The 270,189-nt window shown below is 47.5% G+C and overlaps 3 protein-coding genes and 1 non-coding gene across 5 annotated transcripts; 2 read left to right on the top strand and 2 right to left on the bottom strand.

Annotated features, from left to right (window-relative positions):
* Positions 1-10,425: 10,425 nt before the first annotated feature.
* On the bottom strand, positions 10,426-66,194 carry LOC134555172 (pappalysin-2-like). Its single transcript, XM_063406548.1, has 19 exons — positions 65,697-66,194; positions 63,312-63,504; positions 61,689-61,810; positions 59,708-60,200; positions 59,049-59,177; positions 57,979-58,070; positions 57,523-57,716; positions 56,308-56,445; positions 52,131-52,266; positions 51,081-51,303; positions 41,200-41,371; positions 38,852-39,029; positions 36,354-36,567; positions 29,853-30,021; positions 29,031-29,163; positions 27,832-27,941; positions 25,194-25,265; positions 12,775-12,873; positions 10,426-10,866 (listed from the first exon to the last, which is right to left on the bottom strand). The coding sequence occupies exons 1-19, from the start codon at positions 66,046-66,048 to the stop codon at positions 10,792-10,794; spliced, it is 3,294 nt and encodes a 1,097-aa protein (XP_063262618.1). The 5' UTR covers positions 66,049-66,194; the 3' UTR covers positions 10,426-10,791.
* Positions 66,195-94,301: 28,107 nt separating this feature from the next.
* Positions 94,302-101,146, bottom strand: LOC134555261 (pappalysin-2-like). The gene is made up of 2 exons (XM_063406727.1): positions 100,681-101,146; positions 94,302-95,501 (listed from the first exon to the last, which is right to left on the bottom strand). The coding sequence occupies exons 1-2, from the start codon at positions 101,144-101,146 to the stop codon at positions 94,435-94,437; spliced, it is 1,533 nt and encodes a 510-aa protein (XP_063262797.1). The 3' UTR covers positions 94,302-94,434.
* A 28,636-nt stretch (positions 101,147-129,782) lies between these two features.
* COP1 (COP1 E3 ubiquitin ligase) lies at positions 129,783-252,792 on the top strand. Of its 2 annotated transcripts, none has more exons than XM_063406547.1 (20): positions 129,783-130,316; positions 136,415-136,474; positions 137,962-138,059; positions 139,369-139,433; positions 141,795-141,914; positions 143,916-143,984; positions 152,766-152,825; positions 154,669-154,745; positions 159,632-159,689; positions 163,131-163,245; positions 166,654-166,789; positions 181,611-181,754; positions 189,512-189,620; positions 191,325-191,406; positions 198,193-198,309; positions 216,404-216,521; positions 220,268-220,392; positions 221,464-221,624; positions 250,544-250,588; positions 252,459-252,792. In XM_063406547.1, the coding sequence occupies exons 1-20, from the start codon at positions 129,991-129,993 to the stop codon at positions 252,474-252,476; spliced, it is 2,103 nt and encodes a 700-aa protein (XP_063262617.1). In that variant the 5' UTR covers positions 129,783-129,990; the 3' UTR covers positions 252,477-252,792. The 2 variants fall into 2 exon arrangements, with proteins under 2 accessions (XP_063262617.1, XP_063262615.1); XM_063406545.1 differs by having other exon boundaries at positions 139,369-139,445.
* On the top strand, positions 235,056-235,191 carry LOC134555817 (small Cajal body-specific RNA 3). The gene has a single exon (XR_010081509.1). It is a non-coding gene; the product is annotated as a small Cajal body-specific RNA 3 (non-coding RNA).
* Positions 252,793-270,189: the final 17,397 nt, after the last annotated feature.

Genomic DNA, 270,189 nt, shown 5'->3' with positions numbered 1-270,189 from the left:
GTCCGAGAAGGGATGCAGAGAGTCCTGGTCTGTGCATAAGGAAAGGAAATGGAGAAAAAAGCAGGCACTAAGTGGAAGCTGGATTTGATGCAAAGCCTAGTGAAGTCTGGTGGTGCCTATGGGCTTTGAGCCAAAATCTGTGGGATCATAGCAGGCATTCCCGTGAGGGTACCTGTAGTGCTCAAGGAAGAGAGGCACTCATGGCACCTTGCTTAGGTGCCAGATGCAGAGACCAAGACAAGTGAGAGCTTGGCTATTTTCTCATGCCTGGCCAGCTTGTGTGGCTGTCTCCAGAGCCAACACCATGCTAACCCCCTTTGCCTCTCTGGCGTGCCCTGGACATGAGCTCTGGGTGGCAGGTGTCATGTGGCTGCAGAGCTGGACACCCTTTCAGCAGCTCCAGACTGGGCCCTTGGAGCTGCAGTCACATCCAAGGTTTTCTCTCCAGGAAAGCCAAGGTTGGCTCTGACTGGGCTTGGGGTAAATTAATTCCTCTTCAAGCAGCTCTCCCGTGGTGTGGCCTGGAGCGGGGTTTGGAGAGGCAGTGGATGTTCTTTCATGGTTGGTACACATACCCTGGAGCTATCAAACCAGCCCACCCTGCTCATCCTAAGTAAGAATGTCCAGTAAGAATGTGATTTTTTTCCTTCAGAGTCATGGTTTGTGACTGCTGCCTGTTCTGGGCTGAGCAGATGCTGAGTTGAAGCCAGGGAGGGGATGTATATTCTTTTTCCTGACTATTCTATCCCACCAAATGACCTTGTAGCTGGGTAGGAAATTTATCCCAGCTCATCAGACACTTAAACTTTTGTCTGGGTTTCCAGGCACGTGAGATACCTTCAGGATGCTTCATTTGGATCCATTGCCACCATAGTGGCCACATTCCCTGGAGATCTCCCAAAGTGTGAGACAAATTTAAAATGAACACAATGTGTTTTATCTGTACAAACTGATTTTCTTGGTAAAAACACTAGAAGCACAATTTTATGAGGACAAATTTGAAAAGAAGAGAACACAACTTAGATCATGCTTGGCCATGTTCCTCTGCACTCTTCCAATATCTTATCCAATACAAGAGGTTGGTAATTTAGCATTTCCTCCCTACCAGGACAAGCCTGCACTGAGGCTGTGATGCCCTGGGTGGGCTGTATGTCTGTTGCAGAAGGTGGATTCATCCTGGACCTCCTCTGACCTTCTCTCAAGGCTTTCTTGGCTGGGTTGTGGCTCTTTACAAGCTGCTGCTGCAGTGACTTGCCTTTTGTCACCTTGTTCTCCACAACTGGAAGATGCAAAATGCACGTGCAAAGAACCAGGGAGCTCTGCCACATCTCCTGCTGTCTCAGAGCTTTTTGGATGTGTTTGATGTGTGCCCCAGTATATCCCTTCTGGTTTGCACAGTATCCTGTAGGACACATTTCCTTAGCTGCTACTAAATATTGTGAGTCATGTAGCAGGAGTGTCATTCACTGGACTTGTGTCTTGTGATATTGCATCCTGTGCAGATCATAATTTTTATCTCAGCTTCAACCTTCCATACAGACTCTCACAAGCCAGATATGACATTCTGGTTTGGATTTTTTTTTTCCTTAAATCTCCCTCCTCCTCAGTGGTATCCTGGCATGCTGCTCCCAGTCCTGTGCATTCTGGCACTGGAGAAGTTGAGCATGCCCGCCCCATTCCTGGAAATGTTCAAGGCCAGGTTGGGACTTGGAGCAACCTGGTCGAGTGGAAGGTGTCCCTGCCATGGGACAGGGGAGTGGAACAAAATGGTCTTTAAGGTCCCTTCCAACCAAACCATTCCATGTTTCTATGATTCCTACACCAAGCTATGAGTGGCCAGCTTATTTCCTGAATATGCAGCACACACACTTAATAGAGAGGACACACGTGGTGACACTGTTCTGAGCTGGCCATATATTATATGTCATGCCTGACACTTCTTAGCATTTATCCCCAGTGCCTACAGTGCTATTGGCTCCTGGTTTCCCACCCTGTTGTATTTGGGGTCCAGTAGCTGCAGCAGTGACAGGTGGTGCCACTCGAGCCCTTGGTGATGTCCTCCCCAAGGGGTGCTGGGGTTTCACAGCTGACCTGTGACTGTCTCCTCAATAAACTCTCAGCAACCCTGGCCTTGTTGTGTGAATGACACAGGGTGGAAGAAGAGGGGACAGGACAGGGAAGTGTGAGTCCCAAGGCCAGTGCAGCAGTCCAGCACTGCCATGGTGACACGGGCATGTCTGTCCCCAGTAGGAGCTGTTCTCCCATGGGTTTAGCTCCCAGTGCTGCCTTGGGGATGGTGTGTCCCCACAGCCCCGCCATCCCTCCTTGTCCTGGCAGCACCAAGCTCCACACGGCTGCTCTTGCATTATCTCTTCTCCCTGAAGGGGCTCCCTGGGTGTCCTTAACTGTCTTTACTTTTCTCTCCTCATACATCCCTCCCGCCCTTCCCGCCATCCTCTCCGTGGTGTCTCCATCACCCCTGCCACCCCTCGCTGTCCGTCGCCTCCCGGCACCTCCCCTTGCCCGCCCTGGCTGCAGGAAGGCTGGCCTCATCCTCTCGCAGCTGGGGGACCTCAGCAGCTGGTGCCACGGCCTGCTGCAGGAGCCCAAGATCAGCCTGCAGCGCTCGTCCCTCAAGTTCCTGGCGTGCCGCTACAGCGAGATCAAGCCCTATGGGCTCGACTGGTCGGAGCTCAGCCGGGACCTGCGGAAGACGTGCGAGGAGCAGACGCTGAGCGTCCTTTACAATGACTATGGCGACAAGGACTACTGAGGTTCTGGGCGCCTGCTCTCAGGCTGGCCTTCCCATGGGCGTCCCTGAGGGTTTTACACACGGACCCGTGGAGGGGGAGGGTGTCGCTGATGTTTCTGGAGGCAAGAACTTGGACTGGGGAGCAAACCCGGCTGCTCTGTGCAGGACTGACTCAGTATTAGTTTCCTCTTCTACTTGGCCAAAAGCCTTTCTAGTTAGAAGTCTTGTGGGACCCAGTTTTCTTGGTTTTGTTTTATTCATTTTGCCAAGAGGTTCCTCAGCACTGGTGGAGAAGGCAGGCTGAGAGGGCACAGCCCTCTTCTCCTGCCCCATCCCTGCCCTGGCTGTGGGGACTGTCTCCAAAGGTGGGGGACACCAGTCATGGGAGAAACGTGGTAAAACAGCCAGGATGGGAGAGCAGGTGATGCAGGCAAAAATGGAGGCAGGGCATGCAGGTCAGGTTGAGATGCTTATGGTTATGGCTGAGCTAATCAGCCACTGGATGGCCAACAGGGTTGGGAGGGGGTTTTTTGTGTAATTGGACAGCCTGAGGTCTGGGTGGGGCCTGAGCAAGCAATGGTGCCGTTGGTGGGCAGAGCTGGCGTGGTTTCATCAGCTGGGGCAAAGAGGCAGGGGCATTGTGACCCCATCTCCTCAGGTTCTTCTGCCATGGTCAAAACCCACATGTGCTGCAAGATGCAGAGTCCTCCAGAACAAAAGGAGCTTGGCCTCAGGGCCAGTGGTCAGCTGGACTGGGTGAGCTTTCCTCTTGAAGGACCACATTCCTAGGAAGTCAACTTTTAAATCCTTTCTATTATCTTTTTTTATTTTACCCACCATAATAAAAACTTCAAGCTGCTGCTGAGGAGAACCCAGCTAGGAGAGCAGCAGCCAGACAAGATGTTCTGCACCAGACACTCGTAGCTGTAGTATAGCCCAGGCTCTGCGTGGTGAGGGGAGAGGGATGCCAGGTACCCCAGTGCTGTGGTGCAGGATGGTCCTGAAGGTTCTGGTCCCAGAGAGAGCATGCAGGACAGGCTTCTGGAGGTGTTGCTTGTCCATGTTCAGGCTCACATCTGCCCCTTCCTCTGGTAACTTTTTTTTTTTTTTAAACCAGAAAGTTGGGGTTGTACTGGGACACTGGGTTTGGTCCGGAGCAAACGAGTCTCCAAGCCCCTGTCATGCTGATGATGTTGGAGGCAGAAAACAGGTTCCTTTTAGCTTCAGTTTCCTGCCTGGTTTGCAGAGGAGGGAGCTCTGGACTTGCCAGCTGGGCACCTTTGTTCTGGACAAGACCGGATCCCTAAAGTGGGATTTTTACGATGCCTCCAGAGAGAAATTTCCTTTTCATTTTTTTCAGTCTTGGCAGGAAGAGTCTTCAGCCTGTCTCATACGATTTTCTGCCTCATTCCTCCTCCTACCTGCCAAGGACATGGGTGGAATATTTGCGTGGTGCTGAGAGGGAGGCGGGTGTCCTCTGCACCCCGTCCCTGCCGACAGCGCTGCATTGCTGTATTTTCTCAACAGTAGTTCAGTATCTTCCTGCAGGACCACACAGAACTTTGCTCTTTCCTTCTCATGGGCAGACATCTCTCCAGGGGCAGCTGGCCTGGACTGGGGAGCTGCTGGGAGCAGCCACCAGCAGTCAGTATGACCTGGGCATCCCCCGTGTCATGGCTGGAATGAGTGTGTCTAGCAGGGGTCATTTTGCTCTGTGCAAGAAGGAAGTCTCCTGGATCCTTTTGGCTTTTTCTCATGTGTTTGTCCTTACGTTTTGATGTGCCTGATGCTGCCAAGGGCTCAGGGCTCAGAGTGAGATCAGTGCCACCTCCATGCACAGGTATATATGGGCAGGTGATCTGTACTGAGTCATCACTCCTTTCCCTTTCAGCTGGCGAGACTCTTGGCCAAGACACTTCTGTTTATCCTTTTGCTTATCCCAGCAGATGCTGAGACAACTTTCAACTCCCAGCCAGGCAGCCATCCAGCCATGGCAAAGGGCACCTCTGCTCAACGCCTCGAAGGGATGTTTGAAGGAAGGCTGCCCTGGCCCACACACCAGCTGGTTTCTCGCCAAGTAATACCGTGTACATGGCCTTTATGTGAAATGCAGACTGTTTTCCTTTGGGTAGCAGACTCCTCTCTTTTATTGCTTACTAAAAGGTGCAGCAGCAAGGACAGGAGCAGTGCTGTCTGCCAGCCGCTCGCTGTGATGCTGCCAGGAAAGCCCTGGACACCCCGTGCATTCACACCTGCCTAGGTTACTTTTTCATCTGGCCCCAGGATTTACGCTGAGGCTCTGCAGATATTTCAGTTCTGCTTCTGTGCTGACACTTCAAAGCCCTCGCATGGGCAACCAAGGCCCTGCAGCATCATCAGCCAGTTGGGCCAGACTCTGCTGCCCGGGCCCTGGCTTCCCCGTGGGCTGGGGTTTGGAGGGTGAGGGGAAAGCCATCCCTCCAAAGTCGTTTGGCAGCACCCGTGCACAGCTGGATGGGGCTCAGCATCCTCACCCCGGGACAGACTGTGCAGGCTGCTGGCAGGGCTGGGCTCTGCCAGTTTGCCCACCGTGGTGCCCCTGCAGCTGCTGTGCTGGCAGGGCCGGCAGCGTGGCGCCTCTGTGGGGCCATCTTCACGGTGACCCCGGCTTTGTGAGGGCTTCCCTCTTGGTTTCCTCACTCTAGCTTTGCAAGGCAGAACCTTGTCCAAGCTTGGATTTTCCTTGCCCAAGTCTCTCAGCTACCACGTGAGTCCATCTCAGACAAACGCCAGCAGCCACCGAGGGGGACCAGAGCAGTCCAGCATGGGAGCTGCACCATGGCTGCAGGCCTGGCCACGGTGAGATGTCTGTGTGGGGCTTGCTCACCACAAACGGGTGTGCCCTGCTCTGGTGGAAGCTGTCCCTGTCCAGGGCAGCAGGCTGGGACCAGATCATCGAGGCCCCTTCCAACCTAACCATTCTGTGTCTCTGTGGTTCTCTGCAGAGCTGACACCACCCACATCTGCTGCAGGGTCCTACTGATGGGCCTGCACAGTATTTTACCTCTTGGACTCCCAATTCTTCCCAAGCTGCCAGCAACATGAAAACTGTTTTCCAACCATTTCTGCAACCCCCCTGCCCTTTCTTTTTGTTTTATTTCTGAATTAATGAGCAGTCATTCACCTGAGATGAACCTCTGGGTCGTTAACTTTTCTTTCCTGCGTCCGTACCCCTGTAATAGCATTACTACCTTTTCCCTGTTGTGGAGTTATTTAACATATAAAGAAGGTTTGGTCCTTTTCTTTACAAAGATGGCTACAATTCATGTTCCTTGATGTTCTATTAAAACTCTAATGTGACGTTTTACTACTGTAGATTGAAAGTAGGGTGCTTTAGGGTGAGATAGCCATGTGGCAAGAAATACAAAACCCTTCTGGATTACTTAAAAAAAAAAAAAAAAAAGTTTTAAACAACAGCAACAAAAATCATTGTAACACTATGTAAAACTCCAGATGATAATTTAACTGACTATTAAAGGGAGCTGTTAGTAATCCCTGGCTCTGGCAAACTGGAGTGTTTGTTTATAGTTTTGGTCCAGTTGATGTCATCTTTGGTTGCAGATGAAACACTCCCAGCCTTTGAACTCGGGTGAGTCTTCACACAAGTTTAGCATTAGCCTGTCTGCCCACTGGGTTAGCCAAGTCCCAAAGCACTCAGCACACACAGATGGAGCCGTGTCCTGCGCCTCGTCTTGCCCACCTGCTCCGCTGGATGTGGGAGGGTAAAGGTGTCTCCAGTCACCTTTGGGGGGAAAACTCCATTTACACGTCCTCGGCAAGGGTCTCTCAGTCCTTGATTGGCAAACCTCCACAGAGGCTGGGAACTTGGAAGCAGAATCCAAAAAAAGCCTCTTTGAGCCATTCTTTTAGTATATAAGATGGATGGGATGGTGCTGTCTGGTGGTCAACCACCCCTGGACAATGTCCTGGTCTATCTGGCAGACTTTGGACAGAGGACAACATAACAGCAACATGAGTATTAATGTCCCACAAAGAATGTGAAAACCAGTGCCTGAACAGAGGTGAGACCTGCAAAAGATGCCAAAAGCCATTTAGAGGGCTGTGTTGTGTCTATTGGTCAGGCCATCGGGACTCACAAGGGCAGGTCCCTTGGCCAAGGCCAGTGTGTATTGCCACCTGCCCTGCCAGATGGGTGGAAGACCCAGGGAGAGCCTGGGCAGACAGACAGGCAGACAGACAGGACACTTGGGAGGACACAGGGGGGATTTAGGGGCTATAGCACACGAATCCATAGGAAACCAGACTTCATCAAGTCTCATGGAACAACTTGATTTTTTTTTTCCCCAGTGCTACATTGCAGGAAAATAAGCTAAAAATACACCCAATACTTTCCTTCTGCTATTTTCCATGCAGTTAACCACCATCTCATTGCACAGTAAGTTGTGGCTATAGAGTGAGATGGAGGAGGAGGAGGAGGAAGAGGAGAGGGTCTCTGTGGCAGAAGGTTGTGCAGCTGCAAGCCTAAACTGCTGTGTAAATATCTCAGCACAGCTGCCTCATGACAAAATCTTCTCAGGGGTCATCTGGCTTGCAATCCGTGGGAGTTTGGAGAAAGCCACCCCCAAAAAGGGTGAAGTGGACTGCAAGGGGCATCACCAGCACACTGGAAGGTTTTTAGGAAGGGTTTGGTAATGTGTGTGTGTGTTGGAAGGGTTGCCCTTGGCTCCTCTCCAGAGTGCAGAATTTGGGGAGCTTTGCCCTAGAGAGGACATTTGATGTTACCAGGACGTGCTATTCCTCCTCTGGGACTGAGTCCCTGTGCAGTGATCAGACATGAAAAAAACACTGATGAGGAGCATCAGAGGTGGCTGGAGGAAGAAGAGTGGGGTTTAAAAACAGGGCAAAGGCTTTTTGGTGTTTCTCAGTCCATAGGTACAAAATTTACCTGGTCACTTAAAAAAACAATGAAAAAAAAATCCCCAAAACTTAAAGCAACTTTATTGTCTTGGGTTTTAACTTTCTTGCCAGGATACCACGTGATCCTCTGGCTCTGGTGTGGGCCACTTTCTGCTCCCCATCCCCAGGGAGGCGGGGTGTGAACACACACACACACACACACACACACATCTCCCTACATTTTAAGTGAATTAATTACAAAAAGTGACCAGCCTTGGACCAGTTTGTAGCATAATCAAGAGAAGGCCTTCTGCAAAAGTGTTCTTGCAGGCACAGCAAAAGCTGCCTGGGTGGCAGCCTTGAAGTAGGGCGTGTCATTGGAGGTGAGTGTCCCCCCACACCCCAAAACCCAAAGGAGATCTCCAATTGGGCTGTGACTGTTCTGGGAGAGTCTGTGGTTTGGGAAGAGGAGAATATGTCAGACTGAAGGTGTAGGGACAAGCAAACCACCTCCCTGGCCCCCTTTTGGAATTAAGGAGGCAAGAGAGATGGAGGATGAGAAGATTATTTATTTTTTTCATAGATTTTTATAAAAAATAATTATCAAATACAAAAAAATAAAAATAGCAGCAGCCTTCGTTGTGAATAAAATCCTAAAGGGGACAAAAACCGCTCAGTGTCGCTATAGAAGAACAATATTTCAGTACATAGAAGCTGTCTGGTCATGAGAAGCACAAATGTCTAGCAGCCAAGCCAGCACTTCCCATCCCAACTCCCTAGTTCCCCTGTCCATGGGGCACAGTCCCTTCCCTGCATACAGGTGAGCAGAGAAAAAAAACCAGGATTCTCATGCCAGAAGGATACAAAGTTGGCAGATAAACACAGGCATCCAGGTACTGCTGACACCAGGCAGGGAAGGGTTTGTCATGGCAAGGTGCTGGGACTTGAAACTCTGCTTTTGCATGTCGTGTTCATCCCATGTCCCCACTGGCCCCACTGTGGGGGCTTCCAGAACCCCACTCCTGCTGTGTTGGAACCCCTGGATCTCCCCTTTCCTGCACTGGTGGAGCAGGACAGGCTGCCCGAGCTGCACATCCTTGGGGTGTCAGGCCAACTATCATTTGAATTTCCTTGGGTTGCTTGAGGGTTGTTTTTTTATTGAAAAGTGGATATCTGACAAAATATTGCTGTATCTGCCCAAGTGACACTGAATTCCGGGGTGGTGTCACCTGTGCATGATGAGAACAAAAACGTCAGTGTCCCAAGAGGAGATGGGGCTCATTGTCCCCCACCTCTCTTCAAACCTCTGCCTAGGCCAGGTGGATGGGGACACCTGGGGACAGGAAAGGGCTTGGGGAAGGACAGGGCATCTCCTGCCTGGATGCTGGTAGGATGTCCGAGCACCTCTGCCCCTACTCGGGTCCTCCAGTAAAACACAACCGTAGGAAATTCCGGACGAAATAGGATGGGGTAGAGCTAGTGGAAGCCAAGCGATGCCTTGGAAATTCCTGGTCTCTCCACACCGTGTCACCCTCTCTCCACCAGTCCTCCACCAGACAACCTGGCTCGAAGCCTGTATCCAACAGCACAGGCCATGCAGGCAGGACACAGCCTGGAGTCCTTTGATCCCAGCCTGCAGCTCACCCAGGGACACTGCAATGAGTTCCTGCTCTGTGGCCCTTCTCTGCTCTCCTCTCCTCTTTCTGTCCCTTTTCTCTGCCTCTTTACAGCACAAAACCATCAGTGATAATCCCAGCTGGAGCCAGACACCTTTCCTATTGCTGCCTTCATGTGTCTGGGTCCAAGCTGAGCTTCTGGGAATCAATTATGGGGGGCAGAGTTCCTTGCTGGGCTTCTATGAGGCCAGAATTGAATCTGCAGATTTTCACTCAGTGCCCACAGGAGCAAGAACCTCTTGAAAGTCAGCAACTCTATGTCCAGCACGAGGGGATGGGACAGAGATAATAATACTACTAATACTGAGGAAAATCTCAATGAGAGAAGATGATTCTTAAAGTCTCCTGACAAGTTTTTTTGGTCCCTTTAGCATTACAGGGTCTAGTCTCCTCTGAGGGCCACTGACAACACAACTCAGTTGGAGCTCAGACATGGGGGAAAGAGAAGAAGGAGCACCTCAGCATCCTTCATTCAAACATCACACAGTGACACTGGTTTGGCCTCTACATCCAGCTGGGTGTGCAGAGGCTGGGGGAGTGAGACAGAGAGGGAGCATGCTGAGTATGGTCTTATTGACCATGCAGTGATCCTCATGGACACAAAACCCTGCCCAGAGGGCTCTAAAATAATCTGTGATGGATGCCTGTGGTGCCCCTGGAATCTGTTGTGCTCGCTGGGATGACTCAAGGGCACAATAACATTTTTTCTCAACCAGGATCAGGATGGATCGGAATCCTGATTGTGGTCCACACCCTAAGCAGAACAAGGCAAAGCACTGGCAAATACCAAACTTGGTCCCTGCAGGATGCCCAAGTCCCCTTGAGGTGGAGCCTGGGGAGCTCTCTCCTGGCACGGCCTGGATGTTTGGCTTCTCGCTCTCTCCTCCTTCCAGCTCCCTCTCAGCAAGGAAGGGGAAAATCCCTGCTCCTCCCGCCCTGACCTGCGCTTTTCCCAACGGTTTGTACTTCACAGCAGCATGGGTGTGTGATAAAGGATATCCTTTCTCAGCTTCATCAAGAGCAAAGAAAATATAATATATATTTATATATATATTATATATATGTATATAGATACAATTAAGTTTAAATATTTGCGGAGAGATCACAACTACCTCGACCTTGCTAAAAGAAGTCTGTACAGCAGAGAGGGGTGAATAGTGACAAAACCCAGAGCAAAGACAGACACCCAGGAGCCAGACCAGGACCAACATCCACAGCAGCATCCTGGCGTGGGCAGACCCCAGCTGAGGCAGCCCCAGACCCCTGGCTGAGCGCCTCGCCTGCCTTCTGCAGGGAGCAGCGGTGGGGAGGGGACCACGTGCCCGCCCTCCGGGGCTCCTCGGTGGCCTGGAGCCACGGCCCTGGCCGGCTCTCCCTCAGGCTCCTGCCCCCTTGCCCCGCCATCCCCAGGGGTGCCCCTGGGCTCCTCCGGCGCGGCCCGACCCAGAGAGGCCCCTCGTGGTGCTGCTACTGGTTCTCCTCGGCCGCGGGGTCACGGCACGTGCACTCGTCCTGGTCGCAGTCAGCGGCGAACGGGATCACCTGGGGGAACACAGGGACACCTCAGCCCCCACCCTGGGACACCCCTGTGCCCACACACGGCCTCCCCACCCCAGAATGGACAAACAGACGTGCCCTGTTGTTGGTGCTTCCAGGCTCTGCGCTCACTGAGGAATGGGCTCTCGTACAACCTGTCCTGAGCTAAGTTTTTGTTCTTGGCCTTTCCCTTTTTTGTTAATGCATTTCAAATTTTGAAGCCGAAGGCCCGGTTGAATCTCATACCCCAAATGTCAAACCCTGGGAAGAAACGTCCCTTGATGGGTGTAAGACATTCAGACTAGGGCTGGCAGTGGTGAGGCACCTCTAGATTTAAATTTTACTTTGGTCCCTTTTAGAAACCCCCCTTCATCCACATCTGAACCTATGGACCTGTCAGCTACTCCTGACTCTTCCAGCAAAGCATGAAGATAACATAGCCTCATCTTCTGCAGCTCTTGGAGGAACTCAGCCAGGCTCCCAGCTGCAAAGCTGACCTGTACACTGCCCAGCATAAAAGCCAGGGTAGGTGCCTTGTCCTTGTGCATTGTGGATTAAGGAAAGCCAGGCAGGATGGAGGCTCTGTGAGCAGGAACAGCCTTCCATGGGGCAGGCAGTGGGTTCATCTAGGGCCCCTCACAAACTGTGCAGCTTTGAGACACCCCGTGCAGGCTGGGAGGCTCATTGCACTTTACTTTCTCTGCAATGACTGTGTGACCGAGCAAGCTTGTGTCCCCTTAGCTGTGGTAGCAGAGAAAGGAGGGAGGGCATACACTGAGCATCTGACTCCTGGTTGACAGTGGCCTGGTAATGAGCCATGGGAGCCAAGAAAACAGTTTCCTTCAGAGATTTTATACACACCGGGCTCAGAGCCAGGAGTTTTTCTTACTGTGAAAACACATTTGATTTTTCACAGGCTGGATTAGTGAAGGAAGGGCTGGAGCACTTTGGGGACTTTTTGATGTTTAAACCCTGTATTTCTCCACCTGCCTTAACAGGGATGTGCTGGAGGCTTGTTGAGCGGAAGATCTGGAATCTATGGGGGATGCAAGCTGGATCTGGGTCTCCTGAGAGCCATGGGACTGAACCCCCTCACTTTCTACTGTGAACCCATCCTTTATTTTGGCCATGTCTTGCTCCAAGATGTCATGATATTGTTGTGGGGATTTCACTCATCACTTGGGTGTAAAGCTTCTTCTTTCCTATCTCAAGTGGATCTTCCCAGGATTTTATTTTTCCTTTTCTCTGTGTATGCATGCGTGATGAAAGGAGAAATGATTCAAGCTCCACAACAAAGATGAGAAGATCCAAATTCACATATTTTCGCAGTGAGAAATTATTTCATGCCCTGTGATTTGTTTTGCTGTTGGATATGATTAGGAAGAATGGGCTGTGAGTGCTGGATAGCAAGTTAGGTGGGAGGGAAGGTTGTGATGGGAGACAAAGGAGGGTCTGTACAACCCCAATGCCAAGTTGCTCCCTCTACACTATTCTTCCCTCCTCAGAGAGGGAGGAAAACATCACTTGTAGCAGATGCCAGTGGACCATACCAAAAATCCCCCGAGACAGCCCAATTACACAAGGTGACTTCTGACTCACCGTGTCTAGCACTACGTCCTATGGAAGTCATTTCTTTGGGACACGTTTCCCAAAACGAGAGGAAATCCCATGAACCTCAGTGGGAGCTGGGCTGAGGTTCCAATCACACTGGCCTGAGTCCAAACCCCGCTCTTAATCAGTGCAATGATGTCCATCAGCTTCAGCTGGCTTTGGTTTAAAACCGTGCGTTTGTTCTCCGTTCATGGGAGAATTACACTGCAGGCTCGGTTCCACGGCCAGCAAAGCCAAAGAACATAGACAGCAGTCACCCCTGAATGCACAGATCCTGGCCAAGGCCATGGGAGGTTCTCTTACCTTCCTGGAGGACAGTGTGGAGGAGCAGCAGTCCCCGCCATCGTACTGGCAGTATGCCCGGTTGTTGATGGTGTCACACCAGCCGTCTGCTTGGAAGGGCTAAGGCAGAGGAACAAGGCTTTGTGAAAGGTTGTTCAAAAGCAGAAGGTTGCCCCCAAGGGCAGAGGTCCCAGGTCCTCAGCAAGTGCCCCCTTCCACCACACACAACCCCCTCTTCAAAGCCAAAGAGCACCAGAAATCCCAGCTGGTGTGGAAGGCACAGTCACTGCTCCAAGGGCAGAAGCTAGAGGATCGTGGAATTGTGTCAGAAATGTTAAATGGCGTGAGCAGCCATTCAGAAAACCAGTTTATTGTTGTTTATTTACTTGAGCCACCTGATCAGAGAAGAAGCAGTGGGGCTGAGCAGCAGCCAGCGATGGCTGGAAAGAGATCCCGTGCAACGGCTGCGACCAGCGACGTGCAAGGGAAGCGCTCGCAAGGAGGCACCAGGAGCTGTCAGCACCCAAGGTTTATCCATCACAGATCTACACCAGCATGGCCAAGCAGCCACCGAGCTAGCTACAGGATGGAGAAACCTGTTCATAGAGTGATTAGTAACAAAATGCTTCTTTTCACTTCGGGCTCTGTGGTGGTACTTACTGGCCCAGCAACCATGGCTGACCTCCAGGAGGACAAGTTTTCCATCAGAATCATGGAATTGTGGAATGGCTTTGATTGGGAGGGGCCTTAAAGACCATCTCATTCCAACCCCCCTGCGATGGGCAGGGACATCTTCCACTAGACCAGGTGTCCAAGTCCTGTCCAATCTGGTCTTGAACACTTCCAGGAATGGGGCAGCTACAATTTCTCTGGACAACCTGTGCCTGGGTCTCACCACCCTCAGAGTCAAAAATTTCCTCCTAATATCTAGTCTAAACCCACCCTCTTTCAGTTTAAAGCCACTACCCCTTATCCTATCACTCCACGCCCTTGCCAAAAGTCCCTCCCTGACCCCTGTGTAGCCCCTTTTAGTCCTGGAAAGTGCTCTAAGGTCTCTACAGAGTCTTCTCTTCTCCAGAATGAACAGGACTGTTTGGTGGAAACCTGGCTATCCCTCTGTTCATGGAAGCAGCCAACCCATTTCATTGGATCTGGTCAGCTCCAAACAACAACCAGACTCCCAAAAATGCCCAAACTCAGCCTTTGATGATGGACACTCACACGTAGCACCCTTAAACTGAATGAGAGCCTGCTGAAAAATGTCACTGCACCGCAATAACCCTGCACCCACTGTGCCAAAGCCAACATGTGGGCCTGGTGATAATACCAGTAATTCACATGAAAAAGCCATGCCAAACCCAGAGAACCCATGTGGCTTTTTGTCCTTGTGACTCACAAGGAACAGAAATGGGCTCAACGCAGGCTAATAACACTTTAGGAAGTAGCAGCAGGGATTATGGCAAACCACCAAGTCTGGTCTGTGCTATCAGTAGCACAGGCCACAGGCCAAATTCAGACAGCCACAGAGAGACTGCATTAGCCTGGAAGATTTTGGAAGAGCAGTAGAAAGAGCACACCTTCCTACAGCTGGGAAATTGCGGCACAACCGAGTTAGGTAGCTCGCTCAAAAAGAAGAAGGGTTTTGACTCCAGTCATTGCTTGTCACAAACTGCATCCAGAGGAGACCAGGGTGCAATTTCTTCAAGGCAACAGTGTTAACACTCCTCTTCCACTAAAAAGCATCAGGTGGGTCTTAAATGATTGTGACCAAAGAAGGTTTCCTAGTCTCAAAGCAGCTTTGAGCACCAGGAGGGCCAGGGCAGGGATGTTGGGGCTGGCAGGTGCCAGGATGCAGTCGGGGCTGGCCAGGGCCGCTGGCAGGGGAAGGCTCTTCTGGGTGTGATTTGCTTTTGCAGCCTTCCACGCCGCGGAGTTTTTCCTTGAGCTTTGCTCCATGTGTCATGACTCACTGGCAAAACAACACCCGTCGCTTTGGTAGTTTCCATACAATTATGGGGAGGTTTGCCCATCCTGGCTGCACAGGTCTGAAACAATTTCCAGATCTTGCGTGCAAGGTGGGGGGAGGACAGAGGCAGGGGCAGGATGGGGAAGGAGAGGCTCCCAGTCTCTCACTACACCTATCAGGGCTAACTGTCCCCTCCTCTCACCCAGCCGGAACCCGTACCCCACCCTAAACAAATACAGGCTCCTATGGCAACACTTGTTGGGGAAACTTAACAACTCATGCTCCAAATTACATTGGAAAAACATATGAAGGGAAAATAAAAAATGACTAATTGGACTCGAGGCTCAGGAGAGCCAGGCACAGGCTTTGGGGATTTCTGTCCCTGCTCCTTGCCTGGTGTTTGCAGAACATGGTGACTCCTGTGCCTTTGCCTTACTGAGAACCTCCACGTGGTTTTGTCTTTGCAAGCAGAAAGAACAAAGTAAGGTGCTGGTTACCCTCGAGGGCACAGGAGCCCTTGTGCTTGTATCAGCCTCATGCTGGCCTTGCAGGAATCATGGCAAGGGAGGACACAGGCAGTGCAATCTACTAAGGGTAGGCTGTGAGAGAGCAGAACCCATACAGACCCTGCTCAGCCTGTGCTTGAGACATGTGGCTCTACAGGGAGCAACACCAGCGGTGGGAGAAGGCGGCTTGCTCCCGTCTGCGACTCGCAAAAACACCTGATGATGTTTTAAGATGCTGGCAAGAAAAACACCGGTGCCCAGCTGTGCCACATGAAGATGATGGATGCAACCCAGGGAAATGGTCAGCTGGGTCCAGCTGCCAGAATATGCACCCTGCAGTGGGGAGGGTGGGGAAGAGGGGGGTAGCGGGCTGGTTGAGATGTCTCCTACTAGGATAAAACAGGGAAAAAACAGGGAAAAAATGCTTAAGGTAACTGCGGCAGAGTCTCTACGCTGTGCTGAGTGGCAGGGAGCTACTGGGCCAGGCGGCGTGCCACCGGGGCAGCCAGGGGGACGGGGCCGTGTCAGCGGGTCTCCCGCTCAGCCATCCCTCCATGCCTCCATCCCTCCACCCCTCCATGCCTCCATCCCTCCATGCTCGCTGTCTGTGCAGACGGGAGCTGCGGCGGGGCGTGTGTCAGCACGTGGAGGTGCAGCAGCATCTGGCAGCGCCCGGCCGGAGCCCCGCGCTGCCGGCACGAAAATAGCAACGGCACATCGACGGCTTGGCAATCGAGAGAGGCTAAAAAAACACTGGCTCTCGAGGCTGGGAGCAGGCACGGATGAAAAGAGAAAAAATTGAAGGGGGGCGGGGGGGAATGAAAGAAGGAAAAAATATCGCAGGCAAAGGAAGGACGCGAGAAAGGACTGGTTAGATCCCAATGCATCCCGGCCAGAAGCATCTCCAAGTGCTCAGTGGTGGAGTTTCTCTCAAGGATGCTGGGGGATGTCATGCAGGGCGCTGTGCCTGTGCACAATATTTTTCCACAACCCTTGAGGAGTCCCTAGGCTGGTTCCATCCCTGGGGCTGTTGTCCTGTCTTGCAGGGAGTCCCCAGTGCCATCAGTGAGGTGGGCTGGGTCCAGACATTTTTCTTCAAATCCACTTTACATGTAGCTTGATTCAGTGTGAAAGAGCATAAAAGGGTGCAACAGGTGAGGGAAAGGTGGATCATGAAGCCTCAATCACAGATCACATCAGTGTTGGACGTTTCAGTGCTGTATTGCTGGTGTTTGATAAACATTATTTTCCGGGAATGCAGCTTTTGCTCTGGTTGAGCACACCTGAAGGCCCAGCACCTTGCTTTTGGCCATGCTCCCTTCCAGATGCTTTGGAGGAAGGTGGGGAAAAAAAAATCAGCATTTACCTGTCCAACTCTGTAACTGTGGAGCTGAAAGACTCCCCTGATCTGCCACTGAGATGGAAAGCACTTGTCATTTCTATCTGCACACAGCCACTGAAAGGCCAGATCCCAGTCTCAGGGAGTCAAGAAGGAAAATGCTTTCTCCCAGACTGGTCCTGGGCTTTGTGACTCTGCTGATCCATCCAAGGAGGGTGCATACTTTGCTTTCGTGGAGCTTCCAAGTCAGCATGAATTTTGCTGTCCTTTCATTCGTCCCTTTGGGAATTGGTATTCTGGGCATCAGACTGTCTGCATGCTAATAAACCACGTGGCTGAGAAGATGCAGGTGTTTTTGCCCTCCTCAGCTGTCACTTTGAAAGCAGCCCCCAAGAAACAGGGGAACCCCCACTTGGGCAGGGACCAGCCCTGGAAAAGCTGGTGCTGCCCTCAGACTCACGCCTTGTGCATCAGCTTCACCACCGGTAATTCTGCTCCTGGGACGGATGAGTCACTGGTGGTGGGAAGAGGAGTTGGAAACCCCATCCCTTTGGTGGCAGGGGATGTCAGCCCAAACCAGGCTTCACAGAACCACGGGACATGAACCTGAGTTGCCCCAGGGCTGGGGAGTGCTACACTGCAGGGGTCTTAGGCATGCAAGAGCAGCTGTGTCCCAGGTGAAGGTGCTGCCTGCAGCAGGAGGAAAAGGCAGGATGTGTGGGGAGAGGAAAGTATGGACACGCTGCAGTAGCCCCTGGAGAGGCAGAGGGCAGCTTCTCCCTGCCGGATGTCTTCCCTTCCTCCCCACCTCACAGTCACTAGCAAAATCTTTCCAAAAGCTCTGGGAGGTCCCCGGGAGTACTTGAAAAGTGCCCAAAGCCTTGTTAAACATCTGGTTCACTTAAAGCCCCAAAACATCCACCACCCCACCTTGGGTCCCTGAAAATTCCCCCTCCCATCCCTGTCCCAGTCCCTCCAACATCCTTCCAAACCACTGTTCCCCTGCAGAAAGCTGTCAGTCCTTAGGGCCAGAGATGTGACAGGAGCTAAAGTGATGCTCTAGCACCGTGTCCCCAGGACACATCCCTTTCCTTACACACATTCACGCTGGTGAGGCAGAGAGCCCGGTCATTCTTGGCTCTCCCTGCTTGCCCAGGGAAGTTGACTGGGAATGCAGACTGTGGGAGGAAATGACAATGTTCATTGTTTGGATTAAATATTTTTCTTGGCCCTCTCTCTGTTGCAGTGTCTTTTATTTTATTTTTTCTCCCCCCCCTGACACCCCAAGCACATTCACTTTCCCTCTCTCTTTTTGGAGGCTCTCTGGCACAAGGAGGAAATCAGCTCCGAAAAACAGAGAGGGACAGAGAGGGAACAGGTCTGGCTTATGCTCAGAAATTTTTTTGGGATGTTTTTGTGCCCTGAGTCGCCCTAAGCAGTGAGCAAGGTCTACCTGGCCCATTGCAAAATGGGAAGCAGAGTGAGCACCACCCAGAGGAAGAGACCTCTAGAAATTTGAAACAGGAACCTGGGACCAAGTGGCCCAAAGAAGAGAAACAAAACCCTACAGACTTAGTGCTTCATTGTCCATTTTTATGTCTTCCAATGTCTGTCCCCTGAGCCATCCCTCTGCTCCTTTTGAACTGTGGCAGCTGTTCCTTGGAGGTACACGCCTGTTGCATGGCTTGTTGGAGACATCATGGACCTGCCCCATCACCTCAGACACAGACAGAAAGCAAAACAGAGAAATTCCAGCTGCTTCTGAGCCTGCTGGTGTCCCTGAGCCACTCATCAGGTAAGCATGCAGATCGTTTATACCACATCTCGGGTCTCCAGAAACGTCTGCTCCAGCTCCAATGTCTTCTCCCCATGTCTCACTACAGAAACAGAGGCTTGCTGCTTGAGAACATCCTCCATACACCTGAATGAACACCTCAGGGAGGAGCTGCTGGGCTGGAGGGTTGGGACGTCCTGCTGCCTGGTTTCAGCTCGTGGACCATCCCTGGTACTGTCACACCACTTCCCAGCAGAGTTGGTGTAGAGCTCCAGGTGTTCTTCAGGACAATAGGGTGCCTTGGACATGGGTTTCCAGCCAACAGCTGGGCCCATCTTGCTGAGCTTGTGCAGGATTGGTGTCTGTAAGGGGGATGGAGTGCACAGAGGCTCCACAGGCTGCTCTCGATGGCCATCCTGGGAGAGCAGGTCCTTGCCTTCATGGTGCCTGAAAGTGCTTCTGCATCCCAGGCCAGGATTTGGCTCGGACACGCTTCTGCTGCAGAAGTGAACACGTGGCACTTTGGACCCTGAATGGGGATGTGTTTCTTTATCCCTCTGCACTGTGCTGCTCAGAGGCCTCATGTCTCAGCAGAGAGCCATTTGGAAAGGTCTTTGCACAGTCCAAGGGACAAGAGGGAAGACAGGGATGAAAAGCTTGTGTAGATCAGCACATCAGAGCAGATCTTTGCTTCCATCAAAACATCCATGTCTATGATCTATTCAAAGTGAGTTCCTCAGCCTCGTCCTTTTACACTCTGATCTCAGTGCTAACAGGAGAAGAGAAACAGAAGCAGGAAAGAACAGGGAGAGAGGAGCAGAGGGAGTTGCTGTGTGTCAACAGTGCTCCTGGCAAGCGTGGTGGCTCACCATTCACAGGGATACTGCTGGGACACACAAGAGAAGGCAGGACTTCCCGTGCCATGAGCACCAGCCTACCATCCTGCCCTCAGCAGCTCTCCTGCTGCATGGATTAGATCTCCTGCCAAGCCATTTGTGCAAAATATGTTACAGGATAGAACGGGTTATGGAAAACAAGCCTTGAAAACCACAAGGGCCTCCTGACCCACTTGTATCTGGTTTCTGCCAAGTTCTTGTTACAGATCTTAAACAGAAAGAAAAACAATGTACGAGGGATGAAGGAGCTGAAGGGGAATGAATATTCGTGTTGGAAGAGCAGTTGGCTGGGCCACGCTTGGGGATGTTTATTATCAGAAACGACTCATTGATTTTTATTTCAGCGGGTGCTTTCAGTGGTTTTCCACTCCGTCTGTACCACTGGCTGCACGGCTGTGCCTGCTGCGAGGGGGGAAAGCGAGATGGGGACAGGGATCAGGGGAAGGCACCTGAACTGGGGAGGGCAGAGAAGCAGCTGTAGGGCAGCACATCCCAAGTGCAGGGCTGCTGAGGCTGCTCCCACCTCCCTGGGGCTCCACCACTGCTGGTGCTGTGTTTGGGTGCTGGAGCCCTGCCCCTGCCAGAAGACCACCCCATCTTTTGGGGTCCTGTCAGCCTGTCCCTGCAGGTAGGGGAGGGGCACCTGTCCCTTGTCCTTGCACCATACTGCTGTGTGATCACTTTACTTCCCTCAGCTTTGTCTCTTAATAAAATGATGCTGCTACAATCACAGTCTATGTGTGTGCAGGGGACAGAGATCTTCTCACTGTTTAGGAAAAGCATGCCTCAGCTGAGACTTTTGGAAGAGGAATAGATTTCTTTGGGATCACCCCCGGAAACCTATATCCCATGCTCAGCAGCCCACACTGCTCATGCCAAAAGCAGCATGGAAATGTACCCAGCAGGTATGCAAAGAGCTCCCCATCTTGCCTTCCACCTCCCCAGCATGAAGGGCTTTGCCTTCACTAGTCAGAGGTCAGGTCTGATGCAGAAGTGACCACTACCTGCAGCCCTTGCTCCTCATGCTCCCCCACCATCTGTAGAAGCTGCATTAAGGAGGGTGGAAGATACAGCACTGCCTGGTCCAAGAGAGGAGAAAGATGTGTGAATCATGAGAGGGTGACTAAATTCTGGCCACGCTGCTCCAGTTGCTCTAGAGAGTCTCCTTGGTGCAGCTGGGGTGCCTGTAGTCCTCATTGCCTGAAGCCTCAGAAGTACAGAGGAGAATCTTTCCTGGAGCAGAGCAATCCACCAGCATCACACGTTTCTTACCAGTGTCCTGTGCTGAGTTTTGCCATGGTACAAAATGAGAGACCCACAAGTCTGGGGTGGGTGAGAACCAAGGGTCCCCAGCCCCACGGACACTGAGGAGCAGAGGCAGCTGGACCTCGGCTGCAGGGCTGTCCCAGGGAACAAGTCTCACCCTGTCTCCCATCACAGGAGAGAACAGCAGATTCCAGGTGACACTTCCCACCATCCCTATTGCATATGCCTTCCAAAGGGTTAATTCTGACTGGGAAATGCTGGGCACAAGCCACAGATGTGCCCAGTGAGGGTTTTGTGCATGCTGGTGGGAAGAGCTAAGGATCCTTCAGGGTCCTTCACTACCTGCTGGATTTGCTGGATCAAGAGACTCAGGAACAACTTGCAACCACACAAGCACTTCAGTCCCTATTTAATAATTTCCATTGTACTACCTTAGGAAAACCACAAAACAGAGAACAGATTAACGTTTTACGACTGTGATAACATGACCAGCAGCCTGAGAGGGCAGCGAGACCTTGTCCTCATGCAGGGAAGACCTGAGAAATTCACAGCAGCTCATGCTCACAACAGCATTCTGTTCTCTGCCCATCTTCATCCAGGACTTGAAGCCTCAAGTCAAAGTCCCTTCCAATTAACCCTTTGCTACCTGCACATGATGACATGGAGCTGGAGGTGAGAATGAGGTCAGCATTGTCACACAATGTGTTGGCTGCCCAAGAAAAGCTGCCCACGTTCACTCTGGTCACTGCAAGAGCAGTCCAGCTTTCTCTGAGTGCATTTGAGCAGGACAGTGGTGTCCACCCCGTCCTGTGCATAACACTGGGTACACACAATGATGACAAAATAAGTGAACTTTTGCACCTAAACCACATCTGCAATGTGAAGCACAGGAGCTCCTGTGGCGGGAGGGAGAGGGGTGCAGAGGCAGGGCATTGTACAGACTGGGAGGTGCTCTGCAGCAGCCACGCTCCTGCACAGACTGCTTTGGACTGTGGCAGGAACAGTCCAAGGGAGCAACCTGGATCTCTGTACATGCTGTCTCTTCCTCTGAAGTCAACAGTCTCTCTTGCTTTTGAGCACAGGAGGATGATACATCAGAGGTGATCACCTTGGGATGTCTTAAGAGAACATGACCCAGATTCTGCAAACACCTCCCTCACAGCAGTCAAGCACACCACCAGGACCAAAACCACCTCCTCCCAGCCCATGGTGGGGAGGAGGGGTTTCTCTCCTCCTCCACTCCCCTCTCCTGACAGCCCCAAGCCCCCTCCCTTGGTGCTGCCATCTGTTTTTCTACTGATGGCAGGGGACGAGATGTTCCGCTGGCCCTCGAAAGGCGAAGTGCGCTCGGCGCTAACTTGTATTCCTGACGGGCTCCTGGAAGGGTTTGCATCCCTCCCTCCCTTCCCTCCCTCCCTGAAGTACGTGCCTCACTGCTCCAGCAGTGGGGAACTTGGCAAGGCACAGCAAGAGAGCGGGAGGCAGATGGATGACCAGATTACTGGAAAGAGAAGGGAGGTGGGGAGAGGAGCGAGAGGGATGAGCAGGCAGGCTGATCCACGGCCAGTGCGGGATAAAGACGGGCGAGAGACCCTCTGATGCCACTGTGTGGTGACCTGGACTTTCCAACCTGAGACAGAGCTCCAGAGAGAGCTGGGGAGGTTCAGCCTTGGCTACTGCTCCCATGCCCCGGCCTGAAGTGACTCCACCAGAGAGAGACAGTATGAGCTGCCAGGTGGCCTGGATTTCTGTTATGTAGGGTTGCGCCCCTCACTGAGGCATCCAGAAGAGAAAGCTTCCTGATCCAACACACACTTGGCAGCCCATGGAGAGACAACGGAATCTCCAAGGCATGACTCAGACCTGAGGTGACATGGACAGGCCACTGGAACAGCATTTCACTGCCCAATGATGGCAGAGTCTGGGCTCCTAAAGGAGGTGTTTCCATTGAGGGGCTCCTATGAAATGAGAGGGAACCTGGGACCAATATGACCCATGGACGTGGCAAGAGAAGCTGAGCCACGTGTGTGAGGGGGGCCACCACGCAGTGAGGACAGAGTACAGGTTGTATTCTTTCTCTACCCTGCTCCTGCTGTGTGGTGCCTCCATATCCACAAGGGACTGGGGGAAGTGAAACAGCCTCTGAGAACTGCAGAGTTTTTTGTCATGAGAAGGGCAGAGAGGAATAGGAATGAGGATGGAGTCAGCACAGATGAGGTAGAAACAACATTCAGGGTATTCTGTGGTCTAATGGGGAGAATGGTGACATCTCCCTTCTTGCCAGTGCCAAGCAGCAGCTCCCAGAGCAATACCTTGAATGAAGCACTTTCAGTAAGAGTTACTCTTTATGGCAAGACAATGACTGCTGTGAAACTCATGTGGGGAAAAAAGTTATCTAGAAAAATTTGGATTATTGGTCCAACCTTAACAGCTTGCAGCACCGTAGGAGGAAACACACGGAAAAGAATAAACCAAGACATGTATGTGAGAAGTGAGGAGAAGGAAAACAGGGATGAGGAGGAGGCTGGGAGCTGTATCAAAATGGAGAGCATAAGGGTGAAACAAATTATCTGAGGATGAATCTTCATTAGTGTTACAGTGAGTGACTGTGACCTTAAAAATAGGCCTGCCCTGATGAAACTGCTAAGCAGGAAGAAGGCAGAGGAGGATCAGGATATCTAACAGAGAGTTAGATGACCTGAAGGACTAGAGAGAGAAACAAGATGACATTCTCCTGTATAAAACTGAAGGGCAAGCTCTTGTACTGATGGCAAAACATCTGCTGTTAGCTTGGTGCTCATCAGTTGGAACAAAAGGAGGAAGAGAAAGATCTGGGTGTTCTTGCTGACCTCAGGATATCCAAACTGCCAGACTGATGCAACTGCAGAAACAACAGATATACTCCTGTGTCACATCAAAAGAGACATTTCCAGCACAAGGAAGCTTTATGCAGGGCTTTGGTGGGACCTCAGATGGAAGACTATGTACTGGACTGCTTGGTCATTCCTGATGAAACAATAATTGAAAGCAGAAAAAGCATTAAAAAGTCTACAAGGGTGATGGAGAACATGGACTCTCTCCATCTTCTGGTGGGACACTGCAAGATTTAGGCTTGGTTAACCTCCTGTGTGCCAAGAGTCCTGCCTGGGACTGATTCCTAAGAGTAAAGGAGGATGACAAGCAAATAGGAACAGAAAGAGCTCATGTTGGCTGTGAGCACATTTGAGTGGTTGATGACAGCACAATGACTTACACGGGGACTTCAGGGACTCAGTGTCTCTCTCTCTCACACACACACACAAATAAATAAACTGGCATTTTTCATCATTCCCTATGGGATCTCTCACTGAACCCACAGACCCAAGGTGAAGCACTGGAACCACAGAGGAGGAAACACTAGGGCCAGTCTGGTGTACCTGAGCCTAAGGGAGAAGCCTCACAATTGTGTCAGCTTTCTGCTACCTGAGCTGCTCAGGAAGGGAAGAAGAAACACCTCACACTCCTTAGGCTTCTTTTTGAAAGGACCTAGCCCCAGAGAGCACAAGAAATTCTCCCCTGCTAGCAGAAACACCACAGAGACAATCACTCAATCATTCGGTCTGCTCTTCTACTTAAGCCATCCCATTTCAAACACATTACCCCAGATTTGTGCTAAAAGATGTGGTTTAGAAGACACAGAGCTCCCAAAATGTCAGAGGATCGCTAAATTCTGGTACTCAATCACCAAACACCTCTCCAGCACACAGCACCTCATTCCCCTGCTCCCTCTGCCTGTGTCTCGCAGTAGACACCGAATTTGGGAAATAACTGCTGCACCTTCTGCAGACCATAAGGTTTCCTTCCTGGGGACGTGCCCCCTGCAGCATTGCCCTTTCCCCCACACTTGAGTCGACAAAAAGCTGAGCTCAGCAGAACCAGCGAGGAAAAGCAATCATTCGCATTGAAATGAGCACAAGAAAAAAATACAATCAGCAAACCCCAAAGCTATTTTTGGTGTGCAAACTCCATTTACATTTTCCTTTTTGGTAAAAATCCCAAATTTTCAGCATACAACATTCCAAAATTTCCCCCCTTTTTCCTTTTATCCTCAATCATAATAACAACTAGTGCTTGACAAAGACTGCCTATTTTTAATTTCCTTTGTGAACTGACTCCAGGCTGCCTATGATTTTCTCCTGCCTGGTCATTATTCAAAGCTAAATGAGTGGCTAACCAATTTCTGCAAGGAATTCTTTGTCTGCAGATTCTTCAGGAGCAGTTTGTTTTGCATACACAAGGCTGGAAATCCTGATTGTTTGATTTGGACAGGTGAGTCACACAGGGCTTTTCTGGACCCATGTTACTCTAGAACTGCGGTTCTGGTTAGGGAAATCTTCCAGCTTGGAGTCAGCTCAGGCTTTTGGGGGATACCCCTTGCCAGTGAAATCCTTTTGCTAGAATATTCTGCCCGGGCTGGCCAAAAAGAAGCAGGCAAGGAAGGAAACGGGTTATTGTGCAGCTCTTGCTCCCCAGCATCATCCTGGCTGTGGCAACTCTACCCAAGGATGCTACCTCTGCTCATCCAGCATGGCCTGGCCCAGCTCGGAGCAAACATAAGGTCAAAGCAGTCTGGTTTGTGCTGGAGCAGGTCTCCACTGCCAGGAGCTCTCCTGCAAGGAGCAGGCAGCTGGTGCTGGGGACAGGGAGGGCTTACCTCGCACGACGGGATGCAGTGGATGACGGCGGGGTCCGGGTGCCACCGCAGCCTGCCCGTGCACACGATGTCCTGGGAGAGAAGGGGGACACAGCAGTTAGGCCAGGTGGAGGAGGCAGAGGGAGCTAGAGGGTCTCCTACAGCACTGCATTATTCACTGTGGGGCAGGACAGCAGTGACAACCCCAGGACCCTCTCTGCACCCTTTGAGGCAGAGCAAACCCGGGATAGCTGCACCCAGGAACTCCCAGACCAGGGTGCATTATTCAAGGCAGAGGCCAGATACACACACACGTGTGTGGGGAAATATGTAGATGTGTATTGGTTGGACTGGCTAATCTTGGAAGTCTTTTCCAGCCTTAGTGATCCTATGTTTCTATATTGATACAAAACTGGAAGAGGACAAAGGGAAGGGACAGGGACTGCCTGAGAGGTGGGTTTGGCTGGCAGTGCCACCATGATAATTGACCTGGCCAGGAGCTGCTGCTGGGAGTAAGCCACAAGAGGCTGAAGTCTGCCAACATGTCTCTGTGTGATGCTGAATTCACCAGCTTCTCAGCTGCTCACCACTCTGTGCCTACAGAGCAATTGTCTCACTGACCCCTGCTCAGGCTCTGAAAACTGTGTCCTGGGAGGCCTCACCTCCCCAGACCCGACTTGGAGTAGATACACCAGGCTCATGGTCACTCTGAGGTTCTCACTGGTATTTACAAGGCACGAGCTGAGCTGCTGCAGCCAGATGGACACAGGAGCGAGATGTGAAGGGCTCGGTTTCCCGGCCCTGGAACGCACTGCCCTGCTCATTTAGCTGGGGTTTGTGGGGAACACTTGCGATTACACAGGGGGAAGAAAAGCCCCACCGCACATGCAATTTCCTCCTTGTAAAGTTCAGGCAGGCTTTGAAATCTGAGGCCCCATAAAACGGCGTCTGGCCTGTGAAAGTGTCCTAGGATGCCCTTCACAGCACAGGAACTGCACAGAGGGGTAGGTGTGTTTTCTCCCAGCTTCTTGTTCGCTGTGTTCAGTGGCAGGAAGACAGGCTTCAGCATTCCCAGGTGGCATGGCAGCTAGGGATGGGGCAGCTCTGCCCACACAGACCAGCTGCAGGTCCTTGGTCAAGAGTGAGATGGGGCTGGAGCAGGATGAGGTCCTGGCCCTCCTCAGCTAGCACAGGGAGGGCAGTCCCAGAGAGAGCCAGCCTAACGGGGCAAAGACTGGGGAATTCCAGAGCCCACCAATTCCTGCTCAGCCAAGAGGATGTGTGCATCCCAACTCCGTGGAGTTGCTTTGTCTGCATTGTTGTGCAACTCGGATGCCATTTTAGCATACTCATATGAGTGCACTCGTATTCCAGGCTGGGAAATAAGGGCAGAGAGACAAACCTGCCCAGCTGTGGGATGCAATGAATCAGAGCTGAAAGCAGAACAGGACTGTGCCTTCTCTGAGTGGCCTCTGTGGTTCCCGGTGGTTTGCCCCATCCTCTCCATCTCAAGGAGCATGGCAGCTCCCAGGAACAGCAAACTGTTGGAAGCTTGGGGGAGCCAAACGGGGAGCAGAGACAGAAGCCAGGACAGAGAGGAAAACAAGATGGTCCAGGGAGAGAGCTCCTGGCACAGGACAGAGCTCCTTCTTAAAATAGCGTCTGCTCTCCCTCCTCCTCCCCTCTGCAAAATGCCTCCCTTGCACGAAAGCCTGCAGTGGTGGTGAAAGGGAAGCCGAACACCACTGCCTCAACGGGCCAAGCCATCCGATCCCTCAAAGGCAAGGACTCCTTCCAAGGCTCGTGCTTCACCACCCCACATGCCCCAGGCATCCTCACCCCCCCGGCGGCCGTCCGCCGTGGGCCGCATTCAAGGCAACGCGCAGCAGTGTCCACAGGCACGATGCTGGGCCTCCTGCGGGTTCCCAGGAGGAGGGGAAAGCATTTGGATGGGGGCACTGGCTCCTGGGAAGCCTGTTTGCTTTTCTTTGTTCCACCTCCTTCCTTATACACATCTCGTTTTTATTTCGAGAAATATTACCCCGGCAGCGCTGCTTTTTGGTGAAGTCGTGCCATGAGGATCCAAACTATTTGAGCTATTTGAGCTGCTTTGCCTACAAAATGAGTAAGAGGTGGGGAGGGAAAGGCTCCCCTGTTCCAGCAGCAGAGGCACCCGGCCGGCCAGCGGGTCCTGGCAGCTGCAGACACCTTTCAGCTGACAGTGCCCTGCCTCTTCCTTGGCAGGGAAATGCCTGGCAAGGATTGCATCTCTCCTGCCAGGTAACTGGGGACCCAGGCTTACACTGTACCAGAGGTGGCTTGAGCTCTCCCAGCACACTGGCTGACAATAAACAGTAGCTTAAGAGGTTTAGGCACACAGCACATCCTGAAAAATCAGTGGGATTCTTGCATTTAACTTCATATATTGTGGTATCCTGCAATTCCTTGAAAGCTGGCTGGGGAGCTGATAACTAGGCTGAACTTTAGTCCAGGAGAGCAGGAGGATGCATAGTAGCATCCACTGCTTGTCTTTACAAGTCTTGCCCTTCTTCCCCTGAAGCAGAGATTTTGAGTTAGAACACCAGATGGACAGGGAGGGAGGTTCCCTCTCTATGCTGCCAGCAACCCCCCTGCTAGAAGAATCCATCTCCCCTTTTACCTGGACTCTGGTGGGCTGCAGCCGGTGATCCATTGTCTCAGCAGTGACGTTTTTGGGCAGTATGACAGGGTCACTGGGAGGAATGACACAGGAAGGAATGCACACTGCACCTGTGGAGGAGGGACAGCCTTGAGGACATGACCAGGAGCCAGGCATCAATGTCTTGTAGGAGGCCACCACTGATGGTAGAGACAGATGCAGAGGGGACCCTTTTCCTCCCTGGGATAGCAATTCCTTCCCCAAATCCTGAATTAACCAAGAGCCTACAGGAGTTGTGCCCAATTCTCTTCTTCCAGATGAAAGGAAAACTGAACACAACCTAAGAGAAAGATTCCAACCTTGATAGCAGGACATGGGACCAGCATGAAAATAAGTCTGGCCTCGATGTTAGATGATATTTGCTGACATGTTAAAAAGCATCTTTCATAATTTTTCTACCACAGAGAATTCCCACTGCCTCCCCATGACCCAGGAAGGAAAAAAGCTGCAAAAACCACCTTGGAAAAACAGGTGGGATCTCAGCCCTAACCCTAGCCTCACATCAGGTCTGTCCTGAGCTTAACCTCAGTAGTCCCTGTCATTAGGCTGTCCTCAGCCTGGTTTGACCAGACTGGGATGACTGGTGCATTTGGTTCAGAGTAAGATGGGCTGTGCCCAAGCATCCTGTCCAGCTAGACCAGATGCAACAGCCATGGCTGAGTGTTGCAGCTTTTCCTGAAAGCACAAGGCAACCAAGTCCTGCAGACAGGCATGGATGATGCGGTCCCTCCCTCATCTGGTGAAAGTGCCCTGTTACACTCAATTGTCACTGCAGCTTTTATGGCTTTTGTCTAGAACTTGTCACATCAACCCTGCAAACAGCAACAGCAGTAGCAAGTGGAGATCTTAGGAAAGAGGGAGGTCTGCAGATCAGGAAAATTAATGCAAAGAGCTGCGTTTGCCCTAAAGACAATCACTGCTGCTTCTGAAAAGAGAGACGCTTAATGCTGGAGAGAGCTTTAGGTTTAGGTCTTGCCCAGGAGGGCAACCAGGGCGAGCACAAGGCTAAAGCCACCCCTGGCTCTGTGTTTATAAAGACGATGGAAGAGAAAATAGATTTTTGTTTTCCTATTCAGCAGGGATTTGTACAGGAAGAGTCCTTGTGACTATGGACTCTCTGGATTGAGTCAACACCAAGTTTGGTTTCCATCTGCCCTCACCTATGCCATGCCCCTGCTCACACTTGTACTCCACGAAGTTCAGCTCCGGAGGCGGTGGGCAGCTGCCCTGCAAGCTCTCACACAGTTTGAACTCCTCTGTCCATGAGCCCTCCTTAGTGCAGACGATGGGAACCTGCAAAGCAGAGGGAGAGCAGCTGGCGTTACCCTCCCTGCCTGGTCACTGCCCATCCCTGGGGAGCACCGTGCAAGGACACCCATCCCACCAGCCATGTCCAGAGGAAAGCTCCCCAAGGCAGCTGGGCTGCAGCCGTCTGGCCCAGCCTATGTGCACTGACCAGAAAGCAAATTGTTTCCCAGCTGCTGCTGGGAATCAGCCACACTTCTTTTGACAAGACCCTTTCCAAGCATTGATAAGAAACCTGGGTGGGAGAGCTGGCAGGCAGCAGCCTCCAAGCCTCTTGGTGAACACAACTGCTGCAGCAAGCTTGCCCATCGTCCCAAGTGGATGCTTCCACAGAGCTCCCAAAACCTACTGGAAACCCCCTACTTGTGCTTTCTGACCCTTTTCACTCAAGATAAGCCAGCTTGCTTAGCACCACTGCTTTCCAGACAAGATCCCCAGGAAGCAGACGAGCATCCCCAGGCAGTGTGCACCTTGTGCCATGTACAGGGCCCAGCAAGGACAGCTTTGGACTTGTAGAGGGTCTGCTCTTCAGTGGTAAAAGGGTACTTGGATTGGGGATGGGTCAGACTGCTGCAGAACCCCTCTACATGTGAGGGCACAAGGAGCCCTGCACTTTGCAGATGCTCTGGAACACAAGGTGTGGTCAGAGGCATGCCTGCCTCCCCCCAGGCACTCACCTGCTGTCCCTGCTGCTCGCAGTTGAGGACACACTGGCTGTCCAGCTCGAAGCCCTGGGTGCAGTTGTACATGCCCTCGAAGACGGGCGGCGGGGGCTTGCAAACCACGGGGACACAGTGCCCCTCTTCCCACTGCCCACTCTCCAGGCACTGGACCTTCAGGAACTTCCTGGGGAAACACAGACACCAGGCTGGCCCGCAGAACCCCAAACACTGTGCCCTGGCTGCACCAGCATCCCACAGACATCAGGAGCAGACTGAAGGCATCTCTCCTGGAGCACTGTCATGCCCTCCATGTGTAGGACTTTCCCATACCATACAATCCCTCAGCATGAGCATGCCTTCCAAAAGGATATCCCATGCTTAAACAGGACCTTTTCTTCTCCTCCCTGGGGGGATTGCCCTGATCTAGGAGCACTGGATGCCTGTCCCTTGCCCTTGCCATCTCGCTGCTCCCCACGTCTTGTGGTGCCCCTAAGCCATTCCTCCCACAGTCCCTGCAGGTCCTGGTCTGCTTTGTCCTGCCTCCAGTAGCTGCATACTTTGCTGGATAGAGTTTGCCTCCACCAGTAAATCCTCTGGCCCGTGCCCAGCTGCTCCTGAGGCTCCTCTTTGTACTCCAGCCAGATCTGTCAATCCTGCTCTCGCCAAGGGGCTGCCGTGCCGCAGCAGACCAGTACCACCCTGCACTGCTGAAACAGCCCAGACGCAAACGACTTGCCAAGAAAAGAAAGAAAGAAAAAGCCCAGGAGTGGAGCCCACCCACTTCTCAGTTGCCTGTCCCTGGCAGTGATAGAGCCACCACATCTTTTACACAGAGGCATCAAAACTGGTGAGACATCAGGCTGGTGAAGGATTACTCTCAGTAGAGGACATGTCACTGCCCTGATGGGCTTTACCTGAGCCAGAGCTGATTGCTCCATCCTTAACGAGACTTTTCCCCCAGCTCCTGTTCTCCTTTACTAGACAGCACACTGGAGCTGCCTGCCCCTGCCCTCTCCCACCATGGGTGCCAGCAAGCAGGGCTCCAGGCACCACGTTCACGTTAGGGAGTTTACAGCCTGCCACAGGTATGTGGAGGGGGCCACCAGGGGCTAGAGAAACCCCTGGGGGAAGGCACTAAATTGCCCCTTGCTCTGAGAGGCAGCAGACAGAGTGTGGGGCCACTCATGTGCCCCCTAACACCTGGTGCAGGGTTGTGACATTGTGTGGGGCCACCCAGCTGTGTCTCCACACATGGTGCAGGGTCACATAGCCTGGAGTAGCAAGGGGACCCTGTTTGCATCCCACTGCCAGACCAGGGGTGTTCTCTGTCAGACTTCTGCTGGGACCCCCTGGATGAGACATTTTAGAGGCAGCATTCTCATATTTTAAAATATTGCAGCTCTTGGAGAGTCCCCTTCTCCCGTCAGAAATCAGGAATCTGTTTTTTTTCAACACTGTATACAGGGGCAGTGGGTCCCTGCCAAGGTGAATGTGGGCTCCAGCAGGTAACACAGAGACAGGCAGGGCAGGGAATGGGACCCAGCAAGTCCACTGGCACAGAGCTCTGCACAAATCTTCCCTCCAGCCCAGCTGAGAAGGGAGGATGGCTGTGGTGTGAGCAGTGAGGTTTGCTGCAGTATCACCCCTACAGCAGCAGCCTTGAATTAACTGAGGGAACTGCAGCTATGAAGCATTTCAGAAAGCTGGTGAGGTGGGAGCACTCTGGATTCCATGCAGGCATCTGTGGTTTCAGTCCATTCCTCACTTAACTTTCTTGTTTGCCTGCCCTTTCCATGAGGATGATAGTCACTGCTTGCAAAGATGTCCCCATCAGACTTTGCCTTCTCCCAAATCTGACTGAATGCTTTGCTCTGCCCAGGTTTAAAGGTAAGCAAAGGCACATGCCAAGGAGTACTAATCCATGCTGGATGTCCAGCTCTGCGAGTAGCATTTTTCCCTTCTGGAACTTCCTGGCTCACAGGATGTGGATCCAGCTGTAGGACTTGGTGGGGATAAAGCACTGGGGGTTATGGAGGCAGAAACAAACTGGTAGTGAGAGTCACTGGAACAGCAATGCCTCGGGCACTGAGCAAACTCCTTTAAAGACCAGGAGCATCCCAGCCATACGTGACTGCACCTCCCTGTTGCTCTCCAAATGATGGCAGAGGCCAAGTGCCCAGGAAGGCCTGGGGAGATGGGAAGCATGGAGAGGACACGCTGCAGCAGCTGCAGTTTGCTCAGGTGCAGGCTGTGGTTTGCAGCCCCACCATCCTCACAGGGGCTCCTCCTTTTGATGTGGTGCTGGAGTGACCCCAGTCAGAGCAGCACTGTGCATGGCCTCTCACACCTCTCCCCCAAACCTGCACCCCCCCGACCACCTTGCTCTGAGGCTCAGCCCACTGCCAGCATCCATCCAGGGACTTCAAACACAGCCACAGCCCAGGCTGACCCTGGGGTAGACAGTGGGGTGTGGAGCACTCCCACATATATGAAATAAGCAGTTCATGTGGAAGCATGGAGAAGGGAAGGGAGAGACTTAAAAAAAAAAGTATATACATAAATACACACAACTTCATAGAACCTTGAAATTTCTGAACTCCCTCCCACCCCCAACTTCTTCTGATCTGGGTTAGTGGCACTTCTTGAGGATTAACAAGGAAGCCAGGAAAATTGGAGTCAACCCTCCAACCAACCAGGCAAGCCTAATGGACAGGGGAGGCAAGGGAGGTGTCCGAGGCCAGCAGGGCTCTCTCTGGGGTGAAGGCATGAGCACTTGCCCAGCTCCACGAGCTGAACATGCAGAGCCTGGCAGGGATCCAGCCACCTTCTGAGGCAGCCAGCCTGGGGGAGGGAGCGGGTTTGCTCTGCAGGAATGTGACAATGAACCTAAAGCCTCATCTTCTATGGCAGGAGACTGATGCTCTCAGAAAGAATAGGGGGAAAGGAGAGAGGTTTGTCAGTAAATTGAAAGAAAGCTACACCAGAGTGTAGGACCCTCCACTGCTGTGCTCCCTCCAGTCTGGACAACCTGGGCTGTAAATGCTCAGAGACCTTAGAGGTGGAAGTGACAGGAACCTGGCTGACAGCCTGGGTTTTCTTTACCTGGCTCTTTGGCTCCCACAGCCATGTGTGTTTGCCTTTTATCTGGAAGGGGCAAGATACAGGCAGAGGCAGTGAGTGTTTCTGTGCCCACCAGATGTGTGCCTGGTGCCCTCCTAAACTGCAGTGCTCCTGGATCAGGCTGTCCTGTTTGCCCTGCTGTGAACTTTGTTTTGTTTCCAGTCCCCAGTCTGCTAACTCCTTCCAGTCCCCATTTTCTCCTCCACATTCTCCCACCTCCTCTCCTTCCATGGTCTCTGCTGTTTTTGAACAGGGAGAGAAGGAAGAGGGGCTGACATCTCCATGGAAGCTCACTGGCGACTGTGCTGGGGTCATTGATCTCTGGTAAAAATGCAGGCTGAGACTTTCAAATCTGCCTGAAAATACCAAAGTTGTTCTTTGCTTTGTTCCAAGCTAGCAGAAGGAGGTCAATCCCTCACAAAGGCAGCTTTGAGATCCCCAATTCTCTTCTCTCCAAGGAATCATCCCACAATGGGCAAGTGAAACAAGTCTCCTGAAGGGTCTGACCTTTTAGGACCCCAAATTGAGAGCATCCTCTCAGCATTAGAGTGCTCTTCTAAAGGATCTCCTAGCTCTTATCACATAATCATGGAGTTGTTTTGGGTTGGAAGGGACCTTAAAGATCATCTTGTCCCAACTCCCCTGCCATCAACAGGGACACCTTCTGCTAGACCAAGTTTCTCCAAGCCCCATCCACCCTGATCTTGTCTATTCCTGTCAGAGATCTGCTTCAGATGGCACTTCACTCTGGAAGCAACAGCAAGAAGCACTGTGAGAGTGATGCCCTTTCCCCCAAAGTATCTGACCCAGGCCAGCACTTTTCAATGCCACAGCTCTGGGTGATGCTGAACATTTCCCCTTGACAGTCCATATCTTTGTGTGACCCAGGTGGTGGGTTGGCACTGCCTTGGAGCAGGTTCTGCCTAAATGCAGAAAGCTCCCATCACAAAGCACAAATGCAGATGTTAAGTTCCCCTTGCTACCCTTACTTTGGAATTAGAAATGAAGTAACTTGGCAGCTGGAAGCCAGCTGTTACAGGCTGATAACAGATCTCCTATAGGAAGAGTCAAAGAAGCTTTACCCTTCCTGTCAGCATTGTCAGTCAGATGAACCTGCCAGCAGGAAGGCAGCAACTTTCTGGCAGGACCTTGATTACACAATCAGTATTTCCTCCAGGATCCCTTGCTGACAAGCAGTGATTCCCCAAGGGCTTTTCCTCACCCAGGTTAATAGACAAAAGCATCTCCAAGAAAAATGATTTCTTCATCCCCTTTCTCCTCCATTTAAACTATGGGAAATGAATTTCAACTCTGACCTCAGCCCCTTCTAAGCATCCTGACTGCTCCTGCAGTAAAATTGAACTAAGAAATGGAAGTGAGGTGATTGCATGAGCACCTGTGGCCAAGATTATTTTCAATTGCAGACTGCTGGATCCCAACCATGGTTCAGGCCTGTGTAAGGTGGGCAACTCCACGTGAGGAACAAAGCTAGAGGTAGAAGAATGATTCAAAGGAAGCCTGACTATATTCCCAAGGGTGAGCTAGTTAGTGGGCAGGAGGAATCTTCAGTGTCAGCCACAGATTATGCCTGACTTTTGTCCAGTCTATAGTACACGTAGAGGGTCTTGCTCCTTTTAATACATTGTCACCTGAATGGCACTAAATCCTTTAGCAAGGTTTGTGCTTGCTGGGGCAGTGGACAACAGGGAGACAACAGATCAAAACCTCCATTTTCTGAACCCAGAGAGACAGCAGAAGACCCCCAAAAACCTGATGTCCAAATCACTAGCTCACACTCTACTTGCACATCAGGAACCTGCATCTCATCAGCGTTGGTTGCTTCCAGAACTCCCCACCACCTCACTTTCTCCAAAACCGGCATGATCAAAGAGATCAACCTCTCACTCTGGCAGCTCCCACCCTCTGCTTGCTAGGGCTGAGACACCAGAAGGATTTTCAGCAACCCAGGAACTGTCTTAATGGCTAAGAGCTGCTACACCACACCAAGGGGTTTGTACTCATGCTGAGTGTACACCAAGAGCTCCTGATGAGACAGTACAATAACATTTACAAGTCCAAGGAAAGGTCTCTGCTTGGGCTGGGCCACTCCCATAGGAGTTAATCTGCATGATAGGAAAGCAATACTTTTTCTGATTTTGTTATTGTGGCTTTTGTATTCCACCATCAGAGATGTCCGATGAAACAGCAGCAACAATTGCAAAGGGGGGAAAATGCGATGTCAACATGCATTGCTGTGAACACGTAATCCACTCCGCATGATTTTCCTTGTCTCACAGGCTGTTCAGACACATATGGGAGTTACTCACACATCAGAGGAGCCTCAGGATCTCCCAGGGGTGATCATTTTTACCAGCAGTTGCTGCAGCAGGACAGAGGGGGCCGAACTTTGCAAGCTGAGTGGATCTGCTTGAATGCCCAGTGCCTGAAGCGCCACAGGCACAAAAGCTGCTCTAGAGTTTTCAAAGCAGTCCATGTGATCGCTGCCATAATCATCATTTGCTCAGCTCCCTTTGGCCCAAGAAATGCTCCTAACACTGTGAAAAGCTGTTTACAGAAACCACTTCCTTCATTACAAGGCAAGAAATTTGGCAACTGCCTCCCGCTGCACAACAACTCTACCCCAGAGCAAAGAAGAGATGAAGTCTGCATCCAATTAAAACTGGAAGGGGGCATTAAACAATTAACACATAATTACCTGATTTGGGCTAGAATCAAGACTCTGGGGAGGACCCAGCCAATGCCAGGGAATCTTTAGTGACCAAACCAAATGGAGACTTTGGCTGGAGGCATCACAGACAAAAGCTGCTTTACCCCCCAGCATTGCGATACTGGCTGAGAGCAGGGCTAGTGAACCACCAGGAATTTTTCCCTGAAGAATCAGGAAAAATCTTCTCCCATTGAAATGCCAGTGCTAGAGATTAAATTTAGCCAAGAGGCACAGTGGGTGAGATGTTAACCCTGACAGAAGGCAGCCATTCATTCTCACAGTACCTCTGTTCTATGTTTTATCACTTTTAGGAAAGATAGAAGCTCCAGGAATCTGCCAGCATCTTGTAAATGTCTAATTACCTGGGAGTCTGCAAACACTTGATTTTCTTTACTTTCACAGAGTGACAAATATGTTGAGGGGCACCAGAAGACCTGCTTGTTTCAGGTTAAAGCACTTAACAGCAACAAGCACCTTGCTCCCACTGGGTTCACTTAGAACAGGGAATGCCTCTTGCATTTCAAGAAATCTGTGTGATCAGAGCAAGCTGCTCTGCCTTCTGCCTATCAAGCCAGGTCTTCGAGGCTGCCACTGTCCTGTCACCTCTGCTCCTTGCGCACACTGGGAGGAGGAAAGAAATGGTGACAGCAGACCCGCCACAGACTTACTTCTTAGGCCTGTCTGCCGTGCTCTCGGCCACGTGGTAGCCAGGCTTGCACTTGTAGCGGCAGACGGAGCCCACGTCGTGGTTGCCCTGCAGGCAGCGGGGCACCAGGAGCCTGGCGTTGGCCACGGCGGGCGGCGCGGCGCACTCCAGCTTGCAGTAGGCTTCGGGCAGCGACCAGAGGCCGTCCTCCAGGCAGGTGAGCCACTGGTTTGTTCCTGACCCCAAAAAGAGAAGCAGCGTGTGAGGTTACAGCTGAGCCAGGAATGGAGCCCTGCTCTCCTCCTGCCAGCAGGAGTCTTCTTGTTAGAGTGTATGCTGGTACCAAAGGGGGCAACAAACACAAAGACTGTGGATGCCATCGCCTGCTTGGTCAGGCTGTAGCAGAAAATACATGAATGCAGACAAAAGTATGGCAGGGTCAGCTTCCAGAGGCTGGAGAAAGGATCCTGGTTCTGCAAATCTCCCCAAATCTTTCCCTTAAACTTGTCCTCTTTCGTGGTGCCTCAGGATAGCCAGGGGCTGTTGTGTAAGACAGCTCTCTGTCATATTCAGTTCAGCCCACCTTCACTCTCCCCAAGGGCTTTTTGCACCTTGTCCTTTCCTGTGCTGATCAAGCTGTCATACCCTACTACAGATGCAGTGCAAGATCATAGAATCATGGACTGGTTTGGGCTGGAAAGGACCTTTAAAGGCCATCTAGTCCAACCTTCCTTTGCCATGGGTAGGGACATCTTCCACCAGGTCAGACAGCTCAGAGCCCTGCCCAACCTGGCTTTCAGCATTTCCAGGGATGGGGAACCCACCACCTGTCTGGGCAACCTGAGACTCAGGAGGATGGAAAATGCCTCAAGGACAGACATGGGAGGCTTCACTGGTGTGACTGGGAATTCAAACCACCCATCATTGGAGGCTTGGGTTGAGTATGACAGCCCAGCTCTTTGCTGTCCCTGATAGACCCATCTAAATGTGTGGCCAAAACTGCACAGCTCGGGATGCCTGCAGGAAGTGCCCAGGACTGCATCACCCACAGGGTGTGGATGATGGATAGTTGATTGGGAACTGATGAGCAAGGAAAAAAGCTGGACTGGAGTGAATGGGACTCCTCCTAGTGAGAGGTTTGGATCAGCATGTTTGTGGTGCAGCCAGGCTGCTCTACTGTTCCTTCAAACATCACTTTCTTTTTACAGAAACACTTTTGAGGCAGAGAGAAGATCACATCCCTACTAAGCTCCTGTGTTCCTGATGGGTCAAGGTTGCCAGGGGTCGTCTCCTGCTCCAAGTGCCACACAGCCATGTCATCCTTTCCTTGCCTATTCTTAGCATTTATTAGCATCAACAGCTTGCTGTAGAGGATGCAAGTCTTTGGGAGGAACAAGCACAGAGCATGTCCCTGCCTCAGTGGCTCTGTTCTGTCAGCTGGACTCTAAGGGACCCACCCTTGGCCAAGCACCTCCAGCCATTATGCTGGAAGTCACCCAGGGGCCCATGGAGGGGACGCTTTCCCACTGAGGGAGCCCATGGCAAACCTCCCCAGTGACTGCAGCAGGACCAAGAGGCAGCTGAGAGGGGAAGATCACATTAAAGCTTTGCCCTCATTGACCAACCCAAGGCGATGGGCACCAGTTCACGCAGAATTTGTGTTGTTGAGATGACATTCATATGCTACCCATTGATCAGCTCGCTCTGGGGATCTGCCACCATCCTCCCTGTCATGAAATGAGACCTTAATTCTCTGCAGGTTTTGCTCCTGAAGTAAACAATTCTCATACATTTCAGCTATAAATGTCTCCATAAAATAGGGCACCCATTAAAATGATTTGTTGTATGTGATTTTTCAGAGCAAAGGCACTGGTGGAAACTCACAAAGTCCCAATGCTTGAAGCTGTCAAGGCAATTACCCCTGAAATCCCATCCAGCTCAGCCCTTGCAATAGGCAGAACAGTAGCTCTCTTTCTCTGACTTGGTTTAAAAAATTCCTGCGGCTACTGATGGAGTCGACAGAATGAAAGCCAGGCCATGGTGTGTCTGGGTGGTGAACATCTCCCAGACTGCTCCACAGCTGTGGGCATCAGTCTCTATGGCTTTATACAGCCCCAGGCCCCCTGAACCACAGGCTTCCCCACAGCCACCAGGCACAGAGCCACTCCTGGCTCTCTCAAGTCCTCTCTGTCTGCCTGCATGCTTCTTGTCTCCATCACCGTAGTACTGGAGGCTGGACCAGTTACCAGGAGAGGACACTGCGTCACCCTGAGGTGGATGGATAAGGGCTGCCTGCCAGGGGATGGGAGTCAGAGGGAATTATCCCCACACTAGGATGTCTCTGCTCCAGGGAGAGGGATGCCCATCATTTTGGGAAGTATTTCAAGAGCCTGTCCAGCTGGCAAATCCAGGATAAGTGAGAAATTCCAAGTAGCAATGCTCTGTTTGAACTGCTGGGGACAGGCACAGAAAGGTGGCATCTAAAAGGGTGGTTAAGTGTCTTGACACTCCAGACCATACCTTGAAGCTTGGCTGGGGGGATGCAGGAGAAGGAGCATCTCTGCAGGTAGGTGGTCCCCACAGGGCAGGAGAACTCGGCGTAGTACACGTGGGACTGGTCAGGGACACGGCAGTCAACAGGCTCACAGGTCACAGATCTGTCCCACTGTCCTGAGCTGCATGTCAGCACCACCTCCTGCTGCAGAAAAAGCAAAGCTCCATCAGGCTCCTGAAGAGAGCTTTGATCTACAGGTGTCCCACCACAGCAGAAAGGTCTGACCCAAGTTTAAGGATGAGGAGAGCTCTCTGCCATTTATCCTCCCCCAGTGTGCCCTTTCTCCCAAGTCTGGACAATGAATCACGAAGCCCTGACCTGTTCACAAGGAGATGTGTGGGGTGTGAGAGCAGCAAATGTGCCTTGGGTTAACAATCCAGCTACTGTGCATGTTACATTGTCTGGGTAGTGCCAGTCCACATTAAGTAAAAAGGAAAATCCCTTCAAGATACACTGAAACCTCTTGAGGTAAGCTATTCCCAGCTCTATGCACTGCAATTTCCTCTCCTAAAAATCAAGTCTCACTTCAACTGTTGTCAGAAAGCTCTTCTGTTGATTGTTTTTCCCTAAATGTACCAATTCCCTCATGCCTCAGCCCACACACCCCATTGAAATCATCATTTACAAATCCTAATAATACAGCCCCTCTTGCTCAGCTGGGGAACTGCCTGACATCAAAAACCACCTTGGTCCCACCACTAAGTATGGTCAACATGTGCTACAGACGTCATCAAAACTGAGTGGTGGATGATGGTTTGCTGTGAGCAACCTGGTTTGGTGGAAGGTGTTCCTAGCCACAACAGGAGGGGTTGGACTTGATCTTTTAAAGGTCCCTTGATCTTTTAAAGGTCCCTTCCAACCCCGATTGTTCTATGATTTCCATTCCCAAACTGCTAACACCCCAGCCCAGGGCTGCAGACCAATATTCCTGATGTCCCTTCACTAGATAAGGACAGTCACACTGCTGGTACAGCTGAACACATCACCTGTCCTCCCAACCAGCAGGTTTTGATTGACCCTGGATGTAGTGGCTCTGAAGGGCATCACTAATTGGAGCCTGGCACTCCCAAGTGTGCAGCAGGATCATAGTGTAGCTGAACTAGGTGGAAAGCATGCTCAGGAGAAGAGCTGTGTGCATTTTCCTGAACAGGGTTACCAGCCAGACGTCACTGCAATATCACTGGAGGGCTCATGGCAAGGCACTTGCAAGCTGCCCTCTGCTGTGACAGCCACTTGGTGAAGCTCTGTTCAGAAGTTTCCCATCTCACTGCCAAACACAGGCAGACTTATTTTGTGTGGTTTCGTTTTGGAGAATGGGAACATTTTGTTTTCCCCGGGCATGCCTTGGCCCACAGACCCAGTGGCCATGTAATTAGCAACCTCCCAGTGATGAGCAGTGCATCTCCAGCTGCCCTACTGCACTCACAGTGCCCACCTCTCCTTTGGCATGGGAAACCTGCCTGCCAGGTGTCACAAGCAGAGCTCCAAAGAGAGGAAATGTCACCCTGCTGACATGGCCCAACTCACTTTCCTCTGTCCACCCCAAGCAAGTTCATGCTCTCGCTCAGTCTGGCATGTAGATCAGCTCAGCTCCAGGGACTCCTGTTCCCCCTCCAGAAACAGCCTAAGGACAGCACGCTGTGTGCCTACACCCCTGCCAAGGTGACTGCCTGGACCAAGGCAGCTCAGCTCCCTAGGACTCATCACCCCAGGTGTCCTCAGTCAATAGCTACGAGCTGTGCTGGCTCCTGGCTTTTATGAGGTAACCCCCAACCCTCTGGAAAGTGGGACAAACTCTTTCACGGTGACCTCTGTGCCATTATTGCAACACAGCACAAAGGAAGAAAAGCTCCCCATGCTCTCAGCTCCCTCTAAATATAGCTGTTCTGCAATGACTTCATTTTTTCCTCAGCCACTAACTTCAGCTTTAAGAGAGAAAACATCCCAGGGATGTTTAACCCTCCAAGCAACGCCCATCTGGAGAGCAGAAATATCTACCCCTCCCTCTGCTGGAGTGCATCACCTTGACTTGGGACATGCCCTGCAGCAGCTTTCAGCCGTGCTCTGCAGACAACACAGGACTGGGAGAACCAGGACTGCAGCAAGGGAAAGAGGGATCTCCAGAGCAGAAACACTAGCCATGAGCACAGGGGTCCAGCATGGGAGCTTCACTGAGCTGGGATGTGTTGGGAAAGCAGCAAGAAGGTTGGGGCTGGAGGAACAAAGTGGTCTGTACTCTCTCCAACCACTTCAGGGTGGTTAAATCTTTTTTCTCTAGGTCTTGGTCCCCTGGGCCGTCCTGAGGCGCACTCACCTCGGTGGAGCCCAGCCTCTTGCCCCCTGTGGAGTGGAGGACGAAGCCCTTTTCACAGGAGACAGAGCACACCATGTGCCTGGGGCCGTCCGAGCTGCAGCGGAGGGTGGCAGCGTGAGCAAGCACGGGCTGCGCGCAGGCGCCTGACCCCGCGCAGGCACCGTGGGCACAGCTGTGGAGGAGAACAGAGAAGGCATCAACCAGGAATACTGCAGCAAGGGAGGGCTCTCCCCAGGTGGCAGCTGGGTGGAATGAAGGCTCAGCAGGTCACGGATGCCTGGAGATGCACACCCTCCACCTTCTTCCAGGCTTGAAGCCTCCTGACAACGATGGCAGGAGAGTACCTTATCCCAGCTCTGTCTTAGCTGGGCTTCATCCCAACCCCACACCTTCCCACCAACCACCACCATGTTCTTTCAAGCTGATGAAAGGAGGCACAGCTCAACAATATTCCAAAAATTTGTGCTGCATGCACACAGGCCTGTCACCCTGGTTTTTCTGAGTTTTTCTAAAACCTTCTACTTGTTCATAAGATAGAGTCAGTTCTTTAGTTTCTGCACAATATTAGGAGCAGTTTTTCAGGTTCTCACGCCTTGGAACATAAACAAACCTTCTTGTTTCTGTTCACTGTCTTTTGTTTACATATTTCTAGCCTGAAAATAATGTTAGTTGACAGCTGGTCTGGCCAGTGGGGTGAAGGGGTAGTAACCCCAGAAGCCAATCCACAACCAGACCCACAAATGTATAAAAATGAAAGAAATAAACAGGTTTGCCCTCTTTTTGAGGAGCAGTTTTTCACTGCAGACCTCCTGCCTCCACCTTGTTATTCTGCGTGTTGGTTCCACACAGGCCCAGTGTGCACACAGCCCAGCACCAGAGGGGCTCCTTGCAGGTAGACCAAGAGAACAAAAGCAGGGAGGTGACAAGGTGACAAGGAGAAGGGAGGCAGAAGGTACATCTTTGTATAGCTTTTGAATCAGATATGTCAAACTGTGTATAGGACACTGGAAAATCCACAGATGATTCTCCGACTGCAAGGAAAGGTTCAGCTAAGAGGAAACTTCTGCAAATACTAGGGAATTATTCATGAGATGTACTTCAGACCCTGTACTACAGACAGAGGTACAGATATACTCCAGACCCTGTGCAGTCTCCCTTCACATCCACACAGCTCCACCACAGACCGTGGTGGAAGGGAGAAGCCGGATATACAACTGGCTCTGCAACCCCACTCCCGTCACCTTCCCCCTCTGCCCTGATGGTCTTCAGCACCTCTGCTCTTCCCACAGGCAAACACTGCACTCCAAGCCTGCTGAGGTTGATGCCAGGCTCTTTGGGACCAAGACCATCTCAACACACACCTGTCCAGCTCTACAGCCTCAGCTGTGGCCACCAAGGTGAGATGTAGCTCAAGGGAGGAATAACCTTCCCCTCCATACCACTGCAAGTTACAAGAGGTCCCAGGAAAGTCTGCAATGCATCACCCATTTCTCAGTCTGCAGTGCATCACCCATTTCTCAGTCTGCAGTGCATCACCCATTTCTTAGTCTGCAGTGCATCACCCATCTCTCAGTTTGCAGTGCACCACCCATTTCTTAGTTTGCAGTGCATCTCCCCTGCCTTCCCTCTCCTCCTCCTCCCTGCAGCAGCTTCCCACTGAGGAGCAGTGATTGGGTACTGATTATTTAAGCATCACAACTCCATAATGAGAACCAGTGTTGGTCAAAGGGTTATGGTTTCCATCAGTGAATTAATGCAGCCATTCATTAATTGCCTGGGATGGAACTGGGACAAGACACAGGGCAATGCAACAGCTGCCACACCCTGGTTATCCATCAGTCTGGCTTTATCTGTTACCAATGACATAGGTGCAATACCTGAACTCAGCCCTCCTCAGTCAGGGACAGAGGTGCAGCAGCTTCAGGCAATAACTGGGGATGATGCTTTACGTTTTAGCTTTCATGTTTTTCAGACTCTGTGCTGCCTGTGCTGCAGTTCTGAGCCTCACATTCAGTGCTGCTGAGCTCTCTTCACAGAGCAGGGACACAAAACAAATCCTTTTCCTGCTGAACACCAACGACAACTTTCAGGCCCAAAAGCACAAACAAGGGTGGCTGAAGGGAGGAACAAGAAAGATGGGACCTCACACCCTGGAGCTGTACTTGGACAATTAAACCCCAATATGAAAATGGACCAAAACTTATAAAAATGTGAGACCTCATGACTGGTTTGGCATATTGTGACCATTCTTAGCCCACCTTGGGTGTAGCCCTGGTCAGGCCCTGTCCTGCCCAAGGTGTACCCTTAAAGACCTTTCAATAAACACCTACTTTATTCTCTAGCTCTATCCAGCCTCTATTTCAGGTCAGCCTCCTCAAGGCATCAGTTTTTGGTGACCCAGGGCAGAAGGAGAAGGGCAGAGCTGTACCTGAAGCCCTGCTCTCCTCTGCTCCCTGCCTGGCACAGGGCTGCCGGCCCTTTTCAGGCACTGCCTTCCTCCCAACCAGGCAGAGGCCTCTGCCTCTTGCCTTTACTCAATGTTTCCAGCCAAGGATGCACAGAGCTAGAAATACCACAAAAGATACACACACAAAAAACCCAACAAAAACCAAAACACAGCAAACCCCAAAGAAACCCAAATCGGTGCCGGCGCAGATGTTAAGGGAACGCAATGTGCTGTTGACTCTGGACAAGTCCACCAAGCCAGCGACATGGTGGAAACCTGCAGGCCACAGCCCTGAAAGAGCCGGTGGGCACAGGAGGGGACCACAAAGGAGAAGAAGAAGAAAGGGGCTGTTTTTTCAATGCAGACCTGTTTATGAAGTGAGAAATGGTTTCAGGGCAGCTGCTGCAAATTCTTTCACTAGCTTATATTTCCATTTGCTTCCTTTTTAAAGAATTTGTTTTATGAGTGCAGCATTTGTCAGGTCATTAGCTTCTGAGGGCATCTGTTCCCAATTGCAGCCCTCTCCCCTCCCCTCCCGCAGTCACCCTCTCCGGGCAGTTGCTCTGCTCCCTGCCTGTGCCCCTGGCTCACACTTGCTCCTGTCCCTCGTTCCACCGCCCGGTGATGGAGCCACTATCCTCAGCTTCCTCCTGTGTTTGTCCCTGGACACTCATGTCCTCTTTCCACCCTTGCTTCTCCGTTCTATCCTCACCAGCCATGGGTACGTTGTCTGGGGCAGCCTTGGCAGCTGGGACAATGCTGTTATTAAACAACAATTAAAGTAGGCGCTAATCCTTTTGAGCGCTACCATTTTGGTGTTCCACCAGCTCAGACATGAGCAATGTGGCAGAAAGTAGATCAAGACATAGCAGCAAGTTTCTTACGTATTATAAATACAAAATGTTACATAGGGTAGTCATGCATAAGAGATTGATAATTGCACGTCATAACAACAAAATATTTTTATGTACATCGCATACATATACTCATGCACATGTTCTGTATGTGCATGTAGATAGAGTTTAGAAATAACAGAAAAGTTTGGGTTAGAATAATTACCTTCCTCTTTGTCACCAAAGATCACTAGCTTAGCACTGCTTTCTCTGTGATTAACAACACCCCTAATCCTACAAATACCCACTAGATTTTATTTTGGAGATGATCTGAGACCGATCAGCTCAAGTTCTGAGAAGCTGTGCTCATCCTACACCTTGATTTGAAGTCTGGTGCTGCTATTCCAGACCTGAAGAGGAGCTCACATTACTGAAAGCTGTCTGATTTTCTCAAATATATAGATAATCTTAAAAATTATATATCAACCCTACCAATAAACACTGCCTTGACTGCTTCCTTCATCAGCATCATCACTGCCATCACTGCTGTACTTGGGGCCAGGACTCTTCTGAGCCTGATGGTGAACAAGTGCAGGTCAAAAGAGGAAAAAGCCCTGTGACCTGGCCCCATCATGATCCACATGCCAGGGCTCGGGTAAAGTGATGGAATAAATCACAGCTCCCAGACCCTGGAACACCCTAACAAAGGCTGGACAAGGAAATGGTGCAGTTAGCCCAGCTCTGATCTCAGCATGAAGGAGCTCTTTCTGCTTTTGATGATAAATGAAATTCCTGTATCACAGCTGCAAACTCCTGACTTCTGCCCATTTCTGATTCAGGCCATATAAGATGTGGGACAAGCCAATATTTTTTTACTTTTTTTTTCTGCCCAAGACATCAAAAAAAATTCCACTTCAATCCCAGCATCTTTTGAAGCTCAAACTAATGATTTGTCAACAACATTTTTACAAAATACCAAGGTTTTTCTGCTAAGTTATTTCATGTCAGCACAAGCCTGCACGATGCTCTGGGCTCACCAAGCCCCATAACTTATACATCAAAGAAAGTTTCAGGTCTGGAAATCTGTGAAATTCTGCCTAGTGATGGCCCTAACTGCTCCAGAATGGTAAGAGCTTTGTTCTGAAATGGAAAAAAAACCATAAACTAGAGCAAAACTCTTACTTTGGGATCCTGCATCTCCCTAGAATAAAAACAGGCAGCCACTACCAGCAACAGAGCACGTTAAGCCAGTGGTGGCAAAGGTAGTATGGTAACACTGCTTTGTTGTGACAAATCCCAAATTCTGAAAAGCTGAGATTTCATGTTTTACAGCAATCACTTAATGCAACACAGAAAATACTGATGGATTTACCCACATCAAACTAAGCCAAGCGAAATGTGGTGCAGCTGCCTAAAGTATAATAAATCATCCATACATTGCTGTAGTGTCTACTCAAGCTTTCAGCCCCAAGATTGCTGCTGAAACATCCCTTTATCATCAAGCTCCAGCTCTTAACAGCGGAAACTTATGAGTTCTTCTCATGGTGAGAATTTTTGGGAGAGGGGGTTATGGAAGATGTTGACAGGAAAGTAAAGGCTTCGGCCAAATCTCCTGAAGTTAAAAGTCATCACTGCACATACTCTGGTGGAGTCTGGATCGTAGCACACAACATCAGGGAGATAAAAGGTGTTTACCCCAACGCGGTCTAGCAGAAGAGAATAGCTAGGAAATGAGAAAAGGTGTTTTGGAAATACTTGGGAATGTCTCCCTTCAGGCATGTTTCCCGCGAAGGGGAAAGGTCTCGCTTTTCCCGTAAATCTGATGGCAGCCATCCTTGTGGGAGCAGGCTGCGTGTACAGACCCAGCGGCGGTGATGCCGCGTGATTACGATCTGCTCTGAGGCTGTCATCTCAAGAAAAGGTGTTTGCTTCTCTACGTGACTCCAGAAGAAACTTGGCAAAAAGCAACACCCCTGTGAGTCATCTGCTGTCATCCTCCTCAGAGACAGGGAAAAGGCACCAGTAAGACACCAAATGACCTGCTGGCCCCTCCACACCATAGTGGCAAAGGGAAAAAAGAAGAAAGAGTAGAGAATGTGTTTCCAGACAGTTCCTTTCCATGTTTTTGTTGTTGTTGTTGTTGACTACACCAAAATAGTTGTATAGAGGCACAGAAAATGAGGTTGAATGGGATGTCAGGTTTGGTCTAGTCACCTTCCCAACCCAAGCCAGGATGGACTGTACCCAAAGAACACCTTTATCCATATCCGATCTCCACAGGAACACACTCTGCCTCATTTTCTCATCTTGTCCACAGGAATTAATTTCTGAGCCACATCCAACACCATGAAAGACATAAAAATAGCAGAAGATTTCAAAAGGGAGCTGCAAGCAGAAGCCATAGCTGGGCTGCAAGACTTATGCTGTAAGATTTAAAGAGGAAAAAATATTTATCATGACAGAGAGGAGATAGAGGATCTGACAGCTCTGTACAGACACATAGGCACAGAAAAGTTGTCTGCTGGCAGGAGGCATTCAGACCTTTCTGACAAGGATGGAGCAAAAGCAACAACTTTCATCTTGAAATCAGAGGCACCTTTTCAGCAGAGAGGGTCACTGGATATGAGAATAGCTCAGCAGGGGAGATGGTAGACTCATCACCTCCTGCAGCTTGTGACAGGAGATAAGAGAACCTTCTGAAGGATGCATTTAATCCAGTCCCTGTGAAAAACCCCTGTGCCTGTGTATGACATCAGGAAGGGCAGGGCAGAATGGGGGAGACTGGCTGTAGCAGAAAACCGAGGGCCCTGCTGGCAAACCAGTGCTTGCTCCCTTCTTCACTGTGCACAGGAACTCACACAACTGATCTGTGTTGTAGCTCACATTCCCTGGATGTGTCAGGGGTCAGCTCTGCTTGGAACAAGTGCATCAGACCGGGTGGCCCTTTCCAGGAGGTAACACCAAGCACCCTATTTGAAACCTGCTCAGTTACTGTGTTTGACTTAAGACCATACTGGTAAAGAACTTGTGCTGGGAGATATTTTTTTCCTAGGTGAGACTGGCTAGTCTCAGGGAAAGGCAGAAGACATCTTGAGCATCCCCAAAAAAGCCTACATATAGAGCACTACTCTCAAGAAGCTTATCAGGCTGCAGACAGCAAATGGGATGGGGCAGTCCATGAAATGGTGTCTGGCCCTCCTAGGGTTACCTGTGACACCTTCCATTGTGGAACTGGACATTCATTTTAATTTTAATTTAATTTAATTTAATTTAAAATTAATAACACATTCTACAGTGCAGTCTTGGCCAGGGACCCACAAGAGAAGTCAACAGGCTTTGATGGTGGAGGAGAAGCATCTCTAGAGGCCTCAAAGGCAGAGGTGAGACTATTCCCCAAGAAAGGTGGCCATCAGGACCCTGGAAATACACAATCATTTAGGCTGGAGAAGCCCTGTAAAATAAAGCCCAACCATTAGCCCAGCAGTGCCAGGGCCACCACTAACCCATGTCCCCAAGCGTCACATTTACATGTGTTTTAAATCGCTCCAGAGGTGGGGACTTCATCCATGGGGCACCCTAACCCAGAGGCAAAGGATCAGAATTTTACAGTCCCTTCCAACCCAAACTACCTAAACTCCAACCCATTCTACATTTCTGTGAAATAAGACACCAGCATGTCTACCCAGGGTGCCCATAAATCTTCATGGCATCACACATGCAGCTCATAAACTGACCCTGCATAAATTTGGTTCCTGGAAGAAAGAAAACAACCCAAACGAAACCTGTTTGGGAAATTCAGCCCTCTTAGCTGAGTAAAGTTTGTCAATTGAAAATACGTAAATAACTCCCTCCCCCATAAAATTTTTTCTCCCTCACATCCATTTTCCATACTAAAAAAATCCAAACCAGGCTCCCCTTGATGCCATACACCCACTTTTGGGGAAGCAGAGGGGGGCTTTCACACAGGGAATACAAACACAAAGCAGATTGCCTTTTGTAGCACCTTTCCTGTGAACCCACCCAGGCATTTCCCAGCACATGTGAACATAAAATAAAACACACTAAAAATAAAAGCAAGCTAAAAATAAACATAACAGAGGAAATGAAAAATGTTCCCCTGGTTCAGTGCATAGCCTGTACCAAGTTAAACAGGAGGGACTGTGGCTCAGTTTAAGAATGCAAAGAAAAGGATGAAAGCCGGGAGATTTTGGGTCTCCTGGGTGGAAACGTTTTAAAAGTCTGATTTCTGCTTGACCTCGTGAGGTTGTGATTGGGAGCAGAATGCACAGACAACCCTGATTTACTGGCAGAGGCAGCAGAGAGGGGTTCCTGGCGATGGCAGTGAGGACACTGCACTGCTTTGGTCAGCAAGGGCTCTACCAACCTTCAGCACCTTGAGTGGGCCCAAAAGCAAAAGGCAGCACTTTCTTCAAAGCAAGCACATACTTTTCTAGAGTCAAACACCTGTTGCATCCTGACCTGGAGAAAGCTGCATTTCAGCAGCAGTTCATCATGTTTCATCAACATGATCTCCATGTTTTCCCCAGCCTGCAAAAAGCACTGTGAGATCCCTCAAGATGAAAGATGCTACAGAAATACCAACCAGACGTATATTTATTATTTTGGCAACGAGCATTTCTAGGCTGAAGGCAGGAAAGCTCACGTCTTTGTTGCTTTTGTTGCTGCCCTTTCTCAGGTTATTTTAGGAAAGCCCTCACGCTCACGTACTGTGTACATGAGGCTGGGTGCGTGCAGACGGTCAGCTCAACTCCCTACAGGAGGAACATGGGTGTCCTGTGATCTTTTACAGTCAAACATCTCCCAGCCTCTGAAGATTTTCCATTCCCAGGTTTTTATAGGTGATTTCTCCCCCTGCCCACCGCCAGAGTCCACCTGCTTTATGTGAAATGAATTGTTAACCTTTAATAATAAATACACTGCGACGCACTGCTTTTGGAGATAGAACAAGTTTAAAAATATAATAAAGGGGGCATACTTGAATATTTCCTGACTCAACAGAGGATTTTATTTAGAATAAATAAATAAATAAATATTATTAGTGTGGCTACTCGAGGCTGTAAGCCTAACCTCCCTGCCCCGAGTATTCAAGGTTTCAGTTCTGAAGACTGATACTCTAAATAGAATTTTCTACTCAGAAAACTCTGGGAATCTGATTTACTTTGAGTATTTGCTAAGGGCACATACATATCCTGCAATTCAGCATATTGCTCTGAAGTCAAGGCTGTGGGGAGCCCATGGGAGGGCAACAAGAGGAAGAGGAGACACAAGGATCCTGCTGTGCCCCTGGAAAATGCACACAGCTTGGTGTGCCTTGGCAATATGGGAACTGGCTTGTGCTTCAGCTTTAATGAGACTTTTATGAGGAAAACGTCTATTTTCCTCTCTATTTGCCCCTATATGGGCATCTCCTCATCCCCAGTCAATGCTCAGCTGTGTCCAGTGAGTCTTTTCCTCCTTGCAGTCACTTCTCAGGGGAAGGGAGAAGCTCTCAAGCAATGAGAATGCAAGATTATTTTAAGGGATGAGAAAATGTAATTGAAAAACCACATCAGTTGGCCAGGGACTTAGAAGCGTGTGGGTACATTGCTGTAACAGCTACCAGGAGGAAACACGCTGCATTTCAGGTGAACACTGATCTTTTAATGTAAGGTTGAGAATAATATTTATATACTGACTCACTAAGATTTATGTTTTTTTATAAATCACACATGCACTTAAAAAAAAAAAAAAAAAAAGCAACTTCAGGATATTCACGGCTTCCAGAACTCTACATAAATCAATTGTACCACAATCCCACAGGCTTTAAGACAAACACACGCACACACTCATTTGTTATCAGGGATGTTCACCCACCCAGGCCATCAGCAGAAGGAACATAACATGAGATGACCCTGGACAAAGCCCTTCTGAGCTTAAGAACCCCAAAGCTCCAGCAAAGCTCCACTCAAAAATCAGTATTCCCAGTGGTGTGGTTTGAGCAACCAGCTGAACTGGAGCCCTGGATCAGCACGTGTGTGTAACTTCAGGGAGCCTGGGGTCTGAAAGCAAAGCCAGGCTCAGCAGGTTGAAGTGCTGAGCCCTCTGTTGGCATTACCACCATGTTCAACAGGGCAGTGTGAGGCTCTGCGAGGGGCCTGGATGGACCAGGAGTGAGAGCAGAGAGGATGAGGAGAGCTTCATCCCTGCCTTCCCCAGCACGGGAAAGACTGGCATGGATGGGGAGATGGAGCTTGTAAAGTAAGTGCTGAAGAAGCCAATGCTTCAGCTTTAGCAAAAACTCCCAGGGATAACTTCTCAGACATTTTCAAGGTTCTCTTGGTTTTCCCACCAGGAATCAGTCCCTTAGTGCAGTTTTGTACAGATGCAGAGGCCATGCACAAAATCTGCTTTCTGCCTTCCCATTCCCTCCAGCAAGATAAGCAAATCAAACTCATTACGGCAGATCTTCCAACAATACCTCAAAAGCCACCTAAGGACAGTCACAAAGCACTCGAGGAGAAGATAAAACCTCCAGAATTCAAAACACAAACTCCCAGAGGAGAGAGCAGTAACCCCGGGTGGCCTGAGCAGACCATCCATACCTGTAGCACTGGTGGCCACATCCCTGCTCGTGCTGCAGGAGGCAGGTGGTGAGGGGCTGAGAGGAGCCAGGCTGAGCCAGGGTGCGCAGGGCCACGGCCGCGACGCCCACGAGGGCAGAGGAGAAGTTGAGAAGCACCGAAGAGACCTGGGGGGGTGGGTCCTCCTGGCCCTGGGTCACGTTGATGATGAGGGGGTTGTGCTGACACGACAGCTCGTGCACCCCTGTGAGACAAGGCAAAGAGAGGAGAGACTAGTCCAGCTCCAGGGATTCGCTTTTGGTTCACACCTGCTCCTCTGTCCTGGGTTGAAAAATGGTTGGTCCTGGGTTGAAAATATTCTATTTTCATCTGTTGAAGTCGGTTGGGAGATATTGTTCCTTATCTCTTATAACTTTAGGGGCAGAAAGAGGGTGGATGCCTTCTGTTCATGGGACACCTGATAACACCAGATAAGGCAGGGCCTCCTTCTCTCTTCCTCCACCCATCCTCCTCCCAGGGACATCCCCTGTGAATGGGCCATTGAAGGTCTCTCACATGACTGATAACATCACCTCATCCCATTGGGAGATGCTCCACCCAGCGGGAGGAGCCAAAGCCTTTCCACCGGGATAAAACAGCAATCCCAAACCCCAAGGGAGCCATTCCCACTGGATTCCCAGAGGACAACTGGACCCTTTCCTGAGGATCATCTCTACTTCAACGGAGCCACATCTGTCACTCTGGGAGGACTTACTTCGGGCTGCTTCCAACACCCTGACCAACAGGGTGTCAGGTTTGCATTCTGACTCTGTCAGTGGTCCTTTGTACTATTGCATTTCTCTTATTTTATTTTTGTCTTTCTTGTTGTTTGTTCTCTCTCTATTAAATTGTATTTCTGACTTGGAGCCTCACTGGTTTTGCTTTCAAACCAGCACACCCCCCACATGCCAACAGACCAGCTTGGAAGGCAGAAGATCCTGCAAGGGGCGGGCAGGGGACAGCAGTGGGAGCTCAGAGCTGTGGCAGTGGCCCCAGGTGTCCCCGCTGGTGTCACAGCCACAGCTTGCTCACCCAAAGAGTGGTTCTGTCCCTCGGTGTCACTCAGCTGGACGGCGACCACCGGCTTGTGCTGCTGGCTGGGGACAGTGCCAGGGGAGGCCAGGAAGAGCAGGACAGATGTGGGCACTGCAGGTCTCTCAAAGCAAACCTAGGAAAGAGGGAAGGAGACACTCTGAGAGCAGGCATGCCAAATACAGCTTCTCAGAGCCCATAGGGGCAAGAGAGAGTGCTGGGGAAGATGAAACAGGAAACTCTTATAGATAGAATTGCTTGGTAAAAGACTCTGAGAGTATGAAACCTGTAAGTGAAAGAGAAATGAAAGCAAGTTTTGATGTCTAACATGCCAAGCCAGTCAGTTACTGGACAACTGGAGAGACAATGGTTGAGTGGGCTGAAGGGAAGATCCCTGTTGATTGAACAGTACTCGTAGCAAATAAAGGTATGCCAAAGGGTCCAAGGGTCAGAGACCCTGCCAACGTGGCAAGGAAGAAAAAAAAAAAGGGGGGTCTAGAGAGTAGGTTTTAGGGTTTAAAATGTAACACAGTATGGTAATGTAATAGTTCTAATAGGCTGTATGCAGATCCTATAGGATTTGTGTTTTATACTGATTGGATGTTGTAAATTAGCATATTCAGCACGGAAAAATATAGAATGTATTGTAATAGGAACTTAGGTGTCTCTCAGGCATGCTTTCAGTTGTGGCTGGCAACTTTAGGCTGGCTCTTCTTCCCCACAACCCAAGATTGCTGTAATTTCATTGATGCAACGAACAGCAGTTTTGTTAAGAGCTGCCTGGGAGTCCCCCATCTCTTGTCTAGGCTCTTACAAGAGAGAAAGAGGGAGCAGTAGGACAGCAGGAGCAGGCATAAGGGGGCAGAGACCTTGCAGGGTTGCAAATGGGTGCAGGGGTGGGGAGGAGGAAGGAAGGGAACCAAAACAAGTCCTTTCCCTCTGAATTTCCCTTCTTCCTTTTATTAGACTTCTCCTCAATATTCAGTCCCACCTTGACATAAATTTAGGGCATCTTCACAGCCCCCACATTTGCTACTCTTTAAATTGAGCAAGACCTGGATAGCCTCTTTCCTACTCCCCCTCCACCAGGCTCGGACTCCCACTCCACACATAGCTGGCCAGGCAAGTGAGGCACCCAGAGAAAACAGCTGCCAGCCTTGCCACCCAAACATTTCTAATTAAAAAAGCCTTCAAAAAAGATGAAAAACAAAACAAGCCCAAAGAATGTCCCCAGTACCCACTGGGACTGTCCACCAGCCAACACGTGGAAAGATCTGTGGGAAGAGGCCCTGCCTGCTCGGAGAGCCAGCAACTTGCTACTTGTCCACAGCCCTGAAGGCAGCTGGAAGTAGCTGGGAAACTCATGGCATCAGTCATGGCAGGGCAGATGTTCTTTGGAAGGAAGAAGACAGAAATGTTTTTCTCCCCCACCCTGGCAACCCCCCCTTCCCCCCCAGTGCCGAGATGTGTTTCGATCAAGATCCTCCTGATACAGTGTTTTTATGGAATGCTGGCGTGGTGGAAGCCCAGAAATTTGACACAAAGGAGTATTTGGAAAGAAGACAAGTCCTGGCTGGCCAGGCACAGCCCAAGGAGCAGACTGTGGGAACGGAGGGGACAACCATGCAACCTGTGATGGCAGCCTAGCCTCAGGGTGGTTTTTGCCACATCAGGCATTGTTCACACATGGGAACAGGAGAAAGCCTTGGTCCCACCCTGCAGGGAAGTACTCATCAGGAAAAGCCCCATGAGCAAGGCCCCACTGCTGTCTCCTTGCTCCCTTAGCCAGGGCTTGCTTGCTTGCAGGGCTGCCTGGCTGCAAGGAGAGGAGCAGGGGGCTCAAATGTTTTTATTTGGTATATCCCCACTGTCTCCCTTGGTGAGATAAGGGGGGGAAGAAGGAAAAGAAACAGGAAAGCAAGAAGGGAGGAAAGGAAAGAGAGAAGAGCCAGCAGTGCTCACAGACAAGGAGCCCCCTCAAGACAGAGCTACAGCTGTGAAGTCCCAAGGACCTGGATGATTTTAACCTAGCCTCCAAGTGTGGTTCCTCAGGGGAGGAGACATAGCTGGAGAAGCCAGGTGAGGCTTTCCCTGGACTACACATCTTGAGGTGGAGAGGTAAGTATTTCCCTTCCTACAGTGCATCTTCATGAGGGTGAAAAGCTCTGGCCCCAAGTTAGGCCAACAGCAGCTGCCTTGATCAACATGCCAATCCTTTTTCAATACGTATTATGTGCTTGGCCACAGCTTGGCTGTCTTCTCAATTTTTCTCTCTCCCTCTCCCCCCCTTACTTAATTTCCTGCACTACACATCCTGACTTGCTTACAAGTGATTTTGATGTCTTTCCTCATCAGGTGTACTAAAAACTGAGAACAAAGCATGGCAGGAGATCTGCAAATTGAACCGATGCTCATGTGCAGGCAGACCCCAGGGGCACAGCAGATGCTCCATTCAGTGGCACACGTATCTCTTTCTCCCAGCCTAATTATGGAACGATAGTGAGCATGGTAAAACACTGGCACTGGTTTTCCAGAGCAGTTGTGGATCCCTGGAAACATTTAAGATCTGCTGGGGCTCTAAGCAACCTGGTCTAGTGGAAGGTGTCTCTGCTCACGGCAGTGAGGTTTGAACTAGAGGGCATTTCCTTTCCAACCCTAATCATTCCACGACCCTTTGACCCAGCCATTCCCCTTGTTCTTTGCTGCCAGCTCTTCAGAAACACTGCAGGAAGTGATTCCTACCATCTGATGAGTTTTGTGGAGCAGCTCTAACCCAGGAGACACAGGTGCAACAGCTTTAAAATGAGCTGGTGGGCACCACACACCTCCCGCGCGTGGGTACACATGTGCATCAACAGCACCAGTCCTGCCTGGGCAGGCAGCTGTGCTAGGCAAATTGTCAACAAAGAGCCATCTTTCCTAACCCAATATGTTACCAATCAGGCCAACTCTTAAAAAAAAAAAAAAAGGCATATTTATTACTAGTCCATAAATAATTTTATGGGCGGAAAATAATAGCACTCCTAGAGAGAGCACGGAGAACCAGTAATGAAAGTCTTTAGTATAAACATCCATAGAGGAAGAGAACTGACCACAAGCTCCAATAAAACTGTAACATGTTTTAACCCCTGCAGAGAAGTGGAAAGCAAGCTTTCATCTAGGTGAGGCCGAGGGGGAGGATTACTGCTTTCCCTTTAGCAAAGGAAGAAAGGAGGCACGTTCGTCATAGCCAGAGACTGGAGCCACAAAGTGGGCTGTGAGCACACTGACAAGGAAGAGAGGGAAAACGAGAAGGAGGTTCAAGGAAGTTGTTTTGGGGAGACAGAGGACCTCAGAGCAGTACCCATGTTTATTGACTGAGGTTTGATGATTCACCCAGTTGTCTGAGCATCTGGGGAAAGAGGCCTTCTCTAGAGAACCTCAAACAAAACAGGGCCAGCTGCCCCTCAGAGTGCAGAGGGAGCAGCCTGCCAGAGCCTGGCTTTCCAGCAACACCAGGCTGCAGCCACAAAACCTCTAAACTCTGCCTGTGGTCAGAAACCCAGCGCTGTAAAAATCCCAGTGGCCTGACCCTCAGCCCTCCTCTACCTGCTGGGACTGAGGGTTTGACCCTCCCAGGGCAGCCCCCGAGCCCCTGCTGGGCTGCTGGACCAGCACCCTGGGGCACAGAAGTGCCTGGAGCCATCAGAAGGCCCTGTGTGCCACAGATGGTCACTGTGGGCTTGGGGTGCTCAGGACAGCAGAGGATATCCAGCTGCCCTCTGCTGCTCTTCCCAGCCAGGGAACAAAGGCAACCAGGACCTTGAACACAGCCTGTGCCTAGCCTTGGGGGTGTTAAAGCACAGCTTGACTGCAGGGGAGAGTCAGGAGCGAGTTGTTTCTCAGCCTGGAGGCATTTCTGAGGTATTTTGGTCTCATGCACAAGTCCTTCTCTTGTCCAGGAGAGAAGAATCTGCCCCAGGAGGGATTTGCTGCTCACAGTGGGAATGGGGCAACCACATAAGATCCAGACACAGGCCCTTTGAGATTTACAAAGAGTGCAGTAGCATATGGAGTAGTACATGAGGAGTTTTAAAGGTTGCTGTAGCTCCTACAGGACAGAAAAGGAAGGGTTTTGTCACCAGAGCTGGGTAAAGACAAACAAATCCTTCGTGCCTGACCACGCACCCTCACTTACCTTGAGCCAAACCCCCTCATCGCCCAAGAGCATCTTCTCATTTGGGTCCTGAGCATCCTCTTGGCTCTTGGGAGCACAGGGGAACCAAGCAGCCTGCAGAAGGTCCTTTGGCACCTCACGAAGGTGGGATTTGCATACCTGAAGAGGGAGATTTATTTCAACCCAAAAGGTTGCAAGGAAAGGAGAGAAAAACAGCACCTACAAAACCTCAAGGAAGATTCAGCAAATGTGGAGAAGGACCCCAAGGTGGCTCCTAGCATGAAGACAGATAGGATGTGGCTTCCTAAGTGACATCTCACTGCCCACACATGTGCACAGAAGACCTTTGCCATTTTGGAGTGCTCTTAATGTATTATTCAAGCATCTCATGGTGTCTGTGGAGCTGAGTAACAAACAATGAGCCAAGCTCTGACCTGGTGATGAGACCACAGCATCCTGATTTTGGCTGGGCTCATGAGATACAAAGGTGTGATTCATTTGCCTGAATATCACTCTTCTGTTCCATTCAATGCCCTGTGGCATCCCAGGCACCTGAGCCCAAGGCACCTCCTTGGACATGTATATCTGGGCAGTTTAATCACGCTGCAGGTCTCAAGATCGTTCCTCATATCAAGTCAGTAGAAACACACATGTAAAAGGGCTAAATATGATCTCTTTACATATTTCTTGCCTTTCTTCAGCTTGCTAGGAAAGAACATACACACCACGTTAACACCAATCAGGCAAAATCCCCTCCAGGCTCTGCTCCAAAGGCCGTATGAAAGATGGGAATTCTCCCATTGATTTTTCCTTGGCTGCAGATCAGAGGGCTTGGGAGCAGTACAGATGCTGGTGTGTGCCTGATTCCATCCTTTCAGGCCCTGACCTTATAAGGTATTAGACTGACAGGATTTTATTTAAGCCAACAGTGGGACAAGTCACATGCTGCAAACTGAGCATTTGGCTGGTGGGACGGGGTGGTCGCTGCTCAGTGAAATGCAGGGCTGGGGGAGGTGCTCCCTGCCAGGATGAAACACCTCTCCAGGGCTCAGGGTGCTCCCTGAACTCAGGGGCTGATGCAAGAGGAATGTCAGAAATGCCCAGGTCTTCCACTCAGTCCCTGGCTGGAAAGGTAGCAATTGATGACTGCTTCCAGAGCTGATTTGGTTTGTGCCTCCGCCAGCACAGACATTGCTGGAAAAGTTGTTGAGTTTTTTTGCCCATGCCTTCACTCACCTTCACAACAGGCTCTCCAGTGACTAAGGAAGCAGGGCAGGACTTTGCATCCTGTAGGGAGGCGTAGGCTTTCACTGCCCACAGGTCCACATATCCCTCAGGAGTGTGTGGACCACAGTCCAGCATGCTGCTTGTCTTCTCAAAGGGTTCACACACACCATCCCCATCATGGACGTAGCACAGGCTTGGCTCCCCTGCAGGGAGAAGAGGGATGAGCTGCTTACAAACCAGGCTGCAGGCACACACACACCTCCTCTCCTTGTAAGAGGTTTGCTGTCCCATTATCCTGGAGTTTTCCCACCACAGGGGCCTGACAAGATCCATGGATCACTCCAGCTGCTGTGATGAGGTGCATGGCCCTCTGCTCTAAGAAGCAGTGTGAATAACACACAGTTTGGACTCCTCCCTCAAAATGAGCCAAACCATTTGGACCCATCTCCATCCAGTTGGACTCACCGACACAGTTGAAGCCTTTTTCCTTTTTGCACTTCCTGGAACAACCATCTCCATCCAGCAAGTCCCCATCATCACATTCCTCCTCCAGGCTCCTAAGAGGGCAACAGACAGATGTATTATTACCACCTTTGGCTCAACACCCCTGTGCTCCTGCCCAGTGATGAGAGAGGACCCTTTATCTTGGTTCTGTTTCCACAGAAGCAGCTCAAAAGGAAGAACCACACATGGAAATAGATAGAGAAGAGAAAACACCTTGCCAGGGGATAAAAAGAGGTTAAAGTCACAGCATTTGGGAGCAGACATAATTGTACTGTGACTTTGCTATAAGACCTGAGGCGAGAACTATGGGAGAATGGAAGAAGTAGAGAACTGTGCATGAGGAGGAGAAGATCTGTTGCTGGAGAAAACAAGTGTTGGACAAGGCAGGAGATTCTGAAATGGGGCTGGGATTTCAGTGGGAGCTGGAGAGGAGACAGGAGAAGGGAGAGACAGAAGGTTCCTCTCCCTTTCCCCACCCTGCCAAGAAAACTGGTCTCAAATGAAAGTGATCCTGAGTATCCTGGAAGTTGAAGCCTGAAAAAGCTCAAATATGGAAATCTGAAATAATTATCTCCCAGGCAGAGCAGGTGAAGCATTGGGCTCTCTCAGTGTAGAGCTGGTGCATCCCTCATTATTTGGGGTCTCTGAGCAGGGACTGCACAGCTCTGTAAAGACACCACACCCTGTGGGCCTGGCAAAAAGTTGCACTGCCCACACTGCCCACTTCCAAAGGCAGATCCTTGGGTTGGACTCTGCAGCAGCTCACTGAGATGGGCCAGAATCCAAGCACTGAAGCCAAGAACAGAGGATGTTCAGGTTGGACCACGCCTCTCAAAAAGGCCATCTCCATCTCCTGTGCACACAGCATTTTACAAAACACAAGCTCTACAGCTCGGTCTGCTGGAGGGATTTTGTGCAGCACCTTCAGCCACGTACCCATGCAGGGAGAACCCATCCACTGCTTCCCTTTGGGGCAGGATGACCTGACAGCTTAAAGAACCTCAGCCGAGAGCTCAGGTTTTCCAACTTACGTGGTGACCTTCCCATCCCCACAGTAGGGTGCTCCGTGCACGTGGACCAGCGGTGGGGAGGCTTCTCCTGAGGCTGTCCCAGAGACTACCTGCACCTGGTAGTGGTACACCTGCCCAGGGGTGACTTCCCTGCAGGAACAGAGAGAACTTGAGAGAACAGCAATACCTGCAACACTGAGCTTTGCTCACCACAGCTACAGACATCACATGTATATATCCACACAGTATCACAATCTGATGTGTCTTCATACTCTGCCAGAGGCAGAGCCTGTGGAAAGATAATCTCTTTTAGGTCACACTGCTTATTTCCCCAGGGTCTGAGCTGGGGAGAAGTGGCATTAGCTTGAGTAATCACTTTACTCGTTGTATTGATGGGGGAAGTGTAATTTTACAGGTTGTATTGGTGGGGGAAATGTTTCTGGGTTTATTAAGCTCCTTCTGGTTAACCTGGGCTCATGGACAAGGCTTGTGCTAGCATTGTGGGCCTGCCACATGCTTGCTCAATGGCACTGGATGCAGCAATCCCCAGAGCAGGGGGACAGGAGGAAAAACAAAGCAGAGGCAGAACCAGCCAGGGGTTCAAAGAGAGAAGACACAAGGGGGTCATCCAACCTGCCTCAGTTCCCCCTTCAGCCCAGGAGAGCAGCTGGGTGACTCACGTGTCCACGAAGTGGCGGTGTGCCTGCAGGGGGCTGGCGGGGGACCCGCCTGCAAACGGGGGCTCACGGAGCACCCGGTACTGGACCAGCCTGCAGGCCGAGCACAGCGAGCTGCGGGGCCTGGACGTCAGCAGGGCGGTGTCGATCTCCATCCTCTCGTCAAACGTGTAGATTTTCACTCCAGACATCTTTTTGGGGATATTGAGCTTCACGGTAAAGGGGACGTCACAGAAGGTGTCCAGGGGGCCCAGGTGGATGGAGTCCCCCTGCTCTGTCAGGATTTCGATGTCAGACAGTGCCTTGGGGGAGCCCGTGGACAGGTACGTGGTCCAGAGGGTGAGGGAGTCGGGGTGCACGGGGTGCAGGAAGCGCAGCTCCAGGATGCAGCCGTCCGGCTGCGGGCACGGCACCGTCATGTTCATGTCGTACAGGTGCAGCTCCGGGCTCCAGGCCTGCAGGCTGGGCTCACACGGCTGATCCACGTCTGGAGGGCCTGGGACAAGCAGGAAGCTGGTGAGAACCAGGGGACATCTGGCTTCACAGGAAACCCACAGGGGTGATCTTCCCTGTAGGTGCTTACCCATCTCCGGGCTATAACTGCACACTTGTGTGGGTTTGCACCCACTAAAGGCACGTCCTAGACCCGGTGGCACCTGCCCTAACATCCTGGAAAGCACTAATCCCCACTGGTCTCCCAGCTCCTGAGTACTTGGACATATGCACAAGGCTCAGCAGACCTGGTGTGTCACAGCCCTCTCAGCTGGGGACATTGGTACCCACACTGCAGCTGCACAGATCTAGGGACAGCCTAGGCACAGCTGAGGAATGTGAAGCTTGCTCTGTAGCCTCACAGGTGCAGAAACTTTGCCAAGGGTACCTGAATGCTCCAAGCAAAAGAGAGACTGAAGCTTTGTCCAAGCAAATGCTTGGACAGGTCGTAGCCAGGAAGGGACCAGGTCCAAAGCAGGGAAGCAGGGCTGGGAGGCTGTTTTTCCAGAAGAACCTCCAGGACAGTGCCCAGGATAACCTCAGAGCCCCAACCTGCCTCCCCTGATGGTGGATTAGCACTCAGCAATAGAAATGGATTCTGGCCTTTCAGACCCAGAAAGGATCACTGGAATTTATCATTCTGTAGTAGAAATACCTTTGTCTTCATTATCCACTGGAAGCATTTATTAGGGCCCAGCAGCAATTCAAAGCCTTCACCCCTTTAAGACGAGTCTAAAAGTTTCTGAAACCCACAAACTCTCTCTTTGTATCAGAGCAAACAAGCAGTTGTGACAACTACAGACACACAGAACCACATCCTCTGGCTCTGCATGGTTCAGCAGCAGCACATGCACCTCACACAGCTCCCAGCACCAGCTCCCCTGGTCTCCTGCCTCCTCTACCCTGCTCCTGGAGGAGCTGGGGCAGCAAGAAAAGCCCAACAGCTCCTCTGGCAACTGTGTGACCCTGAAAGTCACCACTGTGCCCACAAGGTGGGTCTCCAAACCAACATCTGGGTCTAGGCACAAGAGAAGTTGTAACTCCATGTTGGGGAGGAATGGACTGCCTAGGGCTTGGCTCAGTCTCAGTGGGACCCAGCACAGAGCTCCTCCTGCTCTCTTTGGACAAGACTACATTAAAGTCTGTGAATGCTCCCAAGGTTCTGAATGAGGTCCCAAGATCTATGTTTTAAGGCTGATTTCAGTAAATGCTCCTCCCTTTGGTCAGTACCTCTCAACAACACCAGTCTGAACAACGATTTGGGTTAATATTGGGGTGCCAGCCAGTTTGTCCAAAGCCATCTGGCCATTACCAGGCTTTTCCTGGGCACCAAGAAGTCCTTCCTGCACTACAGAACCCTCGCAAAGGGGTGCCCTAAAAGGAATTTTAAAAAGTGATGCTCTGAAAGGAATTTTTAAAAAATATCCTTTTTCTTGTACCAGAAAGATTCTGTGTGGGGACTCACAGAGGGGGAAAGAGAGGAGACACTTACCTTCTGCCTCTTCTGGGGTCCAGTAGCCCGAGGAGTCGCAGACGCGAGGGGAGGAGGCTTGGTGCACGTACTGGCGGAAGGTGCCGTCCTCAGCACAGCTGTCACACAGCGTGTCCTGCTCCCTGCTGACACAGCACACACCCTGACATGCCTGAGGAGCACCAGGCAGCTGCCCACCCACGTTTGTCCAGCTGGGACTGGACAGGAAGGTGGAAAAGCAGAGTTGAGGTCTCAGAAGCTCCCTGGGTAGATCATCATGCTTAGAATAAGCTTCTTTAAAAACAGGGAAATGTGAGTGCCCGTGGGACAGGCTGGATTTACTCTCTCCTCTCCTGCATGCTCTCTGGGTAGTCTTGGATGAATAACCTGTCCTGTTCCCCAGTCAGAGCTAACATATCCCACACATCCCAGGGCAACGCCTCTGGACTAGAGTGGGTGCAATTAAGGCGCTCCCTGCTAAACCCAGAATCAGGTTTTGGCTTTCAGCATTATTGTAACACAAACCAGTGACAAGAGTGTCAATTCCTGTGCTCTCTAGAAAAGATAAAGGCACTTTTCTATGATAAGGGCCAGCCTCAGCCTCTTTCCTTGACCAGCTCTTCTCAGGGGATGCAGGACTGGCACAGTGGATCAGCTCCTGAGACAGTTATGAGTGACAGCTTGGGATGGTTCCAAAGTGCCTCCCCTCTAGACCCACGTTTCCCTGCTCCCAAATCACTTAATTCCCCAACAAAGCAGTTTATTTGGATGACTCAAAGCTATCCAGCTCTCAGAGCCTCTCCTGCCCTAGGGTGACATGCATGTGCTCCTGATACTCCTGAGCAAAAGGCCCATCGTAGAGAGCACCTGCTCTTTAAAAGTCAGCAAACACTGACCCAGGAGTGCCCCAGCTGCCATCAAACAGCATTTTCCTTTTAATTACAAAAGACAGCTTTATGAAGCAGCTTCAAAACAAGTTCAAAAGCTCTTTACATATGTACTTATGATCCCATAAGCAAAAAAAAAAACCCTAAAAATAAAGTCTCACCACCTAAAACCTGATGGAAACCTAAATATTTTAGTGAGAGGCGCTGCTGAATAGAGACACTGGCGGTGTATCCAGGGCCTGGAGGCTTCCTTAGTGGGGAGCAGACAGACATCCCCCCAGCACTCATGGCTGTGCATTGCTCATCAGCCAAACAGCTCTGGCTCCTTGGCATCCTTTCTCTGGCTTTCAAAGTTTCCTGACTTACCCCCAGTTAGCTGCTCTGCGAGTCCATGACAGCGCTGGGAACGAAACCCAGCTCTTGCGGTTCCAGCTCCCTGCCTTAACCACAAGGCTGCATTTCCTCCTGGTAAATAGCTACTTCATACAATAAGTGCTAAATGAAGCTCATTTTTCATCCCCTGATTGCACTCTGGGGTTTCAGAGCTGGCTTTGCCCCCTGATGCTCTTTGGCTTCTCCTCCCGGCACCCCGAGAGCGGGAAGCTTGCAGGAGAGCCACGGCAGAGCCTGCCTCTGGTGTCTGAGGGCTCTGCTGGAGACGACCGGGGTGGGAAGGGGATCGGGGGTCCACACCACAGAGACCCTTGTCCCTTTGAGCAGTGCACGCCCAGCAGCACGGCCAGCACAGCTCCCTCACCTCTCGTGGATGGCCCCGCTGATGGGAGGCAGCCAGTGGATGCTGAGGGACTCCTGTGTCTGCCCGGTGACCATGGGAGGGATGGGGACGGGCGCCGGCTTCCTGCTGTGGCCCCAGCGCTGGTACACCAGGTCCAGGTAGCAATGCATGCGCGCCACCTGGTTGGGGGTGAAGCTGTTGGTGCAGTCATCATCTGTGGAAGGAGAGAGGAGAGGAGAGGAGAGGAGAGGAGAGGAGAGGAGAGGAGAGGAGAGGAGAGGAGAGGAGAGGAGAGGAGAGGAGAGGAGAGGAGAGGAGAGGAGAGGAGAGGAGAGGAGAGGAGAGGAGAGGAGAGGAGAGGAGAGGAGAGGAGAGGAGAGGAGAGGAGAGGAGAGGAGAGGAGAGGAGAGGAGAGGAGAGGAGAGGAGAGGAGAGGAGAGGAGAGGAGAGGAGAGGAGAGGAGAGGAGAGGAGAGGAGAGGAGAGGAGAGGAGAGGAGAGGAGAGGAGAGGAGAGGAGAGGAGAGGAGAGGAGAGGAGAGGAGAGGAGAGGAGAGGAGAGGAGAGGAGAGGAGAGGAGAGGAGAGGAGAGAGGAGAGGAGAGGAGAGGAGAGGAGAGGAGAGGAGAGGAGAGGAGAGGAGAGGAGAGGAGAGGAGAGGAGAGGAGAGGAGAGGAGAGGAGAGGAGAGGAGAGGAGAGGAGAGGAGAGGAGAGGAGAGGAGAGGAGAGGAGAGGAGAGGAGAGGAGAGGAGAGGAGAGGAGAGGAGAGGAGAGGAGAGGAGAGGAGAGGAGAGGAGAGGAGAGGAGAGGAGAGGAGAGGAGAGGAGAGGAGAGGAGAGGAGAGGAGAGGAGAGGAGAGGAGAGGAGAGGAGAGGAGAGGAGAGGAGAGGAGAGGAGAGGAGAGGAGAGGAGAGGAGAGGAGAGGAGAGGAGAGGAGAGGAGAGGAGAGGAGAGGAGAGGAGAGGAGAGGAGAGGAGAGGAGAGGAGAGGAGAGGAGAGGAGAGGAGAGGAGAGGAGAGGAGAGGAGAGGAGAGGAGAGGAGAGGAGAGGAGAGGAGAGGAGAGGAGAGGAGAGGAGAGGAGAGGAGAGGAGAGGAGAGGAGAGGAGAGGAGAGGAGAGGAGAGGAGAGGAGAGGAGAGGAGAGGAGAGGAGAGGAGAGGAGAGGAGAGGAGAGGAGAGGAGAGGAGAGGAGAGGAGAGGAGAGGAGAGGAGAGGAGAGGAGAGGAGAGGAGAGGAGAGGAGAGGAGAGGAGAGGAGAGGAGAGGAGAGGAGAGGAGAGGAGAGGAGAGGAGAGGAGAGGAGAGGAGGAGGAGAGGAGAGGAGAGGAGAGAGGCGGGGTGAGGGCTGCGGCACCGCGCACCGCGTCCCCCCGGCCAGGCCTCTCCGGGGCTCCCAGGGAGGGCTGGGAGGCAGCGGCGTGCCGGGGCTCTCCGCTGTCGTGTGTCCCCAAAGCCACAAGATGGCACTGCCCGAGCAGCTCCGCGGCCCCGCACCTGCCCGGCGCCAGCGCCGCACCTGGGCAGCGCCCCCGACCGGGCAGCGCCCTCGGCCCGGGCAGCGCCCTCGGCCCCAGGGCAGCGCCCCGGCCCCAGGGCAGCGCCCCGGCTCCAGGGCAGCGCCCCGGCTCCAGGGCAGCGCCCCGGCTCCAGGGCAGCGCCCCGGCTCCAGGGCAGCGCCCCGGCTCCAGGGCAGCGCCCCGGCTCCAGGGCAGCGCCCCGGCTCCAGGGCAGCGTCCCCCGCCCGCCCGCACGGCCCGCAGGGCACCGAGCTGCTCCCCCGGGCACGGCAGGAGAAACAGCAGCGCCTGCCGCACGCCTCTGGGAACCACGGCGAAAGGCTTCGGGAGGGCCATCATAAACCATAATATCAATATTATTATTATTACTATTAAAGTTAATATTATTAATGTTATTCATATTATTGACATTAATATTACTAATAATTAATAATATCAATACGCTTGGTATTCTTAATAATATCAATATTACTATCAATATCGATATTAATAGTAATAATATTAATAAAAATATTGCTTATGATAATGTTAATGGTAATAATGGTAATATACAAATAAAAATAAAAATAAAAATAAATATTATTATTATTATTATTATTATTATTATTATTATTATTAATAGCAGCTTCAGGACAGGAGAACAAAGGCACACACAGACAAGAGCAGTCTTCGTGCATGTCCACTGGCAGGAAGAGCGGGATGGGCAGAAACAGCCTGAGGGAAGAAAGCGGTGGAGCAGCTACTGCAAGCAGTGCCTGGCACATCCCAAGGCACCAGGAGGGACCCTGTTGGTTAGGGAGTGAGGTAGGCACTGCTGATGGGGGCAGAAGGGAGGGAACCCAGGTTTTAAGGAAGGTGAGCCCCTGTGACCCCACCGATGACCGCTGGTTACCTGTGTAACTCATGTAGTTGTTGAAGGGCGTCCCCGTGAAGTGTGTCTGGCCGCAGGTGTCGTTGGTAGGGTCTGGATCCCGGCACAGCTTGCTCTTGGGGGTGGGGGCAGTGTCAGCACAGAGGTCTCCTGTCTCCATGGACGGCGTGGTCTCCCTGCAGGGATCGTCGCAGGATTCCCGCTCGCTCACTCCCTTAAAGACGTGGTACAGCCCCAGGACGTGCCCCACCTCATGGATCATGGTGTTGGTGTGGCCCTGCACGCCGTAGTAAGCAGGGTTGAGCACAACTCCACCTGGAATTGCAAGTACAGGGAGCATCATGCCAAGGAAGGGAGAGTGGACATCTGTCATTACTCACCTGTGAGAGGTAAAGCTCCTCTTGTCGGGCTTCCAGGCCACAGACGAGGGGCCAGATGTGGACCCAAAGATGGACATATTCAGCCTCTTACAGGATAGCAGGAGACTCCTTTGCCCTCTTGGATTGGAACAGGGTGGGTGGTTTTTCTTTCTCCCTCAACATCTTCAGTCATTTCCAGCTACTCTTGTCCTCTGCATCTTTTTGCACAGTTGTAGTTCAGCGTCTGCTTTGGATCACACAACTCCAAAGGAGGTTTGGAGCCAGGGCACCAAATCGAGCTGTGCTTTGACTTTACAGGAATCATCTTTTGAACCAGAGGACAGAAGCCCTACCCTGGCCTCGACAGGTGCCAAAGGCAGGCCAGGTCCTACAGCAGGTGAGGACAATGAGGAAAGTCCTGACACTCAGCTGTGCCAGCTTCAGCACAAATCCACATGGAGATTTAAGTACACTCCCTCTGGCCCCTGCTGAGAAATCACCTATGACCTACTGCTTCAACCTCCAAACCAGACTCTGAGGGGCAAACTAAAAGCCTTGTGAGGTGCTGTTGAAATCCACTGAGCTACTACCACAGACCTGACCCAAATTCAGTGTATTTTAGAGTGGGATTTCCCAAAACACAGCTTCTGAAGTGCTCTTCCTCCCCCTTCAGAGGGGTCTGCATGTGAGCAAGGTCCAAATGAACCCAACAAGATCCCCACAAACCTACACCTCCTCACTGGAGTACCCCAGTTGACTGACTGACTCAAGGGGACACACAGGGGCAGTTTATCTCCAAGCCAGTTTGGTGCAGGTTCAGCTGTCAAAGATGTTGGAGCACGAGCACAGACCAAGTCCCCCAGAGCTGCCACCTCATACTGATAGCAACAGCATCAGTTGCTGGAGGTGGACAGGACCCATGATCATCCTGCCCCAAACTGACCTGTGGCTGCGGGGCAAATGGTTCTTCCTTTCCTGTGATCCTGTGAGCCCATCTGTGATGGGAAGAACAAGGATCAAGAGCCAGGTGGAACAGAGCCCTCCCTTTGCTCACTGCCAGCATCTCTGCCTCCTGACCTGGGATGCACACCCTGTACCACATCTGCAAGGAAACTGTCCACAGAAGGTGCTCAAGAACAAAAAAAAAAAAAAAAAAAAGCTTCAGTGGCCTCCTTTTATTTGCCTCCTTTATTTTGTCCAGATTAAAATTTCTTTGGAATCTCTTCATTTTTCTCCCCATTTTGAGGTTTGTCACTGGCCATTTCCCCCCTTTTTCTCTTCTCATTTTCACACTCCGTCCACTTTTCCATGGAGGAGCAAGGGCTGGGAAGTATCAACAAGACAGGGTGCTAAAAGCAGAGCCCAGCTTGTGCCCAGGCTGACTCCAGGCAGCTCCTCCATGCCTCGGGAGGCTGTTTTTACACAAGTACTTTTAACCCAGACAGCTTGGATGGCAGTGTGGTGAATAGTTGGCTCCGGCACAGCTTGCTCCCTCCTTTGCAGGGCCCTGGAGGATTTACTGTGCCAGCTACCTCACGGCAGAGCCTCTGCTACTGCATCTCTGCTGATGATCACTGCCCTGCCAGCAAAGTTAGAGCTGGCAGGTGGCCACAGTGTGATCCTGCCTCCAGCCACACAGACTGCTTGAAATCTGCTCCTGGATCAGCTCTGTGCGCTACTGACTACCTCGTGTCCTCGAGTACAGGGCATTCCTTCCAAGAGAGGGTTTTCTTCAGATCACAGTGTCCCTGGCGGGACACCAGCAGGTCTGTGACTCCTGTGGGGCAGCCACGCTGGGGGAGCACTGAGCTGGGGGCTGGAAAGGGACCTTCAGCAATGCTCTGAGCAATTCTCCCAAGCAATTCTTCCAACAAGGAGTGCAGAAATGAGGGTGGCATCTTCTGGGGAACATCCTGCGTGTGTGGCCCATGGAAGGGCTGAGAGGCACCACTGACCTGTCAAGTGGTACCACTTCTTAGCTCAGAATTCATGTTTATTGCTCTTCCTTCCCACAGTGTGGATCTTCTGGCCAGGGCTTGAGGCAAAGGATGGGTCACAAAGTAGCTGCATTCCCTTTCTTCCTAGTTGTGAGAAAGCAAAGGACTTTGCATCCCATCAGTCAGCTCTTGACCCTTTGGTTGCCTGGAGGTGGGTCACAAGAAGGCTCTGGGGTTGAAAAATCCTTTTGGGATCTTCATGTTCTGTCAGCTCTTAGGTTTCTGGAGGCCATCACCCTCTCAATTACCACCCTAGTAATTGCTGTAGATAGTGAAGAGCATCCCATTGATGGGAAACCCAGTGGGCACATAAAAGAAAAGCTGCTTCTCATTTCAATCCAAACAGGGCATGAGAGACGAGAGAACAGAAAGAAAAGGCATCTCTACAGCCAAACCCAAGCCTGGGCAAGGCAGGGGGGCTGCCTGCCCAAAGGTCTGAAAGGAGGAATGCACACACAGAAAGAAAATAGGGCTCATAAACAAGTAAATGAGACGTGAAAGCCCTGCACGCACCCTGCAGCGGTAACCACAGGGAAAGGGGCTGAGCACCAGGGGCACTGGGAGCCCTGGGACCAGGCAGCCCAGCCCTCCTCCCTGCAGAAACCCAGTGCTCTTCCCATGTGGTGGGATAAAGGGGATTCCAGCACAGGGAGGCAGAAAACTGTCACAAGAGAGGGATGCCGAGGCAGGGGTACCCTGTCCCCTCCCCTCCTCTCTGCTGGCTTCCCCTACTCCATCCCTCCCCCTCACTCCACAAGGACGATCGTATTTTTAGTACTCGTTTTAACAGCTAATTAAATGGCAGGATTAGAAACAGTCTGAGAACTCTGCCTTCCAGAACATCCCTGCTCCTTCATTCCTGTCCCCACTGCTCCCTGACGAGTTGGGAGTGCTCCCAGCTTTGGACCAGGAAGTTCTATTTCCCCTCTGCAGGATCCTGGCTGTGAAGGCAAGATGTGGAAATGTTCATAACATCCCAACAGGACCACCCTCCCCTCTCTCTCCAGTGCAGGTGAGGCATTCCCCTCTCACCTCTGCCTGCTCCTGCCCTGCATGAAGGGTTAAACTGGGCTCTCAGTGCCTGAGGAGGTTCACAAGGTCAGCACTTATACAACAAAACTAAAAGCTTCCATGCCCCTGTGATACCAAGGGGCTCCAGCACTCCAAGGCAGGTGAACCAGACACTTCTTTGGACTTGCTCACCCAGCCAAGTCCAGGCAGCTGGAAAGATTCAGGTCTGGCCTCACAACACCTTGTCCCTCCAGGCCAGACCTACCAGCTGCAGACCTGGTAGTGTCCCCAAGGCCAAGCCTCCACTCTGATCAAGCACCAAGAGATGCCCAGCCCACCAGATTTGTGCTGGTGTAGACTGTGCTTCTCCTCTGCTCACACAGCCCTGGCAGCTCCTGCTCCCAGGACATTCTCCGCTACTAGCCAGGATCAATGGCAACGCTGGAGGACTCCTGCCCATGCCAGTCCCAAAGAAGCCAACCTGTTCCTGGGTCAGGGCTGTCCCACAGGACATTCCCAAGTAACCACAGGACCTTTAAACAGTGAGCCACAAAGCTGAACCTGCACTGCAGGGCCCGTCTTCCCCAAACACTGAGTCAGAGCAGTTAATGGAACAAATGCATGACAGTTAGTCAGACAGGAAGATGGCCATTGCCTAAGGTACCTCGGATGGAAGGGCTGGCCCTCCTTCAGCATCCACTGACCTCTGCCAGATATATGAGCTGGCCTCAGCTTATATAACTGCAGAAAGTATTTATAACATCAAATGTTCACAATTCCCTTGCCTTTCGACCATGTTTTTGCAGTTCACATGCAGCTACACACGAAGTTTAAAGCATCTGCATTATTACATTACCGGGTTTTTTGAACAAGGCTTTCCACCACAGAAAGCTAAGAGGTTTGTTTTTTTTTTTTAAAGGAAGTCCTTTGACTCCTTCTACTTTGTAGTTAAAAAGATTTACTTCTAAGTTCTCAGAAAACTCATTCCAGACTCCAAGAAATCTGAATTTGTGAGGAACTCACAGTGATTATGGTGGAAAGACTGAGACAGACAGTATAGTCACAGGGAGTGGTGCAAACAGACCTGGGACCTTCTACCTCTGCTGCTGGCTGGCAGCAAGTTGTCTTTGTCTGGGAGCGCCACAGCAGCTGAAACACAGTCTATAGAAATTTCATAGACCACTTCAGCCTCTCCAAGCCAGTAATTGTCTTTTATGCTTCATTGAACGTAGTTGCTGTTGGCTGTATTACCGGTAAAACTATCTCCAAGCCTTCAGAAAGGCTGCCTGAAAATTAAATTTCCTCAGGTAAAAAGTCTGGAGGAGAGCAGTAGAACCATAGGTAACCAGCATAGGAATGGTCATGTAACTTCTGGCAGCTCCAAAGAAGCATTGTGAAGAGAAGGGGATGAAAAACAAAAGTTCACTGAAGATTTCCAGGAGATGATGACTTTCCAGGACCCTCTTGAAAAACACACTCAAAGATCATGAAGAAATGGTTTACAAGGAGATCAAAATCCAGATGGCAGATTAAACTATTTCTAGAGAAGAATTGATAGAGAACAAAAAAACCTAGTGATCTTTGGGCTGTGACAAAGTATTTAAATAGAAGAAGGGAAGGCAGCTGGAGAAGAAAAAGTCTCATGATGCTTCTCCTGAAAACATCTAAGAGAGTCCAGTTCAGAGAAACAAACAGACCTAAATCTGGCCAAGACTCTCAGGAGACAAGAGGCAGTTTGGCTTCTCAGAGAAGTCACGGAACCAACTTGATTTGTGCAGAGAACTGAAGCATGGAGGGTCTGTATGTGTGTAGGGAAAAATCATCAAGGCACTTCTGTTCCAAGGGAGCAGACAGTGGTGTGAGGGGTGCAGGTCTCGTGTGCTGACCCAAATATTTTAAGGTCAGGATAGACAGGAGAATAGCAAGATTTAGCACAAGGAAAGGAGTCTGTCTTTTTGGAGACAGACCCTCCCCCCCTCTTGTGCACAGACCTGTCTCCACCCCTGGCCACAGCCAGGTCCTTAAGCTCAGGAATTTTTCTCAAAACTGCCATTAACTCCTCCCAAGGCTTTTCTTTCTCTTTACTCACCGCTTTACTTTCACATCTACTCAGTTTCTCCAGTAGCCTCTTGTGAGAGTTTTTGTCAAAAGCCACATGTCCATGGCCTCCTCGGCCCTAAGTTTCTTCCGTGTGGGACAATAATATACATTGTGCATGGTAGAAAGCAGATGATGATGTGGTGGAGCTCACTGTTTACGGAGAGCAGCGCCCGCCACCCGCCCTCCCGAGCTCATTAAATCTAAAACCAAGGACAGTCTTGAACCAAAGTCTCCAGTCCGTGCCAGAGACTCAAAGAAGCTTGGATCCAGCTTCATACTTCACAGCTCTGGCACCAGAGTCACGACAACACCCCTTTTCCCCTGAACCTCCATGCTAAAACCCCGATCCAACATTTCCAGATGGAGCCATTTCTCGTGTCCCTGGCTGGACACAAGCGCTGAGACTGGAGTTAAGTGCAAGCTTTTGAAGAGACCAGTCACCCCAGTTACCCCTCTGTACAACTGCTTGCAAGCCATTGGGAGGGGGCTGAGGGGAATGTGTGTGGCTGAAGCACTTGCTGCAGTCAGATGATTGTCAGGCTGAGCCTTGGAAGTGATTTCTGGAAGCTGAAAGAATAAATTTCATGGAGATTTGCCTTCCTCAATAAGCAGCTGTAGCAATATGCTATTGAAAAAACAGCCCTGAAACTCATTGAGGGAGGGAAACTGGCAAAAAGGAACTTTGAAACAGGTCTTTAAGAGCAGTGTAAAACTTTTGAGGGTTGAACATCACGCACTTGTAAAAGCAGAAGGTCTAGGTCTGCTGTGCAGGTGTCAGGAGTAATTATTTCCAGTTACTTATTGAGAAACACTTTGGACATTTTGACTGCAAAGTGTAAAGGGCTTTGCCAGAAAACTCCAACACTGAAGAGGTGGTAGGAGAGACAGGAAAAAGAGAGACAACAGAAATAGCAGAAAAGGCACAGAACAACCACACTCTAGGGATCCAATTTCCATTTTGGCCGTGCTGCAGCCTACGAGGACCGATGACCTTAAGGGTCTGCCCTGAATCCTCTGAGGCCAAGGAGAACCTTGCCTCCAGCAGGTAGTAGGCCAAGTTATAAAAGCATGGTAAAATTTGATAGTTATCCTCACACTTGCAGCTGGATTCGGAAGTGGCCAGTTCTGGCTGCTGCCTGGGCAGCCCTGGAGTCGCTGAAATCAGCCACCTCAGCTCTGAAAACACCAACACTCCTGATTTGTACCTGTTTGCTGCTACATGCTGCAGAGTGAAGTTCACTGTCTCCAGAATCCTAAAAGATAGACCTGGAAGGTCCAGGAGAAACCAAATGTGAGTCCAGAACCCTCTCCAGAGCCTGCACTTACGGCACACCTGTAGTCTCACTGACTCCCTTCACCATCAGAGGTTTCTCCTAACAATGTTGAAGTCTCTTGTCAGTGTGTGACCTCTCCATCTTACCCACATGGATTCAGGGAACAGGCAGCTCTTTTCCTTACAGCAGCACCTGTTGGAACACCCAAACCCTGCTGTTGTGACCCTCTTATCAAACACCCTCAATGCCAAAGCACAGCACATCTGTCTCTTTTTGCCAAGTCAAGGAAGAGAGAGGAACACCAGTAATTCTGAGACCCTGGGAATGGGATAAGTCACTTACCCAGGTGACTGAGGGCCTCTTTATCCCACGGCCAAGTGGCAGCACCAGCCAACTCTTCCCTCACCGAACTGGCGAAGTAAACATTGAGGAAATGGGTGCTGTTCAGCTGCAGAGCCTCCTTCAGCTCCTTCACACTCATGTACGCCCTGCGAGAACAGAAGAGAGGAAACAGTCAGCCCACACTCCAACAGAGCGAGGGGGAAAAGCAGGAGCCATCCACAGACATCCTGCAAAGCAGACCTGGAGACATCCTCAACTCTGAAAACAAGAGTGTTTCAAAGCACAGAAAACTCAGCATTTCACAGCATGTCCCGTGGCACGGCAAACTCTGCTCTGTAAGGTGTGAGCTCAGCTAGAGAGGGGTTTGAGGCGGAGGGTGGAAGGCACTCATGCAAGCCTGAAGAAGATTTGCTAATTACAGTAGCTTTGTTGGTGAGTTCTGCTCTCAGAAAAGGTTTTCCAACCCTGGGGACAAAAGGACCTCCACAAAATAGGATAATAGGGAAAAAAGCAGGAGGAGAAAATATGAGAGAAGGAAGGAAATGCAGAGGTTGGTCCTGCTAGGGAGAAGAGAGGGGGTTTGGCATCAGAAAAGCAGGATTTGAGGTGGAGGGAGAGAAGAATAAATCCAGAAATCCAACTGCTTCTAACAAGGGGTTTTCAGGAGTTGCCCCTGATACTGGACAGGACAGGAATGGACACCAATCCTTACTGTTGGGAGCAGAGAGGGTTTGTCAGCTGTGGCTGAGAAGTCTCTTCTCCTGCCTTCTCTAGTCTACTTCCACTCCACCCTTTTCCCCAGGAAAACCAGCATGCCAGAGATGGCAGTACGTGGCAAGAACAAGGGTTCCTAGCAGTGCACAGGCACATGTCTCATCAAGACTCATCCTTGGTATTGCACAAGGAAGACCATGAGCAAAAGGTATCTCAGAACTTGCTCAAAAAAGACAGAACAACAACAACAAAAAAAAAAAAAAACTCAAAAAATCCCCCCAAAAACCAAGAAAACCCCACAAAAAAACCACAAACAAACAAAAACCCAACCAAAACCCCACAAAACCCAAAACAAACAAAAAACACACCAAACAAACAAACAAACCCCAAACAAAAAACAAACAAAAAAACCCCGCACCACTTTCTTGCAGCTCTGCTCAAAATGGACCTTGGAGAAGGCTCTGCCCCTCTGTTCATGATCTGAATCTTTCAGATGAGGTCTGGGATGTCTGCAGGAGCCAGCAGGGGAAAAACAAGGTCTCCCAAAATAAGCTTAGTGAGGAGAGGGTAATCTCTGGAGCCAGATTCATCAAAGGGCAAGTTTAGTGGGGATAGCCTCCTGACAACACTGCTGGCTGTCTCTCCTCCCATCTTCAGAGCTGGGAATAAAGAGTTGCAGGAGCAGAGAAAACACTGGAATGGGATACCCAAGACATCCATTTCTCCAGGCCACAGGAAGGTAATGGGCTGGGAGAGGTGGGTAGGCACTGGGCATTGCAGCAGAGCAGTAACACCCATGGGTATGTCTGAAGTGTTCCTCACAGTGTGGCATATCTCAGCACTTGAAGACCAAAAAATAAAAAATCCAGCAGTCAGGAAATTTAGGTTTCACTCTTCCCTCTGTGTAATGTTTCTGCACATCAAAGACAGGTCAAAAGACTGCATCCCATTCACCAGCTCACCAAACAGCCCCAGCATTGGTCTTTAGGGAGTTCATGTCCTCAGCTATGCAAAACAATCAAGGTCTAACCTAACATCAGCAATAATAATTCCAATAATAATAGCAATGGAATTATAAGGCCTTGGACTGTGCTGCAAATGCCAGGTACCCTTTTAAATGGACTTCAGTGATCATTGTGGGTCCCTTACACCTCAGGATATTCTATGATTCTGTAAATCAAGTGCTACCCTATCCACCATCTGTGCCATTACCCTCATGGGCTGAGACAGGATTAGGACAGGTAGCCGACGTTGTCTCCACATGTCTATGACTTTTCTCTCAAGTCTTCAAAACTTGAAGACCCTGACCCACAGTTTGTGAAGCCGTTCATTTAAGAGATTCTGAGCAAGAAAAAAAAAAAACAACTCATGGAAAGGCTTCAAATACATCACTGTGGAATGATGATGGAAACACACCACTGTGGAAATCTGTCATAAGAGTGACTAAACCTGCAGCATGAGGCCAACAGCAACATTAAGGTGGCGGAAAGCATTTCACTTATTCCCATGCTTCCAGGAGCAATTGGCATCTTTGAGCTGCATGGACAGATGATGAACGGAGCACAACCATTTCTTTACATGGGGCTCACCGTGAAGGAACACCAGCCCGGTCTGAACAAGGTGCTTCTGGTGGTGTCCATCAGCAGTGATGCCCATTAGTGCATTCCTCGCCACGTGGGATGATGGACAGAAGGATGGAGCTGAGCACGGGCTAAGGGGAAAAAGGCACGTTCTCATCTGAGATGTGAAGTGAGGAAGGAGACCAGTGAGATGTGCAAATGCTCTGTTTGACATGGCAAGATCCCCAGTCAAGCTGTTACACCAACAGGCTAGTTTAGAAAGAGAGAGGTTGCTACAGCAAATTGAAGAGAAGGAGGAAAAAATGAAAAAATAAAGGATTCCAGAAATAAACTAGAGCAGGGTGGCATGTGGAACAGAGCTGGGTAAACCCAAGGGCTATTTCCCTGGACCTGAAACAGCAGAGGCTTTCAAAAGCCACTGCTGACTTGGGAGGTGTCAGATAATCAGTCAGGCAGTCAGAAGACTTCTACCAGTCAGTCCCAAAAGACCATCCCAGGCTGGAGGCATCTCACCCATCTTCCCAGGAGCTCTGAAGATTCAGTTACTTCAGAAGAATCTTGGCTGGACTGTGTGGCGGGATGAGATGACCAGCCTGTCTTCACCAGGCCCCGAAATCTCCCACCACAAAGCAGCATTCCCAGAACACTTTTCCCCAGCCACATCAGCTTGTGGAGAGAAAACTCTCCCAACCGGAAAGGACAAATTAGGAGAACTTGATCCCCTCTGTGTGATGCCTTGCCTGAGCATCCCAGACACGCGCCACGCTGACGCCATCGCTCCAACCCAACCAAGACGGGAGCAGGCCGGGAGGAGCAGATAGTGAGAGGAACAAACAAACCTGAAGGACATACTTGTGGCATGACTCGGAAGGAATAGAAGCAAAAATTTCATAGAAATAGAGCACAAGGAGGCGGTGGAGGGGGGGAGAGAAAGTCTCCTTCACTCGTCGGAGCTGCTCGGGGGACACAGACTTAAAAATAGCATCAATTCCTGACCTATGATATCTCGGAAAAATAGCCCCAAAGCCTTCCAGGCTGTCCAGATTCCAGGAGCCGACGTCAAGCCCTATTCAGAGGGATATTCCTGCAGCCCCTCTTCTGGAGACATGATGTTTTTCTGGCTGTCGCCTGCCATTCCCTTGACATTAGCAACATTTTTTGTCAAGGCCTAATTATAAATAACTGTAATTTCCTCCATTGAGAGATCTGGATGGTTCAGGGATGTGTAAGGGTTATGGGGAGCAGTTCCAGCATGGAGATGCTCAGATGGGTTGGATAGGCAAGGAGAAGAAAGGGCCCTAATTTCACCCCCCTATGGCATAGAAAGCACAAATATCCTGCCAGCGTCCCCAAAGATGCGAGCAGAACAATTCCAGAATGGGCAACTCCAATTCCCCTCAAACTACATTTCCTGATGGCATCCTTAGGTTAGACAAGGAGCATCCAACTGGCATCTGAGCCTTTTGCTTCCTGCCAAGGTTAGGCTCTCCCTCTCCTTCAGTGCTTCTGTGATTTCCACTGAGGCGAAGGCAGAGCAGCCTTTGGTCTCCACAAACAACCTAAAGAACAGCATGCTCCTCTGCTTCCCAAACAGTTTTCCAATGCCTACAAGACTAGAGCATCCCAAACCAGGTGGCATTTACAGCAGGATGGGCACTGCAACCCAACAAGGAAGCACAAAGGAAGGACAGAAGGATACATGAAGGTACAGCTGTCAGCCAAGGAGCAAAACACAAACCAACCCCAAAGAACAGGGCAGAGGACAGAAGAGACAGAGATGGGGCATCAGGTTTGCCAGATTCAAAGTCAATGTTTTTCCAAGGGCATCCAAGAGCAGCCAGCTGTGCGCTGATACCACCCAGAGCTGGGGAGCACTTGCAGCCCGGGAAGAGTGGAGCTTGCAAGAAGAGTATGTGCAACAGTAGAGAGAGATTAGGGATGGGAGGGCTGTGGAATGGCATTATTAGACATGAGTATGGGGATGAACACCATCCAAAATAATGGGGTTTGAAGGGATGAACCCAGAAATTATAGACTCCCCTACAACAGGTGATATTGGCTCAAAGTCCTGCTGAATGACACTGTTGGATGATCTGACACTAAGGCACCACACTGCATCCTGTTTTACTTGTATGGGACACAATGAGGGGCTGTCATCCTGTGGTGCCTTTTGCTGCTGGAATAAGAAAAAGAAAATGGAGCAGCTTCAGTGACTGTCACCACAGAACAGTAGAATCAGAGACAGCACTGCAGATGGAAAGGATCTCCACAAGCCATTCTGACCCCCCCTTGTTCAAAAACAGGGGTAATTAGATCACATTGTTCAAGGTCAAGTCCAGCTGGGGCCTGAACAGCCACATTTCCCAACCTTCCTGGGCAACTTATTCTAGTGTTTAAGCATCCTCAAGTTAAAAATAATTCCTTATGTCTAATCCAAATTGTTCATGTTCCCAATTGTGTCCATTGCTTCCTGACAATTGTCTTCTTGGAGTCCTGCTCCATCTTCCCTGTGTCACCCCATCATATCAAAGGGGAAAGTCATCAAATGACTGTAGATTTGCATGCTAAACTCTTACTGCATTAGACCTTACCTTAGTAAAGTCTAAAGAACCAAAGCTTCCTTTCTGGGCAGTTGAAAAATCACACTCCACCCCTGATCCATGCCCTCCCTGGAGAACTCACATTCTTTTCTCGTGCTTTTCCTTGGAAAGTTTTGTCCTGACCATGGTGGAGACAGCACCTTCCTAACCATGGTTATAAGTCAGGTTCTGAGCTAGCTTGGCCAAAAAAGACTTGATAAACCCAGCAGAGACAGAGCTGTTGCAGCTTTTCCAGCACCAACTTCTGGGAGCAACAACAGGACCATTGCTGGTGGGCAGGTGGGAGAGAGGAGAGGATCTGCTGGTCCATGGGGCAGCAGGAAGCAGTCAAGCTGTGAAACAAGCCTGAGGTGGGAGAAGGTGCGAGAAGAGGGACAAGAGTGGCACTTTTTAGTGACAGCTACACCATGACAGGAAGCCTTGGGGGCACAAAGGGGCCATGACCAGCAAGACACGAAAGATGGCACCTCCAAATGAAAAGCAAGGCCAGCACATACCCCCTGCAGTGCCATAAATCAAACTGACTTCTCCGGGTACCGCAAAGGGTGCAGCGTGTAATGCCACAGGAATTCCACTGCAACTCAAAAATAGGAGTCTTTTCCCTGTGGACCTTTCAGAGGGGATGTGGGAGTGGGGTTGGGTGGAAGCTGTCCAAGTGCCCTCCGTGGACAACTGGAAAATACTTGAGACCCAGCCAGCTCCAGCTAACCATACAGCCTAAGGAAGCCACAGGGGACTCCTGACTCTGCTTTCATGTCTTTCAACCACTGCAAGGAAATTCCTCTTCCTACTTCCTGCAAGCAGAGAGGCTCCCTTTTCCCCCAAACCTCTGCTTGACAAATGAGGAATCCCTCAGACTTCCCAGAAATGAGCACCAGCCTGCCAATAACATTTTTAGCCTGTGGGTAACACATTTCTCCAAGGCTGCGAAGGGTTAATGACAAACACAGCAACCCTGTCTCTGAGTGACAGCTCAGTCCATGAAGACAGGTGCTGATCCAAATGGCGTGAACATTTTGAGGGGGGCAAACCCTCTAAATTCACCTGTGAAGGGAGATGCTGCTCCAGGTGGTGAGCCGAAGTGGGTATCTTCCATTCTGGCTCACCAAGAGTCTCCTCTTCATGGTGGACCTTCAGCAGGGGGTCTAAAGAGGTGGGCCTCCACACCTGGGCTCTCTGCTTGCATAAATGAATCTTCCTTGCTGGAATCTGGGAACCCTCATCCCGTTCTCATCACACCTCAGCCTTGCCTCCCTGCTGCAGGCAGACAAAGCCCAGCACCACAGCACAAACTCGATGCCCCCCTGGCACAGCAGAGGAGCCCAGATGAGCCCCTTGGTCTGCTTCCAGACGAGACTGAGGTCTTGTAACTGCAGCTGCCTCACACTCTGGGCTTACTTGCCCCAAAATTTCTGGCATTAATGCAGCTGGGGGCATGCTGTGTTTTTAAGTCCTTCTCGACTTGCTAAGACTATTTGCATCCCCATGACCACGTCTGGGAGCTCTGACTCCAGTCCAGCACTCTGCTGGTACGCCACAAACGTTCTCTGCCAGCATCATGACAACTTGACAAGGCAGCAACATCCAAATGACTCTCATCTGGACAGGCTTTGGTAACACAGCCAGATACAAAACACATGCAAGATGGGAAGGGAAGGCTGAGAAAGAGCCAGACATTCCCCTGGGATCACAGGAAGCACAACACTGCTGGAATAATACCCTCTGTAGTGCTCAGGAGTCTTTCATCAACTTCACTGGGTGCTGGACTCCAGCCAAAGAGCATTTGAGTCCACAAAGGATGAGGATATCACACAGTTGTTGGACATGCTTAGAAAAATCCACCTCTGAGGCACTCGTACTCACAGCACGAGTACAAGAGCAGCCCAGGAAGCAGCCATCACTGGCAGGACAATTCAAGTTTTGCATGGGTGGCTGAGTATCAAGATGCCAAAGAGGGTGAGAAGGCCAAACAGGATCCTTCAGGATCCTTCCCTTATGTGTGAGCAATCCTTGTTGGATTCAGAGCTAACTCTCAATCTCCATGTGTGAGCACAGGACTGCAGCAGAGGCAGATGCTGAAGGGTCAGAGAGCTGCACTGGCAAAAGCTGCAGATGGGATCAAAAAGACACCTTGTAGTTCAAGGCTGTGACCCTTCCACATAGATTTCCAGGGAAAAGAGAGCTAGAAGGCTGCAGATTGCTAGCACACAGCTCTGTTACATCAGAGGGTTGTACGCAACTTCTTGAGGTCAGATTTGGGAAAGACGTTAACATTAGTGTTAGACCAGAAAGCCTGCAGGGCATTTTGCCCTGAGATAGGCTGAAAAATAAGTGCTGCTAACAATGGCATGGCCCAGATATTCCTGGAAGTGTTGGCTGAAAAGTTATTCACTAAATCACCACTGAACCAGCCAAAGGCAATGCTATTTTAGACCTGGTTTTGCTAAGAAGCGCAGAAATTATGAAAGAGCAGATGAGAGAAAGAAAACTTGGCCTGAACCTGTAATGAGTTGATTCAGATCAACTTAAAAGGAGGGATGGACACAGGTCTTGAATGAAGATCTGAAAACCAGGACTGACCAGCAGACACTGCTGCACCAGAGCTGTCAGAGAACATGGGGTGAAACAGAATTCCCTGAAATCAAGCTGACTGCATTGAAAAACAAAGAGCAGAAGATCCTTTCAGAAATAAGGGCAAAGGAAGGAAGAAGCAGATCTGCTGAGGAGGTGAAGCTCAGTGTAATTAAGATGCAACCCTGGACAAAATTACATTATGGTCCCCACCTTTATCCAAGTCTAAACACATGGTAGTGGAGCAGAGCTCAAGATAAAGGCAAAAATTAAAAAAAGGTGGCAGCAGTTGGATGGGGGCTGGAGTGTCAGTGGGACTGGGTGGAAGACAGACCACTGGGAAGGTGGCAAGTCCCAGCTCCAAAGGTGTGGGATGTAGGAATATAGAGCAGGGGGCAGAAAGCAAAAGGAAAGAGTGCAGAAATACAAACATTCGTAGATAAACAAAACTCAGTGGATGTAACACATTTGCAGGGGAAATGCCACCTTGGACCCAGAAGGACTGACCACAGGACACATGACTGGAGAATGGTTGATGTGGTACGTGCAGAGAGTCAACAAGGATCACAATTAAACAGGATGATTGGGATGTCCTCCCTCTGAAAATCTGTTCCCACCTGGTTCTCTTACCTTTAAAGAGAATGAACTGTTTTTGTGGTTCTAAGAGAGTGTTCTTGAAAACTCCCAGCACTCACTCCTTTAGCCTGCATGGAAGTGAATCCTTCCCAACCGAGCTTTGAGCAAGCTGCAATTAACTCTTTAAAAACCTTTGTCTTAGCACTAACCACCAGCAGGATCCCAAATCCACAGTATTGTGATCACTGCAGGCAAGACTACCCCTAGCTGAGCCAGGCATTATTGGTTTGTGAGCAGCAAGTCCAGCAGTGTCTCATTCCTGGCTGGCACATCCAACACTTGTGTGAGGAGCAGTCCTCTACACATTCCAGGGACTTTATGGATAACCTGTGAGCTGCTGTATCATTCTTCCAACAGATGTCTGGGTAGTTGAAGTCACCCACAAGGATGAAGTCCTGATGACTCAGAGCTTAAATGACTCAAATGTTGCTTTGCTGGCCTTACCATCTTGGTTTGGAGGTCAATAGCAGATCCCTACTGTAATATGTCCCTTGGAGACAGCCCCTCTGCTCTTGACTCAGAGGCATTTGACAGGACTTCCACAATCATCACAATTGGCTTCCATACATTCAAGGTTCCCCCTAACACAGAGCAAAGCCAGAGCCAGGCATCAAGGAGCTCTTTTGCCTCTGGCATAACAACAGGACCCCTGACTTTAGGAGAGCTGTGTTAATTCCTCCCTATCAGCGTGCCCAGAGACTGTTTGCTTTTCTGCCACATGCTGCTTTCCTCTCTGGATCTCGTTACAGCTCTGCTGACAGCTTACATGCAGGGCAAGAGGGCAGAGACCAATTTTAAGGCTGGCTGCATGTGGTATTTGTGTTTTGGGGGTTGAACCGAGGACGGTCCCCTGCTTGTGCTGAACACATGAGAATAAGCCTCAGGAGAGGTGAACTCCCAGAAGTGCTCTCCCAGCATGGTGGGCACCCTCGGGACACCAGTGCCAACAAGGTGCACATGTGCATCAAGTGCTTGGATCCCAGGAAAACACTGGGTTTGTGATGTTTGCACCTGAGGGCAGGGCTGGCTCACTGCCATGCACATCATGGGCACCACAGCCTGTCCAAGGGCCTCTTGGGATGGCTGAGCTGGGAACCCCAGCACATCTCCCTGTGCCTGTGTGGGCTCCCCAGAAAGAACTGAGGTACCACCAGCCCCAGCACACCTTTGGAGGAAATAAGGATTTTGAGAAATCCTCATTGGGACTCAGACACCAGCATTTTGTCAAAGCTGCTTTTCAGTTTCCAAAAAAAAAAAAAAAAAAAAAAAAAAAATTTAAAAAAAATTTAAAAAAAGAATGCTGATGGTTGTGACTATTTGATAGACCTGTAGCCATTCTCTCCTGAGCTCCTGGAGGAGTCAGTCCTGCACTGCTAAAAGCACCAAGCACCAAGGCCAACCACCAATAACTCCAAGTGGTCCTGCTGTCTGACACAGAACCCACTCTAAAGGAAGTCCCACAACCCTTGCTCCAGGGATAGTTGTCTAGACCCCATCCAGGGTCAGGAACACGCATGCTCCTCTCCACCTGCCTCAAATTAAACTCTCCTAGAGAGGAAAGGACTGATTCACTACCTTTCCTCCTCCGCTCCCATACCAAACACCATCCAACATCACTGTTGGAGGGGAAGGGGTGTCCTCTCCATGAATGGCCTCATGGAAGCATCTGGACACGGCCCCACAGCACAGACATCATCCCCAGCAAGAGCAGGGCTGGATCAGGCACATGCAGCAGGGAAATCCAGGGCTGTGGGAGGGGGCAGGGGGCTGCAGTGAGGCTGATTGAAGGAGGCATGAAGGAGACAAACAAGGGGAGCGTGGCCTCTGGCTCGGCAGGGACCGCCCGACCCCTCCTGCCCGGGGCACGGCGGCTCTGGGCTGCATCCCCAGAGCTGCTGCTGTCAGGCAGGGATGGTGAGCTGCAAAGCCCTGATCTGAAAGGACAACTGCACCACAAAGCTCCCCGTGTTTCCCTGCCAAGCCTAGACCTGGGAGCCAGGGCTGGGACCCCTTCCTTGGCACTGCTGTTCCCTCAGCCTTGGTGCATGTCCTGAAATCCAGTGCCCATCCTCAGAGGGGACACCCATGGGTCCCAGGCCCTCGGGTCAGCTGCAGAGCCAGGCCTGCCAGAGCTGTAACCCTCCATCCCCAGTGCCTCAGTGCTCAGACACACGGGCTTGCTCTGCTCCAGGTTTGGGATTAGCACAGGTCTTGCCTCCCATGCGTGGTAAGAGGTGTGGCCAGCAGGACAAGGGAGGGGATTCTTCCCCTCTACTCTGCTCTTGTCAGACCCTACCTGCAGGGCTCCAGAGCTGCAGCATTTGGGGCTGCCAGCATCAGGAAAATGTCAGAGTGAGCCCAGAGGAGGCACAGAGGAGATCAGAGGGCTGGAGCACCTCGGTTGTGCAGACCTAGGCAACACAGGAAGCCCTGTGAAGAACCAACCAACCAACCAGAACCAACCCAGAAATTCAGCATTTCTCACAGCACTTCAGCCCTAAAGCACCACTTGTTTCTGCCAAACAACCAAAGTCTACACACACTTGAAATTTAATACAAAATAAGCTAAATGTTCCCAAAAAGCTCCTGCAGGAGTCTGGCTTTGAGCTTGTGTTAGCAGTGGAGATTCAACCCATGAACCTTCCTTTTCACCCCCTCAGGGAAGACAAATCCATGCAAGTCCCATAAACTTCCTGACTTATATGACAATTCTCATGTTGCTTAAGCATAATGGGCCATCAACTTTCCCCTGGGATAAATTTGGCCTGGCAAACTGTCTTTTAGTGCTCTACATCTTGGGGGAGTTGATAGCATTTAGGGTTTATTTTAATGGGAGTCGGTAGCCATGATCAATTGTAAAAGCTCTATTTCCACGGAAATGGGAATTTAATAGATTTTTGAAAATGCTGCTTATTGACCCAATGGGCCTTAATGGCTTAAAAACCATCTGATTGTAGTGTGTATGAGTAAATGCGCATGATTTTCAAATGAATACTGGAATAGGTAGTAAAAACCCATTTAAATGGCAGGAACCTGGTCAATAGGGAGTTTCCATTTGCTTGTTTGGTTTTTCTATTTCTATCTGAGTGAATCACGGCCATCTCTTCCTCGGAGAGGCTCACCATTTCCTCACGGCTGAGATCATCCTAAAGCACATGGCCCATCTGAGCCCCAGGAGGGTCCAGGGATGTCTTTCATTAGACCAGGCAATGATGCAGGGCTGGTCTCTCACAACAGCCGGGCTCCCAGATGCTTCCACGGTGGGAGCAGAGCGTGCACGGACCGTCTCTCACGGATGATGCACCCATTGCTCACAGCACAACTCCTTGGGAGCTGGAAAGACATGTGTGCCTCAGACTTCTGGGTTTGAACTCAACCTACAGGCTCCCGGCTGACAATCCTTCAGGGAAGTTCCCAGGCAGAAATGTTGGTTTGTCTGGGGCTGACACAGACCAAAGACATCAACAGGAGCGAGCTCCAAAGGAAAGCACTGACTGCTCAGAAGTAGGCTTGGAAGTAATGGAAAGATTAAACTCTAATATTTACTCCACAGAGCCTGTGAGCACTGACTGAAGCCCCCCTGCTCCAACTAGGGTGTATATTTAGGGTTATCACCCCCAAAAGCCCTCCAAGGCCTTCCAAGGCTCAGCACAAGGCTGCAGTTATTTCCCATTTTCTCCATCACTGGAGCAGCTCCTTTCCGGCTGCCTTTTTGTGAGGCTGCAGAAACTCAGAAGACCAAGATTTTTTAGCTGTTTGAAACCAAACTGTGGGTTCAGCCACTACAAAGAGGAGATCCAAGGACACGTGTGCAGTACAGCAGGGCTGGGTGAGGGTCACAACAAGACCCCTTAGAATAAAGGAGAAAAAAAACCCAAGGACCTGAAAATTCCCAAACTTCAAAGGGACATGTGTTCTCCTGATCCCTCTAACCTTCCCCTTCAAAAATCCAGCAGAGCCACACGCTGCTGCCTCTTGTCCTCATCAGTGGAACAAGCAAAGGAGACAAACATTGCAGCTCCCCACCTGCTTCCACCCCAGAAATGCATCTCCCACTTTCAAGTTCAAGTATCATGGGTTGGTTTAGGTTGGAAGTGACCTGAAAGACCAACTCATTCCCTCCCTCTGCCATGGGCAGGGACACTTTCCATTAGACCATGTTTCTTCAAGCCCTGTCCAGCCAGGCCTTAAACTGGAAGGGATCCCATCACTGGAAGGGACGGGGCAGCCACAACTTCTCTGAGACATCTTTGAAAACACGGAAAGAGCTGTAGTAACAAGGAGTTAGTCAAAAGAATTCAAAAGAAAGAGTTAAAGATCCAGTTTGGAACTACTGAGGGGAATAAAAACAGCTCTGCCTGGGAGAAAGGCAGTGAGGCAGCAGCTCAGGGAAGGAGGGGAGTCCAGCCTTGCCCTCCAAAGCCCAGCCTTGGCAGCACCCCAGCTCCATGACCCACCAACAGCCTGGGAGAGACTTGCTATCCACGGCACTGGGTCAGCACTCACCTTCCTTTGGCAATGCCAATGCTGGCTGGAGTCACACAGAGTGTGGGAGAGAGGGCAAGCAAGAAGCAGCAGGGGAAATGGAGAAAGGCATTTGCAGCCCTGTGCGGTTTTGGGAGGCAGAACTCAACGGTGGCAAGTTATTCTAGAGCTGGTTCCAAGCTAAACAAAGTCAGGGATGGTTCCCTTTCTGTCTGGATTGTTTGTTTCAAAGCAAAATAAGAAAAAGCTTCCCAGGCCAGGACAAAGTTTTACAGTTGTGGTTTGTTTTTTTTTTCCTAAGGTTGCACAGATCAGCCTTGTCGCACCTAAGCTACAAGAACAGATCTGTAAATCAGTTATCCTACTTTTTGCCCAAAACAAAAACATAAAGCAATGTTCCAGGCTTAGGGAGGCCTTATGGGTTTTGGACACAGCTCAGGGTCACCAGAAACCCAAATTTCCCTGCCAATTTTTATAGTGCAATTCACAACCTGCCAAGCTAAGGGAGAGGGGATAACACCTGTGGGTGCAGTTCTCCTGGTCTGGCCCACCACTGCATGGGCTTCACGTGGCTGAGCAGTGCCTCAGTGCCAGGAGGCTCATCAAAGCCCTCCAGACAGAGGGAACTGCAGCTTTTCTCTTGTGTTTAGCCAGGACAGAGCAGCCTCATCTCCTCTCATTAAATGCCTCTCTTCCCTACCCAGGAACTGGGAGGAAGGGCCAGATGCCAGCATTAACAGCAGCACCTCATTGCTGCACGACTGGGGGGAAGATGGCCAAAACCTCTGTGCCTCAGTTTCCCTGGCTGATGATTACAACTGCCCACAGCAAGATGTTTGCAAGCATCTTGAAAGATGTGACCTCTGCTGTGCAGGGTTTTCACAGCAGCTCAGAGAAGTGAGGCACCCACATCTCACTGCTGTTCGAGGGAAAGCAAGTGTCCAGCCCTTCCCAAGTGTCTCCTCCTGTCTCACAGCCCCCTGCACAGGAGAGATCTCAGCTTCTGGGAAGGAGGGAGAGCAGTGCATGGGGAGATGGTGAAGGTGACCCTGCAGCACACGTGGCAGTGGGCATCTGCCTAAAGCCAAAGCCTTTGGGACTGGGGCACACCAACCTTTGGCTGCCTAAAGCCTTTGGGATGGGCGCACACCACCTTCAGCCCCAGGCCTCAGCAGAGGGAGTGTGTGGAGGTCTGTGCTGGAACCAGCCAAGGCTGCAGAGAAACGTGCAGTGATGTGTGCCAGGAGGCTGCGTGGCCACCTCCTGACAGAAGGCATGGCTGGCAAAGAGGGGCCAGGCCACAAAATGGTTTCTGCATGGATGCAAAAGGCAGAACCCTGAGCTTGAGGCCATCTCCAAAAACAGCCAGAGGGACAAGAAAAAAAAAAAAATCAGTCTCTTCTTCATCCAGCCTCCCTGACCAACAGGGCAGCAGAAAAGGCAGTGCAGACACTGCAGGGTTGGGGAAGGGTTTCTGCTGGTGCCAGACGAGCCTGCAGCCAGCTGCAGTGGGCATCCCCATCCACCAGCAGGGCAGCACAGGCAGTAAAAGGGTGGCAGAGGACCAGGGTGCCACCCTTCCAGAGCCTGGCCTGTCACTTCTGCTCAGATTCCTGGGCACTGGCAGGATAAGGATGCTTTAACAGGCCTGACATCAGTACATCAATCTGCTGAGGAAGGATGATGCTCCCAGGGCATTAAGCTAACTGCTCAAGAAGAACCACACCGCCCTGTGGTCAACAAGCCCCTCCTTGTGCACTCTTCACCGTGATGGCAATGTCTAGTCTTTCCAAAAGATCCAAAACTTTGCTATATTCGCCCTAAATTTCTCACTGAAGGGCAAAAACTTGCAGCCATGGTATTGGTCAGGAAAGGAATTGAGACAGAGGAAAAGAAAATAAATCTGCTCAAGCCAAACATCTCCAACTTGCTTTTTATATGTATATATTTACTTTTTTTTAGGGTAAAACCAAGTCCCAAGCCTCCAACTTATTTTTAGATCCAAGCAATTGGGTGTCCCAGCCAGAGCACAAAGTGCACAAGCCAGTATTCTAAGAATGCCTTCCTCACAGATCTAAAAAGGACACGAGATAATTTATTGGGGAAGTTCTGTAGTGTAACAATCATACACTAACAGAAAAAAAGAAAAAGAAAACCAAGGCTGCCTCTCATCCCCAGCACAGCCCTTGTGAGGCAGCAGTCACAAACATTCAGCATCCTCATCCTTCTCAAAGCCTCCAAAGCAAGTCCTGTGCCTCACAGCCTCTCAGTGGGTTTGGGTGATGCTGGACTCGTTCCCTCTCACCCCACTGCCCTCTGGAAAGGGGCAATTCGATTTCCAAAATAACAGCAGTGGCTGGGCCAAGGAAAACTAAAAGCAGGATGTTCACTTGAGGACTCCCCTGGCCATAGCTCCGGCTGCCAGCTCCAGGCAGATTAAATCATCCCAGGGACCCCGCCAGCGCCAGGGGTGTCCCTGCAGAGGCTGCCAAGCTCCTGCCACCTCGGCTTCGGGGTCTCACAGGCATGGCCAGGGTCTCTGCTGGTGTCCTCCACCCACAGGCGAGGGCACAGCAGCGTGAGGAGGAGCCCTGGGGAGGCCCAACAAAGAGTGACCCTCCCCGCCACCGGACACACGCTGTTCCTTCACAATTGCCATCGCGACACAATCGGCCCCCCTCGAGTGAGCCCCCGAGCCGGCGGTGTCTCCGAGAACAATAGCTCACATCTGGGACAGCTGTTTTCCCCAAAAGCGCCCGGGCTGCCTGCAGCCGCTGGGCAGGGGTGCTGTGCCCCGGCTCACACGCGGATCATGTTCTCCCTCTCCCACGGAGATGTGGTCACCCCTGGGGGGCCGAGCAGGTTCTCCAGGAACGGGAGCCTGGCAGCTCCGTGCCCACGGGAAGGCTGATGGCAGCGAGGGACACTCATCCTCCCGCAGAGCCCTGTTGGAAATTAACCCCTGAGCTTTCCACCTTGGCAAGGAAAGTAGTGAATGGCCGTGATTTTATTGCCTAATTTAGCACATGGAAAAAAAAAAGCAAGCAGGGAAGATTTGTGCACATCAACAAGATGGGACAGGGAAAAGGGGGTATCACATGAAGCCCACTCCAGCTGTTGGAAGGTGCCCCCAAGAGCCTGCACGGGCCCTTGGATGGCTTCATGCTTAGTTACTTCCCTCTGGAAAGAAGTCACTTCTGCAGCCTCACTGCCCTCCAGCTGTTGGATGGGCTGAGTCAGACCCTGGCGTGCCACATGTGCCTCAGAGGGAGTCCCCACGCTGGAGCCCCCATCTCCTCCTCCTCCTCGGCCACAGCAATGCAGTGTCCCACCATCCCAAGCCCTCCCTCTTGGGAGCAAAATCCCCCTGCTGGGCTCATGTAACTGAGCAGTGGTAGCATGCCAAATGCTCTCAAATCAGAGAATATCTCCATACTGTCCAACACTTTGGGAAGGTCAAAAGCAAATCTGGGGTGTTCACCCCCAAGCGAGGGCTGTGGGTGGGCTGAGGTACCTTCACATGGGTGTAGCCTCCAAATCCCACCAGAAGCAAGCAGCTTGAGAGACATCCTGCACACCTGATATAATGGGCTCTACCAAAAACATTCCCTGCTATTTTTGCTAAGTTTTAAAACTGTTATTCCATAGGAAAGCTCAGAGAGAAGGGATTTTCCTACAAGGAAAGGAGAAGTTTTCCAATGAGCTCAAACCCAAGCACTCACAAAATGCACTTTAAAGCATCCACCAACAAAACATCAGGCTCCAGCAAAAATTCCTGTTTCCAGCTGCACCCCCACAGGTGTACCAGAGACCAGAAGCAGCAATCTCAGAAGCCAGGGAACCCACCACTGCCACTTTTGGTGTCTCCAAAGCACTCCCCTCCTCACCACTTTAAAGCCCCAAGCCCAGCACTTGAGGTTTGGCTCTTTGGATACACCAGGACACTATTTGGGCACGTGCCAGTAGGGCTCCAAGAGGTGCCAGAGGGAGCTCAAAAGCAGCCAGAGCTCAGGTTCTGAGCAGAGAACCTCCCAGCCATGCATTCTGTAGTAACAGACTATATCCATAGTCTCTGCCACCCCACAAGCAGTGAAAGTCACTGAAAACACCCTCTCCCATCCACTCTTCAAGCAACCACAAGCAGCAGACACTCACCATCTCCAGCTGAAGCTGTTCTCTGCAACAGCTCCAGTGGCCTGAGGTTGTACACAACGATTTTACTTGTTACATATACCCTGCCCTCTTTCACAGTAAGAAAGACCTACTAAGGTTTCCAGCAGCAAGGGAAGAAGAAGGAGAAGGGAGCAGCTAATTTGAATGCTGTTTTACCATCCCGTTGGGATTAAGGCCTAGGCAGGTCAGCTCTGGCCCCAAGATCCTCACCTGCTCTCACTCTGACACCCTTTATGCTCTCAGGTCCAACCCCATTCAGCTGAACATCTCCTGACAAGGGGCTGCTCAGAGTGATTCCTTCTGCCTCGTGGTTGTCCACCAGAGACTTTTAGCGAGGTTAATCTGGATCAGCTTTTGAAGGCAAGGCTTAAACTGCAGGAGGCTCCCAAGCAGCCTTAACCCAATTAAGCATCAGTCCCTTAGGAGGGAGGCCAGCTAAGCTTGTGTTAAAGCCCATCAAGTGTCCTGTTAATCAGGTGCATTTTACCATCACAGCTTTGGTCATCCCAGCGGAGGCCACCGAGCCTGGAGACACCTCATCCTTTTTCACTTCCTTTTGTCACTTTGGTTATTTCTGCCATTACTTTGGGCAGCAAGATGAAAGGCCCAGCAGCTCTGCTCTTACCCACTTTGCTCTCCAGACTCCCCTCTGGTTTTTCTTTTCACATTAACTGTGTCACACACCAGATTCTCGTTGACTAAGTGCCCGAGGGGGACCCTCGCTGAGTGTTAATTGCTGCTAATGAGCTGTTGCTGCTTTCCTTCCAAGAGCACCAATTAGAGCAGCACTCCAGCTCTGCAAGATGGGAACCTGCAGAAAATTAAGACAAATTTTACTCCAGACCCCAACATTGGACTGTACCAACTCCTGGAAAATGCTTGAAGTCAAGATAAAACTGGGTGAAGGATGACAGTCAGTAACTCTCCTGATGTTGCCTGCCCCCTTGTTCCTTACAAGGTGGACCAGAGGTGAATGAGAAGTCTGTGACTTGCTTCTCATGTCTCCTGTGAGGTGCCTTGCAGGGATGTCCACACACAGCTCTCCACCTGAGCCCTTGCTCAAGTGCCCCTCCAGCCACGTATGCACAGTTCCACTGGTGGGTTTCACCCATGGGTGGTGGCCCAGCTGGCTCATAGCACAGCAGGACTTGTTTTGTCCCATGTGCCACCAGAGGAGGTGCAGGGGGACTCAGAAATATCTTTCAGTGCCCACTTATATCATTTATTAATCGCCCCTTATCCCAGCTCCTGCCTCAGCCACAGTTGGCTCCATTCCCAACAGAGTTTTCACAGAACCCTGGCATAGTGTGGGCTGGAAAGGACCTTAAAAACCAACTCATTTCAACACCCTGCCAAAGGCAGGGACACCTCCCACTATCCCAGCCTGCTCCCAGCCCTGTCCAGCCTGGCCTTGGACACTTCCACGGATGGGGCAGCCACAGCTTCTCTGGGCATCCTGTGCCAGGGTCTCATCACCCCCACAGGGAGGAATTTCTTCCTAATATGTAATCTAAACCCGACTTCCTTCAGCTTAAACCCATTCCCCCTTGTCCTTGTTACATACCCTTGTAAAAAAAAATTAACAATCCTTCTTCCCAAATCTGATTTCCTTCCCCTGGGTGAGGGCATAAGCTGGCACCAGCTGTAACCCTGGAAGTACAATGAGATGTTCACCAGCTGAGAAGCACTGAAGCCACCACCGTCCCTCAGCTCTGTCCTCTAATTTACCTCTCCCTAAGCTGCAGCCCAAGAGGGAATTTTAAATCAGGAATGTGTTAAGATGGAAAAAGCTTTTGCTTGAGTGCTTATAATTGTGAAGGACAAGACACGGTTTTGAGACCCTTCACCAAAATACATTGAATGTGTCTCCAGTGCTGGTAGGAAATTGCCCGGCATCTCACTCTTTCTCAATTCAATTATTTTTGGCAGTAGTAAGAAACATTCACATCCACACCACTCCTTGTGAAAGCCTTGAAATAAAGTAGGGATGACTGAATACATGAAAAAGAACCTAAGATTTTTTTGTCTTGAAATTTTGATCTGAAAGGAGATGCAGAGATTACCCACAAGTGGGGGTTCTCTCTCTCCTGATTGTCCCCAAGCCACAGCTCCCTCCTGGGCTCTGGCACAGGTATGGGGGAGCAGAGACTGGGAGAGCAGCAGCCAGGTTGCTCTCCTTCAGTCATAGACCCAAAGCTGTTGTTCCCATCAAAGCACCTGGCTCCTATTGTGCTGCCTTTGTGCAGTTTGTTAAACTTTATTTCACGTTATTTCTCCCGTTCTGGCTTCCACCCCAAAAATCCTCCTGTAAGTTTGCCAGCTGCCCTGCTCATTTAAGTGTAATACCTTACAGCATTCACAGCAGCACTCAGAGGCAGCTCTGCCTCAATAAAACCCCTCAGGCTGAGGTCCCCTGCTTCTGTGTCTTGGGGTTCACCCACCAAATTCGGGGGAAGGCCACAAACCTGGCCACGCTCTTCGGCAAGCACAAGTTCACCTCGGCTTTTCCCAAACACACACTGTCAGTTTCCCAGCTGTTTTCCCACAAACGTGTGTATTCTTCCCCAGAAACTATCCTGAGCAGGGATGGGCACAGGGAGGGTGGATGTCCACCAGCATCACTGGATTGGACGGGGCTCTGAGCAATGTGGTCTAGTGAAAGGTGTCCCTGCCCACGGCAGCAGGGGTGGAACTGCATGCACTTAAAGGTCCTTCCCACCCAAACCATTCAGTGACTCCTTTTTCCTGTGGTCTCTGAAGAAGCCAAGCCAGAAGCAGCTCAGAAGACCTCAGTGGCAGCAGGATTCAACCCATGCCCCCTCATTTCCCAAATGCCAGGCACACTGGATTTCATTTTTCTGGGTTTAGCCTACAATCAATCATTCTTGTCCTCTGTGCAGACCAACGAGGTCTGCGGAAAGAAAATTGCAAAAGATTTGTTATTTCCCTAGTGTTCCCATTTTCCCATTCCTTTCCCACAGAAGCAAGGGGGTTTGTTTCATCTTGTTTTGTTTTGTTTCCCAACTTTCAGGGGAAAATCCTGACAAATGGAAGCCCTGATTCATACCAGCAAAAATTTGGCCTTTTTCAATTTAAGGTGGAGCCCTTTTTGTCTGAGGATAAAAACATTCCTCTAACTGCACACAGAGGCGAGGACAGAGCCTCTGCCCTGCCAAAGCCAAGGCCTAGTGGTGGTGGGTGCTGATGGCCACAAGTGGAGAGTGGTTGTGCAGGTTTTTCATCTCCATGGTCAGGAAAGCACTGCCACGCCAGCTCACAGCATGGCAAACAAGGGCACAGGTGGCCACAGGGTGACAATGGTGGCTGTCACCAAAGACACTTCCAGAGGTGGGAAAACGTCTGGGGAGGATTGCTTGGGAAGGGACACAGTGTGATGCCTCTCTGGGTCACTGGGATGCACTGGAAGAAAGGTTCCCCATCCTCCTCCTGTGTTTTCTCAGGGAACTTAAGGATGTGTGAGAAAGGCTCAGGAAGGAAGGAGGGAAAGTGCTGCTCCTCTCTGTCACCACTGCCCAAACAGAGGCGTCTGCTCCCCTCCTCCCTCCGTGTCCTGCCTGGGAAGGAGCACAGAGAAGCAGCCGACTTGGGAAAAGAGGATTTATGGCTACAGCCTCTCTGCTCCCACAGCCCAGGGAAAGAAAAGCGAAGGAGAAAGAAGATCAAAGAGCAGATCTGTCTCTAAAACCCTCCCTTGCAACTTTCCTTGACAGATGCTGCCATCTGTGCTGCACCACTCCTGCTCCAGTGGGCACCTCTGCCTGTCACTGGGAGCCAACAGCAGGGAAGGAGTTTTCTCTGATACAGAGACAGAAACAGCTATAAAATAAAATAAAATAAAATAAAATAAAATAAAATAAAATAAAATAAAATAAAATAAAATAAAATAAAATAAAATAAAATAAAATAAAATAAAATAAAATAAAATAAAATAAAATAAAATAAAATAAAATAAAATAATTTTTTAAAAAGGGAAAAGCCATGACTTTTTCCCCCCTTCCCCATCTCCATACAGAAAGTACATTTATCAGAGCCCGGAGTGCTGGAAGCCATAAACAGGGCTGTGGGCACTTCAGAGGCTCCAGCAAGGAGGGCAGGTGGGTGCAAGCCACCAACTGCACCAAGGACACCGTTCCCAACACCCTGGGCTCTCCCATCATGGGTTCCCCTCTTACTGCTGACTCCAAAGACCCCTCGGGAGAGCAAGGGTCCCCTGACACAGCACGTTGATGCTCCATGGGTTTTAGTCCATGTGGATTTTCAAGGTATTTTGCACCTGCAGCACACAGTAAAGGCACATGTCCTCCTCCAGCCAAGGGAATCTCCTTGTGGGTATCACTCCCTGGGCCAAGATTCAGGAACACACCCACACCTCTCCAAATCCTGCACCTCACATCTAGCACTGCTGGGTAGCCTCCTTCTCCCTACTCCAGCACTCAAGAAAAGCCATTTTGAACACAAATTAAGAAATCAGACTTTAGACACATCCAGGGAAGGTGGGCAAGGGGAGCAATTCCCCGACTACATGCCATGCAGGGAATCAGGGTAAGCAATATCCTTTGCACAGGCTGCTCTGCCCACCCCAGGGATGCCCACATTCCCACAGGCTGGCAGCTCTGCACTGGGAATCCTCTGCAGGGGGGGACAGTGCAGAGGAGCCTCCCTGGGGAAAAAAACACTTGCTGGCACGGCTTCACAGAGGCGTGCCACATCACACGGTAGGATTTACTTCTTTTGGTGGCAAACACACCCAATCCCGAGGGAGAACGCCCCTCTGCCTTCCCACACTGGGAAGCCAGAGTGGGAAGGAAGTCGGCAGCAATTCCCAGGTGCAGAGCAGGTGTTGGGCAGAGGGTGCATCCCACCCCTTGGACACACCACCCCCCTCCAGCCCCACGCCTACCGCTGGGGCGAGTCGGGGTCGAAGCAAGTCCTGGACACGTCGGTGGCCCGCGGGTCGCAGCAGTCGCCGTCGTCGAAGTCGTCCAGCATGTTGTTGCACTCCATGTGGCAGACGCCGTCGCGGCGCTTCCAGGAGAAGCAGCGGCCGGGCCTCCGGCAGTCGCCGCCGTCGAAGCCGGTCAGGGGGTGCTCGCACTCGGGGTCGCAGCGCTCGTTGCCCACCTTGCTGGGCTCGCAGCCCAGCAGCACGGCGCGGCGGCGCAGGGACGAGTTGTGCACCTCCAGCAGGCTGAGCTGCCAGGAGATGTTGTAGGGCCGGAAAGCCTCGCTCAGAGCGCGGTGCTGCCGCCAGATCTGCTCCCAGCTGACCGTGGGCCGCCCGCCGTCGTCCTCGGCCAGGTTGACCACGCGGTAGCGCACCACCTTCCCGCTGCGCAGCGGCCAGTGCTGGTTGTAGTGCGACACCAGCTCCACGTTGTCGCAGGCAGTCTGCCCGCACGCAGGGGGCCCCAGCGGCCGCAGGATGGGCGACGGGGGGGACAGCAGCACCCACTGCTGGGGGAAGGCGCCCTCCCGAAAAGGCGTCCAGCATTCCTCCGGGGCGGCAAAGCCAGCGGCCAGAGCCAGCCCCGCCGTCTCCTCAGGCACCTCCTCTAGAAAGGACCGCTGGAGGCGGGACTGGGGCAGGGCCCCACGCCACAGGGCCAGCCCAGCCAGGTGTCCCCGGAAGGTGTGGGTGGTCCCCCAGGCGTCGCCCCCCAGCAGCAGCGTGCGGCAGGAGGACATGAAGGCGCTGTGCAGGGGCCCCTGCTGCCCGCCGGAGCGGCCGACCCGCACCCCGTCGATGTAGAGGGCCATCCACCGCCCGTCGTAGCTGGCGGCCAGGTGCGTCCACGCCTCGGGCCGGTAGCGCTGGTGCGAGGTCACCTCGGTGGCCGCGGCCGCCCGGTCCGTGCGCAGGGAGAAGAAGAAGCGCGCGTCCTTCTTGCCACCGAGCTGCAGGGCGCGGATCCCCAGCGCCCAGCCCTTGTCGCTGGCTGAGTGCGAGCAGTTGTTGAAGACACCTGGGATGGAGAGAGAGAGGAGAGCTGGTGAGGACCAGGGAGCATCGCCGCTCCTCCCCGGAGCGGTGTCCTCGGCAGCGGGTAAATGAAGGTGGTCAGAGGCTGGGTGGTGGGTGCTCCACCTCGGGTGACACCCCAGCCCCCATTCCAAATCATTTAGATGAGTGGGTGAAGCAGCCAGGAAGAATGGCAGAGCCAGAGAGGCAGGATGGAGAGGGGAGGAAGAGCGTGGACAGAGGAGAGGCTGAAGAGCGAGGTGTTTCTGAGTTGCTCTCTGTAGGAGTGCTCCGGCGGGATGGGATTAGAGGCTAAGCTTTTTATCTGTGAGCCAAAGCTTTTAAGAATTAGAGCACAGCAACCCAAAGCAATGCAGGCTCCTCCAGGGACTGCTTCCCCATCAGCTTCCAGGCAGATTTACAGCTCTCGTTTATGCTCCAGTTTCCCTCCCAGTCATGCATCCAGTGCTGGCGGGAGAGGGTTGGAGAGGGCTGTGCTGCCTCCAGCCTGGCGAGTGCACTCCTCAGCCCCTAAGGTCACCTGAACGTCAATCCATCCCCAGGAACAGCCTCTCCCTCTGCCCAAGCGTGCTGCAAACCTGTCAAAGGCTGGGCAAGACCCGGAGCTGTGCTGACTTTCCCCCAGACTGCTGAGTGCCCACGGCAAAGAACCAGAGGCTTGCAGGCACGGAATGCCCTTGGGAGTCAGTGGCCACAAGGCACTTAAACGCTGGCAAGGGCAAAGGGACCTGCTGCTTGAAACAAATGCCTCTGGGCTCCTAAACCACCACAGCCAGGACGTTCATGCAGGTCATTGGCTGAGGTGAACAAGTTTGAAGTCACTCGTTGACACTCAGTGGAGTCTTCTGGGGGCACCCTGCTCTCCCATTGATCACCCCAACATACAGTGTCCCAACGCTGACAAAACCTGCTGCCACGCCCAGAGACTCTCTTGATGTTTGTCCTGTGGTATTGCTTATTCTCCATCCTGCTTTTCCTGCTGCACGGATTCTCCTGCCCCTCACTGTGCCATTCCCATCGCATACATTGCCTGCCCATCTTCATGGCATCAGGACCTTGTGGTCCAAAACAAAGCACTCCTGCCTGTGCCACTCTCTTGCCTGTCCCTGGGGATAACCCACCTGCTGTCAGAATATCAAAAAATATCAATATCAGTAGAGAGAAGAGGTGTAGAACAGAAGGAGCTCCAGGAGGAGCAGGATCTCCTGGCTCTCACCCAGGGCATGTGTCTGAAGCCAGGTTTACCATGACCCCACATCTCCCCCTTAAAAACACGGCTGGCAAAGGTCACACCAAGCCCTGCTGCACCCCAGGAAGCAGCATCCCTCCCTCCATCCATCACTTTCACCAAGGGCGAGATGGGTGGTGGCCTCTAAGCATCCCACGGCTGTAACCACCCTGGGCATGGATCCCTGTCACTGCTCACTACAAAGGCAGCCACGCACAAAGCCTCCGTGGGCGGATGGGCTTGGGCCAGCTCTTGTTTTCTGCTGGATTGTGAAAGAAGAGCACAAGGACCAGGGGAAGCTGAGACAGGGAGAAGCCAAAAGGCAGGAGGCGAGCAAAGGAGCCTTGGAGAAGGCAAATTGGGCTGGGTGCTGGCTGAAACCTGCTGAGACCTGCACACTCGAAAGCCATCCTTTGGTCCTCACTGGGGTTGAGGAAACAGGGCTTGGTACCTTCTCTCCTGGGAAAAATTGAAATTCACCTTGAGAATTCATGAAATTCACCTTGAGATGATTCAGAGTGCCCCAAATTTGATTAAACCCCAAGATAAAAATGGGAAAAACGGCATCGGGGTGGAACAGCCCCTGGGGTGAGTGTAAGCTGTCATCCTCACAAACCCATGCTGGAGCCAAGCCATGCCTGGCAGTGCCTGATGAGTTCAACACTGGCCAAAAGAAATTTAAATGAGCCCAGGACCAGGTATAAGGACTTCATCAAAGTCCTCAAAGGGATGTAAGTAAGGTCAAGGCCAGCTCTACAACAGGGGAGGAGAATCAGTAAATCAGCAGCTGGTGCATCCTAGGCATAGCCAGGGATGACACCTCCTCAGCAGCAGAGGGAAGGTTCTGCAGGCACAGCCGCATGTCCCACAGCCAGCAGCCTCTGCAAAACAGTGCAACAAAACAGGTCTAGCACCAGCTCCTGACATCTCTCAAGGGCCTTCATGAGAAATCATCAGGGGGGGTTTCAAGACCCCAGAGTTTGCCAAGGACCTTGGTGTTTTGTCCTGAGGCAACCCACCAGAAGGGAAAGCTGTTTGTAGAAGTGTGAGGCGCCTCCTCAGCAGCTCTAAGTACAACTCTGATCCCTCAGGCAGGAAAGGGGAGCTCTAGCCTGGTTTGTGCTGTTCACCTGTGCCTTAGGGGAATGTCTCTGGGGGTAGAAACAAGAGTTGTTGGTAACAGTGCAAAAAAATTTGAAGAGGAAGGCACCTGCCAGGGAAGGTTATGGAGAAAAAGCCCACAAAAAGATCGTGTGCCTCTTTGTAAGGACCCCACTGCAAGCAGCCTCTCCCACTGGGGCCAGGCATTTTGCAGCACAAGGAATAGCTTTCGGTCGTGCTTTGAGCCCCAGATACTGGGGCAAATCAGCTGCTAAAGCTCCAGAGGGTCTGACAAAGGCCAGGAGCCTCTAGTCATGGTCACCCCTCGAGGTATGCAGTGGGAACCAGCTCAGGGACCCATCTGGATTTAGACACAGCAGATGTTTTGGATGGTCCCTGGTGAAGGACCCAACAAAATCACCTACAATTCGAGTAAAAACAAACCTCAGCTTGGCACAAAGGGAAATTCCTTGGGGTTCACCAGAAGCAGAGCAGGCATAGACAGAAGGGAGGCAAAAAAGGTGGAAAAGGAAACAGCATCACATGAAAGGACTCTCATCTGCTGCCCAAAATGAGTAGGACAAGGAAGATGGACCAGTTTCCTTCCCTAACAGCGGCTGTGGCAGGTTTATACCCCAGCAGAAATCCCCCCATGAAGGAGTTACTAAGAAAGATGAACAACCCCATCCAGGGTGGCCCTGAGTCAAAATGTGGGATCTAGGAGAAAACAACAACTCCTGAGCCCTGAATCCAAGCAGCAGCACAGCAGCTGATGGGACAGCCTGCTTTCCATGATCAGAGCTGCTCAGCCTGCCCTTACTTCCCAGGCTGTGATGCTGGGAGAGCTCAGCTCTGCCCTGCTTTCCCCCTGCCTTCCCTTACACACGGACACTTGGAGCACCGCCAGCTCCTCCACACCTTTGGATGACCTCATGCTCAGTGTCCTCTCCTTGACAGAGCAGGAGCACCAGACCAGGAGCAGACAGCACCTGCCGAGGGCTGGCAGCTGCTTCTGTCACCTGCTCACACAGACTGCCAGCAGCACTGGGCTGGCCCCCTCTGGCCACCCACAGCCAGACCCATGGTCCCAAGTGCAGGGTGACAGTGGGAAGTGAACGGTGAGTCAGGCAGCCGGAGGTTCCTGGGGCTGACTCAAACCCTGGAGCAGGGAAGCTGGGGGATATTACTGGAGAGAATGCCAGCGCTCACGGGTGGTGCTTTCAGCACTAACAACTGTCCCACCCTCCAGAAGGAAATTGAAAAATAAAGAATAAAAAAAATAATTTAAAAAACCCTCTGCTGGCTAGCTGGGAAACTCAAAACCTAGCCAGGCCAGACCTCCAGATGTAAACAGCTGTGCTGCTGATGCCATGACTGGGAATTGTGCATCCCAAGGTGCAGGGAGGCATTGAGGATGCTGACAGGAAGGCAGACAGCGAGGTGGATGCTAGGGAGTTTGGTCGTTTCCTTGTACAGGGCTGTTTTCCCCTCTGCCATGGACTCCAGCCCATCTCTCCTACCGTGCTCTTCCACAGCACGGGTGTGGTTATTGCCCTATAACTGAGGAGAAAAATCAGTGACAGGGACCAGGCAAAGCAGAGGGAGGTTCAGTGGAGTGATCTCAAGCCAAGGGGGAGTTAGGATAGGGAGAGGAATTCCTCCATCAGCTTGGCTGGGGCAGCACAGAAACACAGGAGCCCCCACTGTGGAGACATCCACTGCCATGTGTTCCCAGCCCTTCCTAGCATCCCTGCACTGCCCTGCCGAGCTTGTACCCAGACACAAACACCCATCCTGGCATAGCTGAATGAAGCACCCCTGCAGGAATCTGCCCCACTCTGTGCCTGTGTGCCAGTCTTCTCTGTCTCCTCAGCTTCTGCATCACAGGATCATTAAGCTTGGAACACAACCTTTAAGGTCATGTCCAACAGTTAACCCAGCCCTGCCACGCTCACAGATAAACCATGTCCTTAAGCACCACTTCTATACATTTTTTAACACTTCCAGGGATGGTGATTCCACCACTTCCCTGGGCAGCCTGTTCCAGTGCATGACAACTCTTTCAGAGAGGAAATTTTTCTTAGTATCCAATATAAACGTCTCTTGGCACACAATTTGAGGCAATTTTCTCTTGTCCCATCACTTGTTCCTCAGGAGAAAAGACACAACCACTACACCCTCCTTCCAGGTAGCAGTGGAGAGTAACACGGTCCTCCCCGAGCCTCCTTTTCTCCAGGCTGAGCCCCCTCAGCTCCCTCAGCTGCTCCTCAGAGGACTCGCTCATCCCTTTGCCGGTTTCCCAGCAAGCTCCTGAGGGGGCAATCCCGGCTCGAACCGGCCCCCGGGGCCGCCGCTGCCTCGCAGCCGTTCCGCGGAGCCCTCGGGGCCGGGAGCGGGGCCGGGCCGTGAGCGCGGCGCGGCTGCCACCGTGCGGCCACCGCCCCGGGGACCCGCCGGGAGCCCCGAGAGCTCCGTGTGCCCGCAGCCCCGGGCAGGGGGACCCGCGGGCCGGGGGGAGGATCGGGGGAGCGTATCACCCGCAGAGACCTTGCAGCTCCCCGCGAGGGAAGGCGGAAAAACCAGATGGAGCCGGGGCGGGCTGGGGGGGCAGGGGGGCGGGCTGGGAGGACGGGGCGGGTGGGAACAGAGGGGAGGGGATGGCTTAGGGTTTGGTCTCAAGGGAAGGAGGAATATTCCACGCCCGCGGTGCTGAGAACACGGGTGTGGGCGCGGGGTGTCACCTGCCAGAGCGGCGGAGCCGGGGAGTCCCCGTGCGGATGCTTGAGGAGGGTCGGGGGGTGTCGGGTCCCCATCCCGCCCCGCCGGGGTTTACCTGCGATGATGGCCGGGTTGTTCTGTCCGCCCTCCGCCTTCACCCACAGCTCCAGGGTGAACTCCTCCCGCGGGACCGCGGGCAGCGCCTCCGCCCGCGCCGCCAGCTGCTCCCGGCCGCCCGAGAAGTACAGCGCGGGCAGCGGCCGCTCCCGGGGAGGGTCCGGCACCTGCGGCTCCCGGCCCCGCCGCCTCTCCCCCCAGCTCCGGCCCCGGCCGTCCGCCTCGCCCTCCGGCTCTTCTCCTGCTCCCCGGGCTCCCCGCGCTCTCCGGCCCCGCGGGGACGGCGCTCCGAGCGCCCCGTGCGCGGCGGGGCCCTGCGGGTACAGCCCGTGCGGGCGATGCGCGGGCGCGGCGCGGCGGCTCGGAGCCTCCGTCCCGCAGCCCGGCACCGGCGGGGGCTCCCCGCGGGCCAGGCTGAGCGCCGCCAGCAGCAGCGCGGCCAGGGGCGCTCCGCCGCGCAGCATCCTCCTTGGGAACGAAGTTTGGGGGCTGGGAGGTGGGGGGCGAGTGGCCGCGGGGGAAACGGGGTGCTCAGGGGGGCGGCAGGAGGCAGCGCCGGGGCACAGTCCCCCGCCCCCCGCCGCAGCCGCTGCCCCCAACTTTTCCCCGGCACCGCTCTCCTCCCTTCTGCTCCTGCGGGAGGAGGAGGAGGAGGAAGAGGAGGAGGAGAAGGAAGGCGAGAGCACGGCGGCGGGGACCCCCTTCTGCCTGCAGCCGGGGTTCCCGGGGCACGGCGGACCCTGCGCGGCTCTCGGCGCTGCCCGGCTCTGCCTGCGGGAGCGGGGGCTGCGTTAGTCGCCCTTATCTAGAAAGCCCCGAGGCGCTCCGCTCCCCCCCCCCCCCCCCACCTCAAGGAGGGGTGTGGAGGGGGGGCTGCCCTTATTTAAAGATGATTATGTCCAATCTAATAAACCCCGAGCGGAGCATCGCCCTCCCTTCCCTCCGCCCTCCCGGGCGCTGCCCAGGATGCTGGCGGGGAGGGGATGCGGAGGAGACACAACCCTCCGGGCGCTGTGTCCCCTCCGCACCCCCTTCCCGCCCTCGGGGTTTTGGGACAGCACCTGCCCCGTCCCTGCCCGTGTTTTCTCCAGCTGCAGTTCCCACCTCGTCTCCACCCTCCATCTCCATCACCTAGAGTGGAGGAAAAGCAGCCGAAAGGAGGGGACACCCTCCCTCAGCCCTGCCCCGGGCGACGGGAGAGGTTGTCTTGGACTCAGAGTCCCTCCTCGACAGGGGATTTTTCTGCTTTTCCTCGCTTTTGTTATTTTTTTCCTTTCCCAAACAACGACACGTGCAGAAAGGTGGGGTGGAGGTGCCTTATCTGAGCAAACCCCACGTAAAAGCCAAAAAAAACCCTGTGAATGCACCGGGGGAGTTGGCAGCAGTGTGAGAGGCATCTCATCCACCCTCTGCCAGAGGGTACAACACCAGCGCTGCTGGGGAGAGTTTCTCAAAGCATACAGGTGAGAAAACAAACCCCCAGAGTTTCCTCTTGGTTCCCAAGGCTCCCTCACACCAGCACACAGCACAGGAGACTAGGAAAACTTCAGCCAGGAGACTCAGTGCGATGAGAAGCCTTTTTGTGCTTGCTTTTCATCATTATTATTTTATATGTATATATATTTTTTTCTCTCCCAAACACTATCTGTGGCGGTCAGTCTGAAGCAGGGTTGCCAGCGAAAGCTGGGAGGCCCATTCCAGGGTACAGGCTTTCAAACCAGCAAGGCAGGAGGGAAGGGATTTAGGAATAAACGGCAGGAGCTGGCTGTGTGGGGCTGGGGTTGGGCGAGTTTTTTGTCTTCTAAAGGTGGGAGGGTGATGGGAATAAGGGTGGGGGACTGGTGCATTTAGTCAGGGAGACATAGAAAAATACAATGCTGGAAAATCTGAGGGTTAGGAGGGGTGAGCACAGCACATCTCCTGCTGCCCGGGAAGGAGGAAGGTGGGTGTGGGCACACAGAGGTGAGGGCTGGGCTGGTGAGGGTGTGAAGAGGAAGGGAGGACACAAGGGAGCGAACAAGGCCGGGCAGAGCAAGGATGGCTCATGCAAAGTTGTTCGAGCAGCTCCTGAGGACATTTGTGGCGTGAACCCCGTCCAAGCACAACACCAACACCCATTGCTCGCGGGGAGGTGGGGAGAAGAGCTCTGCAGCTCTCCTGCCTGCCCCCACTGCCCCAGTGCCCGTCCACTGGCACTGGGGCATGGAAAGAGCCCAGCTCAGGGCTTGGCACTGGTGGGGTGGCCCAGCAAGTGTTGTCCTGGGGCCAACGCCAGCAAGCTCTGCTCGCAGTGAGTATTCATTCAGGAATGAATCAGGCTCCTGATAGCTCTGTCTACCAGGGCCTGATAAGAGAGGATCCCGCGGGATGGCTAATTTTGAATGGTGGTGATTTTGTTAAGAGGCTGTTTATCATCTTGCCACACATTCTCCCCCAGGTAATCCAAAGAAGCGAGACCCTCAGCAATGGATCGAGAGGCAGCACTTGCCTCCTCAGGGATGGCCTGGCTGGGATGAATCCAGCATGAAGGCAACAAAACCCTCCAGAAGTGCACCCAGGCAGGGACTCCATATATAGGCTCTGGCCTGGGCTATGCCCCTCCCTTGACAGAATGACACCCACAAACAAATAGCTCTGCTGTCTGCAGGGTTGGGATGCTCCAGGGGCTGCAAAGCCCACCAAGGAGCCTGCTTCCCGGGGGCAAGGTGGGCAACAGCAGAGGAAGGCTCCTTGCCATGCCAAGCCCCTGTCTTCCCCTGCTCTGCCTGTCCAAGCCTGAGTCTGTCCAGATTTGGGAACCACTGGAGCAGGAAGCTGAGGCTATGAATCATTATCTCATGTTGGCTCCTGAGCACTCTCCACCCAGGCAGGTTCCCCTGGCAATCCCTGCCAAGGTGGGGCTGGTGAGGATGAGGATGGCAGGACAATGGGGGCACATCACTGGGCTGGCTCAGCATCTGGAGAGGAGACATGCTGGGGTGCTGTTCCCATCCCAGCACCACTGTGGGCTACAGAATAAATCCCTGTCATTTGGGTAATTTTTCTTTGCTTTTGAAAAAGAAACAAACAAAAACACAAACACAAAACCAAAACAAAAATCCCCAACCAAACAAACAAAAAAACCCAAAAAACAAACCACAACAACAAACAATTAACAGAACACTGAGATGATTTCTCTGCCTGTAAACCTGTGAAGAGAAGACCAGTCTTGTGGATAAGGTGGGGATTCCAGGGTGGCAATGTGCCCTCAGCATGTTTTCTGTCTCTCAGGGAAGCATCTGTTAGATCTGTTAGAGATCCCAGCTCAGGGCCAGGCCATCCTGGCTCAGGAATGCAACAGCCCTGGGATCTTCCATGGAGATGATCCTCGCAGGCAGGGTGCCACTGCCTCGCAGGCAGTTCAAACCTGCTAATGATGTTCAGGAGCAAGTAAAAGGATGCTGGATGGGAGGAAGGAGGGCAGAGCAGTGTCAGAGGGTCAGTTTGGGGGGTTATTCCTCAACCCTTCCCCACTCGTTGTCCTTCCTGACATGTCCCTGCTCTTTGGATCCTCTGGGCTGTCAGTCTCAGGGTTATTTGGGTGGGGATTGGATAAGACAGGCTGCCGGTGCTGGGAAGGAGCAGGGGGCCAGGGGCCTCTGGAAGGAGGCAGGGGAAGGGGGAGCCCCATCAGAGGGAGATGCTGAGTGAGGGCTCTGGGATGGTCCCAACACAGGAGTGAGGTACCCAGGGCTGGATCAGCCCACACTGGGGGCAGGTGAGGAGCAGCTGTGGGGTGCTCTATAGGGGGAATGGACAAGATGACCTTTAAAGGACCTTTTCAGCCCAAAGTATTCTATGATTCTAGGATTTAGCTGGAGCAGAAACTGAGCCTTGCTTTTCCCCACGCCTGTCAAAAACCATCAACAAAAGCCTTCCTCTCCCTCCACTCCTCCTCGGGAAACCACCAGTGATCTTGACATGGGAATAAAGGCTCTGGGAGAATCTAGCTTTTTTGTTCACGGCCAGGCAGCCAAATCCCGCAAGCCTGAGACAGCAAGCCTCAGCAATCAAAGCCACGAGCAACAGCCGACCCTGCTCAGGGCACAGCCCCAGCCCTCCCTCCTCTCCCTCCCCAGCTCTCCTGCTTTTCCCAAGCAGATTAGGAGCCTGTTCAAACACTCAGGACCCCCGGAGGTCAGAGAGGCCGGCCTCCCGCACCAGAGGTTTGTTTGGGAACTCGCGGAGTTCCTGCTCCCGGTGGGTCTGGAGATAAGCCCTGGTGTGCAGCCAGTCTGGTGCCAGCGCCGGCCGGAGTGCACAGTCACACACCCAGCAGCCAGCAGCAAAACCTCCAGAGCCACACAATCAGAGGATCACAGAACCTTTTGGGTTGGAACACATTGTAAAGATCACTTCGTTCAACCCTCTTGCCATGGGCAGGGACACCTTCCACCAGCCCAGGTTGCTCCAAGCCCTGTCTGACCTGGCTTTGGACACTTCCAGGGATGGGGCAGCCACAGCTTCTCTGGGCACCCTGTGCCAGGGCCTCAGCATCCTCACTGGGAAGAATTTCTTCCTAATACCTAAATCAAAACCTACTCTCTTTCACTTAAAAGTTGTCTCCCTTTGTCCTATCACTCCATGCCCTCGTCAAAAGTCCTGTCCCCTGTGTGTGCCTTGCAGATGGACACATCTCGTAAGGGATGAGAGACAATCATAGAGACCTCCATGGGCACTCCCCTGGACTCTCCATGGCATGGGAAGCTGTGTTCCCCTCACCTTGCAACACCCAGTAAGGTTTCCCTGTGCTGTTCAGTCCCGTGAGTTTGGTGACAACATTTTCTTTGCTGAATTCAGCTGTACCTGCCTCAAGATTTTAACAATCCACATACACAACCTCAACTCCTTTGGCAATGGAGCCAAGGAATGAATTTAAAAGGCAGCAAAGGATATGTCTGCTGCATCATGCTCACACCTGCCTCCTCCCCTGTGCTCCGAGCCGTGCAGCTTGTGGATAGCAGGAATGCAGGGAGTCCAGGGAGGGAGCCAACTAGCCAGGCAGTCACTGGGGCATCAGCCAAGGTGCTTGGGAGCCAGTTTGCTGCATCACCATCAGATGCAGCTATTTCAGAGCAGCCTTGGGCATCATGCTGGAGTCCTGAGCTACAGCAGAGCTCTGCTTTGGGTGGCTCTTGCAAGCTTCCAGTAAAAACCATTTGCTTCCAGCTGGGAGGTGAGGATAGAAAAGATGCTCAGCAGTTCGCTCACATCTCTACACAGGGAAGATATTCCCTACACAACACACTCCAAGGATCTGCCTGCATCCCAAAGTTTTACACTTCACCAAAACTTGCAGGTGCTAAATTAAGACCTGCTAGAGAACAGGGCATGACCTTTGCCAGACAGGGTGTCTCAGATATTGAAAATTATTCCAACTGCTGACAAAAGGCAGGGACTTATCTGCCTTTATGTAATGTAGCTCTTCTAGCAGCCAGGGAGGAAGAGCATACATGAAAAGCAGGGGGGAACTGGAATCTAGCTTCTCATTTCCATTCTGCTGCTGTCGTTGGGGAGTTTCAGCCCCATTAAGTCAGGATAGTCCAAGCACAACTCTATCCCAGCTCAGTGGGAAGCGCTTGCCAAGGGATGCCACGCAGCTCCTGTGCCTGCAGCAGAGGCAGGGTCCCAGAAGAGCTGTGCAGGCACCGAAGGGAGGGGCATGTTGGTACAAACACAGCAGGGACTGGCTCAGACTTCCCAAATCCCACCCCAGCAGAGCAAAGTCTGCTGGGAGGAGCTCCAGGAGAGCATCACCACACTCATGGCAGCTCTGGTGGCCAGGTGGAATAATGACACAACCTTGCTGCATTTGCATCATCCACGTGCCCACATCAACATCTGCTCGCTAATCCCTGCTAGAAATGCTGCTCACATGACAGCATCACTTTCTTAATCGAGCACAACTTCCCTTGCAGGAGGGTCAGAGCAACTACCTGGACAAAGCTCCACCCTCTCCTGGTAGCCTTCCCCCTGCTCCTGCATTTTTAGACACTTTCCTTGTGTCACCCAGACAGAAAAGCCATATGCTCGAGCCCGTCGATAAGACATGAGGTGAGCACTTAATCGGGCACTGGTATCTGAAGGACAAGGGAAAGGGGGGAAGGGCTTGTGCCACCCCAGCACAGATGCAAAGCTCAGCAGTTCTTCAAAATTCACATTTTAAGATCTCTCATCTGACCCGAGCCAGGGAATGGCTGCAGCAAGCAGGAACAGAAGTAAACGAGCACAGTAGCTGAGGTGGAGGCAAAGGGGCTGCCTTTAACTTTTACCTCATGGTAAAGCAGGATTTTTGGTACTGTGAATTAGAGGTGCCACCTTACTGTTGATCCAAAACTCACTGTCATTGGGACATCCTCTATTCTGCAGAGAACCTGCTTTGTCATTTGGCAGTGAGAAATAAAAAGAAGCACGAAAGAGTCAGACTCAGCTCTTAAAAGCTGGCCAGCAGGATTTTAAGTATCTGGGATTTGGACAAGTTCATCACAACAAGGAAACACCTCTGCCTTCCCCATTCATTTTTAGAAGAGACAAATAAAAATAGACTTTCCAGAAGTGCCACAGGCAGGGGAGAGATGGGGATGGAGCCACGTGCCAGCTGCCAAGGCAACTCACAGCCTCCAGCTCACAACTGTGCTGTGGACCTGCACCACCCAGGTCATTCACATCCCACCTTGGGGCGGGTTGGAACCCTGGTTAAAAATGTGGAAGAAAGGATGAGCACATACACACACATATTCTTCTCAAGCAAGAGAAAAAAGTGGTTATCCCAGGCTGGGGATATGACACATACTGGTTTCCACTGGACAAGGAAAAAGCCCAAGAGATGAGCTCTGGCACCACCCACTATCCAGCATGTTTTCAGTTTCTTCTTAGTTCGTTTGTTGGATGTTGCCCACAGCAGGGTTTTGCACCTGCACTGCAGGAAGTGGCAACAGCCTCAGGTGAGCACCCCCAGGCCAGGGGCATCGTGGTGCCTGTGTGTCCACACATGAAGCAGGAGCTGAGGGCACCAGGAGCATTGGCTACCCCCAGCCTTTCCAACCAGAGTGGGTACCTCCATTTCCCACAGGACTTGCACTGGGATGTGTCCTGCCACGTTGTGCCTCCTGTGCTAGTTAGATGAAGCCCTTGAATCTTTGGTTTCATGCTCCTGAGCCCTTCAGTGTCTCTATCAATGGTATTGTCATGATGGTCCACCTCTGTGGCCCACCTCAAGCACAGAGACACCGTCTAAGGATGTTTGCAGTTTGCTCCTGAGATGTTTGTAGTATTTTTTTACCCAGTCTTAACCCTGGTGCCACCTTAAAACCTTCTCAGAGCAGAGTGCTCACTACAGCTGTTGAGCAGAAGAGAGCAAAGCATGGATGTGAAAGCCTTGGTCAGGACAAGGTCTTTCTGGCAGGGACCACTCTTTCCAAATCAGAATATTCCTTGGTGCTAAAACCCATTGAATCTTTGTAGCCTGCTCTCGTAGTCTTCATCTCAGCTCAGAGCTAGTTAGCTGTTTTATCTTTATCCCTCAGTCATGTTTTCCCCTCAACCATTTCTATGACTTCTTTGGGAGCTGTAGGTGCATGAGTGATCCCTGGTTGAGAAGGTACAAAGCCATCTCTGACCTTCCTTTCATGCCACTGGCACAGCAGCACTTCCAGTTTCTGCCAGCCCCACTGTGCTGGCAAGGAGCACAGGAAAAATGCAGGAAATCCAGTCTGAGGAGAGCCAGAAAAATCAGTAATCTATCACTTTGGATGCAAACCTACCCGGCAAGGTCTTTCCAGCTAAAGATGAGGATGCTGTTTGTGCCATGTGCTCCCTGTGCAAGCCTCCAGCTCCTGAATCTGCTGCTGGAGAGTCCCCTGCAGCTCAGGGTGGCCACGCAGTGAAGATCCCTCACTATCTCCTTCCTGCAGCCCATGGCACTGTGCCCATTGCTGCAGCTCTGCCACCATCACCCACAGTGATCCTTTCCTTGCCTTCTCTAGGGCCCTGGAGAGTCTGGAAACACGCCATATCCCACACTGCTTCCCACCTAGACCTGGGGGCACTGGGCCCAGCAGGAGGAGCTCCACGGATGCAGCAGTCCCTTGAACACTGCCCACTGCCCAGCGGGGACTGTGCCTGCGTGCTGCTCGCAGCCAGGGCACAGCTCTCAGCATCGCCTCCGCAGGCTGAAGGCAGCTGAGAGGAAAGATAAGGCTAAAGCTGCATTTTGCTGGTATATTGGCATGCTGGCACTCATGCGACCCTCTCAGTTCCATGCAGTAAACCTCAGACCAAACTCATCCAGCAAAATCCCCGAGTACAGAAAGAGTTGTCCCTGTAAGAGGCTATTTGGCAGCATTGCTGTCCCAGGCCAGTTTGAGGGATTAAAACAAAAAGACCCTTTTGCTGGTACAGCATTGGCTGTATTTTTCCTAGGATTAAACCGTGCTGGGGAAAACGTGCTTTTCCAGCCTGCCCTGGGCTGAGAGGGGATTCTGGCCAGGTGGGTTTTCCGGCTGACCCCTGCCCTCACCGGACTGATTTGCCCTGCCAGGCTGCCGAAGCAGCAGCGGTGCCGGAGCCGTGTGCGGAGCCCCGGGAGCCGCGGGAGCCCCGGGAGCCGCACGCAGCCAGCCCCGGGAGCCCCGGGAGCCGCACGCAGCCAGCCCCGGGAGCCCCGGGAGCCGCACGCAGCGAGCCCCGGGAGCCCCGGGAGCCCCGGGAGCCGCACGCAGCGAGCCCCGGGAGCCCCGGGAGCCCCGGGAGCCGCACGCAGCCAGCCCCGGGAGCCCCGGGAGCCGCACGCAGCGAGCCCCGGGAGCCCCGGGAGCCGCACGCAGCGAGCCCCGGGCGCGGCGGGGCCCAGCACTCACCGGCCCGGCCGAGGAGCTGCGGTTCTTGGTCTCCCCCCAGTGACCACATATGACAAAGCAGCGGGTCTGGCTCATGCGGGGATTTGCAGCCCCGCGAGCAGAGCTGCTGGTGTGTGATTACCAGGTAATTACACTGATCATTATTTCCCGGAAGGCTCCCCCACGAGCAAAGCCCTGTCGCTGGTGTGCAGGCTTGTGTTGCCGCTTTTGGAAACAATACCCTATTTCTCCCATACACCAGCACTTGAAATGTACATATTCATTCATTAAGGAGCACTGACACCACTGTGGCAAATGACCTGTCAACAGATTTACAGCAGGAAGTAAGTCACTGCCTCTGAGCCTGCGCTCTTAATGTAATTAAAGTCCTCTGCTTGGAATTCGTTGTTAATTAATATTCATGCTCTGTTCCCCATCTGCCATTCCATGTTACTGGATCCTTCTGAGATTGATCAGAGGGATATTAAGGCAATCAGCAGACAGAGAAGAAGGTGTTGTCTGGTGGGAAGGGATTGAACCAGGTTTGGTAGAGGAGCAGAATTGTATCCAGGACCCTAACTGCTCTGGGAGGGAATGGCTGAAGCATAATCCTGGCTTGCTCCATTGCTGAGGGCAAAGAAAAGGGATGGTGAGAATGATGGATCGGAAGATAGACACCACTGGCTGGCTCCTGGAGTCTCCCAGGGCTGGCTTCAGGCCTCAGAGGGAGGTGAGAAGCATCTCTGGAGCTGGGTGCCGAGGATGAGGTGGCAGCTGGGGCTGTGAGTGAAGCATAATTGAGAGGAGTCCAATTGCTGGCCCTTGTGGCTTGGCCTGGAGGAGCAGCCAGGGCAGCCCAGCCCCATGAACCAGACCCAAGTTATTTGGCTCAGTTATTTGGGGTGGAAGCTCAGAGGGAGTTCCCAATGAAGCCACACTCACTTGGGCATGTGCAAGGAAGACACACGTGTGTGGGGTGCTGTCACTCTAGGACACGAACAAAAAATGAAAGATTCCAAATATTTCAGAAGGCAAAAGACATAAAAAACTTTAATTTTATAACGCGTTCCGATATAGACTTAACACAACTGGGGAACAGGACTGACACCTCCCCAGTCCCATTGGTCAAACTGAGAAACAGCCAAAATGTTTTCTCTGAGAACCAGAACGACAACACGCCACCTGGAGAAAGATTGTTTTGGGAAAGGATAGTTGTTTTGCCAAGATTGTTTTGGGAAAAGGCTTTCCTAAGAAACTTTTCCCTTGGGAAAGGAGTTAGCAGCTACCAGCAGGCTAAAATCTCTCAGGCCCAAAAATATCAGGCCCACAGGGTGTCAGTGGACACCAAAAGATTTCCCCTGCCTAGTGCAGGGCATGTGAGGATATTTGCAGGGACACAGGCCAGCTTCTCAGGGTGGGCACAGCCCTTGCAGGGGTAACACACCAGGTGCTCCTCTTAGAGCAGGTCATGGGCTGGCCCTGGCCCTGGATGGCCCCTCAGAGCTTGCCCCATCCCTGCACAGGCTGGAGGTCTCCTCCTACCTGATTTGCAGCCACTGTAGCATTTCCACAAGTGCTCAGCATGGATCCCAACACAATCAGACACCCATGGGAACAGCCACAACTCCTGCACCAAAAATACCAAAGCCAGGCACACGCTGTCCACTGCTCTGGGTAGGAAAGATGTCTCCATGTCACAGCCTGAGAGCCTAGTGATTGCCATCCCACTGAGCACGTGGGCTGCTGTAAATGCAGTGCTCAGCAGCGTGAAGAGGCCAGGCTGGAGATGTAGTGGCCCTGTAACACCCCACTGCCCCATCTCCAGGTGTTGGAGGTGTGTCCCTCATACTGACCCACACCACCCCACCACCCCATACCAAGGTGCTGGAGATGCCAGAGCTGAGCATCCTTTGAAATTAAGGGCACTGCAAAGCCTCTTGAGGACTCCTCCTGTTCCCAGGACAGCTGGGGGTCTGTGGTTGGTGCAGGCAGGTAGGCAGCTGGCAGGCAGGCCTTGCAGTCAGCCTCTCTCAGCAGGAGGGCACTGCCCCTCTCCCTTTCCTGGGCACCTCCTCTTTCCCAGGAAAGGTGTCACAGGGACAGGGTATCTCAGGATGGAGGTTCCCAAAGGACCAGAGGGACTGGGGCTCTCAGCCAAGCCCTGAGTGACAATGGCTCTGTCGCAGAAGCACTATATGTGGGGTTTCCTCTACTAACAAAGTCCATTTTGAATGGTTTTTAGATCCTTAAACACAATCATAAGGCTTCAATTGGACGCACCCTGCTCTGAAAGCTGAGTCCTCCTGGTGCCTCCTGTTTACATATGAACAATCAAAGTGATTTATTCATCTGCCTGAAGCGAGGCTGCTCTTTGGGCATCCATCCATTATCCTTATCTACCTGTCCTAGTCAGGAGCCGAGCAATCCATCTCATGCACCCTAATGTGTGCCAAAGGCTCTGCGTGCTGCCGCGCTCCGAGGGGGCTCTGCCGGAGCAGACGTGGGCCTGGCCTGCAGCAGCGCTGACGCAATTCCACTGACGTCAAACGGAGCCACCCGTGGTCACCCTCCCAGAAACCTGAGCCCCAGGACGGGCAGAACCAAGGTGGGCACTGAAGGGATTTGTCATCGGGACTGGATGTGCCATCGGGCGGGCCATGGAGCACCTTGTGCCCTCAGAGTGCAAAGAGCCCAGTCAGCCCAGAGAACGTCTTGATTCTCCTGATTAGATTGCACAAGGGGAGCAGTGGTGTGGCCCTGGGGCCTCATCTTCTCATCTGTGATGTAAAAATCCCACTGCTCCTGTGCCACACGGGTACCCAACAGGGGCAGCTGCACCCTGGCTCCCCGCTGTCCCTGCCTGGGATGTTGCAGAGAGGCTCAGGGAGTGTCTCAGGTAATAGCAGGGTGCTGCCCTCCTGCCTCATGGGGAAGATAGGCTCCACACCTTGCAGAAAGTGTAGCACCATGAGGATGTTACAACCCTGGAAGTGTTGGAGGACAGGTTGGACGAGGTTTGGAGCAACTGGGTCTAGAGGAAAGTGTCCCTGCCCATGGCAGGGGTGTTGTAACAAGATGGTCTTTAAAGGTCCCTTCAAAACCAAACCAGTCTGTGATTCTACGATCTATGGTCATCAGAAATTTGCTCATAAAATGAGTTGTCACCTCCTTTCTCGTCTTTCCTCAGTTGTGATAAGCTGGAGCTCCTTGTATGCAGCAGGCCGGTGCCCAGCAAGGAGAAGGGGGTTTTATGCTCTCTGTCCCACTGTCTGTTGCCATCCTGGGTTCTGTGAGGACTGTTCAATCCCACAGCCATGGACTGGAGAGTGCTGAGGCTCAGTCATGCAGGAGACATGGAGGGTCTCTGCCCTGCAGAAGACATGGCTCAGGGCAGTGTCCCTCTAAGGGAACCAGGAAGGGTTTGCAGCTCCTCATCAAGAGGGTTCTCTCACCAAATTTCATCACTTCAGGTGAAGCACAGGTGAAAGGGTTTAACCAAGGAAATTCAGGAAGAGTGTTTGGCCACAGGCAAACCAAATGGCTTTTGCATGTCTTCTGTCTTGGAAAATCTGACCCAGTTTGGCTGAAATCTTCCACAGAAATTCAGGCTGAGGCAAAGCCCTGGGAAACAATTTCTGCCCAAATGTCTGTGTTTTGGCATTGTTCTGAGTAACAGGAAACACAGCCCTATAGTGGGAAGTATTGGGCAATCTCAGTAACAAGCAGTATTATCTGCCCTAACAATTAATTATTGTTAATTAAAAACCAATTAATTCTCATTAATTTACCCTTTTTGCCTTTGAAGAGGATTTCTAGACTGGGGGGGAGCAGGGGAGAGAGAGAAGATATAAAAAAAGAGAAGAAAGCAATGGAATTAGCCAATCACCTCCAGATTTGAATCACTCTAGATCTGCGACAGCACCTGGCAGAGCAAGGAGAGGTGTTAAAGGCTGTGGATGGGAGACCTCTGAGCTCATCTAATAAACAAAGAAAAGGTTCCATCTCTGAGCAGGACCTTGAACAGTTGGGTAATATAAGAGGAAGTCCCAAGCATGAGGTGGTTGGGGTAGGGCAGCAGCATATCCAAAAAACAGCCCTGGAGAGGGAGAATCAGGTGTTTTCACAGTATTTGAGACCATTTCCAGCCCTGGAGAGGGAGAATCAGGTGTTTTCACAGTATTTGAGACCACTTCCACTGTGCAGAGTGGGCAAGCAATGCTCATGTTGGGATTCTCCATTGCACTGGTGAATGTGGTTTGCAGCCTGCCTGGAAGCAGGACACCCACAGATTTTTGTGGAAGTGCTCATTTTGGAAAGATTTCCAGCCTGAGGAATTCATGGTTTGGAATGTCCAGAGAAGCTCTAGGTAAGCACATAAAATCTGGGGAACTAAGGCAGACCCAGACCCTTCATGCCAGTGCTTACAACTGGGTACCAGCAGCACAACTTGTTTCCCCACTTCTGCAGCCAACTTGGAAGGTTGAAGTGGGGTGAAATGATCCCCCTGACCATGCACCTTCTTTGATGTCACACAGGCACTGAGCATCACTGCTGCTGCACTCGTGCAGTCTGACCCTATGAGCCACCAAGATGTTTCAAGCCATGTCTGGCTGTCTTCTGGAAATTCCTGGGTAGAATGTGCCAAAAGATCACCCAGGTTTGACAAATTTAGCTGGCTGTAGTGTCAGATGACTCTGTCCACAAGCCAGGTTGATTTCATAGCTGCTATAAGAGCTGGAGAGAAACCCACAAGCCAAAAAGGTGGCATTGTGCAAAGAAACACCCTTCACCGAGCTTAAGTCAAGCAATGAAATATTCATGGGACACTAAAGCAGTGGGCTCCCTGGCTGCCTCCTTATGGGAATCCAATAATACTGGAGACAGCCTTAATTCAATATTCAAAAAGCCGCTGTTTTTTTCCCTCTCTTTCCATCTCCTCGATGTCTCTTTGGGCTCAGAGACCTTTCGGAAACCTCAGCTTTGTATGCTGCATGCATTAGTGGAGAGAGAATGGTGGAGAGGAGGAATGTGGGGGGCAGGAGTGGGAGCAGGAAGAGGGGGATCACACACAGGACAGCTGGGGATTTCTGGTCCCCAGGCAGCCTGAGGATGCTTGGCTGCAGGGTCTGAGCCAGCTCTTCCCAAAAGCATGTCTGCATGGCTTTTTTGGGGCAAGGCCCACACTTGTGCTCAGGCACGGCTGGTTAGGAGTCAGCTCTGGTCCAGGAGCTGTGTGACCATGGCTGTGTGTCCTGTGTTCCCGCAGACAGAATCACTGCAAAACAGGATGCCTGGCTCAGCTGCGGTGGATGCCAGCAGGGCTGAGACCATCTCTGGTTGGGGATCTGTTCTGCAAAAAGAAGTCACTGAAGAGAGAGCCCTTGTCCAGCAGCATGGACTGAAGATTGGGACAGCTGGGCCCAGGTGCTCACAGGGATAAAGCCCTGGAGACCCAGTGACGTGGCTGCTGTTCACATGGACAGACAGCATCAGTCAGGGTAAGGACGTGGATGCTGGCAGGGCTTGGATGAGCCATTTGGGTGCTTCCCAGTTGCTGCTGATGCCACAGCTCTCGATCCCTGACCTGGAAGGGCAATCCTGATATCCTCCTCCCTATTTCAGAAGGAAGCAGAGGTCATGTTTTGGGTGGAACTGCACTAATGTCGCCTCCAGAAGTCAGTGCTGACATACAGCTACTCCACGCCAGGAGATGGGCACTGTTTCATGCTGCAGCTCGGTGGGAGGGAGCTGTAGCTCTGCTGGTAGGACCTTTCTTCCAGCGTGGGAAGGGACAACACTGAGGGCTGTGACCAAAGCACCTCCAGCCACTGAGAGTGCAGAGAACTGCTTGCTGCCCCTCCAAATACAAAAATAGGGGCAACAAAGGCTATGAGCAGTGGGACATAGCTTTCCACACCATCCGTGGACACCATGGGTGCTGGATGCTGTAGATGCTGAAGCTTCACATACCTCAGACAAATTCAGGGAAGGAAGTCCCCCGTTTGTCATCTGTAGCTTTGAATGACAATGCTCTATACATGTTGCAGCAGAGTGAAGATTTAGAAGAGCAACATCTTTCCAAGCACTTAGCACAGTATTCCCACCACTCCCCACCCTGCCCAGAATTCTTTCCCGGAGAGTATTTGAAATCCAATTATTTACTCCACAATGAACTGGTTATTTGGTTTCTTCTGGCATCTCCCAGTCACGAATGCCCTCGAGCAGATCAGTTTCAACCTTCAGAAAACCTTTCTATTAGCATTTGATCTTGTCAAGCTCTTTTTGCAACCACTCTTAAAGCTAAGTGGGAGCCACTAGAAGGTTACCTGCCACACTGGAGCGTGCAGACAGAGGCCAGATAGCAAGGACAAGGTACCGTCCCCATGCAGGAGGCTCCAGAGCACCAATAATGGTACAAACAATTCACAAAAACTGTGAGAAATGAACAAAAGTCAGGTCCATGCTCATGTGCTGGGGTGAGGATGAGGAGTTCCATACTGCTCTGAGCTGCTTCCCATCTCCAAGGCAGAGCAGGAACCCTTTGGGGAAAAGAAAGGTGCTTACCCTGCTGGTACCATCACCCTGGTCTGGGGCCTGTGCTGGGGTATCCCACAGAAGGAGAGCGTGAGCAGGATGCCTGCAAGTCCTTTCGCACCTTCTTGAAGAGCCTGGCACTAGTGAGGCCCCAGCCAAACCCCATCAGGAACCTGACATGCTACCTCCCTTTACTGTGTTTTCAGAAAATATGGCAGAAAAGAGATTTCTTTCTCTCTTCCTTGTTCTAGCATCTCAAGACCTTATGCTGATCATGCAAACACAGTGCAGACACTCTTTCTCCTCACTAGTCTTTTATAGATTCTGGTTGCAGCTACACTTGCAATATTTCAAGACTTTCTGGCCAAGAACCAGTCCCACAGATTATTGCTTTAGAGCCAATTTCCTTGGACATTAGAAGCCAGTGCAGGTCTCCTGATGGGATCTCAGGGAGCTTCGTCCCTTAACTCTTTGCTGGTTCTCCAGGTGCATCCAAGCCCTGTCACCCCATAACACTTCCTGCCCCATCTGCCAATGCCTTGGGGCCACCCTCTCCCCTTTGTGACTTCAGGCCAGGTGAAACAGCTGGACTGCCTGTGCTAAGGGGAACAGGAGCTTACTGCTTCTGGAACACTTGGCACTCCCTGGCACCTCCTGGTGCACGAAGAGGAGCAAAGGTACAGCGCACCCAAAGGAAGCTCCCCAAAGGCACTGCTGATTCACTGTCAGACAGGAAGGTGATAGTGTCAGGCTCAAACTCTTCTCTGTCTGATGTAGAACCTGGATACAGCATGGCAAACCACAACCCTAGCACAGACACAGCTGTAATGCCACAGCATTGTTGTGTGTCTAGGCTGGAGAGGCAAGGCAGGTGTTTTATCCCATGGCAATGTGTCCCTGGAGCAGGTATTTACCCACTCAAAAACTAGTTGATTTGTGGTGAACAGAGATTACAATGCTTGGTTTTCTCCAGGTGTTGAGTCTTAGACTTTAGCTCCCAGTTTCAGAGGTCCAAACCAGGCTTTTCCCAGTATATGTGGTATTGTTCCATGATGACTCTTGGTGAACACCAGGATGCAGTTGATGGATCTTGCAGACTATCCTGGGAACAGAAAGCAGAGACATGCACTGATGCTTCAGGTGGGAAAATAAGGTATAAAGAATGTCCAAACAAGGTTACATGGGAGGTGTATGGCAGGGACAGGACGTGGGATCTACAGTTACAACCCCCTCTCCACCCATTTCTTCTCAAAGACAGCTTGAAAATCTTGAAGATCCCTCTTTGCTCAAAGCTCTTGGGCTGCTGATGGATGAAGGACAAGTTCTGCCCCATGCAGCAATGGGTGCTGGGGTATCCTCACAATCCTGCCTGCTCCCAGCTTCTCCCTTGAGGAACCCCCTGAGGAGGTGAGGCCACCCACAGACCCATAAGCCTTCCAGGAAGACCTTTGCAAGGAATAATGCATCTGATGGATGTTGCCTGTCTGCATGAATCATCTGCCAGTAGGTCACGAATTACTCAGACGTGTCTGTTATCCCGAATTATTCCCTGATTCACGTGGCAGCTTACGCAGGAGCTCCTTGATTAGACTGATCAATATCAAATGCTCTGGCTTGCTGGCCTGACCTTCTCATCCATGTAAGCCTCCAGGCCATAAACCATTCTTATCCAAAATCTTGACCTCATGTTTAATTTTATCACCGCTGACGTTAACGGAGGTTAGCTAGGCTTGAGCACGCACTGGAAGTTAAGCTTTCCTGTACCAGGGCCTCCATGCCTCTCCCAGCCCTGACTGATGACCTGAATTCAAGGATGCCTTTTCCCTGGCTTCCACAGGCTTCAGCTTGGCACACGCATAGTTCCTGGAATCAGTTCTCCACCACTGATGATGAATCAATCATTTGCTTTCTGAACGTGTTCCACAGAATTCCCTCAGCCTTCAACATGCTGGCAGGCTTTCCCACCACAAAATTTGTTGGCTCTACAGCTTTTGGGATAGTGAGCACCCCATGTATGGTTTCTGTCTGGAAGCAAATGGATTTAAACATTTGAACTTTTGTGGGATGATCTTTTTCAGCAGGCCTCAGACTTGGTGAGAGCCAGACTCAACAAAAAAGCGTTGGTGGGCAGAGGGTGGTTGAGGAGAAGGAATGGTGCATAGGGCTGGTGTATTGACATCAGCCAGCCTGCTGCAGCCTAGAGAGGGCTTTTAGAGGTTCAGCAGAGCCCTGACCTCACTTGAGTGGTTTGATGGAAAATCCCTGTGATGCTGAAGTTGAACACACCTCACACTTCTGTAAGATTGGTTAGTTTGCTTTGTTGTGTAAAGCCAGAAAACCATCTAGGTGAGTGAAAACCTCTCTGGTGAGTGAAAAGACAAGCTATAGCTCAATCCAGGAGCTGATTTATCCCAGGTATTTGGGACAACTGGCAGAGATGGGATGGATAACTCTCACACAGCTGCTCATTCAGTCTTGGTCACTGAGGGATACTGGACAAAATAGCTTTTGCTGCAATAACTGGCTTTTGGATGGCTGAAGCTAGATAAAATGAATCCTACCTCTTGGTGCCCACCTGCACCTCTGCAGATCTCTCCCACCGTCTGAAAATCCCATTCTCCAAGGTCCACTTCCACACATTATCCCCCATAGTTGCTGCATGAGGAAATCTGTTCATAGCCAGCATGGAACAGGCAGGGCACCCCAATTCACAGGGAAAATTCACCTTATTTGGCTTTTCCCATAGAGGATCCTTCTGCCAGGAACAGGGACTTCTCACAATATCTCCTTGTGCTTCACTAATTTTTGTGGCAGAAAGCTGTTTCCTCCATTTTTCATAACTCTTACTGCAGTTTAAACCAATCACTTCTTGCCTTTTCCACAAGAGACAGGGTTTTTTTTTTTCCTTTTGGGGTGGTTTTGGATATATTTGGAGCCTGTTTCTATACCCCCTGCTCAGTCTTCTCTGCTTTTGGTAAACTGGCCCAGCTCCCTGCTCTTCCCATGCTGGTTAGTTTTTCCAGACTCACACAGTAAGCTTCCAGTATTCGTGAGGCCACTAAAAACCAAGATTCATCCATCTCCTCAAGCTGATTGTCAGCATCCAACAGAAGAGCCCAAAGTCAGATGGAGAGCAGCCTTACAGAGAAGGACTTGGGGACAGCAGTGGGTGATGTGCATTCACAGCCTCCCCTTTGAGGAAAGGCTGAGAGAATTGGGGTTGCTCAGCCTGACAAACTCCAGGGAGATCTTATTGCAGCTTTTCAATATCTAAAGGAGACGTGAAAGAAAATGGAGACTTTTTATCAGACTGTGTCATAATTTGACATGGGAGAATGGCTTCCAACTGACAGAGGGCAGGTTTGATATTAGGAGGAAATTCTTAACCACGAGGGCCTGACACAGGGCCTGACACAGATTGCCCAGAAAAGCCATGAATGTAATGCCCCATCCCTGGAAGTATTCAAGGCCAGGCTGGATGGGGCTTGGAGCAATCCAGTCTAAGGTGTCCCTGCCTATGGCAAGGATTTGGAATAATATGATCTTTAAGGTCCCCTCCAACTTAAACCATTCTGTCATCCTCAGACCATGTTTTGGACTTTAGAAAGGTGTCCCTGCTCTCCTAAAGACACACAGTTCCAAAGCCTGGTAGGGAGTTCAGTGGGGCAGGGGATCCCCAGCATCTCTGGAAATCACATCACACCAGCTTGAGTGCCAAAAAAAGGGCTGGGGGAAGCTGAAGTCTGAACATTGGCCCAGTGTGTGGGTGCTTATGTATTGGCATAACAGAAGACACATTTCCAAAATGGAATAAATCATTTTTTTGCCAATAAGTTTAATTGTTGAACACTGCCTCTCTTCAAATTATTCATGAACAGATGACAACTTTCTCTAATCATTACTCCTAATTATTCACTCCATCTCTCCTATTAATAACACGCAGGCAGCAGATTGACAGTAAACAGCTCCATGCAATTATTTTGCTTAGTGAAGTTTGAAACAGAAGCAGTGCCAGGTATTTCTGATGGGGCACAGATTGCATGGCACATCCCTGCCTACCCACCACGTGGCTATGAAATCATAGAACCGCATTTCTGGTGTGAATGCCCCCGTTTGCAATAGGAACACGTGCCAAAAAGCTGCTGGTTCCCAGGCTCAAAGGCATTTGTTTGAATATCATTGAACACTGAATGCAAAGAAGGACCAAAGCAAATATATTTTACAGAGCTCAATAAATCACCAGCCTCGACTTCACAGGAAACAGCTTTCTCTAGGTCCACAGTGTATCTGTATATTGACAATGAGAAAATTCTCCACCTGAAACTAGGAGTGATTTATTGCAAGGGTACATGCAGAGTATCCAATATTTAATTAGCATGATGTCAATTAGCTACATCACATTGGTTTTCTCCATTCACACCATGATCTAAACATAATAAGGCACCTAGCTATATTTGCAACCCTCTGCCTTTCTTTCCTTGTTACCTGTGCAAAGATGCTGGGTAACACCACACCAGAAGTAAATTACTTAAAGCTTAATGGTCTGAAGGGCATTTGGGGCTGTAGCCCTAGATTTCACCTTTAGCAGGAAATAGAAATAGGAGTCTCCTTTATGCAGATAGAGACCTAAATTTAAAGCCTTAAGGAAGGCAAAAATTGACTGCTCCCAAGCATGCACTCATCCCCTGGAAGCAGCAGCTGCGGTGTTAACTCTGGACAAAAACCCCTGCAAGAGGGAGGAAACATATTGACTTCTGATGGGGAGAGCTCCTGTCTTGGCTTTAAATTCACTCAAGATGCAGAGTATATTCAATTATCAGCTGTCTTTAAACTGGAATGTGGCTTCACTCCAAATATCAGCTGGGCAGGGGAGATGATGACAACCATGTTAACCCTTTGTTTACCTTCCAGCTAGACTGAGGATGGGCAGCAGGATGGCACCGAGCAATCTGGCATACATCCACTATGCATCTCCAAGGGTAAAGCTTTTGGCTCAGTCCCTTACACACAGAAAGGGATTTGACACTGGCTATGCCTAGGAGGACAGGTGGAAAAAAAAATCCATGTGGTGTGGTACCCAATGGGAGGATGCTCTGTTCACAAGCCCCTTTTTGTAAGGAGACCCCAGCAGCACAAAGGACTCTCTGTCCTCAGGGGAGACCCAGGGCTGTAAAAACAAAGAGAGACACCGGGAAAGCGTCTGGTTCTTTATTCTCCTCTGAAAAGCCCTCCAGCTTTCAAAAGGAAGTCTCTGGCTATGAGGGGGGTGTGGATTAAGAGTGAGATTCATTAGAAGAGGCAAAGGGGAGAGCTGGCAAGATTTAAATACTCCCCAAATGCCTTGGGAATCACGGAGGGTTTTGGGCTGGCAGCCGGGCCCACATGCCAGCAGATGGGGCTCCTGGGAGAGGTCAGAGCTGCAGCACTACAGAACCCTTTGCTCCTCTCAGATGCACCACTCCCATGAAGGTAACGGCACTGGTGTAGAGCCACGCTCACCTGTGGCTGTGGAGAGCAGCAAGAAGCTGGATAGAAAGCAAGCACCAACCAGTACAGTTTTTTGGGTGCTGCTCAAAGTCTATTTTCAGCCACAAGTACAAATTCTGCTGGAGTGGGAAGGCTATACTCTGTTTGGGATGTTAGAGCCCAGACCTGCTGCTCTCTGGGAATCCCTTCCCTGTTACACTGCTCTGACTCAAAGCTCTCAATACCATCCTTGCCTCTGGCTGCTGGCTGGGATGCTCCTGCAAAGCAAGATCCGCTCTCCAGGGCAGCGGGAAGCAGAGCCCTTCCCGGCAGCAGGCAGAGGTGGGAAGCTGCCTCTGTCCTCTGTGAGAAGGACGGTAAATGGCCTCTCGCCTTTGTCATTACCTCGCAGAGATGACTCTGGGGAGCAGCGGGCTGCAATAGCCGGGTAGGGAGCATCTTCACCTGGGCTGAGTTTGCCCTCTGATGGCAAGCGCTGGTACTGAGAAGCAGCAGCTCTGAAAACCATGTTTACTACTCCACTTAATCGCCCTGATGCTAAAGCAGCATGTTAGAGTGCTGCTGCCATGAAAGCATCCTCAGCTCCTGGGCTGAAGTTTTTCCCGGTGAGGGCAGCTTCTCCTTGGCCATGACAGCCCAAATTGTGCCCTGCCTCACACAGGACTGGGGGGGACACAGGTGGCAGAGGCCAACTGAGGCAGCGCAGGGATGCTACAGCAGCTCAAAGAGGGTAATAAGGCCACAGAAAGTTTTTTTATGGACTAGGTTAAAAAGAAACAAAGGCAAATAAACTCCTATGAAGACAGGCTGGGAGAACAGGGAGTGTCCAGCCTGAAGAAGAAAAGACTTCAGAAAGACCCCAGAGCCCCTTCTAGGGTCTAAAGGGGCTCCAGGAGAGCTGGAGAAGGACTTTGGAAAAGAGCCTGGAGTGGCAGGACAAGGGGGAATGGCTTCACACTGACAGAGGACAAGTTTAAATGGGATATTAGAAAGAAATTCTTCCCTATGAGGGTGGTGACACACTAGCACAGGGTGCCCAGAAAAGCTGTGATTGCCCCATCCCTGGAAGTGTTCAAGGCCAGGCTGGACGAGGCTTGGAGGAACCTGGTCTATGGAAAGTTGTTAGAACTAGTTGTTAGGGGGTTAGAACTAAATAATCTTTAAGGACCCCTTCAGCCCAAACCATTCTAAGATTACATGACTTTCTACCAGGCATCTACAGCTTACCCGAAACCAGCTCTTTTGAGGGGGTTCTTGCAGCATTAACCCCTGTGAGCTGCCATCCACCCAGCCCAGCAAAGAGACAGCAGGCAGGGGAAGCAGGCAAGGAGCTGAGGGCTGCCCCACGCAGGGGACAAGCCAGGAGCCCAGGGCAACCCCAGCACAGCAGGGCACTCATCCAAAAGGGTCCAGCCTGAGCACAGCAGGGACGGTTGGATTCTGGAACAGGGTCCGCCAGCTCTCAGACACAGCAGAGGAGTCAGGTCCTAGGCCCATCCAGAGGCAGAGGCAGATGAGGCAGGACTGGAAACCAGCTAGCAACAGCAGAGGCACCAGGTCCACCCACTGAGAGGGTTAGGCATCCTCACCCTACATCCTAAGGGGGAGAGAAGTCCTGGGATTACCTTAAATATAGTGCCTGGGCCAGCTGCCACAGGATGTGTGCGTGGAGGTCCCAGATGAGGCTGCTCAAGGCAAGCAACACCTTTTGTGCCCACAGGGTCCTGACACCTGGCATGATGCTGCCTCTCTATTTCTCTGCTGAAGGAGAGAAGCTATGGTTGCCCCAAGCCTGGGAGTGTTCGAGGCCAGATTGGATGGAGATGGGAGCAACCTGATCTAGTGGAAAGTGTCCCTGCCCATGGAAGGGGGAACTGGATGATCATTAAAGTCCCTTCCAACACAAACCATTCTGTGGTTCTATGACTTTTGCCGTCCATAATAAAAAAGGAGGGAGCTTTCAGAGTTAGCAGCAAGTGCTCATGTTCAAAGACCCAAATGCTGTCCACTAAATAGACATTTCATACTGTAAGGGCACATGACTACATCAGTGCCATCATATTTTGTGGGAGAGAAATCAGCCTAGACAGAGATACTAAATCATCTTTATTAAAACTATTATTACAGTTAGACAAGAAGGTAATTAGGTCGTGGTCGTATTTCAGACATGGTGTGTTATCTGAGTAGGAGTGACAAGAGGGGCTGAGTTTGGCCAGGTTTAGGGGGTGTCAATGGCTGTAAGGAACATCTGAGCCTTGCCACTGCACTGCATGAGAACCAGGGAGCCTGGCAGAGCTTCAGCATCCCAACACACACCTGGGGTTGCACAAGCTGAGTCTGGGTCAAGCCTGTGTGTGTGAGAAACCATCTCTACCCATGCTTATACCAAGCAGAGAGTTTAGTTAATGTTTGCCTAGAAAACCTACTCCTAATACAAGGTCAAACACTCTTGGAGCAAAAGGACATGCTGAAAGGGAACCTCCACTCTGCCCCAGGACACATCTGTTACAGTGTGGTGTCTAATAATAAGATAGTACCATTTTATCCCGTGTAAAGGGAATTTCGTAATTTTGAGCAGTGAATCAGGTATTTCTCCTGCTGTAGGTCAGGCTCCTCTGTAGCTTTGCTTCAGCACACACACGTTAAAACAGCAGTTCCATGGACATTTCTCTTCAGGTCTCTGTAGTGCCTGAAAACTTTGAAGACAGTATTTCAGTGTTACAGAAGAATCACTGAATTATTTTAACCTCATTTTAGTTCAATCAAGTGAAAATTTCTCTTCAGAAGACCAAAATAATGTAATTCTTTGCAGTATAAAGACGACACTTCTACCATATACCTCTTGCTTTTTTTTTTCTTTAAAAGATCTGACCTTTTTAATCACAGCAATAAATTTAAATATCTTATTTTTGCTGATTCTTGGTTTCTGAAAGGGGTTAAACCATTTTTGCTTAAAATCCCTATGTCAGCTTGGAGCTAGCCTAAGGCTGAGGCATCAAATTTCATCATGCAAGTAGCAAAGGTGTTGTTATAAAGCATTGAAAAAAATTTTTATTTAAAGAACACAGTATAATCTTAAATAGAGATGTCTCTAAGCATCCTCCCTCTTAGCATTACCTGCTTTTGCACTACTGAACTAGAAAAGAAATTTAAAAATCAACCAACCAGCTCAGTCCCACACAGCTCCTGCTCTTCTCATCTCCCAAGCAGCCTGAGTTAACCTAAACTGTATATTTTAACAGCAAAATAATCTTTCAGAGTCAAGTTTCAGGCGGTGACCAGACACATACCTGAGTTTTTATATGATTAATTCTTATCCCTGTATCAAAGCATGGTCACTAAGTGCATCATGCCTCCTCCTCAAGGCTCTTCTCTGTGGAGGAGATGTCTGCTGTGGGCAGGGAGCACTGAGTTGTGTTCCTCCAGATCCTCATGTCTCTGTGCCTGACTGCAGGAACTGGAATTCAAAGATGGATCCTGGTTCCTCCCAGTAAACTGGGGAAGGAGGTACCTGATGGGTAGGAGTTAGGTCTCCTGAATGGCTTTGCTGCAGGTTCACTCCAGAAGTTGCTGACAGCCTAATTTGCAGATTTATGGAGCATTAAGAATTCCCATTGACTCTGTAACCAGGTGATGAATCTGTCTACGCTTCATTTTTCTCAGCTATAAAATGGGAGAACTGGCATTTCTATCACCGGCTAGCCGAGAGTTTAATGCAATGATTATTAATAAAGTTCCCTAATAACCTCTGGAGCAGCAATTCCCAAGCCAGGCTGGCAGTTCCTAGCAGGGTTTGCTGAGCTCCTGAATGGACTAACGGACACAGTGGAAATTAGGTGGCAGCAGCAGGCTCAGAAACGGAAGGAGAAGCAATTTTCCTAATGACTCATCAAGAGTCCGGAATGGAGCCCGGAGCCTGGGAGGTGACTGTCACTTCCCCCAGGCGTGCAGGCCATGGATCATTCTGTGAGGAAGAAATCTCAGTCTCCCTGCAATCCCTTAATGATTTCCATGGCTGTGCTGCCACCGGGCACCATGGCTGCAGCTGCTTGTTGCACAGGTAAATGGAGCTGCAGCTGCAAATGTCACAAACCTGAGGGTTGTATTAAGCAGGGTTTATGTACCCAAAAGGGCAAAATCATACACTGCTATTAAAGTTCATTCATCTATAGACAGTACTTGGCTTCTCCTTCCTTTAATGTCATGGGCAGTGTGTGTTCTCTCTTTGCACAGGATCAGAACTGATACTTTGCTGGGACATTGTCAGTGACTGGCTTCAGAGGCTAAAAAAATACAGAAAAGTAACAGCAGATTCCTCCAGTCAGTCTTACAAAATGTACATCTGTCAGAAGTACCAGTTTCTTTGTGTGAAATAACCACTGAGGACTATAGCTGGAGACAGCTTATCCCAAAGTAACTGATTTGTTTGCAGCCTGAGTTTCAGGCCACTCAGGAGTGGGTGATGTTTGCTTTCTGTGCTTGATCCACACACCTTTGAAGGTGCACCACATTTAAGACTAAGTGAGGAAACACAGGCAATCCTCTGGAAGCAGGGCCTATGAAGAGTGTGCCACATGAGGGTGCAGGTATCCCCACACCAAGACTTTCCCCTCTCTCCTGAGCCCATCATGAGCTGTGCTTCAGTGCAGGATTCTGGCCTGCAGGCAGTGCAAAGGCACGCTGCTGATGGGAGGAGACAGAGAAACTTCTCACAGCTCATCTGTTTCACCCTTGGACCCTGGCTGCTGAGAGTAATCACAGTTGTTGATACCTGGACTAAATCAAACCAATTCTTGGAGCTCATCTTGTGCTAACAAGAACTAGGAGATAACTGACAAATCACTGCTCCAGCTGCAGTGAACTTTAGAACTGCAAGACTTTTTCCATGTCCTTTTTCCTGATACAACACACAGGTATCTCCAGTACGTAGCACCTAAGCTTCCCTTAGGCTGCACACGTGGATTGTGGAACTGGTACTGCAAGGTAACCCCATAAAAGAACTGTCTCCAGGAGCCAGAGGCTGCTCCAGATGTACCTGGGCAGTGAAAAGAGGGTTTTCACTCAGAGGGTCTCCAAGAGCTCATAATAGCATCCTAAAGCCCAGGAATGAGGGAGATGTTCCCTAGGTATTGAAGTACTGGGTGTCACGCTCATTGCCAGGGCTGTGGGTGTCGGGGATGTTGTGAAGACCAGTTATGTATAGGCATAAGTGGTCATATATTTGATGTTTAACAGCTTTTGCCTGTGTCACTTTTTCCTCCTGGGAGCAGTCAGTAATGGCATCAGCAAGACTTTTCAAGGATCAGCCAGTATTTCAGTGTGAAGCATGGGGCTGTGCTATTGCCACTTCTGAAAGTCCATTGTAGACACTCATCCATAAAGCTTTTCATCCATCTGGAAGAGAAGGAAATGGGACTTCCCTTTCTCTTACCAATAGAAAATAAGATGCACACAGACACCAATAGCCAGGCTGAAAGAAAGGTCTAAATAACAGCAATTCACTTTTGCTTCCACTGAAAAGAAGGGGAATTACTACATTCCAATGACTTTATGGAGCTAGTCTTGAGACCTGCCAGTCAGAAAGCTATTTACAGAAAGCAGGGGAACCCAATGGCTTAAAAAAAAAAAGTCCAATCCAAACAGAAAACACCAAAAAAAGCCCTCAAAACTATATTAAAAATGTTTTTAGTAACAGCAAAGAGTTAAATCATGGGAGTGACTCTAATGGCAGATGTCAGCTTGTAAATATGAGACTGCTGACCTGGATCTCACGGGGACTCTGCCTTTGAATTCCCTGCCTTGAATCAAATTCCTCAGAGCCCTTTTGGGTTTTGCTGACTGCCTTGGCGATTTTTCCCAACATGGGGGGTAAACATACAGAGGCAAACACGCAATGGTATTCCAGCACCTCCGAGAGGGGAGGTCAGGAGGAGCACTCCGCAGCTCTACCCCTTCAGACGCACCTCCAGGATAAATCCAGAGCTGTGTCCTGCCGTGCTGCCTTTGGGACATTTATCATCCCTGCCAGCCTGCTGCATGCCTGGGAGGTCTCCTGACCAATACTGCCTACCTGAAGCACCCTTTTTTTTTCTCTCAGACCAGTTCTACCAGCTCCCATACTGGTTTTACGGCTCAGTCTGCTGTCCCTACTGGGAGGAGTGCTGCAGTGCTGATCTTTTTGGGCGTTCTCCCATACCTGGGTTTAGGATTACCCTCCTCAGGGAATGCCCTATAGTGTTTCACCAGCTGCCTCCTCAACTCTAGACAGGTAAAGCTGACTGCAGACAATACAGTTACTCAATGCAAAGGAGGCAATATGTTTCCATAGGCTGTTGAAAGAGAAATGAAAGGTATCTCTCCACAGTACTTCTGGCCAAGCCAAGGAGTTGACAAGTGCTGTGTTTCATGAATTTTTCAGTTTGGCTTGCAAAAGGCTGGGTCTGGGGGCAACATTTCTCCTAATACTCAAAACGTCTTTGAGGCATCATTTTTTCAACGCTTTACTAATTAACTTGTGCAGAAACTGGCCTGCCCTTGCTCTGTAAAACAGGAACCCAACAGGCTGTGGTCCTCACCACTGCGATTCCCACCCACCCAGGCAGCAGAGAGCTGGCTCAAACCTGGGAAAAGCTGTTCATTCCTCACCAGACATCTGTCACAGAATCACAGAATCATTTCGGTTGGAAAATACCTCCAAGATCATTGAGTCCAACCTGCACCTTGTCACCCAGACTAGAGCACTGAGTGCCCTGTCCAGTCATTTTTTGAACTGTTCCAGGGATGGGCACTCCACCACCTCCCTGGGCAGCCTGTTTTAATACTTTTTCATGAAGAAATTCTTCCTCATGTCCAACCTGAACCTCCTCTGGCCATGTTGAGGCCGTTTCCTCTTCCCCTGTCACTTGTTACCTGAGAGGAGAGCCTGATCCCCACCTGGCTACTATCTCCTGTCAGGGAGTTTTAGTGTTATGAGGTCCCCCCTGAGCTACCTTTTCTTCAGCATGACCTCCCACAGCTCCCTCAGCTGCTCCTCAGAGGATGTGTCCTCCAGCCCCTTTCCCAGCTCTGTTGCCCTTCTCTGGAGCCACTCCAGCCCCTCACAGTCTTTCTTTGCAGTGAGGGGCCCAGAACTGACACAGCACTTGCGGTGTGGCTGCTGTCCACCAGCAGCACCCTTAGGTCCTCCTGCACTAGGCCACTCCTCCTCCAGTCTGTCTCACTGCCTGGGGTTTTGGTGACCCAACTGCAGGACTCGTTGAACCTCACACAGTTGGCCTTGGTCCATGGATCCATTCCTTTGTGTGGGGCTGGATGGCACAGGATAAAGCTCAGCACACTCAGAGCTGCCTTTTGGGTACATATCTAAGGTGTATCTGCAGGTGAAGAACATCCTGTGTGAGACAGATCAGCCCAGCCCTTCACGGGATCTCTCTGAGGTGCTGGGGGCTAAAGGAGCGCAGGGAGCGTTTCTGAATGACAGCCTGGCACATTTCCCTCTGAGGCCTGGCTGCTTCCCCTCCGTGCTCTGAGGGACATCACAGAATCACAGACTCAATTAGGTTGAAAAAGACCCGTGAGGTCCAACCAGTGATCCAACACCACCTTGTCAACCACACCACGGCACCGAGTACCATATACCACGTCCAGGATTTCCTTAAACACCTCCAAGGACAGTGACTCCACCACCTCCCTGGGCAGCCCATTCCAATACATAATCACCCTTTATTGTGAAAAAATTCCTCCCTATGTCCAGCCTGAACCTGCCCTGGTGCAGCTTGAGACTATGTTCTTTTGTCCTATCGCTGGTTGCCTAGGATTAGAACCCCACCCTGGCACAACCTCTTGTCAGGTGGTCAAAGAGAGCGAGAAGGTCCCCTAGAGCCTCCTTTCCACCAGGCTCAGCCCTCCAGCTCCCTCAGCCACTCCTCAGGACACTTGTGCTTCAGGACTGTGCACTGCTAGATTTGTAGTGCCAGGGGGAGCGGCTTCAGGCGGGGCTGGAAGCTCCTGGCGCACACCCCTGGCCCGGCCCCACGGCCCCCAGCGGGCAGCCGCGGCCGGTGCCGGGACCGGGGAGGAGAACCTCAATCCCCGGCAGCCCCGGCAGCCCCGGCTGCGGCCGCCCCGTGAGGGGAGCCCGCCCCGCCCCTCGGGGCGCGGCCCCGCCCCGCGCACGCGCGGCCGCGCTGTCCGCCTGTCAATAAAGCTTGAACAAGCGCCGCGCCGGGGCCGCCGTTTCGGGTTTTTTTTTTTTGCTTTTTTTCTTTTTTTTTTTTATTGTGTGGGAATTTTTCGGTTTTCTTCTTTCCGCCCCTCCTTCCCAGTTTTTTTTTCTTTGAAGGAACTTTATTTTCCCCCGCGCGCACGGGGATGCGCTGAGGCCGCTCCGCCCGGCCCGGCCCGGCCTCGGCATGTCGGGCAGCCGCCCGCCGCACCCCGCCGTGCCGCCCGCCGCCACACCGGCCTCCTCCTCCTCCTCTTCCTCCTCATCCTCCTCCTCTTCGGCGGCCATGGCCCCCGGCTCGTCCTCCTCGGGCGGCGCAGCGGCGCGGCCCGTGATGGTGGCGGCCGCCGTGTCGGGGTCGGGCCCGGGGCTGCCCCGGCTGGCGGCGGGGGCGGCGCGGCCCGGCGGCTCCTCCGCGGCGCCGGGGGGCGGCGGCAGGAAGAGGCCGCTGCTCACCCCGCTCTGCAACGGGCTCATTAACTCCTACGAGGACAAGAGCAACGACTTCGTGTGGTGAGCGCGATATGTCGCGATATGTCGCTGGGGGAAGCCGGGGCGCCGCCATGCCGTGGGGAAGCCTGGGGAGTGTGGAATAGCGGCGGGAGGAGGGAGCAGCAGGCAGCCCCTCCTGGCGAGGGAACGGCTGCTGCCCTCCGGGCATTGTGGCTTTGGGGTTTTCCCTCTTTTGTGCCTCTCTCTGTGAGAAATAGTGTGGCCAGCAGGACTAGGGAAGTGATTGTCCCTCCTGAGCTGGGCTCTGCTGAGGCCACACCTCCAGTGCTGTGTCCAGTTCTGGGCCTCTCAGTTCAGGAAGGACATGGAGGTGTTCGAGCGGGTCCAGAGAAGGGCAGCGGAGCTGGGGAAGGGGCTGGAGCACCGGGCCCAGCCGAGGGAGCTGGGAGGAGAGAGGGGTAGCCTAGGGGGGAGAAGCGGCTCAGGGAGGGACTTTATCACTTTCCAGAGCTCCATGGCAGGATGTTGCAGCCAGGTGGGATCAAACTCTTATCTCTGACCGCTAGCAACAGGACAAGTGGACACAGTCTTAAGGTGTGCTTAGGTTGGGTGTTAGGAAGAATTTCTTCCCAGAAAGGTTAATCATATCTTGAAATGTGCTGCCCAGGAAGGTGATGGAGTCCCCATCCCTGGAGCTATTCAGGGAACAACTGAACATAGCACTCAGTGCTCTGGTCTGGTTGGCAGTGGTGGTGTGGGGTCACAGGTTGGACTTGATGATCTCAGAGGTCTTTTCCAACCTAACTGATTCTCTGATTTTGTCTGGTTTTAGGCCTGTGTAGCAGCATTGCCTCCACCCTCTCTATTTTTAAGCGAAATCAGGTTATTCCTAGTGGGTTCCTCCTTGAGTGCACCCAAGTTGTTGGAAAGGCCCTGCAGCAGGAGATGTTTCCTCACAGCGTTCTGACAACACACCAAACTGCTTCGTTTTCCTGGACAGTGTGACCTCGAGTGGTCTGGAGCCCTCTGATCTTTGAAAGAGGATTCAGCAAAGCATTAAGTGCCCCTCTGGATGGAACTCCAAGGAGCCTCATGGTGGTTGATAGCTCCAGCAAAGCTGGCTTGGTTGCCTGTGCTGCTGGGAAAGGGTGTCTAGTTTGAAACAGCAGTTTTGTGTCAGGCAGGCACCTAAAACCAAATTAATAGGGAATTTCTAATGTGATGGTTTTAACATTTTTTAGATACTGTTTTTATAGCATCCAACCAGAGCTGTTGCTTATAGCTGGAAATCACCTTTCAACATAATTGGTAAACTAAGGCCCGTGCTTTGAGAACTGATGGTAATTTGCAGTTTTGAAGGAAACCCATTGCTAGTGGGTTTCAAACCTCCCAACATAAGAAGTAGGTTTGATTTGTGTAGCTGTCTGGATGTTCTAAAATGTGAGAACAGGAAGTTAGGTTAGATGTTTGCATGTGAGAAAGCCGAACAGGGAAGAGGTAGTGGGAAAACAGTCAAGTTGTAGGAAAGTCATGTGTGGAAAGGAAATATTAAAAAAAAAAGATAAGTGGGCCACAGCTTCCAAGATGATTTTGACAGCTCTAACTTAAGCTCTGACTTACAGGTGAGGATTGGATGTGAAGCATCTCCCACAGGACAGGTATTGTCTCAAAACCCTGTAGGCTTAACTTTACAGCTTGTAAAGTGTCTAGCAGAGCTGATAGGAAATACCTTTGCTACTGAGGTAAAAACCTGAAGCTGCTGAGAAGTTAGTGGCAGAAAAAACAGTAAGTAATTCTTGTTAGGAATAAGTAATAGTCAAAAATTACTGCTTATTACTGTAGTATTAGTAGTTTGCTCAGTAGCAGAATGGGGATGAGAGGACTGCTGTCATCAGCTGCTGTCCTGCTCTGGCTCTGGGCCATGTTAGGTGGATTTAAGAGCTCTTGGTGTGAGCTTGGTTGCTCACAGGTTTTCTTGTCATGGGGTATGAACACAATTACAAGTACCCATTCTCCTCTGTTCCCTGAACTCTTCCACTCTGGCACTAGTGGTCTGCCAGCATGGCTTCCTGCCCTTTCTAGTCAGCTCTTATTTCCTATTTTGTTGTCTGTTGTAGAAATGAGGGGTTTGAAAAGGAAATTACACCCATAACCAATTTGTAGACCTGGAGTATTTTTAGATGGTTCAAGAAGCTGAGGTTCTTGCTTTTTTTCTGCAGGTAAGTACTGTGTATGCCTCAAGGAGAACCTGTAATGAGCTGTTTTCTCCTCATGGACCAATGACTGAATAAGTGAAAGAAATCAGCCCAGTAGTACTGAGGGCAAAATGTCTTTTCTTAGGATTTACAACAGCCACATTGAGCATATTGAAGCGTGGGTCAGAAGTTTTAAGAGCAGACAATGATTATAGTTAACTTGGGTTTTTCACTGCTGTATATTTCTGTGGGCTAAAGGGCTTGTTCTTACTTATTATTGTTCTAGCTTCAAATTACAGTATCTGTCTTTTTTTAATTTGAGTTAGCAATACAGTTATGTAGAAATAAACCAAACTGGGCAGCTCTGGAGTTTTGACCAATGTCCAAGAAGGCAGAGGTGTGTGTGTTAGTTTAAATTATTGATTTAAACAAGCTTTACATATCTCAGTGTGAGAAACAGAAGTTTCCCCCATGCCCTTTTTGCCTCTGTAAGGACAATTCAAGATGCTGCCAGCTGCAGAGAACGCTTGATAATTTTTCTGAATGTGAGCTGTGAGTTGCTGCTAGCCACAGCTGTAAACTCAGTGGTAGGTTATACCTGTACCAGATGGAAGGTGGGAAAGAGTAAAGAAGTTTGGGTGAATTTTGAACATCAAGGTGCAAGTGGAAATTCCCTCAATAGTGTTAATATGTCCAGCCTCCCTGCCTGTCTTCTGAGAGCACTGTCTCAAGTGAGGCAGAGGCTTTAGCGTAAACATTGTCATGTGTTGCTACTTTTGGTTGTGAAATGTTTAGCGAGTGTGTGCTCAGGAGTTTGCAAGCGTCTCCTGTTTGTGGTGAATGTCAGCTTCTTCCTGGAAATGTGTAACTGCAGTCAGGACTGCAAATAGGTCTGACTTAGTGGACAAACAAAGTTTACCCTTTTATAATAAATTTCTCTCAGTGCAGGATGCAGAATATAAAGGTATTTTTGTGCTGCTCCAGTAGCCAGGTGTCTTGCCACTTGCCTGGAGAGTGCATGGAAGGGACTCCTCTCATCAGATGATTTTCTCCTGCCCAGCAATGTAATTGCTTAGTTTTCCCAGGCCTTGTATTAGCCCTTCCAATTCGTGGTTGACTAAACCTCTTTAAAACCAGTTGCTGTCTGCTTTGCTCCTTGGATGGAGTGGATCTCACCTGTCTCTTCAGTGGCTGCTGCATTCCAGTCCTTGTTCCTGAGCTCTGGCACGAATTGTGTATGGAAGAGGTGCATGGTGATCTGGAGATCAGCACGCAGTAGCACAGCTCAGCTGTGGGAAGGGCTGAATGCCACCTGGACTTGCAGGTTCATGGCTTTTAAAACCAGTTCTTTCCTCAGCTGCTTGCCTGTTAATCCAGCCATGGGCTGAGTGTCGTTGTTCCCATGTTTGTGGTCTGGAAAGCAATTTTAGTTAAGGGATATTGCTTACTTGCCCTGAAGTCACAAACTAAAAACACTGCAAGCTGTTTGCATACTATGTACAAGGAGTCTTACTACCTGTTGTTGTATTAAAGCTTCATGGTGAGTAGGTAGTAACAGCAGTGATCTTTAACCTGGCCACGTTCCATGGGAAGGACAGAGCCTGCAGCAAGTCCTGGTCTCTGATCAGACCAGAGAGGACCTGAATAGGAGTCAGGCACTGTAATGAATCTCGTTTGCTGTTGAAGTATGTTTAAATTTCATAGTGACCACTTCAGCCAGGTGTTTGTGTAGCAGCATGGTGACATTGGCACTCTTGAGAGGTGCCTGGAAAAAACTGGCAAAACTTAGAGCCACGAACTTGATTAAAATGGATGTTTAAAATGTTTGAGGTCTGCCCTGCAGAGAAAGAATGGTACGCCTTTGCAGTGCTGGATTAGAAAATAGCGTTTATCAGATACGGATGCCTTATTTCTAGATATCAGTGACGTTTATGACTTGCTGAAGTAATTTGCATCCTTTTAACCTGACTCTCCTGCTTAAGACAAGTAGAGAATAAGCTACCACGCACAAAAGCCTTGATTTCACCATACTTCTGCTTCCCTGTTTCAGTGTGTACAAACTACAAACTCTAGTATGTCTCAAGTGCCTGTCACTCCACTTCTTTCTTAACTTTCCCTTTGTGTTAGATTAGCTTCAAACAACTGTTGTGTAGCAACTTTCGTGTGTTGCAGTCAGCTTGGCTTCAGTAAGTATTAAAATATAACAATCTTGTTTCCACCCGTAAATCAGGGAGCATTTCAGGGGAAACAGCTCCTAATAGAAACTTCAGTACCATTAATGATGTCCCTGGTACAGAATAGCTGTATTTGTTGGCTCTGATTGCTTTTTCTCAACTGTTCTGGCTCTGTCACTTCTCCAGTCAAACTGGTATGGAGGAGTAGTTTGGGAACAGTGATCTCGTGTGACTGGCATGTTAGGAGGTAATCGTCCTATTTTAGCTCTAATTTGTGATGTTCTCCTGCAGGCAGAGCAGCATTACAGCCTTGTCGATCGCTGCAGGGCCCTGTATCATCACCTCTGGCCCTGTGGCGAACAGCAGTTTCTAGTGTCACACACAGAGCATATACCTCACTTACACAGTGTGCCTAGAAGAAGGTGAAGACGTTTTTGTTAAGATTTATTTTCTAATGGAGTAACAAACGTCAGTATACTCTAAAATAGATTACAGAACGGGGGAATGCCTTCTGTGGAAGTGCTCCCCTCCCCTGCTCAGACAACCATTGCTTTTTCAGTCTGATCTGGGTTTTGGATGCAGAAAGGATTCCTGCTTTGCAGAAGTTGTTAACAGTTTATTAACAGCTCGTTCGGTGAGAACTGTCTTGTTGGCAGAAGGTGGGAGGAGGCTGCTTCTGAAGAAAACAAGTGCTTGTGAAAGCCTCAGGAACTGAGATTGGTGTGGACTTGAGGGAGTGAGAGCACTGAAAACAAGGTGAAGCTTGTGACACTGCTGATCCATGTGTTACGTGCAGAATTGATGGTGCTGCCCGTGGCATCTTGCTGGGTAGCTGGCCAGGACCTGGAGATGAGTATGTATGTGACAGCAAATCTCACCAGTTATCAGGGAGAGCAGCCACAGGAGTCACTGGGAGTATGATGGATGCAGCTCTCCTCTTCTTTCATTTGTTTCATTTTCCTTTCAAACATGTCAGAGACACTTGACACAGACTTCTTCCACTACCTGTCTCACTGGATTCCTCTCTTGCTGTGCTCAGGTTCCTGTGGAGCTCTGCTTGCTTGCACATCCTTCTCTTCAAGTCCCTGCTTGGTTCTTGGCATTCCCTCTCAGAGATCTGACTGTGCTCTGGTCACTAACTAGTTATTCTACCTTTCCCATCTTTGGCTTTGCATCACCTGCTGCCTGTTGGTTTCATCCTGCTCTTCTGCAGCCTCAACCCTGGCAGTGCTCTGCAGGCACACTCCCTCGTTTGCACCTTCTCCACCCACTTATTACTCCTCGTTCTCATGACATCACTACTATTTCTGATCTGCTCTGCCTCTTTGTGCCACTTCTAAAAATTATAGATAGCTATTGGCTGAAAAAAAAAGGAGGCACTAGTTTTGGTATCATTTATAAATACACTGTCTATTCATGTAAAAAAACCAGGTTTTTTTACATATTGTTTGAAACCTAGCACAGATAGTTGGAAGGTTCTTCTGCAGCCTGGCTTGTTGAAGAATCTCTGGCTTTGTTTGGGTTGTCTGCAGGTGTTAAAAAGGTTAAGAGTGAACACTTACTGGTCTCTAATTGTAGCAAACTGCAGTATCATTCAGAGTTCAAAGAACTGTTGATTGCCCTTTTGATCTTTACACTGCTTGGTTGCTGTTGAGCTAGTATGCCCTTTCATTTTACATATAGGAGATTATTACCTAAGCATAATTAGGTGGTTGCTTTGAATTAATAATACTTTGCTTCATATTTTAACATAAAAAGACATCCTTCTGATTTTTGTTTTGCTTTTCAGCCCCATCTGTTTTGATATGATTGAAGAAGCCTACATGACGAAATGTGGACACAGCTTCTGGTAATATTTGGTTTCTTGTATTGCATGAAATGCCATCTCTTACAGCATGTGCAGACAGATGTTGCTGTGATTCTCTTTCATTCAGAGTTCTGTCTTCTGTCCCTACACTGAAGAAAGAGGTGGAAACAAATTTTTAAAAGATGGGTACCTGTTGGATTGAAAAAAAAAAAAAAAATCCAAGTATCTTAACCAAAGAGTGCTGTGTCACCATATTTCCTCTGTAAAGAAATAAAGTGTTCATAACCTGCTGGTAACACCCACTGTCCAGAGTCAGAGCAGTTTGTTAATTTACCTCTCCTGGCATCACCTCTGTAGAGGTGTTGGGAGCAGTGCTGGCAGCTCCTCCTTGCCTTTGTGCAAGACCATGCGCAGTTTGAAGTGGCTTGTACATTGTATATTGCAATTATTTTAAACCTTGTAGGAGAGAATGTGCTTCAGGCTTTCCTGTTTTATTGAGTTGGCCTGGCCCCACTTACTTTTCAGTGTGTTATCTCTGGCTGTCATGAGGAGCAAATGTTTCATGGAGAAGTGCAAGAACCCTCTAGGGGCATTTCTGGAACCACTTGCTGCTTCTCCTCTAGGGATTGGTAGAGATGTTGAGCCATGATGTCCTGCAGTATCCTGTCTATGTTATACTTTTATGATGTCTGCTGATTAGAAATAAACCTTGTAACAAGTAATACTATAGTAGTATGAAGAACTTTCTCAAGCAGCAGACTCAGGTAACTTTGAGAAGAGTTTTAACTTGCAGCAGGTAAGATAACAGCTGATTTTTAACAGTGTGGTACCACTTTGTCTCTGTGACCTGTAACTTTTTAGAAGTCCCAGATGAGAAACATTGAAATGCCTTTATTTAGGAGTGGAGCCATGTTTAGGAGTGGAGACAGAGACCTGGTGTCTCTGTCAGGAGCTGACATCAAGCAGGTTCTTGTTGAGATGCTTAAACCTGATGCTGAAGTGCATCTTCTGGTTCCTCTGTCCCTCAGTTCAAGAGTGAGCACCTCTGAACTTACTGATAGTGAGAAGAGCAGACATGGGAGGAAATATGAGAAGTTGCTGAAGGTGTTTCCTCTGCTTAATTACCTAAAATGCTTTTAATGTTGATTGCCAAGTATTTGGCTAATCTAGAAGAGTTGCTTCTGAGTAATTCAATCTGTTTGCTGCCTGTGGAAGTGGTGGGAAGCATGAATTTGAGATGGTATTGTGGCTGGAGTATCCACATTGCAGTAGTCCTCAGGGAAATAAGAGTGAAGTACTTGACTAAATTTTGTAATCTTTGCCAAAAACCTTTTCTTTCTGCTGTAGCACACTCTGAGTTCAAACACTGGAACATTTTGACTTCACTGTAGGTTCTTGGCAGCACAGCTGTTAGCTGGTGACACAAACAGTGCACCTTGTCTAAGGCTGATATTGTTTACCTTGTGCTTATGCTTTGTTCCTTCACATGGGCTCACTTGTTTTGTTTCTTGTTTTTTGTTTTTGAACAGCTATAAATGTATTCACCAGAGCCTGGAGGACAATAACAGATGTCCCAAATGCAACTACGTTGTGGACAACATAGATCATCTTTATCCCAACTTCTTAGGTGAGCTTTAGGCTTGCTTTTGAGAAACGTCTTGGTTGTTAAGAAAGGCAGGCACTTTTAAATTTGTCCTATAAATTACAGTCTTCTGGATGTTGAAAACAAAATCCAAATATCAGCCCCCTGGTTGTCATTTTTATATTAAAAAGTTGGTAGTATAAATTGTTAATACTGCAGTGCCTCCAGCAGTTCTATGTGCTGAGTGACAGTAGTGAGATTAACTTGCTGCTGTTTCCATACTATGAAAAACAAAGCTGTTTTTTTATGGCTAGAGATGTGAATCTCTTTCCTTTTGTTTTTTTGCCTTCTTGTCTGCCCAATAAAAAAGTACATGCCCTGTTTACAAAGCTTGGACCCTGAAAGGGTGGAGGCAGTATTAGATACTGGCTGCTGTACTGAGGCCCATATGATAGACGTAGGTGTAAATTAGATGCAGAGAAAATATTCATACATATATCTATGTGCAATCCTAGTTGCTTCTTAAAGAGGGAGGAAATGTTGCTAGGTGGAAATACAGTTTAAAACTTAGTTTTGTGTGGAAAAGATGAAAGGAAACCCACTGCAGTGTGAAATACCGAATTAAAGCAAATCTTGATTTCATGTGCTGAGATACCCATTTAACAATAAATGTCTGGAAAGCCACAGTAGCCAAGGAATGCTTCAGAAATGGGCATCCTGATTTAGACCTAATCATGTTGTGCTGGAGGTGGTGCTGAGGTAGATCTTGGAGTAAGTGTTGGGCCAAAGAGTGTTTCCACACCCCTGTGTCCAGGGATTTGAGCCATGTGTTAGAGGGGGAAGAGCTTGTGTGTGAAGGATTGGAGTTACCTTTCTCTTTGTATTCGCTGGATTGGCGTAAAATTAAATTATAGCAAAAACATATTATTAGAAATGCACATGATAATTCATGGAAAAAGTTATTCTAGTCAGCTGTTCTTATTTTTTTGGCCTGTAGTAGAACATTACCTGATTTATCTCCCTCCTACTCTTCTGTGACATACTTTTGCCTTGGAGTTGAAAAACTTTCTCAAGGAACCATGGATGCTCAGAAAAAGGAACTGACTCAGTTTGGAGAATGTGTAGGCTTTGTATTTGTTGGTGATTTTTTTAAAAAAATCTTTTATATGTTACAAAAATTCACCAAGGAATAAATTGGTAAGCAGAAAAGTGGAGACATCTTCTACTGTTTTAATTACTGATAAACATTTTACTGTGGAATTGATAACTAAATAAAAATATTGAGGTAGAATCTTTCATCCTGGTTTGGTGAACCTTCAGTCCATCTCTTTGACTTCTTATTTATGTTTTTTAGTTAATGAATTAATTCTTAAACAGAAGCAAAGATCTGAGGAGAAGAGACTCAAACTGGACCATTCAGTGAGTAGCACCGTATGTTCCAACTTTTTTACTTTATTTAATGAATCTGTGCAGCAATTGTAATTACATGACTTAGCTGACAAGAGATTGCACTGTTGAGCCGATGCTTTGAGTTGCTTTAAGAGGGAATAATACCAATATCAGTGGCAGTAGATCCCGTCTACCTTGTTAACTCCTGTTCTTCCCCCCAGCAGTGTGTGTAGAGAGAAGCTGTGTTAGCATAGGCAGGTGTCCTTTGATGCATTGCATATAACCTGGGGAACTGCCCATGGAAGTACACTTGTTTAAAGGTAATAATTTTCACTTAGTGTTTGAAATTACAGCTACAATGAGAGCAGTGAATGATTACAAGTGCCACGGGCTTGTCTGATCACATGTGAGAAGCTGTCAGGAAACTGGGGGAATGCTGATACCAGCCACAAGAGGGAGAAAGATACCTTTGCAGTCTGGTGTTCTGGTTCAGCTGCCACATAAAACTGCCTGCATGTCTTCCAGACTTCTTCCTGTCACAGAATCAGAGCAGGATCTGTGTCCTCAGTTCATCAGAACCTCTCTACAGCACCCGTGGATGCTCTTGTACATTAAGATTAAAAGGGATATATGACATGAGCCAAAAATCCTGCATGTTTGTCCTGCTATGTCTGACATCCTTGTCTTTTGTAATTCATAAATAAGATTGCAAAACAATAAAAATCACGGATCACCTGTTTTTAAAAGCTTGTATTAAAGGGGTATTAATTTAGGGGCTGTGTTGCAGAAGCCAGTTCTATCAATGTTTGAAAAGAGCATTCTTTAAAGATTCATTGGTTTACTCGCAGTAAGTTTTTATATTCATTATAAAATATGCATTTACAATATTTAATATAAAATATGCATAAACCAGATATGGTTTGAAGTGCACACAGCTGACCTGAAGGCATGTACAGTAGCTTCTTGGAAATTGGTTTTACTCTTTAAAAGCTATGCTTGTAGATGCACCTAGTTTTGATAACTACCAGTAAGTGACTTCATGACAAAATCAGTGTTGTGTCTTCCTTTTGGCACCAAGTAAAAATTACAGACATCTATAAAAAGAGTAATGTTGCTCCTGTACCCATTCTTTAATGTGCCATGTATTACTTTTGTTATTAAGGGAAGTCATCCAAGACACATTGCAGCAAATGCAATAGTCATGGTCTCATTAAGAAATCATGTTAAGGCATGTTTGAACATTTGAGCAGTTTAGCAGTAGTACAATTAACTAGTACATTAGTCTGTTAAAATGTGTCTCAAATCCTGTTCACTTGCTTAAAAATCATGGCTTTTTTCCCCAGTTATTCCAAATTGAAATTGAATTTTTGGCCTGAGTAGTTTCCATAGGTTCTGTTGAGCACTGTATAAAAAGTTGTGTGTTCTATGTGGATGTTACAGGTTTTATTTTTCTTCATCTAGTTAATACAAAAAGGCTACAGCCTCTGAGAAAATACCTGATTTAGACTGGATGGCATTTCTAGTTCTTGGCAATTTAAATAGCTTGATTTATTGTCATAGGTTTTTTAGGACAGTTTTTTTTTTTAATCCAGCCCTGTTTCTTAGATGTTCTTTAGACCTCTCAGCTATTCCTGTTGGTTCCTGAGGCTTTTTGATGTAAGGCTGTGCTAGCATTAACGTATTATTTAGGTTTTCTTCCGCTTAAAGATACTTTTTTTTGCTTTTTTTTTTTATTGATAAGAAGAAAAGAACCTTCAGGGAAGGATGTGCTGTATAGTAGTATTTTGGTGCTCTGAGGAGTCCCCCACAGCTCCAAGCAGTTTAAATGAGATCAACCTGATAAGCTCCATCTCCTTCCCAGCTTTCCCATTTCCCATACATTTATGAGGAGTAATATGAAAGGTGACAGTAGAAGAAATAAGATGATACTATCTTCTTTGATTTGAATTTAGCATGAGGGTTTTACCTATTAGTTGGGCCTAAAAAAAATAGAAGGTATTGTTGCATAACAGTATTTCAGATGTAATCCAACTAAGCTTGGATAAATGTGGAGATTTTTTTCTCCCCAAAGAAACATGTTCTCAGAAGCTGGGGCACAAATCAGATAAAATTGTTGCTGTGAAATAATCTTTTCCCAGCAGCAGCAGCAAATACACTTTCGTGAAGCACAAATATATTCCAAATAAGATAAGAAGCTCCCCAGTAGGTCCAAGGAACCATATCCTGTACACATGGCAGAACTGGGAATCTGGATACATGAAAACTGTTTTGCAGCTTTACAAAGGGATGAAATATTGCTGTGTTGCTTTTAATATCTGTTGTTGGATGGCTTACATAGCCCTAGATGCCTTTGACTCACCATCTCTTCTGCATCTCTTGTTCTCTTTTTAGAATGGTCACAGGTGGCAGATAATTCAAGATTTGTTGGGAACTGATCAAGACAATCTTGACTTAGCCAATGTCAACCTGATGCTGGAGCTGCTGGTGCAAAAAAAGAAGCAGTTGGAAGCAGTAAGAAGTTTCTCTTATTTAAATGAACATTGTGTATTTAGAAGTTTTTTTCGTTGATACCTTTTCCTGGAAGCAAGATTCTATTGGTGAATTAATTGCTCAGTATTTTCTCTTGTGTTTTGGTGTTTAAAAGGTGACTGTTTTGCTGACCTTTGTAGTGAAATAACATTTCAGCTGTGATGCCCATAACATGCTTATAATGCTGTTGCTGGCAGGGTTGTATAAACAAGCAGGGAAAACAGAAAAGGATAAGAGAAAATGACTCACAGAACACAGAGAAGCACGTGAAGAAGTTTGCTAATTGTCTGTTGCACAAGTAAATGTCAGATCTTTCTTAGGAATAAGCCTGAAGAAGTCCAGAACAGAGATTAAAGAATAAACATAATGAGCATATGAAAAGGATCACACCCTTTAGTTTCTGCTGGAACCAGTAGCATCTGAATGACCACCTTTCCTGAAGGCTTTTTCAGTACTTGATGCTTGAAAGAAAAGTTCAGATGTCTTGTTCATGAAGCTGGTTTGAAGATTTACCCAATATGAAGAAAGCTGTTCCTATGATTTAACTGAAATGTAGTTGGTTTGTGTTAGTTCTCCTTGTATTTGGCCATTCCATTCTCATTTCAAGTGATCGTTTGCAAATTATGAGAACCAGACCTTATAAATTAGACTGGATTATTACAGACTTTGACCCAGTGAACTGTGAGTAGGAGGGTGGATTTTGGTAGTGCTTTAAAACACTAAAAAAAGTGAAAAAAAAGTTGTATTGGCAGTATCTTAACTTACTGACTCTTACAGAATCAATATTTACAACTTGTGGTTCTGATGGAAAGAAAATTATTCCAAAATATGCTTGACTATTAGCAGAACTGTTGTGTTGCCTTATTGCATGGGGACTTGTAAATATGTATACTGTGGTTCAGTGAAGTTGTGGTGGGGAAAGAGAGAATAAAACCTTTTTTCTCTGTAGGCCTTTTTTGTATAATTTGTGACAAATCTGAAGCAAGGAAGGCATATGACTGAGTGTACGGGTATTTCTGAGTATGATATCTTCTAAGGATGCTAAATTAAAAAAGTGAAACCACACCTGACATTTAAAGAGCTTAAAAGCATTTTTCTTGTCTAGCTTTACTTGCTTCACTTTTATTATTGTCAGATCACGAAGAGTAAGAAAATAACCTCAGAAAAGTTGTATTTTTGCATTCAATGTCTCTACTTTCCTTGTCCCTTTTGCCTTTAATGGATTTTGTGTGCTCCTATGTCTTGATCCTTTTTGAGTGTATGTTCAAAATCCTTTAACAATAAATATTTCAATGGGTTGTGCAAATAAGTCTTGGAATGCTGGATATGATATGGGCTATATTAATGCTGGAATATAGGTCTTAGTTTTCTTTCCCCTTGTGGTTCTCTTTATCTTTCCCTGTCACATTTTTGGCTAATTTGGATGAAAACACTATGCTGATGACTGAGGTAAAAAAATCTGTTATGAAAAATATTAGAAACGGATGGTTTAGTTTCATCAGTGACTTTGTTGTTGTCTTTCACTCTTGGAGAAATATTCAGCAGTAACTTCTACATGAGTATAATCGTAAATTTTGGGGAAGGTATTTTTTTAATATAAATACTTCATCCTTTGGTATGCTGATCATCAAGTGGATGTTAATGATCTTCCAGGGCAGAAGGTGAGTCTGTGAGGAACCTGTATTCCAAAATCCAGTCCAGGTGCAGTAGCCAAAGAAAAAAAGAAGCATTTCAACTTAACTATTAAGAACTGTTACAAGGACTGTTGCCTTCACATAAAAACTTCCTGTGAACCAAACAAAACCTTAAGACCTGTGAGATAAAGTAAAACTACCATTTCTAAAACTTCCTTAAGCTGTTTTTCTCTTGCTAACCTCTAAATGAAAGTAGTTTCTGTACTGAGTGGATTTCTGTGTATAAAACGAATATTTGTTTCTCTTAATGTACATGGAAGAGTTACACTTCTTATTTACTGTGTTACAGGAGTCCCATGCTGCCCAATTGCAGATCCTGATGGAATTTCTTAAAGTTGCCAGGAGAAACAAGCGAGAGGTAACTTGCTTTGTGTTTCAGTGGGTGAGGTGTTGTTGTCTGCTGCTTTCTCCCAGCACATTTCTGTTGAAGTGATGTGTTAGCCTGGCGTTATTTCTGCAAGGAATAACTCAAGGCGTGTTAGGGGAAATCTCAGACAGAGGACACGTGGGTTTGAAGGAAAATTAATCTCTTTATGTGTGACAGCTTCAATTTTTAATCATTTGCCTTCTCATCTCACATTGGTGAAGCATGTGGGAATAGAGAGACTCCTTGGTGTAAATGTACGTCAAGTTCTTGAAACAAGATTGTTTTCCCAACACAGAAAAAAATCAAAGATTGGAAAGGAGCGAAGTTATTTTCACTACCAAGTTTTTCCTTTAGTTTATCAAATGCCGTGACTAACACAGTGACATAAAAGAATTCTTTGCTTTTTCCTTATTTGTTCTGAAGTGAGTGTCTCAAGGAATATGAATGAGTTTGATAATCACATACACAGTCTTTCATGGTTTGAGACTCTTCCTTTATAAGGTCATTCAATGCCTAAACTCTAATACAACAAATAGCCCAGAAACCCAGAAAAATGATCATGAAAACAGCAAAAGGACAAACTCTTGTGTGGTCCATGGTTTCTGAGAAAAGATGTGAAGAACAGAAGACCCAGCAGTGTGACTATAAGGTCAAACTTGAAACCGTGTACATGTGATTGGTATAAGAAGCCTTGTCCAGAATGGATTGAGGGTCTGGCTGTGGACCATTCCAAAGTGAGTCTGGAGTCTGTCCACCAACAGGTATCCATGGCCAAAACCAGCAAGGGTTGTGGATGGTCCAAGAAGGGCAAGAGCTGGTGAAGGGTGTGGAAAACAAGGAGCAGCTCAGGGAGCTGGGGTAGTTTAGTCTGGGGAGAGGAGGCTCGGTGGGGACCGAGCTCTCTCTAACTACCTGACAGGAGGTTGTAGTGAGGGGGGACTCAGGCTCTTCTGCCAGGTCTCAGGTGAAAAGAAGAGAGGAAATGGCCTCAAGTTGCACCACAGGAAGTTCAGATTAGACAGTAGAATTTTTTTTTTTCACTGGAAGAGTGATCAGGTGTTGGGGTAAATCACCCAGGGAGCTGGTGGAGTCACAGTCTCTGGAAATGTCCAAGAGGCATCCAGATATGGACTGGGGATATGGTTTAGGGATTAGTATGGTGGTGGTGGGGTTGGTGGTTGGGCTAGATAGTCTTGAATGTCCCTTTCAACCTTCATTCTTTGAGTCTCAGTACCTGGGAAACCTTTCCCATCTCATCTGTACCTCTATCGCTTTTGATTTAGTAATAATTTTTAAAGGATAGCATCTCCTTTTAAGGCTAAAGAAACTTATTTTTGGCTGCAGATCCTCTGAAAACAGCCTTAGGAACATCCTGAAGGTAATTGGGACGGATAGATTATTTCAGATCCTCCATGTCTCTGCTTATGTACTCCCTCTGTTGCCAAGACTTCCTCTATGTTATTTTGTACACCCCTTTATATTCCAGTGTGAAATGCAGACACTCACATCTCCAAAGCCTTCTCTGCAGGCCTGTCAGTTCTGTCCTTGCCCTAGTGCTTAGTGTCTGGCCTTGCCATTTCTTTTGAGGGAAATGAGGGCTTGTCAGACTGGTAGCAGTATTTGCTCTCACTTGATAAGGGTGAGAAAGATAAAAATCAATGGGTAGATGCATGCAAAATACAGGCCAGTCATTAGGATAGTTTTGCATATCAAAATCTGTCTTGGGCAGTCAGTTTACACATAGAGTAAATTACAGCAGTTGGTGCTTCCTTTTTGCTAAGTGACAAGGTCCTCCTGTAGCTGGTGGAGCTTGTGACAAGCACCCCTTTCTGGAAGGAGTTTTGTGGGGATAATAGAGGAATTACTGCTAGGGTTGGACAGTGGTGATGTATCCAGACTGCAGAAAGCCTGAGATGGTGGCTTGGAAGGTGAGAACAGGAGGTTAAGTGACCATATTAATAATGCAGTAAAGGTTATCAGGGCTTCAGAAGTTCACTGGAGTTTCTTTTGATGCGGTGAGAGGTGACTGTTTAAGAATTGAGCTCAAGGAACACGTGTGGACCCTGGAACAGTGATGTATTGCACATCATTGTGAGTCAAACAAGCAGCCTTATTATGGGGAGGAACATGACCCTTTTTCCTTTCTTAATTCAGACTTGGTTTTAGGAAAGATAACTGCAGAGTAAATGCAATTTCACTCAGTAATCCATAGCTGTAAAGACAAGTTCTTAATAAATAAAAAAGATTTTTTTAAATGTATGATCCTGAGTTCTTATTTCTGGGGTTTTTTTTTTGGCTTAAATGTTTAAAGGAACTTTGTTAACCTTGCTTCCTGATATGCCTCTTTGAATACTATTTATTGCAAGATTTTATTAACAGGTTTTATTTACTACGTACTGCAAGTTCTTGCATGGGGACTAAAGTCCTTTAGTAAGTGAATACAGATAGTGCCTCAGTTAGTGTTCCTGTACAGTATTTCACATGTTCAGAGCAGATGATTAGCCACCTGTAACCCTCCTGGCCTGCTTCACTCATAAGTTGAGGTTTTTTTTCTCCTGCTTTAATGAAATGGTGGCTTCGGAGCATATTGCAGTGGGTTTATAGCTAGAAGAAAACTATCTTTTAGACTTGTACTTCAGAATATTGGTGCAGTCAAGTCTTTTGACAAATGATTCTTTGTCACCTTTTCGTAATTTCTCTAGAAGATAAATGTGAGGTTCAGCACCTGCAGCAGGTGCTGTTAGAAATCCTGTTTTGATCAGTTCATAATTTTTCAAAATGTTGATCTTTCAAACTGGAATTTACTGCATTTTTTTTTTTGCACAAAGGTGTTTGCAAGTCCTTTTTCTTTTGAAGTTTATGTATTTTGTTTTCTTTTTGACCTAGAGCAATATTGCAAAAAATCCCAAATCCTTGGCAATAGTAATAGGGAAAAAAAGTCTTACCTTAAAAAAGATTGAAAACAAGTGGCTAAAGCTTAAAAATACTTCTTCTCGCAAACAACAGCTAGTTTTGGAGGGGAGGAATGTATTGATTGTTCACAACAGTTGGATGTCCTTAAGGCAAACTTAGCATGGCTGAGTGCTTTTCCATATGGGTGCAGAGTTAATTGAAGGCACACTCTGCATTTTTTTTCAATCCAGCATCCTCTTCTGTTGTAATTAAGGACCCAAAAAGTCTGGAAGGTCAAGTTTAATAATGAAATATTATGTCTTGGTGGTGGTGTGTGTTGCGTAAATGCTTTTGCAAATTTAACTTGGTTAATTTTAAAAGTTCACGTGTTTCTTCATCTTGAACACTTTGTAACAGAGCTGATTATATCAATTAATTCTCCCCACTTTTATGTTCACTACTTTAAAGAAGAGGCTTTCTAATTGTATGGTCAGGATTTCAATGTCTCCAAACAGTTAGACACCACCATGTATATAATATAGATAAATTATGCTAAAATATTATTAACTCAGCTACCTGATGGTATTTCTGTCAAGCAGCATCATTGCTTACTGAAGGAGAATACTGAGCTTGATGATTAGTATCACAAATCAGGTTCTAGACAGGTGCTATTCTCTGGGTGCATTCATGTTTCCCTTGGCAGATGTCACTTCATTTTTATCTTCTGTGGGCTTTTTCTTTCTAAGAATGTGACGTTAAGTCTCTCGTGTCTAACAAACAAGGCCTCTTTCATGTTTGTTAATGCATAAGGCTGTTTTATAGCTACTTAACATCCTGGGACAGAAAAATAATCCTGAGATGTCTCAGGCTTGTGGCACTGAGTGCCTGCTCAGCATTTCAGAGTCATTGTTGTTCTTTGCACCCTCAAATGTTAAATACTAAAAATAAAGAGGAGTTATTAGTAGGGTAATTGCTGGGAATTATGAGCATGAATTCTCCTGGGATATCATTACCTTGTGTTAATCACTTCACCTGTCAAGCCTTATGTTCTGCATGTATACACATGGATGAACTAATGAGTAAGCAAGAGGAGGTGACAGAAGCAGAAATCAGTCATGCTCTTTTGTTCTCATGTGGTCCTGATTACATTTCAGGACTGCTGAGGAGAATTTATAGCTAGAGTAATCTGGTCCCTATCCACAGCACTTACCTGCTATTTTAAATCTGTTTGCATTTCTGAGTTACTGAATGAGAGATGTGAGCTCCAGAAGCAGTGATAAGAAGCCCAAGGATACAGAGAATGTGTGAGCAGCAAACTAAGAATTATCATGGTGATACCAGTGTATAACAGCTGGCTCTCCTTGCTGCCCTGGGGAGGTCTTGCAAAGAAAGAAGCCAAGTAGCACCTACTCCTGATGTATTGGACTCTAAGGCAGTTAGTCTAATTGTTCAGGCTGCCTTGTTCCCTCCCCCAGATGTCCTTACCTCATGAGCCTTTTCTAGCAGACCCTATCACTAAGCTTTCAGAGCATATTTCCTCCATACTGTAGGATTTAAATGAGGGAGAGGAATATTCAAGATATGAAACATACTTTAGCAGCCTGGCATCTCCTTTCTCCTGCCTTTGGGAATTCTGTGTGCTAAACAACCTGGATGTTCTCAAGCCTCTCTGTTAGCTCCTCCCCAGCTACAAGGAAACATTTATCATTTGGAGGAAATATTGATCAGAGAGAAGAAATACTCTCAGCAGATAAATGTATTATAGATGGGCTGTCCACATGTTTAAGAGGCTTGAATGCCATATTTCACTAATGAAACTTGTGGAGACTCAGGTGTTCTTGTCTTCATACCAAAAAAGCCTTGAACCTACTTCTAGTTGTGTAAAAACATTGTAACGGAGAGGTATTTTGTCAAAATAAGCAATATTTGCAATTAATTTATAAGGCTAACATTTCTCTAAGGTCTGAAGATGACCTCTATGCTGTTGTTGCCCTTTATGTTGTAAAAGGCTCTGCATCCAAAGCAGTAATGGAAAGAAAACCCAGAGACAGCCAAGACTTCCAGAGAGAGAAGCTGATTTTATTGTGCATTGTCATTGAGGTATTGAATCCTACAGACAGAAATTAATTTCACTGGGTACCTTTAGAAAAGTTTCAGCTGTTGATAGTGAAGTTTACGCTGTGGTTTGTTAAAGCAGCACTTGGTGGAAGAACAGGAAGATGCTGATGTTGGATGGGTGAAGCTACAGGACAGAATTAAGAGTTTATTTACAGTGACTGCCTGGTTTATCCTCCTCGGGTGGGCAGGTGATCATTTTTGCCTCATGCTGGTTGGTGCCATGGCTTCGTGTGTCTGGGAAAATGATGTTCCCTGTGGTAATAGCCTTATCTGCTTGTCTGGATCTATGGTGTATATTGTAATGACTGCACAGGGAGTCTGGATCAGAGCCTGGAAGGTGTGTTACTGAGCATAAAATGGCCTGTGAGCTTCCAAAAGGTGGGAATGCAACAGATGCTCTGTTGAAGCTGCTTGTTACAATAGTGTTGCTGGTTTTGCAATATTTCTGTAGAAAACAGCTCCTGTTTACTTGTGCTTTTTCTAGACTTGGAAAGACATTTGGTTAAGGGTCTATGGCTCCTTCCCTTGTGCATTTTTCTAGGCTGTGTCTGTGGCACTGGGAGGCTCTGCTGAGCTTTTGGTTTTTTGCAAACACTTAGAACTGGCTCCAGGAGGCCCAGTCAGGACTGCTCGTTGTCCCTGTGTACAAGCACAAAGCAGGGAAGTTGCTGCCTCCCAGGGGGCCCTCGCTCCAGCAAAAACAGGATGCTCCAGGATGAAACCAGATAGGCTTGGTAGTAGATGGCAAATCAAAACCAAAATGACCATGGCCTGGTGTTTAGTTGGTAGCTTCTTGACTTGAATGTCTGAAAACCTTTTCCAGGATTATAAAAAAGTTTTGAAATTGTAGCTTTTCTTTTGTATGTATGCCCATATGTGAAAAATGGGACCAGAATGTTACACACCTGCTTATTGTAGTTCATTCACTGGAGTTGAAATTGAGGTTTAACCACTGAATTAAGAACCTCCTCCTTGTCCATATTGGCCTTTTCATTTCTGGGAAAGCATCTGTGTCTGAAAAGAGAGTTTACAGTATGTGCTTCTCTCTAAGCATACATTTCAGTGTTTGTTGGAAGTGTTTTTGCTCACTTAATCCAAAGTCTGACAGGCGTGATTCTGCCCATCACTGGGACAAGACTTGGCTTGCTTTCTGTGCCCAACAGTGAAAATTAAATTAAGAACCCTTAAATCTGAATAGACTGCAAGCACGATAATTCATTTAGCTTTCCTTAAATGTCCCTCAAAGGCTGGCCATTATAAGTCAGTATTCTAATTTTTCAAGTTTAATTGGAATGAATGTGGATTGATTTAAGGTCTTTGATAGATTAAAACACTTAAACTAACATACCAAAAAACCAAAGGTTTCAGTGTGGACATTAATTCATTTTATGCTGATGGCATGAGAAGACCTCCTCCTAAAAGAAGCATGAAATACTCTTGCCTGCTTTTTAGAGTTTCTGCTGTTGGGTAAGTTTATGGTAGGTTGTAACTAGAAGGATGAATTGGTAAATAAAATCCCAGATCTCATGCTCTTGGCTCTGTGCAATAGTTAATGAAAGGTGGCTAATAAAAGGTCTCTACTCTTGTTCCTATAAAAAGTGTCCTGTTTATGTGATGTGAACAACTATCAATTATTTTTCAGACGTCCAGTTTGGCTGTGACCCAGTACATTGTAGAATAGCTGATTTCCTCATTGTAATTTTGGAACTTGTAAGTGGTTTTGTAGCTTCCTTTTAAATGGGATTTATGAATGTGGGGCACCAATGGTATTTTCTAGAGCTGAGTTCAGGCAGGACCCGTGCTGTGCAAGTGTCACTTAACTTTACCACTAATCTTGGAGCTGTAGCACCACCTGCTATTCTTGCTGTGGGTTTCGGAAGTGAAAATGGAATTATCTGTTATGGTGTAGTGATTTGTAAATTATCTCTGGCAGTCTAGTTCTAAACCATTAAACTTCTGCTGTCTGTGCCTCAAATTAAATGTTAGCTGAAACCTTCAGAGTGCAGAGGTTAGGATACATTTATAATGTCATCTCATTCAAAGAAGCAGCCATGTTAGAAATAGGTGTGGACCCAACAGTGCTTTCTTCTCCTGTTTTCAAAGACAGAAGCTTTTGTTAGTGTTCAAAAGGAAAATTAAAATGCTGGGTTATTTGATGCAGAGCACACAGGTATTTGGAATGCTTTACTATGGGATGTTTAAATTGTGCTTTTTGTTTAAGCAAAACCTTCTGACACTTCAAGGATCAAACTTAAGCACTTGAGTGAATAAGAATTTGGGAGTAGCTTGCCAGATATTCTTTGGAATATGTCATACTAAGAGTAACATGTGTTGCCAAACTAGTAATTGTGGATTTGGGCAATTTAATAGTCTGTTGTAAAGTGAAAGTACAAAAGTTTGATTTGTCTTTGGAGACAAAGCTTTCAGTGGACTTAACTTAGTAAACGCTTCTAGTGACAGGCCACATTGCTGATTGTCTGGGAGCTAAGGAGAGTCTGGTGGACTTCCAGTTCTGCATGTATTTATTACATTTATGTGTCTCAGTGACCCAGCCTTTCACTGGAGCTGAGTTTTGTCAGGAGCTCTGACCTAGGGAAGTGTGTGTGTGTGTGTGTGTTTGAGCCCTGCAAGGCTGGGTTTAGGCTCTGTGGGTGTTTGGATGGGATGTAGCTGCTGAATAAGCAGGTAAGGAGATGATGTCCTTGCTCAGATGTAAACAGTTGTCAAGTCTGTGGCTTCAGTTGCTTGAGGTGAGTGAAGCCAGCTTGTGACTGACTAAAAACCTGGAAGATACTACAAGGTGCACAAAAAAGGGAAAGGAAATGCTGGCTGGTGAGAGGGGAAGTTTCCTGCTGACCCTTTCAGGTGTAGCCCTCAAACTGACTGGAATTTATGGTGTAATCCAAGGTAAGTATCACACCTTTGGAAGAAGTGATGTCCTAATACCATGTGGTGCTTGCTCAGTACCAGGAGCAAATCTTACTTTGGTTATAACAGGTTTTTTCCAATCTTCCAATCCAAAAACTTTAAGACAAAGTTTAAATTGGCAAGTGACAGGTTAACAGCTAGGATGAGAATTAGTCTTGATACCTTTTAGCAAAATGCTTCATATTTAGTTGAAGGATAAAATGATCATTGTCTTTCATTGTGGGTTTTTTTTTTCTAATTGTGACAGGACAAGTCGGAATGGTTTGAAAGTGAAAGAGTGTGGGTTTAGATATTGGGAAGAAATTCTTCCCTGTGAGGGTGGGCAGGCCCTGGCACAGGGTGCCCAGAGAAGCTGTGGCTGCCCCTGGATCCCTGGCAGTGTTCAGGGCCAGGCTCGAAGGGGCTTGGAGCAGCCTGGGACAGTGGAAGGTGTCCCTGCCCTTGGCAGGGGTGGAATGAGATGAACTTTAAGGTCCCACGTAACCCAGACCACTTTGTGATTCTATGCTGAGTGTTTGCAAAGCTGTTACACCTTGCCTGAGACATGTTAGAGGAGCATAATAGCGTTACTTTGAATAATGTGGGTCTCTGTGATTGACATCAAAATACCTCCTGCTCTTTTTCTGCATTGTTTCAAAATAACAGGTTTGTCTTGAATGTGGTTTGTGTGCACACTTGTGTTAATCTGAACATTTGAACTTCCTGCCTGGTGACTTTTGAATGGTGTAGCGCACCAGCAAAGATAGTTCAGGTTCCTCATGGAAAGATTGTAATTTGTGTTGTTGGTGGTGCAGTGCAGATTGATTTAGACTTCTCCCATTCTCTTATCCACAGCAATTGGAGCAGATCCAGAAGGAGCTAAGTGTTCTGGAAGAAGATATTAAACGAGTAGAGGTGAGGAGCCCAGACGTTGTTCTGACTCTGGCAGTTTTTCATTTTCATCAAGCTGTCTGCCTTGCTGTGAGGCTGCTGGGTTAAATTTATGGCATTTAAGTCAGTAATAGGAAAATGAACAGATGATGCTCTTTCTTTAATTTGTTCATTTAGTTGATGTGTGCAGGCTTCAGTTTGGTAACTCTTACATAATCATTTCTTTGTATTGGTAGTAAGTACTTTAGAGTAGTTGCTAGAAATCAGCAGCTGGTATATTGATCAGAACTTCAGATTTTGTATGTTGCTGGCTGCTTGCACAGGCTGTTTAAATCTTAGCAGCATGTGAGTCTTAAAATGGAGAGGTGTTGGGGATTCAGAAGAGGGTTGTTATGCAGAGATTGGGCAGGAACAAAACCAGCTCCTGCTGCTTGTCAAAACTGATTCCTGCTACCTCCTGGTATAGTTCTCATAATTCCTTAACGATGGGAATCTCTTGACACTTTTGCTAAGAATTATTCTCCAGGAGTTTGTAGCCCCATCAGTGCAGTCCTTCTGTCTTCACTGAGTCTTTATGTTCCTCTTGGTCCTTCCCTCTAGTCATTCTAGTGTTTAATCTTGCAGCAGGAAGCTGGTGTTTCAGGAATACATCAGATTGCCACCTCTCAAAATACCATTCCCTTAAAGCTTCTCGGGAATCAGTTTGCAGGTCTGCTTCTTGCTCATCTTCAGCAGTCAGCTTGTGTTCCTAGCTACCTCCCAAAAAACCTTTTAGATTTCTTCATGCAATTAATTTTGCTAATTAATTAGCAATGTGTGTTGATTAATTAGCAAAATATAAATATTATGACAGCTGCAAGAATTTCCATTTATCTGATAGCTATTTGGAATTTTTTCAGACCTCTTCTAAATGTTTCTCAGCTTTGGTGAAATAAATGTACCTTAGCATGTTTCCTTCAGACTGGTAAAATAAGTCTTGAGATCTGGGAGAAACTATTCCCAAAAGCTGTGGGATCTCTCAGAGCATGCAGCTACCTGTTTCTGTGCTCTTTAATCAGGCATTTCAGTGGGCTGCAGCTGGGCTGTATTCCTGGGGTGTGATGGTGACCTCGGCTCTGACCTCTAAAGCCTGGGAGCTCTATTGTCACAAATATCCTTCTTTCTACCTACCAGCTAATAGGCACCTAGTGGGAATTTGAAAGCACAAGTAATAATTGTCCTGAAAACACTTTGCCCCTCAACTAATGAGCTGCTGCATCCTGCATAGCTTCCATTTCCCAAACAGATGAAAGACGGTCTCATACTGAGTACACAGCAGTGTCTTAGTCTGGGAGGGACAAAGCGAAGTTTATGTGCAAAGTTTATCTCTTGTGCAGTTGTCCCACAGAGGGCTGACAGATCCTCTTTAACTCTGTGGCACCGCCTTTGCCCTGTTGCCTTGTGACTGTTCCTGCCATGACCCATATCCAGCTTTACTTTCCAGTTGGGAAGGCTGTTAGACAAGTTTGCTTATCTCAAAAATGCAGGTAGAGCTTGCTTGTTCTGCCACGTCTAAGAGATGCTGGGTTAGAGGCAATTGGGTTATAACCAAATCTGTTGGGTTTTTTGGAGTATAAGCTCCAAAAGTGCCACTCTTGAAGCACAGAGCACCACAGCTGTAGGATTTTTGAAACCCAGTTTGAATGAAAGCTGAAAAAAAATTGAAGAAAATCAATGTTTTGTCAGGTATAGTAAAGATTTTTAGGTAAGAGTTGAGTAAATGTAGACACAGTTGGTCATCTGTATGGAAAACCAGTAGTATTCTGTGAGCACGTGTGTTAGCCATACATTTTTTGTCAGCTCTGTTGTAATGTGGTTTCTGTTTCAGGAGATGAGTGGCCTGTACTCCCCGGTCAGTGAGGACAGCACAGTGCCACAGTTTGAGGCTCCCTCACCTTCACACAGGTATGGAGCTTGCAACTCAACTTGGATTTCAAGCTGTACTTGCTAGTGCTTTCCAAGCAGTGCCCAAAACACAAACAAAACTGGTTTTTGAGTGCTGTACAGTATTTTCCTGTTGTGTTTCTAATTGGTATAAACTTTATGTGAACAAAGAAGTGAAGAAAAAGCCATCTGAGCCTGCATTTGGATGAAAAATCTGCTCTGAATCAGATGCCATGGAAAACCAATGGCTTTAAATGTCATGGGAATTAGTAAACTTGAGTCATAAGCTTTTCCTTGGAATAAAATATTATTGTTATTTATATGCTACCTTCTCTGAACTTTGTCCAGTCCTGCTTGGCCTATGAAAGGTCTTAATTTTCTATGATATTGGAGTGCTCTGGCTTCCTCGGTAGCTAAAGCTATGGGCTGAGATCAAAATTTGAAATGTACAGCCTATTGATTCTTTTTTATCTGCTGTCTGTTTTGATTTAATGAAATGCCTTTCTAATAACATAATTTCATGTGTATTTTTGTCTGGAATATTGCATAGTCTGGTTTCTTGATGATAATATTGCAGATGCTTCTTGTATCCAAGTTGTAAGTGCCAGAGTTTAAAGTGCTCTACTTTACAGATGTCTTTTGCTCTAATTTCAACAGGGCCAAGTTACGTTATTAAGTGATCATGTCTGCTTTCTCTTACAAGTAGAGTTCTCTAAACTGTTATTTTCTGTTATAAAATTGTACTGGTAGATTTTTTTACAGTTAGCAGCTCTAAACATACTAGTCCAGAAGTAAAAAATGATCAGATTTCTTCCCCTAGAGAGACTTGGACACCGTGCTGTGGTGAGGAACCCAACAATATTGGCTGGAATTTCGTACCAAGGTGCTATTTCTGGACACAGAGACCAGTATCTCTCATTTCTCTGAAGCTCTGGCTGCCCCCGAGGGAAAGGACAGGAATATGGTCACAGTGAATGGGAACAGCATTTCTAATTCAGCTCTTTACTGCTCCCTCAATTCCTTTTGGGTGCAGATTTGTTTCTTGATATGAGGTATTGCTGTTTTGCCAAGAAGCAGATTTGTGAAACTGATGAGATTTTTGTCAGGTTCTACTACTTTTCTGGTTATTGGCTATTAAATAGATTGGTTTTGCCCTGTGGTACTGATGCTTGGGGTGAACTTGAGCACCGATCAGGCTCAATTTGGTAGATGTTGGATGCCTTCAGGCCTAGAAACCTTTCTCTTTTACCAAGAGATTGTACTTAGGAGTAAAATATATCACTATTACTTGAGCTAAGCTAACAAACAAGCCCCCAAAAAACTTTTATCTCTTGAAGGCTGGAATAACATTTTAAGCCCAGAAGTTTTAGTAAAAAAGTTGAGGAGGAAACAGTCTGCAGTGAGAGCTACACTGGTTTCCATCTACTGAGAATTTCTTAATATTCCTTTATGCCTATTTATTTCATGTCCTAGAGGTCAATCCATCTCAGTTCTTGCATTTGAGGATGTAAGATAGTATCAGAAGAACACTGTAGTGATCTTTGGATTGCTGGGAGGTGCCAGTGGCTTGGAGCCGCGATGGGTGCAGAGACCGTGGGCTCTTTCTTGCCTGCCTGTCTGGGTCCACCTTGGCTGTGTGGGTTTTCTTCCTGGTACAACATGCCAGGGGTGTGATATAATAGGATATTTAGGTGTTTTCTAGGGAATGTGGGATTACCTTTTTCTCTCTGCTTTAGAAGACCCCTTAGCCTTTTCTTGGTGACGTTCCTGCGTTAAGAAGTAGCCTTGAGTGGTAGAAGAGAAATCAGTATGTGAAGGAAGTGTCTGAACAGGCATCAGTTGTTGCCAGAAGTTACTCCTGTAACTTCTATCCCTGCCCCATTTTGACAGTTTCATATAATTCTAGTTATTGCATTGGTGTGAATTGCCATAAATTAGATCCAGGAAGGTCTACCACTTGAAACTAATTTTATTTTCAACATTAAATGTGAGTTTTGAAGAATATCTCAACAACACTCTTCCTTGGCAAGAATGCTGCTGAGCAGCTGATATGAAATATGCTGATTTTTTTTCACTTCTCTTAACTGAAATATTTAATCTCCAGAGTGCATTTTATAGATGCCATGAACCACTAAGAGTGAAATACAAATATAGTTTGGGATGGATTCACATCCATGCTAAAATGATACTGAACTTGCAGAGACTCTTTAGCTTATTGGTGAATTAAAATGGTGTATTTAAATTGAAATATAACTTAACATACTTAACACACTGCTAATTAAATATAATTGTATAACACTTCATTAATGTGCCTTATAAATAGTATAAGGTTATCACAGACTAGTGCTCGGAGAAAGAAAACTTCTTTAGCCTTTGAATTTAAAGTTCAAGAAAATAGAGTTCTTTGGAATTCAGTTTTATCTAGTCTCTGGTGACTTGCCCTTATTCATCTGCTTCCTCTAAATCACAGGCTCGCTTCATTAATTTTCTGTTTCTTTTCATTGTTTGTAGCTTTTTTCTTCCCTATTCTTAACATCTTCAAAATATGAGATTACTTTGCCTTCCCTCAGCTTCCTTCAGAAACTCTTTAGCAACAAACCCTAGCTCGGCTATGATGTGCAGTACATCCTTGGCTGCAAGAAACACGTGTTTTCTCTTGTGCCTACACAGGGTGTGATGAAACATTAAATTGGGTAATAGCACCGTGCTTGTTTACAGTGTTGCCTATTGCTTCCTATACTAATAGAGAACAAGAGGGGAAGAATAAGGGAAGAGAACAAATAGTTCTGTGGGTGGCTTTTGTCAACGGGCGTGTGTTATTTTTGCTCCCATTAAACGGTGCAAACAGGAGATAGGAATAAGCAGCTTCTCTGTGATGCTATCCAGGACTAATAGCAATAACAAACTGTCACTAATAGGAGTCTGAGGGAAAATTCTGATCTAGAAATGAGTTGCTTGGTAACTCTGGTTCAGTTACTGAAATCCTGATCCTCCTTCCCCTCCATTTGTTCTAATTACCTCCTCCCATCCCTGTAATGGGGTTTATAGTCTGTGGGTTGCCTTGTTTGCTGTTTTTCTGGGTTTTTAAATGTTGTGTCAGTGGAGCTGAATTTCCAAACTGAACCTAATGTTACATCTTTTCAAAAAGAACTTGGAGGCCACTTCTGTAATTTTCTGGTTACTTGCTGCCTGTTTACTGAAAGGAAAAACATTGAAGCATATATGAGTTAACCCAGCTATAGGCACTGCACAGAAATGTCTTTGAATTTGTACTCTGGTTAGGGAGATGACGTCTACACTCTTGAAGGCTTTACATCACCAGACAACCTGCAAAAACACGAGACCAGACACTCTGTGTTTTGCTGTTAATTGCCACTGTACCTCTCTCAAAGTGCAGTACTTTCTCATTGCTTTCTGGCTGAATGTGTTATTCCTGCAGTTCTGGCAGGGTTTGCTGTCCATGTTTGATTATTTCATGCAGCCACATTCTAATTTAAAGTTCATTGTCCCCAGCCATGCCTGAAATGGCTCTGCTGTTTTCTCCCTTACAATAGCTTCCTCAAAGAATGATTTTTATCCCTCAGGTTTTCTTTGTTAGCAGCTTTTGTCTTGCCTGGAACAGAAGTCCAGTCAATCTCATTTTCCAGCTTAATTTTGTAAGTGGTTATGTCTCATCTTCTGTTTCTATTTCCTTCACTTCCAGGGGAGCTTGAAAACATTCAGAGAAATATTTAAGCACTAGTACCAATGATTCATTCTTCCAAACTTACAGATGCCCTGCCCAGCATTTAAACCAAACCGATTTGTTTATGGCCAAGATTCTGAAGTTTACACATAAGTTCTGTCAGCTGTTACATAAGCAGGAATTGGTACAATTATCTTTGACAAAACAAAGACCTATAGGAGTGTTCTAGAAGCTTTTTGAAGAGACTTTCACCTTTCTCAAGCAATGCTTAAAATCTAAGGTTCTCTCATGAGAAAGACTGAGAATAATGAGAGCAAGGATCCCAGCTAGTTTCTTCTCTGTCCAAGTCAAATGACATAGCAGGGGCAAAGCAGTTAAAAAGGTTTTTTAGAAACAAGTCAGGGTGATTTTCATAGTGTGTTCTGCATAATCAATAAAATTGTGTTCTTGTATGCTAATCTTTACCTGTCCTGGAAGTATATGAAATTTGAGTGATTAATGTGCTTTAATCTGGCTCTGGTGTCTTACTGTGGGAGATGAATTTTTTCCGTGTATGTCCAAGGGCACTGAACCACCTGTTTTCTGCTTGGATCAGGAGATCTTTTTGCAGTTTTGAAAGTTAAATTCCATTGAGTTTGAATGTCTATGCTGTGTTTTGAAAACAGTGATTTGAAAGGTATGTTGTGTCATTTTAGATACTATAATATGGTGTAGTATTTTCTAATAATAGTAATCCTGGCTGTCAGTAATTTTTTTCTAGGTTATTTCTGTACTTCCTTAGTTGTCTGTTTAAACTAGTGTCTGTCTTACACTGATCTCTAGCTTTTCCCTTTCCAGTGTTGATTCAAATGCCAGAGTATTACACTTCTCTGTTTTCTTTCTTTTTTTAAGAAACTGAAAACCAGTAGTAGCATGTTATTTTCTGAATGTCTTGTGCTGCATATTTCATATGAAAGATATGCTTTTGCATTTTAATTAGAAGTTTTGACTGCACTACACATAACAGTGTGTGACAGCATTCTGCTCTAGGAAAACTCTGTATTTAAAAAAAAAGTCTCTCCTAAACCCCCAAACAAAATAAAACCTTGTGTTCCCTGTCTGTAAAATGGATTTCAAAAGCAAGTATGCTGCAGAGTGTCAAGAAGGGAATAGCAAACAGGTTAAAAATGATAAAGGATGGCTGTGCAGTGATTTAAGCAGACTATTTCTTTTATTTTTGCAGTAGTATTATTGACTCCACCGAGTATAGCCAGCCTCCAGGCTTCAGTGGCAGTTCTCAGGTAAGGTAATACATAAATGTCTGCATGGGAGGGTGAATGTGGAGGTTGGGCATGGTTGAGGTGCCCCTTCATCCATCTCCAGAGTACTGGTCTCTGGGCCTTGAAAATGCTCTTAACTGGTTGTATGGGCAGCTGCTGGAATGATTGTGCCCGTTTGTGTGAGAGACACCAGTTGTAATGTATTTAGACATCTTTTTTCTTAAAGCTGACTTTTCCATGGAAGAGGGGATGTAGTTTGCTCTTCATCTCCCATGTGGGCAGCACTGGGGAAGGGAGGTGAATCCCTGACCCTTTGCATTGACTTAAGTAGCTGTAGATAAAGCTTAACTTTCAAAACAAAAAAAGAATCTCCAGGCACAGTTATGTGGTTTGTCCTCATCAGGGCCTTTTACAAACCATTATAAATTCATACAGAGGGTAAAAAGCTGCAAATAGAATGGAGCTGTTTGGCAGGCAGCCTCCAAACTGACCCTTAGGGCCTCCCGAATTCCAAACAGCACTTCTGGAGTCTTGCACTTTGGAGGGGTTCAGCTGGGCTGGGGAGGTGACACTCCTACCCAGCTCACAGATCCTAAAAGATTATACAATTTTAATTTAGGCAGATGGACTCTGGGGCACATTCCCACTGTGCCTTGGGTGCTCTCTGGTGGTGGTGGACCATCCCTGGCACATACCAGCATGAAACTGGTAAATTAACAGGTCAAAGTGCTGTTGGATCTTATTTGATGTGAAAGAAAAAACACCTGGAATTCTGAGCTTGTGCACATATATGTTTGGATATGTAACTAATTGGTAATTGGAAAATTCCATCTATTAGTCTGTGGGGAAAATGCTTGTTGTTCCTGCTACTCTGGTCTTTGGAGGTTTTTGCTAGAGCAGAGTTGCAGTTCTACCACGGGGCAGGTGTGATGTAGATGGGGGTTTTATGTTCAGGACTCTGATGTGCTACAGTGTATTTGTTCTCCAGTGACACTACTTGTCTCAGTACTGCCTATTTCAAAGCCAGAATTAATAGCGTAGCTCTCCTGCTGGCGAGCTCACAAAACAAACAGCCTAGACTTTCTAGTCATTCTGTATGACAGCCTTATTTGTGTGAGAATAATCTTTTTTGTCCTCAGATGCGATTTCTTGTCCTCAAGAGTGCAAGATCTGTGCTCTCAAGTACAAATTTTCAAATTAAACTTTAATATGTGTTTGAATGGGGAGTTCATAGAGAACCTGGAAGTTAAACACGTCTGTTCAAAGGTAGTCTAATTTCAGCAAGACTTTACTGTAAAAACAGTTCTAAGAATGTAAATTAACTTGTGGGGGTTTTCCCTAATTGTCAGTCACAGCAAAAATCATATATTGGACACTGTTGGCAATAAGAATTATCTAGGATGGACAGCACAGCTTTCCTTTCTCAATATAATTACTTTGTGCATTGCCACAAACATGTTGTTAGGGAAGAATTTATATACCACAAAGCTCTAGGACAGTTCTCTTCCAGAAGATGAGTTTCAGAAGTAAGTAGTGGACAAGTCACTTAGGCCCTGGGGAATTCTGCAGGTAGTATTTAATGGCAGTACCTTTTCTCTGCTAGAAATAAGAAGCTTTTTCACAGTTAGAGGACTTTTTAGAGTATCTGATGGAGTTCAGACAGTAAAATCTCTCCTGGTAACAGAGGAATCCAAACTCATATCCTCAACTAGGGCAACCATAGTAGTTTTAGCCACTGAATAAAATGCTGGGGTATCTCTTCTATTTTTCCTAATTTTTTTCTTCCTGTTGCCCAGTATTACTTAGAAAGTAGCCAGGGAGCAGGCTTTATAGAAACTGAGTATCTGTTTTTTGGTGAAATGTGAGCAGGTTGAAATGCTTATCTGGGGGTGGTGTGATGACTGTGGGTTAGTGCCCCTTGGTTCTCAGCAGGGCTGGGTTTGCCACATGCCAACCTGAGAGCTGCTCTTCAGGGATTTTCTTGGGAGACACAGCAGGCAAACACTTACCTGATTGATTCCACCTCAGTGTGGGCTGGGATCTGGCAGATCACGCCTGGGTTTGGGTTATGTCACTGTGGTTCAGGCAGCTTGCCTTGAGACTGAAATGATTGTTCTTTGCCTGAAGTTGTCTTGAGCCCAAATCACTAATGATGTGCTGAGGAGATATTGCAGGCTGGTGCACAAAAAGTATAGGAAGAGGCTATTGAAGTGTTCTATTAAGCATTTTTTAAAGATGTAAAATTTTAGAAAATGGTACTTGAAAGGTGTTGATGTAGGAGCACTTTCCAGTGTTGTGTGTTGAGGTTGGAGCTGCTTTGGAGATGAAACAAGCTGTGAAGACCATGGGTGCTGTCACAGGCAAGTGTGAGCCACAGTGGCAGTGTGTGGGAAGCAGTGGCTTGGAGGTTTCACTGCTTGGGGTTTGCTTTTTTACTAGAATGTTAGCTTGCTTTTCATACAGGTACAAACAAAATTTGAGTGGGCTGTAAACTTATTTTGTTCTCGTTGCCTTGCTGGGTGGCTGTAATGAGGCCAAGCTGTTTTCCTGCATGGCCTGAGGGGGAGTTGTACACCAAGTGGGTTTTGTTTGTGCCATTGAGTAGCATTATGAGCATTGTACTCATTTAGGGATGTTGTTCATTAGGGAGCTTGGTGGTTCTTAAATCTTTTAAAATTTACCTTTGAGGATGTGGTATGTGAGACTTCCTAAACAGAAACTAAAGCAAGGAGCTCTTTGTGCTCCTTACATGGTGGAGGTTTCATTCCTTTTCATCACTCATGATTAAAACAGTGAGTACTGCATTTTCTGTGTTTGCTTCAGCAGGAAAGATTACTTTCCTAGTTTAAATCCTTTGCTCCTACATCTCACTATTACTGTTTGGTTAGGTTGGGAAATGGCTTTGATGATGAGCTTCAGGAACTTCTTTTCAATTAACCTTTGAACTTCATGCTGTCTTTTGCTTCTGTTTTATTTGCTTAGTTTTACAGAGAGTTACTGAGTTGCTTCCAAAGAAGTAATTCAGTAACTAACTCATTAAAATAAACAACTCCTTCTCTTTTAATGAGCTGTTTGCCAGGGATCTGGGGAGTATTTGTGGTACAGTCTGTTTGATTTGTGAAGCTGGAAGTTGTCCTATGCTGTCTATCTGTATAAATGCAAGACAGGACTCCCCAAAGGTTGGGATTGCCTGTCCTGTGTGTGAGGCCAGAATCACTAAATTTACTAAGGTTCAGGAAATAAAAACTGTCTAAAAACAGGGATTTGGTTTAATGTTAAAGGGTGCAGCATAAGACCCTAAGAAATAACTGTTGGCAGTGCCAAGAGTCTTCATTTATTGGCATTTTAAACTTCTAACCTATCACATATATTGTGTAATTGTTTATAATTGGGTAAAATCTATAGAAGTGAAAGCCAGACCTGGCTTTTACCTTTCTGAAGTGTTCTCCCTTCTCCTCTCAGACCAAGAAGCAGCCGTGGTATAACAGCACGCTGGCCTCGCGACGCAAGCGCCTCACGGCCCATTTTGAGGACCTGGAGCAGTGCTATTTTTCCACCAGGATGACTCGTGTCTCGGGTGAGTTCTCCAGTGCTGCTCCACTGCTGATGTCACGTACCTCTTGCAGAAAAGCTTTGCTTTTGAGAGAGCAGCTTTCACTTCTTCCTTGCATGGGAATGTGGCTTTACATATTTTTTTGTTCTCCTGTTTTGCTATTCTTGGCCAATCTTTGAAGTTGCTAAATTTGGAAAACTTAATCCTGTCACTTTGGAGGGGCACATGTATTGCTTTATAATTCCTTACTGTGAAGGGCAACATCCACAACAAACAATTTCTCTGGTGCCAGTTTTGAAGATGAAAATGCCTGAAAGCAGTGGTTGTCTTTCCACTGTATGTGATATAAACCCAGTAGTTAAAAACATTGCTATTGAAATGCTACAGAGGTATAAACATAAATGGATACATTCTCCTGTATTTAGCATGCAAGAGGACACTTGGAGGTTATCCTTTGTTATCTAGATTGTGTCTTGGTTAACAAATGGTTTGGACTATAGAAGCTGAGTGTGCAACAGTGCTGTTGTCCCATGGGGCACACCTTAGATTTAAGGCTTGTATTGTAGAATTAGAAGCTGTTTTCCAAATTGCCTAGATTGCCTCATTCATAATTGAGTAACAGTGTGACAGCAGCTAGAGTAATTGTTGCCTAGTGGATGCATGGGTCTTAATTACACACAAGATTCTCTTAAGAAATGAGAGGGTCAAATAACTGTGTCTTGAGGGCAAGGAGGGTTGTTCTCTGTAGCCCCTCTGGAGGAGAAACTAGCTTGGCAAGAAAAGTCTCAGGCAGTGGACTGTGGCAGGCAGGAGATTTGCAGCACCAGGCTTTGAGCTGCAGCCCCCATCGAGTGTGACAGACTGCCAGGAAGGCAGCCAGCCCTCAGGGTGGGGGACACCACTTAGGGATGAGAGGAAACCAGGCACAGGTTGCTGCAGCAAAGTGGCTTTTCTTCTAACCTTGGAAGGCAGGGACCAACCTCCCGAGGCAGGACTGCTGGGCTAGAAACCTCTGCTTTTTTCTTCTCCATTGATTTAGTTTTAGTCTCTTTAAAATAGATCAGAATAAAATAAAAAGTAATTTTAAAAATTAATTAAGAAATTACTCCTGATATAAAGGCTGCAGCATGTCTTAGGGGAGCTCACTCCTAGAAGTAGCCACATGGTTCTGCCTATTTCAGAGCATGGACTGGCTCAGTTCTCATTGTGCACAGCAAAATGATTTTAACAAGGAATGCAGCATGGTGGGAGCTTACTTCAATATCTGCAAGGTTGGAGAAGCACATTGCCTGTGTCCAGCCACATCCCTGTGAAGTGCTAGCAGGTGCTTTGCAGAGTGCAGTTCTTCACAGCTCACACTGAGATGTTTTCATGCAGAGCTGTCTTGGTGATGCATAACTGTGTTTATGTAAAAATAAAACTTATTAACCAAGAATAACAAATGGAGCTCTTCCCAGCATTCCCTTGTAGAAGGCATCTTTCTTCATAATTGGAACTATAAATATGAATGCAGTGAAACTGGGTTTTTGTATTCATATGTGTCAGTTGCACCAAGAGCAGAGGATTTGCAAGTGCAGGTTTTCTCCTAAATAAGGGATAACCTATGATGTTTGATTAAGATTTCTCTCCAAAGTCATTCCTGCATTTTGACACATTTTAAATAGGATTTAATGTGGATTTAAAGCTGCTTCCAAGAAGTGCCCCTGACTGTTAGAGTAGGGAGTGGAGACATAATATTACTGTAATTATCAAATGGCCTTGCACTTTGACGGGGAAAATGTCTTGAGAAATAATATTCGGTTTTCCAGGCAGACACAGAAAATAAATTATAGGAGGACTGTGTGCTTGATCTCTAAATGAGGGAAATAGAAGGGTAGCAGCTATTTGTCCCTATCACAGTGCTGAAGGAGAAAATAGTCTTTGAAAAACACTGACTGATGTTTGTGTTGCTTCTCTAGCTGTTTCCTGTAGTGTTCAGGGGCTGATGATGTTAATTTCGAGCAGCACTTTGTTCATTTTGTCCCTTTCCATCCCTCTGACATGGATAATGTATATGCTAGTACCCCTAAGCATGCTAATTAGTAGCCTTCACTGTTCCTTTATGTGATCAAACATTAAAAAAATGCATATGAGGGGCATTTCAAAATGCTTGGTAAGTACAGAGATAACAATTTCTGATGGCAAGGAATTACCAGAGTGTAGAAATGATTATTCTCTGTGTTTTCCCACAAGAAATCACAGCTGGATTTTGCTTTTATAGATCAACCTCTCTGTTCTCACCCTGGTATTTGCAAGCCTTTCTGATAAATGGATCTTGTTATTTCCTTATGCAGCTGATAAGGCGAGCTTAACCAGTCTGTGGGATTTGATCTCTGTGTGTGTGTCTGAGTGGTTTCTCTGCTGCTGCAGTGGCTGCTGGGGTGGAATGGGAGACAAGGTGTGCAGTACCTGTAAATCAGCAGTGTTAGCTGTAGTTCCCCTAAAATGCACTGGTGCAAAAAGACAGAGTGGAAGCATTAGAGGAAGGATTATGAGAATTGCTGCCAGTCTGGGGGGTCATTACGAAGCCTGAAGGCTTTACCTGATGTTTGGCTGTGTTTGTACTGGGAATCCAAATTTGCCTTTGAGGCATTGCTGTAAGTTAGGAATCTTTCCTTATTCACAAAATCCTAAAATTTAAGCTGTTTAAATAAAATTATGTTCCTACCAAGAAAAGTTAGGACTTCTGAGAATTCAGTGAATGACTTTCAACTATCTACACTGCAATTTACTTTTTTGTAGTAAACTGTTCCATTTCCCACAGAATATTTATCATCATTATTCAAGCTGGCTCAATTTCACCTTGTCTGTTGAAGGTCATAATTTTCACAGAACTTCTAGTACAGAGAGCCTTCTGGTTTCATGCTTGTCTTCCTTCTCCAGCCCTGAAATGATTCTCTTTTAGCTCTATTGCTTTTGGAATAACAAGAGAAGTATTTTTTACTAAAAGTATTTTGAATGTAATTGACACCAAATGTAGACATACCAAAAGAGAACAGGGGAAGGAATATACGTTCACCTCTAAAAACTAGACATGTCCTTTGCAGTGCATTTTGATATCCTTAAAAGTTTTTTGTTAATAATCTATATGGCCCATGGGCTTTGAATGTGAATAAAATAAATGAGCTTACAAAATTGTATTTGACTTGTAGGCAGATTCTCAGCTAGGTTCACCCAGCGTTGCAGTGAAGAGACTTCCTTTGTGCTCTGAAAAGCTCATAATGCCTTCAGAGAGTGCTAGAGATGGGAGACAGCCTGGTTTTGACCAAGAATCCTCCCCAGATAAGCATAGGTAGCATCGCATGGAGACATACATGTTGATTTTTTTGTTTACTGTTGAGTTTACCTTGTTGCTCTGTTTCTGCCCTGTGCAATGTGGCTGCCTCTTCCCAGATGACAGCAGAACCACCAGCCAGCTGGATGAGTTCCAGGAGTGTCTGTCCAAGTTCACGCGCTACAACTCCGTGCGGCCGCTGGCGACGCTGTCCTACGCCAGCGACCTCTACAATGGCTCCAGCATAGTATCCAGGTAGGACCCTGTGCTTCTGACAGTGCACCGTGTGCATGTGGGCTGCTGAGGCTGAGTTAGGAACCCATATTAAGCAAGTTACTGTCGGTATATATGCTAAAAATGTGTATTTCCCAAAAATAGTTTTACCAGTGTGTGACTGTGTGATGATTTTGTGGCTACCATTGATCTGTGAAGGCACTCAGGTACCTCAGGAGTACTCTTTATTCCTGTTGGTGTTGGTTACAACCAAATCCAGAAACTTTGAGGTGCCACTATCATCAGCTGTGTACAAAGCCTGTCTTCATGTTAGTTTAGCTGTGTTGCAAGTGATGCAGTTTTAGCATTTTAAAAATCAACTATCTTGTTTGGTAGTCTTAAGAATCTATGTTTACATTTTGTTGGTAGATCCAGTCACGATGGCAAATAACTAAAAAGCTGAGTTGTTTTTAGCTGTGATTGCTTGAAGTCTTGGGCTTTGGAAGCTGTTTATGGTGCTGAACACAGTGAGGGGGTGGTTGTGGTAAAGCCAATGCAACAATTCCATTCTTGCCAACAATCCCTCTGTATCCCAGCTGTGCAGGGTGGTCACGTCCTGTGTACTGCTGCTGAGGCTCATCTGAGCCTTCGGTCGACCAGTTCTGGCACAGAAGTGGGGAAATGCTTTTGACTGTCTTTCAGCAGAATCAGTTACCTCTAGTTCAGGTCCATGAACCAGCTCCCTTAGGGATCAGGCTATAGGAGGGCACATGAAGAGGGTGGGAATTGCCACAGCCCTAACCTTAGAATGGTTTCTCCCTGCCCTGGGGCTTTTGCTTATTTGTGGTAGTTTGTCTTTGGAGCTCCTTAGGGTGGAAAAAATGATGCAACAATTAACTAGGAAATGTCTGCATGGTGTATGTGCAGGACCTGTTTGAGCTTCTTGCAAGCACATTTCACTGCTTTAAATGTCTGTTCACAGCAGTCTCTTGAGAGAAGTAGTATCATCCCTGTTTTATATATGGGGAGCAGGAAATCCAAAGAGAGGTCTTGGAAAAAACATTATGTTGACAAAATAGATTAAACTTGGATTTTCTGACTTCTCATCTAGTGTCTTACAAAGGGGCCACATGGAGAGTGACAGGACAGCTTGAATATTTGGTGAAGGACCCCAAGAAATTTGCACTGTGTGAAGAAATTGGAGGCATGGTGTAGCACAGAGCACATTTTGTTTAAAGCAGCATTGATTCCTTAACTACTGCAATATGTAGCAGGAATGTATAATGTCCAACTTAGGCCGAGGTCAGAGCACAGTAATCAGGGATCTGACGTATATTTAACCTGCACTGATTGGGTTCACACCAGCTGCAATGAAATGCAGATGGGAATCTCACTGCAATGTAGACAAACTTTCTCAGCCACCAGCTTCAGCATGGATTGGATTTTGCTCCTTTGCCCTTTCTTGTCCTTGACATTCTGCAAGAGCAGCATTTTTGTGGTATTTGGTTAGAAAATGCTGGAAGGACAGTAAATCACACTGCTGTTTGAAGGCATTCTAATTCCTGGGTGAAATATATGTTTGAAAAGTATGTGTGTTACTGTTACAATGAAGATACAGGGAAGCTTTCTTGCAAGCCAGTCCTAGAATTGGTAATTAAATGCATTTTACAAAAAAATAACTTGGTTTTCAAGTCGGTATTTTCCCCTCCTTATACTTTTTATTTATCAAAACATTTGAGAATTTTTTAGGGGTTTTACCATGTAGGCTGAGTAAGACAGTTCACATTTGAACACGTCCTTAAGTGCTTTGGTAAAGCAGCTTTGCTGAATGTGCTGCTGCCACTGTTCTTGTTGGCTTCTGGCTATTCAAACAGTTTCTGTAAAGTCAAAATTTGTTACTTGAAGATTTACACTTAGTATGTGTTGGCCAACACAGTCCAACGTTCACTTTTTTTTTTTTTCATTTAAACTAATAGCCTCAAGTTCAGAGAGTCAGGGAAACTAAATAAGAGCAGCTTTTAGGTATTCACAGATGAGCCAAATTAAGGTGCTTGAAAAGTGAAATTATGCTTTTTAAGTGCTGTGAAAAGTTTTATTGTTTATTTGGTCCACTACATTGATCTTTGAAGGTTTTCCTGGGCATGCAGTAAGAAATAGAGATGAAATGGCAAAAGATTAAGTCTTGGTGTTTAGCTGTTGTTGTTGAGACAAAAGGATTTAAATACAGATTAAATACAAGACTAATACATAGTCTTAATAAGATTTTTAGGAAATATTTTAAAAAGATATTTTAAATATACTTATGAATAAAAATAGAAATGAGTGGAAGTTAAATTTCCTTGCCCTTAAGTTTGCTTGGGTTTTGTTGTTTTGGTTTTTTTTAATAAGCTACTGTGGACAGAATACAAGAGTGTGTGGTTTGATTGCTTTAAGCCTACATAAAATTCACAGATAACTCCAAAAGATCTGCTGGCTTAAACAGGTTTTTGGGTTTTTTTAAGATGTGTTACCTGTAGGTTCACAAAGGAGAAGGTTGTAAATACTCCTTATCTGCAAAGCATTGATGTTTAGAAGTGAAATAAAATTGGGTTTATGATAGCAGGGTGAAAAGTATAATTAAAGGCTGTGTTACAAATAGGCTGAAAAAATCCTGCAACTGGGCAGCAGCAATACCTTCCTGAGAGCCTTGTGGTGAGAATGTTTATGGAAGTCTGGACTTACTGTGGACTAATAAAGTACTGCAAACACATGTATGTTGTGTTACTAAAAAAATTCTGATTAAATGTTTAGGAACGCTCCAGTTGCCTTCTGGAATGAGGAAGCAAACCAGGAATATTTCAGCACTTTCTCCTTTTTTCCTTTATGTTCTTCAAGAACAACAAACTATCAAGAAGAATGTTCAAGGAAAGCATGTTTGAGGCTTTGCTGTTGCATGTTACTCAGTTTTGCTGTAACTTCAGCACGCTTGCAGTATGAATGTGCAAGTATCTCAATATGCTAAATAGCTTTTTAATACACTCACTTCTCTTAAGTACAAAGTATTTACAGTTTTCACAAGTATATTAAATTCTTTCAGAATTGTCCAAGGAATAAATTTTCCATTTATTATGCCCCCAGACAGAGCAGTTGTCAGAGCTTAACTTTCGTTCTCTCTGCTGGCAGTGGCAGTAAATGTAAAGTCTTTCTTTTAAAGATGAGTCTGTAAACTGCTGCGTTAGCATTACGATGATTTATGGAGAAAATTACTTTACCACTGTCAAAGGCCTGTAGAGAATAATGTGGCAGTCTTTCATTTTTGAGAAAAAGAACAGGAAAATCCAAGAAATATACTGCACCAAGATGTCTCTCTGAAAGCTGGCTATGAGAAAGCTGGTTCTCCCTGCTCCATGATTCCCAGCTCTGGGAACATGAATAGGCTCTAAGGTTTGGGGGCTTTGTGTGGGTTTTAGTTACTGGCTCAGGCTTCAAATTCTTCTAGATTAGTTTACCATTTCTCTGAAAGATCTTAGAGTGACATTTAAAAGGTTTTGGGTAGCTGATACTGTGTCTAAAGGCTCAGTGATTTGCAGAGAGGGAAATAAACAACTTGTGGCTTTGGCTGCAGAAGCCTTGGTGAACTCATCTGTTGAATCATGATCCAGTGTTCAAAAACTGGATCTTACCTTTAATGTCCATTATATTTTTTTTCATTACTTGCTCATTATTCCATTGCTTCTAAGTAATGAGTGAGATGTGAAGAGGTATCTCTTAGCATCCAAACAGTATGATTAAGTCTGTTCCAAGATTGCATTTATGTTTGTGTTCACCCTTTCAGTAACATGACCTGAAATCCCTTCTTCAAAGGTGAGCTTAAAAGAAAAAGATCCATTATGAGTGAGTTTTTCATGTATTCATTGAACTGTGTCATTTTTCTGTTCCCCTTTTTACTTTGGATTACTATGACTTGTCCATATAAATTCTCAGATGCAGACTTTAATAAGATACCTTTTAGTTCTGTATCTACCATAACAAGCTTCTTTTTTTTTTTTTTTTTATGCTTGGGCTGGCTAGGATTAGATGAGCCATTTTATTAAGTTTGTGACCAGCAATGCTTCTTTTTCTTGGAGGTAAAGATAAATAAATGAAATGGAAGTGGGTTTATCCTTTACAGGATTATGTTTGAGTGCAGTAGATGCTGCTCCTTGAGAAATGAGGAAGGCTGGATTTTACTTATAGCCTGTTAAATAAACCATTTTTTAAATGGACTCTTATTTACAAGTGGCAGCTGGAAACTGTGGATGAATCTATCTTATTTGAACTGTTCCCAAAAGTAGAAGGAAGTGAGAAATGCTTGGATAAGGAGACTTAAATTGCAGAATTACCAAGGAAACTTAAAGTATAATTCCCTGAATGTATTTGAAGTTTGTGCTTCTCCTGTGGTTCTCTTACCTTCCTTCATCTGAAGTTCTGGCCTATAGATCAAACATTGTCTGGGGCTGAAATAAGATTTTTGTTTAATTAGAGCTGAGTGAAAGCCTTTCCCTTACTTTCCCATCTTTCTCTGGAGTGCTGAACTGATACATTTCCTAGTACTTGATTATGGTCTGGGTCCCTTGAGCAGAAGCTAAATGTGACTTGTACCCAGCAAAAGGGCTGTGCAGGGGTCAGTTCTGATCTCTGAATTCCAAGTTCAGGACACTCTGCCCTGGAACACAGCCCTCCAAGTCCCCAGGATGGGCTGCTGGTACCAAGAAGGACTGACACCAGAAAAGAGCTTCTTTGCTCTTATCTTCAGTCTTGACCTGAAAAGTAAACCTTCTGGTGACCACGGTGATGCTGCAGAGAGAAGTTTTTTCTTTCATCAACATAACAGCTAAAACTTAAATAACTTGAAATTGGGAGGTTAATGAATGGAAATGGCATGGCTGCCACTGGGACCCAATTTTTTTCCTACTAATTTCAGACGATTTGGTAGTAGGAAGATCTTTTTCCCATTAAACTCTCCTAGTACTTGAAACCTGTCTTCATCTGCAGACAGTTAGATGAGAATTTTTAGTTGAATTTCAACTTTATTAATTTTCATAAGTGATCTGTTACAAGTATTGAGCAGTCTTTTGACGAATTTGGGAATTGGCTTTTAAACAAATCAATTTAAATAGTGATTGTTCTTCAGGTTTTGGGTCTTTTTAATTTCAATATCTTGAAGGATCTATGTGCAGTTTATGCAAGGAGTTTCTGTGTCTTGCCATGTAGCACTCCAGCATGGAGTAATTCCATTTTGGAATAGGCTTCCCAAAGGGGTGGTGGAAGCTCCATCCTCAGAGTTCTTCAGGAACACACTGGAGAAAGCCCTGAGCAACCTGGTCTGATCAGAGCAGGATATTGGACTAGAGACCTCAGAGTCTTGGGGACTGTACTTGTGATAGGGATACATGATCAGAGCATTAGAAATTTACGTTTTGCCCTCACAGTCTACTAAGCATCTTCCTCTGGCCTTAGATTTTAAGGTTTTAATACCTGTAGTGCAGAAGGTATTTCACTTCCTACAAACTTTATGATCACTGCTTACAATTTCAACAGGATTGTATTTATTAGATTTAAGACTGCTTTGCTTTTGAAGGGAAGTTTTGTGGAAGTGCAGGAACTCAGCGTGGATCCTGTAGTGTCAGAAATGTACTTTTAGAGATCAATATTCAGGTAGGAGAATGGTACTGATTCCTTTTTCAACCTAGAAATGAAACAACACATACTTTCAAGATAATATAGGAGGTAATATAAAAGTGGCTCTTTATTTTGAGGTCTCCAGGGGCAGTCATGGAAAATATCCACAAAAGCCTGTCCACACAGGGTGAATACAGTTCTTATAATTTAGCAAATTAGCATAATTGACAAAAAAAGCACCAATTAGGAGAACAAGTGGTGATGTAATTCCCCCCCAGGTCAAGCCCCTTCTCTGGACACCCCTCTCCACCTTGGTACTAGCTGTACTTTGTTTATGAAAATGTATCTTGAAGAGTTGTTCTCAACATTGGTAGCTAGGAAAGAACCAAGATAGCATAGAGGCCCTGGAATTTGTTTTGCCTTTCTGCCTACAGAAAGGGCATGAAAAATTACTGGGAAAATTAGCCACTAATACAATAGGCTCCAGAGCTACAAATATGTGAGAAGAATACAGAGGAAAAAAAGCAAAAACCAAAATGGCATCATGACCATGTGGAAATTGCCTTGCATCATTGCATCCATCCCTCTTGATTGCACAGGATGAAAATCAGTGAGGCTGGAGGTAGCTGCCCTTCCTTTCCTTCCTCCCATTGATGTTAATGTGATAAGGGGTGTCATCAGGCAGCAGTGATGTGTCTTGGCCTAAGAACTGGACAGGCAGGCCACAAAAGCTGTGGTTCCAGCATCTTAGACACACAATTTGCATTCTGACAGTGTTTGTGAAAGTCAAAGATTTCATTTCATCGCCCTCAGTTTTATGGCTTTCATTTGACATTGAGTGTTGATACAGTGAATTCTGGTTTCTGCTTAAAGACACAAACCTGTTATTAATAGAACATGGATTTCTGTATCTTACTACAGTATTCTTTTAATTTTCTAGCCATATTTGTTGTAAATGCTTGAATTTTATAAGCTCCAATGATCTGAAAAGCATTAGATGCCTTTGGATTTTTTTGTTTATTCCTTACCAAATAGAGACATTAGGCTGTTAAATGGTAGGTAGTTGAAACAATATCATTAGGAGTTGTGTTAGAGTATGCAAAAATGTATGGGGTGGACTTAAATGATACTGAGAATAAACCTTACAAGCAGCTCAGCCTGGAGAAGAGGCTTGAGCTCATGATTATTAATGTATCATCGTTTGCATTAATAAATACAGTTTCCAAGTCATGTTTGGGATTTATGTGCTGCGTAGTTGTTTCATAGAATAAGGTAATAAATAACACAGAATAAGCTATGAAGTGATGTTTGTTTTCACGGGATTATATACAAGTATGTGCATACATTTGTGCAAGTGAAGTCACAACAACTTCTCTGTGAGACTGTGAAATTAAGAGTATACATAAACCATTCTTCATAAAAAGTAAAGCAGGGTAGCATTCAAAATACTGATGAAATAAGATTCAAAATACCATCAAAACAAATCTCATGAAACAGTTTTGTCATCTGGATGAAAAATGCTTCAAATGATGCTTTAGCCTTGTTGTGTCATTACCAGGCAGTGGGATCATTGCAATTATTTGCCCAAGCCCATCCTCTGGGTGCTTGGGAAGGGCTCATCTGTGGTGCATGGACTTTATATTTAGGAAGGCTGGTGCCCTGACTCATGGTGCCTGTGGGATTGAGCTGGGTTGTCTAAAGAGGTTACTGTCTCCAGCTCTCCCTCCTGATTCTCTGCAGGGTGTCTGGCAGAAGAACTGACGGCAGTGTCAGGAAAATGCAGAGGCTTGAGTGGCTGCAGTGCTAGGCTTGGGGTGGTGATTTGTCCTGTGAAATGGGACCTCTGGCAGTGTGGTCAGCTGGAGACAAACATCCCCAGCAGCTGCTGCCAAATCATGGAGGAAGCATGAACTGGAGCCTACAGACAGACTGCGCTGTTTAAAGTCCCAGTATTGGTGGAGATCTCTCTTCCAGATCTATTTGTTCCCCCTGCCTCATCAGCTCTGTCAACTGTTGCTGTGCTCAATTTTGAAGAAACAGAATCCTTGTTGGTGTAGTAACAAAAGGGTGGCTTGGAAAGAAGCTTTTAAGTGGCTTTATATCTGAAAGGCACTTTAGTACCTGCCACAACTGAGCTCCTTCCTCCTTACTGGTGTAATCCTGATAAGATGGATTGCAGGTTGTCTTGGAACAGGGTTTCCTCTCTAAAACCTCAGCTTGGGTAGAGGCTGCTGTTCTGTTCCACCTGAATGTGAAGAACTTGTTTCCTGTGCAGTGACACTGGGACAGATTGCCCAGAGAGGGTGTGGAGTCTCCCTCACTGAGATATTCCAGAGCCATCTGGATGCAAGCCTGTGGCACGTGCTCTGGGATGATCCTGCTGGAGCAGGGAGGTGCAACCAGATGAGGCACTGTGGTGGCTTCCAGCCTTATCCATCCAGTGATTCTGTACTGGAAACATTTCCCAAACTTGAAGGCAGAAGAGAATGTTTGGATAGCTGTAACCTCTTCCGCCTTAGTATTTGAAAGTGTTGACTCTGTGCTGTGGCTGCTGTCAGAGCTGTTCATAACCCACTGTCTGTCAGCCCAGCTGAGTGAAATGATACCTGCTGGCTTTCAAATACAGATACAGGTTACCCAAAATACTGCAGCAGGCAGACTGATCATTTGGCTTGAATTTTAAACAGTGTCATAAGGAACACTCTGCATTTAACTGTTGGCATTTGTAGTTAAAATTTTCCTGCTCCAGCTTATGTAAAATGGTGTTTGTGGAAAAACTGAATGTAATCCTCATTAAGTTGCAGGGTAGTTGTTTGCAGCAGCCTTGGCTCATTGTGCTTCTGTGGATCTGGCACAGAAACCCTGGCATTGTCGTCATCTTCTCTTCAACATGCAGAAGAGCATCGCCCAGCAGTAAAGTGGCTTTTTATCAATACGCTGTATATTTGGTTGTTTGCAGAAATCAGCAGTTCCCTATAGGTTTTCTCATCATTAGTGCTAATTAAGCTAAGTTCCCCTGAATACATGTATGGAAAAAACTTTATGCAGCAGAAGAGGATTTCTCTAGCTGTAGTCTTATAGCCAAGACTGGGACTCTGCTATGACTTTCTGGGATATTTTGGGTTGTATTTAGAGGAGATTAGGTTCATAGTAACTTCTTTGCAAAGTAGAGAGGAGCATGGTTCTGAAGACTGAGCTATTGCAAGGAGCCCAATTAATCTCACAGTATAGTATGTGCTCTCACTGCATTTGAAAAAAGAACAACTCCATTTTATCTAGAGATGACAGAGCATGAAAGTAGCTCTGTTGGGTTTGATTTCCAGGCTGTGAGATGGATCTAAGCCCTCAAATCTCCTCGATTCAAGTTTAATATTCTTCTTTAAACAAGCTCTTTATGGAACAGGAGTATTATGAAGTGGTCTCTGTTAGAACTGGTGGCATTTCATTACACTTAAAAGGATTTTTATAAGCAAGAAGTGGGCCTGGAACTAGGTCTAATGACATTACTTTGTTAATGTGGTACCTTTTTATGACTTTCTTCAAACAGAGCAGAACAGCCCTTCAGGCTACCGTGCCTGTAAGTGAGATCCTGAAAGTTTGACTGCAGCATGGCTGGTGCAGTGATGTCTTTCCAAGGGAGCCTGGAGCTGAGGACTGTCCTTCCCTGTGCAGTGCAGGCTGGGATGGGCTAATGCAACACCCTTCCCAGTCTGTTCTCCAGATGGTGGAGGGAAGCTTAATTCAGCTGACTTTCTAGTTTCTTTCTTTTTTTGTTCTTGAAATAGAGGTTTAATTAGGGGTAGCGAATTCTCATCAAATGTTTGGAGCGTGGAGGAGGAGAGGTGATGGGAAAGGTACCCTGGGTGCACTCAGCTGCTGGGGTGACACTGGAGCTGGGGTAATCCAGATTATAACTCCAAAGAATGGGATCAGCATTCTGATACTGGATATAGATATATACTGGAGTTCTCTGTCCTACGGTTTTTATTAGACATCCATTAGACCTGATCTACTGAGAGGAGCCAAGATGACTTCACCTTGATGAAAGGACAAATCTGGCAAATTTCTGGTGATCTAGGGGTCACATCTAACCTAAAGTAATGTGATTGTTAGGGATAAAAGTGTTTGATTTCTGATCGAATGACTTTGAGTAGTAATCTCATTTATACATTTAACTTATCTATCCAAATAACAGTTTACAGAGATTTGAGGTTTAAGTGGTCCTTTCTGACTAGAGTTGCACAACCTGTCTGGGATCATGACGTGCTTGCTCAGGTTATATTTTGGAAAACATTTGGCAGCCTGGGAGTTTGAATTAAGAAATATGTTCTGCAGTGGTGCTCTCTCCTTGTCCCAATGGCATGGATTAAGGACTCAGAAATAAAAGCAGTGACCTTACTTAGGTGATGCTCTGGAGTAAGGAGTAACTAATGGAACTGCTTCTTTATTATAGAAAGAAAAACCTCAGTGGTTTTTTATTTCAGCCACTCACAGCTTTAGCAAAACAGGCTTTTGATACTGAAACTTCATATGCTTTGTCTTAGTAGCTTTTGGTTTTATGTGGGACAAAATTTGGGCTTTGAGCTGATAGAACATAAAATCTTAGTGCTTTAGTGCAGCTTCCTATGCCTGAATATAGCTTTGTTTTTAAAAACCATATATTAGTATGCTAGTGCATACTTAGTGACACTAATTACATTGCCTAATTAATTAAAATATCAGTCTGGTGTAAAAAGTCTCTCAGGTATGTGATATTAATACCAATTTCTGTATTGGTCCCAGGTGCTTAACAATCTGCACTGGTGCCTGTGGTGTTGGACTGTAACCTAAGTTTCTGATCTTTGGCTTTGATGCCTCAAAATGAGCATTGGAAAGAGATAGCCAGGCCTGGGATTGTTAGAAATGACAGGATACCCCTTGGAGGCCATGGAGTGGAAGCAAAGAGTAAGAAAGAACTTAAGGAAATGCGAGTGAAGGACAAAAGCTGCTGCTGGCATCTCTCATTCTTCTCACCAATTAAGTCCTGACAGTATATCCATGTCGTCATTAAATATGGGACTCCACAGCAATATAGGAGTTGATGTTAGATATACAGAAATAGAAACAGCACCAGGCTGGGGAGAAACAGATTTGAAAGGTCTTGGTATATCCAGAGAGGAAAGAGTGTCCTCTGTGTGTGTGTCTGTGTATATATATCTAAACAGATACATACAGTTCCATGAGAGGGACTGAATCACCTACTTGGTAGAAATGGCAACTCCTCCAGTCACAGATCTTGGTAACAAGTCAGGGCTGAGGCATTTTTGATTACAGTAGCATTTGTAGGCTGTGTATGGAAAGGGGAGAGGAGCAGTAACTGCTGTAACTGGTGGTGCATTTAAAGGCAAATGCCCTTAGATGCAGTCCCTCCTCCTGCTGTTTTCAGACAGTGGATGTGGTGCAGAGCTGTTAATATCTAGTGTGAACCAGCTGTACATGGATTACTGCTGTCAGGTTCACTCTGCTGCTGGTTGCTTCTGTAGGAGTTAGTCCCTGAAACGTGTGTGTGGTTCTTAAAAGTGTAAGGAGGGAGGAAACCCCCATCTGTCCCAAATCAAATCTTCTGGTGAGCACCTCCTAGTTGTAGTGTGACTTGTTGAACACCAGTCTTGCTGTTGCCTTGCTCATAACCCTTATGGTGAGGCAGCTGCTCCATTCCTTTAATCAATTTAGTTGCCCATCTGTATGCATTCCCTAACTCCAGCTCATCCTCTGGGGATGTGGAGAACAACTGCACACACCAGCAGGATGCAAATGTAGTAAGGCTTTGCACAATAGCAGAGCTGCTAAATACTCCTCCTTTACTATTTTCCTGCTGCTCTATCCTCAACACCAAAGCAGGCTTCCAGGCATGTTTCAGAGGCAATTTATTTCATAATTCTATTTGTTAGCTATGAGTGTTCTCCAAGGTCATAGGCTTTACCATTAAAATAAAGCAATTGATTTATTATCTCACAGATTGGGAATTAAGATAAGCAGTGGAGAAACCAGAACCCTTGAGGATGTGCTTACTTTCTAGCAGTTCCTAGTGGTATTTCCATAAGATGTCGGTTGTCAGCTTCTTAGGAGAAAGAAAACAGTGATTTGGGAATGAGAGATGTCTCTCTTCTATTTTGCCTAGAACAAAATCCTTTCAATTTGATTTCTGAAAGTAATTCTGCAGCATGTTTATGAAGCTCTTTCAAATAGCCAGCCGTTCATGTGTCCCCAAAAGATTCCTTATAGAAATTTGGTTAGTCTTTGTTGGTCAGAAATGTGGAGTTTAAAAATTAAACTTGAAAAATTAAAGGCTAAAAAAAAAAAGGAGCAATTGCCAACTGTTTTAACAAATACCTCTTTGAGGAGCAAGGACCACTGCTGGTCCAAAAGGTAATTTCACTGGGGAGTTTAATTATTTCCTGTTATTCTATTGCATGTTGCTGTTGTGCTAGTGAGGAATTCACTTGGACTGTGGAAATGTATCACCTGTGAAGCAGAATGTTGTCTTTCTGAACTGGCTCTGTTGACTCTTTTGACTAGACAAAACAAAACTTAAATTCTCTGGCAAATTTTCATATAGATAAGTTTGTGTATAAGCAAACGCTTACATCGACACAAAGACTCCAAGCAGCAAGTGACAGGAATACCCACGAGCCAGTTAAATGTAAATAGGGTTTGCATAATACTAAGTGTATTTAAAAGACTTCCAAGGAAAAGCATAAAAACAATGGTTGCTGTGCAAGTAGGCTGTTTGCCCTAATGCTGATTAGCCCAGGCATAAGCAGGGCTTTGCAAATATTAGGAACAATTTTATATTATATATAATCCACTTGATTAGGTGCTTAGATTGTTCTATTTTTATTTGTAAATCACTGAGGAAAAGCTGACTGGCAGAAAGTGAGAACACTGGCTGTCCCAGGACTGAGCACAGGTGATGGGAGGCCAAGGTGCAGGCGTGTGTTGGTCTGTGCTGGTCGTGGTTTATTTCTGCATTCTTTTTCTCCCTGCAGTGTCTTTGGTGCTGTTTGAAGGTCACAGGTCTGACAATTCCATTGCTTAAGGCTTTTTATTTTTTTAATGATGTGGTAACTTTTATGGGCATATTGAAATACTCATTTGTTATGTCTACAGCACGTCTCCATTAAAAAAAAAAAAAGAAAACAACCAAACTGAATTAATGCTAGAGAAGCAAACCCAACCCAAATGAGAGAGGTTCTATTCTGTTCTAATAACTTGGCTTTTTACCAGACATTGTAATGCATTATTTTTCTTTCTTCAGCAGAAGGCTGAGGGCTTAAATTGAATGCAGGCAGATGAATCATTGCCATCAGTTTAGTTGTGCTTTACCTGAATCCACAGGGCAGCAAGCAGGAGCGGAGACAGCGGTTCAATTAAGATTGTGGTACAAGTAAATCCGTTGTATTGTTACAGAGGCTTTGATTATAGAACTCTTCCAGAGAATAGGGTGAGCTGACAAAACAAGACAGGCCTGAATGGTATTTTCATCTTGTGTGTATAAAGTGATTAAGCCTAGTGCAGATGTGGGGAGGGCTGCCTGGATGCTTAGGTGACTTCTCTCCCTCTCCCATTTTATTTAAATGGATGCCTGCGTGCTGGTTTAATTCCCCAGCCACAAGCATGTTCCTCCCTGCGTTTTGCAGGCTGCACCTGAGTAGCTTCTCCAGCAATCATTTGTGAGTGGGGCCATCTCCTGCCACTGCCTGGGAGAAGTTCGGGTGTCTGAGTTAAAGGGCCAAGTTTCAAGCTGCTTCACTGAATTATTTTATAGCAACAGACTGCATATCAACAATCTTTTCTCTCCGTAGTTTAAAAATAACTTGATGATATCTCCTTTAAAAGGACTTAAAAATTCTGTTGGTGTTTAAATTTATCTTCCCTTGGAAACATTGCATTGCCTTCGCCTTCTCAGCTCTGAGGAGTGGAAAGCTCTTGCTGTTACAGCTATGGGGGCAGCCTGAAGAGCCCTTTTTTTTCTTGTAATTGGTTTAGTGCTTTCTAATTGTAGAAAGGTACCTTAAATACCCCTGCTCTCAGGATTTTGAATGTGAAATTAGTGTAAACTGTGTTTTCCCTTCTGCCATTAAGAACTTCCTCCCTGGCTCGTAAACATGCTGGATTCTCAAGGGGGAAAAAAATGATAGAGACAGCAGGGATTGAAATGAATTAGTGAGTGGAAGAACTCCAAAAGAGATCTCTCTAAACAGTAGATGGGTTGGTTACTCAGAAGACTTGGGGACAGCTGGTCATAGAAACCTTGTGCCTGAGGGCTAATGCTGCCCCCATGCCCGTTCTGGGGAGGTGTCTCACTGAGGCCCGTGCCCTGCCAGAGTGCCATGGGCTGCAGGAGGGCACAGGCTCCTGGCAAGCAGGATTACTTTCCCAAAGCTGGATGTCTAGCAGATTTCTCTCAAGCCCTTCCAGGCTGTGAAGGTAGGAAAGACATTAGCTGGTTTTAACCTGCTGCCTGCCTTTCTCTTGGATGTATTTCATGTACAACCTAAGGCTTTTCTCATTTGCAGCTTAACTTTGTTATAAGTTGACTGCTTTTACTTTCAGCTTCATTGATGTTTATTACAAACTTGCCCTGCAGGGGAGGAAAGAAGGTGCCTCTGTTTGCACAAGCAACCCTAAGTGGAAGTCACAGTGTGTTGTTTTCACAGTAATGATGGTCTGATTCTGACCCCCTGTTGTTACCCAGGGAATTTAGGTGTTTTTTAATCACAAATACTGCTTTGCTCTGTATTAGCACGTAGAAGTTCCTGAAGCTGTTGTACACAGGAGGAGTCAATGGGCAGTCATGCCATGGAATGTTAAGCACATTCCCAGGACAAGCTGTTGGCTTTGACCTTTGGGTGCCGTGCAATGTAGATGGTGTGGCTGAACTGCAAAACCTCCAGAGCATGTGAACAAATATCCTGGCTGTGGGAGGGGGACTGTGCTACCACAGAAATGGAGAAGTGTGTGAGTTGATGAGGAGTGGATTGGAGAACAGTGCTTAGAGCAAGAGCTCCAGACTGTTGGGGTGTGTGCCAGATCTGACCAGGGTGTTCTGAACTGGGTATTTGCAAACTGCAAATTGTGATTTCCAACTCTGCTGTTCTAGGGTGTTTAGGAGGTAAAATATCCTCCTGCTGAGTATGTGGGGTGTTTTGTAGAGTTCTCAACCTATGTTTTTGTCTCTCAGTATTGAGTTTGACCGTGACTGTGACTACTTTGCCATCGCTGGAGTGACAAAGAAGATTAAAGTCTATGAGTATGGTACAGTCATTCAGGATGCAGTGGATATTCACTACCCTGAGAATGAAATGACCTGTAATTCCAAAATCAGGTAGGCATTGATTTGTATTTGAACTCACAGTGCCTTTTTCACTTGATTGTTTATGTGTAGCAATTGTTCTGCTTTCTTTGCGGGAATTGGAGGGGAAATGAGGAATGCAGGAGCCAATGGAGATTGGGTAGCACAAGCACTGTTACTTTTGTGTGCACTGGGTTCATCCAAGGGAGTAACAAAGCCCATGCATCTGGAGGAGAAAAGGCAATAGGGAAGTAAACTGCTCTTGTGTTCCTTGCAAATGCTGTTGGATACCTGCTCCAAGCAGTGGATGTATGCTCCAGGTAAAGTCACAGCTTGTCTCAAGGTAACCTCTGTACTTAGTTCTTGATGAGTTAGTGATTCCTTCATGTTCTCTTCTCTCCATTGTCCAGATCCTTTCTGTTCTTCCGAGGGGTTGCTAGTTCTCAGGAAATGTTCCTCTTTGGCACCTTCCACCTAGGATTTTCTGTCTGCCTGAAGTACTGTTCTGCTGGGCCTCATTATATAAAGCTACTGAGGAAGGACCTTTCTTGATTTTTGTGCTTCTGTGCTATCATTACTGTCAACCCATTTTTTTATCCCTTTAGGTGTATTAAACCAATGAAATATAAACCATTGAGTTAGACCTTCAGCTGGAAGAATCCAGCTAAATAACTTAAAAATCTTACTCAAAAATTCTGTTAAAGCTCAGAAGTAAATAATACAGGCAATCAAACCTATTCAGTATTATAATACAAGTTTCCAGCATCTCTGTTGAAATCATTTGCTTTTATTTAATACTCTACATTTTAAAAGCAGTAAAGCACCCGAGAAAGTACAAGTAATAGTTTTATGTAACGGTCCAGCTTCCATGAAAACAAAATGTTGTGCAACAAAATTAAGAATGTTTGTGAGCCTATTTTAGAGCATAGAAGTCACGCTTTGTTTTGTAGCTGACACATTTCTAAAGATAGATCTGTCATTCCTGTGTTGCTTTTGCTCATTATTCCCAGGAATTGCATAACACTATTTTATGAAGGGAAAGATGTAAATGCAGCTGACCCTGGGACTAGATGACACAATGGGTAAAAGCAGCCTGAGAGTGATTTGTATTGCTATGCCGTACTGATTATGGAGCTTGTGTGGCTGGGCTGGTGAAATGTTCTGCATTTTTACCTGAGTCATAGCTGAGTTTGCATCATTCAGCTTCATTTTTGTGGAGAGAGCAGCAGAATAATAGGACAGCCATCCAGCAGTCAATTAATACCTTTTGCCTTAATTAGAAGAAGAAAAGCAATGTGTGTTTGCTATTTCTTGGACAACTTGAAATAAATTCCAGACTTGCTGTTTCAGTTTTGACAGGGGAGCTACCCTGATACTCCTCCCAGTCATTAGGAAAGTTCTTAATCCTCTCTTCTCCCGCAGCTGCCAGTGAGGAGAGTCACATTAGTGCCTTCAGTGGTGCTACTCATGTTGGCTTTGTGCTCCAGCCAAGATGCTGCTTGCTTTCAGGCTTATTCTCATTCTCAAATTTCATGCATGTATGTATTTTATGTATATATGGCAGTGGTAAATGCACTGTCCTCTGACTCTCTGCCTCAGTAGAGGAGGATCAGCTCCTCTCTCATTTTCTTGCCCTAGTTTCTCTCATTCCTTTGAAGAAATAAATGGTGGGGGTGTTTTCCCCCATCAGCCTCCTCCAATTATATCAGGCTTCCTTTGGCATGTAGGTGCTTTTGGTTTTGACAAATAAAGTTGATCTGTCACTCAAACACATCCTTGCTATATCCATTAGCTGTGCTGCCAGTCACTGGTGCTGGGGTTTGCTGGTGCAGCATCAAGCAGCATAATAACTTGCTTTTCTGAAGTGGCATAGCCTGAGGGAGAAGTTACAGATGAAGGCTGTAATTTCATTATGGAATATTGCAGTGTGCTGAAAATGTGCCCGTATTGTAAACAGAAAAATCTAAACAAGTGGGGCCTGCTCTTTGTAAAAAGTCTCAGTTTAAAGGCGGTGATCTTAATTTGGCTGAAGGTACAGCTTCTTCAAGAGGCTTTACCTGTGAGTGTCCCTTCTGATATCAAAACAACCATATTTCTGCTCTAGCAAATGGGTGGTATTTCTCTTCCCGGCAGAGATGCAGGGGTCTGTGTGCAGATGGGGTTGGGAACCTGTCTCTCCTGGTTAAATTGATCCTGGTTAACCTTGTTCAGAGCAATGATGCCGGAACATAAATCATCAGTGATGATGCTGGTGACTCAGCTTTCAGAGGAGCAGAGGCTCTGATGGGCTTTTATAAGAGCAGACAGGTGACAGCATTTGTGAGGACTCGTGTCTGGCCAAGAGCAAGTCTGGCCCAGAGCAGCTGCGGGAAGGGAAGCCCGTGCCGGGGCCGGGGCTGGCGCCAGCCCAGCCCTGCTCTGCCGTGTGCCAGCTGGGTGCCTGCTGAAAGCTTGAGCTTCGTGCCAGCAGTAATTGATTGTAGGCTTTCCTGGAGCACAGCCCTGGTACCAGCTGTAGCTGAGTCTCTTCCTCTTTTCCAACCCCTTTTTTACACCCACCTGCTTCTTAAATGCATTCTTTTTTCATCAGCCACTAAGCCTCCTTATCCCTATTTTTAAGAACGGGGAGGAAGTCGGTGTGTCGGGTTTCTGGTAAATGTGCATCGAGTCCCCTGGGAACAACAGTGGCATAAGCTTCCAGGAAAAACACAAGATGACACATAAATCCTCATAAAAATCCCATTTACAGATTCATAGCTTCAGTACAAGAAACAAATCCTGGCATTGTGTAGTAGCTATAAACAGCACCCTGTGAGCTAATTATGACTTGCTGTGTCCCTAGCTATGGCAGGCACTAATCTGCAGCTCCCCCCGTGCAGGAGATGGGAAAGGATGAAGAGGAACGGCTAGCAGCAAGCCACAGCTCAGTTCTGATTTATTCAAGAGGCAGATTTGTTGTTTTGCCATGGGTCACAGGGGGAGAAAAATAAGGAGATCTAGCATTCAGGTAAAAAATTGGCTTTAGGCCTCGTTAATCTACAGCAGGTGATGTGTGAGTGTGGTTAGGTAAACATGCTTTTGAAATCCATGTTTAGTATTCTGCATGCTCACTACTGTGTGTTTGCAGCATCTGTACTTCAGTGATAGATGTTACCACAAACCTCCAAAATCAGCTGCATCTGTTTAGTGAATTGCAGTAAAAGCAAAGCAACAGTAGTCTCTCTTTTTTAGGAGGCCACTAATATTTTACAGTTTTCATTTTTTGGTGTCAATAAATCAAATGTATGATTGCTGTATCCCAACAGCACTTCATGGGTGTATTGCTGTCAGTTTTGAAAATGGCAGCCACTTCTCTCTATTGAGTTTAAATTAAGCAAAAACTTGTCATATGGTCTTTTTTGTTGTAGATTCTTTGCAGTTTGGAGTGGTGTGAGCTGGTTGTGTTGGATGCCTGTATTTCCAATGCAGAGGATGTTTGACACTAAATGGGTTATAAGGAAATATGCCTTCAGCTTCCTTTAATTCAAGTTTTTAGAATCACTGATTCACTTTGCAAGAAGATGAAATTTTTCTCCAGAAGTATTTGTCTTTAACCATTCTAGAGGTTTTCTTTGAATTGATTAGGGAAAAAAGGGGGTTATTTTAAAACATTCATCACAGTAATGTAATTCCATATGCCTCTGAAGTATTTGTTTCATGTTATTCATGTGGATGCTCTTTGCAGTAGTAGATCATGCTGCTAAAAACATTTCAGGCCTAAAACTCCCAGTCATCAGTTGGATCATGGTGACAGACTGGGTCTGAAGCACTTGGTGCTCAGAAGCAGATCAGACCATGGGAATTTGTGCCTTATTAAAAGCTTTAACTTTATTTAACTCTCACTGCCAGAGGCGTGGTTGACACTGGGTAGCTTGAGCCTGGATTTGAGACATATCAGCCATAAAAAATACTATCTCATGAAAGAAAGATCAGCATAACTGACAGCACTTTGCTAATCTGAGCTTGTGTCTCTGAATAAAATGAAGGATGCACATGAATCTTTACAGGGTCAGGATTCTGTGTGGCTGGATCAGATGCTGAGGTTAGGGGGGTTTTTCAGAGGTTGATGATTAGCTTTCAACTACAGTTTCTCCAGCTTAATCCCCTAGGAAGGAAAGCTATCACAACTTCTGATAAGATAAATCTCTGGGCTGTAACTATCACTCTCTTTCTGGATTAAAGAACAAAGCAAAATCTGGGGGAAAAATACAGCTACTGTACTTAAAATAAAAGATAGCATCACACATCGCCTTTTAGTCCAGTGAATTACACATTTTCTGAGCCCTAGGTAGTTATTTTTATATCATATTTCAGAGCCTTCATACTTCAATTTCCCTGGATGTGGCTGCAGACCATCTAAACATTGTCTACAAAAGATTATTTTTATGAACTTCTAGGGTTTTGGTAGTTAATCTGTTGGAGGACTATGTAAGCTGCATTTTTGGTTCATGTCACCTTTGACTTTCCTTTGCCCTTCTCCAGCTTGTTCCCCCGTGCCTTTTTTGAGCTTGTTACTCAATTTGTTACCCATGATAACATCTCAAGGGAACCCAAAAAAATAGATGTCTTTAAAGCTTCAACAAAATTGCCTGTGTTGGGCATGGAAGAAAGATCAGTGCTTCCCTTAAGGGGAACAAACACAGCAGCGAGTTCTCAGCCCTCTGCAGGTCCCAGGAAAGCCAAGTGGAAGAGAAACATCCCAGATCCAGGACAGCCAGATGTGGATTGTCACAGATGCTAGAGGATACAAAGGACTTTTTAGAGATGCAGAGAGCGATAGGGGAATGGTTTTAAGCTGAAAGAAGAGAGATTTAGATGACATGTTAGCAAGCTGTCTGCTCAGAGGATGGTACAACTCAGGGTGTCAGAGAGGCTGTGGCTGCCCCATCCCTGGCAGTGTCCAAAGCCAGATTGGACAGGGCTTGGAGCAACCTGGGATGTTGCTTAGGAATGAGGGGATTTTTAAGGTTTCTTCTACCCCAAGCCATTCTGTGGTTTCTATGGAAGGACAGCCCTTGCTAAATAACTGCCTGGAAAGGGAGCTCCCCTGTACCTGATCTAACCCTAAATTGCATTCTACAAAGGTTACTTTGGAGAATTTAAGTTAAGAAGCTCAGGTATTGCAATGTTAATGGGAAAGCTCTAGTTTCAGACTTTGTGAAGAGAGTTGGGTGGGGATGAGGGCAGAATTAAGGCAGAGAGCTGGAACAGAGTTGATTTTGTCTTACTATGATCCTTTAATCATATTACTTAAAAATGAAAGATTTATGGTGTGTGTGACTTAAAAGGTGTTAATTGAACCACTTAGTGTCTGCAAATCCCTAACCATTTTTCACCTGTCAGTTCCTGTTTTCCCCTCTAAGTCTATCTGTAAATGCTTTCCAAATGAGTCTTAACCCCTTGTTAACACCATCAAGCTGCAGTGGGATCTTTGCTGTTCCAGATCTAATGAACATGCTTTTGGGCACAGAAACTGTTTTTCTCCATCTGTACCATCAGTGAAGTGTTTTAAATCTATCACATCTCGAACAGAACTGTTAAACTCTTATCCTTTACATCTTTCTACCTACTCAACAATTCTTAATTCTCATTGTATGGGGTGATTTGGGGTTTTTTTGACAAATGTGGTTATGTGATTATCCTCTTTATACTTCAGCTGGGACATTCATCCTCTAACTGCCCAAAGTGTCACCAGCACGCCAGCCTTCCTCTAGGGCCCTCTTCACCTGCTGCTATTGTCTGCTGTCCTCTCAAAGCCATCCAGATAGGAGACTGCCTTCTAAGAGATGGCTCTGGGTTGTATTCTCTCTGCTTGTACGTGATGGCTCCACTTGCAGATTATTTCCTTTTTTTCCTTAAGCTCCTTGAAGCCCTGACTTGAGAGGAGATAATCTGGTCAGGGGAACAGGTTTGAACTGATAAAGCCCTGCTGTGATGTGGTATCTAGCTCCCTGCCATTGGCTGGGGACTGCTCCCAGCCCACAGCTCAGTGTGGTGCAGCTCTAGGCCTCTGAACTGCTTTTGCTTCTCTCAGGGACTGCTCCATGGCTCCAGATGTCAGATCTGGTGATCTCTGCTCTGGCCTGCTGCAGCCTTCACCTCATGGTGCTGATGGGCAGTGCCTGCCCACTTCACTGGGAACTCAGGGAATCACTTAAGCTTCTTGGAATAAGGTTTCTAGTAAAGCATAGGCTGTCATAGACCTGCCTCTCTGTGTGGGTACCTAATGGAAGTAGAAATGAAATAATGCTGGCTCCTCAATGGTGCGTTTGTGGTCAGCTCTCATGCCTGCAGGGGTTAGGGGTACTTAACATTTTCTCATTGATGACATATCATGGAAGAGGTGAAGCCAGGGAAATCATTGCATGAGCTGTATCACTGCAACCATCCTCTCAGCAGCTGGTGGTTAGAAACAGTGATTTATATTGGGTAAATAAAACTTTAGGTTTCTGAATGTAAAGTTTTAAAACCAAGGAATGCTGTTAAGTTTCACCGTAGTGAGGAGCAGAACGCCAGTGCTGCTTGCTGTTACTTAACTAATGGAACAATAAATGTTTAACAACCATGAGAAAGGAAAAGGATTTTTCCTCTTCTGTGTGTAAATTATTAAGGAAAACAGGATGCAAGTGTATAGTGGAACCAAGAATTTAGCAAGGTACAATCAGTATCCATGTATCTACATCGTATTTCAATGTGTAGCTGCACTGATCAAAGCAGTACTAAGAAGTTACAGAATTGTGGACTTCTGGTTTATATTGTTGGTTAAAACTTGGCCCCGAGGCTACAATGATCTAGTTATGTGTGTCAGAGCTGCTCGAGGACCTGCATGAATGGGATCTGTCAGTTCAGCTTCTGCTGTGTACATCACAGTTGATACCAACTGGTGAACATTCTGCCAGATGGTCCAAAAATTGGTGAACAAGTATTACAAATTTTCTTACCTCTGTCACATTTTTTGGGAGTCAGACTGGAGGCATAGTGCCAGAATGTGTCTTGGCAGTGTTGCTGCTCCTGTTTTCTCTGCTGATCGTTAGGAGTTTGCCAGTGCAATCATCATTTAGTTTTGCACAGCCCCTCAATTCAGCTTGAAATAAAAACCTCTGTGATATATTTTCCAGTTCTTGATCAGAAACATTTCTTAAAATACTCATAGCAAACAAACTGCTATTTTTCTCCCAGATAGGAAGGCTTTTTTTTAGCATTTACAGAAAGCTGGAAGTAGCTTCTCAGAAGTGAAACTTTCATGTGCACATAGATACGTGTATAGAACATAAGATGTGTGCTGCAGGAGAGGTTGACTTACTGTCCATGCATCCATGCATTTTACATATACAGCTATTCTTAGGTAAGTAGTTATCTTTATGGTATAATAATTATTTATGGTAATAATAACAGTAAGTGTCCATTGCTAAGAGGCTAAGGAGTCAAACCTTGAGCTCTCTGAGAATTTGTGCAAAAAAATCAGTGTTTGAGATAAATGCATTTTTAAAAAATTCTGGACCCTAGCACTTCATATCAAGGGGGAAATGTCTCTTCAGCCAATAAAGTTTTGCTTTTAGCTTGTGGAATAAGGTTTGTTCTACTGATGGGTTTTGTTTTTTTTCCCCTAAGCTGCATGTTCCAGTGGGGTGGTTTGATCAAGGTGCTGTGTGCTTTGCAAAGATCCTGATTGCCTGATGTATTGCAGAAATGATTTTTGTTTTGTACATTGTGATTTCCTGTAAGACTGACCAGGGCCTGCTCTTTTTCAGCTGTATCAGCTGGAGTAGTTACCACAAGAACCTGCTAGCCAGCAGTGACTATGAGGGCACCGTCATCCTTTGGGATGGATTCACGGGACAGAGATCCAAGGTCTACCAGGTAACACTCAACCAGAAGCAGCATTTCCTGTGGTGGGCACTGTGCTGGGGGAGCAGCACTGGGGCTCAGGTTCTGCTCCTAGTCCAGCTAAAGGCTTCTCCATTCCACAGGGTGAAATGGATGTTCCTCCTGCTTGGTAAATGTGTCATCTGCACAGCTTTATTGAGCTGTAGTCCTCCAAGGGAGGCAGTTCTGTCTTCCTGTCACAGTTGTGAGGCAGCTGATGTTTTCTTGCTGCTGCGTTTGGGCAGGGAAGCTGCACAGGGAGAATTCAGTTCCTGGAAGCTGTCTCACCTTTCTTTAGAAAGCCCCTGTCTCTCCACAGCTGTTCCACTTCAGTCTTTGTCCAAAGCCTTTTGTAAAACGGCAGTGGTTGCCAGCACAGGTGCTCGTGAAGCAGAAGTGCAGAATGCAGGCTTGAGTGCTGAGGCTGGGAGAAGGGAGCACAAGGCAGAACAAGGGAGTTCCTTCCCCACACAGCGTGCTCAGCTCAACTGCGTCTGCAGAAGTTTCTGGCATTTTGTGTCTTCGTGAAACTCACACCTTGTGTTTCTATCTGATGGCTTCTGAGAAGTGATGATCAGAACAAGGAGCTTGGGAGAGGGCTGCAGTGCTTGGGAAGAGGCTGGAAGTGCCTCAGGGGGTTGTGTAGGTAACACAGGCCATTGAAACTGGTCAGGGATAATGAATGAACTACAGACACCTTGATGGTTCAGCATAAGTTTTAGTTCCTACTTTTAGGCCTCTGTTTACTTTTTCATTGTTTTTTAACCATTTTTAATGCTTGTTTTCACTAATCCTTTGCATATCTCAATTGAAAGAGAAATTATACTGGACAGGATAAATCTAGTCTGTTTTCCTCTCAAATACATTTTGCACTTCTTTATGAGGCTGAATAATGAACCTAGAGATGACCAGCTGTTGCTTATGTTAAAACAAACTCATTTTGCTGCCTATCACATCACTTGAATTTTTTATTTGGATTTGCATAGAGGCATTGACATCTGCTTTGCATGTACTGAAACCCTTTAGTGACTTCATCCTCCTGAGCTTTTTGTCTTGTAAGCCTGTGTGAAGGCTTTAAACAAAGGGTTTGACTGAATTTCAGATTTTATTCAATGCAATGTTCTGCTTCCATGTGGGATGTGCCAGCATAGCAATTACAGCGCCTCTGTGTTTTGAGGAATAGTGTGCAGTCTTTTAATAATATTTATTTCAGTGGTAAAACAGACACCAGGAGATTTACTTAACAGCTCAACAGGAAGGTGAGGATTTCCTGGACTTTCAGGGAGGAGGTGTTGGAAATGGGCATCTTGTCAGTATTGGGAGATACTTAAAATTTGCTCATTAATATTGAAAGATAGAACTACGACCTAGGATAAGCAGCAGCACATGGTGGAACCACAGCCAGTCAAATCATACTGCAAAACCAGGTTTTTAATGTGTATATCCTGAAATTTTTTTTCCAAGTAAAAATGAAATCAGTTTTAGTTTTTAAAAAAGCCATTCTAGTGTTTTCTGCTTTCCTGGCATATTGATGGGATTGGTCTGATTGGGAGAAAAGATATTTTTTGAAAAACTGCTAAACATAGTAAGCTGCTCTCTCCAGGTCCCTGCTGACAATTTATACCAAACCATGTGTTTTCCTGTTTTATCACATTACAACTCACTACTTTCCAATATTGTTCTTGTGTCTCTCAACAGGAGCATGAGAAAAGGTGCTGGAGTGTTGATTTTAACTTGATGGACCCTAAGCTATTGGCTTCAGGCTCTGATGATGCCAAAGGTATTATTTTATTTCAGTCTCTCTGCAGAAGACTTGGGCTGGATGTATTCTGTGGAAAGAAGAAAAATGTGCTATTTCAAGTAGCTGATTCCTCAGCTGCCTTCAGTATTGTGATTCCTGTGGTAATGTGAAAAGATATTACTGCACCGTTTGGATCTTAGAGAAGGAGAGCCTTTATTTGGATTGAGATCTCTTGCTTCACATTTTTTTGTGTAATGTACTCTCAGCTAACATTCTCCTGAACTCCAAACAACCCAAAATGTGTTTTAACATTAGTTAAACTTGTAGAGTTAAAGCCTCGGGGCCTTTCAAAAGAACAGCATGTATTTATATTTCAAAAACAAGGCTGTCAGTAAAACAGCAGCACTTAAAAAATCCCTGCTGCTTTTTTACCTGTAGCTCTGCATCTTAAAGACCATGTTTCTTGGAGCTTTAAGGAGTTGGAATGTGCACTGAGTAGGAGTGCTGGGAGCTGCTCTCAGCCTTCCACACTCCAGGGTCCATTTGACGAAGCACTTTTGGAGAGCCCTTAGGCCAAGCCCTTTACCAGATGATGGTAAAAATGTTCATCTTCTAAGAAGATATATAGGAAGCTCCTAAAGAACAGGCTAGAACTGAGCAAGATGTAATATTCTTCATCCCTAATGAATGAGAGTTTTATCTGTAATATGTTTACAGTATCAAATCAGGGTTATTTAACAGCAAGAGCTTATAAGTTCCTTTCCTAATCAGTGAGGATCACTTCTCCCAGATGGGCTGGTAGAGCTCTGGACAGAGCTCTTCATGATTTGCTTTGAAATGATAAATTAATTTTTCACAAGTGCTAAACTTTGTAAGCCTCTCCCCCATTCCAAAAAGCTTTTAAATGCTGTTCCAAAAGAAATTAATGTTTCTCAGTTGCATTTGGCACTCATGGAATCAGAATGGTTTGGGTTGGAAGGGACTTTAAAGCTCATTTTTTTCCAGCCCCTGCCATGGGCAGGGACATGTTCCACTATCCCAGGTTGCTCCAAGCTCCATCCAGCCTGGCCTTGGGCACTGCCAGGGATCCAGGGGCAGCCACAGCTTCTCTGGGCACCCTGTGCCAGGGCCTGCCCACCCTCACAGGGAAGAATTTCTTCCCAATATCCCATCTCACCCTGCCTTCTGGCCACTCCCTTTGTCCTGTCACTACAGTTCCCAAAGCTGGTAATTCCATTTACAAAACTTTCATGATTATTTTATATTTAAGGTGAATTTAAAATGTTTTCATTACATTTCCCCTTCTTTTTCTGGTGGAAGACAGATGTGTTTTCTATGTGTTTAAATGCAGCAGGAGTGAATATTCACCTTGTAAGTTAACAGCTTCTTCATCAGTGCTCCCCACTCTTGCCATGCATATAAAAAGCTGATCTGCCAGGTAGATCCACATTTATTAGCATGTTAATGAGGTGTCCAGTTCTGCTGCAAGCACAGCTTCTGTCTTCAGTTTAACAGTTCACTTCTTCAGTAATTGTCTCTAAAAGTGTACTGTTTACTTAGAAATTATTGTAATAAAGCCTGCAGATCTACTTAACCTGCATTTCAATTCACAAAGGTCTTTTGAAGGTGTAGTGGGGTTTTGGTGGATAAAACCGGACTGGAACATTTTATCCTTTATTTTTACCTGTGATTTGCATATATAAAGAGCCCTTTAGAGACAAATGGAATCTCAGCACAGATTTTAGAAGTTTTTGAGGTACAGACCAATAGCAGCAAAATGTCCACATTAATGCTGTAGTGTTCATCTTCCATTTGGGTGATCACACTGATTAAATGTGAGGGAACAGTAACACTCATGATAAGTGTCTTAATTCAAACCTGCCTAACTTAAAACCTTGTTGTTCTGCTTATGTTCATGACTGTTTGGCTGAGTTCTGGTCAGTTTTAATACACAGTCATACACGTCTGTCCAGGTAGAGTGTCTGGCAGGAAAGATCTTTTATCTACTCTTGCTGTCCTCCTTTATTTCTCTGCTTCTCTGAGGCCACACTGGGCTTTGCAGAGCTAATCTCATCGTTCTTCCCCACTAAGCACAAGTATCACGTTTCCCTCTCAAGTGATCAGGACAAGGCAGCAAGAAAAGGGACAGCTTTGCCAGTTCTTCCTGCTTGCTTGTGTACCTGCCTGTCTCTCCTTGGTCTTTTCAAGTCAGAAGCTAATTCTGAAAGCCAGCATGTATTGGAGAAGGTGCTTATAAATGAAAAATCCAGTGCTTTTCAGCTCTCTCTGCCAGGGCTCAGGCACTGCACAGAGGATGCTAACAGAGTACTATTAGGCAGAAAATGATTCTCCTATAATTAGAAGCAGCATCCTTGGGCCCAGGTTCTTACAGTTCCCATCTTGTTAGATGAAGATAATCCAGAATATGCTTATCTGCAAAAGATCATCCTCCTTTCATAGCAGATAATGACAGCATAGAAGCATTATTGTACTTAGAGTAACTACTGTGTGTACAAACCCTTCACTTTTATCTACAGTTGTTATGCCCTCTCCTTTTCAAGGGGCAGAGGTACTTGTGGATGTCTGTAGGGACCCAAAGGTATACTCTAACTAGACAGCAGTTAGCAAAATTGCTGTTTACTTGTTCTACAAGCAGCTACGGGAATAGGCACGGTCTTAATTTCAATTCTTTTATGTACATAATAATGGCAGGAGCTGTGATACTCATGTAAGTAGGAAAGGGTGAATTTTGGCCCTTGGAGAGGAAAAGATTAATTTTTTGAAGGCAAAATGATGCCAAAGTACTAGGACAGGGCTGGAGCTAATACACTTAGCTCATGACTTACAGCTGCCCGTTCTGCATTGAGGTGTAGTTTTATGGCCATAGTAAAGTTAGCAGATGAGGGAGGGTGAAATATTTTGTGATGCTCTGTGGGTAGAATTTGTCTTCACTGGGATAGATGCCTTTTTTGGGGTGATCAGATGTTTCTCTGCTCTGGCTTTGTTTTTGAAGCTCTCTGAAATTCAAGAAGATAGAAGGAGCACTGATAAATTCAACTGAAGAAAGAGTCCTGGTTTTACATGTGTAGTTCCTTCATTATTCCTGGTTCAAAATTGAGAGGTAGCATAGAACAGGAACACCTGAGAGCTCTGAGTTTGTAGCAATAGTTACTTTTCATTGTCTAATGGCAAGGAGGAATGCAGGTATCTGTCTCATTACATCTAGGGAAAGTAATTTCCATGTTGCATTGGTAAATGAGACCCTGGTACTAGTCATGCAGCTGGTTTTTTATAGTGTCCATTAATTCACCAAAGCAACACGGATACACAAAGTTGGCTTCATTAAAAAAAAAAAAAGAAAGGAAACCCTTCTATGGAGGGGAAATGGCCTGAGAACTGCAGCTCAGAGTCTGCTTCTCTGACTTCCTCAGGATTGTTTGGGACTTTGTTTTCATTGATATTTCATTCCTTCAGCTACTGTTGACGTGAGGTGTAGGTATTGATTGCTCTCAAAATACCAAGCTGAACCTTCAGTTTGGTCATTTTTCTGGCTAAAAAGTTCAGCGATTTTCTGGAGATTTGTGGGGTCGTTGGATTCATTTGGTGGGAGTGCCTTGGAAAGGTCAAGATGATGTTGATAGTTATAACACTGACAATAAAGTCTGTGCCTTATGCAAGAAGTACCCTGCAGTCACTGCCTGCTGACAGCATCAGTTTACACCACCTCCATGACCCCTCTGCACAAGGCACTGGATCCAGAATTTTGCCTAGCAGGACAATTCAGCAGGTTTCTCCTTTCTTTGGGCTTCTCCTAATGTCTGCAGATGAATTTTCTGGTAGCAAGATCTTATTCCTGGCTTAGAGCTTTTCTGGAGTAGCAGCAGGCTCTTGGTCACATGAGCAGATAAGGATTCACAAGTGACAGGCTGGATGAAACTCTGTGTACCAACTGTGAACATCAACACCTTCAGCTATTGTAGTACAGGCTTCTGCCTCTTTTAGTCAGTGTTTAGACACAGAACTGATACATGGAAAATAAATTTACAAACTTACACTTTTGGTGTAAAGCTGCAAATAAAAAAAGGTCTTGAAAAGACCTAAACATTTTAAACTGAAAAAAACTGTTCTGGAGGCATCTTTTTAATACTTTGGTGAGGGGTAGTTATTTGGCCACATAAAGATGTCTCTCAGCAGCTGCAAAATGACAGAAAATATGCTTTGAGAACATGTGTTTCAGAAATAGTCAATCTCAGATAGTTGCTTGTCTCATCAACACAGCTCTAGATGTTACCAAGACATCTGTGTTGTATAATTACTGCCTCGACCTCAGCAAAACCGATGAAAGCTACAGCAAATAAACTCTACCCCCATGAATTATGCTTTATTAACCTGTCAGTTCTTTTTAAAAAATAATGGGCAGTTCTAGGTGAAACTTGACATGTTTCATTATGTGTTGTTATATGTCCCATCTATCCTTTTTACGGTACTGACTAAGATATAATTGGAGCGCAGCGTATCTCACAGCAGTTAGAGCACAGAAATTGCAGGCTCTAATCTGTGCCTGTCAGTTGTAACGAATATTATGATGACTTTGAGCACATGGGTTGTCTCTTCACCAGATTAAATGGCTCAGCTTATGACCTGCAAGCTTGAATGAATAAAGGAGCCAAGCTGAAAGTGAGTCCTCAATTAGCTTTTGCTACAAAGCTGGGACCAGATGGCCATTTGTTTGTTTGTGGGGGGGGCAAGGAGAGACTTGGCTGCTTTGGATACAGCTTTAAATACCTGCATAGAAAGCTTCAAAAAAAGCCTGTGTTGTTCTAATACTAGATTTTGGCAGAGTATTGCTCTGAACCTGAGATCACGTACCCACCCCACACTCCTCAAGTTGAAGTGATGTTGTCTGCTGACACTGTCCTCTCATAAACAGGTTTTATTTGCTTTTTTATCTCATCCATAAACTTGATGGCCTTTACTGCCACCAGAACTTAGAGTATTTATCTCTTGCTATCTGTTCATTTAAGCAAAATGTAAATATTTTCTTGTTTTGCAAAATTCTTCCCTTCTCTCTGCCCAGAAGTGCAGAACATGGTGAAGAAGCTTTGTCATCCAGTCTTCCCTGGGAGAAGAGAGCCTCTTAAACCATGCTTGCAAAGTTTTTGTTTCATTTAAAAATGTAGCCAGGTGTTTAGGGTGAATATTGTAGCTCTGATCAATGAGAATGGATTTATTTCTAAAAACCAACCTCAGGCTGGGTGCTGTTTCCATTGAATTTTACACAATGCTTCTGGGCCAACAGAGTATGCCACTGAGGTTTGTATTTGTGCTGGTGTCTGTGTGTGCTGCTTTCTGATGGTTCCAGGCAGCTGCCAGATATCCACACAGTGCTGTGTTTGCAGAGATTCCTTGGTGTGCTCTGAGCAGGGCTGTTTCCTCCAGCTTTGTATGGCCAGAAATAGCCCAGACTTGCTGCTTTCATTGCTTGCCATTCTATTAAAAAGTGCACTAGAACCAACCTGCCAGTATTCCTCCTTTTCCTTCATCTTCTAAAGCATCCTTAGATAATCCACGTGAAAACCTTGCTTCTCCCTCAAAGCCCCAGGGAAATGCTGACCAAGAGGTGACAGAGAGGACCCCTCAGAGGGCAGGGGACACGCCATGAGACTGCTGATCTCTCGTGTATTGAGCACAGTGGGTTGCAAGGGTCCTGTTTTGTCCTTTTTGCTCACTTCACCTCCAAAGGTGGAGTGAGGGAAGAAGGACCTTCTTCTTTCAGTAAGAAGCCTGGAGGACCTGTTGGCCACAGATCTGAAGAAGCCCGTGCAGCTCAAGGGGAGCTCTTGAGGGGATTAACCCTTCATGTAGAACTGCATGTTCAGCATTGGTTCCAGCTTGCTCTGCTTCCAGCCTCAGACTGTGATACTCAAGTACAGCTTGATCCACTCCTCAAGCAAAGAGGAAGGGGACAATGTTTAAGTCTCTTCTGCCTTGTAGGCATCAATGGGGCTTGATGCCAATCTGCTGCTCCTTTATCTGGGCCAAAGGCAGTGCATTGTTTAGCTTTTAACAGGAAGATTAACTATGTGAGGAGCACCTGGCATTCTCCATCTTAAGGTTAAATGGTGCTTGAAGTGTTTCTGGCTGGTGGGGAAGGCTTGTATTTTGAAAAGCCCTGGTGGTTTTTGTCGGTCATTCTCTGAAGCACTGGAGTGCTTGCGGGGAAGAGCTCCTTCTAGCACGTAGTTTAATCAGTGTTCATGTGGTAGTCTCATAGAACAGTAAAGTTCTTGTACTGAGGGATTATTGCATCATAGGAAGCCAGCACACTGATTTCTCTCCTGTCTGTGCCAGTTTCTCAAGAATAAAACAAGTTGTTCTCACTCACTGTGCATTCAATTTGGTATATTTATTCTGTGCAAAGCAGTTTTGCTGTGGAGCATGAAGTTCTTGCATCCCAGCTCAGGGACAAGGAACAAAAAAGGGTGTAAACCTTCTGTCCTTGGTTGTATCAATCTGCACTGCAGTAACCTTAAGCACTGAAATTACAGCATGTGGTTAGTCACCTGCTCTGTTGGTCTCAGGTCTGTGGGACGGGCACTTCTGGCATCTCCTGTGTGTATAAGGTGAGCAGGGTATTCACAATGTGGACTTGAGAATATTCTTAAATTTACCAACCACCAGTGAGAACCTTTAGACTTACTAAGATCTTAGCAACTGAGGCTTTCCAGACTCTTACTCATAAAATAACAGATTTTAGGCCTTTCAGATGAAGTTCATGTTTTTGTTGTTTTTTGTTTATTCATGTCTCTCTTTCCCTTTCTCTAGTGAAACTGTGGTCTACCAACTTGGACAACTCAGTTGCAAGCATTGAGGCCAAGGCTAACGTGTGTTGTGTCAAATTCAGCCCATCTTCTAGGTATCACCTAGCTTTTGGCTGTGCAGGTAGGTAAAAGGAATTTGGGGCAAAGGGATATGGTTTCTTCCTTGCTTTATTCCTTATTCCCCCCAAAGATGGGATCTTGGCTGCTGTGCCCAAGACTGAGGTGTCTTTGCAGTTAAAATGTCTGAGTGAAACTTCTCAAGTGCCACAACGATGTGTCAGTGTCACCCCCCAGCCTGATTTTCATTTGGGTGCCTCTGTCAGAGATAAAGCAGGCAAAGAAGTGGCCCCCTGTGTTTATTGGGATCACTAAGGCAACCAGGCAAAGCTCGGCTGTGGGAGGCTCGGGGTGTTAATATCATGAGAGCTGCTCTTTCTGATTTTTGATATTGTTCTATAAATACTACAGAGCCATACTGGGGATTTGAACTGGTTTTACCTGAAGCATGCTGTAAAGCTGGGGCTGTGCATGTTCCCATAGCTCCAACTACAACCCCTGTGGGGGGCTCATGTTTTCCTAGGCTGGGCAGAGACGGCTGTGAACGTTTTCATTTTTGTGAAGAAGTCAGTGGGGAAGGCACGACGAGCCTTTCATTCACTTAGATGAAATGGTTCTTGGTGATAACACAGAGATCTGAGAGCAGAGCAGGTGTCTCTTGGGGAGGAAGCTGTATTGTGCTATGCACACAGTAACTAACACTCAGAGGTGCCTGTAAATGTTTAACCGACTCTGCATTTCCTTTCTCCTTGGGGAGTTTTAATGCACTTGTAACTAGTTGTTCTGACAACATTTGTTCTCTCTGGACTCCAGGAGATACACTGATTGTTCTTGCAACCACTGGTTTGCCATTTCATTCAGGTGCTCTCATTTACAGGCTGGTTCTTACTTTGGTTGTATCTCTTAAGAGGCAAAAAATAAACTTGCATTTTGAATCCAAAAATGGATTCAAGCTGGAGTGTAAAATATTGGCAGGCATCTCTCTGAAGTTTAGTGAATTACATGTAAAAATAGTTGAATGACAATACCTAGTAGCAGCATTTGAATGAGAGGTACTATCTGGAAAAGGCTCTAGGGAAAGATGAGAGCTCCAAATGGATCAGCCACTGATTAAAATGTACCTGTAAAAGCGCCATGAAACAGAATTCTTCTTGATTAATAGATAACTGGGATTGCTTGCCACCAGGGAAAGGCAGAGGAGGGGATAAGGCACAGGTAAATCAAGGAAGGCTTTTTTGGAGCTGGAGGGCCTGTGGGGTGGGAGCAGGTGGGGGTGTCTCTATCCCCACACCCAGGTCCAACAAACTGCGTTCGTCTTCAGCAAGAGTGTTGTGAAAGAAGCATTAGGAAGCCCTAAAAGTTTCATGGAGCTTTTAAAGGACTGCGTGTGTTTTTGTATGATTTAGAGGACACTGAGGGGTAAAATGGTATTAGTAGTGAAAGAAGTGTTTATATCTGCTTGATGTTTGGTAATTGAATCTCTAAATAAAAATTAAAATGGATATTTGATTGATATTGTGATTGCTGAAACAATTGCATGGGGTAATTGAACTGATGGAAATTACTTCCCACAGTGGAATTCTGATTGATCTTTCAGCCATAAACACATGTGGGAAAAATGGCATATTAAAAGAAATACTGGAGTCTTGGAAGACATTATTTTTGAACTCCTAAACAATAATCAGAGCAAAGAAATGGGTTAGTGTCTACTTTCATACTCCATATAGTAAAACAGTTATGTTTAATGTGTTATGATGGAGACAAAGGTTTTTCTTCTCCATCAGCTTCAGCTAGCCTTGCTTAATAATTTCATTTAGTTTGTGGCAAAGGAACATAACTTTTGAATAGCGTGAGTTGTCACATAGGCTATAAAATTAATAAAGGAAGAGTCAAAGCCAACTTCCTTGAGTAGTACTAAAAAAAAACCAGGGAACTGGGCACACTGACTTGACCACTCCTGTTTGCCTGCACAAGAAATAAAAATGAGCAGTTGACAACACTGAACACTAATTCAGTGACCAGTGGAGTGGGCAATTTTAGAAAGCTGTCTTAGCCCTGCCTTGGCTTGCTCACATGCTAAGAGGATTTTCACATTTTTTAAACTGTTTCAGTTACTTATACAGTGATTTATTCAAGGAGAGAAGAGCCAAGACTTATGAGCATTTCATGCCCCACACAGTGCTGTATTGTATTTAAACAGAAGTGCTGTTCCTGTATGTGCTCTCATTTTATTTGCTGATTTGATGGAGCTTCATGCTATATATGTGTCTGTATTTTTGTGTGTTTATATGTTTATATCTATAGTTTAAGGCTTGATGAGGTAAGCAATTCATAAAATGGTTAGGGAGGAAGTATTGGTACTTAATATTTGAGATATAAAAGGAAGAAGTAAATTGATTTACTGTACTAGTAATAAATTCCATACACATTTCAGCTCCCATTTCTGTATGCAGAATAGCCGAAAGCCAGCATAACTTCTTTAAGCAATGTAATTTTGACTGGAAGTCTAAATTTTTTCAGGGGTAACATTTTTATTTTCTTTTAAGGTTCTCTCTTAACCATCCATAATGCTGGAGCATCTTTTCATAAGGTCACATTCTTTCACGCTTTGCGTAAGGAAAGCTCTTCTCTGCCTTTGACAAAAGCATCTTGCCCAGTAGCATCCATCTGTTCAGAATGCCTCTTTGAAGGGGTTTTCCTAATCAGATGCTTTGGCTAGGTCAACATCTCTGTGCTGGTTCCTCCCAGAAGCAGGATGACCATCTTAAGGTCCTTTCCACCCTGTCCCCATCTTACATTTCTTCCCACCTGTTAGTCATATTTTGGCTGTTGGCCCACACAGCCCATGATTCTGCACTGTGCACAGGTGAAAGGTTGAGACATGCCTTTCTACCTTCTCCAATTTTTAAATCCCTTTTACAGAAGAATTTTAAGGAAGATACCAAAGTCCCCTAGAGACTTACATGGCATGAATTAGGTGAGCTGAGGCAGCACAAGGTTCACAGCCTGACTTTGCTTCTCATCTGAAGCTTCAGGGCTCTGTAGGGAGACTTGAACCAGAGATCTGGGTTTAATAAAAACATTTCCACCTGTACCCAGTTTACACACTGCATGGCCAAATAAAAGGAGGGCACTGAAGGACTGTAGGGTTGGATTTTGAAGTGAAGTCAGGCTGTGAACCCTGTGATTGAAATGGGGGGGTTCTGTCACAGGATTTGCTGTGATGTGTAGTAATGCACTCCCACACCTAAGTAAATGATTTTATATAAGGAAAAGAGTTTCAGTTTACCCCTAAACAAGTAAGGCAGTTAAACCAGAATTTTCCGTAGCTTTTTCATCGTAATTAGCCCAGTGGCAGCACAGGAGCCCTGATTTGGCTTTAGAAATGGACCTGAAAGCTTTTTGCCAAGTTCATTGGGCAAAGTGCCAAATAGCCCACCTGGATCATCAAGTATTAAACAGACTGCACAAAGGAGCTCAAGTGTTTTTTTAGACTGCCTTGCCAGTGTAAGAGTATTCTCTGTACTGTGTTCGACTTACATCTTCTTTTGTTTTATAATGTTTGTTATTTTTATCGTTATTAAAACCTTTTATTTTACAAAGCATGTCCAGAGAAGTTGTCTTGCTATTATTAAGCCAGTCTAAGAAGTTGCAAGACACGCTCAAAACCTGATATATTTACACAAGGCTCATAACACTCTGGCCACGTGTTAAACTGTATCAGTGATGCTTTGATTTAAACCTAGCCATTTTAAAAGTGTTGTTAGACTGTGTATCTCCATGAGGAACACTCTTCTTTAGCAGAGAGCACTGTGTTGGCTTCAGCTGCTGTAGGAAACCAAGCTTTAAATGCCACTATAAAAGCAAATCCCAGGATTAGTATCTAATATGGATGATATGTATGTTTCTTTTCTGGACTCTTCACTCTGAAGCTTTTAGATGGCCAAAAAAATTATTTTGGGTAGCTTAAAACAGAACAGATGAGCAATAAACTAGAAACAGAGCCTATAGAAGAGAGAAATGGATATTGGTTTGAGAAGCAATTCACTTAAAATCATGTACTTCAGGTGAGAGGAAAGCTCGTGTGTCTGGCTGCAGCCTGATAAAATCAGCTGCAGTGGAGAGGGCACATAAAGAAGAAAACACCCCTTTTGTCTGTTAGTTTAATAAAATATTCTGTTTGCATGCTTACTGAGTTGAAACATTGTCCACTATAAACTGTAATCACTGCCAAATACAAAATCAGGTCATTCTGTGGTCTTTTCCTCTTTTTAAAAACAGATAGGGTTTTATCTTGAAATTAGCTAAATAAATCATGGCTGAAGTTATTACTGTTCTGCCTCAGCAATAGCACTGATGTCCTTAACCCATATATTTTCTAGCAGTGCTGTTTCCCTGCTTTAAGAAGAAAACTAAAGGCTGAAAATGCATCATGCATTTTGCAGCTGGAATGTCCAAGTCGTGCAGTCTGGGTGAGATCAGACTGTCTGCTAACTCCAGTGAGCTCAGTGTAGCTATTGATAGAAGGAATGTTTTATTCCCAGCATGCTGTAATGGTGTCAGCAGTTACCATTTTTTTATTTCCCATATATTATGCAGAGATTTTGTAAGAATTCAGAAATCTGAAGTTTCTAAGACATCAGAGGCATCATCTCGTCTAACACTGCATTTTTTCCCTGTAGGACCCACAAGTCTAGCAGGTTGGATTGAGGGCTCAGAGAGGTTTCTCAGGACTGCAGAGATGCAGGACAGAGACTATCTCTGCTCCAGGAGCTTCACAAAATAAGTGCAAGCAGGAGAGAAATACATATGGACAGGGGATAAGATAGCAACAGAAGAACTGCAGCATGGTCAGAACTTAAGCTTTTGCTGCATTGATTTTAGCTTTGGTCTCTAAAACAGCTTTGCTGTGTTGTCAGAAACTCTTGATAGTGTGGGTTCAGATGAAATAACCACAGCAGGGAAAAAGTGGGGTGGTGCTGGTTGATGCTGATGTTACTGCTTAGAGCAACAGAGTTTGAGATTGTGTGCATTGGAAATGCCCAACTCCCTCCTAAACATCCCAGATTTTGCTTTTCCCTCTCTTCCTTAGCACTTCCAGTTGCATGGCCAAAACTTGAATAACCTTTTTTCTGGACTAGGCTATTCTCTGATCCATTGAGCACCAGTGCCAGCCCCAGACAGGCTTTTGGCAGCCTGTATCAATGACAGCATTTACTAACAAGGGGCAAGCCTTCACTGAACATGAGGTCTGCTCTTAATGCCGAGGTTCTCCTCTCTTACCAGCTCTCTCTCTTCCTTATTCCCTTCCCCATTTTCTGCTTTTCCCTCAGAGGTGGTTTTGCCCTTCCCCGCCACGTTTTCCAGGCTGTTTAAAGATGTTTCCTGTGCACCATCTTTAGCATTACACAATGGTGCTGTATTCTGGTTTTGAATGGTGCTACCTTTCTTTCCTCATTGAATGGTCACAAAACTAATTCCATACTATGGATCAGTATCAGCATCATGAAGGGTTTCTGTTGTGTCAACAGCTTTGTTTTCATTTGCAGCTGTTTACCCACCCCTTAAGGTCTACATCACCCTGATGCACTTACAGTTCAGGGTCAAAGGTGGCTCTTTTATCATCATCATTCCATTTTTCTAATGTACCTGGTGTCCAAGTGGGGCCACTTTGGAGACTCTCCTTGCCAGTGAAATACTGATTTTTCTGCTGCAGTAACTGGAGCAGTGATTTCTCTTTTCCAAACATCTCCCTGTAGACTTAGCCTTGCACACTGTCTCAGATCTGGGTGACTTACCTGCCTCGTCACTCAGCTCAGGAGAGTGATGGGATATTAATGACCAAGAAGGTAGTGTGCCTTTTTGGGAGAGAATTAATGTTTTCCAGCTGAGAGCAAGGTCTTACCTTAATAGATTCTCGTGGGTGAGTAGTGTGTTCTATTGAAAGGCTGCAGTGACTCAGAAAGGATCTATTTGTGTGAATATATGACATGTTCTGGGAGGAGTTAGGCAGCTTCCTTGGGCTTCAGCTACAAGATTACCTCCAGCCTGTGAATTGAGCTCAGTGTTTAAAGGCACAGACATTAGGTTAGGCATTTCTTTCACACTTGTGGAAAAACTTCACAGCAGTGAGTGCTCAGAATTCAGCCTTGATGAAAGCAAAGTGGCGTGCAGCAGTTCAGGGCTTGCCCATTACTTGGATGAGACTTTACCTGCAGTGTGACTTTTCATTTTGTGGATAGTTAATAACCTCCCTCTAGTCCATGATCTCTGAGGCTGTTGGCAGGGGGATTAGGGGACAAAGTCTGCGTTTTGGAAGCACACATTTGTCACCTTTAATTCAAACTCATTCCAGAATTCACTGCAAAGGCTTTGTTTGTTTTGTATTGGAAAGCATTTACTGCACTTCAGTCAGTTAAGGGTTGTTTGGAGGAATCTGTATTTTTGGCTAGTATGTCTGTGATCATAATTCTGTCCAAATGTACCTATTGCACTGGAAACACTGAGCCTAGTGGGATTTTTTAGATGAGGTTTGACTTACATGTTATCCCTCTTCATGGACCCTGGGATGTAAATAAAGGTGAGATATCAAACCACCCTTCTGCTGTCCTGATGAAGACAATCTTTGTGGCTCTGGTTGGTAGATCACATTGTACTTTTGCTCAGGACTGACAGAAGAATTGCAGCTATATTACGTTATTTAAAGTTAAGATCTTCGTAGTTAAGCTGATTTTTGTGTTCCTGCATATCAGAGACGCTGCCAAACCTGCCAGGCAGTGTCTTCCTGCCTTGCTGCCACCACTTCCTAGGGAACCCAAAGGGCCATGGAACCTCTCATGAGTGTGCAGGATGTGCTGCATGTGAAATTTCCACATAAGCCTTAAGAGTTTAAGAGCTTATAGAACTTTCTTACTTGCACAGAAAAAGCAGCATCTAACTTGTCTTGGATAAGGCATTTGCAATGAATAGTGAGTAACAATAGAGAGACCTACTGGGAGTTTCCTGACTTTATCCCAGAGGTCATCACACTTCAGTAACAAGTGAATGAATAAAATGAACTTGAAAAGCTCCATTTGATTCTCTAGAGAAAAGGATAAATCTGTCATTAGCAGAAATGAGTGTGCTAATTGTTTGCTTAAATACTCTTTTCCTGAACATTTTGTCTTTCAACTGGCATAGAAGTCATTTAGTCAATGTGACGAAATTCAAATTTAAATTGAAATGAGCCTTGAAATTCAGGAACAGATAGGCAACTCCAACATTCATCTTTTTCTCAGAAAGCCAAATTGCTCTTGCTGCTATCTGTTGCTGTATCCCTTAAGCATTTAATGCTTTCTGACCTCAGCAGTTTCCAAAGCTGCAGTTTTTCTGGTAACTCAAAGGAATTGCTCTTTGGAATGACACCCTCTGTAATGGCTTCCTGTTCAGACTGGTGCATAGATTAACTGTTCCAGCCTTTTATTTGGGTATTGTGCTTCCATACTAACTGGTGAAGATTGTCACATTGTGCAGGAAAATCCGTAACCAGTGAGTGCAGTGTGGGCTCTCATCTCAAAGGCATCTTCTCACAGTGTCTGAGCATCTAAACATTGCATGAGTGTGTAACAGTAGAGCTCTGAATGTTTGGGCAAGGCTCTTATTAGCCATTTAAATCTCAAGAAGATCACAGAAAGTGAGACTATAGATGCATGTGCAAATCTAGTGGATGTTCACTAACTTACTTCATTGCCTAGTTAGGGTACATTGCTTCTTTTCCACCTTGGATACCTGTGTACCATCACATGCTTTCCTGTGCTTGTTTCCCTGTACATAATCCACCCTACCTTTGGTTTAGGCCTTCTAATCTGGAGCTTGGATTTTAGCAATTGTGACACTATATTTAATATCCTTCCTCTCTTTTCCAGTGGAGTCTGCTGTGGGTCAGTTTAGCTAATGAATCTCCAGAACCTAGTTAAGAAGGCTAATATCTCCTCAGGCTGGTAAAGCAAAATGTAGTTCTGGACTAAAATCAGGTTGGACTGATAATTTGGCAATCTCAGGTTTTCAGGAGCCTATACTTTTCTTTCCTTAGAGCCACTTTGACTGCTCTGAATCCTGCTTGGTTCTCTTTGTACGATGTCTGCTAATACAACAGAAACCTGAAAGCTGTTGCTTCAGAAATGCACTGTTAAAATCTTAGGGAGGCTGTTCCTGTTTACATCCAGCTTTTGTAATGCCTCAAGCCCTTTTCTGCATGATCTTGACCTCCTGGAGTGTGTGGTTCAGGGAATCTGACTGTGCTGCCCTTTCCCTCCATCACAGCTCCATGACTTGTGCAGTTTTGCTTCTTTCAAGAACAAGAGCTGACCTGGCTGCAGCATTAGGAAGAGCGTTTGTTGTGTGCAGTCTTTATCTTGAATTGAGAGAGACATGTTCAGCAAAGGACAGTGGTTTTGGCTTTGATAGATGTACCCAGCACTCCTTGAACAAATAAGGCTCCTGTTGCTCATGTAAGAAGTTTCATCTCTTCCAAGGTCTAGTCCATTTAAACAGCATGGATTGAAGCACCTTTTACCATAAAATGACTGTTCTTCACATGTTCTAGGTGTCATAAAATTAATTTTGGGCATCAGCTTACAGGCACTAGTGCGTGTAGAGTTATGCATGTTACACAGTCAATGAGAAAAGCTGGGTTAGGAGCATAATTGAATGTTGCATCTCAACAGTGCATAATTATTTTTTCCTCTTTCAGATATAAAGAATTAATTCTTTCCAAAGCTGCAGGCATTACTGCCGTTCTCTTCATTAGTCTTGTAGCATTAGTAAATCTTCCTTGTGTGTACAGAGTATTGCATTTCTCCAACAGTCTGATAGACAGCAATCCTTGAATTGCACAAAAATCATCTATCCCTTACTCCTGTGAGAAACCTCTGTAGCTCTTTAAAACCATAAAGGTCAAAGTTTCAAGAGAGTTCTAGAGAAATCTGGTTTGCTTCCCTCTCCCATCAGAGCCCTTTTCTCAGCTGATTAATATCTAATGTTTTATGTCTCCTCCTTCTCTCCTTAATGCAAGACAAGTTATTTAGGGTGAAGGCTTTATGGGCTGCTGTATCAAAAGCTTTAGACAAGTCAGTAACAAAATGTCCCTGGTGTGTAAAGACCATTATCCATAACCTGGCAAATGTCATCTGTAACTTCAAGCTATAGAGAATCTGTGGAATATAAAGGTGAAAAACTCAGTTGGCAGTTCCCATCAAGGCTGCTGTTCTCTTTATCTGTTCAGCAGAGGGAGATATAGATCTTTAGAGGAATGCTAGTGTTGGTATATATTTAAAAAATAGTGCAGTTGGTGTGAGTAAGAGATGCAAATCACTGGCTGAAGCAGGGCTCTGGCAAAATATTTCAAGTGCTGATCTGAAACCCTGTGCTGGCACATCCCTGAGCCTTTCTTTTGTAGAGGGAAAAGTAGAAGGGTTTTACTGAGCTGTTGGTTTTGCCAGAGATTAAACTGAGGCTACCAGACATTCAGTGTAACCTCAGCTCTTTATTTCAGTTTGCATGGAGTGGATCTTTCTCATGGTGCTCCTTTTATCATCCAGTTTGCTAAACAGAACACTGTTGGTCATTTTCCTTCTCAAAGCTGTGTTCTTTGTTTGTTTAAATGAAAACCTGGGCTGGATTTGTGTTGAATTCCCTAAATATGATTTCTTTGAGGGTGGATTTCTGTTGGATTCTTCAAACCTAATTTTTGGAGGCTGTTGCCCATCATCTATATTGCAGTGTAGGAAAATGAGATTAAGTTGTCATCTCCAAATACCCATGGTGCCTTCCTCTGCTTTAGAAACTTCCTTTCATCTCCTCACTAACATCACGGGCTCTGTGGCTTCCTCACTTTAAAGGGTTTAGTTGTTTGGGGTTTTTTTAAGATTTTGCCACCAGCAGAATGAATCATACAGACCTTGCTTAATCTTGTATAGTCTTTGGAGCACACGGAGGAGGTTTTTACCTGCAGGGAAAATCTGTATTGAATGCTTTCCTCAAGTTCAGTCCGTTTTTTTGGGTGGCCACTGAATGTTTGACACCTGTGAAGGTGGGGTGTGCAGGACCTCCCCAGGAGTCTGGTACCACTTGTCTAGACATAACTCTGAGAGAAATGTAAGTGAAGTACTGCATCCCAAATCATCTCGGACACACACACAAAATACAAAATAAGGGCATTGTTACAGTTTGCTGCTGTGGACCAGAGCTCTGCTTCTAGATGAGATGGCTGAGATTTCCCCAGGGCTGCAGAAAATGGTTATTCAGAGAAAAACTGTTCTCTCACTGCAAAAAAAAACTCCAGGTAAAAAGAAGAGGAAAAAGCAAATGCATCAAATGAATAATTTTGTCTTAGTTATAGAAACAAAGCACTGGCAGTTTCTGCTGGAAGAAAAAAATTGTGAATACAAAGCCATATCCAGCAAATATTTTAATGTGCCTGCGATAATGGCTGTTGAGATCCATTGTTCTTGCTTTATTGGGGCTTTTTTGGAAGGGAAGGTACAAAAAGGAAAAATAAAAAATACCAGCTAGCTTTACCTGTGCTGCAGTTCTGTGGGGAGGTGCTGGGGTGACATGGGTTGACTTCTGCTGTCTGCTCCTCATGTGATTTGTCATGCTGCAAGAGAGAAACAGCACTCTGCATTCTTCAGCAAAATGCTCTGGACAGTTTCATTCTTTGCTTCAGGCTGTATCAAACCCATTTTTAATCTCTTGCCTTTACAGTAAAGGAAATGGTTTGTACAGAGGGCACTGATGTCAGCTTATTGTTGTTATTAGATAATTCCTTCTCCAGAAAATTCTTGTGCTAATTTTTAGTACAGGGCTTTGTTCCTGTGAATTCAAGTCCACTCTTTCCTGTCCCTAATGCATTGTCATCTCTTTTCTTTTCCTGTAGCATCTATTTCTTTTATGTAGTGGAAACTATCACTCTGTCTTCCCTCCCAGAAGTGGTTTGTGATAGACCAGACCCTGCACTGATCATATCCCATTCCACTATTACTCTCTCAAGTGAAATAAATCTCTTTATAGTGTTTTGTTGGCTGGAAAGCGTCTTTACCATTCTTTGTCAAATGCCCAAATGCCACCTTGCATTTCTGTTGCTGAAATAAAGATCTTTTCTTTTTCTTCCTGCTGTTTCTTCTGCCTTGGAAGAGATTTTTTGGGGAGGAGGGTCACTCCATGAAGTTTCACTTGTCTTGTTGAGTTGAATTATTCCCAGAAATGGAATGTTCAGCTCTCCTGTGTCCCCCTTGCTCTTCTCTCCAGAGCAAGACCCACATATGGATGTTCAAACTCCAGCCTGCCTTTCTGCTGTAGGGAAGATTAAATCTCCACCCTAAACTTTATGAACAAATGCACCTCAGTCACACAAAGATCTGCAAGTACTGTTGTTGTTTGGCAGCAGTTAAAATTGAGCTGTTCATTTTCTTTTCCACTAGTAAGAAAAAAAAAGTGAATTAAAGGAGAGCTAAGGTAGTATGACAGTGCTTTATGCCACCCCCATTGTGTGGGTGTAGACAGACAAAACCTGAAAGATCTGAGAAGCCAGAAACTTGTGCAGCAAAACACAGCCTAAGTGTTATTGCTGTAATGCTGAGAGGTGAGCTAATGCCTTGCCTTTCTTATGTCAACAGCAAATAGCTTAAGCAAGTTTGTATTAAAAAAAATTCTCCCTAATCCTTTGACATAAGAGCACTTTCAAGCATTTATAGAATTGTCTTTGGAAATGCTTGGAGCATGACTGAGTAGGACTCTTGACCACAATTACTTAACTCGGAAATTGAATCCAACTTTGCAGTTGTCCCATCCTTGACTGGGCAGCTGGACTGGCAGGGTTTCAGAGGTCCCTTCCAACCTACAGTGTTTCATGACTTTCAGGGCCCTTTGAGCAAAAGTGGATTTCTAGATATTGTATTCTATATAGGATTAAGTTTCAATTGAGCTTCCTCATAATTAAATTCTAAGTTGTCTTTCAACCAACCTTTGATATCATTTCCTTGGCAGGGAGGCTCCATTTCCTGGTGCACAGGTATGTAAAAAATCCACTGGAGAGGTTCCACTTTTTTTATTAATGCCTTTTTAGTTAGTCTGTAAGTAATTCTGGAGCTAGGTAGATGGCTTTTGTAGATTTCCTGTGGAATTTAAGGCAATGTGTTTTCAAGGATTTAATTTTCAAGATTTGGGTTCTGATGGCAGTTGTCTGCCTTTCCTCAGGTGTTGTTTACCTGGCCCTTGTTCAGGTTTCTGTAAGGACCGAGGTACCCGAATGTGCCATGTCACCTTCAGTGCACTGCACCCAAGTACAGTGATCTGAGTTTATTTTTAAATCAGGATGTTTTTCCTTTTTATCTCCTTCCTCTTTCTCTTCCCTAACAGAAGAAAAGTTTTTCCTGGTGAAAACTGAGGTTTCATGTGAGTCTCCTGATCCTGTTTCCATTTTTAGTCCAGCCAAAGACTTTACCTTTATGGATGCAAGCTTCCTTTTTTACAGCAAGAAATCACATTGAGCTTGGCCGGAAAAGAGACTTGGTTAACCCATCTCAAGTTCTGTTGTTCTACCTCTTGTTTATCTACATTCAGCAAATATTCATCAAGGTGGCTTATTCCCTCTTTCATGACATACCACGTAGGGAAATAACAGGGGCTTCTCTTTCCTTTTACCCAGAGACACTCAAAGCTGGCTTTTATTTGAACCACTGTACTCTGGACACTTGAAGGCATAAGGATGCAGTTATATTTTCCTCCTAAACAAGTTGCCTGGATACAATTCTCAGAGCCCTGAAAACAGAGTGATCTTGCTTACACTCAGTATACAGAGGAGAAACAAGTGAAAGGAAAGATCAATTTGTGTAGGTAGATGTTTAAATATATATAATTGTATTTCAGCTAACCCCTTCAATGTTTGAGTGATAGAGGCTTCCTCCAGGTTCTCTCAAATAATTTTTTTAGCCGATGGAAATAAAACTGAAATGAAATGTTACAAAGTCATGTCTCTCCTCTTTCATTCTGACAAAAAGCATTTTGTGGGCTTGTTTTATATCCTTTCATTTTGCTGTTCTTTTGGTTTCCTCAGGATAATCGAATTGATGGGCGAGCAAAGGTTTCTAGCACCAAATTTGCTCTGACTCAGTTTGTCTTGTTAAATAAGTCATTTAAATACACCCCCTCAGACTATCAACATCTCTTGTTGTTCCTGCTGATGTACAGAGTTTCTCTGTGAAAACAAGCCAGCCTTGATCCAAGCTTGAAGTTCATATGGAGGAAAACAGACAAATGGAGAAGATGGGGCAACTGTGAGCTGAGGACATGAGCTGCTAGATATAACAAATCAGACCTTCATGGTCAGAGAAGCACAAGAGCGTGTTAAAGATTGCACTCCAGCCTGAGCTTCTGTTTCAGTAAAAGATCTGTAGCACAAGGTGTGCAGGACTGCAGGCTGTAGCCAGAGCATAAATGTATAAAATTATTTTGACCTTTAGGTTTGCTATTGAACATAGCAAAAAAAAAAAAAGTCCAGAATGTGCCTTGATCACAGAATACTTCTGCCAGACCACTTAATTAACATCTGGCTGCCTACCTGACAGCTCTGCATTTGAATATGGTCATCTTCTTGTCTGTGATACTCATCTGCTATGGAACAAGGAGCACCACTTATATTCTCAAGTTTGAGAGCACTGAGAAATCCAAGTAATGTAAAGGACTTAGTTTTTTAATGGATCGATAATCTAAATATTGAACAGTTGAGAAATGTGCATTTTTAAATGATTGAAATAAGAAAAATGAGCATTGATTCTCCAGCAATTTAGTTTTCCAGAGGAGAGCCACAGAGCCTTTGTATGCAGCTCTTGGGGCTTTCTAGTGGTTACATCCTTTGAATATAAAACTGTTGCATTGCAGGTAAATTTTTGTTTTGCTGTCCTTGGCTTGATATTCCTTCAAGTAAGTGGTTCTTGGTTGAAAAAAGCCTGGAGGGGTCTTGTGAATTAGCTGATGCTGATTAATGTTCATGTGAAACACATGACCTGGAAGATGAATGTTACCTGAAGAGTGGGGTTGCTCTGCTCTCTGGTTTTTGTGTGTGGCTGCCTTGTGTGTGCTGGTACTCAGTGAAAGATAAAATTGCTGCTGTGTGACACCCTGTCATAACCCTTGCTGCTCTTTGTGGAGCTGCTGCTCATCAGCACACAGTAAGAGCTTTGCAATAGTTGGTGTTGAACCTAAAGCCTGCTGGTAGCAGCAGTTTTGTAAATTTTATTAACAAATCTAAATGTAAGGAAAATCACTTTTAGCAAAAACAGACTTTGTCCTTTTCTTTCTTTTGCTTAAACAACTAAAAATCCAAGATCAATTCCATTTTTCTAAACAACTCGGAGATTACCTGTGATGCTGCTGGCCCCATTGACAATTCCCAGTTCTTATTTTAGAAGTTCTTAAACCTGATTTTCTATGACTATGTAACCACATCACCAGCTCATTTACTGCATCCTTACCCCTGCAACCAAGCTGAATCTGTGAACTGAGATTCCGGAGGTGCTGATCCCTTCACCTTGTTCAGCACAAACCCATCCTTCTCTTCTGCCCTTTTCCTGCCAGCTGGAGTCTTGTGAATTTATGAGCAGCTGAGCAGAGAGGGATGCCATCCTTTGCTGACACGGGTTGTATTTACTGAAGAGGTGGCAAGATCTCAGGAGTTTGGAGAAGTCTGAATTCTTGATTAGTTGTCACTAGATGGCTCAAAGGTGAAAGCAGCAGTGTCTTAAGGGAAGTTAGCTGAGTGTAATGGAAAAGCACTATTTAAAAACTCAGGCTTGTGGTCAGACACCTCTCAGCAGCAATGGCAGAGCTTGGCTGCCCTTTTTGCCTTCTGAGATTGCTTAAAAATATATGTATAAAAAATAAAATGACTTCCCAGCAAACATTTGAATTCAGAAGGTGTAGCAACAGATTTCTGTCATGCTCAGCTTCTGCAGTGACATTGAACTAGATGAGAATTGTTCTGGAGTGTTTAATTTGTTATGAAATATATACATGTTCTTTCCCATTATTTCATAAATATTTAAATTAAGCCTGAATGCAGAAGAAAAGGTGAAGCAGTGAGCTGTTGCTGCCCAAGTGTTGGGCAGGCAGGAGGCTTCAACTCTGTAAATGTGAATTCTAAGATGAACTTGTTCTAAGTGAGCTTTCCTAGTTGGGGTGGAAACTAGCTGAATTATGATATTAATGTTCATTTTGAGGAGCAAGCAAGAAGCAAATACGCCTGGTGTTGCTGGTTAGCAGTGAAGCGTGGTCTTCCAGGGATGCCAAGGGCAGGAGCCATCGCTGGGCTGCTGGATGAGCTGATACATTCATGTGGAGTTCAGGAAATGTTTGATTCCCCACATTGCCCACTCCATTTCCCTCATCTTCAGCTGCCTCTTGGGAAAAACTCATTTTCTGAGCCTCCCAGAGCACTCTCTCACCTCAGACCTTCTGGTGTGCCAGAGATGCTGCCCGTCCCAGACACTTTCAGCTCATCGAAGTCCACCAGGCAAGGCTTTGCTGGGGTACCTGGGAGTTGTATTTTTCTCATTTAGCTTCACTTTGGGGCTCTCTGCTTCCTCAGCAGATGGCATTTTTATCCTGTTTTTTGCAAAGTCCATATGGCCTACAAGAGAGAGGATCTCTTTAATTGTAAAACATGACCACCTGTTCTAATTTTAACGAGTGCAGTGAGCATCCATCTTCATACATCTACTTTAAAATAGCTGCTTCAATTGAATTTGGAAAAACAAACAAAAAACTAAAACTCAGTCGGGCACCAACACTTGGTATGCTGAAATAATCAATTAGTAATTAAGTGGCTAATTTTAGACCCCACTGGCCTTGCTGGTTCCCTGAGCCCCGTTGTGATGAGAGCAGACAGTGATTGATTGCCCTGGCGATGCCGAGAGGCACGGCCGTGCTGGGGCCAGATGCTGCCAGCCTTTCAGCTGTTTACTGGGATATTTGGAAGGTGAATGCAACTTCGTGGCTCTGCTCTGCAAATAGACTTGTCTGCCCTGCTATGGCTCTCTCCTCTCTGCAATGCTCCAGCTGTTCACATGCAGCCATCTGCAGGTATCCCTTTTCCATGCCACTTTATTCTAGGGTAAGATCTGGTGCTCAAAAAGGTGCCCTAATGATGGGCCAGTGTTGAAACTGTAAGCAAAACTAGACTTGAAAGGCTTATCCACTAGCTGGTTCCTAATAAAAAGCCCTGCTAGACTAATTCTGCTCATTAAAATAACAATTACGAGTTAACTGTTTCACAGCTCCCACAGGTCTGCTGGGTAGATGAAAAACTGTGGAGTTTCTTGGCTCCAGCTTTCAGAAAAGCAGAAGAGACCAAGATGCCCAAATTTTGTTGGAGTGTTAATGCTTAATTCAAAGTCCCTTAGAAAATTAACCCATTATGCAATAAGCCTGTCGCAACATCATATTGCTCTACAGCTAATTAAAATACCGAAATGGTAGGTAGCACACTGGGATTTGGGTCGTTTGGAGGTTTAATATTTCAGAGGTGAAAGACACAGGAGCTGTTAGAAAGAGTGCTTGGGGCACAGCAGCTTCAGTGCTGTAGTGAGGGCTGCAATATCTGCTGGATTTCAGCATAAGAGTAATTTGGCAGTGTAAGTGGTAGAGGAAACTTGGTGTGGCTTCTTGGAGCATCTGCTTTTACACCTTGAGGAGGAAGAGAGCCAGAAATCCTTACCCAGAGGGACCTCTGAGCTGGTCATCTGCAGAGAGTTAAAGTGCTGGAAGCACTGAGCGAGGAGGTGACTTGCCTGCCCACCTTGTTTCATTGAAGGTGTTTGTGACACAGTCCCCACCCCATCCTGCCATGGCCACCAATCAACTGCTTAATCTGGGGGAGGAGCTCCCCTGGGTGATCTGATGGTACTTGCAGTAGCTTGATAACCAGATAAACCTGGTTATCTCTCAAACCACATGGGATTTTGAGATACCAGGTCTCCCAACTGTACAGAAGACAACACCTAGCTTTGAAACGCTGTGCAAATACAAAAATATCTGTAGCTATTGGCATTTAAATTAATTTCTGTGTAATCTTTGTGATAAGCTTCCACCAATGGGACATTATTTCAGTGGGAATAGGGTCAGAGCAGATTTCAGCTGATGTCTGGGTATCACGAGTTGATCAGTGAGAGAGATGTCCAGCTTGTTTCCCATGTGTGTGGCCTTCCCTGGCCTTCCCTCCCTTTGCTTCCAGACTAGCAAGGGGTAATTAAATGAAATTCAACATTAAAGGCTGCAAGTTGGGAAAGAAGAAGGTTATTAACCTTGTTGAGCTGGAAAGAGTGCTGAGAGGGCTTGGGTCTCATGAGGTCTCCTCTTCTTGTTTTTCTGGTTTCTAGGGAATTGACATTTAGTTGTGTAGAAAAGCAAACATATCACTAATTCTGCTGTGATCTCTTTTATATGGTTGTGGCACTGGGGCACATCTGTGAATCAAATCTTAAAATGAACTGGAATTTAGTCTGTTCCCTCATTAGCAGAAGTGCTAATTCTTTCTTGATTGATAATAAAGTCAGAGGAGAGAAGCAAAAAACAAAGGTAGGAAGGTTATCCATCCAGAAGCAAGCATGAAAAATTTAATCCTGCTTTTCCACACTCCAGTTTAAATAGCAGACTGAGTTTTTACCCTTGAGTTCTTCAACAGTTTTCCAAGAGAGGAAACAGTTTGAGGAAGGAAAAGAAGGAGGCTGAGGATTAGAAATGGCAACTGGAGTGGCTGGGCAGGGAGCTGAGAAGGCAGGCAGCAGAGGTGAGAGTCCTTTCAGCTGCTGCCTTGAACAGGGTCTTGGAGTTTACGAGTACATGGCGTTTGCAGGAGGACACATGTACAGACACACACATGTCAATGCACCTTTTTCCCTTCCTGAGCCTTTGAAAGGGCACATGGACCATTGTAGAATGAATTTTGGGGCTGTTTCAGAAAGCCTGCTTAAACACTCTTTTGCAGTAGCACAGACTGTTTATCCTAGATGGGGTTTGAAGTGAGATGTAGAAGCTGCAGGCAGGATTTTTACTGTGATTATTACAGGTGCTGTGCATCCTTCCCACCTGATGAAATTCTTGCCCCTTTTGTTGCCTGTCTGCAGATCACTGTGTTCACTACTACGACCTCCGCAACACTAAGCAGCCCATCATGGTGTTCAAGGGGCATCGCAAGGCCGTCTCCTATGCCAAATTCGTCAGCGGCGAGGAAATCGTCTCTGCGTAAGTGCTGCCTTTTCTGTGGGCTACAAACTGTGTGGCCCTCGCTTCTCAGTGCTCTTCAGGGCTGTTGAACACGTTCACCTGTGTGGGTGGCTGCTCTCACAGGCTGCTGTGCTTTTGGGAAGCAGATTGTTGCTTTCCTCTCAGTCAAAAATAGAAATTCATTCCTGGTGTCACTTGGCTGTGCTCTGTCTTGTGGAGCTAAAATGCTTAGGAAGAATATGAAGACAACTGGAAGTGGCTCCTGTGCCCAGGTGCTAGCTTTGGGAAGCTGCAGGTGGACTCTCCTCTCACTGTGTGCAGTGAAAGATGCTCCTGACCAGAGCTCTGTGATAGAGAAAACTACTGGCAGAGCCTTGGGGACAATAACCTGCAGTAAAACACAACTGATGAGTGACAGAAGTGAGCAAATATTTCTGCTGTGTATATGGTCTGAAGAGGAGGTTTAGCCACAGCCTGAAAGCAACTCAAGTAGGACTGACTGTTTGATCTGTTCTCTGGTAATTTATTGTCTGCTCTGTGAAGGCCCTTTCTAGGCTTATATTTGGGTTAGAAAGTGGACAAAGAGAAGCTGTGTTTTGTGACTCCAATAGCATGCAGCTCTTCAGCCAGGGCGGACCATAGATCTGCTGTGGAGGCCCTGAGGTACAATATTCTCCAGCTTTTGCTCTGTTTCATGGCCAGATGTGGCTGCCTCTCTTCTAGATAGGTTTTCAGTCACATGGGAGTGAATGTGTCAGGTCACCTAGTGAAATTTGGCAACAACTGGCTACAAGCCTCTTCAGTAAACCAGAGGTGAACCCCTCTCACCTAGTGGGGAAGGTGAGGGGCTGCAGGGGAATCTTTGATCTCAACACATTCGTGTCTGACACCTGAGGGCAGCAGGGATGGATCACAGGGGCAGATCTAGTCCCAGGAGAAATGCCTGCTGCCTTGTGCTGAGCCAGTGGTTATCCTGCTTGGTTCTATCCCATGTTTTCACACAGGGAAACAGAGCATTTTAAGGAGTTTCAGCCTACAAGGGAATTACTCTGAGCTGAGCTGCATGATGGAGGATTCCCTGGTGGCTTCTGGTACTGTTTATATTTAATCAGCTTCTCTCTTCTTACTTCTGTTAACATTATAACTCTGTAAGGCTGCAAATTCATATCTGGAACACAGAGAAAATTAAATTTAATGCTTTGAACTAAATTTCTGTGTTTAATAGAAACAGGAGGAGGCTGGGAATGTTTTACAGCCATAATCAAGTGGAGCATCATTTCTGGGATGTTTTAGGACAGAATGGCCCTGTTCTGCTTGGGCCATTTCTGAGAAATCTCCCAGAGTTCTGGGAGGAGTTATCAACAGAGCTGTTAGAGCTGTCAGACTTGGGCAGGCAGCAGCAGGGTGAGGGGGCTGAGGGGTCCCCCTACCTTCTTGTGTGTGAACAGGGAGCAGTGTCAGAGCAGTTTATCTTTCCTGGCTTTCCTTTGGCAAACTGAGTAAAGGCAACAGCAGTAGTGATTCTCCAAAATCAAGCACTGGTTTCAAAAAAAAATATAAGTATATTCAGATTCTCTAGGTTTCTAGCTAAAGCTATTTTATGGATTGCATTGATTTTCTTTGCCTTGTAGAGATAGGTTTTGACCTCGGGGCTGTTTAAAACTGCCTGGTATTTAGCACAATACATTGATTACAGTGCTGATTTACACAGAGACAGATTTTACAGGGCAGCACATCCAAGATGGTTTTTTTTGAGAGGATATGAATCCAGAAGAGCAGTGTATCACAACCAGGATCAATGGCCTTTGTCTCTCCTTGCAGTTCAAGGGTGGATAGCTTTCTTCTTTCATGGCATGCTTATCCTAAGCATTGTAAACATGGCTGGAGCTTGATGGGAATTCATTAACACTAAAAACTTTCCATAATGAGGACACCTAGTAGGTATGCCAGTAAAATAGAGAGGTTAAGTGCCTGCGTGTCTGAGGTCTTCTGATGGGAAGTTAAGAGCAGCAGCTGTCATAGGAATCTGACAGCTTGTAGACCAGGGATTAGTCTTTTGCTGCTTTTTTCTGGCTGCAGAAAAGTTCAGTTTCCAGGCAACTCTGAAGCTTTTAAAAGCAGCATTTTAAAAATACAGCTGTCCTAATAGCACAGAAAGCTTGTGGGCCAAAAAAAGGAGGAATATACACCTTTTTGCCTTCTCTGAGCTGTTCCTCTGAGAGTAAGGACAAGGGAAGAGAGAATGAGCAGCAGCGTAGGGCAGGGACAGAAGAGGAGCAGGCACCAGGCAGAGAAGCTGAAAGCTCTGTTTTGGGCCTCCCATCTCAACCTGGGGTTAGGAATGCACTCCTGCTTAAGTCACAGTAATACAGATAAAATTCATCCCTTCTTTCCGATCTGACCTCATACTAACTAATAATACTGAGTAACAAATCTTGCTGCAGCTCCCTTATCGCTCCTTTGTCATTCCAGCTGTCATTGAAGACTGAGATAAGCTTTTTTGCAGGATAGCACAAGGTGCATCTCTCCTCTTTTGTGCTATATTTTAGGTGAATGGGACATTGGTGCAGGGCTAATGTCTCATGTCAATGGTAATATTTGATGGATGTTGTGTGGTTGGAGCTTTTTCCTTTCAGCCCTAAATATTCAGGGAGCAGCAAGGTTGGTGACATGACCTGTGTGGGGGAGCATGGCCTGCTCCTCCCTCCCACCCAGGAGGCTGAGAGGTCCTGCTCCAATCTCTTTCAAATTTGGGGATCAGGCAGCACTATCCCTTTCTTTAAAATGGCTTCAGTTCCACCATATCACCATTTGTTCCCAACTGTTTATCTCAGTGAGTGCCAGAGTACCAGAGCCATGTAAGCTGTGATTGCTAGGCAATAATGCCTGTGAAGTGAGATTATGTTCATGTCTCTTCAGCTTTTGCAGAAGAAACTAATCCTTTATATCCTAGAAATTGGGATCTTCTTGTTTAAGGTCTGCCAGGCAGTGGAGATTAGTAACCCCAAAGGCAAAATGTTTTCTCACAGTAAACAGAAAAACATTTTGAAGGTAGGTATATTTGCATTTGGGGGAACCATGGAAAACAGCAATTGTGATTTAATCCCAATGTGTTTTACATATTTTGAATAGTAATATTCAGCTTTCCCTGACAAGGGGAAAAAGTAGAAGCTTGAGTTCTGTATCCTTGCAGTCTTGATTACACATGAGAAAATCAGATTTAATTTTAACAGCAACTCTGAGCCCCCATAGGTTTTTCTGTGCTGCTGCTTGGTATTGGGCAGGAGGAGAATGTGCTTCAGGGCACCTGGGGAGTGAGGAGACTACTTCCTACCCAAGCCCTGGAAAGACATGAATGAGAGTTGCAGCTGGCACAGAGAAGGGAACAGATTTTATCCTTGCTGTAAAGGTTTAAAATATAAATAACTTTGATGTGTCTTGGATCTGTGAGGATCTGGAGGAGGCACTGATAGCCCAAAGGCCATACAGTTCAGTGGAGGGCTCTGCAATTGATAGCAGAAAGGAAGAGTAATACTTCAGGGAAGTTTTTATTCAAACGTGTAATGTGTTTTGACAGGCTTTTAAAATAAGGTGATATCTTTCTGAGCTCAAGCTGAGCTGCGTATGATTGAAAGTGGGATAAATCTCCTGTTGTGCGCTAAGGCTTCCTGCATTTCCATTGTCACTGGAGTGCTGAGGAGCAGGGTGGCCGGGGAGGAGCTCCTGCCATATGGCAGCAGGGTCAATGTAAGTATTGCTTGCAGGTCAACAGACAGCCAGCTGAAGCTGTGGAACGTAGGGAAGCCTCACTGCTTGCGCTCCTTCAAGGGTCACATCAACGAGAAGAACTTCGTGGGGCTGGCGTCCAACGGGGACTACATTGCCTGTGGTGAGTGGGGCAGCCACCCTGACAGGGTTCCTCGAGCTGGGGCCTCCCCAGTTGCAAGGCACAGCACCACTTGTGCTGTTTAGCTGCATGGGCTTTGTAAGAGAAAATTTTCCCAAACTTCCACACTGCTTCCCCTCAGCAGTCCTGACCTAAGGGGAACCTATAGATGTTTTCTTCCATCGCAGATGGGTTGTTTGTGCATGATGATTCAGGCTTGCTGTCATCAAAATCAACTACTAATGTTGTCGCTGTTGATAAAATTTATGTCTTTCCAGATTAACAACTGGCACATCCTCATGCATCCCCAGTAGCCTGGGCCACACGAGGGTGCAGTACTTGTCACTTAGTGTGGCATTTTCCTTGGCGAAGTAATGGTGCCCGCCTGGCTAACAGCTCCTTAGAAGGCTGAATCATTAGTTACCCCTTTGGCTGTTCTGTCCTTTCACTGCTTGAGACAGACTGTCGGAGCTCTGTAAATCCACAGCTCTTGCTGGGAAGGCAGTGACAGGCTGATAGCTGTGGGATGAGCAGGACAGCTGTGCCAGCACTGAAGGGAGGACCTTGCCTTGTGTCTTCTCTGATCGCTGTGCAGCTTGCAAGGCAGAAATTGGGATGGATTTCTAAATAAAGCCTCTGCAGTCTAGTCTCTGTTGCTTAAGCCTCCACAGACCAAATTGTCATACTTGATTATGGCAGGCGAAACTTTGATAGTGCTACCTGCCTTTGAGCTGTGGCTCTGAGCAGGCTGGGTGTAGCGGCGATTCATGTGGCAGTGCAGGTGCTGTGCTCAAAATGCTTTGCCCTGAGGAAGTTGTGGGGGGTTCTTGGAATCCTGTACATTTTTCAGGTGTGCTGCAGCTACAGTTGTCTTGTAATAAAATTGTGTCCTCTTATTAAGTGTGATGGAAGTTTGCTGTGGAGCACTTGCAGCTGCCAGGGCATCATGAGCACGATGATAACTACCAGGAAATGTCTGGGCTTGTCTTAAGCAGTGAAAGAGCTAAGAACCCTTATTTCTGTTTGTCTTACTAGAACCTAATCTTGTATACTTTTTTTTTTTTTTATTTCTAGGAAGTGAAAATAATTCCCTTTACTTATACTATAAGGGCCTCTCAAAGACACTGCTGACGTTCAAATTTGATACAGTCAAAAGTGTCCTGGACAAGGACCGGAAAGAAGATGACACAAATGAGTTTGTGAGCGCTGTGTGCTGGAGGGCACTTCCAGATGGGGTAAGCTTTCTGCTGGGATGCACAGGGAATGCCTCCTGCTTTCTCACAAAACAGCCTTGCTGAGGATTTGACTGTCTGTGGGAAAATTAAGGGTACTTGCAGGTCATTGTGAGAAGCCTGATGATTTGCAGGGTAACTGAAATGCTTGGGTAGAAGAGGCTGCTGTGATCTTAACTCTTCCACCTGGGTGTTTGAATTCTTCTATATGGTATCTGAAATCCCAAAAGCAGCATTGTATTTCTGGCACTTGATGGTTTTTGTGGGTGCATTAGTGGGGTTTTGTTGCTTTAATGAGAGTGCCTGCAGATGCTCATTGGGGAGCCTTGTCTCCATGTTCCTGTGTCTGTGGGTTTGCTCATTGGAACACAGCCTTCGTGTTTAGATGAGTAGATGTGTAAAGGAGATGAGTGTCACCTCGGTTCCAGTGGCACTGAATTCACATCCCTGGCGTGTGTACAAGTGTGGCAGGCAGACCTGTGCAGCTTTTGGGAGTGTGGCCTTTCGGAATGGGGCTGCTCTGGAGACCTAATGCTGCTTTTGAATTCAGGGTGCTCTTGAAAAGCTTCCATTAAAAATATGGAGCAGGTAACTCTTGTATGTACAAGGTTTGCAGATCAGATACTTGAAAGGTCCTGTTGGGAGGGCACAAAAGGGAGTTGATCTTAAATGCAGTCTTCCAAGCAGATGAAGGGAAATGTTGCATAATTGCTGTCCTGAGATGTCATATTCATGGAGACAATGTCCATCAATCTGTTTCCTGAGTGTGTAGACACTACCCCAACAACTGTGATTCAGTTGTCACTGACATAAACTCACTTTGGATGGACACTTCTGAGTCAGAACCAAAATAAACCCACGTGTCTGGAACTGCCCTTTGTGCTTAAAAGTAGCAAGTGGGCTGCTGTGGTTTGAACAGGGGGCATGAGAGTCAGTGATGTAGGATCACCAGCTTCTTTCTGGCTGGGGCTTTAGGAGAGCTTGGTATGCACGTGTCTCAGGTGAAGGGTGGCTGTTGTAAGTTTGGTAATTTGTCTTTCTGCTGGATAAAAGCATGCTGGGGGAACTTGTGTGTCCAGAAATGCCCTTCCTTGAGCTGCCTTCACTTCAGCGTTTGGATCTTGTCCACCTCTCTTCTGGGCATCTCTTCTACAGGCAGTAACAGAGATGTCTCAGCCCTGGGGTTAGGTCTGTTGCCATCCACTCCTTAGGAGTCTTTTCTCTGATAAATGTGCTCTGATAGACCCTCTTCTTTAGTGGCTGAAAAACTTCTAAGCAGTCACCAAGGGCTGTAAGTAATCCTTCATAATCAGGATGAAAAATACTATACAAAAATGTAATACTTAAATCAGGCCTGTCAAGATCACACCCAATAATGTTCAGGCTTCACTCCATTAAGCAGCATTCAGAACCCGTTGCTGTTCTGGTCTTTTTTTTTTTCTCTAGCATTTGTCTGCTTTTCCCTCAGCTGCTTCTAAATGAGCCTGTTTCTCCTGTGGCAGCCCCAGTACCTGGCTCTGGCTTTTAAAGAAAGCAGCAAGATGCTGCCTGCAGGTGGTTTTTGCCTCTGCCTTGGTACATACCAAGCAGGCAGCCTTGATTGCTCCTGCCAAGAGGCTTCAATGTTTCCTTGCCACCATACCTTTTCACTGATCCAGCTGCACATTCCTCTTCTCTTCCACTGGTGCAGCAATCCTCTCTGACACTTTGCTCGTGTTCTTAAGAAATTAAATTACTGCACAGCCAAAGTTTGGTTATGTCCATGAAGTCTTACTCAAATGATGAAACTCTGCTATTGTTCATTTTGATAATGTTTCTTCAGTTTCCTATGATTTTTTTTCAAATGAGCTTCACATACATAGGTTTCCCTTTAAAGCTGACATGTTTTTTTTTCTGATGCTGGGTGGAACCAGAGAAGGCCTGTACCTCAAAGTGCTCTCAGCATCTGCAGGATTTGGGGAACCCACAGGCTATTTCTGGCTTAATTACAGTTTTGATCCTGGGTGAGTCACTCTGCCTCAGTTTCCCAATGATAAGAATGACCACAGGTCCCTCTCAGTGCTGGCTGTGGCCCCACCTGCTCTGCTGCAGGACGCTGTGTGTGCAAGCAGCTCCAGGCCAGAGCCCTGCAGAGCCCAGCACAGGCTGGCAAAGCTGCCCCAGATCCACAGTAAACAAGTTTTCTAACGCTGTGGGCACACTGTTCTCCATTTCTTGCTGGGCTGCTTCAAAGCATCTTGCTGTGCTCACTGGGCAGCATCTTCAGTCTGTTCCTGAGGGGTGGGAGATGCCAGCACAGCCTTTCCCCAGGGCTCCCCAGCACAGCAGACTCTCCGTTTCCATACAGTGTTGCTGTCAAGGATTGTTCTTTAATTAACCTTTTGAGATGAGATGAGTAAGTTTCAGATGTGTCTGTTATCTTGGGAAGCATGAGTACATGTACTGCTTCACTTCATGCACTTAAGTGCAAAATCTCAGATCCTAATTAAAACTTAACTAAAACTTCCAGAGTAAATGTCATTGATTCTTTCTTAAATCTATTTTTATGTAATTCAAGCTTTTACTTCTTCCTGAGCTTAAGTCAAGCTGTGCTAGCGGCCCTTGCCAGAACTCATCTTTTTATTTTTTACCTTCTGCATTGCTTTTCTTTGCTTGCAAAGATGCAGAGACCTTTTTTCCTGGAGCTGTCACCTTTCCAACTCAAAGGTCCAGCAGCACCTTTTTTTTACTTATATCAAAGCCATAACGAGGAAGGGAAATTCTTCTCCCCAAGTGCTTATTAGCATTTTGCACCAGATTTACTCACTTTTCAATTTATAGAAGTGTTTAGAAATAAGCATTAGCTTGTAGGCTACTTGTTCTGTTAGACTCTTTGGAAAAAAACAGGCAAACAAAGAGCCTCCTAGCAGGCTGTCTGTGAAGTAAATCTCTTATTCTTGCAGTGCTGTGTTTTGGACAAAGGCAAATAGGCTGTTGGATATTTTTTAAATAGCACCTGTTTATTGTTTATGGGGAAAAGCATTTCTCCTTTCTTGTTTTATGCTAAAAGTAGATCAATATTTAAAAGAAGAGAAAGCTTCAGGATACTTTTGGCCTAAGTGACTTGATAAACTTGAGATAGACATGGAGATGCTTTTCAGAAGCATCTGGACTAAATCCTTTAATTTCCCAAGTGAAGGATTTTATAATACACCCATACTGTCCATTTTAACCAGCTTGATTTGAATCAAGACTCTGGTCTTGAGATTGAAAACAACAGTCCTCTGTTTTAGTAGCATGTAAACAGGGGATGCTCTTGCATACAAGGATGCTGTTGCATAGGGAAAATACATTATAGTAGTGGTAGTAGCTCAGTGCATTTAAGTGGGTAGAGATGTCATCTGTCCTAGAAGGGTCACTGCAATGATGTGGATCATAGCTGGAGGAGATTGGTTTGTACTTTGCTTTCCCTTATGTGTCCTACAGGATGTCTTCTCCCTCCCTAAAGGGGACCCCTGTTTTTGGACCTGCTCTGCCCTCCTGCAGAGTTTATGTGCTTCAAACATGCTGTGTTAAATGATTGCACCTAAAGCAGCCCTTTTCCCAGGCGTGGGTAATGTTTCTCAGAAAGAAGCTGTTGAAAGAGAAAGCAAGGCTGAACCTGCTCCCAGGACAGCAAAAAGGTATTACAGCTGAACACAGAAGCAATTTGATTATGTAGATTAAGCATGGCTCAATCTATCATAATCACTGTAAAGAAGCCATTTAATTTTGTACCTGTTTGCACAAGTATTCATTACTGCTGATAAGCAGGTTACCAGGGAAGGATTTCACAAGCAGAAATGTCGAGGCTTTGATACCAGTGAGGAGATGCAGATAAGAACAGGAGAAGGCCATGCAAATTAGCCTAGGCAAAGCATTAGGTACAGTTTTTTCTTTTGGAGGAGTAAAGAAGGGAAATCCATTAAGAAGTGTGCTGCAGTCTTTAACCACAGAGTGGGTGGGTTGTGTGATGTACTGGATGGGTGCAAGAGGTCTCCTGGGAGGAAGGCTGCCAGCGGTAGGAAAGCATCATCTCTGCCTGAGTAGAAATCCAAGTATGTGTTTTCTCACTTCATCACTCCTCAAAAGTAATTTAAATTCATGGGGATCTCGAAACAGTCATCTAACCATGGGTAAGAGAAGGCAGCTCTGGAACTCCAGGCTTCAGCTTGGCTTTGGGCATTGCCCTGTGGTGGAAGTGTATTCATAATTAGCACTGCACATCTGAACTTCCCTTTGTTAATCTAAGAGGATGAAATATTCCCTTCAAATAGGTTTTTGGTGCACCTTTGCAGAAAACAAGCTTTTCTTCTCTTTATTTTTTCTTTCTTTTGAACATCCAGCTTTGTTTCTTAATAATGTCTGGCTTGGGTTCTTTAAATAGAAACCTGTAATTGTAGCACTCTAAGTTAGTCACTTAATAGAGCTGCAGTCTTGTTCACTGATGAAAAGTAGCCATCCTTTGTTTCCCAGTAGCCTTATAAATGGTACACAGTGTACACAGGAGCTAGTCAGGGGCTCTTATAATTTACAATCAGCAAATTGGCTCCCTTCACAGGAATTAATTTAGCCAATACAAATTATTTCAGGAAGTGATTCATTGCCACTTTAAAGCACTAATTAATTTGGGTGACTTATGAACATTAAAAATGAAACCTCCTTTGTCATTCCCAAGTAACCGAATGCTAATTCAGTGTCATTCTTAAGTAACTTGTGTCAGCTGTAACTGTACCTCTTGCAGGTTGAAGTACAAATTCCAGTGGGATTTTGGGGGGAAAAACAAGTAACACTTGATACTTCATGGTCTCTCTTTGCTGCTGAAATTTTAAAATCTCAAAATTGGGGAGAATTTTGACTTCCAGCTTCAACTCAGTAGTGTTTTATTTTCACAGCATCCACAACTTACCTGTTCAGGTGTCAGGAAATACCTGTGTAGAACCCAAAAGCTTAGGAAATAAATGCCTGTCTGGAGTGATCAGACCCCAGCTGCCCCTTGCCTGCCTCCAATACCAGCTGTGCCACAGGTGGCAGCATGAGCAGCTCTAGCTGTGACATTTTCTGGAAAGGCATCTGCTGTTTTCTGACTCCTCCTTTCCTTCCTAGGCCAGGACTGGCCTGTAGCATTTGTGTGCAGCATGTCCCAAGCTTGTATCCTTGCAGGTTATCCTCCAGTGCAGTCCTTCACTGCTTCACGCTGGAAACACAGAGGTCTTCATCTTCACTTTGTGCTTGAAATGCACAGCAGTTTATGGAAGGCTGAGAAGGATCAGCTTCTTAAAAAAGCAAGACATGGCTTTGATCAGGTTTATTCTACTGGCTTTTTTTCCCCACCTGAAAATCTTCAAAGGTCTCTCTCCCTCCCTGGAAAGCTGTCTAATCCCCACAGCCTGCATGCTGCAAGGCTCACAGCTGTCTGTGTGATGGCTTCCCACTCCTCTTGACATGCCCTCTGCTCTCTGGCCATTGACAATGCTTTAAACTCAGACTTTTCTTTGACTTTTATTTTGCTCTTTCCTTATGTGGTAAATGTATTTGATTTCTCTTCCATCCTACCTTTTTCATGTCTACTGCTCCCTTACTCATTTGAAAATCTAAAATTTTCTTTGAAAACAAATGGAACCAAAACATCAGAAGATGCATCATACATGCTTGATTCCTCCCCCCCAGATTCTAGCATATTAGTTATGTGTACCAACACACGTTGTATATATTGGTTTATGTGCTGCTTGAAAACTGTTTTCTTATGCAGAATAATTCCTACTTGCAGATAAAAGATGTCACAAGGTATGTATGATCATTTGCACCGAACATGCTCATATCCTTTCATATCCATATCTCTTCAAATGCTCTATTTTGGGCTCTATTTTTTCTGTGGCTAAGGAGAATTAATTAAAAAACACTCAGGTTACTAACAATATTTTATTACCTGTCAAAAACCTTGGAGTCCACAAGTCTGGAGAAATTTGTTGTGGGGGAAAGAAGTCATACTCTATTATTAACAGTTCGTGCATTATATTGACATGTCAGTCTGTTGACACTCCAATCCATGTGAAAGACCATCTTGATAATGTGATTATGCAAATGACCAGCTTCATGAGGAAGTGTGTAATTTTTAAGTGTTCTGTAGAAGAAGAAAAATACTGGTAAATGTTCTTTCTTCACTGTCTACCCCCTGGTTGCAGGACACCTTCTGAGCTTCCTCCCTGTGAGGACGTGACTGCACCGCTGCTACAGTGGAGCATCGGCGGGGGTGAGGGGAGCCAGGAGATTCCCTGATAACCCAGCCTCTGTCCCCTGTGCTCCTCCTGCCTGGTGTGTTTGGGGCAGAAAAGTGCATTTCACAACTGGTGCTGCTGTCTCAGGGCTCAGGGTGGCACAGCAGCAGGTGGCTGGTGTGGCAGTGGCTGTGCTAGCTCTCCTTTCCTACGTGCGGAGCAGCTGCCGGTGGCAGCACTGAGGACACGGGCCAGTCTGGCACTTCTGTTCATCTCTCAGGTTCAGGTCCCCTGCCGTACTGCAGCACTCTGATAGCATTGTAGCTTCTATTTTAGGAATAGCTTCTTCAAGAAATGTAGGTGGCTCAGGTTTTTCTTCTTTGTTGGTGTTAACTTTGCATTTGCAAACTCAGTTTCTCTCCTTCTGCAAGGTGAGGCTTTTTTTTCTTGCATAATTGCAGAAAATTGCCATGGGGTCAATGTTGTCTTGAAGTGAAGGCAGATGAAAGTCCCTATCTCCTGAATGAAGACAGTATTTACTCTTTCAGACTTTTGCAGATGGTGTTTGCTCACCAGTGCATCTCTTCTAGTGCCAAGAGGAGTAGCAAGCATGCCGTAGATAGAACTGAGGTCCTTTTTATTGGAGTCATCTTTCCTAGACTGAGTGAATGACATAGGGGTCAACATAACCCAGTGCTGCTGACATTACCATTCCAGTAGCTGATCCCAATGGTGCAGCTGTAGAGATAATGGATTGCAGATCATTGCTGGTGCAAGCAGAGGTGTGAGCAGGCTCTTGCTGTTTCCTAAGCTTTCAAAAATGAGAGCATCCCAATGCAATTGCAAATCATATTGCTGTGTTACACACGGTGTGCTGGGGATGCAAAGAAGTCTCTCTGTAGCTGTTGTTAAACTTGTAAGTGGATGTTTTCCTCCTGTGGGCACTCAGCTGCTTTAGTAAGTATCAATTCTTTATTCAAGTATCGGTTTTATAACAGGTGAACCGAAGTCAGGAATTCACATGGAACCTAGACTTCATTCCAAATTTATCCTCAGCTTTCTACTGAACCATAATGTTGCAGGGTGCAGCAGTATGTATCATGTGGCACTTATATAAGCTATGTCCCAAACAGCACCACTTCAAAGAGAATTATTTGTGTTACTTATACTGGGGTAGAGAGGAAAAAAAAGAGCAGGTTCATATTCAGGGATCACTGACTTTTAGAATTAAATAATTGAACAACTGTATTAGCTTTCCACCCAATTTCAGCAGTGCTGCTGTTGGGCCACCTGGTGGGGACTCTGGTATGTACCCTCTTGGGCTCTAAAGCCACTGATGAAATAATTGATTAGGCTGTTGTAGGGTTTGGAGGGTTTTCAAATGATGCCTGGAAAGCTATTTATCATGAGGTGTACAATTGTCTCTTACCATGCCTTATCTTAGCATTGTGCCTTTGTCTCGGGGCATTTCAGCTGCTGTGGGAATTAGAGGTGGCAGGTGTTCTGTCTCTGCCCTCCTGCAGCTCGTAGCCCTTGGGGAGGAAGGCTCACTCCTGGTATTTTTGGGGGGACTTACAGAATCATGGAGTAGTTTGGGTTGGAAGGCACATGTAGAGACTCTCTGGTCCAACCCCCTGCAGTAAACACAAACACCTTCTCTTTGGGCAGGTTGCTCCAAGTCCCATCAACCAGGCCATGAACACTCCCAGGGATGGGGCTTCCACCACATCTCTGGGCAATCTGTGCCTCATTGTAAAAAAACTTCATTACATCTGTTCTAAATTGACCCTCTTTCAATTTAAAACCATTTGGCCATGTCCTGTTGCAACAGACTCTACTGAAAAGTTTGTCCCCATCTTAGTTACAGGTTCCTTTTGCATGCTGGAAAGCTGCAATAAAATCTCCCTGGAGCCTTCTCTTCTCCAGGCTGACCAACCCCACCTGTGCTCGCAGGAGAAGTGTTCCACCCCTCTCATCAGCCCCGTGGCCTCCTCTGGGCCCACTGTGTGTGCTGAGTGTTTTATGTGGTGTTCTGGAGCAGAGCCCCCTAAAGCAGTAGGTCACAGCAGGATCCTGGCAGGTTCTGCAGGTACTGAGCCAATACTGCCTGATCTCAAGCTCTGACTAAAGCTGGTTTTCTCTGAGTCACAGCATCTCCTGCATGAGCAGCCTTTGCTTTGCTTTCCACTGCGAGGCTCATGCTGGCTTTTTTCTGTGTGAAGTGCCATCTGCTGCAGTCCCTGGCTGGCACAGAGTGCCGGTGGGATGAGATCTGAGTGCCGGGAGCCGGTATCAGTCAGGCAGTGCTCCATGTGCTACAGAGCCCATGAAGGAGGTCCTGTGAGAAAGGAGCTGCAGGGGTAGAGCTGTGAAAGGAGGACTTTGGTTTCAGAGCAGCAAGACCAGAGCAAGAATGAGGTAGGTTTTGAAATACCATTGGCACAGGCCTAACCGCTGCCTTAGAAGCCAGCTCCCGTGCAGATGCAGAGTTGCCCCACAAGGGTGCTGCTCTGCTGTCACTGCTGTTTGAATTTGGTTTATAGCCTTGCTCCCACTGTCAAGTGACACTGCTTCAATTAGAGTCAAAACAGCCTCGCAATATTGTGTTTTCCTTTTTTCTTTTCCCCATTCTTCAGTGCTAATATCGATGGCAAGTCCTGCCAGGCCACCACCATTCAGCAGTTACAATTCATGAGCTGCATCAACCTTTTGCTCTAGCACTCCTAATTAAGCAATTTTAATGACAGGATGTAATGTTTTACACAGTCTAAATGAAGTGGAAAAAATATGAACTTTTTTTTTCCTTTCCAGCACAAGATTTTGATCAGATAATTTAACCTCTGGGTGAAATGGAAGTAGGAGCATTTATGCATAGATGGTTTTCTCAGCAAAAGCTTTACTTTATGTATGTCTGTGCATTAATAGAGTTACTGCTTGGCTTTGGGTATCCATTCTGAAGTTTCTTGTGTGCCCTCTGCCCTTCTGTTGCCAGTAACCCAAAGCCTTTTGAAATCCACTAACTTGTGACCACCTTAATGCCAATTGTGTTGCATGTTAATAAAGCAAGAATAAAGTCTTGCAAAAACAACTGCTCAGCAACAGCAACACAGATTTCTATCCTTTTAACCTGTTTAAATTTCTTTTGGTGGTGTTCTGCTCTAATTCTAGCTAATACTAGAGGAGCTAGGTATGTGCACAGAGTGAAGATGGTCTCCTTTGAAGGCAATCTTGTGTCTGAATTGAAAGTACCAGATACGTAATTAGGAGACATAATTATTTTATATAGGTTACACAGGGAATTATAATAATCAGTCTTTTCTAAGGAAGAGAAAGCCAGTATGACAGGAAAGTTATGTTTAGTAATGTAATGAGTGCCTTTTTTGACAGAAATGGCACTGTTAAATTTGGGGTTGTGCAGCTGATGGGCATTCACCCTCGCACGAGGTGTTTTGAATTGTGCGAGGGAAGTGCTGCTTTAAATAATGATGTCTCTTATGGTGTTGTGTGTCATAATCACATCCAAAACGCTTATCTGGTTGCTAAAGCTGGAGAGAAGTGAGCTGTTTGGTGCAGTACTGGATTTTTTAGTTTGACTTTAGTATATCTGAAGTGAATATTAAGTTAAGCAGAGAGGTATAGCTGGGGCAGCCTGAGGAGGTGCAGGTGAGGCAGAGCATTGTTCCCCAAGTATTTATAATAATGAGAGATACTGCAGGAAAGATAAGTAATAATTAGATAAACTGGGAAGAAAGTTTGCTTCAGAGCCATTAAATAAATAAATAAAAGTTCCTTTTACCTGTAATTTGCAGCTAGCACATAAATTAACTGCAGTAGGAGCAGGAAAAACTGTGTCCCTCTTCATGACTCACACTGGCAGAGGCTCAGCATCACCAGCCAAGAATCCTCGTGTTAATCAGGCATACATGATCCTTTCTCCTAGTTTCTAGCTTCATCAGTAGATCTTGCTGCCTTTTTTTCTTCCAAGAAAGACTTTCTACACAGCAGATTGCTCTGGCCAAGTGTCTTCCAACAACTGAGTAACAGCAAGCTGCTCTAGTCTGGAGTGTGTGCTTGGGGGATATCTTGACTTGTTTGGAGTGACCCATCCTTGATTAAAATATTTAATTGTTCTTCTCTGCATGTCTTGCTTCACAATTTGCACATTAGCTCCAGCATTTGAAAAGATAAAATTTGGCCAGCAGAAACAGCAGGAAAAGAGAGAAAATTACTTGAAAGTGAAATGCAAATGTCCTTATTTAATATAAAAGGATTCAGCTTGCTGTTGGCTTTCTGTTTTTCCCAGGTTCATGCTTTGTTTGACAGTGCAACAGAAGAAATTTAAATTGTTGGGAAATACATGGGGAAAAAGTGGGATTGTTGGGAAAGTAGAAGTAGTAGAACAGGATTTAGCAACCTCTCTTCTGGTGTTACAGCAAGCAGCAGTCAGCATTGGGAGCTTGGGAGTTTTCTTTGTTTCAAAACTTAAAAAAATACAGATATATGTAGCTTTCCAAAAGTAAGCAAAGGCTCAGAAGTTTGTTTAAGAAAAACACTGCTTTGGAGTTTCCTTTCAGATGAATGTTTGCTAGCTGTGCTGTTACAGGGTGAAGGGATGCAGCTTGGCCACGGCTCTCCCAGCGTGTCCCTGAATGTGAACTCAGACTCTTTCTGTGCCTCCTCTGCAGCCACCTCTCCTCTTCCTGCCATAATTCCCCTGATTTTCCCTCAGCAGCAGAGATGTCTGAGCATGGCACCAGGGACAAGGGTAGTCTCCTATGAGTTATCCATTCTGGAGTGAGATGGGGAGCTAAGAAAACTTATTTCTGTACAGGTTTTTGGAGTTTCTGCTGTTTTCCTTTCCTTTCCAGACAGATTTGAGGTAGGTTTACAATGTATTTTCAGTCATGTTGGAGCTTATGTATTGATTTCAGATAGCACATGAATGTGGAATTTGAGCCCAGTTTGTCTCACATCAAAGTTAATGAAGTAATGACTGCAACACTAAACTCCGGTGTCTCTGTCTCTCCTTTTCCCCACAAACACAAACTGTGTGTGTGCTCTGTGTGTGCCTTTGCTTATTTTAGTGGCCATTTCATTATACAGCCCTGTATTTATCTCTTCTTGGATGGTGTAGGTAGGGCAGGACATGATCATGAACTCTTTGTGGGAGCTTTTTGACTGATGTTCATAGCACTACACATAAGTTTGCTGTGACAAGAAATAAGTTGTGTAGTCCTGACAGAGGACAGTGACCTTATTTTCTTACATCTCCTGTATTTTGTCCTGTATTTCTCACCATCTCTGCTCTGAAGCATTTTAAGCATTGTCAGGCTCTGAGAAAAGCAGAGAGTACCTACTGTGTGCTTCAGCTCTGTGGTGTCTGTTGAGGAATGAGTCAACAGCAGAACTCTGCAGAAAGAATATCTAAAATCATGGGAGAATGAAGCTCATTAAAAAAAAAAAAAAAATCAAATGCCAGGAGTGTTTGTCTTCCCTCACCCTTTGTCAGCAAAGGTGGGGCTTGTATTCTAATATTTATGTAGCTGAAGGGTACTAGAAAATCAGAAGTACTGTGGTGCAACACAAGGGTATTTTTCACTACTGTAATCCCAGTAGATAATTCTTTTCTTTATATACTTGAGTCATTTTCAACTTCTTTTTTTTCTGTTAGAGTCATTGGTAGCTTAATGGATTTCTTGATTGTTGAGCTCTTCTTTTTGATGCAGTATTGTTAGTCTTAGCATGCATTCAGAGTGACAGGGAGCATTAAAAATAGTCATTTCCATTTGAGATATCTAGAGATAATTTTTTATAGCCACTGTGTGAAAATAACTTGAACAGTAGCAGAATTATCTATTGTAAGAGAGATGATTTTACTTGTGAATTGGGTTTAAAGATAAAATCTGCCCACTTCCCGAGTCACGGATTTCCTATTCATTGCTCTGTTAAATTTAATCGGGAGCAAGACTTAATTCAGAGCAAAGATGATTGAATTGCTCTTAAACAGTGATGTAGAACATTACCCAGATCTCACTTCATTCTCACAGTGCTGAGAAATCACAAGCATGAGAGATTTGCTTGTGAGTACATTATACAAAGAGATGCTTTTTATTCATTTGCTGGCTCATTAGAAAGTGAAATGCTTTCTGGCCTGTGGAATAAAGTTGTTAGGAGGTGTAGTACAGAATGGGTTAAATCTGTGTGGTGTATTAGCTAGAAATTGGTTTGGCATGCAGTAAAAAAGGCTCACTGGACTTGCAAAAGCCCCTGATGGCTTTAAGTTGTCATTGGCTGAGCTGCAGTGGCCAGGATGGCCAGTGAAGTACCTGGATGCAGCTTTGATTCCTCTTGGAGAGCCCAGAGGAGGACAGGCTCCAGCAGAGCCACAGCACCATCCACTGCTCCCCTTTGCTGCCAGCCCCAACAAAAACATGCTTTCAAGAATTCCTGTCTCTTTTTAACCTCTTGTTTTCTACAAGAAATGTGTAGAGCTATAAGGTCATCCTAAATCTCCAGTTACAGCCTGGAGCAGAGTTAGGATATCAGCTGGGTTTTGCCCTTTGGGGGCACAGAGAGAGCATGGGGGGGAAGCAGATAATTAAAGGATTTCCAGGCTGTCCCATGGGAACTTGGCAGCACCTGTATTCATTTCAGGGCTCTTACCTGAGCACAGACTTCTACCAGTAAAGTTTGGGAGCTGGCATTGCTTATTTCAGATAACCTCATTTAAAATAATTTCTAAGAAAAGGGGACGGGGTCAGGGAATGGTGAAGCTGCATCTTGCTGTAGGGAACTCTGGCAGGCAACACACCATTGCAAGCTGTTCCCTGGAGGTCAGGAGTGTATTCAAGGCCAGGAAATTTAGGGATTTACCAATGGCACTGCAGCTTCAGGCCCTGCTGCTGCCTGGCAGTCACTGAGAGAGTAAGAAAGGCACTCTTGGTGCCACGTTTCAGGCTTTTGGGCAGTGAGTGTGCCCCATGCTGCATCTCTTCCTTCTTGTTAGAATGGTTTTGACCTTCTGAGTTAAACTTTTCCACTTAATGATATTTTCCTATTATGTGAATCCTCTCTTTTTTGGCTTATTTGCATGCCTTACATCATGTTTCATTTAGGATTTGATACGGTGAGGAGCCCAGGATAAAAGACAGTGCATAAAGGGCTGGTGTAATCATGAAATGTTCTAGGACTGGAAGCTGCTGGGACCAGTTGGGACCAGTCATGGGCAAAATAAATGGTTTTTTGTCCACTGTTGCAGTCTTCCTAGAGTAAAGTGGAGGTCTCTGTCTGCTTTAGGACAGCCAACTAAATCAGATCGTTCCCCTCCTCACACGTGTGTTGTCCTGCAGTGTGACAAGAGGCTGCAGCATCCTCAGCTCAGTGTAATTGCCAAGTGTTAGTCCAGCTCAGTAGCTTAGAGCAAGACTGTAATCAGTTATTGGGTTTTGTATTAAAATGCTTTTTTTTTGCCAAGTTCTCGTTAGGTTTAGCAAATTGGCTGTAGAGGTGGTGGTGCTCTGGTTGGAGGGATGTGCATGAGTGGAGCAGGCTGCACGTCCTGAGGTTTCCCTCCCCTCTCCATTCTTGCTGCTTCAAGAAACAGTCATTTGCTTTAAAGTCAGGTTTGCAGCTTTGATTGAAAATGACTGTGCAAAACCCCATCAGAACTGTGCATGCCACAGAGTCACTTAAAAAGAGAAAATTCTAAAAGGCACCTTGAAAAGGATGAACTCCCTGGGATGCCGGGGGCCATCGCCTGTGGTTTGCTGTTGTCCCCAGGTAGGACCTAGTAAATCTTTGTCTGCCCAAAGAGCCCAGAAAAAAAAAAGAAAAGGATGGAACTGTGCTGTCTGAGGTTTGGGAATGATTATTAAGTGCTGGCCCATTGCCTGACAGCTGTCACGGGTTTGCAGAAGTGAGACAGATCTGGGAGAGGCAGCTGCAATTGTAGAGCTGGGAAGTTGGGCTTTTAATTGCTAATTGAAGTTACCATTTGCATTTGGGGTTTTCCTTTTTAAAGGACGACATCACATTCCACGAGAAACTGCAAGTATTGTGTATTTATAGCACAACCAAACTGGCAAGTTCCTCTTGCTGCTTTGCTGGTACATCTGTATTTCACCTACTGCCTACTTCTGCTTTCCCATCTGTATTTTTTATGACTGCTGTCCTGACAGCCCTTGTTCTCCCAGTCCTTGACTCCCCTCCCGTGCAGACACACGATCCTGTAACGTTTTCCTTTTTGTCTTTATAAACAATAGGCAAGCAGTCTGATAGCACAAGTCCAAAGTCAAGGGAGCTTTGCAGATTCAACTTGACAGCTCCTCTCTGAATTATTTAAAAGCCATAAACAAAAGAAAGCCCATCTACAGCTTCAGGTGGCTTCTCCTCTAGTATTGTGGAGAATGCCTGATAGGTGAATTCAGCTAATTTTGCCCATTTAAATCTGTGGGATTTAGCAGAATAGCAAATGCGTTAGAATTCAGGGGCTGCCTCCTGGTGTTCCTTAGGGGAGGGTAAGGTGCAGGGAGGTGAATGAGCAAGTTGAGGGGAGGGAAAGAGAATTTTTGTCTAGTATGAATTGTGTGTTGAGTTTGGATATTTTTTTCCCTTTCACAATCAATGAACTTGTCTTAAGACACCCTGTGTTTGCTTCTGACTTTAATCTCAGTCCTTGGTGAGTTTCCTTCTTTGTTCTTTTTGCATCCTTTGTTTCCAAATCTAAAATATTTTTCTACAGCTGAATGACCCAGTGATTTCTGACTTCTTGGGCGCATTGTAGTTGCTGGTTTCATTCATGCTTCTGGATTCAGGAGTGTTTTAGATGGCTGAGATTAGGGAAGCAGGCAGAAGGCACAATTGAGTCCTCTAGATGATGCAAAGTTCATTATTATCTTTTGAATAGTTCATTCTGCACAGTGAAGTAGGGAAGAGGCCATGCTTTGCATTTATGTACTAAAGCTATAAAGCTGTACTCTCATCATTCTTAATGCCTAAGGTGTGGCTGTCTTCTCACTTCCTTCTCACCTCAGATAAATACAATGGAGAAAGCATCAGGAGCAGGATATCAAAAGCAACTTTATGTGTATCATCTGCACTCTGCAAGATTTGGTTTAAAAAGTTCTTCACATTTTACATAGAGTCAGACCTTATTAAAATGCAATTTACTGTATTGTCTTTATCAATACCAGCCATACCATTTGGTCATGAAAGCTGATAGTTTGCATTGTGGCTTTACTTTGACAACTGACCTGCAAAAATGGCTTTGATACATCTTCTTTCAGAGATTCCAGCATCTTTCACTGTACAAAGCAAAGATCCCTCTCTTCCAAACAGCTTTGCAGGCACAACCCAGCCACATTTCAGCTCAGCTCCCAATTCCATGCAGTTATAGTGCATTTACAGAGTCCTCACTGACTGTGAGCCAGGCCAGCCTAAACCCCTCCTTGGCCACAGGGGGATAGGAGATGTTTCTGCTGCCTGGGGAGGACTCTGCTCTGCTGCCCCATCCTTACCTGTGCTTACCTGGACTGTGCGAACAGAAGACAGGAAATGTTTCTAGTACAAACTTTATGACTTGAATTCATGCAGGGAATTTTACCTGCTCAAGAGAAAACTTGTGCTTGTGACATGAAATGCATGTCATCAGAACCTGCCTGCAGGTCCTAGGCTCTGGACATTTTTCTTGGCCATTCTCAAGTCTATCAACATCCTTTCTTCATTTTCCTGTGTGCCCTGGCTAGTGAAAACATGTGCCCACTGCACTCAGGGCATTTTTGGAACAGGATCTTGAGGAGACAAAGTGTCCTATTTGCCAAGCCTAGGGAAGGCCACGTGCTTGCCCAGCCTTGTCTGCATTGCAGGAGCTTTCAGGTACGTAGGGCTGCTCTTGATCCTGTTAGAGCATTAGCTGAAGTGGATGGTGAAGGAGAGCAGCACATTGTGAATTCTATCAAGATTAATGGAAATTTTTGTTTTACCTTAATTAAACTTTCATTCCCCAAATCAAAGTCCTTTCTCCCGAATCAGCATATGTTATAAATAGCATTAGTATAGGTATAATTTCATGCAGCTTCTCTGCGTGCTAATGTTAATGTTTGTGCCTTGAGTTTTCTCTGCAAGAAACTGTTTATCATTTCTTTTATCTCACCAGCTCCTGGTGATGTCACTTCTGTTGCACATGTGTGTTGCACAGAAAATAAAAGGAAAAAATGTATAAATATATCTTTTTAACATAAATAATGGTTTATGCAGTTACAAGCTGGGCCACCTTGCAGGTATCCTTCTCTTGTCTGTTCTTGCCACCAAGCTGCCTGCAGCCCTTTGGGTGGAGGCAGCCTCCAGGGATGAGATATTTTTGTTTTCCTGGTGTGTTTGTTCCTATTGCTGTAGCCCTCCTTGCCCCACAGATGTGAAATGTGTAACTGCTCCCTGCCTGCAGCCTCAGCTGTAACATTTGCTGTTGTTCCCTCAGTGCTGACACTTGGAACCATGACTCCGTTCCTGTTGCTGTTAAATCCACTGTTCCTGGCCTAAAGAGAAATGAAGACTGTGATTTCCATGGCTGCCAGACTTCTGGCCCATCCAGTAACACAATTAGACGCCTTGCAGATGCAGTGAAACCATCATCCTTCTTTTCCAGCTGGCATAAGCAAAACATTTAGAAGAGTTAATGTGTTTATTGAGCACTCAAGTCCCCCTGCAACATTATTTTGAGAGCCACTAACGCAATGGTCAGGGTTTAAATGTATGTCCAGAACTTTCGAAGTCGGTTGGTTTAGGATACTGTTGTATCAGGATTTGGCTTTGGTTTGGTGGTGGATTCCCACTTAAAACTGGTTGGGTATGTTTAAGGGATGTTATTACAGATAAAGGATAGAAACTAAAATGTCAGAATTCAGGCTGACCCTTTTTTGATTATCTGTGTCAGATCAGTCTTGGGAGTCGAGGTGGTTTTCATTAGAGTGGGGTGAAGAAGCTCCAGTGTGCAGGAGAGGCAGTTTATTGGGTGGGTTTGTGTGGCAGGGTTTTGGTAGTGGGGGGTGCAGGGGTCTGTGAGAAGCTTCCAAAGTTTCCTGCCTGTCCAGCAGAGCCAGGGCCAGCCAGGTCCCAGTTGGAGCCACCCTTGGCCAAAGCTGAGCGCAGCAGCCGTGCCCAGCACCTCTAGGATGATGTATTTCAGAAGAGATGAGAGAGAATAATGCACAACTGCATCAGGGAGAGAGCAGTGAGAATATGGGAGAAACAGTTCTGCTGAGACCCAAAGCTCAGGGAGGAAGGAGGGGGAGAAGCTGTTCCAGGTGCAAGAGAATTCCCTGCAGCCATGGAGCTCCACAGAGAGCAGAGACCCATCTGCAGCCCGTGGAGAGCTCCATGCCAGTGCAGCTGGATGCCCAAAAGGATGTGACCTGTGGGAAGCCCACACTGGAGAGGCTCCCAGCAGGGCCTGTGGACACGTGGAGAGGTGTCACACTCCAGAGCAGGTTTTCTGGCAGGACTTGTGACCACACAGGGGCTGACACTGGAGCAGTTGGTGAAGAGCTGCAGCCTGTGGGAAGGACTCACACTGAAGCTGTTTGTGAACAGTCTCTAGTGGGAGAGCCCCACGCTGGAGCAGGGGAAGAGCTTGGGGAGTCTTCCCCCTGGGAAGGGAAGGAACAGCAGAGACAATCTGTGATGAGCTGACTGTGCCCCAGTTCCTTGCCCCTCTCTGTTGCTGAGGGGGAAGTGATAGAAAAAATCAGGAGTGAAGCTGAGCCAGGGAGCGGTGGGAGGAGGATGTTTTTAAGATCTTTCTTTTATTTTTCATTATCTTACTCTGATTTGATCAGATTTTCCCCAAGCTGAGCCTGTTTTGCCTGTGGTGGTAATTGGAGAGTGATCTCTCCCTGTCCTCATCTTGACTCTAAGCCTGTTCTCTGCTCAGTCCAGCTGAGGGTGGGGAGTGACAGACTGGCTTTGGTGGGCACAGAGTGACAGACTGGCTTTGGTGGGCACAGTCACAGACTGGCTTTGGTGGGCACAGAGGGACAGGCTGGCCTTGGTGGGCACAGAGGGACAGGCTGGCCTTGGTGGGCACAGAGTGACAGACTGGCCTTGGTGGGCACAGAGGGACAGGCTGGCCTTGGTGGGCACAGTCACAGACTGGCCTTGGTGGGCACAGAGGGACAGGCTGGCCTTGGTGGGCACAGTCACAGACCGGCCTTGGTGGGCACAGAGTGACAGACTGGCCTTGGTGGGCACAGAGGGACAGGCTGGCTTTGGTGGGCACAGAGGGACAGGCTGGCCTTGGTGGGCACAGAGGGACAGGCTGGCCTTGGTGGGCACAGAGGGACAGGCTGGCCTTGGTGGGCACAGAGGGACAGGCTGGCCTTGGTGGGCACAGAGGGACAGGCTGGCCTTGGTGGGCACAGAGTGACAGGCTGGCTTTGGTGGGCACAGAGTGACAGGCTGGCTTTGGTGGGCACAGAGGGACAGACTGGCCTTGGTGGGCACAGAGGGACAGGCTGGCTTTGGTGGGCACAGAGGGACAGGCTGGCTTTGGTGGGCACAGTCACAGGCTGGCTTCCAGCCAGGTCACCCTATCATACTAGGTGTTGCCCAAACAGAGAGCTTGGTGCCCCAGATTGTTGACAGCCAACCATATAAAAGGAACTGAGTATTTTATATGGAGCAGAGTATGTATCCATTATCAGTTTTAAATCAATTGATCTCATGAGTTTCTGCCAGAGTGTTTCCCTTTTGCTGACCCTGCCAGCATGGCTCAGCTTGGCTTCCTCCATCATTCCTGACATCACCTGTGATTAACCTATCTTCCTGTATTGATTGCCACCAGCTCTGGTTGTGATGCACGAACTGTTCTTCCATTTTTGCCTTGAGGGAACAGTGTCATGGGAGGGTTTGGGGAGGTTTCTTCCCCAGCCTGTCCCGCTGGCAGTGGCCAGTGTCCATTCCCACCAGTTACACAGCTGCCAGACCTCTGATCCAGAGGCTGGCTGGGCTCACTCAGGAATTTCTGCTTGCCTGGAGCCTGGGGTGAAATTCCCCAAGGGCTGGTTGAGCTGCTGAAGCAGGGGGAGCTGTCAGACCCTGGTGTACATGTGTGACCTCAGCCCACGGGTGAGTGTCCAGCACCCATGAGCTCAGGTGTGGACTGTGGTGTGGGAAGGTCCTGGGGTGTCCTTCAGACCCCTCAGCTGGGGATGGTGTTGGACCCGCTGTGTCCAGGCTCTCCTGCCTGGCTGGCACAATTTAGGGCTGGTTTTCGGCATGCTTGATTGCAGTGCTTTGTGCCTCAAGTTATTTTGGGAGAGGAGTGCAACTGGAATGGATTTCCCATCAGTAAATAACTGCAGTTCCAACAGGAATTCTTATGAAGAGATTAAACCTCAGTGATCTTCATCCCTATCTTTTTTATTTAATACCTCATTGGGAACATCTGGATTAACCTTGGCTAAAGCCACCAAGTGTGTTGCCTCGGTTTCCCCATATGCAGGATAATACTTTGCTACCTCACCAGGGCATTTATTACACTTAATTAATGTTGTAATGTGTCTTTGGTTCCTCTGATAAAACGTGTGGTGCAAATGCAAAGTTGGTTTTGCTGATTGGATTGTTAATTAAATGTGCACATATAAATGATTTATTGGCATTAGAGAACTAAGACTTAATAATTTAAAATACTAACATCAAGGTGGTTGGATCAACAGACTTAAGCCTGTTACCATTCAGCTATTTAGAGACTGAAATAAATGGCTCTGGGAAGGAAGGAAAGCAGGAACTGGACCAGCTGATGACTGACTTTGTGGTATTTCTGTGTGGGGACCAATTTAATAACAGGGTCTGAATTCTGGTGCTTGGCCCAGGCAAGCTGCTGGCAGCATCAACGACGTGCTGAGCTTTATAGAGCACAGGAGACATGTCACATAGCAGTGATCCCTCTTGGCCAGCTGGGAAACCCATTGTCAGCCTGCAGAGGACCATGCTCCAGCTCAGAACAGCAGCTGGTGTGCAGTCCTAGCCCTTGTGTATCAGGAAACAGCAGGAAAGCAAAGAGATCTGGGGCATGTGTGGATCTGTGAGCTGCTGATGGGGATCACCTTCTCCAGCTGGATGCTCCTGGCCCAGTGGCAGTTTGTTCCCACAAAATAACGTGGAGCTGCAGTCCCTTCCCATAAGGCTTCTGCCTGCTTATGTCCTGTTGTCCTCTGGGGTTTATCTAGGCAGATGTTTCTTAGGTGTGGGAATGAGCTGTAGCTGACAGCCCAGGCGGGGCCCAGGGGAATAAATGTGTCATCCTAGCACAGTAATGAGTTCAGGAACCAAGGGAAGGCAGCCTCCAGAAGCAGGTACAGTTGGCTGGTTGGATACTGGGACCAGAAAGGAAGGCTGACCATCATCTCTTCCCTTTCTGGCCCCAAGGAAGGTGTGCACATTGCTGCTGATGCTGGTATGCTGGAAAGGAAAAAGGAAAGGAAAGGAAACTGTGCTGTAAGCAGGATTTTCCAAGGTGAGCTCACTAGAGGAGGAAGAGGAGGTGGAAAGAGGTACCTAGAGCTGTGGAAGAGGCATTTGAAACCAAGAACATTGTGCTGAAAGTAAGGTTTTGATGAGAAATGCCATGCCAGGGGCAAAGACCTCACAAATAAAAAAGCCCTGAAGAATGTGGGACAGATGGTCTTGGAAAGATCCAAGTGTTCTTGCACAAGTAAGGGAATTGCTGATTCGAGTGTGAAGATGATTTGAAAGAGGAATGTTGGTACAGTTAAACTGGAAGAGAAATCACTTACTTGGAAGAAGGAAGAATAGGGAAGATACGAGGGATGGGGGAAGCACATCATGAGTGTGGGAGAGGCACGACAGAACCACCTGAACATGAGGCAGGGCTTTAGCAGGTTGGAGTTTGCCTTTCACAGTGAGGGCAAGGGGAGTGTGCTCTAAATTAAAGAGGACCAAGAAGCTGGGATAGGACATCATGAGTTGGAAGGGACCCACAAGAATCGTGCAGTCCAACTCCTGGCCCTGCACAGGACAGCCCAACAATCCCACCACATGCCTCAGAGTGTTGTCCAAACACGTACTGAGCTCTGGCAGGCTTGGTGCTGTGACCACTTCCCTGGGGACCCTGTTCCAGTGCTCAGCCATCTGATGGGGGGAGAACCTGTCTCTCATAAGTTTCCCTGCATCCATTCTTTCCCAGTGCAGGAGCTGGGAGCTGTGGTCCTTGCTGTGCTTTGGGACTGGGCTGTGTAGCTCTCGTGTTTGTAGGGTGGATTGCTTGTCTTATCTAATTCAGGGTATTTTGAACAGAAAAGGCTTTTCACATTCTGCTGATTTCTGTTTACAGCTCTGATCCCTGATGGTTTGCCACTGGGCTGCACAAAATCAAAGCCTTAAAAGTACCAGACCTAGCTGATATTTCTGAATACCCTCATGCAGATCAGTGGCTGTTTCTCCAGACTGTGTATTTTGTTTCTGATGTGAGTTTGGAAGGGAGACATATGCAATAGCAATATTAATGATAACACCCTGGGGCTTGGTTTTGCCCCACACTGCGCTGATGGGCAGGGCAGCCTGACCTTGGCTAGGGAGAGATTAAATACATCACCTCCAGCATGATGTAATGACTGACTGCAACAATAGAAAGGAGAGGGGGAAACATATTGGCAGTGGGAATGCAGGTCTTAAACCGTGCAGTTGTCAAGCGATGTATGGCACTGCATTGCCAAATGAGTATTTGGGAGTTTTAAGTCTCAAAAGAATTGATGCTAAAGGCTGTCTTCACTAAACAAATGCCTTGCCATTTCCTGTGGTTTTGCAATATTGATATTAATGTGTAGCATGTTTATGTATATGTTCTTTGAACGCTTATTGTAAGCTGTATTTATATACTGCTGCCACTTCCTTCAAGGTCTTGAGCATATTGTTTATGGGGAGCATCTGAAATCTCAGGATTTATGACTGAAGGAACAAGTAACTTTAGAGACTCTGTTGCAGATAAATGGGCAGTGGAACTCAATATTCCCACACAGAGGGGAGGGGAAGACTTAGGCTTTGGGGGTGCAGGGTTAACGCTGGAATAATTTGGGTTTAACGTGTGTCTCCCTACCTTGCCTGATGGGGGAGTGTGCAGCAGCTTTAGAGCTGTGTATCCTGCTCTGCAGTAGATGCAGAATAATAAGCGTCTAATGAGGTTTTCTCATCTTGGATTCTAAATAAATTAGATGCTCATCAATACTAGTTCTGTTCTAGAATGACTAAATTGCAGAGGCAGTTGCCTGTAATGTATCAGCAGTACCTGGGGTGGGTTTTGTTGGCTGGCTCTCCTTTGCAGAGCTTTCTTTGCCTTTTCCCCATCAGTCTCATTGGCCTCCATTTCCACCTTGAATTCAGCAAATGGCATAGAAACGAGGAAATTGATGGCTGTGTGTAGCACTGGATTTGTGTGCACTTCTATTTTCTGCTAGCCCTGTCTTCAGTTGCCTTGTTGGTAATTGTTTTTTTGAGAGTTACATGCAGGAATGAAAAGGGCATGTTAAGAAAAAGGTGTTTCTTACTTGCCTGAGAGATAGCTTGCTGCTTTTTTGAGTGTGTCATTGGAGCAAGCCTTGGACTGCTCTCCTCAGGGCACCCACGAGCTGTGAATACAGACCTGGCTGTGTGTGGTAACAAATAAGCTCCAGTTATACAGCATCTTCTTGTGCTGGGATTGATCTGAATAGAGGGAGAAAAATGCATGGTAAAATCTAAAAATGAGAAGACTATTTCAGGGAGTTGGAAAAGGGGCTGTAGTCGTGTGTATTGAGTTGAAGCTAGAAATGCCAGATGTGGAAGTGTCAGAAAACTTGATAAAGGCATCCCAGGTACAGAGGGTAAAGTCTGGAATTGCTGAAAAACAAGGGAAGGGATTCAAGGAGATGCTGCATTTCTACCTGGGCACATTTCCTAGTGAGATGCACTTCATCTTGAGTGCAAGCTGCAAACTCTGCATGATGTAGGATGATGAAAACACTAATTTGTTGGAAAACTTTTTTTCTAAAAAGCTTTACAGTGTGCCCATGAATTCTGACATAAGAAGAACCTATATATGTATGTGTATGTGATTGTAGGCAAGTCTCTACAGAAAGTGAGTCAAAGGAATGCCATAATCTTTAAATCTGTGGCTTAGCATTTTAGAAAATATTCTTGTTATGCTGTGTAGGTATAATTGTGTGGCATTTGTGAGTTTAAAAACCCAAAAGATTCTTTATTTGCTGCTGTATCTAGAAAGACGCACAGACAAGACTTTTTTTCGGATATATTGAGTTTTTCCTTGTTTTCTGGGGCTCACGTAAGGCTAAAGAGGCTTTATCTCTGTGTGTACAAAGGAATTACCTTCAGAATTAGATAAAAATACAGTTTCTAAGGATTAAGAGACACAGTTTGGGTGTGCATGTTCTGTTCCATGTTTAATACCTAAAGGGTTGGGTGTTGCTGCTATTGAAATATTTTGGTACAATATCTCTTATATGTTAGACCTTGTTCTGTAAAGAAGCACTTGGTGTAAAGTAATTAATTTCTGCTTGAGCCGATGTTCACAGTATAGATAATAAATATTCATTTAAATTTGTTCAGAAGGGATTAATGTTAGGTGAGCATGATGGCATAGAAAGTAAATTCTGGTTTACAGGGAGAAGAGAGGGTTGGGCACCACTTCAACCAACGCACTGTGCACCTTTCATTGGTAACAGTTGTATCACAAGAATAGGAAAAAACCCCAAAATTTGGCATGCAGCACATTGTCCTGCCCAGGAAGGGATCTAATCGAGTAATTCAGCTTCTCAAAACCTCTTGATTTTTGTACACTGGAGGTTCATTGTGTTTCCTGGATTAGAATTTGTAATTTTCTTTCAAAAACAAAAAGCTGCCTTGTGTCATACAACAAGAAAATAACCGGGACTCAGGGCAATTAGAGTGAATAGCCATTAGAATCTGCTAATTACAAGATGAAGAGCAGTCAAGCAGTGGTGTGGTCTATTGGGGAACCACTTTTGCACATTTAGATGTGTACAAAGACTTTGTGTGTGACATTGATGGGAAAAGTTTTGGTGAAATATGTCTTGCAAATAGTCTGCAGCTCAGTCCTACAAGCCAGCACCAGAGTAGTAGTTGCCACCTTCAGTAAGGAAGGAGTAAATTTACTCAAATAATGGACTTTCTGTACAAACAGCACTAGATTTAGTTCAGCTACATACTTTTATTCTACCTGTAAATAACAGAAGACAATGGCCACTTTACTACAAGCTTTCTCACCCAGGTGATTTTCCCACTGTATCAACAGCTTTGCTTAATTAGGCTCCAGCTCCTTGGAAAAAGTGTTGAAAATCCAGCCATTTGTTAGCCAAAACATCTGCTGGGCAGGGAAGGTGAGAAGTTGTTAATTTAAAATAAGAGCTTTGAGAACCCTAACTGTGAATCCATAGAACAAACCTAGCTGAAAATCCAGGAAGCTCATGCTTACCTGAGTGATGGCTGTGCTGGAAGTCTGAGGTGAATCTCCTTTATTTGTGCAGAAAAGGGGGGGGGAATAACAAAGAAGCACAAACATTATGGCCTGTAATTATTTATAATATGGTGAAAGACCCAAAAATGATTTCCAGTCCTTTGTGGAAAAATGTGCACACATAACTTGGAAACACATCCATCCTAAGGAACAATCTCTTCAGCTTTTCCTTCAGTGTGGGCTTCTGAATTCCACTTCAAGGATTTATATGTGTGGGATAGCAAGGGAGAAATGGTCTCAGAAAGGATTGTAGTCAAGGGCAAAAAATTTGTTAGTGATTTGTGGTCATCTTTTTTGAGCCCTGTTGGGACAAGTTTGATGTCAACAGAGGAAGACTAAAATACTCAGCTATGATTTTGCACGAGCCCAGTGGTGACAGGGATGTTTGGCTTGTGCAGCTGCAGCAAGTCACCTTTATTGGTGAGGAGGGGCAGCCAGACAGGAGCCCTGCAGGTTCTGGGAGGAGGGAGGGTCTGTCCAGAGCTTTCCCTCACTCTGGAGCTGAGTCCTCCTGGGTGTCCGTGGGTGTCCCTTCAGGGAGATGTGTGTGTGCTTTTAGCAGTTGTCCATCTGGGGTCACGTTCAGTTAGGTGTCCTCTGCTCCCAGCAATGCCTTCTTACACAAAGATGGAAAGGAGGGCAAGAGCTCCAACCTCAGCTGTCACTGACTCCCTGTTCCACTGGAGCAGCTCTCACAACTTTCCAGCTGTTCAGCTGAGCTTCTTCAAACCCCTCAAAACATCCAGAGCATTTCTGATTGTCTTAGTGTTGACTGCTCTTGCATGAATACCAGCAGTCAGTCAGACTTTAATTCTCTTCTGTTCCTTTCCTGTACAAATTGCATCCCCAGGGCCATCCAAAATAGGGCTCATCTTGGAGGGAAGGAAATCAGTGTGCTTCAAAACCCAGCTGTCACCAGGTGAATAATTCCTTTGAATGATGAATGTAGCAGGTATCTCATATACTCAGGAAGGTCCTAAACTTGATTTTGTTTTTCTTTGCCATCAAGAATGTGCTGCAAAAATTTCTTCCTTTTTTTTGGTGCAATCAGTAAATTCAAATCCCATGGTGGATGCTCTAAAGTTACCATGGGTCCACCAGTCATATTCAGAGTGGAGAAACAGGGATGTGTCCACGACAGAGGTGCTCCTGTCAGGTCTGACTTTTCACTCAAGACCAGTTTACAGCTTCATTTTACATAATGGTTACCTCCTTGTGGGTATGTATCCAGCCTGTGCAGTAACAGAGATTTGTGGTGGAGTCAAGTCCTTCCCATGTCAAGGAGCTGCCCTTGAGATTTCCCATAATACTGTCTCTGCAGTCCAAAAAAAAAGGAGGCAGATGCAGAAAGTTTTTCATAGGTCTTAGCACAGAACTTCAGCCCTGGAGCATGTTAGAGCACTTCTGGAACTGCACTCTATATTTATTTTAACATGAGTCCTGACATGCACCTACCTTTGCCAGTTAAATTTTTTAACTCATATGTAACACTAAAAGACAAGAAGATGCTTAATTTTGACATCCTCAGAGCTTTCTTCTCTTGCCTTAAGAGGAGCAAGATTCTAAAGGTTGAGATTAGCAGCTATACAGAACAAAATGCTGCTGTTTGCCAGGCAGTAAACCTTAATCTCTCAATCTTTGCTATGTTTGTTCATTTTTCTTCTTCAGTCTTGTTTTAGCAAAGGCAGCTTGTTCCTCCGGCCTCTCCTGCTGAGGGGGGCTGCAGGTACAAACCACTCACAGAAGATTCATGTGTAGAGGAGTCATTTTAATACCTGCTTTCTTCAGAGCAGGATTACTCAGTTGGGCTGGGTCTTTAACATTCCCACTGCCTCTGCTTTGGGAGTTGCTGGCTCCTGCAGGCAGCAAAATGGAAGGGATGAGTAAGGCCAGTCCTTAAAGCTTCTTGCCCTGCACAGGAACACCAATGGGTTCTGGTAAAGTAGAACATGCAGCCACAGTGGATGGTGAGCCCCTGTTTTTCATGCCTCACTGGTACAGGGAGTCACAGCAGTGTGTTTGGGGAAATAGGTTCTGCCAGTTCAGTGGTGGTGGGGGTTTTCTTCTGAGCTCCTGGTGACTCCATTCACACATGTCCTGGCAAAAAGATTGGTTTAATGTGCACACTGCTGTCACAAATTACAAACCTACACATCTAAACAACTCCCTGACTTCTTCAGGTGTTTAACACATTGAGTATATTGACTGTTTTACAGGCTACACGAAAGGAAGTGAATTGGTATTTTGGAGGATTAAAAACAAGTTCCTTAGCTGCGTTCCTGGAGAAGCAGTGCTAGAGTGCCTTAACAAGCAAGTCACTGTTCAGTGACAGATATGGTGCTAATTTTGCTGCTGTCTGCTCCTGTTTGCATCTCATGGTTGTGGATGAAAGCAGCAGAGCAGTGATTAGCTCAGACCCTGCTGAAAAAAAACCCAGCACCCAGGGGCTTCTGAAGAACAAGGGAGTGAGAGTAAATTACCCTCTGGCATTTTTATTTTATTTAGCAGGTAAAAGTGTTCATTGAAACAGAGTTCATTTACAGTGGCACCCCAGCAGCCTGCAGCAGCAGGATGAATGACCAGTCACTCACGGTGCAAACAGGAATCATTCAAACCCTGCATCATCAGGAGCTGAGGTCTCCTGCACTGCACAGAAGATCACTGCTGGTCCCCCTGCCCTGCTTCCAGAATCCTGTTGGCCACTCCTGGTCCCTGTTTCAGTATCCAGCTAATATTTATATCTGCTTTCCCCCCACAGTGGGTTTTGTTTTTAACGCTGTTAACCAGAAGCTGAAGATTTCACTGGATTAGATTCTTAGCCACCAAATTAAAGGAAATTGCAGTGTATTCTTCCTTTGAGGATATACTTTCTTTTCAGGAGCTTAGACTTCAAGGATCATTAGTGAGATAATATCAGGAGTTTTAACTAATCCTCAAATGATTGTAGCAGGGTGAACAGATGTATCTGTGTCAGCCCAGTGGTCCACCACGAGGCTACTCTTACCTGATCAATGGCATTTCACACTGAAGGGGATTTTCTCCCTCTGCCCCAGATGTGGAGGCTGTGACTTCATGGAGAGGCAGCACACAGGCAGCTCGGGGCTGTGCTGAGCTGCCTCCCCACTCCCTTTGCAGCGGGGCGTGTTCTAGTCACTGAGTTTATTAAAAATGCATGGGCTAAGCAATGGGATAATTACAGCGAGTTTGTCTGGGGATGGGTAGCAGCAGTGAGAGAAATATAAAAATGTGTCTCAGAAAGGATATCAGCTGTCTGGAGAGAAAACAGCTCCCTGCAGGTGGTTCAGCAGCGTGCACTATGTCTGCAGGACACCCATCTGGGAGCAGTGCTTCTCCCTCAGCATCTCTGGGGCTCTTGCCAGCACCCCAGTGCTTGTGTGCTTCAGGCTTGTGGATTTCTCTGTGGGTTTTGGAGAGGGTTTTGGCTGGGGAGGGTGCATCTGTGCTTGCTGGCCGTGTGAGCAATGCAGTGTGGAGAAGATGCTCTCTATCCTCCAGCCTTTGCCTGGGGTTGCCTGACTGATGCAGCAGACCATTAATTTGCAGTCAACCAGGATATCTCCAAATGCAACTCCATCAATTGGCAGGAGGTAAATAGATGCTGCCTCTGTGCTTGAGGCAGGGCTGGAGCCTCTCTATTTATCTTCCTTTTCAAACTGGTTGCATCTGCTATTGCTCTCTAATCTCTTCTCCTCTTTGTTTTACTCATCTGAAGCCTCTTGGCCTCGGAGCTGGAGGGGTTTTGTAATGGTGATTAGTTGGTTTAGTTAGGGTGCTGGAGATCTCTGTCCCTATGCTGCCAAAAGATGAAATAACTATTATTTTTATTAGTCCGCTTCACCGGGAGGCTGTGAGAATTAATTCATGTTTGTAAATTGCTTTGGAGATTTAAAGCTCTGTACAAGCACTAAGGATTATTGCTTTCTAATTCTTCAAGGTAGTATAACTTATAAAGACTTCTAGCCTTGAAAGCATCTCAGATATAAGAAGAGTTAAATCCCTTTAAAATTAGATATACGTCTAATGTTTAAGATAAAAATAACTTCTTCTCTGCTGCTTCATCCAAAAAAAAAAAGTGGGGGAGAAGCAATGGCAGGTTCTGATAGTGCCTCTTTTTTTTTTTCCAGGAGTCCAACGTGCTTATTGCTGCTAACAGTCAGGGTACAATTAAGGTAAGTTATTTTATACATCTCGCCTTTAAACATTTGAATCCGTTGATATTAAAGAGCAAGGTCAGGGACACTGAACAGCCAGGAGAAACCATTAGGGGAGGTCATGCTGGCTGTGGAGGTTTGCAGTTTAAATGATGTGTTTGCCTGTGGCGCTCATGGGGTGAGCAGGCAGTGCCCAGCACTGGAACCAGTGGCAGCGAGGTGTGGAAGGGCTGCTGTGGCCACCCAGCACCCGCTGCTGCTCCTCGGGGTCCTGGCAGCACACAGGGCAGCACAAGCTCCTCCCCGGGCTGCTGCTGGCCCCCGGGGCAGCAGAGGCTGAGTTTCACTCACCAGCAGCAGCCCAAGCCTGTCCTGTGGCTGCTGCAGGGGCAGCAGGGCTGCAAGCTGAGCTGCTGGTGTGCAGCTGGCTGGAGCAGTGCTGAAATGAGCAGGGATGCTCCCTGTCTCTGCTCTGCTGCTCGGAGGGGCACTAACAGGCAGCAGCTGCCAGCACGGGGGTTTGTGGAAGCATCAGCCTTCTCCATGTGCAGTACCAGGTTTTCAGCTCTTTAATTAAGTCTTCCAGAGGGTCTGTTCAATGTATTCTGTCTGTGGAATGTCAAGTGATATGGAAAAGACTGTCCTTCTTTATCTGTCAGCCATGCAAAACCAATACCCAAGGCAGGACCAAACTCAACCCAAACTTTATCCCACAGTCTACCCTGACCATCACCATGCTGTTGGGTTTGCTGCTCAATGCCCTAAGCCTGTAGCCCAGAGCCCTGGCAGCATTCTGGAGCTCCTGGGGAAGGGTTTTACTTGCTGTCTGCAGACTTTTACACTGCATTGTCACTGTCACAAGGCTCAGGTCCTGATTGTCCCTCTCATCCCTGTGGCAATGGCAGTTCTCTGCAGCCATACCAGAGCTGCTGGTCTGAAACACCCTGGAAAAATCACCAAAAATGCAAAAATGGTGAGAGATAAAAGTGGTCTGTGTTTAACTGCATGTCAAGATTTTTTTTCTCCCCTTTTAGGACACAAGTGGCTGGGTTACTCCTGCTGTTGCAGCGTGTGAGGCTGTAGCCTCTCATTCATAGGGGATTTATATATCATGTTTTGGAATTTGTTGGTGGTTACTTTGGTCACCTGCTCCTTAGGAAAATGGACAAAATGCACAGACACTTTTGATATTCTGAAGTGAGTCCAGCAGCAAGAGCAGTGATTAGAGAGGAGAGGTTTTGCTCATGCACTTTGCTTGCTAATGAGAGAAGGTAGACAGAGAGAGATTTGCAGACAGCCAGGCCTGTCAGAACTCTGGTGTCTCCATTTGCCTTTGGCAGCATGCAGCAGGAAATGAGATGGGAAAGGCCTGGGTGTGCCCAAGCCCACACCTCTCTGAGGACAGAGGCCATTCTGGGCATTACCCATGAGCTGCAGCCCCAGAGCTATTCCCAGGAGAGCTGAACCAGGTTCATGCAGGCTCCAGCAGCCCCACAGGCACTCTCTGCTGCCTCTGGTCCCTGCCTTCAGAGGCTGCTGCTCCATCCCAGCCTGGACCAGGGAAACAGGAGCACAGAGGGATGGCAGGGCAAAGCTCTGATCTCTGTTACAGGATTTCCAAGAGCTGTGTGATTGAGATGAGGGGAAAGGAGGCATCTGTGGATGGTTTTTCTTCATGGTTAATTTATCATCACACGAGCAGACATCAAAATTGGGATGCTTGCCAAGTGCTTTTCCCATTTGTGGGATATTATTGCATGCTGGTGAATAAAGGGTAAGGGGTGGAGACGGAAGGGTCAGTCCTGTCTTAGTGATCTATATGCTGATGTAGGAAATAATGAATGTCATAAATTCCTGCTCTAAATGTCTCGTCTTCCTTACTGATCAGGTACTGGAGCTGGTATGAAGGGTTTTCTCTCAAGGCATGAGGTACTTGGTCCTGCTGATATGCTACAGTATTCATCTGGGAACCACAGTGGGACAAGAAACCAAAACCACCTTGATGTTCCTCCCCAAAATGATCATGTTTGGGTTTTTTTCCATTTATGGACTTTCTAGGACATTCTGAGACACTGATAACACCAGTGAACTGTCTGCCATCAACATTAACTCCACAGACTTTGCTGCTGCTGGTGGTGGTATGGTTGTCTAATTTTTATGATAGGAAAACAAATTCTTTTAAATAAAAACAAAAAGGAATAATAAAGTTTATTGAGCCACAAGCTGAAGCTGGAAGATTGTCTTGTTGCATAAGAGAACAGATTTACTTGTGAAGGGAGCTTACAGGAGCACACAGGGCTGTCCTCAGTTGCACATCTCCAGTAACTTTCATCTGGACTCTTCATCCCCACTGGAAAAAGAAAGTCTCTAAGCCTTACCTGGACATGCAAGCAATTCAGTTTGAAATCCCATCATGCTACAGTTCTGTTGTTCCTTTGATTTATTAATTTTTTTTTTAGATTGATTATATGTTGAGAAATGTCAGCGAGGTTGACACCACTGGAGAGTGAAGTCCTCTAGTCATCGAGAAGAGAAGGCCACCTTCCCCTTCCTCCTCTCCTTAGAGCCCTTCCCTGCCCCAGAGGGGCAGTTCCAAAGGAGAGGATGAAGTTGTCCTCCTGTCCACGTGGGCCACCTGCCACCAGGAATGTGCTGAGATGAGGGGACCTGCAGTTCCTGGGACCTGGACTGGCCTTGCCAAGACATCCTGGGGTGGAGATCTGCCTCCCACTGACCCGGCTGTGCTTGACTGTCTCAGCTGTAGAGGAGGAAGCTTCTAGATGCAGTTACCAAAGCCCTGCACCACTCAATGGCCGCTGTGGTCTGCCCGTGTGTGCCCCTCTCTGCACACCACGGAAGCCAAGCGTTTTGAATGTTGTACGAAGAGAGGGGATGGAGCTGGTTTGTAACGTGTTTCAGAGCCATGATATAAGTAGCCTTATTTTTAATGGTCATGCATACACTTAATTGTACATATGGAGGGGGAATAAACCATGAAGCTGGGAGTTGTTGTTGCTTTCTTGGCAGGGAGCAGAGCACGTGAGAAGGTGCAGACGGTCTTCACGAGGAGCAGCCGGGCTCAACTGTCGGGATTGCTGCCAGAACTTAAGCTCCAAGGTGGATTTGGTGGGTGTAGCATCTTCTCCCTGCCGTGGGTGTCAAAGGTGCAGTGCAGACAGTGACACCTGTGGGAGGTGTTTTGGTTTGCAAACAGAATCCTTTTCCATTCATTCAGTGCAGGACGTGCCTCCCCCACGCCACACGGGCTGGGATTGATGCAGGGACTTTGATGTCCTCCAGGGGTTAAAAACCTGAGGGACCTTCCCAGGAGGATTGTGTCATCTTCTCACACCCTTTGGGCACAGAGCAGGGAAGAACAGCAAGGATGCTCTTGAGGGTTTAATAAAGAGGCAGGGATGAAGCCTTGTGGAGGAACTGGGGACAGGTCCTGTCCTGGGTCAGTGCTGGTGCGTGTTTCTAGGGGGGCATCTGTGTTCCTTTGAAGGTAAAAGGATGTGGGACACACCAGCAGCAGCTTCTGCAGAGTCTGGTCCAGTGGGGAGAGAAGTGATGCTGAGCTCCAAGGGAGAGGTGGATGTGTGGCTCTCAGATGCTGCATCCTGGTTTTCTTCCGTGATTTCTGGTGTGTCAGTGGGGGGCAGAGTGAGGAGGGAAGGAAGGAGAGAGAAGACAGCACACCAGCTTGTGTCCTCCTCAGGAGTGCTACCTGCAGGTCTCCGTTGTGTGAGTGACCTGAGGCACTGTGGCAGAAGAAAACAAAATTGGTTCCTTCTGCCTGATGGCAGCTGTCTGACATGTCCCACTGAGCACTAGTTTGATTTCCATTTTGCTGCATTTTAAGAGAATTTGGTGTGGAGCGAATGTGCTGAGCATCCCTCCCAGCCAGCCCTCTCCAAGGCAGGGCTGGTGGGATGATCCATTGCCACTGCTCTTCCTCCTTCCCCTGCTTTCAGGTGTGCCTTTCCCCCAGCCTCTGGCTCATCACTGGCTCATCACTGGTTTATCAGTGCCTACTAATTTATTTTGCAAACTGCCCTGGCTGCTGCTGTACCCCAGCCCGGTGCCACGCAGCCGCTGTTGGCAGGGGACCTCACTCCTTCTCTCCCCCCACTTGAACATCCTCTGTGTTTTAAATTGAAATTGCTCTGACAAAGCCGAGATCTTTAAAACAGAAGGAAAAAAAAGCAGCTGCTTTGAATGCTGTAAGGTTACTCCTTGAATTAAACAGGGAAAGCTGTTTACCATTGGACGCCTTTATTTTTTTCAGTTTTCATTCTGTTTCAATCAAGATAAAATGCAAATTTGGTGTCTGGCCCTAATTAGAAACACAGCAGCTCATAAACACAAGTTGGTGGCAATTTTTTGTCTTCATCTCTTTGTCACAAGAGGTAATGCTCCTTATTTTAATCCCCTTAATTTTCTTTCCTTCAGGTAACTCTTCACAGTTGACAAATTAAGTCGCATATAATTACTGTAATTTTATTTGGGTTTTTTTTAACAGCATGTGGTCAGTATTTTTTTAATGAATCACTGACTCAACAAATGGATCCAGGTTTTCAGCCTTGTGAGAGCTGGGGTGTGATTGACTGTGGGAGGGAGGTGCAGAGGCCTTTGGTCCAACCCCTGTGTAGAGCAGAGCTTACTCAAAGTTGGGTGAGGTTGCTGCAGGGCCTGGAGATGCTCACAACTCAACCAGGCAAGGAGAGAAGATTCCCAGGTCCCCCTGGGAAACCTGTTCCAGCACTTAACCACTCTCCCTGTGGAAGTTAATTGCAGATGGTGGGCACTTGGAGTCTTTATTCTCACTTTCTTTTGAGAAAACCAGGTTACAAAGCCCTTGACTGGAAGCTGCCCCAGAACAGTTTTGCCTCCAGCTCTCATGTCCTTGCGAGAGGTGCTAGGTGAGTCAGATTTTTTGAGAAAGGGAATTTAAAACCTTTTTTGGCCAGCCAGTCTCTTCAATTAACTTTAAAGCATTTAACAGAAGAGTAGGAGGAACACACCTCCGTGCTAAGAAAATTCAGTGCTGGAGGGAATAGAAAATGATGGTCAATGGGAATTCTAAATTAATATCAATATGTCAGGGCTCTCCTGCAGTGAGTGTGGCCAGCTGCTAATGCCAGTGTTCGACCAGTGCACAGCCTTGTTTGTTTAGGGTAATTTTGTGTAACTATGGAAGGTCGTAATGACATCAGCAGATAATTGCGAAGGCAGATTAACTCCTTTCCAGCTCAAAAGTCCTCTTTCCTTTCTCACTGCTTTTCTGGAGGCCAGAATTGCCCAGCAAGGCCCTGCAGCAGTGGGTAGGGTGTTCACTCTGGCACTGGCCTTGAAGAGCTCCTCTTGTGTGCCAGCAGCACCAGAGGAGGCGGCTGCATCCTGCCTCCTGCCAGCCTCCACCACTGCCTGCAAAGGCTTTTCCTTGAGGCCAGCCCCGTGGCATGTTCCTCACCTGATCTCAGAGAGGGATTTTCCTTCCTCTCACCAGTGTGGAGACCCTGTCCTGCACTTGTTGATGGGTGGAGCACGTACAGAGGTCAGGAGTGTCACCTACCTGAAATTCTGGGGATCCGAGAGGTTTGGCTGGTGGGAAGGTGTGCCTGAGACCATGGGAATCCCCAGAATAGAGCAGCATCAGTGCATAAGGACCAGAGCCCACACCTGTCTCCTGGAGAAGCTCCTGGACTAACACTAGTCCCCTCAGCCTTCTGGTAACCATCACCACATGGTTTGCTTTAATTTTGCTTTCAGACCAAGCTGCAAATTCTTGAAGAGATCATCTCATCTTTGTCCAGTTTAAAGGCAGTATTTGATACGTTAAGTCTTTAAATTCTTCTTAATTTAAAAATGGTTAGTTGGGTTAAAGCAAGATGAAGTCTCTGCTCTGTGTGTTAACCAGACCTTTGAGTAGGTCTTGCCAAAAAACTGTTTTAAATCTCTCCTCTTAGCTTTCACATGTTAAACCTGGCTCTGGCCATTGTTACTCAGCAGAGGCAAGATAAGAGTTTACCCTCCAACACCAAGCAGCAGGGAAAATTTCCTAGGAGGGCAAAGAAAGTGATGGGGTTTTGACATCTTTTAGAAATAAATTATGAGAAAGAAAACCAGTATGAACTTCCTGACCAGTGTGCAGGGGAAGGGGACAAGGTGTTTCCACCTCTCCTTGACTGCAGCACCTCTCAGGGCTCCCTGCAGCATGAGCACTGCGGGTGAAGGAGGCTCCTCACGAACACCACGGCCTCTGATGTGCCCGGAACAGAGCGTTTGCAGTGTGCCTGCTGCCATCAGGCTGTGGTGGAAAACTGCTCAGCACGGAGGGGACAGACCCAGCCTCATCTGACAGCTGCTTGCCTTTCTCTGACCCATGCACAGAGACAGGTTTTATCCATCTCTCACTCTGCCTTCTCTAGTGTCCCCAGATCTGCTCGGGGAGTTGTATTACCTCAGTGCTCTTGTTTGACTCCTAAAATTTGGGGCTGGAGACTTGCATGAAGAGCAGAGCAGTGTGAGTGCCATGAGCATCTCTAACACCACCATCTTCCCTGAAATGCCTCCAGTGCCTGCACCCATCCAGGAACTGGGAGCACACTGTCCCATAGGCCAGAAAATAATTTGGGAAATACTTTGGGAGGTAAAGGCTGTTCTTGGGAGGCCTGAGTAATAAAACATGACAGCTGACAGTGAGCCAGCAGCACGGGCATTATGTGAGTCCCAAACCCACAAGCACGGCCGTGCCCTTGCAGCCCCAGGGGCTTTCAGTTCATGAATTGGAAGTGTTTGTTTCAAGATTACCCCATCATAACCCCCTCGGCATCAGGCGTGTCCCAGAGAGCGCCCGGCAGCACGGCGGGTGTGCAGGCAGCCACAGGCTCTAAGGGGCTGAGGTGTGGAGGCAGTGGAACCTGTGTCCCGTTCCCCACAGGGAGGACAGTGAGCACTGCAGGATGAGCAGCTCGTGCTGCAGCCACGATCCCAGCTCCTGTCTCTCCACTGTGAGAGGTGTGGGGCTGGGGAGGGAAAACACTCAGCAGCTCTGACTTTGTCCTTAGGGGCCTTATTTCAACAACAAGCTTGTCTTGATTACAGTGCTTAATCTGACTTGTCAAAATCTCCATAAAACCCTTCAGGGTGTTTCAGATGGAAAGCCCACTCCTTTTATGCCCTTAGATCTGAGCCAGGCCTGCTGCTCCTGTCCATGCCCAGTGTCACTGGGGTCCTGCCCCCAGGGCTGAGCCCTCACCCCCAGCGTGGCGCCAGGGCTCAGCTACCCAGGACCTGCACAGAGTTATTAATAGTCATAAAAACAATTACCAAGAGCCAGTGGCTTTTTCCTGGTCCTGTGGTGACCAGAAAACATCCTGAAGCTGGCATTGATCTGCAGAGAGCAGAGCAGCCCGTGGCTGAACGGGGCAGGGGAAGCTGGGGGAAGCCAAGCGGGGCTGACCCCTCAAAGTCAGTGGCGCATCACGCTCGAGCTGGCGCCAGGCGCGCCCAGGCCGGGCTGAAACGGGCCAAAGGCCAGCAGACCGTGATGGCACAGCCCCAGGGAGGGACTGGGGAAGGGAGGGGGCGTCCCCTGCTCCCAGCTCTGCACTGACGGGGAGGAGAGCTGATTTCCAGACTCTTTAAACGGGATGAGAAATGATGGGGTTGTGTGCCCTAGCCAAGGGCAGCAGAGCCAGAAAGAGTTTTGAGCACCACGTCTACTTTGTGAGATCTTGAGAAGTAACTTCTGTCTGGTGTTAGGAGAGAAAACATCCGGAGAGGAGATTCGAGGAGAGGAGATTCGAGGAGATAGAGGAGAGGAGAGGAGAGGAGAGGAGAGGAGAGGAGAGGAGAGGAGAGGAGAGGAGAGGAGAGGAGAGGAGAGGAGAGGAGAGGAGAGGAGAGGAGAGGAGAGGAGAGGAGAGGAGAGGAGAGGAGAGGAGAGGAGAGGAGAGGAGAGGAGAGGAGAGGAGAATCGATCACAACCTGTCCACACCCCCCACTTTTCTCCTGTTCAGTTTTTTTCCCCTGTAGGAGATTAATGGGAACTCTTTGTCTTCTAACATGACTGTACCTTATGAATTCTCTGTCTCATCCTCATCCTTTAAATTATCCACATAATAAAATATGTATTCAGTGATTCCAGGTCATAATTTGATCTGCTTAGGGAAGAAAAGGAATGACAGAGAAGGGTTGCCAGCATGCTCAGCTCTCCTCCATTTATCTTTATTTATCTTCTTTTTTCCTAAGAACTTGTGTGCAGCCAAGTGATGGAAATTCCAGTACCTGTGTGTTGGTTCCTTGCAGGATAAGCATCCCCCTCGTGTCCCCCAGCTGGGCAGGACCCACTGAGCTGCTCTGGCTGCCCCACCCCTCATCTGCTGGCAAAGGAGATGTTTGGGGTGGTGAACCATCCCTGTAACTCCTGCCTGGCCCTCACTGCTTCTGGGATCAGTTTTATCCAACTGCAAAGTGGGCAAAAACTTGCCTCTATGCCAGCCCCACACATGTGTGGGTCCCTGCAGGAAAGTGGCTGTGCAGGAGTGAGCCTGGAGGGGCACACGAAGCACTCGGGGTGTGCCCAGGCCGCTGGCAAAGGCAGCGTGGCATGGCCTCATCCCGAGGCAGACACATGGGGTTAAGGTTCCTTCCTTTGTGGAGCTTCTCTGCAGCTCCGGAGCTGCCAGAGTTTCATTTTAATACCAGATTCAAGGTCTGAACATGGGTTTTAATTATTTCACTACATCCCTGTGACATCTAAAAAGCCTTGTGCATGGCAATAGCAGCGCTAAAGGGCATTTTCCACTTTAAAAAACCCCAGGAATCTGTAATGTCCTGATGTCGCTGAGGTGTGCTGCAATTCCCAGCAGAGCTGGGAGGAGGAGGAGGAGGGAGAGGGAGCCCAGCACCAGTGAGGGGACAGCTCCAGTGCAGTGAATCCCAGGCAGGGAGCACCGCGAGGCTCTCATGTGGAGGAGTAGGAGACAATTTGGGGTGGGAGGATGCTTGTCCTCTCCTGCACAGACTGTCCCTGCTTGGCTGCACCAAACGAGGGACTGTGCCGAGAGCATCCCATGCTTGTTTGCAATAAGGAATCAGGATTTGAAATCCTGGCATTTAGCCAGGGAAGAACATCTCTTGTGTACCCGTTTCCCCACGGCTCTTTTCACAGCTGTTTGTCTGCCTGGGGGCCTGCAGAGCCTCCTCTAAAGGGATGTAAAGCCCGGGTTTCAATGGCATGGGGGGTGCCAGCGCTGCTTCTTGGGAGGCAGGAATTTGGGTGAAAGCTTCCAAAAGAAGATTATAAGGAGCTTCAGCAGCACTTGTTTCGAGCCCCCAGAGGCTGTTTGCCTCTTGCCTGTGCTTTTAAGGGCTGTTTGTTGTGGCAATGGAGATGGTCTGCACGTCTGACACTGCTGGTGCCATCACGGGATGGTGCTTTAATGATGGTGAAGCGTTACCGTAACCCCAGACAGGCAAAGAGGGACAAAAGCCAGACTGGAGCCGCCCACCCAGGGGCTGCAGGCATTCCTGGGCATCCCGGGCCTTGCTGCTGCACCTTCTGCTGTGAGCAGTGCACAGAGGGGAACAAAACAGTGAAGACAATGTCCCAAAGCACCCAGTGTGATTTAGAAAGCTGGGAACTGTTGTGCTTTGCCGGGGTACAAATGCCTGGGCTCAGATAAATTCTCTTTTTGGGTTGGCCCTTAGAGCAGGGGGAGATTTCCAGCTTGCTTTGCATGAAGAACCTCAGGAAGGAGATGCTCTATCCAACATCTGCTCTCTGGTCCCTGCCTGCCCAAATTCCCTGCTCCTGCCTGCAGCCTGTCCTCCAGGCAGGCTGCTGTCTCCATCCTGGTGAGCCAAGAAAGTCATTGATTGCTTCCCCAGTTCCCAGCAGGGTTTGAGGCTGGGGGTGACAGCACCATGGCAGAGCCTCCTGCCTTCAGGGGCATCTGCTGCCCCACAGCCCTGCCCCACAGCCCTGCCAGCCTGGCTACAGCTCCCTCTGGGCTCCATAGGGACCCTCAGAAGAGCGAGCCCCTGCAGGGGGACACCTCTCTCCCCTCTCTCCATGTGGCTGGGCACCAGCCATCTCAAGAGACTTATTTGGGAATGTGTCTGAGCACAGGCTGGCAAGAAGGCGACTGTTAAATGCTGATGCTAGGGAGGAGCAGGGAAATTGCTGCCAGCAGCCCCTGAAACCCAAGGATGGGGCAGGCTCTGCACCCACTCACCCCCAGCAGCAGTAACCAACCTCGGCCATGCCCCATGGGTGCCTGTCTTCTCCTGGTGTCCTCAGGGAGGGGCTGGAGACAGAGAAACTGGACAAGACCAACACTTGAGGCCAGGAGCTGCCACATCCTCTGTGCCCATCACGAGATCAATGTGTCTTTCTCCATGCTCTCAGCATCAAAACTGTGCCTGTCCTTAACATGGAAAGTCAAAGAATTCATTTGGTCTCTGGTGTGCTCCTGGTGATCCCTAAGCACGGGTCTGTTGGATGTTTTCTGAAAAGCCTCCTCTCGAAATGGGTGTTTTATACACAGCCACATTGGCTTAACACGCCTGCTGCAGCAGCTGGGCTTCACATCGATGCTGTTCTATAATATTGATGTTCATTATGCACATGTGAAACATTAGAAACGGTTCAGTCATTACAAGGAAAACTTCCCCTGGCTTCACAGCGAAAGGGTTTGCTTCTCCCCAGCCAGGCTGAAGGTGGGGACAGCCTCAGGGGCAGCACAGGTTGTAGCTGCCAGCACACCCCCACCTGAGCGTGTTTGCATTTCCCACCGCTGGAGCATCTCGAGGTCTTTGTCCTCCCCTTTGGAAACACAAACTGCACGGAAGGAGTTCTTTGCAGTGGACTGGGCAGTGCCTTTCCCAGCCCATCCCCAGGAGGACTGAAGCCCTGGTGGTGTGGACTAATAAAGCACCTGAGCTGCCTTGCCATGAGGCTCTCATCTCTTTTGGGGGACACTTTTCTGGCTCTGTTGCCGTTCTCCATACCCCTGCCAGGAGTCACATTCAGTGAACCATTGCAGGATAGCAGATAATCTGAAGGCTTTGACTGAAGGGTTTATTGCTCTTGTGATTATAGCCAAACCTTTTTAATATCACCTTTGGTTTACAGTGTGCTGCTCCCTCTCATTACAGACACACAGCCCTGTGTATTCTGCAAGTTCTGCTGTCAGCCCCCATGGCCCCTTATTCTGAGCATCCTGCCAGGGCCCTGAGCACCCTGTTCGTGCCTTCAAGTATCTCCCCAGAGCCCTGAGGATCTACCCCAGGTCTCCAATCTCCACCCCAGAAACTCAAGGATCCACCCAGAGCCCTTAGAACTTTCCCCCTCCATGGCCCCACTAACCCCCCCATGGTGCTGAACATTTACCCGAGGTCCCCAAATGTCCCCCCAGCCTCAAGCATCCTTCCGTAGCCCTGAGCATCCCTCCCGTGCTGTTCAAAGGGTGGCGGGATGTGGCTGCAGTGCCGGGATGCTCCCCTGCCAGAACGAGCCCCGCGGCCTGGGCACCTCTCCGGGGCTCTTCAGTCTCCCCGGCTCTCTGTGAGGGGAAGGCGATGCCTGTCCTTGTCTATAATTGAAATAGATGGAATCAGGACGGATCAACATCTAATTCCTCGCCTGGGTGAGTGGAGACATGTGTTTAATTTGCTGGCGATTGGGGCTGGGAGCCCCGGCTGGTTCCTGGCGCTGCGAGGGGCGGCTCCGCTCCGAGCGCGGCAGGAGAGCCTCTCCCGGGGCTGCCTCCCCAGCGTCCCTGAGAGAAGGAATAAAAACCACCCCCCAAACTTCTTCTGCAGAATTCCCGTGGCCACACACCCCCTGGGAAATAGCAAGGATGCTCAAAGCCCGGGGAAGGGGGTGGGCACTGCCTGCAGATCTGTTCCCACACAGGTTTGGGGTTTTTTGAGGGATGTTCTGGGCAGCAGGCAGGGAGGGATGGGAACAGCAGCAGCACACTGCTGGGCAGCCCCCAAGACTGCACAGGGAAGAGATCTTGGGGCTTTCAGGCCGGTCCAGAAGGTCTCGTTCACTTTTAGGAGAGCGCTTTTCCTAATACTGAAGTGCTGGAAGCCCCTGGGGTATCCCTGAGGCTCAATTCCCACTGGAGTCAGCAAGGAAGGCTTATGAAACATGAGGGTGCCTGTGCTGTGTGGGTGATCGTGCCCAGAGTCCCAAAACGAGCCTGAGCAAAACAGAGAGAAAAGGGATTTGAAATGATCTCCCAAATAATTTTCCTAAATTAAGGTCTCAAATTCTTCCCAGCATGGCCCCCAGGGACCCCTTCAGACCATCCATGCCTCATGCAAGCCACATGCTCGTCCCTCCAGAGACCATCCCTTGGAAAACTTCTTGTGTTGGCTACAAACAAGCAAGTTTCCCATTTCAGGGTATACTTGGCTCTGAAGCACATTTAAGAACAAGGGATTTTGTAAATCTCTCCTCAGCATCATTAAGATTTCATTAACGACCCTCAAAGAGGGGTGACAGCTTTGGATTCTGCTTGACCCCGCTTCTCCCTTGCACTTTCACTTCACAGGAATTGGAGCAGGTGATTTTTGCACCCTGCTCTGGGGGACCTGGGTGAGAAACTGCTCCCTCCTGCATGGTCACACTCCAAACACACTTTTGGGAGCAGTGCCCTTGACTTTGACTTGCAGGCTCATTGTTGTGGCTGGAGGGTGAGGGAGGGCAGTGACTCCTCCAGCTGGAGAAAGCCAGGAGGGCCTGAGCAGCTCTTTCCATCTTGCTGACCTGTGGCTTCTTGGGCTTTTTTCCATCAGTGTGGCCCAAAGAATGTGATTTTTGTCATGCTGGTCCATCTGTAGAGCCAAAGTTGACATTTCTAATTAATTTCTAACTCAGGCTTTTGCATGGTAGTCCACAAAGTTGCCAAGGGTGTAGGTCAGCCAGGTTTCGTCATCTGCGGCATCTGAGACCATCCAAAAAATCACTGCTGGCTTCCTCAGAGTGTGGGTTTCGCTCTGTGTAGGATGTCTGTGTGGAGGTACAGGACTCCCCACACACCTAAGTGGGTACTCTCTGCAGAGCTGAACAGCTCATCACCATTAGTGCCCTTTATATTTCTCATTGAGCTTCCATTTTATAGAGGTAGGAGGTAAATTGGGCAATTTACCCAAAGTGGTGTGAGGAAATTGGGACATGAAATCATATCTGGGGAGTCATGGAGCATTTAGGACCGCCTCGTTCCTGTGACTGGAAAAGGTCTGTTTTAGCATACCAGGACAGGAGTCTCTGACCTGAGGGGGTGAGCAGCTTGCCAGGAAACCTGTCAAAGTTTTGTGCAGAATTGGGTGGAATTGTTGTTCTCAGCTTTGGTCCACCAGCTCAGCTGGAAAAAAAAATGCTCTCTACTGTCAACAGTGCTACTCACTGTTGAGCAAAAAGCTTTTGGAGGCTCATTACTTTCAATATTCAGGTAGGTTATGATGTTAAAAGGAATTAGAGTGCTCCAAACATGCTAAAATACAGCCTCTCCAGTATCCTTCCTATCATTTTGGTTGATGGTAATTATATATGTAATAGTAATTGGGGGAATTTGTCACTAATTCAGAAACAGCTTCAATGGCTTTCAACCTGCAAGGAGAGAGTTCCACTGAAAATCTCTTTGAGCCGTGTTTGAGAAGTGACCACAGAGACTCATTTCACATGTTTTTGGTGAGGCTGGTCTCTGGCTCTCAAGGAGCAGTGAGGAGAGCTGAATTTGGATCTTTTTAACCAAGTTCAGTAAGGATGGTTGTAAAAGCACCTGCTGCTAGCTTGGCCACTTATCTTTCCACTTCCTCAAGGTCTGACAGCTGGTCAGAGGCAACATATGATGCCAACGTGGCTCTTTCACCATCCTGCTTGGAAGGAGAGCTGCAGGAAAGTCCTCAGCCCTCCTGAGGCTGTGGCTGCTGCTGCCTCCTCCCCAGGCAGCTCTGTTCCCCTGTCAGGTACAACTGATACCCCAACCTCCCAGCTGAGTAACAACCTCCCCCCCAAAATGTTCATTAACCTTTGGGGGGCTGGGGGGTGTCAGAACCCAGAGCTGTGGGTACTGCCCACACTTGTTTTGTGGTATTGCAGAATTCCGGAATGGTTTGGGTTGGAAGGGACTTTAAAGACCATCTCCTTCCACCCCCAGAAGACCAGGTTGCTCCAAGCTCCATCCAACCAGGCCTTGGACACTTCTAGGGATGGGGCAGCCACAGCCTCTCTGCACAACCTGTGCCAGGGCCTCCCCACCCTCACAGGGAATTTCTTCCTCATATCCCATCTAGCCCTGCCCTTGACAGTGGGAAGCCATTCCCCGTGTCCTGTCACTCCATACCCTTGTCCAAAGTCCTCTCTCTTGGAGCCCCTTCAGTCACTGGGAGCTGCTCCAAGGTCTCCCTGGAGCCTTCTCTCCTCCAGGCCGACCAACGCCAGCTCTGTCAGCCTTCCCTCACAGCAGAGGAATTCCAGCCCTCAGACCATTTCTGTGCCCGCGCTGGTTTGCACCCAGACCCCAGGAAGGCTGAGGCCAAACTCGGTTGGCTCTCACTTTTGTTTGTTTGTTTGTTGTCCCATTTCCCCCCTTTCCCCCCTCTCCTTTCTGCCTCCCCTCTTTTCCAGCGGCCTCTCTGGGGCGGGGGGGCGCGGGGCAGCCGGGGGCGGTGGGAGGCGATGCGGCGGTGCCGCCCGGGTTTGCGGGAGGGATTTTCCTCCCGCCTCTGCCCACTAGGCGGCTGCGTGCGGGAGAGCCCGGAGCGGGGAGCGGAGAACAGGGGAGAGAGCAGGGAAAAAAATCCGGGGGGTGGTGGGGGGGGAAACGAAGCTGCTGAAATTTAAGGAGGGGACGGAGCGGCAGCGAGGCAGTCCCGGGGTCGCTCCTCTCGGCCGCAGCAGCCACAGGGGCTGCCGGTGCCAGGAGGGCGCCTGGCCGAGCCCGGGCACCCGCGGAGCGGGGCCGCCCCCCGCGCTTCCCGGCGGCAGCAGGAGGAGCCGGCCCGGCTCGGCCCGGCCCGGCCCGGTGAGTGTCCTCAGCACCGCGGACAGCGCCGCGTTCCGCGCTCCGCGCTCCGGGCTCAGAGCTGTGCGCTCCGCGTTTCACGGCGCCGCGTTCCGCAATCCGGGCTGCACGCTCCGCCACGCTGAGCTCCGCGCTCCTCTCTGAGCTCCGCGCTCCTCTCTGAGCTCCGCGCTCCGGCTCTGAGCTCCGCGCTCCGGCTCTGAGCTCCCCTCTGAGCTCCGCGCTCCGGCTCTGAGCTCCGCGCTCCGCGCTCCGCGCCGCTCTGCCCCGCGCTCCGCGGCTCTCCACTCTCCCCTTCCCCGCGCCCCCGGCCGCGCCCCGGCCCCGCTGCCTGCGCTCTCTGCTCTGTGCGCGTTCCCCTGCCCAGCCCGCGGCCGGCGGCAGGCGCGGAGTTGGGCGCGGAGGGGAGCGGCGGTGCGCAGGGAGCGGCGATTCCCCCGCCGCGGCTCCCCGGCCCGGCCGCTGGGCGAGGCAAGAACGGGTATGTTGGTTATTTTTGGGGAGGTGGTAAAGGCTGCCCGCACTTTCTGCAAGTTCCTTTTGTGGCTGGAAGGAGATTGAAGTAATTTGGCTCTCGGCACCTGCGTCATACGGAGACAGTTCGTGGAGGGAGGAGGCTCCTTGCTGCATCCTTGCAGGCAGCGCTGGGGGCTCATTCGCACCCTCTCCCCGCCAAAGTCGCGCTCCATTTCTCCCTCTCAGCCAGCTCCCTCCCTGCTGCCCACGACTCCCGCTCCCCGCGGGGGCAGCAGCATCCCCAACTCCGGGATGGAACCAGCGAGAGCCGCCCTCCCTCCCTCCCGCACCGCCCGCCGCCTGCGCCTGGATGCTGTCGGCAAACGCGAAGCCCACCCAGGCTCCGCCGAGCCTCAGCCCCGGCTTTCTGCTTCAATTCACCAAAGTTTGAACACGGTTTTTGCCTCCTCTCCCGCCTGCTCAAGCAGCAACGGTGCCTTCCCGCAGGAGAGCTGACCCCTGGAGGGGGCCGTGGCAGAGCTTTGGGCTGAAGGCGCTCCCTGAGCCTGTGCGGAGCCGCGACGTGGAAAGGCAGCGAGCGGAGCGCCTGCTTGGCGAGGTCACCGCTGACGGAGGGGTGGCGGAGCATCTGGAGGAAGGGACGCGAGGGTGTGTCTGAGGAACGCGTTAATTAGGCGCGCTTCATTAGCAGTCACCTGCTATGGCTTCAGACAGAATCCATCCGGAGAGGAGGAGCGGGCTGAGCCCGGTGCGGGGGATCCTCTCTGGAGGTTCTGAGGAGCTGTGGAGCATCCCCGTACTCTGCCGTCCAGGCTGGAAGTGGGGAGCCCCTGGCCGCTTTAAGCTCTCGCCTGTGTATCGGCCGGGCGGCTGAGACCTCTCCTGCGGTGGCACTGGGGTCGCAAGGAAGGGTCAGATTTGGGGACTGGTTTCTGCATCCCTGTGGCTGTCCCCTGCATCGCAGCCCCGTGGGGCCAGTGTATGCAGGCGGGGAAACTGAGGCGTGCGGAACGGGCAGGAGGAGAAGGCTGGGCAGGCAGGCAGGAGGGTCAGAGGGGCTTTTCCTGCTCCTTCCGGGGAGCATGAGCCTGGCTGTTTGAATCTCAGGGGCTAGCAGCAATGAGTTACAAATGCCCGGGTCTGTGCAGGGAGGCTCGGCGGGAGAGAGGGGCAGGGAGCCCCGCCAGTCCCGCCAGCCTGCCCGGAGGAGCGGGTCCTGCCCCGCAGCACCTCAGCAGCGAGGGGGCAGCGAGAGGAGCCGGGGCTTTTACTGCAGCCACGGGGCAGAGCTGGGCCCCGGGGTGGATCCTGTGTATCCATTTGTAGAACCATACTGCCAGAACTGGAAAAAACCTGTGCTGGCTGCTGGGGCTCATCGTGCTGGTGTTTGGGAGGCCTGGCAAAGCAAGGAGGAAGAGCCAGTTTGTTCCTGGGCTGAGGCTGATGCTTCCTCTGGGCTCGGGGAGCGAGGTGGCTCTGCAGGCAGGGAAAGGCTGGGATCCCATGTCTGTGAGGTTGCTGGTGGGGTGGAGAGCCACTCCCCTGGAGAGCTGCACCCCAAACCTGCTCACAGGGACTCGTCAGGTGGATTTGAGCATCAGCAAGGTGACGGTGCAGGGACAGTTTGTCACCATGAGCAGGAGCCACAGGGGACCACATGGATCTCTTGCTGTTCTCCTGATGGTGGTGCTCCGAGCTCCCCAATGCCCCCAAAACCAGCTCAAGAGCCCTACAGAGAAGTAGAAACCAATCCTGTGGGAGCTCTTCCCTGACACAGCTGCAGCTCTGCTTCACCCACAGCTCTTGGGGGAACAGGCACCCAAATTAGCTGGGCTGGGCTGGGCTGGGCTGGGCTGGGGGCTGCAGCTCCTGCCCTGGCACAGAGTGTCAATGGGGTTCCCAGCCCTCTCCTTGCTGCTGTTCATCTTGTCAGAGGCGGTAGCAAATGCAGTAAAACGCAGGAAAAGCGCTAATTAACAAGTACAAGCATGTAGGGTGTAAAGTAGATGTTTAACCTTATTATATAAACAAACATAAAGGAGACATAAATTAGGCAGGGGAGGAAGTCAATTCATCGACGGAACTGCCCAGGCAGAAGAGATAAAGGCAGCTGAGGGACGGGGACATGGTGCAGCCAGCGCTGTAATCCTCTCACCTTTTAATTGTGCCTGTAATGAGGAACAAAATGTCAATGGCCTTAGACGCTGCTCCCATCCCTAAGGTGGTCCCAGCCAGGGGAGCAGCATCCTAAAGCCAGGGCAAAAATCCCAGTCGGGGGGAAATGTGGGACTGCTGGGATGCTCCCAGCTGTTGGGTACTGGTCTGCAAGCCCAGTTTGCTGGCTGGAGTTACTGGGAGGTGGCTGCCGAGTTCAATGGCAGTGAGTGCTGGAAGCTCACGCTCTCTGCAGGACCTGTTTGGTGGCATGATTAGCTCCTGGTCCTCCCCCACCCACCCCACTGTGCAGGAAGCCAGAAGGGATGGGGATAGGAAATTAAAAAACAAAACAGAAAAGGCAGGGCATGTTCAGCAGGTCCATTTGTCTGTCTCCTGTTCCGGAAGGGATATTCCCCTCCTCACTCCCATATCTCACAAGGCAGCTCCAGTCTCCCTTACCCACGTGCCTGAAATGAGTCCCGGGATGCCCAGCACCATTTCAGCTGATTTTTAGTTAAAGATTTTCCCTGTTGGTTGCCTGCACTCACACAGCCCCAAAGGGGGTGCCTCAGCTGGGTTCCATGGGAATTGAAAGGACATCTCCCCTCCATCCTGCCTGCTGTTACCTAGCCAGAGGAATGTTGGAGAGTGAGCCCCTTCCCACTGGGAAATATCCAAAGCAACATGCTTCCTTGGCAAAATCTCAGCACCAAACACCCCATCCACACACTGAGCCCCCCTCTCCTCCTGTGCCTTCTATTTCCCCCAGCTTGTTGTCTTCACCTCAGAGCTTGATTTAATTTTCCTTTTATAATTAGCCATCACAATTTCTCCCGGCAGCTCCTTGATGAGCTCCAAGTAATTGTTTGGTTCTTCCCCCCCTCTATTTTCCTTGATACTTTAAAATGTCAAAGCCTGGTGTTTCCATAATTTCCATCCACAGGGCAGGAACCTTGGCACGGTGCAGGCAGCAAAGCCATCTCCTATCATCCACGAGCTGCCCTCAGTAAAACACAGAGCTTTTAACAAGCCACCGTGGTGAGCTTGTCCTGCTGAGCATCTGGGATGGCAAAGGTTGGGAAAAGATGGGCAGGTGGGGGTATCACAGCTGTGGGATGTCACATGTCCCACCCCCTCCTTCCCACGTGTGGGGGGTTTGATACTCTGTGGGCTGCCAGATTTATTGGTGGGGTGACAATCCCAGGGATGCTAAATTCTCCCCTCGTGCTCCCTGGGGTGGCTGGGGTTTAGGAAGGGGTCTGGATTCCCCCAAAACTGTCAGAAAAAGGACAGTAGAGGTGGAAAGGGCTACTGAGGTCCCTGCCCCTAGGAGGTCTGGTGAGCAGAGATTTTCATCTGAACATTTCACTTCTAAGCTGTTTGGTTTTGTGGGCAGCTTGACCCAGGACATGCTAGAAACCATCCCAGCTACCACCTCCCACCCCTCCCTGCCTCTCTCTCTCATCTTTTTTTGCTAAATAAACACTTTTGGGGATGGATTTCTGTTCCCCATCTCTTTCCTCAAGGTGGATGCAGCTCCAGCAAGGCACCACGGGGAAGATGAGATTTGGAGCCTGTTGCCAGTGTGTGGTGGTGTGGATCATTGCTAGAGAAATTCTCTAGGGGTGTTTAACTGGCCCTGAGTGGATGTGGGATGTTCTTTTGGCCCAGCCACAACTGTCTCTCCTGTTGGAGGAGATCACAAATCCCACATGCTTTGGGGAAATGAAATGCTTGTAGCTACTACAAGTGTGGGAAAATCCTTTGGTAATAGCTGTTCTCCTGAAGAACGGTTTGGCAGAGGTGAGGGATTTGCTCTCTCCTTCCCCTCCTCTTGTGAGAGGCATCACAGGAGGGAGAAATTAATTCAGCTCTCGGTCCTGCATCTCCAGGGCAGCTCCCTCCTCTCTCCCTCCATCTGGGAAGAATGTCCCACTT

This window comes from Prinia subflava, chromosome 10 (assembly GCF_021018805.1).
Source record: "Prinia subflava isolate CZ2003 ecotype Zambia chromosome 10, Cam_Psub_1.2, whole genome shotgun sequence".
Taxonomy (NCBI): Eukaryota; Metazoa; Chordata; class Aves; order Passeriformes; family Cisticolidae; genus Prinia; species Prinia subflava.
Note: the sequence above shows the minus strand (reverse complement) of the source record. Positions and strands in the feature narration are given on the sequence as shown.

What these genes read in the sequence shown, in the direction of transcription:
- LOC134555261 (XM_063406727.1), bottom strand. Translation starts at nt 101,146, where the DNA reads ATGCTGCGCGGCGGAGCGCCCCTGGCCGCGCTGCTGCTGGCGGCGCTC. An exon ending in CAACCCGGCCATCATCGCAG is followed by an intron (nt 95,502 to 100,680) that starts GTAAACCCCGGC and finishes TCTCCATCCCAG; the next exon opens with GTGTCTTCAACAACTGCTCG.
- COP1 (XM_063406545.1), top strand. Translation starts at nt 129,991, where the DNA reads ATGTCGGGCAGCCGCCCGCCGCACCCCGCCGTGCCGCCCGCCGCCACA. An exon ending in AAAAGAAGCAGTTGGAAGCA is followed by an intron (nt 141,915 to 143,915) that starts GTAAGAAGTTTC and finishes ACTGTGTTACAG; the next exon opens with GAGTCCCATGCTGCCCAATT. An exon ending in CGGGGACTACATTGCCTGTG is followed by an intron (nt 220,393 to 221,463) that starts GTGAGTGGGGCA and finishes TTTTATTTCTAG; the next exon opens with GAAGTGAAAATAATTCCCTT.
- LOC134555172 (XM_063406548.1), bottom strand. Translation starts at nt 66,048, where the DNA reads ATGACAGATGTCCACTCTCCCTTCCTTGGCATGATGCTCCCTGTACTT. An exon ending in CCCCCCAGCCAAGCTTCAAG is followed by an intron (nt 36,568 to 38,851) that starts GTATGGTCTGGA and finishes TTTTGGGGTCAG; the next exon opens with GAACAAACCAGTGGCTCACC. An exon ending in TGAGCAGGGGCATGGCATAG is followed by an intron (nt 27,942 to 29,030) that starts GTGAGGGCAGAT and finishes CCTCCTCCACAG; the next exon opens with GTGCAGTGTGCATTCCTTCC.